The sequence below is a fragment of the Pipistrellus kuhlii genome, unplaced genomic scaffold (assembly GCF_014108245.1).
Source record: "Pipistrellus kuhlii isolate mPipKuh1 unplaced genomic scaffold, mPipKuh1.p scaffold_m20_p_21, whole genome shotgun sequence".
NCBI lineage: Eukaryota > Metazoa > Chordata > Mammalia > Chiroptera > Vespertilionidae > Pipistrellus > Pipistrellus kuhlii.
The window spans coordinates 3,667,234-3,953,852 of NW_023425520.1; the positions used below are offsets into that span (position 1 = coordinate 3,667,234).

The 286,619-nt window shown below is 43.7% G+C and overlaps 6 protein-coding genes, 2 long non-coding RNA genes and 2 pseudogenes across 22 annotated transcripts in view; 8 read left to right on the top strand and 2 right to left on the bottom strand.

Moving 5' to 3' along the window:
- The first annotated feature begins 8,213 nt into the window (after positions 1–8,213).
- Positions 8,214–13,618, top strand: POLR3D (RNA polymerase III subunit D). 4 transcript variants are annotated; one of them, XM_045585893.1, is made up of 9 exons: positions 8,214–8,350; positions 8,581–8,750; positions 9,725–9,768; positions 10,576–10,727; positions 10,881–11,005; positions 11,231–11,399; positions 11,734–12,026; positions 12,509–12,661; positions 12,828–13,618. In XM_045585893.1, the coding sequence occupies exons 2-9, from the start codon at positions 8,586–8,588 to the stop codon at positions 12,948–12,950; spliced, it is 1,224 nt and encodes a 407-aa protein (XP_045441849.1). In that variant the 5' UTR covers positions 8,214–8,350; positions 8,581–8,585; the 3' UTR covers positions 12,951–13,618. The 4 variants fall into 4 exon arrangements, with proteins under 4 accessions (XP_045441849.1, XP_045441851.1, XP_045441850.1 ...); XM_045585895.1 differs by having other exon boundaries at positions 8,219–8,360; XM_045585894.1 differs by having other exon boundaries at positions 8,220–8,361; positions 8,578–8,750.
- A 13,830-nt stretch (positions 13,619–27,448) lies between these two features.
- Positions 27,449–28,122, top strand: LOC118726025 (signal recognition particle 14 kDa protein-like). The gene has a single exon (XM_036450387.1). It carries the CDS (start codon positions 27,495–27,497, stop codon positions 27,903–27,905), a length of 411 nt encoding a protein of 136 aa, XP_036306280.1. The 5' UTR covers positions 27,449–27,494; the 3' UTR covers positions 27,906–28,122.
- Positions 28,123–36,227: 8,105 nt separating this feature from the next.
- On the top strand, positions 36,228–104,365 carry PIWIL2 (piwi like RNA-mediated gene silencing 2). Its single transcript, XM_036450627.2, has 22 exons — positions 36,228–38,436; positions 39,533–39,620; positions 39,767–39,905; positions 40,399–40,602; positions 43,141–43,251; positions 45,780–45,897; positions 46,235–46,359; positions 47,375–47,455; positions 47,736–47,849; positions 64,354–64,542; positions 65,406–65,490; positions 66,162–66,251; positions 67,632–67,772; positions 69,010–69,123; positions 70,165–70,353; positions 73,300–73,401; positions 74,190–74,306; positions 75,325–75,413; positions 76,262–76,367; positions 99,421–99,674; positions 100,860–100,967; positions 102,479–104,365. Exons 1-22 carry the CDS (start codon positions 38,128–38,130, stop codon positions 102,633–102,635), a joined length of 3,030 nt encoding a protein of 1,009 aa, XP_036306520.2. The 5' UTR covers positions 36,228–38,127; the 3' UTR covers positions 102,636–104,365.
- An 8,957-nt stretch (positions 104,366–113,322) lies between these two features.
- On the top strand, positions 113,323–172,231 carry SLC39A14 (solute carrier family 39 member 14). 4 transcript variants are annotated; one of them, XM_036450624.2, is made up of 9 exons: positions 113,323–113,398; positions 155,244–155,512; positions 157,567–157,753; positions 158,525–158,694; positions 163,880–164,002; positions 164,727–164,915; positions 165,036–165,243; positions 166,114–166,298; positions 169,567–172,231. In XM_036450624.2, exons 1-9 carry the CDS (start codon positions 113,338–113,340, stop codon positions 169,711–169,713), a joined length of 1,539 nt encoding a protein of 512 aa, XP_036306517.2. In that variant the 5' UTR covers positions 113,323–113,337; the 3' UTR covers positions 169,714–172,231. The 4 variants fall into 4 exon arrangements, with proteins under 4 accessions (XP_036306517.2, XP_045441852.1, XP_036306518.2 ...); XM_045585896.1 differs by lacking the exon at positions 158,525–158,694 and adding an exon at positions 160,519–160,688; XM_036450625.2 differs by lacking the exon at positions 158,525–158,694 and adding an exon at positions 160,519–160,688 and having other exon boundaries at positions 164,730–164,915.
- LOC118726183 lies at positions 125,416–131,165 on the top strand. The gene is made up of 2 exons (XR_004990220.2): positions 125,416–126,587; positions 130,781–131,165. It is a non-coding gene; the product is annotated as an uncharacterized LOC118726183 (long non-coding RNA).
- Positions 172,232–181,562: 9,331 nt separating the features above from the next.
- LOC123652880 lies at positions 181,563–183,315 on the bottom strand. Its single transcript, XR_006742430.1, has 2 exons — positions 182,826–183,315; positions 181,563–182,414 (listed from the first exon to the last, which is right to left on the bottom strand). It is a non-coding gene; the product is annotated as an uncharacterized LOC123652880 (long non-coding RNA).
- Positions 183,316–183,432: 117 nt separating this feature from the next.
- PPP3CC (protein phosphatase 3 catalytic subunit gamma) lies at positions 183,433–255,262 on the top strand. 5 transcript variants are annotated; one of them, XM_036450618.2, is made up of 15 exons: positions 183,435–183,802; positions 206,191–206,388; positions 207,174–207,298; positions 213,787–213,898; positions 222,864–223,009; positions 225,814–225,953; positions 229,537–229,614; positions 229,701–229,795; positions 234,991–235,116; positions 236,116–236,187; positions 244,585–244,611; positions 245,509–245,590; positions 246,182–246,279; positions 252,314–252,343; positions 253,693–255,262. In XM_036450618.2, exons 1-15 carry the CDS (start codon positions 183,754–183,756, stop codon positions 253,899–253,901), a joined length of 1,587 nt encoding a protein of 528 aa, XP_036306511.1. In that variant the 5' UTR covers positions 183,435–183,753; the 3' UTR covers positions 253,902–255,262. The 5 variants fall into 5 exon arrangements, with proteins under 5 accessions (XP_036306513.1, XP_036306515.1, XP_036306511.1 ...); XM_036450620.2 differs by lacking the exon at positions 252,314–252,343 and having other exon boundaries at positions 183,433–183,802; XM_036450619.2 differs by lacking the exon at positions 244,585–244,611 and having other exon boundaries at positions 183,437–183,802.
- On the bottom strand, positions 193,198–193,739 carry LOC118726181 (annotated as a pseudogene).
- On the top strand, positions 247,759–247,859 carry LOC118726194 (annotated as a pseudogene).
- Positions 255,263–264,216: 8,954 nt separating the features above from the next.
- Positions 264,217–286,619, top strand: part of SORBS3 (sorbin and SH3 domain containing 3) — a 26,811-nt gene continuing 4,408 nt past the window's right edge. The window contains exons 1-18 of one of the 5 annotated variants that reach the window (XM_036450349.2): positions 264,217–264,352; positions 268,918–269,071; positions 269,315–269,432; positions 270,846–271,039; positions 272,151–272,214; positions 274,307–274,345; positions 274,994–275,087; positions 276,777–276,867; positions 277,085–277,171; positions 277,266–277,319; positions 278,011–278,097; positions 278,871–278,917; positions 279,335–279,474; positions 279,671–279,723; positions 279,811–279,857; positions 280,023–280,137; positions 283,720–283,845; positions 286,093–286,404. In XM_036450349.2, coding sequence (XP_036306242.2) covers positions 264,246–264,352; positions 268,918–269,071; positions 269,315–269,432; positions 270,846–271,039; positions 272,151–272,214; positions 274,307–274,345; positions 274,994–275,087; positions 276,777–276,867; positions 277,085–277,171; positions 277,266–277,319; positions 278,011–278,097; positions 278,871–278,917; positions 279,335–279,474; positions 279,671–279,723; positions 279,811–279,857; positions 280,023–280,137; positions 283,720–283,845; positions 286,093–286,404 — 1,929 coding nt within the window. In that variant the 5' untranslated portion in view covers positions 264,217–264,245. Of the gene's footprint in view, positions 264,353–266,374; positions 266,714–268,917; positions 269,072–269,314; positions 269,433–270,845; positions 271,040–272,150; positions 272,215–274,306; positions 274,346–274,993; positions 275,088–276,776; positions 276,868–277,084; positions 277,172–277,265; positions 277,320–278,010; positions 278,098–278,870; positions 278,918–279,334; positions 279,475–279,670; positions 279,724–279,810; positions 279,858–280,022; positions 280,138–283,719; positions 283,846–286,092; positions 286,405–286,619 lie in introns of those variants that run through there. The other 4 variants (XM_036450345.2, XM_036450348.2, XM_045585897.1 and 1 more) reach the window with 4 other exon arrangements.

Sequence of the window (286,619 nt, forward strand, 5' to 3'; positions counted from 1 at the left end):
AAGGTTTCTGCCTCTTCTTGCCTCAGAGGGCTGCTCGGCAGATCACATGAGGAAACACATGGTAGGGAGAAAGCATAGCGTGCCAAACATAACTCCCTCCACATGAAACCAAACCACTGCCAAGAGGCTCTGCTGCGGCAGTTTTATCTTTAATAACCTTTTATTACACAAGTCGTGCGTGATCGCTGGAGAAAGATGAGGTTTAATTCTAACAATTAAGAGAAAATTAAAGTCGCTCGTGCCCTTACCATTCAGATACAGGCAGATGAGATATATACGTTATTAACAAAAACAGAAAGTAGAAATACTGACTTGTAACCTGCTTTTCTCCGTGTCCAGGATCTTTTCTGTTCATTGCCGTCTTTCTACAGTATTGTTTTCAGGTGCTGACTACGTTCCACTGTTAGGTCATACATCTTTTTTTGTAATTACGTTCTCTTGCTTTTTCTCCATTCTAAATAACACTGCAATGAACATACTTATAGGAAAATCTTGTCCTGTGCCTTCATTCTATTTCCTGTAAAATATTAAATAATATGGACCATATTTGAATACCGATTTAAACAAACTGTTACAAAACACACACACACACACACACACACACACAACAAACAAAAAACAAACAAACAAACAAAACAAAAAAAACTATATGGTACAATTAGGAAATTGGAATACTAACTGGATATTTTGACAATATTTAGTAATTATAGCTCTGGTGATATTTTATGGTTATTGTTTTTAAAGAATATCTTCCAGATTATATCATATTATGATACGATAATTTTTTATTACACTAGAGGCCCAGTGCATGAAATTCGTGCACTGTGAGGGGATGTCTCTCAGCCCAGCCTGCACCCTCTCCAATCTGGGATCCCTCTCACAATCAGGGACTGCTGGCTCCCAACCACTTGCCTGCCTGCCTTCTTAATTGTCCCTAACTGCTTCTGCCTGCCAGCCTGATCACCCCTTAACCACTCCCTTGCTGGCCCAATCACCCCCAACTGCCCTCCCCTGCCAGCCCGATTACCCCCAATTGCCCTTCCCTGTCAGCCTGGTTGCCCCTAACTGCCCTCCCCTGAAGGCCTGGTCCCCCCAAATGCCTTCCCCTGCTGGCCTGATCACCCACAACTGCCTTCCCCTGCTAGCCATCTTGTGATGGCCATCTTGTGACCACATGGGGGCAGCCATCTTGTGAGAGGGCATGACAGTCAATTTGCATATTACCTCTTTATTATATAGTATATTATAATATTTTGGATGAATAGCATGGTAATCTGAGATTTATTTAAAAATAACCCAGGAGAGAGTGTGTGTGGGGGTGGGGAGAGGGATAGATGACACAAGATTGGCAGGAGTGGATAACTGTTGAAGCTGGTACTCTGAGATTCAACAAGCTATTCTCTCCATTTTTGTACATGCTTGGAAGTTTCCATAATAAGTAATTTAGCTAAGCTATGATGATGATAATAACAAGAGCATTTATTAAGCACTAAGACACAGTGCAAGGCATGCGATTCTCATAACCCTGAGAGGTGGAACCATCAACCATACTTTAAAAAGACTGGTGGTAGGAAATGAGACTCAGTCCATAAGAAGTAAAATTAGATTTAAATTCAGGTGTGAGCACAAAGGCCAATTCTTCGATGTAGAAGGGCACAGAGCAAATGTAGAGTCTGACGTAATAGAGATGAGGCTGTACGTGAAAACAAACAAACCCACAGCCTTACTATTGTTTATGCACTTTATAGCCTCAAAATGTGTGTGTGAGTTCCCTCAGGGTTGACCTCAGTGTGGAGATCTGCTGGGCCAAGGAATGCATACACATCCAGACTGCCCAGAAAAACCGCCTTGCTCATTTGCATGTGTTGACAGTGACAGGAGTGGGCAATGACTGTTTGTAAAAACCGTGTGAGTTTCTCCGTGCTTATTTACTTTATCTTTTTGAAATTCTCTTTAGACCTGCTACAACCCTCAGCAGTCACCTATTTTGAACTTTCTACAGAGCATTAAAGTAATCCTAAAAACTAGATACAAGCATTCACTCACCTAAAGAATATAACACTCTTTTTCTTTTAGCTTTCTGAAAACGGAACTGTTGAACAGTTTTAAGACATGGAAAGATGCCAAATTATACTTAAGGTTCTCGCATCAACTACAGAGGAGTCACCAGTGAAATGCTGAAAGGGCAAAGGAAACTTCAAGGGAAGAAGATGAAGAACAATGACAAAGAATCACAGGTGAAATGAGAAGGAGAAGGATTAACATGATTGAGCCATGGTACTGAGATAGTCTCTACGTTATGCCCAAAGTGGAATAGCTTGACAGAGGACCGGTGGAATACCACTGGGCCCTGCGTGCAGGATGCCAGGGAGAAGACACACATACTGAATACACAAACTGCCGCCATGTTGGAAAGGCTCCCCAGCCCTCACTCAGTATCTGCCATGCTTACTCTCTCCACAGAGTTGCATGCAAAAGAACCCATAAAGAAGGCATAGGGAAAGACAACACAAAGATGGCTTTTACATCAGTGGTGCCAACATTCCATTGCTCTTGCAGTCCACCTGGAAACAAGCCACCCTTCTTTTTTCTAATGTATGTCCATCTTGTGACTCGGTCTCACGACAAGCTGGAATTCCTTCATTCATTCAACAAAAATGTCTTGGGTGTTTCCTATGTATCAGGTACTGTTTCAGACAAAGAGAACACTGTAGTGGGAGGAGGGGAAAAAAACAAAACAAAACCCATGCTCTTTCGGGGCTTACTTTCTGGGAAGAGCAAGAAAGATATAAACAAACTCTATTAGATGATGATAAGTGCTACAGAGAAAAATAAGTCAGTGAATAGGGCTAGGGACTGTCCTGGGGGAGTGGGAGGATATAATTTTAAATAGAGTCATGAGAGAAGGCCTCCCTGAGAAGGTAACTTTGGGATTAAAACAAAACAAAACAAAAACCCTGACTGGAGGGATGGAGGGAGGGAGGGAGGGAGGGCTCCATGGAGAATTATGTGGGGGAAGAGCACTCCAGGCAGCAGGTACAGAGGCCCCGAAGCAGAAGATGTCAGATTGTTCCAGAAACAGAAAGAGGACCAGTGTGGCTGGAGCAGCATGAGGGAGGGAAGCATGGTAGGAGCCGAGGACAGAGAGAAGGTGGGTGGACAGACAGATGAGGCAGAGCTGCGTAGGCCAATCCACAGTCTCTGTTTTTTACTTTGAAAGGAAAAGTCACTGGGAAGTTTAGAGCAGAGACTTGACCTGGTGTGAAATATGTTGGGACTACACTGAGGTTGACAACCTAGGTGGAAGCAGGGAGGCCAGTTAGAAGGCTGTTACAATAATCATGGGGGGGGGGGGGGGGAAGAGAGAAGAAAAAAAAAAGAGGTAGCTTACACCAAGATGGGATATCAGTGAAGGGGAGAAGTGGTAAGATTCTGGATATATATATATGGAAGAGTCAACACATCAGATGTATTACAAGAGAGAAAGAGAGAGCCAAGAATAACTGTGAGACTTTTTACTTGAACTAACTAGAGGAATGAGTTGTCATGTACTGAGATGGGGAACCCTTGAGTAGTTCCAGGAGGAAACTCAAAAGTTTGGATGAGGACAGACATCAAGTGGAGGTGTGGGATAGGCAGAGACACACATCTGGAGTTCTGAGAGGTCCAGACTGAGATAAACACAAGGTTTGAAGCCGAGAAACTGGACCATTGCCAAGGGAGGTAAGTATAGAGAAAAAAGGGAAGAGTTCTGAGAACTGAGTCCTGGAGCTCTTCGATATATAGAGCTCAAGAAGATGAGGAAGAACCTGAAAATAAATGCCTTGCAAAATGATGGCAACAAATTAGGACAAATTACTCACAAAGGACATGTTATAGCTTGAACTTGGACAGCATCCTCATACCATACATTGCTCTTACTCTACTGATGCATATTCAAAACAATTCCTTATTCATTTAGTATTTGCAACGCCCATCAAGAATTCACGGGAACAAGCCTAGCTGGTGTGGCTCAGTTGGTTGGAACATCGTTCCATACACTGAAGGGTCTTGGGTTTGGTTCCTGGTCAGGACACACACCTATATTTTGGGCTTGATCTCTGGCCCCAGCATTTGCCACTTAGACCCAGAAAACTATATTTGTTCTTAAGAGTTCGGTTTTTAGTTTCATTAAGTCGTCAGAAAAGAATTAGGTTGTCTTTACTATGAAGACAACATAATAAAAGGATAATATGCAAATTGACTGAATGGCAGAACAGCTGGTTGCTATGACATGCACTGACCACCAAGGGGCAGATGTTCAATGCAGGAGCTGCCCCCTCGTGGTCAGTGTGCTTCCACATGGGGAGCGCTGCTCAGGCAGATGCTGGGCTCATGGCTGGCGAGCACAGCGGTGGTGGCGGGAGCCTCTCCTGCCTCTGCAGCAGTGCTAATGATGGCGTAGGCCCACTCCCTGTGGATGGCCTAAAAGCCATCAGTTGGACATCCCCAAGGGCTCCCAGACTGCCAGAGGGCACAGGCCGGGCTGAAGGACCCCCTCCCCTGAGTGCACAAATTTCGTCCACTGGGTCTCTAGTATAAAATAAAATGCAATAAATGTTATTAAAAAGAAATTAAGATCTGTTAGAATCACAGATGTGATTACACAGGGTTCAGTTAGTAATGACTTGCAAGTTTCTTTTGAGGCTAGATAAAAGAATGATGCTCTTTGGGAGAAAATGAAGAGGGAGGTGTTGAGACAAGTATAAAAAAAAAAAAAGAATGGTGCTGAAAGTATATTCTATATAATAAAAGCCTAGTATGCAAATTGTCCCCTTGGGTGGTTGTTTGACCAGGAATTTGACTGGGAGACCAGGAGTTTGACCAGGGGGTGGCACGGAACATGGCAGGCATCAGTGACATGGTGCTGGCAGCTGGTGGAGGTAATACGGTCCCTGATGGGCCCCAATGAGAGAGGGACCATGGCAGGATGGTAGAGCAGGTGAGAGGGCAGTGCCAGGCCAAGGCAGGTGTGAGCCAGGGCCTGATTGCCCCACTGCTTTCTCCGCAGACCGTGACCAGTGGCAGTGGCAGGTGCTGAGGGAGCCAGGTGGGGAGCCCAGCCCAAATGGATCCCCCCACAAATGGGATGATGGAGCAGGTGAGGGGTTGCACCGGGCTAAGGCAGGATGCCAGGTGAGGCTGTGGGGTTGGGAGGCTGGGGGCAGGAGCTGGGGCCTGATCTCCACAGAGGCCACCCTGAGGGATCCCACCCATGCATGAATCTGTGCACCGGATCTCTAGTTAATCTAATAAAAGGTTGAAGAATCTTCTTTTTAAAATGTATTGATTTTAAGGAGGAGGAGGAGGAGGAGGAGGAGAAAGAGAGAGAGAGAGAGAGAGAGAGAGAGAGAGAGAGAGAGAGAGAGAGAAACATTGCTTTGTTGTTCCACTTATTTATACATTCATTGGTTGATTCTTGTATGTGCCTTGACCAGAATCTTAGCATATGAGGACCACACTGACCAACTAAGCTACCTGGCCAGGGCTGAAGAATCTTCTTAAAGGGAAATTATAATTATTATTATAACCAAAATGTTAAAGGTGGAAGACTTAAGTTTTCTTTCCTTTTGTCCTTTTTTAGGTGAAAAAATGCTAGGAAAACCCAAAAAGCATTGCAGGGAGGAAATTGGTTAGATTATGGTGTAAGACAACAATGTAGAGTACTATTTAGTCACTAAAAAAATCCTAATTTAGAAGCATATTAAGTAACTCAGAAAATGTTTATAGTATATTGTTAAAAGAGATTGCAGAACTATATGCAAAATACCTCCATTTTTAAAAATCTATATCCATAGAAAAATAACTTCATGTAACAGAACAAATTGGTGGGATTTTAATTTTCTTCTGGGTGCTTTTTAAAAATTCCCAAATTCTGTACAATGAATACGTAAGGAAACAAAATCAGGGAGCTGCTGAAAGGTCGGTGGACCTCAAAGCCCAGAGAATTAAATCAAAGCAATTTTATCTAGTGCCCCAGCCAGAAGCTAAGGCCACTGCAGCTAAGCTCTGCAGGGGACCGGAAGGGCTTTTCTTTGGTCAGGTGTGGTAATCATAAAACCAGTAAGAAGAGAAGAAGTTGAAAAAAGTTTGGTTGGAAACCACCACATGTTAATATATTATTAAATTGTCAAAAAAATTTTTAAAATATATTTTTATTGATTTTTTACAGAGAGGAAGTGAGAGGGATAGAGAGTTAGAAACATTGATGAGAGAGAAACATTGATCAGCCGCCTTCTGCACACCCGCACTGGGGATGTGCCCGCAACCAAGGCACATGCCCTTGACCGGAATCGAACCTGGGACCTTTCAGTCTGCAGGCTGACACTCTATCCACTGAGCCAAACCAGTTTCAGCTAAATTGTCAAAATTTTTTAAGAGAACTACTCAAAAGGGTGTGAGAAAATATCATATATATTCTTATATACTCTATACATATACATTTTTTAGTGGTGATGCTTAATAGCACAATCCTTTTTAAAAAAAACACACACACAATTTAGCAATATGGGTGAAGAAATATAAAACGTGCATGTTCAAAATGATACAGCTCCTGAGAAAACAGTTTGGCTGTTTCTTAGAAAACTAAGCATACAACTACCGTATGACCCAACAATTGCACTCTTGAGCATTAATCCCAGAGAAATGAAAACTTACGTGTACACAAAAACCTGTACATGTTCATAGCAGCTTTACTGATAATAGCCCACATGCCCTTCAAAGTGCAGTTAAACCAACCATGAATACTCATCATTAAAAGGAACAAATTAATGATAAACACAACTTGGATAATCTCCAGGGAATTATGCTCAGTAAAAAAAATTTTTTTTAAGTCACATAATTGTATGATTCCATTTTTTAATGATTTCCACTTTTGAAACAATACAAATATAAACATAGAGAACAGATTAGTGGTTGCCAGGGGAGGGTGGGAGTGAGGAAGGTACGATCCTTATGGTGATGGAAGTGTCTTGTATTTTGATTGTATCAGTGTTACTTTCTTTTTAAATCCTCATCCAAGGATATTTTTATTGATGAGAGAGAGAGGGGAAGAAACATGGATTGATTGCCTCCTATATTCCCCTGTGGGGATAGAACCCACGTGGGTGTGCCCTGACCAGGAATAGAAAAGGGTGCTTGAGATACCTGCATTATTTATTACAACTGCACGTGTGGCTACAATTATCTCTAAATTAAAAAAAAAAATTACTGAAGAAAAAAAGCACATCATTTGGCCAGTTATTGTCAGTCTAGAAATTTCGTCCTAGGCATATAATCCAAAAGAAGAAAAGGACGTTAAATGCACTAGATGTTCACTATAGCGTGTTTACAACAGGGAAAAGAAACGACCTAAGTGTCCAGGCAGGAAAATAGGCAAATCATGACATAGTCACCTGAGAGTTACTTTTTTGATAGAGCAACAAAGAAATGTTTGAAAAGGAAGGATTCAAAACTGTAGTGCAATCTGACGGCTATGTGAAGGAGTCCGGGATATACTGCCAAGGTTTCAATAGTGTTCCATGTGAAATGTCTTTCCTCTCCTCACTTTCCCTAATGTTGCATGGTTTTTACATGGTGGGGGGTGGGGGAAATAACAGTAAAGGACCTTTTTTTTATGTTAAATTACAAATGCACAATAAGAGTCCTTTTAATTCGTCCCTTCCAGCAGCACAAACTTCGTTTTTCAGGCTCCAGGTTTGGACGCCGAGCCCCGTGCAGGCGCTCGGAGGGTCTGCGCAGCGGCTCCCGCGTGCACCGCAGCCTCGCCCAGGACCCCGCCGGGAATCCAGGGAGAGGACTCCCCAGCGAGGGCGACGTCGATGCCCGAGGAGCAGTGACCATGCCAAGGTCACCACCGAGCCCGCCGCCGGCCAGGGCTCCCGACTTGTGAGTCCGGGTCCCAGTCTCTGCCGGGCGCCCCTCTCTCCATGCGGAGCCGCGACCCCAGCGCCCCGCGGTCCTCCGCGGAGAAGCCCCACGTTGCGTGACGGCGGCCGCCCAGGCCTCCGGCCCCTCCGCCCCTAGGCCAAGACCCTGAGGCGTCACCAGGCACAGTCCCCTCTTCCTTTTTCGCCCTCTCAACCCAGCTTTTCCCGACTCCGGGAAGAACCGGGAAGAGAAGGCGGAGGCGAGCGGGGCGCCGCCGGATAAATAGGGTGGCAGGCCCCGCCCACTGACTTCACTTCCGCCGCGGAGCAAGATGGCGGCGCCCGGGCCCCGCCACGCAGACTTCCGCCTCGCGCCGAGACCTGAGGTCGGCCGCGGGCCGCACCGGAGCTGAAGTCGCGACCCGCACGGCGTGGGGATCGGTGTGCGCTGGGGTGCGCCCCTGCCTCGGGAGGCCTGCGGGGAGGGCGCGCCCATGGCGGCGGCCGCGGGGGTCCGAGGGGTCGCCACGTGGGAGGGGAGGAGCTGGGACCTGGAGGAGGGACGCCCTGACTGGGGGGGCGAGCGGCCAGGTGGGTGGGGTTCAGCCCAGGGTCCCGCGTGTCTCTTTCCTCACCGTTGACGTTGTTGTCTCTCTCCCCTCTTCTCTCCCAGGCAGCATGTCGGGGGGGAAGGCCCCGGGCGAGCCCAGCGCCCCCGGCGCGCCCCGAGCCCTCCTCTCCGGCGCACGGGGGCTTATCGGACAGCGGCCGGCGCCACACCTCACCCCGGGCCGCCTTCCCTCCATCCGCTCCAGGGATCTCACCCTCGGGGGAGTCAAGAAGGTACTCGATTACCTTGAATTCCAGGCTCCTAGGGTACCACTGATGTTCATGGAGGGCCTACCGTGTGCCAGGCTTGGTGTTGGGCCTTAATGACTCTCGTGCCCAGACTGGTGCCCGCACATGTTGGGGAGCCCGTCCTACCTTAAAGTCTAGATGCTGGATTCAAGCTTTTGACCTGGTTCTCAGAGATGGCTGAAGGGGAGAGAAGTCTAATTCGTTTAAAAGCAACAGTGTTTGTTTACTTTTTGTGTGTGTGTGGACACCTTTAAGAAGCCCATGAGAGTTACGCAGGCATCAGTGTTGCCTGCAGCTGGACAGCGTCTGACTTTGCCCTGGACCCCAGTGTGCGCACTTCTGGTCTGGAGTAGAATGGATACCAGGCGTGGCGTTAGAAGCGCTGTGTCCTCTCCCATTGTATTTATGACCACAGCCCTGAAGTAGGGAGTGGGGCGATGACAAGCTTAAAGCAGCCAACCTTTTTTATTTTTATTTTTTATTTTTTTTAAGATTTAAGTTTGCCCAGGTAAATTCTGTTCTGGTGGCAGTCTAACCTGCCTTCTGTTTGAGAGTCGTGGCACATCTCTGTCTTTCCTATTTGATCTCTTTCCCCTCGTACTGCCCGCTCTCTGAGGCAATTTTAAGACAATAAAGAGGTGAGGTTAGATCAGTTCCTTTGCGTTTAGAAGTCCTGAAGTTCTCCTTTCAGAGGGGAGAACTGAAGCTGCTAGTCTAAGTGGGTCTTGGTGCCCCTTAGTGTGTCGCTCTGCTGCCACCATGACTTGGCAGTTCTGTGCAAGCATCTTTCTCAAGCACGTGTCTTTCTCTCTAAATCTCCGACAACAGTGTGGAATGTACAAGAGAGAGCCCATAGTGGTTTTGGTCCACAGAAGGACCCTTTGGGATTTTTTTTTCTTTTCTTCAGTGCTTTGGGATCAGAAATTACCAAATCAGTGACCCCTGTATTTCACTTTCAGAAAACCTTCACCCCAAATATCATCAGTCGGAAGATCAAGGAAGAGTAAGTAGATAGGTCTTCTGAATACTCACCCCTTATTTACTTGCTCTAATTTGAGCCTTTTGGGAAATAACTAGGTATGTGGCACAGAAATTTAAATTTGTGTATTTAGTTGTTTTCAACCTGGCTCCCAGCTGATTCTAATGTGCAAGCTTAAAAAAAAATTCAGAGGCCTGGGAGGCCTTCCCAGAAATTGTAATGTCATTTGTTTGCAATGAAACAGTGATTTTTAAAAAATATATTTTATTGATTTTTACAGAGAGGAAGAGAGAGGGATAGAGAGTTAGAAACATCCATCAGCTGCCTCTTGCACACCCCTTACTGGGGATGTGCCTGCAACTAAGGTACATGCCCTTGACCGGAATCGAACCTGGGACCTTTCAGTCCACAGGCTGACGCTCTGTCCACTGAGCCAAACCGGTTCTGGCCAGAGTGATTATCTTTTACAGCCAGAGTTGAGAGCCACTAGTTTAGACAAAGATGTATTAAGTTTTCCCTTAAGTTTCTTTTACATTACAGCCTTCTGTTTTCAATGAATACAAAAAATTTTTTACATTTTGGGGCAGTCTCTGTAAATCAACTTTTGAGTTGTAGTTTCAATACATACCCTCAAACAAGAAGATAAAGCAAAACAAACTGAAAAGGACACTGCACATCAAGGAAATGAAAAGTGTTAGACTTAGGATCGGGTTCTGTGTCTCCTGAGGTAGTTAACTGGCTCAGGTGGAGTGGGCATAGGTGGGAGAATTAAGACCAGTTCTCCCAGGAAGGGTAAGTGAGTAGTTTCCCTTAATCCATTCTCTTTTCCAGACCCAAGGAAGAAGTGACCATTAAGAAGGAGAAGCGTGAAAGGGATAGAGACCGACAGCGAGAGGGTCATGGACGGGGCCGGGGTCGACCAGAAGTGATCCAGTCCCATTCCATCTTTGAGCAGGGCCCAGCTGAAATGATGAAGAAAAAGGGTACGAAAGCTTCCGGGAGGAGGGGGATCAATGGATTTCAGTTCAGACTGCCTGAGAGAAGGGTGAGGGCAACGGGATTCCCCTGTTCCCACTTTAGTTTTCCTAGCTGTTGGCCTCTTCTTTCCCCCTGGTGAACTGGATGATTTCCCACAGGAAACTGGGATAAGACTGTGGATGTGTCGGACATGGGGCCCTCTCATATCATCAACATCAAAAAAGAGAAGAGGGAGACAGATGAAGAAACAAAACAGATCCTGCGCATGCTGGAGAAGGATGATGTAGGTACCAGCAGGCTGAGGGCAGGAGAGGGGGGAGGAGGATGGGTCTTCTTTATGGCAGTGGAGAGGGCCTGTGGAGTCAGGGTTGGAGGGAGACTTGCTCTCTGATGTCCTGGAAGCCTGGCGAGCAGAGGAATCTTCAGTTAGAAAGGGGCTAACGAGGGCTGCAATCCCAGCATGGGTATCTGCTGGCCAGGCCATGTCAACCGCTGACTTCTTTGGCAGTTCATCGATGACCCTGGGCTGAGGAATGACACTCGGAACATGCCTGTACAGCTGCCTCTGGCTCACTCAGGGTGGTTGTTTAAGGAAGAGAATGAAGAACCAGATGTCAAACCTTGGCTGGCTGGCCCCAAGGAAGAGGACATGGAGGTGGATGTGCCTGCTGTGAAAGGTACTCGGTGTCAGTTAACATCTTGTCTCCTTTTCTGTGTATTTAGTTGTTTTCAACCTGGCCCCCAGTCCCCGCCCTGGGCCTCCCGGACTGCTGCTAATAAGCAGGTCCTCTCCGGTTCCAGCTGTAAAATTACATGGCCTGAACAAAGACACTAAAGTCTCACTCTCAGAAGGTTCATGCTGATAGGGACCGGTGGGCCTAGCCACAGATTCCCCTTATTAGATAAGTCACACAATTCCTGGATCCCTCTTCACAGCTAGTGTTTCTCTGGAGCATTTGGGGGTGAAGGGATGGGTACAATGAGATGGCGCAGAGGGTGGCCACTTGATAGCCCTTCCATTTGTGTTACTTTGGACAGTAAAAGAGGAGCCGCGAGATGAGGAGGAGGAGGTCAAGATGAAGGCTCCTCCCAGAGCAGCCAGAAAGACCCCGGGCCTCCCGAAGGACGTGTCTGTGGCAGAGCTGCTCAGGGAGCTGAGCCTTACGCAGGAGGAAGAGCTGCTGTTCCTCCAACTGCCAGACACGCTCCCCGGCCAGCCGCCAACTCAGGACATCAAGCCTATCAAGACAGAGGTGCAGAGTGAGGATGGACAGATGGTGGTCGTGAAGCAGGAGAAAGACCGGGTATGCTCAGGAATGAGCTGGGTGGAAACATGGGGGCATCGGTCAGGGAGGGAAGCAGCGACCTGTAGGGTGAAGCAGGGATGGGCCACCCAAGCTGAACTGCAAAGACATCATGTATTTGTTCTTTCTCCCCATAAGAAGCTTGGGGCTTTGTACCTCAACCTCAATTATATGTATGTTTACTTGCTACAATGAAATACTTGAACGTGTACATGAGAGAACATAGACCCTCACGTGCCATTACCGAGTTTCAGCAGTTATTAACATTTACTTGTTGGCTGTGGGTGATTTTGTTTTGTTTTGTGGTGTTTTTTTTGTGTGTGTGTTTTTTTAACCAGTGCAAGCAGCCCTAGGAAAAGGCCCTTTTGGGGGAGCTTATGCTAACCTTTGCTGCTGATGCGTTTCTTTGGGGAATGGTCCCCTCGTGAAGAATGGGGGGAACTGCTTCTTCCCCCATCTCCACACCCTGATTCTCTTCACAGGAAGCCAGGCTGGCAGAGAATGCTTGTACCCTGGCTGACCTGACAGAGGGTCAGGTTGGCAAGCTGCTCATCCGCAAGTCAGGAAAGGTACAGCTCCTCCTGGGCAAGGTGACTCTGGATGTAACCATGGGAACCGCCTGCTCTTTCCTGCAGGTGAGAGAGCCCATAGGTTCAAGGGCAGAGACCCTTAAGAGGTTGAGGATGTTGTGAACCGGTGCTAAATGAGGGAGAAGGGTTCTTGGGATTATCACATTAAAATCAGGACTGATTGATGGGCTACATGGTTTTGGTTCTCATTGCCTTCTCTGTCGATTGGCAGGAGCTGGTGTCTGTGGGCCTTGGAGACAGTAGGACGGGGGACATGACCGTCCTAGGACACGTAAAGCACAAACTTGTATGTTCCCCCGATTTTGAATCCCTCTTGGATCACAAACACCGGTAAAATGAGCAGATGGAGGATGATGGTGACTGTCCACGGCTGCTGCCTGCTCCAGACATTTTGTTCTAAAATCTGTGCGACCCAGAACAGGCCTGTTTAGCCCACCCACTCCAGCCTCTGGCAGCCACTGTCCCAGTTTCCCCACAGGGCCCATGTGCCTCTCCCCACAGCAGCTGTGAATGTCACAGCGACCTTCCCACAGCATGGATGCTGCATGTCCTTGCAGCTGGGAGACTTGTCCCTTCTATTTATTTTTATATTTATGCTTCATCTCTTCAACTGACTGCATCTTCCCCAGGTACAGAGGGGAGGGTCTGTGGAAAAGCACAGGCTCCTCCTCATGGTGACCATCTGTGTTCTCGCTGAGGGAAGTGTTAAGAATTGCTGCTGCTGCTCTCGCTCCCTCCTTCCTCCTAAGGGGCGGTCGGAGAGAGCAGGGAATGTTTTGGTCTGAGTCTCAGTACTCAGGCCCAGCTCTGTCAGTAACTAGTAGTATGACTTAGACAAGCCACCTCGCTTTTCTGAGCCTCATATGCCTCACTTGATAAAAATGAGGACAATACCTACCTCACGAGGTTGATGTGAGGATTAAATGGAAAGTTGTAGATGAAAACTCCTTGCACAAGGCCCCACATGTACAGTAGGCGCTCAATAAATGGTAGTTTCCCTTCCCTTTGCCTGAGTCTGTCTTCAAACAAAATAGAGCTTCTGAGAATCTCTCAGAGGAAGTGAATGGAGCTGCTATATCCCTGCATTCTTATTCCACGTCCCAACCACCCTTCTCCCCTCCCCCCTTCATTCCTCCCCCCCTGCCTAACGCTCTGAAGGTACAGGTTCAGGCCCTTCTAGGCCCTTTTCTCCTGAGCATTCTATCCAAGTGTTTCCTGTTCATTGCTGAGATCCTAGCTATAGGCTCTATCAAATTGAGGAAGTCAGACTCCAGCACTGACGAGTGCCTTCAGGTGGCACAGTGGTCCCAACACTAGTTTCCCTTACTCTCACCCCTGAAATAAGTAGCTTCCATTGAAGGGTTTCTCAAAAGAGCAATTAAGGATTTTCATCGGGAATTAACACTAAGTCGCCTACTGCCAAAGAACAACCCTTGATAAGATAGAAGTTAGCTCTGGCCACTGTGGCTCAGGTAGTTAGAGTATTGTCCCTTGCACTGAAGGTTCACAGGTTCGATTCCCAGTCAAGGCACATAACCAGGTCGCTGATTGGATCCCTGGTCAAGTGTGTGCGGGAGACAACTCATCAGTGTTTCTCACATCAATGTTCCTTCCTCTCCCTTACTCTCTAGTCTAGAGTCAGGGAAAAATATATCCTCAGGTAAGAAAAAAAGATAGAAGTTGAGATTTATTATATAATGGCCTCTTTGCCAAAACTGGTTTGGCTCAGTGGTAGAGCGTCGGTCTGCGGACTGAAAGGTCCCAGGTTCGATTCTGGTCAAGGGCATGTACATTGGTTGCGGGCACATCCCCAGTAGGGGGTGTGCAAGAGGCATCTGGTCGATGTTTCTCTCTCATCGATGTTTCTAGCTCTCTATCTCCGTTCCTCTCTGTAAAAAATCAATAAAATATATTTTAAAAAAATAATAATACTGGCCTCTTTGACACTTAACAGATGACATTCCATTTTAAAAATTTTGAATTTGAGAGGCACACCTCTGTCCTCTAACATCATCAGGTTCACCCACTTGTCTTGGTTCCCTATTCCCACTGGCCATGCCACCTCTTTTAGTTCATGGGTCTTGTTCTTTTCACCACGTTATCACACAAATTTTATTTTATTTCAGAGAGGGAGAGAGATAGAAGAGATAAAAGAATCATTGTTTGGCTGCTTCCTACATGCCCCACACTGGGGCTCAAGCTCTTAACCCGGACATGTGCCCTAATCAGGAATCAAACCATGACCTCTTGGTTCATAGGTAGGTGCACTACCACTAAGCCACACCCCTGGCTGGTTATCACACTCCTGATCATCCCAACGTGTAGGCCCTGGAGGAGCAGCTTCTCTGTCTCTGGCCTTTGTCCACAGGGCTGGGCTTTTCCATGGTTCAGTGAGGGTGGGGCATCTTAGAGGTCAGGGCAAGCCTCCTGCAACAGTGACTGGTTATTAGATGCCAGTGTCACAGCTCCCTTTCCTGAGAACTTAGCAAACTGCCTCTGGAACAGGGATGGGCTATAAGAGCGCTCGGTAAGAATGCATCCTCCTGACTTTCAAATAACCTCAGAGGTTTTTGGGTGGATATGCCTGCCTTTAGTATCTTCCTTCTGCCATGGCTGGGGCTTTTTCTACACTGAGCCCCTTAAGCTTCCTAGCCAGCAGCCGTGGGGGAATTGAATATTTAATCATCACATAGCCCCTTCTGTAGCTAAGAGCTCACAGGAACTCTGTTCGATGGTCTTCTGGTCTCTTTTCATTGGAAGTCCTGTTTGGCCTAAGGTTGAGCCATGAGGAGCCAACTGCTTTTTGTTCTCTGGGCTTCAACGCTTTCCTGTTTTATATAATTAATACGTTGTCAGTGGGTCTCCATTGTAATCCTCTCTCTTCTGTTTCTTTGGCTCAAAAATATTCAGCTTTCCTAGGCCAACTCAAAGACCCTGCCTCGTTAAATGTTTGGAATTTTTCAGTCTTTCGTTTTTCTACTCTTCCAAGAAAGCTTAAGGAGCCCTAGCCAGTTTCACTCAGTGGTTAGAGCATTGGCCCACAGACTGAAGGGTTCTGGCTTCGATTCTGGTCAAGGGCGTGTACCTCAGTTACAAGCTCAATCCCAAGAGTTGGTCAGGGCGAGAGGTAACCAACTGATGTGTGTCTCTCACATTGATGTTTCTGTCTCTTCCTCTCTCTTTCACTCTAAAAATCAATGGGAAAAATATGTTTGGGTGAGGATTAACACACAGAAAACTTGAGGAGGTGCATGTACCACTTTCATGTTCACCATTTCAGGTACCTTGGGTTGAATGTTAATGACTCTGAATCAAAGTCTCCACGACTTGTCTTTATTCCCTGATACACAGATTCGACGTGTGGAATAAAGACAAGGCAAGTCTGCTTTTTTGGCTGAGCCTCTCTGTGCCGCGCCAGCACAGCCAAGGGTTCGATGAGCCTGAGGGGAGGCAGTGAAGGATGAATAAAAGACAAAGAATAAGCTGGGTCTAGGTGATCTGTGCCTGGCTAAGGCCTCAGAGAAAAGATCCAGAGGGCAAGCTGATGCTTTATAGTCAGAAGGAAACAGGTAGTGGTCACCATAGTTAAGAGTTTCACTTGTTTTGGCAGCACTTGCTGCACCTCCCACAGCCCATTAGCTACCCAGGAAGGATCTAGGGGGTGCCATAAAGTCAAGCTTAATTATACTAAGAGGTCTGTGCCCTCTAAGCTGGGACTCGTAGCTTTGCCAACAGGTCAGTCCAAGGCGTAACCCTATGGCTGCTCCCTACATCTCTGAAATACACAGTTCTCCCCAACAAATCAGTGCAAATAAGGTAGTAAAAAACCCAAAGCAACATTTATATAGATATAGATATAGATATAGATATAGATATAGATATAGATATAGATATAGATATAGATATATATTACTTCCTGCATTTGTATGTGCATTTTTTTAAGACACCAAAACTGGTTTGGCTCATTGGTAGAGCGTCGGTCTGCGGACTGAAGGGTCCCGGGTTCAATTCCGGTCAGGGGCATGTACATTGGTTGCGGGCACATCCCCAGTAGGGGGTGTGCAAGAGGCAGCTGGTCGATGTTTCTCTCTCATCGACGTTTCTAGCTCTCTGTCTCTCTCCCTTCCTCTCTGTAAAAATCAATAAAATATATTTTTTTTAAAAAGACACCAAAAGAGAGAACTATAGACTTGATCATCTTTTAACCACATGGTTAAGGGGCAGATGTAGAGTTAGGATTGGGCTTGAATACAACTCTACCTGTCACTTTGGGGAAAATTACTTCCCTAAGCTCAGTTTTCTTTCTTTTCTATAAAAACTCGAGGCCCAATGCATGAAATTCATGCTAGAGTAGGCCTGCCTTTCCTCTGGCTGCCGTCACTAGCTTCTGTCTAGCACCTGGGACCTGGGCTTCCCTCGCAGACCCAGCTTCATCCAGGAGGTTGTCGTCCGGTCTAATTAGCATATAACACTTTTATTATTATAAATGAGATAACAGCCCTGGCCAGTGTGGCTCAGTTGGTTGAGCATCATCCCATGCACCAAAAGTTAGACGGTTCACTTCCCAGTCCAGGCACATGCCCAGGTGGTGGGCTCAGTCCCTAGTAGGGGGTGTGCAGGAGGCAACCAACCAGTTTCTTTCTCACATTGATGTTTTTCTCTCTCTCTGCCTCTTTCTTTCTCTTTATCCAAAAACATTTTTTTTTAAATGAGCTATCAGCCCTGACTGGGTAGCTCAGTTGGTTAGATCATTGTCCCGTTCAATTCCGTCAGGGCACATACGTGGGTTATGGGTTCCATCCCTGGTCAGGGCATGTATGGAAGGCAACCAGTTGATGTTTCTGTCTTACATTGATGTTTCTCTCTCCCCATTACCCTCTGAAATAAAAAAAAATATCCTCATCTTATGAGGATATTTTAAGAAAATTTTAATGAAATATCAGTAGGTGTTTAATAGGGTTCCTTTTAAGTTAGAGAGAACTTAAAGCATTTATTTGGTGCCAGACAGAAAACTGCTTCTATCAGGATATGGTTGTCACGAGTAACAGAAAACTAGACTGACGGTGACATAAGCAATAAGAATGTTTAATTCTCCCATGTTTGTTAACAAGAAGTCTGGAGATGGGTGGTTACAGAGCTGGGTAGTAGCCAAAACCTCATCCAGATTTTCTTGGATTAATTGATTCTGCCATCCTCAGTGTTGCAAAGTGGCTGCCACAGCTCAGCATTATTTCTTCAAATGACAGTGCCCAAAGCCAAAGCAAAAATCAAAGTAGACAGCAGCAAAGGAACTTTCTCACTGTGCTCTTATAAAGAAAGAATATTCGTCAGAGGCGAAAGAGACTTGCCATTTTGTCTTATTGATAGAGCTGGGTCACATACCCACCCTTAGGGTATTGGCAAAGAAGGATGGACAGACCAGTTTTCTCCACTGATGGGCATTCTCCATCGATGACATAGGGTTTTGTTAGTAGGGAAGAAGCAAGAATGACAGGTAGACAGACATTCCATAAGAGTTGCCATGATGTTAAAAAACAAACAAACAAAAACTATTGCAGTAAAGTTAAAGTATATCTAGATAGAATATTTTAAATGTTCAGTTATCTTTTACATTATAAAACAGGTTTTAACATTTTAGTGCACATCCTTTCAGACTCCATAACTGTATATAATGAATAATATATTATGCAGTTTTATCATGTCCTTTTTCTCATTAAAAATATAAATAGTTCTCCCTTGTTAATGAGTGTATGGTATTTCAGGTACTTCTGAGCTACCTGTGAGACAATGACCTTTAATCCTCACAGACTACGCACATGGTCCAGTTGAGTCACTCAACCTCAAACATTCCCCCAGGGCAGGATAATCAGGAATTCTTCTGGAAAGAAATGTCTTGGAAATGTCTCTTGCACTATATTTTGGAAATGTCTCTTGCACTATACAACATAAGGGTAAGAGCTATATTAGAATCTATCTGTGGACTATCAAAATTCTCCCAAAAATCACTGATTTGGGGACATTTTCATTTTTCCAGTTTACTTTTTTTTTTTTAATGACATGATAAGATCATATAATTGTTGCCAATAACCTCAATTATTTCCTTAGGATTCTTTATTAAAAATGCTTTGCCAAGACTTGTGTAGCCATTATAGAAAACAGTATGAAGTTTCCTCAAAAAATTAAATATAGCCCTGGCTGGTTTGGCTCAGTAGATAGAGCCTGTGGACTGAAGGGTCCCCAGGTTCAATTCTGATAAGGGCACATGCCTGGGTTATGGACTTGACCTCCAGTGGGGGGCGTGCAGGAAGCAGCCAGTCAATGATTCATCATTAATGTTTCTGTCTCTCCCTCTCTCTTCCTCTCTGAAATATATAAAAATATATATTTTTTTAAAAATTAAATATGGAACTGCCATTTGATCCAGTGATCCCATTTCTAGGAATATACGTATTCTAAGAAACCTGAAGCACCAATCAGAAAGAATGTATGCGCCCCTATGTTCATAAGCAGTACAATTTATTTTTTAAAATATATTTTATTGATTTTTTACAGAGAGGAATGGAGAGGGATAGAGAGCTAGAAACATCGATCAGCCACCTCCGGCACTCCCCTCCCCTAACCCCCACATAGGATGTGCCCGCAACCAAGGTACATGCCCTTGCCTGGAATCGAACCTGGGACCCTTCAGTTTGCAGGCCAGCGCTCTATCTACTGAACCAAACCAGTTTCGGCAATGGCAGTACAATTTATAATAGCTAAGACATGGAAACAGCCCAAGTGCCCATCAGTAGATGAGTGGATAAAAAAGCTGTGGCACATTTATACCAGGCAATACTATGTAGCAGTAAAAAATAAAGGATCTCTTACCCTTTGATACAGCATGGAGGGACCTGGAGAGTGTTATGCTAAGCAGAATAAAGCCAGTAAGAGGATCTCACTAATATGTGGAATCTAATGAACAAAATAGATCCGGAGACATAGAAGCATAGAACAGACTGTGGAACCTCAGAGGGAAGGCAGGGGAGAGTGGGTGGGTGGGCGATGATCAACCAAAGAGCCTGTATGCATAACCCATGGACACTGGCAATACGGGGGTAAAGGCCGAGGGTGGAGGGTGGGGGTAGGCTAGAAGGGGTTAATGGGGAAGGAGGAAATGGGACATGTAATACAACAATAAAGATTTTAAAATAAATAATTTTAAATGGCTTTGCTGAATCAAACATTTTCACCTCCAGACAGCTTGCACCTATCTGTTCACATGCCTGTCAACAGTGTGTAAGAGTTGATCTTGTAGCCAAAACTGATTTGGCTCAGTGGATAGAGCATTGGCCTGTGGACTGAAAGGTCCCAGGTTCGATTCCGGTCAAGGGCATGTACCTTGGTTGCGAACACATCTCTGTGGGGGTTGTGCAGGAGGCAGCTGATCCATGCATGTTTCTAACTATCCTTCTCCCTTCCTCTCTGTAAAAAATCAGTAAGATATTTATATATTTTAAAATACAATAGTTTATCTTGTATTTATAAAGTTAAAAGTATAATCACCATTCCGTTTTTAATCTATACAAATGTATAAAGATACTGAGTAGGAGACCTGACCTTACTTACCCTCTGAATAGGTAACTAATCTTCTCTCTTTTCCCTTCATCAAACACAGAGGGGCTGATGTTCGAACACCCTGCTCCCACAGTTGCAATACATACATGCTTTCCCAACTCAGTTGTGTTTTTCCCAAGCTGTTTGCCAGTTATGTTTAATATTGTGATTGCATAATTCAATTAAGCATTCTGTGAACTAGTAAAATATGAGGGCTATAAAACTTTAAGAAAATAGGATAAATACCTTGTTTAATTGAATATGTAAAATGACAAAATATAAATGCCAAAAGAAAGTTCTTATTTCTATGGTAAGTGCTTTGGAAAGACGTAATAAAGGTGAGTCGCTGAAAAATCCTGTGGAATTAAGTTTAGGCAAGATAAATGTAAAGATGTGGAGAAATTGTAAACTTCCAGGGTAATTCTGCATTCATATAGCTTCTCTTCTACTTTGGAGAAACAACAACTGGTGATCTTAGCAGTGCATTATCGGTTTGTGGAGTGCTAATGAGTGCATCCATACTCAAAGAAATTGTCCCTATACCAAACGACTAGTGGACACATGACCATTTATAAGTGACAAGTTAAAAGAAAATATTTTAAATAGGTGTGTTTTTTAAAATTTTTAAATGCCTCCCAAAATATCAGTAAAGATTAGGTTTAGCTATGAGAATTAGAGCCCCAAAATAAGTGATTTTAACAGAATTTTATTTTTCTCTTGTAAAAGCGTAAAGATGCATAGTATGAGGCAGTATGGCAGCTCTGCTCTGCAAAGCCCCAAGGGTCTCCTGTTCCTTTCAGCTTATCTTCGCATGGTGTCTGGGCTGTGGCCCACATCCTCATGTTGTGATGAGAGACAAGAGCTCCAGTCATTGCACCACCCCGGCAGCCAGATGAATATAAGTTTCATATCCCCCAAATGACAGCGGGTGTGTCCTTTCCTTTTAGGAAGGTTCCTAATCATGAATGTTATAGCATTAACAATCGTGATATAGCATTAACATTCATGATTACCAAGTAGGGACAGTCAATCCTGGCCTTGAAGGAGGCTGAGATACGTGGTCTTGAATGAGAAGGTACCCTCCTAGAAGTCTAGGTTCATTATCATGGAAAAAGAAAGAGTGGACACAGGACCAACCAGCAGCTCTATTACATCTAGTTAACTTAGGTCAGGAATAACAACATAAGGCAAGAGGTATGGATGTATGGAACAGACCTCAGTTGTGGGGGAGCGGTGGATAAGAAGACATTAACCAAAGAACATTTATGCATAACCCATGGACACAGACAATAACATGCAGAAGACCTGGGGTGGGGTAGGGGTTTGGAGGAGGTGGTCAAAACAGAAGAAAATGGGAGACATCTATAATACTGTTCAATAGTAATTGGACTATTAATTGGACTATTTTTTTAAGGAGGTGATACATGATCACCTCCTTAAAAAGAAAAAAAAAACAACCTGAAAAATAGTATGGACTTTAGTTAATGTATTAGTATTGGTTCATCAGCTGTAAAAATATACCACACATACAAGATGTTAATAGGGAAAACTATGGGAATGGGCATATGGGAATCTGTACTTTCTGATCAATTTTTCAGTAAACCTAAAACTTCTCTAAAGTCTTTTAAATTCAAACACACACACACACACACACACACACACACACACACACAATCACTGAACAACCAATTGTGACAGAAGAGCTTCCAATGTACATCACTTACATAAGCACACACTCAACTGCAGCGTAGGTACCATGTGCTGCTGTAACCACTTCCTGGCACACTCCCAAAGCCCTGGCCCCGCCTGTCTTACCCAAAAAACCCCACTTTTGGGTAAGTCTAAATCTCTCCGACTCAGCATCTGTCCTGAGGGCTTAGACTTGGCAGGAGAAGCATCCATAACCAAGTGGAGTGCTCTCACCTTAAGACCAATTCCTTGTCCCCTGCCCATAGAACACTTCTAACACCTTTGACTTAGTCCTCGAACCTGCAGCACCTCTCCCCTCTTACGCTCAGCTGATGACCCTGCTTCTTCATGCATTAAGAAAAGAGAAGCAATGAGAGAACATCACATTCCCACTACTGCATGAGCAGTCTGTTTGCATCTGTGTCAGGTGCACAGTCTCCTGTCACTGTGGATGAACTGTACTCCTCCAAGACAAGGCCCCTCACTAGGCACTAGATTCCATCTCCTTTTACCTACTCAAAGGATATTGCTCAGAACCCTTGACCCAAGTGTATGTGTGCTTTGCACATGCACACACACACACACACACACACACACACCAGTACCCTCTCTATTAGATTAGCTCACAGAATACAAATAGGTTCCTATGGATCCATCTTGAAAATAGCAAATTTCCCTTCAAGTTTGCATTGGCCTCCAGTGATCACTATTCTCTGCTTCTTGCAGCCAATAGGGCAACTTGTCCCCACTTTACTTGTCCCCACTTCCTCTCCATTCTCTCATGAATTTATTCCTATCAGCCTTTCAGCACTCCACCCAACAGCTCTTCTCAAGCTCACCGGTGAGACCTTTACCAAACTCAAACATAAATTTACAATCCTTAATTTACCGAACCTGTGATCACATCTGACAGTTAGTCACTCCCTCCTTTCTCAAATACTGTCTTTTCTTAGCTTTGAGGTTACTATCTTAATTGTTCCTTATTGTCTCACTGGATGTGCTCCTCATCTCCTTCCCTGGTTCCCCACCTCGAAACACAGGAATGCCCGGGGCTCAGGCCTTAGCACATGTGTCAAACACAAGGCCCGCGGGCCAAATCCGTCCCGCCAGGCCTTGCAATGTGGCCCGCACCGCGCTGTCATCACTGCACTCCGCTGCGTTTCCATCACAATGACAGTTTATGACTGTTCAGTAAACCATTCGGCCCGCGATTTAGGCTGGATTTTAGATTTTGGCCCCTTCTCTGATTGAGTTCGACACCCCTACTGTTGTTCTTGCCTGTTACTCTCATCCCCTCAGCGATCTCATCCCAGATAATGGCTTTCAACTCTGTCTGTGACTCCCTGTCTGTTACCTCCAGCCTGTCCCAAGCCTGACACCCACTTGCCTAATCTCCTGTTTCCTTGTATGTCCAGTAAGCAATTCAATCCCGATTACCAATTTTGGGAAATACAGGGCCCATCATAACCCATGAGAGTCCAGTCAGCAAAACATGACTGTATTGACAGGAAAAAATGAGTCAATTTTTTCAAGGAACAAATTATGACGGGCAAAAAAGGGAAGAGTGAAGGGGGAACACATAGATTATAAACGATTTAAGAGAGGATGTCACTCAGTTGCAACATAAGGATGTTATTTAGTTACCGATTCTGAGAACTGCAAGAAACTAACTGAGCTTGGTGACTCCATTCAAAGCCCTGAACCCAGACCAGATTACCATGGCTTCCGGCAGCTTAAGGCCAAGTCCCTGGGATGGCCAAGTCCTTTTTGAGTTTCTATTTGGAAAAGGTCAGAACTGTCGAAAAATGTTGCTTTTTGTTCTAGCTAACATATTTCCAAGGGCCCTGCACTCCCCTAGAGCATTTACTTAAAAGGGCTTAGAATTGTGAATCCTCCCTCTGTCCTTTTGAGATGTACATTCAAAATCTGTAACTCCAGGGTGTCTGACTCAAGGAACTGAAAACCATTCCTTTGAAAGGTTATCATCATGAAAGAGAGGACTTTTGTCTCCCAGTGTCTGGGAAGACAGGACTTCTACAGTTTCCAACCAGCAAACACTGCTGGCCTAGTCACAGTTACAGTGACCAACCCTTTGTAATTCCTACTTAAATCCCGTTTTCTCTCCCTCTCCCCACCCTGCCCCCATTCGCCCTCTAAAATGCCAAGTCAACAGCTCCTGTCCAGTGTGGCTCAATAGTTGAATGTGAATCTATAGAATCAGGAGGTCACAGCTTGATTCCCGTTTGGGGCCTATGCCCATGTTGTGGGCTTGATCACTACATGTGGGGAGTACAGGAGGCAGCCAATTGATGATTCTCATCTTTGATGTCTTTCTCACTCTCCCTCTCCTTCTCCCTCTCCCTCTCCCTTTCCCTCTCCCTTTCCCTCTCCCTCTCCTTCTCCCTCTCCCTCTTCCTCTCTTTTGTTCTCTGAAATAATTAAAAATATATTTAAAATGTATCTCTCTGCATATCGGAGAATAAAATCTTTTTTCACTACTTTAATGCCCAGCTTTGTTTATCTTTGACATTTCTAACAAAATGTAAAAATATCATGAGGCAATCAAGCATATTTGTATATTGGCTAGATATCTGAGTCCATTGAATAATTATTACAGGGTGATTTCTTAGTTGGGATAATGGTGCATTGGTTATATTTTCCAAAATAATGATTAGAAAAACCTATCAGAATGTTATCACTTCTCACTGCTTCCAGCATTATCACTCTTGACCAAACTAGCATCCTTTCTTGTGGGATTTTGCCTCTTAAATGATGGTCCTGCTTCTGCACCCCCTTCCACCCCACCTTCCACCAGGGCAGCTGAAGAGATCCCAGGAAATGTGCCATATCCTGTCATGCTCGTCTCATGCAGAGTAGAAGCCAAATCTGTTCAATGTACAAGACCTCCTGGTTTCCCCCCTGACGGCTGAAACCTCATGTCCTGCTCTCCGAGTCAGTCCACCTCAGCCACACACACCCGGCCACTTCTGTAAGAGCAGGCAGGTCCAGCTTTACGGTTCTCACATGATTTCCCCCTGCCTAGAACCCATGTTCCCAAGATACCTTCCTGTCTTGTTTCCTCACTCCCTTAAGTCTCTGAGACTCCCTGTCCACCCTACACTCCTTATGTCCCATTCCTGCTTTCTTTATCTCCATAGTATTTATGACCATCTGACTTATTATTTCCCCTGTTGTCTGATATCCCACTAGAACACAAGCTATGTGAGAGTACACCATTTTGTTCATTATCTTGTTCCCAGAACTTAAAATAGTTCCTCATACATAGTAGGCACCAAATAAATACCCGTTGAAAGAATGAAGGAATGACTGTTGCGTTTGGTTGTTAGTGTGTGATAAGAATAGATTGATAATCACATTGCTGAGCAAGTGACTACAGGACTTCTTTGTCTGCTGGCTTCCTCTCCAGGGAAGAATGTCCCTCACTTCTCCAGGGAGAGGAAAGGATCTCACCAACCTAGCAGGCAGGGCTTAGGGCCAATTGTATGTGCTGTCCTGAGGCTCTTGCTGCTGAGTGTGTAGCTGGCCCTGGTGTTTCCCATGAATGTACTGTGAAGGCTCAGAAACATCCGAAGGATTATACCGTCAGGGTCTGGAGCCTATAGAAAAGTGCTGCTGTCTCTGGAACTCCACACCCTGTGACTCCTTTGAGCTAAAAATCTTTCTGGTTTGTCATTTTCCCAACAGGAGCACTTGGCAAAGGAGGCACCCTCCCCTTGCAGGTGTCCTTGCGAAGGTTGTTGCCTACCTGACGTGGTTAAGCGATGCACCTCTTTTAAAAAGCAGCTGATAGCTTGCTATTGGTTTCCTGAGACTATTAAAACACGCACCCATAGAAAGGCCCTGTGACTGCTATTTGGGGGGTAGGTTAACTCAGACTTAACAACTAACAATGTGGAGAGGGCCCAACATGCCTTACTTGTCAGATGGAAATGCTATTTGTAAGTCTGTACCTGGCCTGGGCTCACTGGCATTTTCCACTTCACATGGCTGTGGGGGTGAGGTGGGAGGGGTGCGGGATGGAGGAGTTGGTGGAAGGCAGCTGTCCCTTTAGGGAAAATGTTACCCTCCACTCTCACAACCTGAAGTAAAGCCACTCATTCAATGGGACTCTCAGGCCACAGAAGCTCCTCACGAATGCCCAGGCCAAGTTCACGGATGGTTGAGTGAAGCTGAAACCCATGGTGTCCCCTGGGCTGCTGTGGCTGTTCAATGTCAATGCCAGCTGTGAGGAATGGAAAACAGATGTGATTGCTCCACTCAGGAGGCAGAACTCAAAGCCACCCTCACAGCTCCAGCCAGTAGGCCCTGTGAACCTTGTTATATTTTCACCGACTCTTGGGCTGCTGACAATGCCTAGCTGTTTGGTTGGCCATTTGGAAAACTACAGACTGGCAGGTTAAAGTATAGGCTTCCCTCTTTGGGGCCACGAATCATGGAAATAAATCACAGCCGCTGATGTAGGTGCCCGTGGTGAGGGTCCAGTCTCTGATGAGGCCAACTGGAATGCGAGCTTCGAATTGAGCCTGCACTGCTCAGACCTTTGCTGCCTGGACCTACCATTGAACCAGACACACAGCACACCCATCACCATAGACTGGGCACCAAGTAAAAGTCTCTCTGTTTTATTTATTTATTCATTCATTCATTTATTTATTTTATCATTAAAGATTTATTTTTGCCTTTTCATTAAAATTAAGGCTAAGAGATATTATCAGGTGATCCTGGCTTGCTCCTCACTCTGTAGGATTATCTTCAGCCTATTTTCTGAAGTCCATTTTAAGGGCAATATAGAATTTCCACCCAATACTATGTTTATTCACTGGTCAATTTTCCAGATAAAGTACGGTAAATGTATACAGTGAACCGTAATCAAGGGGAATTTTCTCATTTAAAACAAGTTTACAGTTAAATTTTTTTATTTTTTTATTTTTAGCTGTAGTAAATTATATTTACCATCTTATTCTGCGACTACAGGATGGGGTAAGAGTAGCTTTACAGTGGCAAGTACAGAAAACAGTTTATTTTTGTATTATTATTTATCAATGATTGTATTATTTTCCATATGAGCAACTGTAAACCTGCTTTTGCTGCATTCTGCATGTACATTTTTTCCTCTATAAGTCTGCTTCCCACAATTGCTTTCATTTATTCTTCATTTTAATTCAGAATAATTGTTTAAATATACTTTCTAAGTTTTAAAACTTCATTTTGAATATTTCTACAAAAGACTCATTTTCCTTAATATTTGTGTGTGTGTGTTTTAAATATACCTCTGAGGTTATTGGCATCACAGAACAGCCTTTGAAGTACACTTGTTTTGGCAGCACTTGCTGCCCCTCCCGCAGCCCATTAGCTACCCAGGAAGGATCTAGGGAGCTTCATAAGGTCAAGCTTAATTATGCTAAGAGGGCTGTGCCCTCTAAGCTGGGACTTGTTTGTGGCTTTGCCACCAGGTCAGTCCGAGGCTTTACCCTATAACTGCTCTCTACAGTTGAGCATTGGAATTGCCTCCTCAAAAATCACTTTAGAGGTTGCTCGGGGCTTATGCGGCCTGAGCGGGGCCAGCGGAGCCGGGATGGATCTGCTGGAGAGTGAGCAGTTCCTGACGGAGCTGACCAGGCTCTTCCAGAAGTGCCGGCTGTCGGGCAGCGTGTTCATCACCCTCAAGAAGTTTGACGGCCGAACTAAACCCATTCCAAGGAAAGGTTCAGTGGAGGGCTTTGAGCCCTCAGACAACAAGTGTCTGTTAAGTGCTACCGATGGGAAAAAGATCAGCACAGTGGTGAGCTCCAAAGAAGTGAATAAGTTTCAGATGGCTTATTCAAACCTATTGAGAGCAAACATGGATGGGCTGAAGAAGAGGGACAAAAGGAGCAAGAGTAAGAAGAGCAAAGCAGCACAGCGAAGGCTCCAGACTCCCTGCTTTCACCAACTACCCACCATATTGCTATTTTTCCTTTGGTTTTTACTTATGGCCACAAAATAGATTTCTGGTTCCCCTACATTAAGTATTTTCATGTGAGGTTATGTTCATTTTGGACGGAAGAAGAATTGTGATGTTTACAGAGTAGTTATAAGAAGCCAGTTTACTTTAGATCTGGCTAATTGGTCTATGTTGCTTACTTGCATATTCCTGGATTTTAGTTAAAGACTCTGCAGGCATCTGTGTGAAGAACAATGCATCATTAAACCTGTCTTTTTATAAAAATAAATAAATAAAATCACTTTAAACCCTGGCTCGTGTGGCTCGGTTGTGCATTGTCCCATGCACCAAAAGTTTCATTCCCAATCCGGGCACATGCCCGGATTATGGGCTCAGTCCCTAGTAGGGAGCATGCAGGAGGCAGCCAATCAATATTTCTCTCTCATTAATGTTTCTGTCTCTTTCCCCCTTCCTCTCTCTGAAATAAATAAAAACATTTTATAAAAATGAGCTTGTTCTGTTAGAACTGCCCTTGAAGCTTCTGGCTCTCTCCAATTGTTGTAAGCCCTTTCAATTGAACTGACTGATGAGTCTGCCATCTTCTGCAGGGTGGCTCTGATATTGATTTGATCATCATTTTCTTTCATTTCAACTGGTATCTACTGGAAGCAGCAGGGGCCGGTCCTAGCTCCTGCCACTCCCAAACGAAATACCCATCACACCTCTAGATCTCACCATCATTGCCCTTGTCATTGCTCAGTCATTCCACAGGATGGGAGAAGGCCACTTGGCAGGTAGAGCAGAGTGTAGTGATTGCCCTTAATAGTTCCTCTTTAAAAAAAAAAATCTTTATTGTTAAAATAAATAAATAAATTTATTGTTAAAATAAATAAATAAATAAATAAATAAATAAATAAATAAATAAATAAATCGGCTCATTGGATAGAGCATCGGCCTGCAGACTGAAGGGTCCTGGGTTCGATTCGGTCAAGGGCATGTGTCTTGGTTGTGGGCACATCCCCAGTGGGGGTGTGCAGGAGGCAGCTGATCGATGGTTCTCTCTCATCAATGTTTCTAGCTCTCTGTCCCTCTGGTTTGGCTCAGTGGATAGAGCCTTGGCCTGCAGACTGAAGGGTCCCAGGTTCAATTCCAGTCAAGAGCACATGCTTGGGTTGCAGGCTCAATCTCCAGTAGGGAGCATGCAGGAGGTAGCTCATCATTGATGTTTCTATCTCTCCCTCTCCCTTTCTGTCTGAAATCAATCCTATCTAATAAAGAGAGAATATGCTAATTGACTGCCTTGCCCTCAAAGATGGTGATGTCCATAGCCACAAGATAGCAGTGCCCAGTTCCCTCAGCCCCATTGGGGTGCCTGCCTCTGGAGTCCCCCAATCCCCTCAGCCCCCAACTGTCCAGGACTGGCCAGAGGCAGAGGCAAGCCTCAGATGTCAGCTGCCCAGCCATCCAGGGCCGGCCCGAGGCTCAGGTAACCAGGCCCAGACGAGGCTTGCACTGCCAGCAGTGGCAGCAGCAGAGGTGTGATGGGGACATCACCTTCCGCTGATCGCTGGGTTGCCTCCTGCCCCTGAGGGCATTAGAATAGTGAGAGGGGGCAGGGTGGGCTGAGGGACCCTGAATTTTCTTGCACCAGGCCTGTAGTGACAAATGGAAAGAGAAATAGAAAAATTCACCAACATACTGGGAGATGAAAACATACCTCTCTCAGTAACTGATTGGTCTGTTACCAAACCAATATATATTATATATATATATATATATATATATATATATATATATATATATATCCTGTTTCCCTGAAAATAAGACAGTGTCTTATATTAATTTTTCTCTCCCAAAGTCGCGCTAGGTCTTATTTTCAGGGGATGTCTTATCTTTCCATGCACTAGGTCTTATTTTTGGAGGATGTCTTATTTTCGGGGAAACACGGTGTGTGTGTGTGTGTGTGTGTGTGTGTGTGTGTGTGTGTATATATATATATATATATATATATATATATATATATACCTCAATATATATCATTAAGCAAAAACAAACAAAAAAAATATCATTAAGGAAAAAGCAAACCAAAAAAACATCATTAAGGTCAGGGAAGATTTGAGTAACACAGATAACATGCTTTATTGGTTTTAGTCATGTGCTTGTTTGTTTAATGAACACTTACACAGGGTTTATTAAGTAGTAGGCACTATTCTAAGGCCTTTGTCAAGAACTGGAGTCTTTGTGGTGTCATTGATCACCTCAGCTAAATTAACACCAGGGACAAATTTCATAGCATTTTTTCCTAATAGAATGACTCCTATCATGAAGATAACTCCCCCCAAGAGTGCACACAAATAACAAGTCTGTTACCTTCCATTGATTAACGACTGCCTCATTTTGAAGAGATCTCTGCAGCAATATGAGGGCCACATGATCTACTGCTGGTGTTTTCTTATAGTCTCTTATTACTCACCCCAAAGTCACTATGATTTTGGGAAGCAGACAAGTTCATGCCTGGCTTCCATGTACCAAATGTACTCATGATGCTTCAGGGGAGGGGAAGGAATGTTTAAGATTGCTGGGCTCCCAAAATACGACCTCACATCAGTCAGGGACACAGGTGGACAGTGTCTCCAATATGGCATCCAGTACGATTATAACACATAGGGTTCCTGGTGCAGTTCAAATAATTGTTTCCAGTTCTGTTTTTTAAGAGGGACTGCTAAGGGAGACTGGTGAAGCCATTACAGAAAACAATATGGAGTTTCCTCAAAAAATTAAATATGGAATTGCCATTTGACCCAGTGATCCCACTTCTAGAAATATATCCTAAGAAACCTGAAACACCAATCAGAATGTTTGCACCCTTATGTTCATAGCAGCACAATTTACAATAGCTAAGATCTGGAAACAGCCCAAGTGTTCATCAGTAGATGAGTGGATAAAAAAGCTGTGGTACATTTATACCATAGAGTACTATGCAGCAGTAAAAAAGAAGGGTCTCTTACCCTTTGAGAGACCTGGAGAGTATCATGCTAGGTGAAATAGGTCAGAGAAAGACAAGTATCACATGATCTCATTCATACGTGGAATCTAGGTAACAAAATAAACTGATGAACAGAGTGGATCCAGAGACATGGAAGCATGGAGCAGAGTGTGGGATCTCAGAGGGGAAGCAGGGAAGGGTGGGTGGGTGGAAAGTAATCAACCAAGGACACTGAGTAGCCAGATTATTATGATCTCTGAATGCATAATAATCTGGTCACTCAGAATATATCAATATATATGTATTCTGCATGAATTTGTGCATGGGATGAATTCGTGCATGGGTGGGGTCCGGCCATCCTGGCCGGAGGGAGGGGACATGGGCGGTTGGCTAGCCTCCCTGCTGGTCGAACTCCTCCTGGTCGAACTCCTCCTGGTCGAGGGGACAATTTGAATATTAGCCTTTTATTACATAGGATATATACACCAAGTGACTAGATTATTATGTTCAGAGATCATAATAATCTGGCCACTTAGTGTATGCATGGCCCATGGCCACAAATAATGGAGTGGTGAGGGCCTGGGTCAGAGGGCTGGAAGGAGTCAATGGGAGGAATATGTAATACTTCCAACAATAAAGATTTATTTATTTATTTATTTATTTATTTTTAAAATATATTTTATTGATTTTTTACTGAGAGGAAGAGAGAGGGACAGAGAGCTAGAAACATCATGAGAGAGAACCATCAATCAGCTGCCTCCTGCACACCCCCCACTGCAGATGTGCCCACAACCAAGGCACATGCCCTTGACCGAATCAAACCCAGGACCTTTCAGTCCGCAGGCCGATGCTCTATCCACTGAGCTGAACCGGTTTCGGCAATTTTTTTTTCTTTTCTTAGAACTTCTATCTTTTTAACTCTGCCTAGTCAATTCTGATAGCTTTAGTTCTTTACTCAAGATTTTAATTGCCACCTCTCTCTCTCTCTCCCTCTTTCCCTCTCTCTCTCTCTCTCTCTCTCTCTCTCTCTCTCTCTCTCTCTCTCTTGTTTGTTAATTCTCACCTTAGGATATTTTTTTCCATTGATTTTTAGAGAGAGTGGAAGAGAGGGAGAAGGGAGAGAGAGAAAAGAGACATCGATGTCAAACAGATACATCAATTGGTTGTCTCCCATACACACCTCAACTAGGACTGGGATTGAACCTGCAACCTAAGTATGTACCCTTGACCAAGAATTAAACACAAGACCCTTTGGTTTGAGGGCTGATGCTCTAATCACTGAGCAACCCATCCAGGGAGCCACCTTTATTTTTAAAAATATATTAAAAATGTATTTATATTCTGTGTCCAATTATTTTTTTGAAGTCTTTGTAGGTCTGATCCTGTTCATTGTAGCTTGTTTGTTTCTTAATATGAGTTTTAAGAAATAGATTCATTAAGTTATATTATACACATCATAAAATTCATCTTATTCAAGTGTACAATTCAAGTGTAAATTTAATAAGTACAGACACTGCCGTTGTGTGTTTCTCAGCATCTGCAAGGGATTCAGGAATCTGGAAAAGGGGCTTCTGTAAATTATTAAAGAGTTCAGAGACAAAACATAATTTTGGAAGGGCCAGAGAAGACTTAGCTAAAGAAACCAAGTGCTCCTGTCTCTCTGGACCCCTTGCCTTTTATTAACACAAATTTCCTAAAGCAAGGTGGATATACACATCAAAGGCCAAAGTTTAGTATACAGAATCCTCTGTCAGATTGAAGGAACTGCCTATGGCTGTTCAGGTGTTTGGCCAGATTGAAATGCCTTCAGCTGTCTGGCAGCAAGCAATCATTTATGCATCCTTTTCAGGTTTGGGGAAATGCCCTTAGCCATTTTCAACAGGCAATAATATAATATGTATTTTCCAGCCCTTGCTGAAGGCTCAAGGCCCACCAACCTTTTGATGAACTTCTTGCATTTATGACTTGTTGGAATTAGCTTCAAGCACAGACACCACCATAAATCTATTTTAAAGCATTTTCACTTCACTTAATAAGTTCCCTCAGGTCCATTGACAGGTCATCCTCATTCCCATTCCCAGGCCACTACTCTGCATTCTGTCTCTATTTATTCATGTCTTGTAGGCTTTTCATGTAAACAGAATCATACACTATATGGTCTCTTGTATGTGGCTTCATTCACTTAACATAATGTTTTGAGGTTCATCCATGGCATAGCATAGTAGTTTGTCTCCTTTGTTGCTGAATCTGCTTCTTGTGTGGATATGCCACATTTTATTATCCATTCCCAGTTGATGGACATTAAAGTTATTTTCAAGTTTTGGCTCAACTCCAAAGGCTGCTATGAACACTCGCATGCAAGTTTTTCGTGGATATATGTTTTCATTTCTCTTAGGTAATTACCAAGAAGTGTATTTTATTATTATTATTATTATTATTATTATTTTTTTTTTTTTTTTTTTTTTTTTTTTTTTTTTTTTTTTTTTTTTTTTTTTTTTTTTTTTTTTTTTTTTTTTTTTTTAGAAAAGGAGAGAGAGAGAGAGAGTATAAACATCAATGTAGGAGAGACATATCAATCAGTTGTTTCCTACACTCACCTCAGAAGGGACCAAACCTCAATCTACGTATGTGCCCTGACTGGGAATTGAACCTGTGACTTTCTGGTGTACAGGACGATGATCTAACCAACTGAGCCACACCACTCAGGGCCAGAAATGGAACTTTTTATCCCTACAATAATTTTTTGTTTAACTTTTTGAGAAACTGCCAAATGTTTTCCAAAGTAACTGCACCATTTCACAGTCTCGGCAGGGATGTATTAGGGTTCCAGATTTTGTCACATCTGTTTTGTGTTAGTCTCAGCCTGTCTGTCTATGAGTCCTCACAGACATTTCCTGATCAGAGCCAATGTTGGAGCTGGGGTTCTTGTACTAGCAAGATGCACCTCAGCAACAACCATCCGGGAAATTGGAAAAAGCGAGGTTTATGACTTACAAATCTTGGAGTCACAGCAATGTAATGGGGGCAAAGGAAGAGAGTGCAGACCTGGAGTTCTGGCTTTATTAGGGTGGAGGATGGGGTGCTTAAGGTTTCATGGATTCACTCTTTATTGACAAATTTAAAGCATAAGAGCAGACCCTGGCCAGGTAGTTCAATTGGTTGGAGCATTGTCCTCCTAAACCAAAGGGTTTGTGGGTTTGATTCTTGGTCATGGCACATACACAGGTTTCAGGTTTGGTGCCCGGTCAGGGCATGTAGGGAAGGCAGTCTATCAATGTTTTTTTCTCACATTGATGTTTCTCTCTCTCTCTCTCTCTCTCTCTCTCTCTCTCTCTCTCTCTCTCTGTCTCTCTCTCTCTCTCTCTCATCTCTCTTTCTTTTTAAGTCAATAAACATGACCTTGGGTGAAGAGTAAAAACAAAACAAACAAACAAAAAACAACAACAACAACAACAAGATAAGAGCAGAAATTAGGGTCAAGGAAGGGAAAAGAAGGGGCTTTCAAGAGATCAGTTATCTAAGTTACCTAGGGCTTTCTTAAAGGGGGACTTCATGGGTGGGGACAGCCTAGTTCTTGATCTACTTGTTTGGCTGACAATATGTTTATTCAAGATGGATGTCTTTGAAATGTATTCCTTGGCAATCAAAAGCTTAATCTCAGGCACTTACACTATAACATCCTTGCTGATGATGATTATTATATTAGAGGCCTGGTGCATAAAAATTCATGCACCAGAGGGGGAATCCCTAAGCCAGGCCTGCCCTTTCTCACAGTCCAGGAGCCCTCAGGGGTGGGAGGTGACTCATCATACCTCTGCTGCTGCCACTGCTGGCAGTGCAAGCCTCAGATGGGCCTGGTTACGTGAGCCTTGGGCGGCCTTGGGTGGCTGGGCAGCTTGCCTGCAACTCGGGCTGGCCCTGGGCAGGTGGGGGGCTGAGGGAACTGGGGGATTCTGGAGGCAGGCATGCACCTGCCATGCCACCCCAACGGGGCTGAGAGGACTGGGTGCTGCCATCTTGTGCCTGTGGGTGCCACCATCCTTGAGGTTGGGGCAGTCAATTAGCATATTCCCTCCTTACTGGCTGTGGGCGCTGCCATCTTTGAGACAGTGTGAGGGTCAATTAGCATATTCCCTCTTTATTAGATAGGATTTGTCAGCTAAAGCTATCATAACAAAATAGCACAGATGGGGCAGCCTAGGTAACAGACATTTAATTTTTTATAGTTCTGGAGGCTAGAAGTCCATGATTAAGGGCCAGCAAATTTGGTTTCTGGTGAGAGCTCTCATCCTAGCTTGTAGACAGCCACCACTTTCTTGCTGTGTCCTCACATGGATGTTCCTCTGCTCACATAGAGAAAAAGAGAGATTTCTGATGTCTCTTTCTTTCAAGACATCAATCCTATCAGAATAGGGCCCGTCTTTATGACCTTATTTAACTTAAAAAAATATTTTTATTGGTTTCAGAGAGGAAAGGAAAGGGAAAGGGAGATAAAAACATGCATAATAACAGAGAATCAAAGATTGGCTACCTCCTACTGGGGATCAAGGCCACAACCTGGGTATGTGCCCTGACCCAGAATCTAACATTGACCTCCTGGTTCAGAGGTTGATGCTCAACCACTGAGCCACACCTGCTGGGCTGTATTACTGTTTCTGAGTGCACCTGCTGCTAAATATTTGCATGAGCAACAAAATAATACTGCCTATACGTTATTATAACATAAGGTTGTGCAGTAGAACTTAACAATATTATGTGATATAATGTTAACAAATAATATCTACAAAGAGCAAAGAGGTATTCTGCCAATAGATTCCTGCTTTGAAAATCCTCCCGCTCCAATAATTTCCAAACTTTATTGGGAAGGAAAGGAGAATCCTTGGATGTATGGAGTAAAACAAGATATAAGCTATCTGAGGCTTGGAAAAACTTTCTTCTGCCTTATACCATGCAGAGAATTTGCATGGCTCTACAGGGTAAACCAAGGTCTCGCAAATCTTGACTCCAATCACCTCAGAAACACTGGGGTTGGAGAGGGATGCAATTATTTGGCAAAATGGTTGGGAGAGAGAAATGTATTTCTTTGGGTGAAAGTATTCAGTTATAGCAGAATTAAACAGCAATACTTTTTATATAGTTTGAAGAAAGCTCTTCTTGGCTCACAGATTTAGGCATCAAAAAGTAAAGACAGGCAACATTTATTGCAGGCAATCTACTCCTTGTGCTAAGTATTTGACATACCTTTTCTCACGAATGTATATATACATTCCCATACAACTCTATACATGAGTGCCTTTATTCTTATTTTACAAATAAGGTGGAGAGATCGCATAATTAGGTGTTTCAATGTAAACTCGTTTACTCTTTCCAATTCACCACCTCTATCCTCTAACCAATTTCAGCCTGAGCGTGTATAAGCTAAACCTGTTTACAGGAGTCGCCTACGGAAAGGGAGTCAGGATCTTAACAACGTGACACATTTTTAGGCTTCGGTTCACCCCTAACTTCGCGGGGACCCCCGTTTCTAGTTCCCCTTTGGTACAGGAACCTCCGCGTGGAGCGGGACTGCCAGACAGGGGGCGGCTCTTTTTGCAGGCGAGCCAATGAGGTCGCCGGATCTTGTGAGCGGCACGTCGCTTGGCCAATGGACTCAGTCGCTGAGGCCCCGCGAGAGGACGGGAAATTGGGGCCTGACCATGTGGGTTCTGGGGCGTGGCAGGTGCGTTGAGTGCAGGCTTTTCCTGAGGCCGGGGGTGGAGCCGGGGGAGGGCGAAGGCCCTGGTGAGTGGCTAGGACGCGGGTGTGGAAGGCCGGGCTTGTGGTGGCCGTGGTGGTCCCCCGCGCCCACTGCGGACCTCACCCCCAACCCCCTACCCCCAGGCGCTAGGGGCCGCGGGCTGGGGAGGGGGCGGCCGGGGAGGGAAGTGGTTATTGGAGGCTGGGTGCGTAGGAGGACGCAGGGCCTCGAAAAGGTAGGAAGGCGGTGGCTCGAGGTGATATGACTCACGGGCGCGAGTGTTCTGGGGGTCAAAATGGTGGACAGCAAGTCGGGGTATGGGGAATGGTGCTGTTCTCTGAGGTGGAAGGAGGGTAGCATTCAGGGTGGGGGCGGCGTGGGGGGCGGGGTGCCCCTCCCGGTTAGGCCCCAATCCTCCTGGCCCGGCCCAAGCGCCATCCCAAGCTCCCACCAGCTTGTCCTGGGACCCTTTCCTGCGGGACCCGGTGGTCAGGCATCTGCCTGCTAACTAACCAGGGTGCATGGGCGGAAGGGAGGCCTGGAGGAGGCGCCACATCCATAAAGGGGCTGGTGGAGGGGAGGGAGGGCGGGGAAAGAGGAAGATTCCAGAAGTCATGACTTAGTAGGTGTTAAAGCGGCCTCAGTTGAGTCCCATGTAGGCCGCCCATGGTTCTGGATTCTTCTGTAAATGAGTTCAAGGAATTTGAGGAAGGGAGGCGTGCCCTGCCGTTTCGGTGTAAAAAAGAGGATGGGTTAGTAACTAACCGTTAGTTAAACACGTTTTGGGAGATCCTGGACTGCCTTCATGGATAGTATTGACCCAACAACTGCCTGTTAGTCTTTTCTGTAGGTGCATGGCCCGACTTCTCGAACTAATCCGTAAGACAGGCCTGCAAAAGGTTAAGAAGAGGCTTACTTCAATTTTCAGTTAAGAAAGATTCTTCAGGGATCAGGGGTGGGTCAGGACGTTGAAGGAAGTCCCTTAAAGAAGGATTCCTGAAAACTGTAGGTTATAAAGTGATTTTGAAGAGGACCTGAGATTTGGGAAGCAGGAAGAGCCTCATCCCTGGTGACCCGAGGGGAGAAACAGTTGTTCTATGTCACCTGAAATGTAGCAAGTGGTGTTGGCTCAAAGCAGAAAAGGTCTGTACTTTGGAGATCTCATTTTTGGTGGAGTTTAAAAAAAAGGATAAGATGCAGAGAGGCTACTAAGGAGATGGAGGAGGAGATGGAATAGTTTCATGTGGTAATGAACTGGGAAAAATTTATGGGAATATTTATTGACAGTATTACCATATGTCAACTATATATATACATTTTCTCATGCTCATCCATAAAATATACTTCTTTCTAAAAACAGTTAACCTAGGGCTGCGTTCTCAAAGAGGCTGTTTAGGTAGAGAATATAGGAAAATTAAAGGAGGGCTTAGCTTCTAAGTCTAAAGGATTGCTAATGGGGAGTGTTTAGAACATTCTGGGATACATAGAAACTTTTGAAGTGAACATGATATAGGAGACTGGTTGTATCGCCCAAAGTACAGGTGTGTGTGTGTGTGTGTTTAATGCTTTGTGAGTCTGTCTTGAAGGAAAAGGAAAGCAATTGGGAATCTTTAATATCTATAAAATGCTGGCAGGTGATTAATCAGAACAGGATCTACACCCGAATCCTCTACAGCCTTTCAATGGATCCTGTCCGACCACCCTTCAGGAGCCCTTTGGGGCACCCATCTCAGTGTGTACAGATGCAAGGCTCTTGGCCACAAGTTCCTAAACCTTTGGACTCAGCTCTGGGCAGGGCAAGACCTATAGGCAGAGGCCACGTGTTTGGAAAGCCCAAGGAACCAAACCCACAGAATGGGACGGCACAAAGGGTAAGACCATGTCTGGACGCTTAATAGCAGCATACAGCATATCAGAGAAAATAATGGGTTTCAGAGTACATAGAAAACTGTGAAGTCTTATATATTTGAAAGTAAGCGTTGGTTTTTTGTTGTTGTTTGATGGGTTGGGTTTTGTTTTTGTTTTAACTTTAACAAATAGTGGCATCATCTGGATGTATTATTTTAAATTCTAATTTGGAGTCTAGAAGAAGTTTCTCATAATGAATGTAGATGGATTTGGATAAATGCCTTCGTCCTCTATCTTATATAAATATACATATAAATATATAAATGATAGATTTAAAGATACATCCTTTTGCTCTTTCCTGAGTGTTTAGATTTTTATTCTGGATTTGGCTCTGTGGTATTGGCAGCCATTCCTGTCTCTAAGATGATAATTGTTAAGAATGGCTCTTTATTTAGAAGACTCTTTGCCCAAATCTTTTTTACTTTTTATTTACTTCTCTTGGCCCAAATCTTTAAAAAAGAGGATCTTCAGTTATTGCTACTGCTTATATTTCCTAATTTTATACAGAAATTTCAAGATGTTATTTGTCTGTGATTAAAAAATAAAAAGTAAGCAAATATATGGGAAACCTAATAACACAGTATAACAATTTCAAGTAAAGTTAACAGTGTCAAATACAATACTCTGTAAAAAAGAAAAATAGATGACAGTAATCTGTATTCTCACTCGAATGAATTGCTTGAGTCTATGTGTGGCAGCTCGAACCTGTGTGACAGCAGTAAACTTAAGATTACTACAGAAAAAGAATAGTAAGTTTTGTTGGAGGTTGTTAAAAAAAAAAAATACACACCATATACTGCTGCTGACAGGGTAGATCAGTTGGGCAGCATCCCAATACGTCAAGGTTGTGGGTTTGATCCCCAGTCAGAGCACATACAAGAATCAAACAGTAAATTCATAAATAAGTAGAATAACAAATCGATGTTTTTCCTCCCTCCCTTTCTTTCTCTCTCAAATCAATCGTTAAAAAAGATGATTTTTATTATTTACCAAGACTTTAAGAAAGCCATCAGTGATTAAACCATATCTTGGAATGGCTTTATTTTTTACTTTTCTCAGGAGTCTGTGGGTTTGGTCTCCATGTTCCAAGGACTGGGCCTTGAAACTGTGTCCCAGACCTCTCTGAAGCAGAAAATGCCTTCTTTAGGTATGTAAAACACTAACTTGAGAAAACATGGCAGTATGTATACTTTCCTTATTTTTAAATTCATGCAGTTTATCTTCAGAAAAGTAACTATGCTTTACAACATGTTCAGCTCACAGTGATAGCTGGGGTTTGATCCTTCCATTCAGGTAGAGGCATTTTAGGTCGAGGCTTGGCTATCAGTATGGTGCGTAAGGAAAAAGAAGAACCCCATCACACTTTTCTGGATCCATCAGTGTTGGCTGCTGGTGATAGCAAGATGGCAGAGGCCGCCATTGGTTGGAATAGGTGGGTAAATTCCCTTTTCAGAGAGCTGTCAAATTTAGCTGAAATGTCTTTGCAAGTCAAAAGGACAACTCTAAAAAGGTTGGATTAGCTCACAATGCATGGTTTTAAATTAAACAATGGATACTTTTCAAGAGCAATGAGCAGATACTGATCCAGTTAATGATTGGAAAAGAGTGAAAAAGTAGTTCTTTACTGGATACTTCACAGCTTTAATTGCCCTCTTAATAAAATAATTTGATTGCAGTGGTTCTTTAATCTAAGGGAGTCAAACTCCCACCTCAGTTCTGTCCTGAAAGTTGGCTGAGAGTCAGTATTAGTAGCAGTTGGTGGGTGAGTCGTACTGGCATACTGGACTTGGAGAGAATCCCAAGGCTTATGTCCCTCTTGCTGACTCCTCGAGGAAGAGAATATAGACTTAAGGGAATCATTTAGGTGGGGCAGAGATAGAAGTATGATTAAGAAAGTCCCGATTTGCTTCTTTTTAACATTTCAGAATGCGTGGAAGGAATTTGGATGTGCCTATGTTACCATTAGGAAGAGCAGCGTGTGGTATAGGCAGAGGCATATACAAGGCTCCCAGTCCTATCAGCTTGCCTTCTCGGGGTCCTACCCCGCAGCCATTACCACCACCTCCGCCTCCATCCTTATTACAGTCTCTGGATCGTCTTTCACTGGGGACTGCAGAGCACAGGGAAAAGTAAGTCAGGAGCTCAATCTTTCTGCTTGATAGTGATGTGGAAGGGAGCCTTCTCATCTATATATATAAAAACCAAGTGACCGGAATGACTTGTTGCTATGACATGCACCAATCGGCCCCCTCCCAACTTCCAGCAGCCCCTGCCCAGCCCCACCCGATTGGCCCCTGATCATCCCTCCCCTCCGATGGTGGGGCCAGCTGACTTCCTGTGTCTTCCTACCCCCACCAGCCTGGCCCCTATCGGCCCCATTGGGGCAGGCTGGCCGGACCCCACCCATGCACAAATTAATGCACTGGGCCTCTAGTCCTATATAATAAAAGGCTAAATGCAGATAGACCAAACAGTGGAATAACTGGTTGCTATGATGCACACTGACCACTAGGGGAAAGATGCTTAAAACGATTTGCCTTCTGGTGGTTAGTGTGCTTCCATGGGGAGCGCCTCTCAGCCAGAAGCTGGGCTCATTGCTGGCGAGTGCAGTGGTGGTGGCAGAAGCCTCTCCTGCCTCCAGGGCAGTGTTAAGGTTGTCTGACTGATGGCTTAGGCAGGGAGTGGGCCTAAGCCGTCAGTCAGATGTCCCCCAAGGGCTCTCGGACTGCGAGAGAGTGCAGGCTGGACTGGACTAAGGGACACCCCCCCCCCACAGGTGCACAAATTTTGTGCACTGGGCCTTTAGTCTCTCTATATAAAAGCCTAAGTGACCGTTCAACCTGTCTCATGACAGGTGTCCACTGATCACCAGAAGGGCAGATGGGCTCATGGCTTGCAGCTGCTTCTTGGTAATGGGCATGCTGGTATTGCCCTAGGATAGGTGTGTGGAGACTGCAGCAGAGCAGTAGTGAGCCTACTGAGTAGTGGTGGCAACAGGTGCAGTGGAGCCAGATGAGTGGGCATGGCACCCAGCCAGGCCAGGTCTCCTCCCTGGTTGCCTACTACTTCATGCACTGCTACATCCCTTGGGGGTTATTGGACTGCCAATTTCAGCCCGATTCCTGCAGGCCACACTGAGGAACCCACCAATGCACAAATCCATGCACTGGGCCTCCAGTCCTATATAATAAAAGTCTAATATGCAAATCCATCAAACGGCAGAACGACCAGTCACTATGATGCACACTGACCATCGGGATAGATCCTCAATGCCAGAGCTGCCCCTGGTGATCAGTGCACTCCCATTGAGGGAATGCCACTCAGCCAGAAGCCGGGCTCACCGCTGGCGAGCACAGTGGTGGTAGAAGGAGCCTCGCCTGCCTCCACAGCAGCACTAAGGCTGTCTCCTGGATTGCAAATAGGGCGCAGGCTGGGCTGAGGGGAACCCCCCTCCCCAAGTGCACAAATTTCGTGCCCCGGGCCTCTAATAGTATTATAAACATTTTTCTGTTGTGTCTGAAGTCCTCCATGGATTATCAGTATTGTAAGGTTGTTCGTTTTGTTTTGTTTTTTGCTCATGGGGAGAATGACAGGTGGGATGATTCTGATGAAGTGAAATGGGATTAATGATATAGAGATAGTATGTACCAGAGAGTAGACTCATGACTTTCCATTTCTTTCCTATTTCTTTGTCATGGTGAAGATAAGGAAATCATTTAGGAAAAACATTCAGAATTCATTTTTCTCTATAGAATGCATTCTTGTATTCTTAAGTTTGCTGGCATTGTTTATCTTAGCAATACCGTGTTTCCCTGAAAATAAAATATCCTCCGAAAATAAGACCTACTTCCAGGTTTCCTTCTGAGTGAAATATAAGGCCTCCTTTGAAAATAAGGCCCCCCTAGGCTCTGTCTCAGAATGAAAATTAATTTACCGTAAACTTTGTGAAACCTAAACTGCAAGAAGTTGTGACTTGGGTGAAGAATTCATGGGAGAAAATCACTGACAGTTGCATTGCAAATGCACTGCGAGCAGGCTACCTTGACAAGAAGTACTCATTTAAAGACAGTGCTATTGCTAAACATGTGAGATTTGGTCCACTAATTCTGAAAGAAATGGAATCACAAGAAATTCACCAGGAAATTCAGGAATTGGATTGTTATGATGATGTTCCAGAAGATGATGACATGATTGTCATTGAATAAATGAGTAAATTCTTGATACTGTAAGATTCACAGTTTGGTTTGTGTTGACAACTACCGTACTACTGTACCGTATACAGGTAATAAATTTCCTTTATTTTCATTTAACAATAAATGTGTGCCGTATTCTTCTTCATGGAAAAATAAGACATTCCCTGAAAATAAGACCTAGCGCATCTTTGGGAGCAAAAATTAATATAAGACACTTTCTTATTTTCGGGGAAACAGGGTATTACTAGGATAAATAGGATGACCTTGCTTCTTTAATTAGAGATTGCTACTCATTTATCTACTAGCCTTCAAAGCTTGCTTTTGTATGTCTCAATTATTGCTTTGTATATCTGTAAGCAAAGTGTAAAATACTACTTTACGCTGTCTTATTTGTGTGTGTGTGTGTGTGTGTGTGTGTGTGTGTGTGTGGTTTTGCTTTGTTTTGTTTTGGTGCTTTTGATTTTTATTTTCCAGAGAACTTTTTGTGAAGCAGGGATCAAAAGGAATACCTGAACCTTTGGGATTGAATCTTATCAAAATACAATGTCATAATGAAGCAGTTTATCAATATCATGTGACTTTCAGGTATTCACGTTTTTTTCTCTATATATTGTTCACTTCTTAGCAGTAATGAAATCATTCCCCTGGAATAGCTGAATTTTTTTTGTATAATTTCTAATGAACTTTTCTTTCACCCCCATAATACTGCATGTACTTGGCTCCTTGCAGTAAGTTTAAGGTTAACTTATTTATTTATCTATATTACCAATTCAGACTTTTAACTTAATAGGTGCAGTTTTATGCATGAGATTAGAGTTGATTTCCTGTGAAGTTAATGAAGCTTAAGATTAGGACCTTGTACTTAAATAAACCCCCTTCCAAAACTTTAAACTTATTTTGTATCTGTAATTTTGTATTCCTCTTCTTAAAGATTCCCTCTCCCCTGTGATATAATATGCACATCCCATGAAACCTGGATTCCTCCTACATTAGCCTCATATCAATATTTGTCAGCTCTTGCCCTAGCTGGTTTGGCTCAGTGGATAGAGCATCAGCCTGCAGATTGAAGAGTCCCAGGTTTGATTCTGGCCAAGGGCACATAGCTGGGTTATGGGCTCGATTCCCAGTAGAGGGCATGCAGGGGGCAGCCAACCTATGATCTCATCATTGATGTTTCTATCTCTCTCTCCTTCTCCCTTCCTCTCTGAAATCAGTAAAGAAATATATTTAAAAAAATTTTGTTCTGGAAGTAAAGGAAGGAATTCAGTGTTAATAAATTTTTTAAAAAATATATTTCAGTGATGGTCTAGGGTTAAATTTGAGGGTGAGAAAATTAGAGAAAATAACTTTAATGTTATACCAATAACTTTAGACTGAACGTACTTTTTTAAAATGAAAAATTCATATTAGCAGGAGGTTATTAGCTGGAATTGTGAAAATGAGTGTTTTGGAATATCTGTGGAGAAAATAGGAAGGTGGAAGACTGATTTTTTAAGGATAATTACTAATTGGTACAAGAGGAAGAAGTGGAGTGAAAGAGAAGAAAAAGTTAGTGAAAAATACCCTGAAGACAGGTTTTAAAAACCAAAGGAAGGGCCCATTTGAATAGAGAACAGGTGGTTAACTTTGGCTACAGAAAAAAGGTAATTAAATTAGCTTCTAAGAGCACCCTTGGTAATCTAGTCCTTTGTTAAAGTTATGAAGAAAAAACTAGACTAAAAGAACAAAGGCGAGCATAGGAATAGCCAGTGAATTGCCCGTTATTTTAAAAGTCTGTAAGGAATGAGAAATTGAATGATAATTAAAGAGAGTAGCAGAATTGCTTTACAGATTTCTATGAGATAAGAAAGCAGAGCTGAGCACATGTGACAAGTGAAGAGAAGTATCTAGAAAAGGGTGAAATTGAGCATTGGAGAGTGGAAAGGAATGGGAATGGGCCTGTTCTGGAAGTAAAGGAAGGAATTCAGTGTTAATAAGAGGGAAGAACCTTTTATCTGGAAATGGATTGACAAATGTTAATGAAACAGAAAAGAATATAAGAGTCTTTACAGGTCTCTGCATTGACCAGGAAAAGATATGGATTCTATACATTTAGCGATTGTAGATCTGGACCTTTGAGGTTACAATGTGAAGAGGATGCCAGGCCACTGAGAGAATACTGAGCATATGTGTTAAGTAGACTGGTCGTATTGTATCTTCCTTGTACTACAGGGAGTCTAGAATGACATCTTTGAATATTGTATTCATATAAATGCATGTATATGAATTTTTTAAAGAAGCATTTTTGAAATATAATATTAGCATGTGAGTATTCGGTTTTGGGGACAACTATATTGGATTACCACTTTTAATCTTTACTCATGTATTTGAATATACTTGACCCTTTCAAGTCTTGGATTTGTTTAGACTTTGCAGTTGTAGAACAAGGTTTTGTATTACTGTGAGGTAATGGGTCAGTCATGGTACAAAGGAGCTGCTAGAGTTTTTCATAACTAAGATTTGTGGTAATGAAACAATAAAAAGTTGAAATTTCCTTGAGTGAAAAAGGTTAGAGTACAATTCCATAGTAAAGTTTTGCTGGAGGGAGAGATCAGCCAAAGGATTTGTATGCATGCATATAAGCCTAACCAATGGACACAGGCAACAGGCAGGTGAGGACATGAGTGGGGGGGATAGGAGGAGTAATGGGGGAATGAGTACGCATATGTAACAACTTAATAAAGAAATTTAAAAAATGTTTTGCAGGACTGTGTCCATACTTACTGGTTTACATAGCTTTTGTGCTTATATCAGCTGAGTTGAGTAGTTGTAGCAGAAACCATATGGCCGGTAAAGCCTAAAATATTTACTACCTGGCCCTTTACACAATAAGTTTTTTGACTCTGTGGTCTAAACTCTGGAAGAATGTATACTAAGAATGTATAATATGCTAAGGCATTGGTCTCTGGTGGATGAAATTACGGGTTTTTATTTTTTATGAGCAAGTATCCTTGGGTCAAAGTTCTTTTTTTAGTCAGGTATAGTATTTGAATTTTTAATATGTCCACTAGATGGAGCAGTAGTTACACAGCTGTTTGAATCAAATTGAAATAAAATCCTTTATTATTTTCTAGCCCCGCTGTGGAGTGCAAAAGCATGAAGTTTGGCATGTTGAAGGACCATCAAGCTGTCACTGGAAACGTCACTGCCTTTGATGGCTCCATTCTCTATCTACCTGTTAAGCTTCAACAAGTGAGACCTGAGAGTGTTCTGGGGCTTTGAATGATGGCAAATCATAAACTTCTTGAATGTTTGAGTTGTACTTTCCTATTCATAGAGGGAAGTTAAACTTCTCTGTAACAAAGAAATTATAAACTGAGAAACTTTTACATTTATGTCTTCACGGAGTCTCTTACATAAGAGAAGTGGTTGGAGGAAGCTTTTGACCTCAGTGACAAAGAATGGTTTAAGTTTCATATGTTAAGAAAAGATATTTTCGATATTTTAGCGTTTTCTGGGACACAGTTGGATTAGGCTAAGTTGTGGTAGTTTTGTCATTACTGTTTACTTGCATGTATTTATTCATTAGGTGCTTGAGTTAAAAAGTCACAGGAAAACCGATGGTGCAGAGATCAGCATTAAGATTCAGTTGACCAAGATCCTGGAGCCCTGTTCTGACTTGTGCATTCCCTTCTACAATGTTGTTTTCCGTCGGTGAGAAAACAGCTGACGTTTTACTTTCCTTAACCTCAGTCTTGTATTTGTAGCAATGCTCTTCAAGAAGCTTAGATGGTACTATACACTACAAGTGTATATAGATGAGTTGAATGATACTGAGGCTAAGTTACTCAGAAGAAATCTCCAGTGATTTATCAGATTTGGGTATGTGAAAGTAGGTTTGAGTTAGTTGGATGGGGGATGGGCTCAGGAATTTTAAAAACAGGTGTTTAAAGTGCATATTTAATGGTACTAGTGATGGGGCTACTTGGAGAGGTAGTGAGTAAAGATTTTTGCTGAAATTTTAAAAATATATTTTATTAATTTTTTACAGAGGGATAGAGACCTAGAAACATTGATGAGAGAGAAACATTGATCAGCTGCCTCCTGCACACCCCCCACCAAGTATGTGCCCGTAACCAAGGTACAGGCGCTTGACCGGAATCGAACCCAGGACCCTTGAGTCGGTAGGGCAATGCTCTGTCCACTGACCAAACCAGCCAGGGCTGCTGGAATAATTTTTTTCCAAGTCACTTGAATTTTTGGATGAAGACAGCTCATAATTTTTAAACTTTTTTTTTTTAACACTCCCTAATTTTCATAATGTTATTTATGAAACACAGAATCTAATTTCTATCTAGTAAGCTGAACTGCCAGGAACAAGCATAATATTCTTTGCCAGACTGATATTCACAAATTTAGAAACTGACTCGCTTGCATGCATCTTAGTTAATGGTGGAAGTAATATAAATTGAGTATGGAAAGTCAACTTATTTTTGGTTACCCAGTAACTAGGAAAATCTATAGTCAGTTACATATACTCCAAGATAAATGTCATGGTGATTTTTCTTATTCTTTTGTCAAGAGTGTTCTCATGATAAAAGCTGTAATAGTACAAGGGACACCAATATTTCAGACCCTTTCGGCTTCCAAAGGAAATGTAGCTAAAACTAATGGATCTTAGTTTTTTGGATGATTCTACTAGAAAACCCATTCTTGCTCTTTGTTTCAGGGTAATGAAACTTTTAGATATGAAGCTTGTGGGGAGAAACTTCTATGACCCAACAAGTGCTATGGTACTGCAGCAACACAGGTTGGTGGTTTTCTCTTCCTCACTTGTAAATGATCTGGAAATAAATTTTTCATTGAAATCATCATATTAAAGACAAAAATCTCAGTATTTTATGGTAGTGAATACAACTTACCAGTTAAATCTCTGCTATAGTTTAGTATTTTAGTAAGTTCACAATGATGTTGATTTAATTGAATTTGTTTCCTGGGGAAGGAAAGTATTCAAGTATTATCTCAGATAGGGGCATGGAAGTGTCTGTGCTTCTTTTAAACCCTGAGGTAAAGCCCATCTATCTCTTCAGATTGCAGATCTGGCCGGGCTATGCAGCTAGTATCCGGAGGACTGATGGTGGTCTCTTCCTGCTAGCTGATGTCTCTCATAAGGTCATCCGTAATGACTCTGTGCTGGACGTCATGTGAGTGATGGTGGGAACCACCTTTAACAAGCTAACAGTTTTCTGAAAAAGCTCAATAATAGCTGGTAGTAATACATAATAGCTATTGTTCTGATTGGGTTTTAAATTGTAGAACAAATGAAGAATGTTGTATGGAAGTGCACCATCCCATAAATCCTGCTAAGATAGAGGGGGGAATTGTGTTTAAGTCTCTGGTTAAGAAGATTTGTTTTAATACACACACCCTAAGTTTTTGTTTACGTGTGTTACTATAGCAAATATGAACAATAGTAAGTATAGATGTGTATAATTTGTAATGGCTAATGAAGTGCATCTGTAATTCATTTTAAAAAAAATTTTCTTTATTGATTTTTCACAGAGAGGAAGAGAGAGGGATAGAGAGTTAGAAACATTGATGAGAGAGAAACATCGATCAGTTGCCTCTTGCACACCCCTTACTGGGGATGTGATCGCAATCAAGGTACCCTTGACCGGAATCGAACCTGAGACCTTTCAGTCTGTAGACCGATGCTCTATCCACTGAGCCTAATCGGTTTCGGCTGTGATTCATTTTTTTAACTGTGTACTTAGAAATGGAATTAGTTCATGAAAAGGCTGAACTTTTTAAAGACTTTAACCCTATATAATAAAGAAGTAATATGCAAATTGATAGTCACTGCAACATACAAGATGGCTGCCCCAGTGTGGTCAAAGGTGGCCACCACAAGATGGCTGGCAGGGGCCGGCAGTTGTGGGCTATCAGGCCTGCAGGGAAGACAGTTGGGAGGGACCAGGCCTTCAGGAGAGGGCACTTGGGGAGGTACCAGGCCTGCAGGGGAGGGCAGTTGGGGGTGACCAGGCCTGCATGGGAGGGAAGTTAGGGGCAATCAGGCTGGCAGGAGAGGGCAGTTAAGGGCGACTAGGATGGCAAGGGAGGGAAGTTAGGGAAGATTGGGCCGGAAGAAGAGGACAGTTGGGGGCAACTAGGCCTGAAGGAGAGGACAGGGGCAACCAGGCCTATAGGAGAGGACAGTTAGGGTTGACCAAGCTTCAGGAGAGGGCAGTTGGGGGCAACCAGGCTGGCAAGAGAGGGCAGTTAGGGGTGACCAGGCCAGCAGGGGAGGGCAGTTGGGGGTGACTAGGCCTGCAAAGGAGGACAGTTAGGGGCGACCAGGCCAGCAGGGGAGGGCAGTTAGGGGCGACCAGGCCAGCAGGGGAGGGCAGTTAGAGGCAGTTGGGCCAGCAGGGGAGGGCAGTTAGAGGCAATTGGGCCAGCAGGGAAGCAGTTAGGCATTGATCATTCTGGCAGGGGAGTGGTTAGGGGGAGATCAGGCTGGCAGGCAGAAGCGATTAGGGGCAATCAGGCAGGCAGAAGCGATTAGGGGCAATCAGGCAGGCAGGCAAGCGAGCAGTTGGGAGCCAGCAGTCCTAGATTGTGAGAGGGATGTCCGAGATTGGAGAAGGTACAGGCTGGGCTGAGGGACACAACCCCATGCAATTGTGTGCACCAGGCCTCTAGTCTATAATAACAAAGAGTATAATATGCTAAATAGATTGGACAGCTGAATGACCTTCTGGATGTCATTCCAGACATCCTTCTGGTTAAAGCTGCGGCAGCAGGGTCAGAGGTGGTGAGGCAGGCAGGCAAGTGAGTAGTTAGGGGTGATCAGTCAGGCAAACAGAGGTGGTTGGGGCGATGAGGGAGGCATGCAAGTGGTTAGAGGTGATCAAGCAGGCAGGCAGGCAGTTGGATATCTCCTAAGGGGTCCCGGTTTGTGAGAGGGTGCAGACTGGGCACCCTCTCACATACCCATGCACGAATTTCATGCACTGGGCCTCTAGTATTTAATATAAGATATTTAGATCTGAATTGACAAATTACCCTCTAAAAGTTTATTCAGTTTATTTTCCCACCAGCTGTATACAAGTACTGGGTATTATTAGGTTTATAAATCTCTGCTTTATCTGGTACATTTATTCATTCCTTTACTCAGCTTCAGTTGTGTACCACAGTCTTGGGACATATAAGTTAACAAAACAAAGAAAGATCCTTTCCCTATGGAGGTTATATTGTAGTCAGCTTAGATAAATAATAAGCATGATAAGTAAATTGTATAGTATACTAGAAGTGATGAGAGCTACTGAAGAAAGAACAGGTAGGACACAGGGTGGGAGACATCAGGTGTATTAGAGGCTGGGTGGCAGGGGAGTGGAGCGCTGTAATTTTAAGTAGAGTAGTCAAACTCATTTGAGCCAACTCGTACAGGAGGTAAGAGAGGGTGAAGGGAATTTTGGCAGAGGGACAGCTGGGGTAAAGGCCTTAAAACAGAAATATGCCTGGCTTGTTCCAGAAGAGGGAGGGAAGCCAAGGTGGTTAGACTAGAGCGCGGTCAGAGTAGTGGAAGGAGGGAGCAGACGAGGGACATAGAGCTCTATAAGGCTAATGTAAAGATTTTAGCTTTACCTGGAGTGAAATACAGGCCTTGTAGCCAAGCAGTGACATGGTGTGGTTGAGTGTAAAGACAATAAACTAGTAGGATGGGGAAGTGGGGAGATCAACCAGGAGGTTATTGTAACCCAGTGGAGGTGCTAGAAGTAGATGGCTTTTAGATATATTTTGAAGGTAGCGCTCAGTCCATTTCCTGACTGATGTGGGATGTAAAAGAGAGGTTTAGGATGGCAAAAACTTTTTTGCATGAATATGTAATGATTTATTCTATCTCTTCTTGATCACTGGGGTCTCTGTCTCTTTCTCTCACATAGTACACCCAGCTCTAGTTTATTCCTAACATGTAGTAAGTGTTCAAGAATACTAATAAGCTCTGGCCAGCATTCACAGTGGTTATAGAGTGTTGATCCACTTCCCGAAGGGTCCCGGGTTTGATTTCCGTCAAGGGCACGTATGTGGGTTGCAAGTTCCCTGTTTTAGCTGAGGCTCAGGGAGGCAACCAATTGATGTGAGTTACTCACATGAGTGTTTCTCTCTCTCCTCTCTTCTCTTCCCTCTCCCTTCTCTTTCTAAAACCAATGGGGGGGGGGGTGAGGGGGGCAGGGATTCTTCATTGAAGATTAATAACAACAAAAAAGAATACTAAAAAAAAAAGATATTTTGCCCTTGCTGGCATGGCTAAATGGTTAGAGCATAAGCCTGCACACTGGAGGGTCATGGGCTTGATTCCCAGACAAGGGCATATACCTGTGTTGTGGTTCGATCCCTGGCCCTGGTCCAGTTACATGCAGGAGGCAACCAATCGAAGTATTTCTCTCACATCACTGTTCCTCTCTATTCTCTCTCACTCTCACTCTTTTTCCCCCTCTCTCTCTCCTCCTACCTCTCCCCTTCCATTCTCTCTAAAAATCAATGGGAAAAATACCCTCTAGGAGGATTAACAAAAATAAATTTAAAAATAGATGTCTTTAAAATCACTACATCTTTCGTTATGTTTTCTGCCGTCCTTTTTCTTCTTAGAAAGGTCTACTTATTTTATGTTTTCCAATGTTAACCTGGAATTTATCCTGGTATGATATTACAAGCATGATTGTCTTGGTACTATTAGACAATTTATTGAAAAGTTTTTTCTTTAGATTTAAATCACTACCTTTATTATATTCTAAAATACTTGGGATTATTTTTAAAAACTTCATTTTGATCCAGTGGTTAAAACTAATATGATACTGTTTTAATTATTGTAGCTTTATTAGGTTTTCATTGGAGGTAGATCAAATTAAATATGCTTCTCTCCTTTAGCAGCCTGTTTTGTTAATATATGTTGTGAATCTCAAAAAAAAAAGGGGGGGGGTTTATAAAATGCAGAATGGACTCAACTTATTTGATTGTGGAACCTCATTACCTCTCAAGAGACTAGTGTTCCTAAGGAAATATACATACCCTGGTGACAGGGGTCCACAGAAAAAAGACCAATCTCTACTCCTTGATTTACAAGGGAATTCATATTCGGACCCTGACTGTAACCTAAACCTAGCATCTTCTGTCCCTCTTTCACCTACTCACTCTCCCCTGTCCCAGATCCCTGATTGCCCCTGTGTACCACTGCCTCTGCCTGGAGTGTCACTCACTCCTCTGTCCTGGTGGTTCTGCCTAGCACATTGCTCCCTCAGGTATCAGCTGCCTCTGTAAACTCTCCTGGCTCCCTGGGCACATTCAGACACACTTTCTGCAAATTTTCTGAATGGCCTTGTTTATGGCACATTAGAGGGTACATTTGTTTATGGTGAGTCTTTTCATCTCTGCAGTTTCTTCCTTCAGCTAGAAGGACAAATATAGTTTTAAAAAATGTTTTATTGTCCCTAATAATGATGATACATAAGAATGATTATTTTGATGTGGAAAGTATCTTATTTTCAGACCGGTGGGGAACATTTTTTTTTATTTTTATTTTTGCCAAAGGCATTTGGATATTTATAACATCATTCACGGGCCATACGAAATTATCAACTTAACAGCCTGCTGAATTTGGTCAAATTCTTAATTAAATCACCCCTGATGCCTTGGTGATTTTTTGGGCCTGATACAGTCTGCAGGCTGGACATTCCCCACCATTTTTTTGTTTCTTTGTTTTAATTTCATTTTATTGTTTAAGACACATGTGTCAAACACAAGGCCCGCGGGCCAAATCCGTCCCGCCAGGCCTTGCAATGTGGCCCGCACCGCGCTGTCATCACTGCACTCCGCTGCGTTTCCATCACAATGACAGTTTATGACTGTTCAGTAAACCATTCGGCCTGCAATTTAGGCTGGATTTTAGATTTTGGCCCCTTCTCTGATTGAGTTCGACACCCCTAGTTTAAGGTATTACAAATAGTAGTATATATGTCTCCTTTTATTTTTTTTCCCCACTGACCTCCCCCTGCCTTCCCCTACCCCCCGGCACTTGCCCTCATCCCCCTGCCCCCAGTGACTTGCATCTTTCGGTAGTGCTTACATGCATGCATAAAAGTCCTTCACTGGATCTCTTACTCTCTCAACCTTCTCCTAACTTCCCGCTGTAGTTTGACAGTCTGTTCGATGCTTCTTTGCCTCTGTCTGTTTTTGTTCAACAGTTTGTAATGTTCTTTATTATCCATAAATGAGTGAGATCATGTAGTATTTATTTTTCACTGACTGGCTTATTTCACTTAGCATAATGTTCTCCAGATCCATCCATGCTGTTGCAAATGGTAAGAATTCCTGTTTTTTTTGTGTGTTTTTTTTTTTTACAGCAGTATAGTATTCCATTGTGTAGATATACCACAGTTTTCTAATCCATTCATCTGCTAATGGGCTTTTAGGCTGTTTCCAAATCTTAGCTATTGCAAATTGCACTGCTGTGAACATAGGGGTGCATATATCTTTTCTAATTGGTGTTTCTGTTTTCTTGGGATATATTCCTAGAAGTGGGACTACTGGGTCAAATGGCAATTCCATTTTAAATTTTTTTAGGAAATGCCATACTGTTTTCCATAATGGCTGCACTAGTCTGCGTTCCCACCAGCAGTGAGGGAAGGCTCTTTTTTCTCCACATCCCCTCCAGTACTTGTCATTTCCCCCCGTTTTCTTTCCTTAAAAATTTTTGCATTTGTAGACTAGAAATAAACAAAAAATGAAACAAGCAATGCTGAGAGTCAAATGAAATCAGTCTGCAGTACGTTTCTTTGTGGGCCAACAGTTTTTGAATCCCAGATTCAATGTCCAACAGTTTTTTGAGTCCAAATTTTAATGTCCAACAGTTCTGAGTCCATGTCAGCAATGGTAGAAAAATAGTGGCAATGCAGGTCCGACCTCTGGTTTGGTCCTGGACAACCTGCAGCGACGCACATCTGCTGACTGCTAGTATGGCAAGGCGTCGTCAGCATCTTCCATCTTGGGTCTGTTTTTCCTCTTGTCTTTATGGCTGGAGTATTCCTGTCAATTCTTCTCTGTTGCAGGAATCCACATGGTCTTGGAGTTGTTTTCTGAAAATATACAAACATATCTCGACCAAAATTAATAAAGGAATCTTTTCTATAAATTTTACTTGGGATACTTTTAATTTTTTGCCCAAACAATTTTTCTTTGACTTATTTTGATACTATGTGTGTTTTTCATGGCTGTCTTACTGTTATCATTACAAATGAAAATTGGTTTTCAAAAGAAGAAAAATTTTTCTAGATGTAATTTACTTACAGGACATTTTTTCTTACATGGTATTTTCCACTATCCCCCTTTTTTTCTATTTATTAGGAGGCTTTTGGAAAAATTTTTCATAATGCTGTTTTGATAACTTTTAAATTTTAATTTTTTGTACATAAACTATGACTGCTTTAGGGTTTATTGTATATTAAACAATTTTACCATGAAATGGACTACCAATAGAAATTTTGGTTAATACTTTAGGAACAGCCTGCTGTACAATTAAATTTTCTTTAATATTAACTCATTTCATTTAGCCAATTTAAATTAATCTGAAAACTTGACTATTTTACTGTCAAATTTAATACTTTAACAACTTTAGTTTACTCTGTAAATATTAATGGAAAAGATTATATGCATCCTTGAGAAAGCCCTGAGCACTCGTAGATTTAGGCTGGATCTAGATTTAGGACAGTCTCCATCAGCCACTTTTCTGTTGCTTAGGTCTCAATAAGAGCCATGCCAAGTCTCTTGTTTGTAGCTGGGTCTCAATCTGAGCTGGACCAAATCTGTTTGTTGCCTGGGTCCCAATCTGAGCTGGGCATGGGAAGCGCGAAGCAGCCATGGGGCAGGAGACATCCCTCAAAAGGGCGAGTGTTCAAGCCCCTGCAGCGTTGGGGGGTGAGGATCTGTGCCCCACCTCTGTTGGCTCCCAAGTCCTCTCCTGAAGGCCCTCTGCGGCTGTGCCTGTCTTAGGTTGTCCCTCCCTTGAGGAATCTTACCCGTCATTGGCTAACCAGCCATCCTCTGGGGCCAAGCAGGGTGATGTGAGGTTCAGTTCTGTCTCCTTGGTAGCCTATGCCCCTATGGCCTCCATGCCCAGTACCTGCCTTGGGATCCCCTCGCCTGCTGGCGGGCCCCGGCATTGATCGCATATCTTGGGGAACCCAGGTTTCTTCTCCAGGGAGGTCCCAGCTCACGCCATTGTGTGAGAGACAGATTCATGGTACCGGCCACCACGAGGCTTTAACCTCAGCATGAACTGAAAACTCTGGCAACAGCTGTGGGTAATTGGATTGTGACAAGAGGGTCCCTCTTTGCAAATAAGGCAAGAAAGGCCAATATAGAATGCTCAAGTGCCTTCCCAGTGAGGCTTTCCACACAGTGGAAGGGATTAAATCCTTTCATGTCCTTTTAAATTGCTGCCAAACATTCAAAAATTAAATTTTTAATTTTGTTTGAAATAATTGTACAATATGCTGTTGTAAAATATCAAAAATTATAATGACATTGTAGAATAATACCATGCAAGGATATTCTTTGTTCTAAGCCAATGGCAATTCAAATTCAAACTGGCTGTCAATTTCTTTTTGTATAGACAAGGTCTTAGTTACATTCTCTGCACCTCTCCCAGGAGCAAGTAGTGATATTCCTCTACTTTGGTGCAAGCCAGAAACCTCTCTTTAATTTTATACACAAAGGAGCATTGGTTTGATTTTGTGTCATACAAAAAGGGAAGCTGGGTGGCAACACCTGTGTAATTATACTTCCTTGCCCCACCCATTTTCCTCCTGGATGACCAAGGTGTTTAGTATTATTGGTGACTACATTAGGCAAGGGATCAGCCCACATAAGGACTTTTACCCATGAATGGTCAGGAACGTAACTTCTAAACACTTCCACATTTGTCCCAGGTAATATTACTGTACAGATGATTACTGCTAACATGGCAAGAAAGAAATTCTCAGGTGTCAGGCGTCTATACGTCTTCTTTACCATGCGCCAAATAAGTTAACTGCTTTCCTTTGTCATTAACAATACATGCCTATAAACCTTCTAAAATATTTATATTTATTAATTTTTATTTGATAAACTCCTTATTAAATCTGTTTTAAATCATTTAAGAAGAGAATAAATTTCTTGTATTTCTCCGGGCCCTTGGAGCTTTCCAAGAATCATCAAGGCCTTGAAATTTTAACATGGAAAAAACAATCAAACAAATATCTATATCCATATGTGATTTAAATATTATACCTTTTATTATTATCTTAAAATATCAATTAAATTTAGATAGTTTTTGCATAGAAAATATTTGGTTGAGATCACAGAATTAATCCTCTTTTTTAATTAGACCAATAATAAGCAACTTATTTTTAATTCCTAATTATTAGAGAAAACACACTTTTTATTTTCTCAAAAACAAGTTATATTTTAGGTATTTTAATTACAACTATATAATTTCTCCCAATTTAATTTGCACTTTGAACTTTTAAAGCTGGCAAATCAAATATATATTGCATGTCCTAGATTAATGACACTTTACATTTCTAAGAAAAATACAAGACATAATCAATTAAGAGCTTCCATTCTGTCCTCTAGATTTTTTATGAGGCAAATTTAAACTTTATTTTTTTATTTTTATAATTAAGCAAACTTCCACAAAAATTTTGCCACAGGAATTTGGAGGAAGTTTGTAGCCATTCAAATGCAAGTTACCACATTCCTTAGCTTACTGGGAGAGTGGTCTTCCTTATAGGATTGCCTGGTCTCTCCCTTCCCCCCACATCAAGCTTACTTTGGGAGAAGTTTCAACAGATCTGGCCACACATTTTTTCATGCTTAATAAAGACAGGTCTTAAATTTTTTCTTTCTTTTTTGCTCTCTTAAGTAATAACTAGCACCCAATTTGGCCAAGATCAACATTTCCCTGTGAATTCTTTTATAATTTTTAAAGAAAACTTTAAGTAATCTCATTGCAGGAGAGCAGATAGCTTTGCCCTCTCTTGCCACCTTTGAATTTCTCCGCACCAGAGGCGGTTTCAGCAGTGGAGTCTCATTTGTTACTACAGATTTTAAATTCCAAATACAAACTAAGATTTTAATTTGAACAAGAAACCACATTCTTTAAGTTTACAAACCAAAAATCTATAATAAAGTTTACTTTAAATTTATAACCTAATTCTTCCCCATTAGCCTGGTTAAAAAGGACGTTCCCACCCTACTTACAGTTCGCGACTCTGCAGCTGGCCGTGGGCTTTGAGTGCGGTGAATTTCCCTCACCTTTTTTCTGGTGAATCTTCCACACCTTTTCTCGGTGTATTTTTCCTCCTCCGCTCTTAGGCGAAAAATACCTTCTCCTCCAGAAGCCCCACGTTGGGCGCCAGATATAGGACTCTCTTTCACAGCCCGCGTAGAAAGAGTTCCAATTCAGGGTTCAGCTTCTGGAGAAGGGCCACACACAAATGAAGAGACTTGAAGAAATTCAATTTGGTGATTTGGGGGGCCAGGCGGTAGTCCAACTCTAGTGGGAGAACTACTCCTGCTCTGGCCCTGCCATCCCCTTTTATTGAGGCTTTGGGGAAAACATCTTAAGCAACATAAACAGAAATTTACATGTAGCCCTTAGGCAGGAAATAACAGAAACTTTCATGGACAAGGTAGATTCTGCTTCAGCTAACAAAATCTCAACTAAAGGTTAGAGCAATTAGGGTTGTTTACCAGCCTTCCTGGATTCCTGTCAACATCTCTTTTTCAGTGAAACTGATTTGGTTTCCAGCATCATTTGTTGAAAGCCATTCTGACAGGTGTGAGATTGTACCTCATTGTTTTGATTTGCATCTCTTGGGTGCTTAGTGACTTTGAACATGTTTTCATATGTCTCTTGGCTTTCTGAATGCCCTCTTTTGAAAAGTGTCTATTTAGGTCCTTTGCCCATTTTTTATTGGATTATTTATCTTCCTTTTGTTAAGTTGTATGAGTTCCTTGTAAACGTTGGAGATTAAAGCCTTATCAGATATTACATTGGCAAATAGGTTCTTCTATGCAGTGGGCTTTCTTGTTATTTTATTGATGGTTTTTTTGTTGTGCAGAAGCTTTTTATGTTTTACTTAAAAAATATATTTTATTGATTTTAGAGAGGAAGGGAGAGGGAGAGAAAGATAGAAACATCAATGATGAGAATCATTGATTGGCTGTCTCCTTCATACCCCCCACTGGGGATTGAGCCTATAACCTGGGCATGTGCCCTTGGCTGGAATCGAACCTGGGACCCTTCAGTCTGCAGGCTGATGCTCTTTCTATTAAGCCAAACCAGCTATGGCTGAAGCTTTTTATTTTGATACTAGAGGTCTGGTGCACAAAATTTGTGCACTTGGGGGGGGGGATTCCTCAGCCCAGCCTGCTCCCTCTCACTGTCTGGGAGCCCTCAGGGGATATCCTACTGATGGCTTAGGTCCACTCCCCATGGGCCTAAGCCGAAGTCTGGCCACAGAGGCTCAGAGCAGGCACGCCTGTGTGTTGTTCTCTCAGGCTCGGGGCCACACCTGCATGTTCTCTCATGCTTGGGGCTGTGCCTGGCCCCTCCTCCTGTCCAGTCGTCCCATTACCATGTCCTGGCCTAATTTGCATAATACCTCATTATATATTAAGATAGTCCCATTTGTTTATTTTCTCTTTAGTTTCCATTGCCCTAGGAGCTGTATTGGTAAAGATATTGCTATGACAAATATCTGCTATTTTGTTGCCTATGGCTTCTAAGATTTTTATAGTTTCCCATCTTATGTTTAAGTCCTTTATCCATTTTGAGTTGATTTTTGTGTATGGTGTAAGTTGGTAGTCTAGTTTCATTCTTTTGCAAGTATCTGTCCAGTTTTCCCAACACCATTTATTGAAGAGACTGTCTTGTCTCCATTGTTTGCTCTTGCCTCCTTTGTCAAATATTGAGTGCCCTAGTCAGTTTGACTTAGTGGATAGAATGTTGGCTTGCGGACTGAAGAATTCCAGGTTCAATTCCAGCCAAGGTCACATACCTGGGTTGCGGGCTTGATCCCCAGTAGGGGTCGTGCAGGAGGCAGCTGATCAGTGATTTTCTCATCATTGATGTTTCTCTCTATCCCTCTCTTTTACTCTCTAAAATTCATAAAAATATTTTTAAAAAAATATTAATTGAGCATACCGACTTGTGTTGATTTCTGGGTTCTATGTTCTGTTCCACTAGCCTATATGTCTGTTCTTGTGCCAGTACCAGGCAGTTTTTAAAACAGTGGCTTTGTAGTGTAGCTTGATATCTGGAATTGTGATCCCTCCAACATTGTTCTTTCTCAAGATTGCTACAACTATTTGGGGTCTTTTTTATTCCAGTTGAATTTTTGGAGAATTTGTTCTAAGTCTTTAAAGTATGTCATTGGTATTTTAATGGGGATTTCATTGAATTTATAGATTGCTTTGGGTAGTATGAACCTTTAAACGATGTTGATTCTACCAATCCATGAACATGGTGTATTCTTCCATTTGTTCATGTCTTCCTCTATCTCTTATTTTAGCATCCTGAAATTTTCTGAGTACAGGTCTTTTGTCTCTTTGGGTAAATTTATTCCTGGGTATCTTAATTTTTTGTTGCAATAGTAAATGGGATTGCTTTTTTAATTTCTCTTTCTGAGTTCATTTTTGGTGTATAGAAAAGTCATAGACTTCTAGGTGTTAATTTTGTATCCTGCTACATTGCTGGATTAATTTATTAAGTCTTTTTTATGGAGTCTTTGGAGTTTTCTATGTACAATATCATGTCATCTGTGAAAAAGGACAGTTTTACTACTTCTTTTTCAATTTGGATGCCTTTTATTTATTTTTATCTGATCGCAATGGCTAGTGCTTCCAGCACTATGTTGAACAGGAGTGGTGAGAATGGGCATCTCTATATTGTTCCTGTTCTTAGGGGAGATGGTTTTAGTTTTTGCTCATTGAGTATGATGTTGGCTGTGCGTTTGTCATGTATGGTTTTTATTATGTTGAGATATGATCCTTCTATTCCCACCTTGCTGAGAGTTTTTATAAAGAAAGGGTGTTGGGCCAAAACCGGTTTGGCTCAATGGATAGAGTGTCGGCCTGTGGACTGAAAAATCCCAGGTTCGATTCTGGTGAAGGCATATACCTTGGTTGCGGGCACATCCCCAGTAGTGAGTGTGCAAGAGGCAGATGATCAATGATTCTCATCGATGTTTCTAACTCTCTATCCCTCTTCATCTCTGTAAAAAATCAATAAAAATATATTTTAAATAAAGAAAGGGTGATGGATTTTATCAAATGCTTTTTCTGCATCAATGAATATGATTATTTGGGTTTTATTTCTTAGTTTGTTTATGAGGTGTATCATATTTATTGATTTGCAGATCTTGTACCATCCTTGTATCCCCAGAAATTATCCCACTTGGTCATGGTGTCTGATCCTTCTAATGTAATGCTGGATCCGATTTACTAGAATTTTGTTGAGGATTTTGGCATCTATGTTCATGAGGGATATTGTTTTTATCTGGTTTTGGGATTAGGGTAATGCTGGCTTCGTAGAAAGAGCTTGGAAGTGCTCCTTCCTCTTGAATTTTTTTGAATAGTCTGAAGAAGATAGATTTTATTTCGTCTTTGAATGTTTGATAAAATTCCCCTGTGGCCCTAGCTGGTTTCGTTCAATGGATAGAGCGTCAGCCTGCAGACTGAAGGGTCCCGGATTCGATTCTGGTCAAGGGCATGTACCTTGGTTGCGGGCACATCCCCAGTGGAGGGTGTGCAGGAGGCAGCTGATCGATGTTTCTCTCTCATCAATGTTTCTAACTCTATCCTTCTCCCTTCCTTTCTGTAAAAAAAAAAATAAAAAAAATAAAAAAATAAAAAAAAAAATCAAAATATATTAAAAAACAAACAAACAACAACAACAAAAAGCTCCCCTGTGAAGCCGTCTTGTCCAGGGCTTTTGTTTGTTGGAAGTTTTTTGATTACTGCTTCAATTTCCTCCATAGTTATCAGCCTATTCGGATTTTTTTATTCCTCCTGGTTGAGTTTTGGAAGGTCATATTTTTTTAGGAATATACTCATTTCTTTTAGATTGACCCAGTTTGTTGGGTTAGAATTGCTCATAGTATTTTTTTACAGTTCTTAATATTTTTGTGGGGTCTGTTGTTTTACCTCTTTCATTTCTGATTTCGTTTATTTGGGTCCTCTTTGCTTCTTGGTAAGCCTGGCTAGAGGTTCATCAATCTTGTTTATCCTTTCAAAGAACCAGCTCTTGGTTTCATTAATCTTTTGTATTGTTTTGTTGGTCTCTATGTCATTTATTTCCGCTCTAATCTTTATTATTTCCTTTTTTAATTCTTCAAATTGCAGAGTTATATGGTTTATTACCAATCTTCCTTTCCTTTCCTTTCCTTTCCTTTCCTTTCCTTTCCTTTCCTTTCCTTTCCTTTCCTTTCCTTTCCTTTCCTTTCCTTTCCCCTTTCCTTTCCCCTTTCCTTTCTCCTTTTCTTTTCTCTTTTCTTTCCTTTCCTTCCTTCCTTCCTTCCTTCCTTCCTTCCTTCCTTCCTTCCTTCCTTCCTTCCTTCCTTCCTTCCTTCCTTCCTTCCTTCCTTCCCTCCCTCCCTTCCTTCCTTCCTTCCTTTCCCTCCTCCCTTCCCTCCCTCCCCTTCTCCCTCCCCTCCCCTCCCCTCCCCTCCCCTCCCCTCCCCTCCCCTCCCTCCCCTCCCCTCCCCTCCCCTCCCCTCCCCTCCCCTCCCCTCCCCCCTTCCTTCCTTCCTTCCTTCCTTCCTTCCTTCCAGGTTGGCCTGTAATGCTATGAACTTCCCTTTTAGGACTGTTTTCACTGTGTCCTAGAAATTTTGGATTGTTGTGTTTTCATTGTCATTTGTTTCCAAGATGTGTTTTATGTCTTCTTTGATCTCTTTGGTAATCCACTCTTTGTTTAATACTGTGCTATTCAGCCTCCAAGTGTTTGAATTTTTATGATTATTTTTATTGTAGTTGATTTCTAATTTATGCCATTGTGATCTGTGAAGATGCTTGATATGATTTCAATCCTCTTGAATTTGGAGAGACTTTGCCTGTGTCCCAATAAGTGGTCTGTCTTTGAAAATATTTCATGTGTACTGGAGAAGAACGTACATTCTGTAGTTCTGGGGTGGAATGTTCCAAAGATGTCGATTAAGTCCATCTGATCTAGTAAGTCATTTAGGATTGATGTTTCTTTGCTAATTTTTTGTCTAGAATATTATCCAGTGATGTTAATGGGTTGTTAAAGTCTCCTACTATGATTGTGTTGCTGTCAATTTCTCTCCTGATATCTTCCAGGATTTTTTTTTTAAATGTATTTGGGTGCTTCTGCATTGGGTGCATAAATGTTTACCTGAGTTATATCCTCTTGTTGTATCGACCCTTTAGAATTATGAAGTGTCCTTTCTTGTCTCTTGTTATGATCTTCACTTTGAGGTTTATTTTGTCAGATATAAGTATTGTTACCCCAGCTTTTTAAAAAATTTTGTTTGTCTGATAGATATTTTTCTATTCCTTCATTTCAGTCTGTGTGAGTCCCTTGTTCTGAGGTGGGTCTCCTGTAGATAGCATTTATATGGGTCATGCTTTCTTATCCATTCATTTACTCAATGTCTTTTGATTGGAGCATTTAATCTATTTACATTTAATGTTATTATTGATAGGTACTTGTTTGCAGCCATTTCTATACTTTATGCTTGTGTTCCTTCTTTCCTTTATATTTCTTCTTTTTGCAGCATTCCCTTTAGCATTTCTTGCTTTGCTGGTTTTGTAGTGATAACTCCTTTTGCCTTCTTTTTTTTTTTTTTGTCTTTTTTTTTTTTTTGTCTGCAAAGTTTCTGATTTCCCCTTCAATTTCGATTGATAGTCTTGCTGGATAGAGTATTCTTGGATTCAGTCCTTTGCTTTGTATCACTTTGTATACCTCCTTCCATTCCCTTCTATTGTAGCTTGATGTGTTTCTGTTGAGAAATCATTTGATAATCTGATGGGGGATCCTTTGTAGGTAGCACTCTGTATCTCTCTTGCAGCCTTTAAGATTCTCTCTTTGTCTTTAACATTTGCCATTGTAATTATGATGTGTCTTGGTGTATGTCTTTTGAGATTCATCTTGCGTGGGACTCTGTACTTGTGTAACTTTTTTCTTCCCCATATTGGAAGTTTTCTGCCATTATTTCTTCAAATAGATTTTCTAATCCTTGCTGCTCTTCTTGTCCTTCTGGCAGCCCTTTTATACATATGTTACTTAGTTTTGTGTTGTCCCAAAGCTCCTTTAGGCTCTCCTCCTGCTTTTTAATTTTTTTTCTCCAATTGCTGTTCAGATTGGGCTTGTTTCGCTACCTTATCTCCTAACTCTCTAATTCAGTCCTCTGCTTCTTCTAGCCTTCTGTTGAAACCTTCCATAGTTTTTTTTTATTGTAGCTATATCACTTTTTATTTCTTTCTGAATTTTGCATATGTTGTTGCTTTTCTCATCCATCCAGTGTTTGAACTATATTACCATTACTCTGAATTATTTTTCTGTCATGTTGCATGCTTCCGTTTCACTTATTTTCTTTCTTGGTAATTTCTCATTTCTTTTCCTCTGGGGATTGTTTCTAACTATCACCAGAAGGTTCAAACATCAAGTTGTGTGGGTCTGGGCCGTGTGCATTGGGAGTTTCGCACCACCTGAGTGTCGCTGAAGAGCTCCAACACCAAGACATGTGGCTGCCATGGATTGGTGGGAGCTGCACTGGCCCAGGATTAGAGTCACTGGCACTCAGTGTGGCCTCGTGCGCGCACCTAGAATTAGGGACTCTGCCTGCACTGTACTGAAAAAGAGACCCCACTGGTGTGTGTCAAAAATCAGAGTCCCCTAGTGCGCACTAGAAGTCAGAGTTCCCCTGTGCCAGCACTGAGAATTGAGTATCAGAGTCTCTGTTGCTTAGTGTGGCCTTGTGCCGAGAATCAGGGTCCCTGTGTGTGCATGCGCCAAGAATTGGAGTCACTGGCCCTTAGTGTGAATGAACTGGGGATCAGGGATCCCAGGCGTGCCTGATGAGAAACAGAGTGAAGTCACTGGTGCTCAGTGCTGCCTCTTGTGTGGAGAATCAGGGTCCCTGGTCTGCTTGGGGAACTGGGTTGCCTAGTTGCACTGCATTGGCAGGAGGTCCATTCCTGTGCTGCGGAAAACAGAATTCCGTGTGTGCTTGCCAAAAATCAAAGACAGGCGGCACTGCCACCCTGTGTGGGCATGGAGTTTGGTCACATGATTGTGTTGCAGGAAATAGATTCCCAGTGTCCATGCATGTGCTCAGGCTCAAATTCCCATAGCGGAACTGCAGCCCTATCACTGGTTTTAAGAATACAGTGAATTTTATTCATTTGTAGTTGCTGTTTTTCAGTTGGTTTTTATTCTTTCGCTATTTTTTGTTGATTGTTTTTGTTTTTGTAATGTTAAAAAGAGAAGAGTTGAGTTCCTCTCTCTTAAAAGAGACAACTGAAGCCTTTTGGTGCTATACAGCTGTGAGTGTACCTCTAAAGTACTTATTTGTACCACCAATCCCTTTCATATTGCTCTGTGTATATACAAAAGTGATCCAAACGTCTTTTGTCTTTCCAAAGGCATGCCATGTATCAGCAGAACAAAGAAAACTTCCAGGATGAGTGCACTAAGCTTCTGGTTGGCAATATTGTCATAACCCGATACAACAATCGCACCTATCGGATTGATGATGTCGATTGGAATAAGACTCCAAAAGATAGCTTCACAATGTCTGATGGGAAGGAGATCTCATTCTTGGAATACTACAGGTAGAGAGAATAGACTGGGCGTGGTTGGGCGGGGACATAGTCTGCCATTCTGTAGCAGCATATTGAGTTCCATAGTGGCATACAGTGGGATACTTTTAAAAGAATTACATTGGTAATGCACATAAGAATGAATTTACTCCTTTGTGGGATTGGACCTGATTATGCTACCCTTACAGTTTCATTCCTTTTAGTACTTTTGGAAGTTATTTCATAATTTATCTCATAGGTTTGGATTGTATTTCCTTTGCTGGTTTTATTAGAAGTCTGGTTGGAGAGATTAAATGCAAATCATTAATCATTCAACTATCATTTTGCCTTTCTAGTTGCCTAAGCCCTTTAACCTGATGCAGTTTTAAACAGTCTTTCCAAGGGGGATGGGGGTGGGTAGTGGGTAAGGTGACCAGACGTCCCACTTTTGGCGGGACAGTCCCGATTTTTAACAATTTGTCCCACGTCCCACGGCGTTTTAAAAAAGTCCCGATTTTTTGAAAGATTCTTTTAAATCTTTTAGACTTTTTTAAAACGCCACGGGATGCAGGACAAATTGTTAAAAATGGGACGTCTGGTCACCTTAGTAATGGGGGAATAAGGACACATATGTAACACCTTAATCAATAAAGAAATTTAAAAAAAAATAGTCTTTCTGTGACCATTAGCCTGTTTCTCCTCTGTTTAATTGCAACAATAATTTGAACCTACATTTTCCAGTTATATAAATATGCTATGATGAGTTTCCAGTGGGCCCTTGACAAGGGTATTAGGCAAATTTGTACCTCAGTCTGGTTTTAAGAGACTCAGATTATGTTGCTATGAGAGTAGTGATACTGCTTTTGAACTTTTTTCCTGCTTTTGTCCTACTGTAGCAAAAACTATGGGATTACAATTAAGGAAGAGGACCAGCCACTGTTGATCCACAGGCCCAGTGAGAGACAGAATAACCAGGGGATGGTGAGTGAGGGGTGCCCATCGGACGCTCTTGGCCTTCCTCACAGCCCTAGGCGCCAAGAAGCAATGGCTACAGTGTGCTTGGGGAAGCTGTTGCAGAGTTTTGTCTGTCTCCTAGCCATAGGGGCTACCTCCATAGGACTTGCTTTTGAGATTTACATGAGAAGCTAAATATTCATTTGAGCTAATTAGATTAAGCAATCAGCAGAATTTGTTGCAAAAGAAGATTAAAACACTGGATTCATTAGGGAAGTTTTAGACATTTTAAGAGGACTGGGACCAGAGCAAAGTGCCTTGACACCTGACTCTTCTGTTTTAAGTGTGAGTGCTGAAGATTGATAAGCTAAGATAAGGTAGAGGCACCAGCTTGGTAGAATGTGTTGTCTTGGCTTGTCTGGAGGCTCAAGAAGATTGGAAATTTTTTTTCTAGTTCTTGCTCTCCTTTTGATGCTCAATATTTTTTCTTTTACCTAATACAACAGCTATGAGTATTGTGACTGAAGGTAAAAGGATAAAGTACTTACAGTGTTTCACTGCCCTTTGGGGTTTTATATTCTTTAGTTTGCCAGTGATAGCCCTGCAGGGCCAGCACTGGGGATAGCATGTCCTGTACAGGCCAGAGAACAGGATGCTCTTTTCCTGCTTTATTTTCCCTCTCTGTTATCTATTCAAAGCTGCTGAAAGGTGAAATCCTGCTGCTGCCTGAGCTTTCCTTCATGACTGGAATCCCTGAGAGGATGAAGAAGGACTTCAGGGCTATGAAGGTGAGAAATGCCTGCTCTGAGTGGGAGACCTTTTCAAGAGAAGATTGAGCCAGAATTGTGCTAGGTTTGCATCTTTACCTGGGCAGTTCCATTCTTCCAAGCTTTAGTTTTCCTTTCTGTAAAACATGATCCATCCATCTCCCTTCTCGCACACTGGAAAAGCCAATCAGAACTTCCTTTTGAAGGTTATTACAACAGTAGAGTGACTGGAACATAAGGTAAAAGGAAACATAATTCACTCTTTCCAAGCAGATAGATGACTGCAAACTGGTCATTTGATCATAAATGAGATTCTTTGGGAGCACTACATTTTTTTAAACATTTTTATAAACCTTCAGTTTATTTGAAGGGATGGAGGAGTTAATGTAGGAAAAAGCGAGTCAGAGGATGAGGTCAGAAGTTTATCTTGTGGGGCCTGGGAGTATCCTGGAAGTTTTAGGCTCAGTTTCTGTAGGAAATAGGAGCAAAGATGGGTCCAGACTCCTGAGTGCTTCATCTCCACACTCCGTGACTCCTGGGGCTTTCCACAATCAAGATACCTGCTGCCTCCCTTTGCCAATCCATGTCTATCTTATCCTGGGACCTTGTTTTTCTCAGATGTCACATATTATTTTTAGTAACATCATAAAGCATCTGAAGTGATGCTTAAATTCACGTAGGAGTTTTCTTTTTTATTTACCTTCTGATACTTGTGCTTTTAATATGTGGGTCAAGGTTTCTTCCTTACAACTACCAGTTGCTTAATGACTTTATAATCACAAAGCTATCTTTATAGTTCCATAGACTTACTGACCCTGACTGCCTCCCAGGGAACAACGGCTGTATAATTTATTAGTCCCAGAAGAATAAAGAAAGAACTCACTTATATGATTCAGAATCTTCATACAAACTTGTTAGATATTCATTCAACAATAAATACTTAGAAAGCAACTACCCTGAACTAATCTCTTGACAAAAAAACAATAACATGTTGACATTAAAGGGCTGGTCTTTCATTTTGTTTTGTTTAGCTGCGTGTCTGGCACAGGGCATTTCCCCCCAAATGTTAAATAGGTAAAATCAAGCCCCCCTTGCTCCTGTTTCATAGAATCTTTTAGAAATCTTAAGTTTAGAACATAGCTTTGAAAAAGAGATAAGACTTAGATGCCATGAGGGAGAAACAATAACATTTAAAATTCTTGTACGATTTAAAAATTTAATCTTACACTTTATTGACATTACTGAGAGTATTTATTAAAGTCCTTAAAGATATTTGAAAATTTCTACGGATTTGAATGTGAAGGAGGTTTCTTATGGAACATTTATGGTTCATTGGGATTTATTTAACCTCATATTGAAGAAAGTAATACAACTAATTATATCCATTTTAATTTTATTTAGGATTTGACCCAGCAGATCAACCTGAGCCCCAAACAGCACCATAAAGCTTTGAAATGCTTGATACAGAGAATTTCGAAGAATGAGATAGCCAGTAGTGAACTAACACGTTGGGGACTCTATCTGCAGGATGATGTACATAAGGTAACCCAGAAGATGTGATGGGATAGGAAAACAGGGATTTCAGAACTTTGTGAGACTAACTGATAACTTCCTAGATTATCTTTATTTTGGAGTTCTTGCTGTTAATTTCTAGTCAGTTACATAGCAAAGGAATATTGACTTAAATTTTATCTCATTTTCAGTTTTCCAGTCCAAATTACTTTCATAAGCATAAGATGAGTCTGATTCTTTATACTCTTGCTAATAGGAGTATTGTTATTCATTGTTAAAATTAAAAAATATTTGATCATAGATAAAATACAATCTTTTAAAAAAAAAAAGTAAACAGTAAAAGTCATACAAAGTAAAAATTCTCCATAATTACACTTCCTCAGAGATAATCACTACTGAGTGTGGACTCATTCAATTTTGTATGGTGTGTATCTTGCAATTTATTTTTTTGCAAAATAGGATTATATTACATGTAGTTAAAAAGTGATTTTAAAGGTTGTAAAGTAGTCCATCGTACTGATATATCATTAACCTAGTTATCTTTCTATTTAGGGGAAACTGATTTGTTATTCTTCACTTTAATTTGTTCTCTTATTATGTTTATGCCTTTTCGTTTCAGCTTTCTCTTTGTATAAAGTAGAATAGTAGTTTATGTTCAGCATTATTAAGAAACTTTACCTTTAATTTTTAAAAAATATTTTTTTATTAATTTCAGAGAGGAAGAGAGAGGAAGATAGAAGCATCAATGATGAGGGAGAATCATTGATCGGCTGCCTCATGCATGCTCACACTTGGGATCAAGCCTGCAATCTGGACATGTGCCTGACTGGGAAACGAACCCGTGACCTTCTGGTTCATAGGTCACTCAACCACTGAGCCATGCTGGCTGGGCTTTTCCTTTAATTTTTAATTTTTCCCTTAAAATATATTTAAAGATTATGCTCCTGTTAACTTTAAAATTATAGTTATTTTACATGTATTCTCTGCTTCTAAAAAGGTAATGTTTTCTAATCCCTTTATTAGGAGACTGTGTTGGAAGCTTCAATAACTAAACAGCAATGCCTATAAAAATTTTACCTGCATATGTCCAGGATTTTTATTGACATATTCTAACTGCTAGCAGCTTCATTTTCCTGCCATTTCTAGAAGTTGTAATGGGCAAGTCTATGTTGTGGAGCTGACCAGACCCCGGAGAGAATAATGTTAGTGTTTTCCTAAATAGTGTTTGCAGATGGCTCATGTCATAGATACTTTCTTTTCTGTTTAGATTGAAGGACGTGTTCTTCCAATGGAAAGAATCAACTTAAGAAATACTTCATTTATCACATCTCAGGAAGTAAACTGGATTAAGGAAATAACCAGGGACCTCTCTATCTTGACTGTAAGTGATTTTCAAGGTGGTAAAGAGAAGACCAGTATTCCTAAAATGGTGGAAATTAGGAAGAGGGAATGGTTTAGTGTCCTCTTTTTGAGAGAAAGTTTCAACTGAATTCCCATCCTTAATTATCAACTAAACAGGGTCCTTTAAAGAGAGTAAGCTATTTGATAGATTAAGAGTTGTTAGAGGTAAGCCCTTTGTTTGATCAAGGACTTAGGAAAAGAACATAAATTGCATATAGCGCCAGCCTACCACTTACTCTTTCTTTCCCCATTTTCCCTGGGGGTTCCTAGAAGGTGTTTGTTTGTTTGTTTGTTTGTTTGTTTGTTTTTAGAAGGTGTTTTTATTCGGAGACAAGCAGAATTAAAATTTTCCTACCAAGAAAACCAAAGAACAAAATGGTATATAATTATTTTGAAATGTTTCAGCTAACTTGGACTTTATAGCCACACAAAAAGTACACACATCTGTTTCTAAAACTTTTCATTGAAATACAATATATTTAAAGAAAAAAACTACACTTTCAAGTGTATAGCTGATGAATTTTCACAAATTAAATAGACCTGAATGATCCACACCAAGGGTTAAGAAACAACTTTACCAGTGTCCCGAAGCACCCATCCATGCTCCTAGTTACTATCTACCTCTCACCTTACATACCAAGAATAGCCACTACCCTGGCTTCTCACAACATAGATTTGTTTCAGCTGTTTTAAATCATACAGTAAACATTCTTGTATGTGCAGCTTTATTTCTTCAACCTTGTATTAGTATTACCCATATTATTAGGTCTGGTTTTAGAGCTGCTATTCTCGTTGCAGTATAGTATAGTATAGTATAGTATAGTATAGTATAGTATAGTATTCTGTGCCTCAATTTACTTATCACACACACACATCTGTGTTGTAATAGGAAGTAGATAAGGCAGGACTCAAGCTGAGAGAGTAAAAAGCAATTTATTTTCTAATAACATTTCCGAGATATGAGTCTGGAGTGTTCAAGTTACGGGAAGTACTAAAAGCAGCTTGTGGTGGTTGTTCCTAGGTCCCCATGCACTTCTGGGCACTCTTTTACCCGAAGAGAGCAATGGACCAGGCCCAAGAACTGGTAACCATGTTAGAGAAGGTAGCTGGCCCCATTGGCATGCGCTTGAGCCCTCCGGCCTGGATTGAACTAAAGGATGATCGAATAGAGACCTATGTCAGAACCATTCAATCCATGTTGCGAGCTGAGGTAATAAATTAATTTAATTTGAGTAGATTTATAGGATGCATGTTCTAAAACACTTTAAATACTTGATTTTATTTTATTTTTATTTTAAACAGATTTTATTTTATTTATTTATTTATTTTTAAATATATTTTTTTATTGATATTTTACAGAGAGGAGGAAGGGAGAGGGATAGAGAGCTAGAAACGCCGAGGAGAGAGAAACATCGACCAGCTGCCTCTTGCACATCCCTTACCGGGGATATGCCCACAACCAACGTACATGCCCTTGACCAGAAGCGAACCTGGGACCTTTCAGTCCGCAGAGCCAAACCGGTTTCGGCTGAATACTTGCTTTTAAATAACTTTGGTTATCAATTAGTCCAGAAACCTGTGTCCTATTTATCTACACATGAAATACTGAACTGCCCCGAAAGGCTAAGAAAGTAGCCTTTCCCTGACTGGTGTGGCTCAGTTGATTGGATGTTGTCCTGTCACCAAAAGGTTGCTGGTTTGATTGCAGGTTTGATCCCAGGTAGGGAGCATGCAGGAGGTAGCTGATCCATGTTTTGCTCTCACATTTATGTTTCTCTCCCTATTCCTTCCTTTCTCTCTAAAAAGAGAAAAAAATCAATTAAAAAAAGAAGGGAAGAAGAGAAAATAGCCATCATATCCTTCAGTTAATTTTGCTTTTCTCATTTTATGTTGGCACTCTTACTCACTGTAGTGTTCTGTTCATCACATAATTGACTCAGAATAGCTGACTTAACTTTAGTTCGTTATCTGTATAGAACATGTCGTGCTCAGAAAGCAACTTCTTGGGCCAGGTGCCATCTTGCACGATTCAATACTGAGCTGTTCCAGTCTAGTCTGGTTCTAGATTCAAATTGCTCTAGTGATGAACTTGGCAGATGGCCCATCAGCTCCATGCTGATAGTGAATCAGGATCACTGGAGCTGAACAGGTCATAGTCCTCACATCTCAGTTGTTGAGACCTGCAGTTCTTATCTGTATGTACATAAAACAGGAAGAATATTAAGGAGGAAACAAAAGCGGAGGAAAGATTTTATAAGTAATTAGTCCTTGAAGATTGGTTCTTGTGAAATTAATACTAGAATTATATTAATTTCCTCCTGACTGTTCATGCCTATGTACTTTGCTGTGGCCTCCCTCCCCCCAGGCCTGGTCGTTGATAAAGTCTGCCCTGTTTTAAAAACAAAATAAAAACAGCCCTAGTCAGTTTGGCTCAATGGATGGAGCATCAGCCTGCAGACTCAAGGTTCCCAGGTTCGATTCTGGTCAAGGGCATGTATCTTGGTTGCGGGCATATCCCTGGTAGGAGGAATGCAGGAGGCAGCTGATTGATGTTTCTTTCTCATTGATGTTTCTAACACTCTCTCTCTCCCTCTCCCTTCTTCTCTGTAAAATAAATAAATAAATAAATAAATAAATAAATAAATAAATAAAATATATTTAAAAAACAAAAAAAATCTAACAGTTTAGCGCATCAACTCCCTCATTTCATAACTTCTCTTGTTCTCTTCTGGAGTGTGTGTTGCTAACGGCTTTCATGCAGCATGGATATGAGTTTCATTCACAGTGTTTACCAGATTTAACTCATATTGGTCTTATCTGTCTCTCTGTAATCTCTATGGTATTCTGTTTTATTATGCTCTTTGTTAGAGGTCACAAATTCAGATGTCTACTGGAGCCAGATGAATAACACAGGTGAGTGGAGTGGGCCAGGAGGGGACTGTAATGAACCAAAGACTAAACCCCATAACTGCAGATTAAAAAAAAAGCCCAGCATTGTCAAATTGATTTTTAATTTGTTTTTAATAGAAGCCAAAAATCTAGATTTGCATATATATGCATCTCCCTATGTTTAAATGTTAAAACTTAAAAACTTACAAGTCAATATAAGGACTGAAAAGCCACATCAATTGGCTAGATTCAGCCCATAAGCTCCCTATGTGCAGCCTTTGTTCCACATGACTTTGGAAGTTCTTTGATGTGGTTGCTGGAATGTCCTCTGAGAAGTCTTAATCTAACACGAATCTTGAATTGGAATAGAATACTATTGGTTCACCATTTATAGCCATTTTTGCTATAAAGGATTGTCAACTTTATTTCACTGGAGTACCACTTTTCTTTATTCACACTTTAAAAGATCCTCTGGGTTTTAAAAAATATATTTTTATTGATTTGATAGAGAAAGGGAGAGGGGAGAAAGATAGAAACATCAATGATAGCTGTCTCCCGCACACCCCATACCGAGGATCAAGCCCACAATCCGGGCATATGCCCTGACTATGAATCCAGCCAAGACCTTCTGGTTCATAGGTCCATGCGCAACCACTGAGCCATGCCATCTGGGCAAAAGATCCTCTGTTTTTAATACTGGATCTCCAAAGCAGTGAGGGATAGAGCATGCTGATATGAGATGTGCTGCTGACAAAATCATTCTTTCTCCTAATCAGAGAGTAGGAGAAAAAGAGCTACTTACAGGTTTGGCAATAGCTTCATTTCCATCTGCATTTGGCCCTGATTGCTTTTTGTGGTATTGTATTCCATGTGTTCTCAGTTAAAGTTCTGTGGTATGAAGGTAATAAGGTACTTGGTTTACTAAAGAGAGTGGTAAAAATATTACAGAGACTTGAAAAGAGCAAGTAATAAGTAACCCTTGCATATGTTCAAGTCTGGCCCTTTTCTAGGCATCTTAAGTCTCCTAATAAATAAAAGGTAATCTGCTCTTGATAATTTTTGGTAACATATTACATGTTTATGCAAAGAACCCCTGGACCCAACACTCAGGTTCAAGGACCCATTTCTGTGGTAGAATGTCCACCATCTTTGTTTCATTCCTTTCTCTTCCTTAAAGGTGCCTTGGCTTTGCAGACTCTCAAACTGCCTCTGACTGAGCCCTGTCAGAGTTCCCAAGCCAAACTTATATGTACTTTATCTCCTCAAGGGGAAGATACAGATGGTTGTGTGCATCATCATGGGCACACGTGACGATCTCTATGGGGCCATTAAAAAGCTGTGCTGTGTGCAAGCTCCAGTGCCTTCGCAGGTGAGTGGGAGCTGGGCAGGAGGCAGAGATGGAAACAAGCTTCCCTTGAGGCTTGGAAAAAAAGGGATAGATACATGTGTACAAAAGTACTCAAGTAACTATTAGAATGTAGTATGTGAACATCCTCCTTTAAAGCCTGCCCCTCATTAGAGGAACCGGGAGAATAGCAGATGCTCTTCATAAACGTTGCCTTCATATTCTCAAATGAGTACTTTGCTTGTTTCATGATGAGTCTCTAGGTGGTTTCACATGATTGGGTTCTGAGAGTATAGGCTTCACTCAAAGAGGGGAAAGCTTCCCCGGCCAGTGTGCTTTAATGGGTTGGAGCATTGTTCCATGCACTGAAAGGCTGTCAGTTCATTTCCCAGTCAGGGCACATACCTAGGTTGTGGGTTCTATTCCCAGTGGGGGCACATATGGGAGGCAACCAATCAGTGTTTCTCTCATATACCAGTGTTTCTTCCTCCCTCCCTCCCTCCCTCCTCCTCCTTCTCCCCCTCCTCACATCCCTCTTTAAAATCAGTAAAACATATCATTGAGTGAGGATTTTTTTTTTAAAAAAGAGGGGAAAGCTGTTCTCCCATGGAGACTGAAAAAAAAAATTTTACTCTCCATGAGATTTTCGCCTGCCAAGAAACTCTAGAATTAGAACTACCAGTATTAATACAGTGTTTTAACTGCTAACCAAAGGTTTTTAAAACAAATGTAGTATATACTTTGAATTATTTAAATTTTCTGAGAGGTTGATAGTGTTCTCTTTCCTCATATTTTGTTTGGACCCTTTATAGGTCATCAATGTCCGAACCATTGGTCAGCCCACCAAGCTTCGGAGTGTGGCCCAGAAAATTTTACTGCAGATTAACTGTAAATTGGGTGGTGAGCTCTGGGGAGTAGATATTCCTCTGGTGAGTGATGCCGATATATGTCTTCTTTCAGTTTAACCTGCCTAGCTATTTTTCTCAGAGTTAGCCATAGTTTCAGTGCTTAGTAGTCTAAACAGTTCATTGCCTATTTTTAGATAGCTCATGAGCTAAGAATGGTTTTTGTAGTTTTTAATGGTGAAACAAAAATAAGGCTAACATTTTCTGACACGTGAAAATTATGTGAAACTTGCCCTAGCCAATTTGGCTCAATGGAGAGAGCGTTGGCCTGCAGACCAAAGGGCCCTGGTTTGATTCCGGTCAAGGGCATGTGCCACAGTTGCAGGCTCCTCCCTTACCTGGGCCTTGGTTGGGGTTCGTGCAGGTGGCAACCAATGTATGTGTTACTCTCACATCTCAGATATTTCTCTCTGTCTTTAACTCTCTCTAAAAATCAATGGAAAATTATCCTTGGATTAGGATTAAAAAAAAATTATGTGAAGTTCAGTTATCAGCATTCTTAAATACATTGTTATTGGAACATAATCATATTTCTTTACCTATTATCTGTGGCTTCTTTCATGCTGTGATGGCAGAATTGAATAGACCTTCACACAACATGTGGCTCACAAAGCCTAAGACATTCATTCACTCTTTATTTTTATTTAAAAAATATATATTTTATTGATTTTACACAGAGAGGAATTGAGAGGGACAGAGAGTTAGAAACATCAATGAGAGAGAAACATCGACCAGCTGCCTCCTGCACACCCCCTACTGGGGATGTGCCCGCAGCCAATGTACATGCCCTTAACCGGAATCAAACCTGGGACCCTTCAGTTCACAGACCGATGCTCTATCCACTGAGCCAAACCAGTTTCGGCTCATTCACTCTTTACAGAAATCATTTGCTGATCCCTGGTCTAGATCACTGACGGATTCTAATTTATCTTCCTTTCCCAGAATTTATTTTCATATGTTGCTTTGAGATTCAGATAATAATTAAGGATGGGTTGATGGATCACTTGGGGATTTTGATTAGTTTTTTTGTTTTCTAACACAGAAACAATTAATGGTAGTCGGGATGGATGTTTACCATGACCCTGGCAAAGGCATGCGCTCCGTGGTTGGCTTTGTGGCAAGCATCAACCTGTAAGTATTCTTCATTGTGCCATTTTGATACCTAATCTTATTATAAATACAGCAAATGTTTTCTTGGTATTTGTATTATAGTGTATTGCCTTTTACCTAATACATAAAAGTACACTCAAGAGTTTCCTCCTCTATCTTCCTGTGAAATTAGTTTACCAGTCTATTTACCAAACTTGTCATATGTGTAAGTCTATTTTCTGGCTACAGTGCCGTCTCCTTAAGAATGGGGACTATGTCTTGTCGGTGATTATGTTTTAACTCCAGAAGTAAGGGGAGTTTTTTGTTTATTTTTTCTGATTGTAAAAATAAGGCATGGTCATGCAAATATCTTTAGAAATTAGGAAGTGAGTTTTTCATGGTTCATCTTCCTTCAGCCATTACCTAAGGTTTGATGTATATGTACTTTCAGATTCTCTACTAACACACATAGGTGCTGTATGTATGGATATACAAGTGGCATGGTACCGTGTATACTCTTGCTCAGCTTGATTTTTGTACTTAAACTGTGTATGTTGGACAGTGTCCCATCAATAAAAGCAAATTCTCTTTAACTGTTTTATGGAGTTTATTGTATACCATAGCACTATTTACTTAACTAGTCCTCAGTTGGTGGATATCAATGTTGTCCCATTTTTTTAACTGGAAGCAGTTTTATAGCAAATATCCACAATTATACTTATATTTTCCCCCACATCACTTTGTGTTTTTACATGTGACATAAATGCATTTACTACTTGGAGTTGGATTGGTGCATAGAAACCTGTGTGTGCTAACATTCAGCCTGTGGGCCTTCCTCTGTGAGAGTGTTTATCCTCTTGTCTTTCTCTTTCTTACTGTCTCCACCCCAGCACCCTCACAAAATGGTATTCACGAGTAGTATTCCAGATGCCTCATCAAGAGATTGTGGATAGCCTGAAGCTGTGCCTGGTGGGTTCCTTAAAAAAGTTTTATGAGGTGAGGACAATGTCACTTCTAAAGTTTTGGGATTTTGAAGGACTGCCTACCTGAGCATGTTAAGAGGAAGTGTGACTTAGTGGAAGGGATCCCACATTGAAGGTGAGTCTCTTTGAACAGACTGAAGAGTTAGTCATGTTGAACAGGACTGCCTTCAGGCTGCTGCTTGTACACAGCAGCTTAAAGAGCTAAATCTCTGAATTGGTTTGGTAAGTAGTGATTATTTCCCATGTTGTCAGCCTGATGCCTATAGACATCGACTTCATGCCCTTATCAGGGAAACTGAGAATAAATATCAGCAATAAAGCAGTATATGACTTTACTCAGCTTTATGGCTGTCATTAGGCGCTGCTGGCTCTTTTCATTTTGGTTCAAGACAAATGCCTCCCTCTAAATCACCCCTAGAACTCAAAGGAATGCTAACCCTGGAGAATTACTATCATTAAGCTGATACAGGGTGTGGGAAAATGAACAAGCAAAATACTGGGTTTTTCCTTGGCCAATACATCAAAGGGAGCATTGATACAGTAACTTTCATTTGCTAGGGTCAGAGTTAGCCCTTTGCATGAAGATTAACCAGCAAGAAATTTAATAATTTCATGTTCTTAAAGTCAGTCTCTAGTATTCTATCTTGTTTCTTTTTAGAGTAACATTTCTTATGGTGTCCTCAAATAGCTTGGTACTATTTCAGGATTGATTGGAGGTTATGTAGAAAATAAGTTGATTTTTTGTCTCTAAGGAGTTCCATGTGATATGTTGTTTTGCTACCAGGTTCTAACACACCTTTCTTTTTCTTGTGATTGCTTTCCTTCAAAGTTCTGTCTGTCTTTTAGGCCCATGCTTGAAAGTTACTTCTGTTCAGCCTTTCCCTTTGCCCCCCACTGCTCCAGCCCTTAGCTAGACTTTTATCTTTACGTTTCTCTCCCAAGGCCCTTAGTTTATATTCTGTGTAGTAATTAGCACATCATGTCTTTTATTACTTGGATCCTTGTGTAACTTTCCCTCTGGGTTGCAAATTACTTGAGCACTGTTTGGTTATTGATGGCTGTGTAACAGATTACTGTAAAACTTAGTGACATGCAGGGAGCATTTATGGCATCATGGTCAGGCAGTTGGACAGGGCACAGTGGGCTCTACTCTCTCTCCATATGGGCCTCCTCCTGTGGTCTTTCCATCTGCTAATTTGGGCTTCCTCAGCCTAATATCTGGGTTCAAGCCATGAGTGTTCCAAGAAATTGAGAGAACAGGTGCAAGTCATGTTGCCTTTTATACCTCAGCCTGGAAAATCATGAAGTATCAGTTCCACTGCATTCTTTTTGTTGAGTAGTTTCATTCTGAATATTCCTAACATTTGGAGAAGCCAGCAAACCTCAGTTTTGCCAGAGAGGGTGGAAACATCATCAGGCCTTAGGAACTCTAACATAAATATTTTAAAATATAGTTTCCTGTGTAGAGATTGTTGTGGGTTGAATTGTGCCCCCAAACCCAAACGATGTTGAAGTCCTACCAGTGAATGTAACCTTATTGGGAAATAGGATCTTCACTAGTACATATGATCAGATTCAGATGAGGTCATTAGAGAGGGCCCTAATCCATATGACTATGTTCTTATGAAAAGAGATTTTGATTTTGATACAGAAACAAACACATGTAGAATAAAGACAATGTGAAGGCACAGGGAGATCACAGTCTACAAGCCAAGGAACACCTGGAGCAACCAGGAGCTAGGAGGGAGACTCTCAAAAGCTTCAGGAGGAATCAACCCTATCAGCGCCTTGTGTTTAGACTTCTAACCTAGAGGCCTGGGTGATAGTCCATTTCTGTTGTTTAAGCCACCCAGTTAGTGGCACTTCATTACAGCAGCTCTAGCAAATGAGTACGTGCCCAGCTTCTGACACCTGCCATTGCAGTCCTGATCCAGGAACCACCGCATCAGGTAGGAAAGAGTGTTACACTCATGTGTGGGAAACAACGAAAAGAATCGTGGTTTTTTTGTTAGTTTCTTCTTCTTCTTCTTCTTTTTTTTAATGCCAGGGAGGAAAGGCCAGCTGGGGGCAAGATCTGGAGCCAGTTTTGCCTGTTGGTAGGCACCTGGGGCTTTCCACGCTAGTGACCTGGATCTGGCTGAAATTGTTCTTCTAGTTTGTTCGGCTATCTCAGTTTCTCCATTCCACTTGCCAAGGAATTTTCCTACCTTTTTGCTATCCTGCCTCATATTTTTCTCTGATCATTATTCTTGAATTTCTTAAACTTTCTTTTCTTTTTTATAACCTTTAGAACATAGTGATTTTTGTTTTGGAGAGAAAAGTGAAATATTTTCTATTTGCTCTTTGCACCCTCCTCTGTGCCTGGAAAGTTGGCCCATGTTGATTACATCATTGGCTCCCTTGCCTAGTTTCTGGTTGGTTTAGCTAGTGAGAGACAGTTTTAAAGGACTGGGAAAGTTATTGTTATGTCTGCGTCCTTTTCACCCCAGCCCCTTCTCTAGATCAATAGAGAAAGGGAAAATACCTATCTAACGAGACCTTCCTTCACCCCACTCATGTTGAGTGTGACCCCACTCATGGAGAGAATAAAGAAAGGGAATGTTATTTATTATTATTATTTTTGTTTCTTTTTAGAGTAATATATCTTATGGTGTCCCTCAAATAGCTTGATACTGTTTTAGGATTGATTGGAGGTTATGTAGAAAATAAGTTGAATTTTATAATATAAAATAAAATAAATAAATACATTAAATAAAATAGTTGGTTTAGAGTACTTGTCTAGTAAAACCAACATTGGTGACAATTTTTATTGACTACTTTTTTTTTTCATGTGTATGGACCATACTTCGTTGGCATGCCTCAGAAATTTTTATTGGAAACTGGACATTTTTAGTATAATGTGGCAACTCTATAAATTATTGTATCTCCACTCCCAAAAATTGTTGTGAATCCTGTTTGTTTGATGAGTTTCTTGGCCTGATTCTGTGATCTCTGTAATCTGAACTGTGCATAGCCACTGAAATCTCCTAATGCTTACCTTATTCAGCTAATGACTTCACAAATATTTCTTTATATGTCTTGAACTTGTTCTGCCCCCCACCAGGGACTGATAGCTTGTTTTCACATTACCAGTAGTGAAGCTGCAAAGTGTAAAAACTACTTCAAAGAAAACTACTTCATAGAACAAGTTTAAACACCTGGAAATCATAGTCTCAGCCATTTTTATTGAATAAGTGCTCTTCAAATTGTTGCAAGACTCCGATTAATATCAGTAACTATAAAAAAGTGGATTTTGACCATTTTTGCAGTGTACTTCTTGCTTAATGGAGTAACTGATTTTTGGAAGTCCTTTTCCATTCAAGAAGTTTTTCCTGAGGAGTGCTTTTCATAATCTTCGTGTTTTCTAGATGGACAGTGATCAGAGTTTAGAACCCACTTAGGGGGTACCAAAGGGCTACGTCTTAAGAAAAGAGTGACTGAGAAGTTTATAAGTTCTTAGAGCAACTACAGCTCATTCTTGAATTTTTTCAGTTCATAAAATCAGATATGCTAACCCACAGTGCTAATGTTCCAAAATTTTTCGTACTCCAGACACCTTAAATCTCCTCTGCATAAAAAACATTGTTCTAAGCCCTACACTCTTTCTGTTAACAGTATTATAAGTACTATGTTGGCATACAGCATTTAAAAAGAAATATATTAAACATATATACACATATGTATGTGTGTATGTATAGATAGATATGCACTGAGTGGACAGATTATTATGATTTCCGAACACATAATAACCTGGCCACTCATTATACTTATATGTAAGTGAAAGCTTGCAAATCTTGATATGTCATAGGACCAGAGTTAGTGGCCCCCAGCCTCTGGCTAGTAAGTCCTCTGCTTCTTTCTACCCAGAATGCCGTTCTTATACATAGGAAAACCTTATTTTAAAATCCCAACTCTGTGGTCAGTCTACAGAGTGGCCAAATTATTATGCGTTCAGAGATCATAATAATCTGGCCACTCAGTGTATATGTGCACATGTATACATAAATGTGTATATGCATATATATTATGTAATAGATAATATAAAGTTTAATTGAAGAATAATAGAGCAACAAAATAAAAAAGCTGAGGTACAAAAGAACAGAAACTTCAGGGACATATGCTAATTCTGGAAGAGACAGCTGAAATATTTAAAAGATTTGAAGGAAACTTGGAAGACTTTAGGGATCAAAAACCAAAAACAGGGCCTTAAAATTAGTGGTGATCCTGAGTACACTCCCCACTTTGGACTAGAATTCTAAAGAACTAAAAACCAGAAGAAAATAAAAGCTATTGGTGCCCTGCCCAGTGTTGCTAAGTGGTTAGAGTATCAGCCCACTCACTAAAAGGTCACAGGTTCAATTCCTGGTCAAGGGCATGTATCTGGGTTGCAGGTTTGATTCCCTGTTCTAGTGCAGGAGGTAACTAATTGATGTGACTCTCTCATATCAATGTTTCTCCCTCCTCCCCTTTCCTCTCCCTTTCTCCTTTTACCTCTCTTTCTCCCTCTCCTTTCTTTTCTCCCTCTCCCAAATGGGACTTCATAAAAATTAAAATCTTTTGTGCTTCAAAGGACACTATCAAGGTGGCCCACATTCTTCTAATTGAGGCGCCCCCCCCCCCCCCAAAAAAAAGGACACTGTCAAGAAAATCACAGATAATCTATGGAATGGGACAAATTTATCAGCTATATCTGGTAATGGTCTAGTTTCCAGAATATATAAAGAACTCAACAGTAAAGAGACAACCCATTTTTAAATTGGGCAAACAGACTGACCAGCATGGCTCAGTGGTTGACCTATGAACCAGGAGGTCGCAGTTTGATTCTGTGGTCAGGACACATGCCCAGATTGCAGGCTAGATTCCCAGTGGGGAGGATTTAGGAGGCAGCCAATCAATGATTCTCTGTCATCATTGAAGTTTCTATCTCTCTCTTCCCCTTCCTTCCTCTCTGAAGTCAATAAAAATATAAAAATTAATAAATTGGACTATAGACATTTCTACAAAGAGCATATGCAATAGACAGGAAGCACAGAAAAAGGGCTTAATATCAATTGTTATGGGAATGAAAATCAAAATCAAATACCATTTGCTCTGGCTTCAGTGGTTAGAGCATCACTGACCACTTCTTTCCCCTCCCACTTCCCCACCCTCCGCAAGGGTCAGGGGTTCAATTCTAGTAAAGGGCATGTACCTGGGTTGCAGGTTCAATCCCCTGCCTGGTCAAGGAGAAGTCAGGGAGCGTGCGGGAGGTAATCCATCCTTCCTTCCTTCCTTCCTTCCTTCCTTCCTTCCTTCCTTCCTTCCTCCCTTCCTCCCTTCCTCCCTTCCTCCCTTCCTCCCTTCCTCCCTTCCTCCCTTCCTCCCTTCCTTCCCTGTCTCCCTTCTCCCCTCCTCTCTCTCTTTCTCTCTTCCTTCTTCCCCCCTAGCCCCGTCTCTCTCCCTTTCTCCTGTCCACTCTATAAAAATCAATGGAATAAATATCCTCAGGTGAGGATTAACAAAAAAAGAAATAAAGACCACTTATCACCAAAAGCAGATAAAGGCATTTCACTAGAGACCACAATTTTCAGGAACAAAGATGCAAAAATCCTCAACAAAATGGCAAATCAAATAAAACAATATGTATGGCCGAAGCCAGTTTGGCTCAGTGGTAGAGCTTCGGGCTGCGGACTGAAAGGTCCCAGGTTCAATTCTGGTCAAGGGCATGTACATGGGTTGCGGGCACATCCCCGGTGGGGGGGGTGCAGGAGGCAGCCGGTCGATGTTTCTCTCATCGACATTCTAGCTCTCTTATCTCTCTCCCTTCCTCTTTGTAAAAAATGAATAATATATATATATATTTTTTAAAAACAATATGTATGAAAAATTATACACCATGGCTGTACTAAAGTGAATACTGGCTCTCCAAATTCATGTGTGCCTGGAACCTGTTAATGTGACCTTCTTTGGAAATAGGGCCTTTGCAAATGCAGTCAAGTTAAGATGAAGTAGGTGAATTGCGATGGGTCCTAAAATAATTATTAATATTCTTTTAAGAAATGGGAAATTTGGTCACAGAATCATAGGGTGAAGTTTATGTAAAGAAGCAGAGACACAGACACTGGAGAGAAGGTGCTCTGATGGTGCAGGCAGAGATTGGAGTGGTGTATGTACAAGCCCAGAAACAGCAGGGATTGTTAGAAATCACCAGAAGCTAGAGGAGGCTGGGGAGTATTCTTTCCCCAGAGCCTTGGTGGAATCATGGCCCTGCTGACTCCTTGATACCCTCCTTCTACCCTCCAGAACTGTAAGATAATAAATTTCTATGGTTCAAAGCCACTCAGTTTTAGTTCATTGTTACAGCAACTCTTGGAAAAGAACAATACAACAGTAAAGTAGCTTAAATCCTAGTTATGCAAGGCTAATTCAACATTTGATTTGAAAATAAAGGTAGTTTATCAAATCAACAGGCTAAAGGAGAAAAATATCTCAACAGATGCAAAACATTTGACAAATTCATCTCCCATTCATGATTTACAAAAACCCTAGCAAACTAGTAATAGAGGATAAACCTCATAAACTTAATACAGAATATCTACAAAAACCCTACAGCTAATATTATACTTAATTGTGAGAAACTGCATGCTTCTCCATTAAGAATTGGGAACAAGACAAGTATTTTCCCTCTCTCTGCTTGTACACTCAATATCATACCAGAAGTCCTAGCTAATACAAACAGACAAAGAAAAGGATGCAATGAACAAAATAAAATGACGAACAAAATAGAATCAGAAGCAAGGAAACAGACTGATAGCTGTCAGAGGGAAGGGGAAAGGAGAAAATGCATGAAAGAAGGAGAAAAGGTTTAGGCAAAGAACATACATGCATAACTCATAGATATAGACAACAGCATAGTGTTGACCAGAGGGAAGTGAGGGGTGAGTGCTGGTTGAATGGGGACATCTGTAATAGTGTAAATAATAAAAATAAAGTTTAAAAGAAGATAAACATACTAAAAGAGAAGCCCTGGCCAAGTATTTCATTTGGTTAGAGTAGGGGTGTCGAACTCAATCAGAGAAGGGGCCAAAATCTAAAATCCAGCCTAAATCGCGGGCCGAATGGTTTACTGAACAGTCATAAACTGTCATTGTGATGGAAATGCAGCGGAGTGCAGTGATGACAGCGCGGTGCGGGCCACATTGCAAGGCCTGGCGGGACGGATTTGGCCCGCGGGCCTTGTGTTTGACACATGTGGGTTAGAGCATCATCCTGATATACCAAAGTTGCAGGTTTGATTTCTGGTCAGGGCACATACAAGGGTCAACCAATGAATGCATAAATAAATGGAACAATTAATCAATGGGATCAATGTGTTCCTTTCTGTCTGTCTCTCCCCACCCCCACTTTCTTTGTCTCCCTCTCTAAAAGCAATACATTTTTTAAAAAGGAAATAAAAGTTAATCAGATTGGGAAGGAAGAAAGAAAACTTTTTGTTTGCAGATAGAATGATTATGTAGAAAATATCAAGGGATCAACAAAAATTCTACTGGCACTAAGTTACTAAGAATTGCAAGGTTGCCAAAAGTTAATATATAAAAGTCAATTTCTTTTCTGTATACTAGCAATAAATTTCAGTTTGAAATTAAAATCAATACCATTTATATGAGCATCAAAATTTGAAATATTTAAGTGTAAATCTAAGGTACAAAACCTACATGAGGGAAACTATAAAACTTTTTTTCCATTCAAAAATATCTAAATAAATGGAGAGATAACCTATGTTCACCGATAGGAATCTCAATATCTTTGAAATGCCAGTTGTTACCAGCTGGATTTATAGAGTCAATGTAATCCCAATCAAAATTTCAGCAAGCTATTTTGTTGATTTCTACAAACTAACGTTTAAATCAAATGCAAAGGTAAAAGACACCGTACTGAAGAAGAACAAAGTCAGGGATTTAACATTACTCAATTTAAAGGGTTTCTGTAAAGCTACAATAGTCTAGATCACATGTGTCAAACACAAGGCCCGCGGGCCAAATCCGTCCCGCCAGGCCTTGCAATGTGGCCCGCACCGCGCTGTCATCACTGCACTCCACTGCGTTTCCATCACAATGACAGTTTATGACTGTTCAGTAAACCATTCGGCCCACGATTTAGGCTGGATTTTAGATTTTGGCCCCTTCTCTGATTAAGTTCGACACCCCTAGTCTAGATGGTGTGGTATTGATAAAAGAATAGATATGTCAGCCTAACAGAATAGAGCACTCAGAAATAGACTTGTAGAAATAAGAATCCAGTGACTAGAAAAAGAGCATAGTCACTGTAATGGGAAAAAGGTAGCTTTTTCAACAAGTGGTTCTGGAACAACTGTCCTGCCCCATACCAAAAGAGAGAGAGAAGAGACAATCTATACATACTTACACCTTTCACAAAAAATTAACTCAAAATGTATTACAAACATATTAAAAATGGAAAACTATAAAACGTCTAGATGATGACATAGGAGGCAATCTAAGTGGCCTTGGGTTTGGTGATAACTTTCTAGATGCAAAACCATGATTGGTAAAAGAAATAATTGGTAATTTGGACTTAAAACTTAAAACCTTTGCCCTATGAAAGACACTAAAAGAATGAAAAAAGCTACAGACAGGGAGAAAATATTTGCAAAATACATATCTGATAAAGAACTGTTATCCAAATATACAAAGAACTGCTAAAACTCAAGAAAACAAATATTCTAATTAAAAGATGGACAAATCTTGCAAGCAACTGAAATGGTGAACTGTATTACCTCCAGATAATGGAATAATCGGCACTAAAAGCAACAACAAAACTATGAAAAGACATGTAGGAAATGTAAATGAATATCATGTAGTGAAAGAAGCCAATTTGAAACAGCATTATGCTATATGATTTCAACTATATGACATTCTGAAAAGGGCAAAACTATGGAAAAGGTTAAAAAACGTTAGTGTTTGCCGGATGTTCAGGAGAATGAGGAAAGTAAAGATAAGTAGATGGAGCATAGAGGATTTTTAAAGCTATAAAACTATTGTATATGAAAAGACATAAAGACAGTAAAGCAACAAGCAGACTGTCAAAGCGGGGAGGGTAGGGAGATCTGGGGGAGATAAGAGATCAACCGAAGGACTTGTATACAAGCATATAAGTACAACCAATGGACACAAAACTCTTGGGAGGGAGGGTATGTATGGGGGATGCAATGTTAAAATATGTACACAGATAATAATTTTAAAAAACACACAAACTATTGTACAATATATGATACTATAACGGTGGGCATGTGACATTATATATTTGACAAAGCCCATAGGATGTACAATACAAAGAGTGAACCCTAATATAAACTATGGGCTTTACAATTGATAGCCCTAATGTAATGTTGTAACAATAGGAAACTGTGTACGTTGGTGAAAACTACCATGGCCTTAATTTTTTTGTAAATTTAAAAATGATCTGAAAAATGAAGTGTCTTAATTTAAAAACATACACACAGCCCTTGCTGATTTGTCTTAGTAATTAGAGTGTTGGCTGCGGACTGAAGGGTGGTGGGTTTGCTTCCATTCAAGGGCTCATACCTCCGTTGCAGGCTCGATTCCTGACCTGGGTTGAGGCACGAGCAGGAGGCAGCCAATTGATATGTCTCTCTCACATCAATTTTTCTCTGTCTGTTCCCCTTCCTTTTACTCTCTTTAAATATCAATGGAAAAAATATCATTGGGTGAGAATTATAAAAAACAAACAAAAAAACTATAGGGAGGATTAAAAATGGCGGTGGAATATGTGGATGCTGCGTAGACACAATCCCAGGGCCAAACTGGAATTACAATTAAAAAATACTTTTAAAAATTTCTGTATAATCAACAGAAAACTTGCTAGAGGGAACCCTGATAACAGAGGGTGGAAAGAGGAGACTGCAAAGACTGGTAGGTGGGGCAAAGGTGGGAAAGGGCTGGCCAGGCTCCCATAGACATCATCTGAAGTTCCCTAGAGATACTTGAGCTGTGGAGGGTTGCCACTGAGAACTCTAATCCCCAAACTGGGTCCTCTAGCAGAGAGTACCAAAACTAGGAAGGGTACCCACATAACATCTAGTTGTGGAAAGCAGTGGGGTTGCTATCTGCCAAGGAGAGATGGCTGGAAATTTAGGCACCTCTTAAAGGGACAACATACAAAATTACTTGTGGAGCCACTTACCTTGTGCTCCACAGAAGGAGGGCAGAGTGGAATAGAGCTGTGTGAGCAGAAGCCAGGATAGGGAGCCCTGGGATATGAGCTCAGAAACCAGACAACATGGTTTCTTGTGCTGAGTCACTCCTTCGTGCTGTAGAAGTCATCTTTCTCATGCAGACAACTGCCATCTTTGGAGTTTTACCTGGGGGGAAGACAATTGATCCACATTATTGGAAAACACTTTGGCCCACAATGTGGAGTTTCAGAGGCCCATTAAGAGACTGTGAATAGGAGAAACCAAGATGGCGGCCTAGGTAGCACCTTAACTGCCACCTCACACAACAATTTCAAAACAACAACTAAAAGACAAAAGGGACGTCATCCAAAACCACAGGAAAGCTGGCTGAGTGGAAATTCTACAGCTAGAAAGAAAGAGAAAAAGCTCACAAATCAGAGGAGCCACAAAGCGCTGAGTACGGAGATGCGTGCACAGAGAGGAAGGGCAGCTGAGTGCCTGGCTGGCAGGAAGAGAGAGGAAGCCCCCGACTGCACTGAACCAAGCTCTGGCTGAAACCCCGTGGACCCAGGCTCATACGGGTGGAGTCTGGACTGTAGAGAAAGGCACATAGAGACTTGGAGACTTAAGGGAGCCGCAGCAGGCAGGGTCTAGAGGGGCACGCATGTGCATGTGAGTATGTTCAGAGAGGTCTGACTGTGGAGGGTGCCGCAGCCTTTCCATACCGGAAGCAGTTGGAAGCTCCTGACTGCACTGAATCTCCGTTCTAACTGCAGTGAAACCCAGTTTCGGGTGAGCCCCTGGGGGACCCACACTCTTACGGGGGAATCTGGACTGTCAGGTGGAAACTCAGGGGATCCGTGGAAGGCAGAGGTCTGAGGCGCATGCATTAGGGCAGGGCTGACAGGTAGCCAAGACTGTCGGCTCAACCATGAGACTCTGCCCCATCCAAGCTGAGTCTGATCCTATAAGACTGTCTCCAATATAGAAGGTATCCTGGAATAGACACAGCTGATACAACATCCAATTGGCCTGGAGGTCAATTCCTCCCAGTGATACCAACAATAATCAAGACTTAACTATGACAAGGCTGTACACGCAGTACACAAAGGGGAGCACCAAGAGTGTCTATCTCAGGTAACTGGGGAGGCTGACCCACTGGGCCATATAGGAACCAAGCACACAAAGCCACCCTACCAACTCAAGGAAGCAGTAGAAAACGAGACAAGGAAATATCACAAATGAAAGAAATGGAGGAGAACAAATGACTGGGCATAGAGTTCAAAACCATGGTTATAAGATTTCTCAAGAATTTTTTAGAAAAGGCCAATAAATTCAATGAGACTCTCAAGGATATGAAAAAGGACCAACTACAAATTGACATACTCTGAAAAAATATTATACAAAGACCCAACAACTGACTAGAGGAATGCAAGAATCAAATAAATAAATAAAAAAGGAATACAAAGAGGCAAAGGATACTCCTCCAGAGAAGCAAGAAGAGAAAAGAATCCAGAAAGTTGAAGATAATGTAAGAAGCCTCTGGGACAACTTCAGGTGTACCAACATCAGAATTATGGTGGTGCTAGCAAAAGAGAGCAAGATACTGAAAGCCTATTTGAAGAAATGACAGAAAACTTCCCCCACCTGGTGAACAAAATAGATTTACAAGTCCAGAAAGCGCAGAGAACCCAAACAAAAGGAATCCAAAGAGGACCACACCAAGACACATCATAATTAAAATGCCAAGGGCAAAAGACAGAGAGAGAATATTAAAAGCAGCAAGAGAAAAAGAGTTAGTTACCTATAAGGGAGCACCCATATGATTATCAGCTGATTTCTCAACAGAAACTATGCAAGCCAGATGGGAGTGGTAAGAAATATTTAAAGTGATTAACAAGAATCTACAACCAAGATTACCCAGCACAGTTATCATTCAGAATTGAAGGTCAGATAAAGAGTTTCATGGGTAAGAAAAAGCTAAAGGAGTTCATCACCACCAAACCAATATTATATAAAATGCTGAAAGGTATTCTTTAAAAATAGGAAGGAGAATAAAAAAGATGAAAATTATGATCAACAAATACATATCAACAAGTGAATCTAAAAATCAAGCAAATTAAAAATCTAATGAACAGAATAAACTGGTGAATATAATATAGAGTCAGGGGTAAAGAAAGGGAGTGAATTGATAATTATCGGGGAAAGGGGTGTGGGGGTGCAGGAAGAGACTGGATTAAAATCATACACCTATGGATGAGGACAATGGGGAGGAGGTAAGGGCAGAGGGTGGGGTGGGAACTGGGTGGAAGGGAGGTATGGGGGGGGGGACTATTATAATCTGAGCAATAAAGATTTATTAAATTTAAAAAGAGAATAACAACTCATTTCCAGGCAGAAGAAATTGTTCCATCCTGTTGGAAAAAACTCTAGCCACACCTGTGAATGATTGCGTGAGGGAAAGTCAAGAGGGAATACTATCAGACTATAAGCAGAGGTAGTCTCTGGAGGCTTTTTGAGCCTTTGACTGATCTAATTAGTTAGAAACAGCCTTTAACACTGTTCTGCAATAGAAATTGAGAGGAATAGCAGTTCTACCTAATACATAGATGCAAACCCAAACAGCAGCCAAAATGAGACAAACAATCCACAAATGAAAGAACAAGAGAATTCTTCAGAAGAAGAGTTAAATGAAATGGAGATAATAAATATATTTGATACAGAGTTCAGAATAATGGTGGTAAAGATGCTCAATAGCATGAGAAAAGATATAGTAAATATGAAAACAAAAGAATGACATAGCATAAATAAAGAACACAATGGAAGGAATACACAGCAGATTAGGAGAAGCTGAGGATCAAATCAGTGAATTAGAAGACAGGGTTGAATAAGAGAACAACAAAAAAAAACAAAAACCCAAGAAAAACCGGAGCCCGGCCGTGTGGCTCAGTGGCTGAGCATCAGCCTGTGATCTGGGAGTCCCTGGTTCCATTCCCAGTCAGGGCAGATGCCCAGGTCACAGGCTCAATCCACAATAGAGGCATGCAGGAGGCAACTGATCAATGGTTCTCTCATCATTGATGTTTCTATCTCCCACTCTATTCTTCTCTTAAATCAATTTTTTAAACACCATGGGAGGACAGCTTAAGGAAGCTGTGGGGCTACATGAAACATAAAAATCTTTGAATAGCAAGTGAGCCAGAAGATGCAGAAAGGGAGAAAGGGATAGAAAATGTGTTTGGCTGAAACCGGTTTGGCTCAGTGGATAGAGCATCGGCCTTTGGACTGAAAGGTCCCGGGTTCGATTCTGGTCAAGGGCATGTGCCTTGGTTTCAGGCACATCTCCAGTGGGGGGGGGGGGGTGCAGGAGGCAGCTGATCAGTGTTTCTCTCTCATTGATGTTTCTAACTCTCTATTCCTCTCCCTCTCTGTAAAAAAATCAACAAAATATGTTAAAAAAAAAAAAAAAAAAAAAAAAAGAATGTGTTTGAAGAAGTAATGGCAGAAAACTTACCTAACCTGGTAAAGGAAAAATTCAAACAAGTTCAGGAGGCACAGAGAACTCCAAGCAAGAAGAACCTAAACGGGCCCACACCCAGACAAATCATAATTAAAATTCCAAAAAATTAAAGACAAAAGAGGGAATATTAAAAGCAGCAAGAGAAAAGCAAACTGTTAGTTACAAAGGAGCTCCCATAAGACTGACACCTGATTTCTCATGAGAAACTGTACAGGCCAGAGGGAGTGGCATGAAGTACTCAAGGTAATGGAAAGCAAGGATATGAAATCAAGATTATTATATTCAGCAAGACTATCATTTAGAATAGACAGTGAAATAAAAAGCTTTCTGGACAAAAAAAAAAAAAAAAGGCTAAAGGAGTACATCACCACCAAACCAGCATTATAAAAACTAGAGTACCAGTGCACGAAAATTGAACACTTGGGGGAGGGGGTTTCCCTCAGCCCAGCCTGCACCCTCTTCAATCTGGGGCCCCTTGAGGGAATGTCTGACTGCTGGTTGGGATCAGGCTAAACCAGCAGTCAGACATCTCTCTCACAATCCAGGACTGAGCCCCTAACAACTTGTTGCCCTTAACCACTTCTGTCTGCCAGTCTAATCACCCTTTAACTGCTCTCCTACCAGCCTGATTGACACCTAACTGCTCTCTTGCCAACATGATTGACACCTAACAGGCTCCCCTTCCAGCCCGATTGCCCCCAATTGCCTCCTCTGCAGGCCTGGTCGCCCCTAACTGCCCTACCCTGCTGGCCATCTTGTGACAATGTGGAGTGGCCACCTTGTGGTAATGTGGGGGTGGCCATCTTGTGACAACAGGGCAGCCATCTTGTAATGCAAGGGTGTGAGGGTCGATTTGCATATTGCCTCTTTATTATATAGGATATTATATAGGATGCTGAAGGGATTACTGTAATGAGAAAAAGAATTAGAGAAACCTAGGTATACAAAATTAAAATGGCAATAAATAAGAGCCTATCAATAACCTTAGCCAAAACTGGCTTGGCTCAGTGGATAGAGCATCGGCCTGCGGACTGAAGGGTCCCAGGTTCGATTCAGGCCAAGAGCATGTACCTTGGTTGCGGGCTCATCCCCAGTTGGGAGTGTGCAGGAGGCAGCTGATCGGTGTTTTTCTCTCATCGATGTTTCTAACTACCCCTTTCTCTTCCTATATAATATATTATATAAAAAGCTAAAAGACTTCATCACCACCAAACGAGTATTAAATGAAATGCTGAAGGGTATTCTTTTTTTTCTCTTTTTTTTTTTTTTTTTTTTTTTTTTTTCAGTGGAAGCAGAGTTTATTGAGAGAAGCCAGTCCTGGAAAAGGTACAGCTGGAGTCCCCAAAGCAGGCCAGGGTCCAGAGCCTCTGCTCCATGTGGCAGGGGGGTGTAGTTCAGCATCCAAGTGGGTGAAAATCTGTTAGTCCTATGAGTAGAGTCCCAGGTGGCTCACCGCCCAGGAGCCAGGAACCTAGCAGGCTGGAGAACGAGAGAGAGAAAGAGAGAGGGGGGGGGGAGAAGAGAGAGAGAGAGAGAGAGAGAGAGAGAGAGAGAGAGAGAGAGAGAGAGAGGGAGGGAGGGCGAGCGCGCGCGCGCTGAAGGGTATTCTTTAAGAAGAGGAAGAAGAAGAAAAAGGTAAAGATAAAAATTATGAACAACAAAGGGACAACAAATGCATACCTATCAACAAGTGAATCTAAAAATCAAGTGAAGAAAAAGTCTGATGAACAGAATTAACTGGTGAATATAATAAGACTAGGGGCATAGAAAGGGAGTTGACTGACAATTCTCAGGGGGAAAGGGGTGTGGGGGTGTGGGAAGAGACTGGACAAAAATTGTGTACCTGTGGATGAGGTCTGTGTGTGTGTGTGTGTAGGGGAGCTGGGGTAAGGGCAAAGGGTGGGGTGGGAACCAGTGGAGAGAAGCTATAGGGGGGAAAGGAGGAACAACTGTAATAATCTGAACAATAAAAATTTATTAGAAAAAAAATCATATACCATTATCAAGTGAGATTTATTCCAGGGATATAAGGCTGGTACCATATTTACAAGTCAATAAACATGATACAGGACATAAACAAATTAAAAGACAAAAATCACATGATCATATTAATAGATGCAGAAAAAGCATTCTATAAAATCCAACACCCATTTCTGATAAAAACTCTCAGCAAAGTGGGAATAGAGGGAACATATCTCAACATGATAAAGGCCAATTGAAACCTACAGACAACAACATACTCATTGGGCAAAAACTAAAACCATTTCCTCTGAGAACAAGAACAGGAGAGAGATGTCTGCTTTCACCACTCTTATTCAACATAATACTGGAAATCCTAGCCACAGTGATCAGAAAAGAAAAAGAAAGAAAAGGCATCCAAATTGGAAAGGAGGAAGTAAAACTATTTGTAAATGACATGATATTGTACACAAAAAAACTAAAGTCACCACCACACAACTAGATTTAATAAATTTTGCAATGTTGCACGAAACAAAATCAACACCCAAAAATCGATGTTTTTTTTATACTCTAATAATGAATTCTCAAGAAAGAGAAACTAATCAAACAATCCCATTTGCCATTGCAGCAAAAAATTAAGATACTTAGGAATAAAAAATAAGTAGGCAAAAGATCTGTACTTGGGAAACTATAGGGCTTTGAGAAGATATAAGCAAGTGGAATGGTAGAATCAACATAATTAAAATGTCATACCATCCAAAAGTCTACAGATTCATTGCATGCCCTATTAAAATACTGATAGCATATTTCACAGATCTAGAACAAATACTCCAAAAATGTATATGGAATAAAGACCCTGAATAGCTGCAGCAATGTTAAGGAAGAAAAACAAAGTTGGAGGAATCACAATACCAGATTTTGAATTATACTACAAAGCTTCTGTAATCAAAACAGCATGGTACTGGCACAACAACAGGCATATAGGTCAATGGAATAGAACAAAGAACTCAGAAATCAACCCAAGTCGTCATGCTCAACTAATATTTTACAAAGGAGTCGAGTATACAATGAAGTCAAGAGAGTCTCTTAAATAAATGGTATTGGGAAAATTTGACAGATACATTCAAAAAAAGAAGGAGGAGGAGGGAGGAGGAAGAAGAAGAAGAAGAGGAGGAGGAGAAGGAGGAGAAAGGAAAAAAGAAAAGAAACTAGGCCACCAACTTACACCATACATAAGAATTAACTCAAAATGGATAAAATACCTAAATGTAAGTTGGGAAACCATAAAAATCCTAGAAGAAACCATGGACAGCAAAATCTAATAGCAATATGTTTATGGATATATCTCCTTTGACAAAGGAAACAAAGGAGAAAATAAACAAATGGGACTACATCAAAATAAAAAGCTTCTAGACAGCAAAAGAAACCATCAACAAAATGAAATGGGAGCCCACTGCATGGGAGAACATATTTGGCAATGATACACCTGGTAAAGGGTTAATGTTCAAAATATACAAGGAACTCATGCAATTTGACAAAAGGAAGACAAACAAGCCAATTAAAAAATGGGCAAAGGACTTAAATGGACACTTCTCCAAAGCCAACAAATAGATGGCCAAGAGACATGAAGAAATGGATGTATCAGTACACTACATTCTGGCCTCCAGAGTTTCTGATGAGCAGTCTGCTGATAATCTTACCAAGGATCCCTTGATGTGATGGTTTGTTTCTCTTGCTGCTTTCAAGATTCTTTGTTTGTGGCTTTTGAAAGTTAGATTATAGTGTGTTTTGGGGTGGGTTTCAATAGATTCACATTACTTAGAGTTTGTTAAGCTTCTTGAATACTGTCTTTTCACCAAATTTGGGAAGTTGTCAGTCGTTATTTCTTCAAACAGTCTGCCTCTTTCTTTTCCTTCTGGGTCTCCCATGATGCAGATGTTCGCTGGCTGATATTTCTTAGGTCTCTTAATCTCCATTTTCTTCAATCTTTTTTCTTTTTCTTCCTCAGCCTTAATAATTACCATTGTCCTATCTTCAAGTTCACTAATTCTTTCTTCTGCCTGCTTAAATTGGCCTTTGAATTTGTATAGTGAAATATCTTTTGATCCTCACCCAAATTTTGATCCATATCACCCAAGGATATGTTTAGAGAGGAAGGAAGAGAGAGAGAGACATGAAAGTGAGAGAAAAACATCTATTGGTGGCTATGCATACGTGGTCTGAATGGAAATCAACTCCACAACCTAGGTATATACCTGAACTGGACTCCAGCCAACTGAACCCCCTCCCCTAGCCAGGGTTGTCTAGTGAATTTCATTTTTTTCAGTTAATGTACTTTTCAGCTCCAGAATTTCTTTTTGGTTACTTTTTTAGTTTCTCCTTATTGATAGTTCCTTTATTTATTTGTTTATTTATTTATTTTTAAGTAAATCTTTATTGTTCATATTATTACAAAAGTTCCTCACTTCCCCCCCCCCCCTCCACCAGGTTCCCACCCCACCCTCTGCCCTTTCCCCACCCCCCCATATTCCTCATCCATAGGTGCACAGTTTATGTTCAGTCTTTTCCCGCACCCCCCACTCCTCTTTTCCCCAAGAATCCTCAGTCCACTCCCCTTCCATACCTCTAATTCTATTATATTCAACAGTTAACGTTGTTCATCAGGTTTTTTAATTCCCTTGGTTTTTAGATTCACTTGTTGATAGTTACATATTTGTTGTTTATAATTTTTTTCTTTATTTTCTTCCTCTTCCTAAAGAACCCCCTTCAGCAATTCATATAATTCTGGTTTGGCAGTGATGAACTCCTTTAGCTTTTTTTTATTTTTGAAGCTCTTTATCTGGCCTTTGATTCTGAGTGATAGCTTTGCTGGTTAGAGTATTTTTGGCTGTAGGTTCTTGCTATTCATCACCTTGAATATTTCTTGCCATTCCCATCTGGCCTGCATGGTTTCTGTTGTGAAATCAGCTGACAATCGTATGGGTGCTCCTTTATAGGTAACTACCTGCTTTGCTCTTGCTGCTTTTAATATTCTCTCTTTGTCTTTTGCTCTTGGAATTTTAATTATGATGTGTCGTGGTGTGGTCCTCTTTGGATTCCTTTTGTTTGGGGTTCTTTGCGATTCCTGGACTTGTAAGTCTAATTCTTTCACCAGTGGGGAGAAGTTTTCTGTCACTATTTCTTTCAATATGCTTTTGGTATCTTGCTCTCTCTCTTCTTCTGGGACCCCCATAATTCTGATGTTGGTTCGCTGGAAGTTGTCCCAGAGGTTTCTTTCACTGGATCCTCTTGTCTTCTTGCTTCTGCAGAGGAGTGTCCTCTGGCTCTTTGTGTTCCAAATCTTTTACTTAATTCTTACGATCTTCCATTCTGTTTTTAGGACTCTTTATAATATTTTTTATTTCAGACAATGTATTCTTTATTTCTAGTTGATCCCTTTTCATATCCTCATAGTTCTTGTTTATTTTATTGGCCTTTTCTAAGAAATGCTTGAAAAACCTTATAAGCGTGGTTTTTAACTCTTTATCCAGTCGCTTTTTGTCCTCCATTTCTTTCGTTTGTGATATGTTTCCTTGTCTCGGCATTTTCGCTGCTTCCCTGAGTTGGTAGGTGGCTGTGTGTGTTAAGGTGTCCTATATGGTTCAGTAGGTCAGCCTCCCAGTTATCTGAGGTGGACACTCTTGGTGCACCCCTTTGTGGACTGTGTGTACCTCCTCTGTCCTCACAACATTTTGTTTATCCTCATTTATGATAATGTATTAAGACCATTTGCTTTATATGTCTGCCTCCTGGTTCTAATTTGAGTTCCATGAATATTTAATGGTCTTTTTTTTTTTTTAATATATTTTATTGATTTTGTACAGAGAGGAAGGGAGAGAGATAGAGAGTTAGAAACATCGATGAGAGAGAGTCATCCATCAGCTGCCTCTTGCATACCCTCTACTGGGGATATGCCCGCAACCAAGGTACATGCCCTTGACCAGAATCGAACCCGGGACCCTTCAGTCCCCAAGCCGACGCTCTATCCATTGAGCCAAACCGGTCTTGGTTATTTAATGGTCTTAAAGTAATTTTCTAATTTTATGAGACTAGAAACAATGGCTCATAACTAGTGGGCATTAGGTGTGTTCTATGAATAAATTGAGGTGCCCATAAAAGGGCATCTCAGATTTTCAGCAGATACTTATTTTCTGCTTGACCTTTGCCATTGTATTCAGAGCTAGGGATACCAAGCCAAAAAGCATAGTCCTGCTTTCAAGGAACTCATTAATTTATTGTTTTATGTACTGGTTTAATATACAGTACATTTAACATCTGTGTGTTAATATTGTGATTTATTATATATCCTGACCCCTCCTTAGAACATAGTTTTATTATCATTTATGAAGTGAGAATAGACTAAATGACCTGGAACACTTATCATTATTGACTATTGTTAGGTTTTTAAGCTCCTTGATAACAGGAATCATGTCTTTCACTTCTACTTTAAGCTTACATAGGGCAAAATATAGTGAATCACATTCAGTGGTTGGTTAGCAAATTTTAAAGAAAGAGGTAATATCTGTGAATACTTCAAATGAATTTGATTCTATTTTTCATTCCACTGATCTTATTTTGTTCCTTTTCTGTACTTCATAATATCTGTATTTCCTTGATGTAGATCATTCTCAACTTTTGTGTATAGCTTTTAAGATACATACATAAGTAGAGTGGGGCAAAAGTAGGTTGTGAATATGTGAAACAGTTTATTGTGTTATTATTTATTAATTATTGTATTATTTTTCATATGAATGACTGTGAACCTGCTTTTGTCCCATACTGTGTGTGTGTGTGTGTGTATATATATATATATATTCTTTCTGGAACCTGTATTTCTTTTTTTAATTTTAATTTTTTCTGTATTGATTAAGATATGTATCCTTATCCCCCCATTGCTTTTCCAACCCCCACCCCTGCTCATGCCTTCATCCCCTAGTGTATGTGTCCATTGGTTATGCTTATATGCATGCATACAAATCCTTTGGTTGATCTCTCTCCATCCCCTCTCCCCCTCCTCTGTCTTCCCTCTGAGGTTTAACGATCTGATCGATGCTTCTCTGTATCTGGATCTGTTTTTGTTCATCAGTTTATGTTGTTCATTATTATATTTATTATTTTACTTTCTTTTAACAACCCCAAGAAGAAGGTAGTCATTTATCTCAAATTTTCAACTAAGGAAACTCATAGCTGAACAGCAGTAGAGTCAGACTCAATCCCAAGTCACCTGCCCAGATCCAGTGTACTCCCTGTCTGTCTCCTCATCTGTGACAGGAGGACTTCTTCCAGATCTCTTTGCAAGTGCCTCTGATACCCCCCTATTAACACAGTGTCTCAGGGGTTTTGGGGAAGTCACAGAAATATGCTAACTTTCACGTAATTGGCAAGATCATGGGGCGTCTCAGAGGACTGGTGAGAAGGTTGAGCATCACGGTGGGAAATAGACAGGAGCCAGGGTAGCTTCTAGAGTTCCGGAAGCAGGGACCTGAAGAGGTTTTGCCATGGAGGGAGCAAGTGATTTTCGGTCTCTACTCAAGACTCAGAGCAAGGGAGAAGTGTTCTGTTGGCATGGTTTGAATCCTCTGTCCTTTGGATAGTGCAGTGACATTTGGGTTATAACTGGGGAGATTGCTACTGGCATCTGCTAAGTATCCATCTGCTAAGTATCTTATATTATCAGCCCCCAGTAACAAAGAATTAGCCAGTCCTACTTGTCAGTAGAGCTGAGAAGCCTGAATTTGATTAGGGGAAGGCACTTTGATTAATAGTCCCACCAGACTGTCATATTGGAGGCAGGAGGAAACTAAATCTACTCTTCCCTCAAAATGTGGACTAGATGCTAAATGGCCCAAAGCAGCACACACTCACAAAAATGCTACACAAAAGTACTTCCAATCTTGGAATGCAAAGATGAATTACATGTTTGTAAATGTAGTACTTGCGGTGGCTCAGGAAAAAAGGACATTCATAAAATATTTGAAATCTGAATTTAGGCTCTAACCAGATTCTAGGTGATTACTAATGTTTAAAGGGGGTCATTGAGCCGAAACCAGTTTGGCTCAATGGATAGAGCGTCGGCTTGGGGACTGAAAGGTCCCGGGTTCGATTCCGGTCAAGGGCATGTACCTTGGTTGCGGGCATATCCCCAGTGGGGGGGGTGCAAGAGGCAGCTAATCGATGATTCTCTCATCGATGTTTCTAACTCTCTATCTCTCTCCCTTCCTCTCTGTACAAAATCAATAAAATATATTAAAAAAAAAAAAAAAGAAAGGGGGTCATTGAAATTAAACATAAATTTTCATGTAGAGTAACCTGTAAAGAATGTATGGTATGAACCTATTTAATTCAGTGGTAATTTCGTTTTTTTGTTTGTTTATTTTTAAGTATATTTTTATTGACTTCAGAGAGAAAGGAAGAGGGAGAGAGAAAAACATAAGTGTTGAGAGAGACTCATTGATTGGCTGCCTCCTGCACTCCCCATAGTGGGGACTGAGCCCACAACCCAGGTCTATGCCATGATGGGGAATCAAACCATGACCTCCTGGTTCATAGGTTGATGCTCAACCACTGAGACACGTCTGCAGGATGATAATTTAGGTTTTTTATGGGAATTGTGAACAAAAGTCCTAGAATGAACCACACTCAGAATCCAACTGTCACTTACTAATTGAATTAAACTAAAGTACTTCTCAGAGAACTCCTAGTTTAAAATGGAACAGCCTGTTCTCTTGAACTGTTGAAGTCAGACATGACTAGAACAGAATTATATCCTCTAAATAGGGAAAAAAAAAAAAAAACTTCAAACTGGTTTAAGCCAGCATTTAATTTTATTTGGATCCATGGACAATTTACCATTACTGTTTGCTAATTACTTAATTATAGTAAAAATGTTCCACATTATAACTGACTATAGGGTGATATTTTGCAAAGGACCCTTTCACTTGTTAGCAACTTTGGATGTTGTTGGTACATAAAAATGTGAGGATGGTGATCTCTGGGATATGTGGTCTATGTTAGAATTTCTCTAACAGCTCACCTTGTTCTTAGCCTAAACAGTAATTAGTGTAGTAGGAGATTGACTCGGCCCCAAATTTTCCTTTTTTCCTTCTAACTGTATTCATACTGTTTGAGTATGAGCCATATGCATGTGTGCTGACTTTGTGTTTGTATTTTGTAATGCCGTTGCTGTACCAGACCCATTTACTACCCAGTGGAAGTGTAGAAATGACTGCTGCGTCTCCAGCTCTGCACTGAGCAAGCCTCTCTCTGCCTGGTCATTAGTCTCAGGGCTCCACTCTCATCTCAGTGGTGTCATTTCAGGTGAACCACTGTCTCCCAGAGAAGATTGTGGTGTACCGGGATGGAGTGTCTGACGGCCAGCTAAAGACAGTTGCCAATTATGAGATTCCTCAGCTGCAGAAGTGTTTTGAGGCTTTTGAGAATTACCAGCCCAAGATGGTGGTATTTGTAGTTCAGAAGAAAATCAGCACCAATCTGTACCTGGCTGCTACCGAGCATTTTGCAACTCCCTCCCCTGGCACTGTGGTAGATCATACAATCACAGGCTGTGAGTGGTAAGTGAACAAAACAAGACATTTCATCAAGAATATATTGCAGTACTATTAAAAAAGTAAAGATTTAATGGGGATGTAAAGTACAGCATAGGAAATGTAGCCAATAATATTATATAGTAAGTATGTATGGGGCCAGGTGAATAGTGGAAATATCAGGGGGAACACTTTGTAAAGTATATGACTGTCTAACTACTATGCTGCACATCTGAAACTAATACAAAATAATATTGAATGTAAATTGTAATTAGGAAAAAAAAAGTGCTAAATACATACGTTTCCATCTGTAAAAAAAAAAAAAGGCTTAAAAAAAACTATTAGAAAAAAACAACAAACAAACCAACAATAAAGTTTTTACCTCTTAGTTATAAACTATTTTTCCTCTTAGTTGTAAACTATTAAACATACATTCTTTTTCTTTTAAATTGATTTTACACAGAGGGGAATTGAGAGGGATAGAGTTATTGAATAGAAACGTCGATGAGAGAGAAACATCAAGCAGCTGCCTCTTGCACATCCCCCACTAGGGATGTGCCCGCAATCAAGGTATGTGCCCTTGACCGGAATCGAACCCGGGACCTTTCATTCCACAGGCCGACACTCTATCCAGTGAGCCTAACCAATTTCGGCTGACCATACATTATTTTCTTAAGATTATGTGTGCTTTGGGGAAAAGGGGGAGATATCAGAATGTAATATTTTCAACAAAAAATTGTTATTTTTTTGCCGAAACCGGTTTGGCTCAATGGATAGAGCGTCAGCTTGGGGACTGAAAGGTCCCGGGTTCGATTCCGGTCAAGGGCATCTTCCTTGGTTGCAGGCACATCCCCAGAAGGGGGTGTGCAAGAGGCAGCTGATCGATGACTCTCTCTCATCGATGTTTCTAACTCTCTCCCTTCCTCTCTGTACAAAATCAATAAAAATGTATTTTTAAAAAATTGTTATTTTTTAAAAAAAGATCATGCATGCTTAATGTTCTGCACACAGAATGTTAGTTTCTACCAGGATTCTTGAATAGCCTGTTGAGTCAGGAAACCCAATTTCTAACTATGGTTTGGTCCCTGTGTGTCCTTGAGCCAGTTATTTGACCTCTCTGAGCCTTAGGTGAGGGAGCTAAAATGATCTCCAAGATCTTCATCTCTGCTTGAAATCCAACCATTTCCTTACTTTGTCTTTTTTCCTTACTAGGGTGGACTTCTACCTTCTTGCTCATCATGTCCGTCAGGGTTGTGGCATTCCTACACATTATGTGTGTGTTCTCAACACTGCAAACCTGAGCCCCGATCATATGCAGAGGTGAGCTGACCAGTAACTTACTCTTTCTCACTATGACTGGCTAGCTGAGGTAAAGTCACTGCCCAACCCCAATAATATTCACCCCTTGAGTTTCTTCATGTCTTTCATGATAATGGTAACTTTTTGAGAAGTGGTTGGTAATCCTATTGTTGATTAAATTTACTTGGAGAGCTTAAAAAATACTGATGCCCAGGCTTCACCCCTAAGCAGTCTGAGGCATTTATGTCTTTTAAAACTTCTCTTTGATTATTAATGAGATGCAGCTAATTGATATCCCAGACCCTTAAGTACATGTTATATAAATACTTTGCTGGAATACTTACTCTTTTTTAAAAAAAAATAAATTTTATTGATTTTCTACAGAGAGGAAGAGAGAGAGTTAGAGAGGTAGAAACATTGATCAGCTGCCTCCTGCACAGCCCTCATTGGGAATGTGCCCGCAACCAAGGTACATGCCCTTGACCGGAATCGAACTCAGGATCCTTCAGTCCATAGGCCGATGCTCTATCCACTGAGCCAAACCGGTTTCAGCTGGAGTACTTACTCTTCTGCAACCTGTTGGGGGGGGGGGGGGGGGGAACCTCCTTGTTTTTCTTGTTTTGATATAAAAATAGGGGCACCTAGCATGGGGGAATTCATCCATGTCCTCTTGTCTTACAAATGGTGGAAATAGAAACAGTTCCACTTAAAATAATGATTCCCAGCCCTGGCTGGGTAGCTTACCGGTAGTTGGTTAGAACCGTGGTCGGCAAACTGCGGCTTGTGAGTCACATGCAGCTTATAAGCCACATGTGGCTTTTTGGCCCCATGAGTGTGGCTCTTCTACAAAATACCATGGTCTGGGCAAGTCTATTTTGAAGAAGTGGCTTTAGAAGAAGTTTAAGTTTAAAAAAGTTGCCTCTCAAAAGAAATTTCAGTCGTTGTACTGTTGATATTTGGCTCTGTTGACTAATGAGTTGTTTGCTGACCACTGAGTTAGAACATCGTCCCAATACACCAAGGTTGCAAGTTTGATCAGGGCATATAACAAGAATTAAACAGTGAATGCATAAATAAATGGAACAACAAATAGATGTTTCTCTTTCTCTAAAATCAATTTTAAAAATTCAGTTAAAAAATTATTTTCGAAAGTTTCCTCATGTAGCCGAAGCTGGTTTGGCTCAGTGGTAGAGTGTCGGTCTGCGGACTGAAAGGTCCAGGGTTCGATTCCAGTCAAGGGCATGTATATTGGTTGCGGGCACATCCCCGGTAGGAGGCAGCTGGTCGATGTTTCTCTCTCATCGACGTTTCTAGCTCTCTATCTTTCTCCATTCCTCTCTGTAAGAAATCAATAAAATATATTTATAGAAAAAAAAAAAAGTTGCCTCATGTAAAAAAAATTTTTTTTGAAGATACGTCATGTATTCCTTAATTCCCCAGTTTGCTGGAAAGTATACACCCATAAGCACATAATCACATTCCAGAATGAAGGTGGAAAGTAATAAGGATAATATTTTCTTCTTGGGCTGCAGGTTGACTTTCAAACTGTGCCACATGTACTGGAATTGGCCCGGTACCATCAGAGTTCCAGCTCCTTGCAAGTATGCCCACAAGCTAGCTTTCCTGTCAGGTCAAATCTTGCATCACGAACCAGCCATCCAGCTCTGTGAAAACCTGTTCTTCCTGTGACTGGACAACCAGGACAAAAGCTGATTAGAGGAATTAGACTTCAGAACTCAGCTATGACTCATGTAGGATCCATAGACTGAAGGGATTTTTGTGTGATGTTTTCCCTTTTGCCAACCCAGTAGAATAAGATATCTTCTATCTTGTTTTTTCTATTCTAATCCTGGTATTACCAAGAAGGAAGTTCCATTCTAAGTTATCAGCTGGAAATTGCCATGTTGCCTTTGTAAAGCAAATTGGGGTGATGCTGGAGTAGGTGAATATGGGGAATCTTTAAAAGCCTGCAAAGCCATCAGGAGCTATAGAAACCTGCAGAAGTAGCAATTACGCCTAGAAGCTCTGCTTACTGAGCAGTTCCCATTTTTAGCACCAGAAGTGATAATGAGTGAAGTCACTGCAGGACCTTAAAGTAGAGAGTTACTTTATTTGGGCAACTGGGAAAGGTAATACGAAGGCCTGTGAGGCCAAGTATTTCAAGATATTGCTACTGCTAGCAAGTGTGAAAGACATGTAGTAAACTAGCTGGTGGTATAGTCAGGCGCTTGCTGACCTAATCTCTGGGATTTGAGTTTATGACACTATAACAAGCTGGCGTTGAAAGGGGTGTTTAGCGCTCGCTTGGCCTCCTGAGAGGCCAGATAAATTTTTTCTGTATATGTCAGTTTTAGTAAGTTTCATTTTTTAAATTAAGAATCCAACCAGGTGAAATTCAACATCAAGGAAGATTTATGATGGGGTGTGAGTTTTTCTGGAACCTTTCTCCCAGGTTGTGGCCTTCTTTTCTGTGGATATATGTTTATAAATGGAATCACTCATTTTCCTTACACAGTAACCTTTTTCTGGCTGTTGGCTCGTTTTGTTGGGAGTTTTTCTGAATCCAGGGTTAAGATTTCCAGAAGTTGCTTTGGAAAACATGACACTTCTGCCAAAGTCCAGACATTTCAGTTTAGAAAATTGTCGCCATGCCTGAGGGGTCCAGTGTTTTGGGGAAGCACTTTTTTGTGTGTGGTTTTTTTAATGTTTATTTTCCCCATTTTAAAATTTTCCAGTCTCTTCAGTCTTATCTTGCTTTAACTGAGTTTTAAATGCCAGTTTCAGTTAACCTTTTGCAAATTTGTATTTTTTTTTTCTGTAATGATAGGAGGGCGTTGAAGCAGAAAGTCCATTTTATATGACAATGTGTAGGAAGAGAAATTTTAGCAAACTGTCAGTTTGTCCCGGAGCCCAGCAGAGGTTGAGGATCCCTGGCAGGGTGGTCCTCGTGCACTCGGCTTCACATGGAGTGCGGCTGGGAAGGCCAGGGAAAGACCTGGAACTTTGCAACCACTGAATCAAACAAATTGGAGCACTAGCTCTGTCAGTTTTCTGATTCTCTTTAAAAGCATTTTGAGTTTCTTTTTGGAAGTTAGATTTCTTAATACTTATTTTCTCTTATATAATAAAAAAAAAATACTAGCATATAATACAAAATTTCTTCACTTTTTATTCCTGGTCTTTTTGCTTTATTTGTTGGTCTTAAAATGAAATGATTGGATCACCAGGTGGGAAAACAAATTTGTGTAAATGTATACAGACAGTCCTTGGGTTACTTTGGACTTAACGTATGTCATTTCATGGCTACGTTGCCATCTCCCATTTATTTATTAAAAAAAGTTCCATCATTTCGATGCATGTACATATGTGCTTTATGTTTTTTATTATTTATTTACCACAAGTAAAGGTCAAGAATTATTATCTTTCTTTTAATTTTTTTACTGTTTCATTTCATTACTGCTCCATGTGAGTGACGTAGGTGCTTATGTAGGTGGGTTCCCACTCACAGAGAAAATCGCACCATAGGAATGGGTCTCTGTAGTAACCCAAGGACTTACTGTAGTTGTGTTTGAAGTAATGTTGTCAGTATATTCATATTGTTTTTTCTTTCAGAGAACCACAACACTTGTTAGAATTGTTAATTTATTATCGCCATTCAAGGTACAGCTCTAATATTAGTAGCCAGGTAATTTCACTGAGACCTGGGTAGTAAGATTTTTTGGAAGAGACACTAACAGTCTTACTTCTGGGACAAATGAAGCACTTTTGTGTAGGGGTATGTTTTGTCTTGTTTTGTTGTTGTTAATTCCCCCCAAGGATATTTTCCACTGATTTTTAGAGAGTGGGAAGGAGGGGGAGAGACAGAGAAAAATCTATGTTAGAGAGAGACATCAATTGGCTGCCTCCCACACAGTCCCTGATTAGTCCAGGGATTAATCCTGCAACCAATGTGTCTACGCTTTACCATAATAGAACATGGGCCAACGTTCTCTCCACTGAGCCAAACCGGCTAGAGTTTGTCTTGTTTTTCGAATCTCTTTTCCCCTCAGACAATTTTTATTCGTCTATGTGAGAGCCAGCTCCCCCCTCTCCTTTTTCTTAACATATTTTTATTGATTTCAGAGACGAAAGGAGATGGAGAGAGATATAAAAACATCAATTGATGAGAGAGAATCATTGATCAGCTGCCTCTTGCACGCCCCACACTGGGGACCGAACCCGCAACCTGGGCATGTGCCCTGGCCAGGAATCAAACGGTGACCTCCTGGTTCATAGCTAGACACTCAACCACTTAGCCATGTTGGCCCAACCCCTCCTGTTTCTAATGCCCTTTTCTGCATGGTCTTCGCAGTGTCTATAATCCTTAAAAATGCCTTCCCATGCATCCTGGTTGCTTGCTGCATCACTACATCTCTTTCTATTTATTTAGAAATTATGTTTTTAAATGATGCAGTGCTTTTTTTTTAAACTAATTCTAGAACCTAATTTATATACAGTGCTATAGGCCCTACTTATTTGGGCAGCATTTTGTTGAATGGTGTAAAAAGGAAGACATTTTCTTTATTAATTTAAGAGAGAGACTGAGAAACATCGATTTGTTGTTCCACTTATTCATGCATTCATTAGATGACTCCTGTATGTGCCCTGACCTGGGATTGAACTGACACTTCTTCGTTCAATCCCAGGTCAGGGCACATACAGGAGTCATCTAATGAATGCATGAATAAGTGGAACAACAAATTAGGACGATACTCTAACCCAGTGGTCGGCAAACTGCGGCTCTGTTGACTAATGAGTTTGCCAACCACTGTCATATACTACCCTTTACCTCTTTGCACACAATATGCCACAATTGCCTAATCCTCACAGCTTCCAACTACACAGTAACATTTAGTCTAGCAGTGGTCGGCAAATTCATTAGTCAACAGAGCTGCAAACAATGGTTTGCAAGCCGCATGTGGTTCGAGAGCCATAGTTTGCAGACCACTGCTCTAACTAATTGAGTTACTTAGCCAGGCAGGGAAGATGTTTTCCAAATGACTAGCTCTTTATATTGAAAACATTAAAATTTTTGTTTTGCCTGAAAATTTCTTAGTGATTGAGGAAGATGCTACGCTCTCTCTGTGGCTGCATATTTGAGTTTCTTAGTGACTTCCTGCCTGTACTTAGTTCTTTCTTTAAATAATTAGGAAAATCAAGAGAAAGAAAAGATAAGCCACAGACTGGGTGAAAATATTTGCAAAAAATATATCTGATAACACTCCTATCCAAAATATACAAAGAGCTCTTAAAACTCAATAAATCCCTGCTGGAGTGGCTTGTTGGTGTTGTCCCGTTCACCAGGATGTTGCTGACTCGGTTCCCAGTCAGGGCACATGCTCAGGTTTTGTGCTGGACTCTAGTGCAGGGCATACAGGGGGTGACTGATTGGTGTTTCACTATTATGCTATCACACTGGTGTTTCTCTCTTTCCCTCTCTCTCTCAAAATTAATTTTTAAAAATTAAAAAAAACCACAGCCCTAACCGGATTGGCTCAGTGGATAGAGCTTCAGCCTGTGGACTGAAGGGTCCCAGGTTCAATTCCAGTCAAGGGCATGTACCTTAGTTGTGGACACATCCCCAGTAGAAGGTGTGCAGGAGGCAGCTGATGGGTGTTTCTCTCTTATTGATGTTTCTAGCTATCCCTCTCCCTTCCTCTCTGTAAAAAATCAATAAAATATATTAAACAACAACCCCACAATAATAAGAGCCCTGGCAGGGGTGGTTCATTTGATAGGAACGTTGTCCTATATACCAAAAGGTTTCGGGTTCAATTCCCAGTCAGGACACATGCCTTGGTTGTGGATTTGATTCCTGGTTGGGGGTGTGTGGTGGAGGCAGCCAATCAATGTTTCTCTCTTCCTTACTCTCTAAAATCAATAGACATTCTCAGGTAAGGATTAAAAAACAACAACTCAGTAGTAAGGAAATCTTTTTAAAAACTGGGCAGACATCAACCAAAGGACTTGTACACATGCATATAAGCCTAACCAATGGAGACAGACAATGGGGGTGAGGACATGAGTGTTGGATATGGGGGCAGTAATGGGGGAATAAGGACACATATGTAATACCTTAATCAATAAAGAAATTTAAAAAAAATAATAAAAACTGGGCAAATGACCTCAACAGACAGGTGTTTTTGCCAACTGCCTCTCATACCAAAGAAGATACACAGTTAGCAAATAAACATGAAAATATAGTCAACATCAAATGTCATTAGAGAATTACAAGTTAAAATGAGATACCACTACACACATATTAGAATGGCCAAAACCCCAAATACAACATCAAATACTAGTGAGGATGTGGAGCAACAGGAACACCCTGTTCATTGTTGGTGGGAATGCAGAATGGTACAGCCACTTTGAAAGACAGTTCAGCAGTTTCTAACAAGAATAAACACATTCTTGCCATATGATTCAACAATCATACCCCTTGGAATTTTGCTAATGAGTTGAAATTTATGTTCTCACTAAAACCTGCATACAGATGTTTATAGTAGCTTTATAATTGCCAAAACTTGGAAGCAACTAATATGTCCTTGAGTAGGTGAAAGGAAAAATAAACTGTGTTACATCCAAAGAAATATTCAGTGCTAAAAAGGAATGAGCTATCAAGCCATGAAAATACCTGGAGGAAACTTAATCACACATTACTGAATGAGCGAAGCCAATTTGAAAAGACTCTATTAGATTATTTTAACAATATAACGTTCTGGAAAAGGCAAAAACTATGTTGATGGTAAAAAGATGGAGGGGTGCTTAGGAAGAGGAAGAGGGAGGGATGAATAGGCAGGTCACAGGATTTTTAGGGCAAGGAAACTATTCTGTATGACATTATGTTGGTGGATACACCACTCTGGTGGTTTTGATGTGGGGTAGGCTGGCTGTATATGAGAAATCTCTACTTTCTGCACAGTTTTGCTGTGAACTCAAAATTGTTTTAAAAAATAAAAAGTATATATGTATATTTTAAGGTTTTTAAAAATTGATTTTGAGAGAGAGAGAAATATCAATGCAAGAGTGAAACATGGATCATCCACCTCCAGCATGCCCCCCACTGGGACCTAGCCGGAAACCCAGGCCCAGACCAGGAGTTGAACCAGCATCCCCTAGATACATGGGATAATGCCCAACCAACTGAGCCACACTGACTGGGGCAAAAAAAAATTTTTTTTAAATAAGTAAACTAGGGAGACTTCTGGCAAGGTGGCACACTGAGCTGACCATACTGACAAATGTTGGCCAAAATAGAAAAAAAGTTGGTTTTTGTTAAGTAGCTGAATTGTGAGACAAGGAAAAGATGGGAGGGAAGGAAGGAAAATATCAAAGGATAAAAAGGACAGCCAGAATGATAATAGATGATGACAGCACAATCCCACAGTTATAGATAAAATGCTGGAGTACTGAGGTGTTTTATTCCAGGTAAGGGTAGATGTGGCCTCAGTCCCTATAAGGTGTGTGATTGCTGGAGAGAAATCTGGGTAAAGAGAGTGGAGTTGGAAAGGGAGTAGAGTCCCTGGGTCAGCAGCAAGGATCAAAGGTAAAAAGGCATTCACAAAAATTCGCAAGCCTGGGCCACATACAGGTGTACATAGTATTAGTTTATATTACCAGCATGTGGAAGAACATCAAGCTGAAAAATTACTATGACCTGGCCAGTGTGGCTCAATGGTTAAGCTTCAAACTATGAACTAGAAGTTAAGGGTTTGATTCTAGTTAGGGCACATGGCTATATTGGGGGCTCCATCATCTGTAGGAGACAGCCAATCAATGATTCTCGCATCATTGATGTTTCTCTCTCTTCCTCTCTTTTCCTCTCTGAAATCAATAAAAAATATATATATTTTTTTATCTACTGTGAAGATTGGCCCAGCCCGACTGGTCTGGCTCAGTTGGTTGAGCATCGTCCAAGCACCAGAAGGTTGTGGTTTAATTCCTAGTCAGGGCACATGCTCAGGTTTCAGGCTCAATCCCTAATAGGGGGCATGAAGAAGGCAGCAGATCTATAATGTTTCTATCTCACCTTCTCCCCCTCTTTGAAATCAATAAAAACAGTAATATAAAATTAAAAAAGATTGGCCCAGATTGGTGAGCATCTGGAGTTCTACAGAAACAAATGCTAAGTCAGTTGGATTGTAGTACAGAGAGGTATAAATGGGAACAATGGAAGAGGGGAGAAGAGAAGGACCAACATTTGTCTAATAGGAGTTCCTGCAAGTTAAAATAGAAAGGATGAACTACACAATATGGAAGACATAAGACAAAATTTTCCAGAATTAAAGACAAATATGAATTTTCTATCTGAAGTAACTTGATAAAAAAAAAAAAAAAAAAAAAAAAAAAAAAAGGCACATTCACTCCTTGGTCTGCTGGAAGGAAACTCTTGAACACCAAAGACAAAGAATCTTAAAAACTAGATGTTATCCCTGCCAGGTGACTCAGTTGGTTGGAGTGTCATCCCAAACAGCAAAAGGTTTTGGGTTTGATTCCTGGTCAGGGTCAGAGCACATACCTAGGTTTCAGGATGGATCCCAGGTTTGGGCGCGTACAGAAGGCACCCAGGCAACTAATAGATCGTTCTCCCTTCCTCTCTCTAAAAATCAATAACATTCAACCTCAGGTGAGAATTTTAAAAATGTGGCAAAGATTGCTTGCAAAGAAATGTTTTCCAGCACAGATTGTCACCTACCAGAACAGTTAAGACCAAAAAAAAAAAAAAAAAAAAATGACAATGCAACTGCAACATCAAGTTGGAATTCTTTTCCCAGCTATTTTCTTTTAAAGGTGGAAAGAAAAGAAATATTTTCTAATGAAGATCAGAGCAGAAATTAATGAAATGCAGAATAGAAATATAATAGAGAAAATCATCAAAAGGCGGTTCTCTGGAAACATTGAAAAAATGGGCAAACTTTTAGTCAGATTGGCCAAGAAAAAACAAAAGACTCAAATTACTAAAGTCAGGAATGAAAGAGTGGACTGATCTTAAGAAAATAAAGAGGATTATAAGGACACTAGAGGCCCAATGCTCAAAATTCATGCAAGAGTAGGCCTGCCTTCCCTCAGCTGCTGGTACTGGCTTCCCTCCGGCCCCTGGCAGGCACCAGGACCCAGGCTTCCTTCACAGCATCAGCTTCGTCTGGAAGGTCATCAGGAAGGACATCCAGTCTAATTATAATATTATGTTGTTATTATAGATACTATGAACAATTAAATACCAACAATGTAGGTATCTTTAGATAAAATGAATGAATTTCTAGAGATAACTTGCTACTGACTGTTGTTCTTTCCAGTTTCTTTTTCATCTGTTTTAACCATCAGATGATAATTGAAATGGCCAAGGCTTCTAAAGTATTTAATTATTTTGAAAGATAGAGTGTTGGCTGTTAGTTCTCTCATATGATTTGGGGTAAACTAGAACCTTCACATTCCCTCTGATGCTCTTAAATTAGTTAAGTCATGTCAAAACACAGGAAACTCAATTTTCTCCTTTAAAGTATCATAAAAACCTGGTTGGTCATTGGATTCTCTCTTCAGTCCCTCTAAACTGCACTAATAGCTGGGGAGTGGATCTGCCCCATCCTGGTGAAATCAAATGTGGGGTTTTGGGTTCAAGTTCGATGTCTCGCAAAATTGAAGAATGAAGTCATAGACAAAAATGGTTAGTGCAACCAAAGTTTATTGAGAGAAGCCGGTCCTGGAAAAGATGCAGCTGGGATCCAGGAGCAGGTCAGTGTCCATGTTCCATGTTACAGTCGAATGTTAGTCTATTAGTCCAGCGTTTTTCAACCGCTGTTCCGCGGCACACTAGTGTGCCGCGAGATGTTGCCTGGTGTGCTGTAGGTGCAGACAAGACAAGAATTTTATAATTTTTCACTATTTTGTTTACTTAATATTTCATAATAAAGTAATTATAAAATACTTTCTTTGTGTTTATTTGATTCCTATTCAAGAGAATTACTTTATATATAGTCAATATAGGCACAGAGTTAAATTTTTTAACATTTTCTAATGGTGGTGTGCCTCGTGATTTTTTTCATGAAACAAGTGTGCCTTTGCCCAAAAAAGGTTGAAAAACACTGTATTAGTCCATCTGTAGAGTCAATACCTCTCCTGTCATCAATCTAAGAACCTAGCATGCAGGGGAGAGAGAAGAGGAAGCACCTGCACTTTTTTGTATATGTGCTTGTTAGTTCTTGAGTGGTCTTTTCAAAGAATTTAGCTGTTGCTAAATTGGGATTGATTTATATGCCTTAGTATCTTATGATTGGTTATCTGCAAGCTGTCTGTCTTAGCAACATTCATATATTTTAAAGTTCATGCCTCTCACGCATACCCTTCCTTCCGTGCCCAGCTGAGGTGCCTTAGGAACTCTGCCTGGTTGGGTTTTTTGGTTTCATTTCTCTTCCAGTGGTCCTAATTCCTGACTACTTAGCTTCCCTCTGTCTCCTCACTGGGAATCAAGTTGCCTACCTTGTTGACGCAGATCACAGAGGTGCTTTAATATTCTTAGTCCCCAGTCCAACCCTATACACACTCAAGGCTGGGAGACTCATTTCTCTGGTTTCTTTCCCCAGGCTGGTTCACTCTCTTCAGCTACAGGAAATCTGTCTGCTTATCCTTTGTCAGGTAGGTATGGTATCTTGCCAGAGGGAAATCGCAGTCCTGAAAATGTCAGATTTTTGTGCTTCGTTCTTTTAAATATTGCCCAACATCAAACATAGTGAGCTAGTCTATTCTTTCATCCAACAAATATTGAGAATCTGTTATGAGCAAGATGTTATGTTTAGGGAATGCATGTATATACAGAAATATTTGTTAATCAAGAAAGATTAGGCCTAGCTGTACTGGCTCAGTGGTTAAGTGTTGACCTCTGGGCCAGGAGGTCATGGTTCAATTCTGGGTCTGGGTGCATGCCCGGGTTTCGGGCTTGATGCCCAGTGTGGGGCATGTGTGAGGCAGCCAATCAATGATTCTCTCTTAGCATTGATGTTTCTATCTGTCTTCCTTCTCCCTTCTTCTCTGAAAGATGACGAATTAGGAATAGAAGTTAAAAAAATTGAAGGGAAAAATGCAAGTACCATAAGCCATATAAAATGTTTTAATTCTGTGGATCATGACCCAAAATAAATAAAAATAAACAAACAGAGGTAACAAATCCTCTGAAATATATTTAGAGGATTTGTTACCTCTGTTTGTTTATTTTTATTTATTTGTCACAAGATTATATGTTTTCTATTGATTTTAAAGAGAGGGGGAGGGAGGAAGGGAGACAGAGAGAGAAAGATTAATGTGAGAAAAACTGAGTGGTTGTCTCTTATACACGCCCCCATGGAATCAAATCTGAAATCTAGGTATGTGCCCACACTGGAAATTGAACCTACAACCTTTCTAGTGTACAGGATGACACTTCAACCAACTGAGCCATCCGGACAGGGCTGTTTCCACTGTTTAAAAAATGTTTTTATTTATTTTAGAGAGAGGGGGAGGGGAGAGAGAAACATTGACATGCAAAACATAAATTGACTTCTCCCACATGCCCCCTACTGGGGATTGAGCCTGCAACCCAGGCATGTGCCCTGACCAAAATTGAACTGGTGACCTTTTAATTCATGGGCTGAAGCTCAACCAACTGAGCCACTCCAGCAGGGCTTAGAAACTTGAAATAGAATATAAAATATCAGTACAGTGTTTATACTAAAGAAGTTTAAAAAATATGTAATTGCTATATTGATATTTGTACTGGAGTTGCCATATAAGTTATTTTTTAATGTGAGTTACACTAAAAAATATTTGAAAGGGCAGATCAAATAATACTTCAGAAAAATCTATTGTAGAAGCTTTCTAAAGGGAGGTGGCTTTGAAGAGTTAGAATTTTGGCATGTGGAAGTGAGGTAATGAGTGGAAAAAGGGGCATGGCTAACATAAGTAGAGAAAAAGATAGAATTGGGTTCCTAAACCTGGTACTAGGTGTGCAAGACTGAGCACTAATTACTCAGCGACAAGGATGGCCTCAGGGTATACTTACTGAAAGTTGTGTGTGGGTGGATATGGAGAGTAAGACCTTTTGATTTCAAGCTATGTTAATAATTAATTGTATTCCCCTAATGGAATACAGATAGCTTATCAGCTTTGGTGGACTTTGGCAGCTCTACCTTCCCTCTGGTCGCAAATAAGTGAGAATGCTGTGATAGGCCCTGTGGTGGGTGTCTGATCCTGCCTCCCCACCTCTCTCTGACAAGTGCCTTATTCCCCTGTGTGTGCTATTGACACCTGACTGGAAAAGTGATGGGATTGCTTTTGGACCTCAATTTTCAGAAGAGACTCATACCCTTTGGAATATATATTTATGGCCTTCATACTTTTCAGAGCTCTATGTGTTAGAACAAGCTTGTTTTACTTAATCTTTGGTGAGTTTCTCATTTCTTTTCTCAGAATTGCAAGGACAGGAAGGAGTGGTAAAGGCTGGACCATTTCTGACAGCCCCTTTGGAGATGAGATTAAGAATCCCAAATGAGCCGAAACCGGTTTGGCTCAGTGGATAGAGTGTCTGCCTGAGGACTGAAAGGTCCCGGGTTCGATTCCAGTCAAGGGCATGTACCGTGGTTGAGGGCACATCCCCAGTGGGGGTGTGCAAGAGGCACCTGATTGATGTCTCTCTCTTATCGATGTTTCTAACTCTCTATCCCTCTCTCGCTTCCTCTCTGTGAAAAATCAATTAAAAAAAAAAAAAAAAAAGAATCCCAAATGGGCCCTCACCGGTTTGGCTCAGTGGATAGAGCGTTGGCCTGTGGACTCAAGGGTCTCAGGTTCTAGTCCAGTCAAGGGCATGTACCTTGGTTGCGGGCACATACCCATTAGGGAGTGTGCAGGAAGCAGCTGATAGATGTTTCTCTCTCTAACTCTCCATCCCTCTCCCTATCTCTCTGTAAAAAAAAAATCAATGAAATATATATTTTTTAAAAGAATCCCAGTGGCCCTGGCCAGTGTGGCTCAGTTGGTTGGGCATTGTCCTGTACAGCAAACAGTTGCTGGTTCAATTACCTGGTCTGGGAACATGCCTGGGTTTTGGGCTGGATCCCGGTAGGGGTGTGCAGGAAGCATCCATGGATGTTTCATTCTTACCTCGATGTTTCTCTCTCTAAAAATCACTAAGCTGTTCTTAAAAAAAAAAAAAAAAAAAAAAAAAAAAAAATCCCAAATGGATTGCCCTAGGTGGTTCGAGTGTCATCTAGATATGCTAAAGTTGCAGGTTCAATCCCCAGTCAGGGCACATATGAGAATCAACCAATGAATGCATAAATAAATGGAACAACAAATCAATGTTCCTCTCTCAATAAATTTTAAAAATCCTAAAAATTAAAAACAAAACAAATGAATGACAGGTCTGAAAAATACTTCACTTTTAACCAAGAAACACAAATATAAAGGTTATTACAAAGATGATAGGGCTCTAAGGGAAATTTCTGCAAGAGATATTATTATTTTGAAATCACTTGGAAAATGAGAGTAACATTACTCCATCCCTTATCCACTGGAGCTCTGTAATTGCAGGGTGAGGATAATTGAATTTTAGAAAAACCCAGGGCTTAGCTGGTCTCTTCAAGAGTGGCATAAACAATCTGCCTGTTCTGGCTCTGCTTCATGCATTCTTTCCCCCGTATCTACCCAGTCCTGAGGGACAAGCTGCCATCCAGCCTGATTCCTCCTGACAACTGCTCTCTAGATAGTCTGTTTTCCTTTCCATTCTGCTGCTGTCCTGGGGGGTCCTCTATCTAGGACCTGCACAGTGGGATGTGTACCCGTTCCCTGGGCAAATGCAGACTGGCTGACACCAGTCACAGCTAGATCAGGGATGTGGGTACTAGCCACAGTTCTGCCAAAAGGCCCCTCTTTTTGGTCACCTAGAGCCAGGTGGCAGCTGGCTTAGCAGAAGAGGAAGTAATAGTGATGTCCAGAACAACAGGACAGTGATAGTTTAATGGGTGGCTTATTTTCTCAAGAAATTAGCATTTCTGAGACCTGATATCCATCTCAATAGGACTATCACCCAACCAAGAGATTCCTTAAAACAGTCCTCACCCCAAAAATCAACATTTCTCCCAGCTCTGAGTTAAGAAATCTGGCTCCTTAGAGAGCCTGGTCATTTGGGGGAGTGGTGACACCGAGCTCGAAAAGTGAGTGTAATATAGTTTGGCATGTGAACGGGAAATTTTTGTTCTTTTGGCTGCTGGGAAGTTGACAGAAGAAACAGTCTGGGTGCGTCCCTTTCTGGGGTATATTTCAGAATTGGGGAGGGGAGAGAGAAGCTTTTTATATTAACTACAATATGTGTTAAAATGTACATATACATGTCGGGGGAGGAGCAGTCTTGCTCCTAGGGGATGGAGGGCCGGTTGTGAGAGCTTTCCACGTAAGGGGGTGGGGGTGGGGATGGCGAGGAAGGCGGAGCCGGGGCGGCCGCAGGGGAAGAAGCGGGGACTGAGCATTAGAAGATGACCCAATGGAGTAAGATGTCAGGCAGCATCTGGGCGAGCTAAGGTCTCAGCCAGGGCCTCGAGGCGCAGCAGGGCGCCGGCCCGCCCCGGGCAGGCCGGTGCGGGCCCGGGTCTAGCCCGCAGCTGGCGGCCGCTCCGGCACGCAGCCCTCCGGCGGGCGGGCGGGCAGGCGGCGGCCCACGTGGCAGGCCGCGGGGAGCGCGGGCGGGGCGGGGCGGGGCGGGGGCGGGGCCAGCGGGCGCAGGCTATATAGCGGGCATGCGCGGCGCGGCGGGGACGGACGCAGGCAGGGGGGCGAGGACACGCGGTCGCCTTGCGGGGACTCCAGGGCCGAGCTGCTGCAGTCGCTGTCGCCGCCGCCGCCGCTTCCGCCGCCGTCGCTTCGGGCCGCCGAGGACCCGGCTTGTGGATCTGCACGGCCGGCGGCGTCCGCCCCGCTCCAGGTGAGGGCGGAGGGCGCGCGCGGCGGGCGGTGCGGCCCGGCGGGATGCGGCAGCGCCCCGAGGAGCGGCGCCTCCGGGCTCCGGTCACCGGGCGGGGTGGGGGCGGGGGCCGGGCTGGGGAGTCGCTCCGGAGGACCCGCACACGGGCCCGCACGCTGGATGGAGGCGACACCTGGCCGAGGAGCCCCGGGAGGCTCCCGGGAGGGGAAAGGGAGATGGCAGGTGCGGCCCGATGGGCTGGGGAGCGCGGGATGCGGGAGCCAGAGAAGGCGCCCGGGACGTGGGAAGCCGCGCTGCAGGCTCAGGGAGGCTCCCCGCCGCGAGGACAGGAAAAGTGGGAGGAGATGGCCAAGGCGGGGGGGCAGCTCTTGGGGCGGCCCGGAAGGGTCCCTGGTGCCCGTGCTTTGCTTTCCAGCAACGCTGGACCCCGCCTCCCCTCGGCCAGGCCGTGTCCCAGCTGAAGATAAATGACCCAAATCTTCCGGCCGGCCGGTGGCAGGAGATGGAGAATAATGGCAAAGGAGGGACGGAGCCAACTCCGACCTGGCTTGCCCAGAGGGCATGGCTTTTTAGCTATTTTGGTCGCTACCGGCCAACTTAGGTGGTCTGGTTTAGGCTGCCCTCTCTTGGTGGTGTAGGGCAAGTGGTGTAGGGCAATAGGACAAAATAGCCATCCAAGCGTTTTCATCTTGTGATCCTGGGGTCCCGTTAAGCCAAGAAAATATCATCAGCTCTGGATGGTGGCTACAGTTTTGAGGATTTAGTGGCTGCCAGGGCCTGTGAGCATGATTTGTGAGCGGCCTAAGGAAGGTGGAGGCGGGAGTGGCTTTGACCGGGACCCTTCCTCCTGGAGCCGCCCTGGGCTTGGGCTTGTCTTTAGTTACTTCTCCTTAGGAAAGCCAGGCTACGTGGGCAGGCTGCTGCTGGACGTGGTGGTGATCGTGTGCAGTGGGGACTGGCCTTGCTGACCTGGCCTCTGTCCCAGCTCTGCTCCCAATGTGCCCTGTGTCCATGGGAAAAGGTCAGTGCTGAGGTCTGACTAGATCTGTGGTTTCTTATCCATCAATCCTTTACCTGTTAAAATAAGAACCATAAAAACAGAGGAGCTTGGTGAAGCAAGAGAATGTCCAGAATCATAACTTTTAGCAGTCTGCCAGAGACTCAGAGATGAGTTTTAATAAATTGTGTGGAGACCAGGAGAGAGACTGGTGCTGCCCTTCCGGTCATTGGTTGGCAGGTTGACCGGAGGGCACCAAACACAGAATGACTGGCCTTCTCATTTGGGCAAGAAGAAGCCCCATGATGCCGAGTGGGCATTCAGGGCCTCGTGTGTGGTTGGCTCTGCACTGGCCACCACAGGATGCAGAGAGAGTTGAGGCCCAGCTCCTGCACACTCTTGTGGGGCAGAAAGAACATCCATACATGCATGAAGAATGAGGTAGCAAGGCAAGAAGAAGTCCCAATGTTGGGTTCAATTAAGTTCTCAGGGAACTTGAGCCATTTGCCAGAAGATGGTGTCAGGTAGCAGAAGAATGCTGTCTTTTGAGCCAGATTGAATCGGTTCCAGTCCTGGCCCCCTCACTGTATAGCAGCGAGAAGTACGTAATCTCTGGGCCTGTTCTCATCACCACGCAGCATGTTGAGATTGTGTCTGGAACACAGTAGAGATATTCTCCTTGTCATCGTCGTCATCATCATCGTTTCTGTGGGATGGACTGGATTACTTAGGGTGCCAGAAGCAGCTGTGTAGGTTGAGTTGTAGGAGTGCGGTGAGCCCAGATTTAAGGGTGGTCCATCTCCTCCTTAGGATCATGGGTGCAGTTTCCTGACTCTGAATAGTCCTCTTTTCCGTGGCCAGGGATTGCTCCGTGGATTCACTGGGCAAAGGGAAAAGAGTTTCTTTTCCCACCGTTAAGTTTTTGGAGCTGCTCTGATTTCTTCAGGTAATGGAAACGCCTCTTCGGGACTGATAAAAAGAGGCAGGAAGGTCTGACTCTGCATGCGTGCGTGCGTGCATGCGTACGTGCAGTATTTATCAGTCACTGGACTGGTTCTGTTTTCACACCCTTCTCACCTCCATCTTCCCTTACCTGCTCACACTCCGCTCTATTCCAGGAGCAACCTCAATCCATGGCAAGTATTTACAGCATCTCGGAATCTAAAGAATAGTGCTGTGAATAGGTTGTGTATGTCTGGGAATGGGGACCTTCTCCCCATTCTGCCAAAATAATTCAGTCTGTTCTCATGTAATGCCTGAAAAATATCAAAATGCTCGGACATAGGATATGGAGCTGGAGGGACTTTGGGGAGCTTCAGGTGTAGCCCCTTTGTTTTACAATGGAAGAAACTGGATCTAGAGAGGTTGATGGGTGTCTGTCCCAAGAGACACATTGCTAGCCAGCAGCCAAGAGGCTTGATGGTGAAGACCAAAAGAAAGTTCCATTTTTGTTCCTAAATGTGATGATGAAGTTGCTGATAATACTCGTGTTTTCCTTGAAAATGTGGAAAAGGAAGGAGCCAGTTGTTTGTGTGGAAAGAAGTTTCTCCTGGAGAAGTCCGGTACTTCTTTCTCTTTTCTGACTCCCCCGGGACATGGGCGGGTGGGAAGTGGGAGAGGAAGGGTCATGCTGCGGGGCCCCCGCCAGGACTCGTTAGGTATCTGGAGAGGACTTCTCTGACCTCCAGGCTGGTGGGCTGGCAGGATGCCAGCAGATAAGGAGTCCAGAGTCTGCTGCCAGCCAGGGGCCTCATGCTGTCCCAGGGACAAGCAGGGCAGCCTCACCACAAGGTCTCCAAGCCCGAGCCGCCCCATTCCCACTCTCACTGTAGCTGTGGACAGCCCCAGAGGCGGCCTTGCTGGGCCCAGCTGAGGTGCAGAGGCAGAGCCCCCAGGGGCCCTCGGGGCCTCCCACAAAGGTGGGAGGAAGGGCAGCCACAGAATCGGCTTGAGAGAGCCTGGCGTGACCAGCCACGGGAAACCAAATTGCTTGCTTTGGAAAGTGGAGATCTGACTGCCTGCTCAGGCCTCCTATCCTTTCCCCATCACATCAGGCCCAGGAGGGTCTGGGGTTTGGTGAATGAGATGACTGTCTTGAATTTATTAATAGTGGGTTCTTAGTCAGTGCATTCAGTATTAGTAGTTAATGAAGAACATCAGCCCTGGCCAGTGTGGCTCAGTTGGTTGGGTGTCATCCCATGTGCTGAAAGATTGCTGACTTGATTCCCAGTTAGGGCACATGCCAAGTTGCTGGCTTGATTTCTGGGCCGGAGGGGGAGGGGGTGGGAGGGCATGCAGGAAGCAGCCGATCAATGTTCTGTTCTCACATGGATGGTTCTCTTTCTCCCTCTCCCTTCCTCAAAACCAATTTAAAAATATACATTAAAATAAGAACAGCCAATAGTTGGGAATTAAAAAACAAAAATCCAGGTTTTAAACATTTTATTTTACATTAAAAACATGTGCATTCTTTTTTTTTTTTTTTTGCCAAAGCTTTGATTTGGGTCAGGGCCGCCTTTTGGTTCTCTACATCCCCTAATAAGACTTGCAAATTGTACAGTATATAAAAATCACACCACGTGTATTACCTGGGATTTCTCTCTTCTTTCCTCCCCTCTCCCATTAAATGTTTTCACCAGGTCCTGTATTCACATAGCTCAGAAATCAAAAGGCTAACCCTGTCCAGCATCAGCCCTCAGACTGAAGGGTTCAATCCCCAGGCCTGGTCCAGGCAGGTGCGGAAGGCATCCTATGTGAGATGTTGATGTTTCTGTCTGCTAAAAATCAGTGGGTTGGAAATATCCTCAGGTGAGGATTAACAACAATAAGAAAATCAAAAGGCTAAAACTAAAAAGACATTTACATAATCACACATGTGCCCTGGCTGGGCCGTCCGTTGTTTTGATCCCGGTCAGGGTCAAAGGGAGGCAGCTGATTGATGTTTCTCTCTCACATTCGTGTTTCTCTGTCTCTGCTCCATTTCTCTCTAAAAATCAACACATCCTCAGAAGAGGAATAAAAAAAAGCAACACAAATTTTAAAAAGTCACACGTGTTCAGTATTCAGTGAAACATCTTACAAGTGCTGTAAGTTTGCATTTTAGACACCTTGTTTAGCATCTTTTTTTTTTTTTAGATCTTTCCACATCAGCACATAAAATACTTTTACCATTCTTTTTTATTTATTTTTTATTTATTGATTTTGTACAGAGAGGAAGGGAGAGAGATAGAGAGATAGAAACTTTGATGAGAGAGAAACATTGACCAGCTGCCTCTTGGACACCCCCTATTTGGGATATGCCTTCAACCAAGGTACATGCCCTTGACCGGAATCGAACCGGGGACCCGTTAGTCCCCAAGCTGACGCTCTATCTATTGAGCCAAACCGGCCTTGGCCTTTTACCATTCTTTTATTGTGACTGCATATTATTCCAGAATATGGGAGTACAGTACATTTTAACCAGGTAAATTCTCCCTCTCTCTCTGCCCAACTTGGGTTTTCTGTATTTTGTCACTAGGTACAATGCTGCAGTGAAAAACTGTACAAATGGCATTTCCAACATTGTATAAATGTGGCTCTAGAAGAAATTCTCAGAAATGGAATTGCTGGGGAAAGGATTTACACGTCTGTTAATTAGTTTTCATTTTTTTTTAAAAGGCATTTGCAAACCAGTCCACATACAGAATTCTACTTTTTTAATGCACACACCTAATTTAATTTAATTTATTTTTTATTTGTAACACATCTTTCTAGGTGAGCAGTTCTTAAACTTTTTGATCCTAGGATTCCATAATACTGTCTTTTGCTTATTTGGCTATACCTATTGATGTTTATCGTGCTAAAAATTAAAACTAGTTTAAAATAGTTATTCATTTAAAATAACAAAAATAGGTCATTACATGTTAACGTAGAAAGCATATTTTTATGAAAAATAACTTTCAAAATAAAGTTTTTATACTTTTACATATCTTTAGGATTTGAAAATAATTATTTGTTAGACTAGAGGCCCAATGTATGACATTTGTGCAAGAGTAGGCCTTCCTTCCCTCCTTCCGCCCCTGCTGCCGACATCGGCTTCTCTCCAGCACCCAGAACCCGGCACCCACGACCGGGCTGCCCTCTGGTCACTAGCAGGCACCCAGGACTTGGGCTTCCCTTGCAGTCCCGGCTTTTATAATAGGTATGATGTAAGTTTGATGGTAAATACTCAGTTGAACAAAATAATATGATCACTAAAAATGTGTATATATATATATATATATATTTTTTTTTTTTTTTAATTGAGAGAAAAACAACAGCATCTATTGTTGTTCCACCTGTTTATGCATTTATTGGTTGCTACTTGTATGTGCTCTGACTGGAGATCGAACCTGAAACCCTGGTATATTGGGATGAAAACGTATGTATCTGCACTCTAAACTTGACCTTAGAAATTTCTAGAAAACTGAGAACTACCTGGCACACAATCATCACAACTCTGTAGCTTCTGAAAAACGAGAATCTTTTTTTTTATTTAAATATATTTTACTGATTTTTTTACAGAGAGGAAGAGAGAGGGATAGAGTTAGAAACATCGATGAGAGAGAATCATCAATCAACTGTCTCTTGCAGTCCCCCCCCCCCGGCCCCCCACCGGGGATGTGCCTGCAACCAAGGTACATGCCCTTGACCGGAATCGAACCCGGGACCTTTCAGTCCCCAGGCTGACGCTCTATCCACTGAGCCAAACCGGTTTCGGCAGAGAATCTTAATATTATAAGAAAAGTAGTTTTTACCTCACAGATCTGAAATGGTCTCCGTGCCCCTGGCTGTCCTCCAAGGCCATAATTTCAGAATTGCTGTTCTAGAACACTTCCTTTACTTCTGTAGACATCAAAGCTGTTTCTCTCTGCACTTATAGTTCAGTTACTGTTTAACTCAACCACAGCCATAAAAACAAATAGAAGTGGCGTAGAGAATTTTGGGAACGGGCACAACGGACTCCTGGTCAGTAAAAGCCCGCCTGCTGCAGGGATGTGCAAGGCTGGGGGGGACTGTCCCGGCCCATGGTGCTGGGCCACAGGAGCGCTTCCACTCCGCGAGGACAGACTAACACTGTCCTCTTCTAAAGAGGCTGGTGAGATGTGTGTGGAGGTGAGCTGAGTGCCCATGGGAAGCTACATGCTATCTGTGGCATTCATCAAGCTCCACGGAGTGAGGCAGTTAACAGACACTTACGGAGGCGGGGCGAGGGGGGGCTGAGGGGAGCGGACAGGTGAGGCAATTGGGGCAGCAGTGGTCTGGGAAGGCTTCCTGGAAGTGGCATTAAGGCAAGTTAAGGGGGAGAGGGAGGAGAGGAGAGTTGTGTGAATAATGCATGAGCGAACGATGTTTGTTCCTGGAGCAGGGGTGGCCAGTATAGGCCAGAGTGGCTGATGGAGCGACAAGGGGTGTGGCTAGAAATTTTAGTTTCAGTATTTAGCTTTAACTAGTGTATGTTATAGCCTTTAAAGAGCTCTGGGGTCCCAGATACCAGTAGTTTCTGTTTCCCTATTAAAAACTGTTGCTCTGTTTTAGCCGCCCTCTGTCCTGGGGTCCATCCTGCTCTTGGTTAAAACAGTTCCTTGGCCCCAAACCGACATCGTTTGCACCAGCCCACTTACTCCAACCTCTGCCTCTGGTTATCAGAAGTAATGCACACTTGTAAAGATGAGCACAAAGATGCATGCGAGAAAAGGTCTGGAGTCCAGGCAACCTCTGTTAATGTACTTAACCATTTCCTTTTATTTCAACCTTTTTATTTGGGACTAGTTTTAGACATAAAGGAAAGTTGTAAAAAATATATACTATATAGCGGAGTGCCTTTTTATCCCTCACTCTATAGGATAGTTACAAAGACAGGAAATCGACATTGGCACATTAGACAAGCCACAGGCCTTATTTAAATCTCACCAATATTTTCACGAATATCCTTTTTCCGTCCCAGGATCTGGTCTGTAATCCCTCATTGCGTTTAGTTGTTGTTTCCCTTTGGTCTCCTCCAGGCTGTGACAGCTCCTCTCTTTCTTCCTCAGAACGAGGCTGTGCATTGTTGGCAAGAATATCACAGTCACGATGTCGCCTCCTTTTCAGAGCATCGGGTCAGGGTGTCAGTGTCGTGTTCCCGGTGGTGGTTTCCTGGGTCACGTGGTTAAGCTGGTGTCTGCTGCACTTCCATGCTGGAAGGTACTTCCCCTTTGCCCGCAAGGGCCTGTCCCTTTTCAGGGTTCACCTGATCCGGTTTGGCCATAACAGGGTAATTCCCCTGTCTTCAGGGCAGCTAATCCCCGCGGAATTCCTTTTGCCTACATAACGTAACACAATAGCAAGAGTGATATCATATTTACAAATCCTGCCCACACACAAGGGTGAAGGTCATTGGGGGTCGTCTTGGAATTCTGCCGACCACAGCGAGGGAGCCTGAGATAAAAGGTCTTATAAATTCTGGCACAAGGTGTTAGTTTCCTGGGGGTGCCCTAACCAATTGTCACAAACGTGGTTTGTGAACGCAAGGTGGCATCCAGGCCACGTTCCCCCCAGAGCTCCAGGGAGACAGACTCCTTCCAGCTTCCGGTGGCCCCAGGTGTGTGTGTTCCTTGGCTTGTGACAGCATCACTCACACATCTCTGCCGTCTTCATGTGGCCTCTGTGTGTGTGTGTGTGTCCAAATCTCCTCCTTTCTCATGTAAAGATACCAGTCATGGGTATCTTAATTATATCTGCAAAGACCCTATTTCCCCAAAGGTCACCTTCTGCACTTTTGGGTGGACACGGACTTGCGGGGTGGTATTCAACCCACCGCCTTCAGGATGGGAGGAATGTCCTTTGTAAACTCTGGTTCACAGAGCTGCACAGGAAAGATTTCTTTTTAAACCTAGACAGAAAGCAGGCTTGGCTGCTGTTGAGCCGAGGGCCCAGCCTCTGGCTGCCTGCTCCCCTCGGGCTGACACAGATCTGAGCAGCAAGTGGGAATAAATTATAAAGCTGGCTTCAGAGGCCCTGCCTTCTTAGGACCCAGTCACTCCACAATCCCAACAGCTTGCCTCTGTGGGAGGAGCTCTCGTTGTCAGTTCCCTGCAGGCTGGGCCGGCTGAGGTCCGTCTGGTACCACACATGGGAGAGGTGGAGATGGCTTTAGAGTTCAGATAAATCACAGGATGTCCTAGGTGGTCCGGGTAGAGTCCAACAGTCTTGAAATGTCGGACCGGTGCCCAAACGAGCAAGGCTGATGTGTCAGAACTGGATATGCAGACACTGGATTTCACCCAAAACACTGGGCAGCTCTGATTCAGAACACTAACCAGCCAGGTTAGTGCTGGAACCCACCTCCGGCCTCTAAAAGATCTTACAGAGGGGAGAAGCATGCCTTCTCACATGGCCATCTTTAAGCCTTTCCCATTTCCGGAAAGTACTCCATAGAAACACAGATGGCCCAGCTGGCATGGCTCAGGGGTTGAGCGTCAACCTGTGAACCAGGTTCGGTTCCTGGCCCAGGCACATGCCCAGGTTGTAGGCTCAATTCCCAGTGTGGGGCAGGCAGCAGGCAGCTGATCAATGGCTCTTCCATCATTGATGTTTCTCTCCCTCTCCCTTCCTCTCTGAAATCAATAAAAACGAGAGAGGAAATACAGATAAGTAAAAAGACAAGTTACCATTAAACCCACCAGTGGGTTTAACAGTTTGTTATATATATTCAGTCTTTTTCTATGAATGTATACATTTTAAGGAAATATGTACATAGTTTTGTAAGCTCTCATTTTTCAGTTAACATATGAACGCCTTTCTATGTCTTCCTTCTCCCACATAACTGGCATTTGTTGAGCAACCATTGTACACGAGGCCCTGCATTTATTGTATATTCGGTATCTCATTTAATTTTCTTAATTGTTGTGAGGAGGGACTGTTGGTAGCTTTATTTTTCTAAATGAGGAAAATAAGTTTTTAAAAATATATATATATTTTATTGATATTTTACAGAGAAGAAGCGAGAGGGACAGAGAGTTAGAAACATCGATGAGGGAGAATCATCGATCAGCTGCCTTTTGCATCCCCCCCCCCCCCCCCCACTGGGGATGTGCCCGCAACCAAGGTACACGCCCTTGACCGGAATCGAACCCAGGATCTTTCACTCCAGAGGCTGACGCTCTATCCACTGAGCCAAACCAGTTTTGGCGGAAAATAAGTCTCCTTGAAGTTGTTACTTAACCCAAGCCTTGAAGCTGATGATTGGAGACTCAGGATTCACACTGGGGTCTCTCACTCACAGCCCAAACTCTTAATCTCTGTACTCAAACCGCTTTGCCATATGAGTTAGCAACCCCATTCTGTTGTACACGTCCCTAATAGGAGCACTGAGACTGCACGCTCCGGGGGCAGGGATTTTTGTCTGTTTTCCTCATTGCCTTTTCCCCTGGCACTCACTCTATAGGAATTTGTTATTGGGCCTACATTTCCGTCAGTTCCTTAAAGCCAAATTCCCCCACTCAGGATAATTCCCCTGGGATGAAGTCCCAAAGTGAAGTATTGAGACTTGGTAAGATAATTTTAAAAGTTTTATTTCCCCCCCCCCTGCAAAAATAAATGTACAAGGATAGCCGAAAACAATTTTTAAAAGTAGTGAAGTTAGACTTGCTTTACCAGAAAAAAATAATAATGAAGAAAACAATTAGTGACTTCGTCACAGGGCTAGGTAAATGGAACAGAATAGGAACACCCAGAAACAGACCACAGAATGTGTAGGAATTCAGCAACCAATAATGGAATTATTTCTTACTAATTGTGTGGTTTTGAGTGAATCTACTTAGCCTCAGTGTCCTCATCTGTAAAATGCTTGCTGGATTTTACGATGCTTTTTGTTGTCTTAATGTTTCTGAATAGGGAGTTGTCTTATAGAGGTGCACAGGTAAGCCAGTGTCTTCTCTGCTCAGAAAAGCTGTCATTGTTACTTACCATTGAAGAAGTACTATGGTAATAGTAAAATGTCTTGTTGAGAAGAGCACATGAGATAATGAAAACAAATCGCTTAGCACCATGCCTGACAAGTAACAGTAAATCCTAGCAGTTCTTCTAAAATTAAGGGAGGGGGGGAAAGGATTATGGATGTATTGCAAAGGGGTGTTTAGATGCAAATAACATCATTGTTCAGCCCGTGCTGATTGGCAGGTAGTAAAGCGTCGTGGTTGGCCGTGTTCCTGCTCCGTGGTGCATGTAGGAACCCAGGCTCTCTCCAGTTATCTGTCTGCTCTGCCATCCTCATCTGTAAAGTGGACTTTGACCTCATGGTTGTTACTTGCCAGCCGGTGCCCCTGAGCAGGAAGGAGGAAGTGAAAGAGCGGGCACCACGCTGTGCTCTTACATGTCATTAGCCAGACCAGCCACCTGTGGCCTCTCTGTGCAAAGGATAGATTTGACTTTACCTCAGTTTCTAACTTCCTACCGACTCCACGGTTGAGGTGTACAAGGAAAATGGATGTTCATTAAACAGTAATGAGATAATTGGCTAACTCTTATTTAAAACGTTAGATTCTCTTTCTCACTCTATGCCAGAATTTAATTCTAGACAAATTAGAAATTTAATTTTTTTAAAGGCAAGGAAATAAAGGTGTGTATTTCTATAATTTCAGGGTGGGAAAGCATGTTCCAGGTGTTATGCCCAGACTTCGTGATCCCCAAGGACCACCAGGGAGCCGAGTCCGATGCAATAAACAAAAGAGCCTGTACCATGCTAGCAATGGGCTCCTCCCACTCATGCCGGCAGCATGGCGGAAGAGCGCGAATTTCTCCCGGTCCAGGCGTTTTGAGGGCTAGGGATAACTCCGCCCTACGGGGCGGAGTTGGGAGCTCATCCTCGCCCCGCCCTGCCCTTTCACTCCCCCCTTGTCTAATGTACCTAGTCAAATCATTGACTCAGCAGCCTACTTCCTTTCAGCATAAACAACAAATACAGTTATCAAGACCCTTAGTACCACAGTTCCCATCAGTATTGTCCTCACTGAAGTCCAGTTCCCCTCCTGCAGGCATCAGTTCTCCTCCTGGCCTGTAGTTGCCAGGATCCAGGCCATGCAGGAGCTGGGAGTCATGTAGTCAGGTCTGGGTGCCATCTACTTCAACAGCAGTGGGCGTGCTCAGGATAACAGTGCAGCATCCCTTTGAGTCCTTGGGCAGCAAATTTCTTTACCCACATTGAGTTCCAGGGCTACAGGGTCTGCGGTGGGCACTGGCAGTGCATCTGGAACAAGCAAACTGCAGAGCCTGTAAGGACTTGAGCAAGGAAATGGTTACCATACATGATCCCCTCCCAAAAAGGGGAAACTTGTCCCAATAAGGGGTACACCTGGCCCTCAAGAGGGCAAAGGACAGGGGGTTGGTCCAATTTTCACCGAATCTAAGACACATTTAGTTAAACCCCCTTTTCAAGAGTCTCGCCTGTCCTAAGGCTAGAGCTATGAGATACCTTAGCTACCAAGGGGAGGGCTGTTATCTGATAGTGGGGTATACCTCAACCTAATCTGAAGTGTCTATAAAAACTAGACCTTAATGCTAGTGGTTTAATCTCTGAAATCCACCTACCAATGCTCTCCTGGGGAGGTTCCCTGGGACCTGAATTCCCAGGGGGGATCCCCTTACCTTGCTTAGCATTTACCTGTGCACAGACAGTACTTCTAGCAACTCTGCCTCACAGAAGTTCAGAAGTCTTGGTGACACTTAACCTGGTGTCACCGGGCAACTCTGACCTAGAGCCTCTGGGACCAACAGTCTTGTCATCTGGAGGGTCCATCAACCATCTGGTCCTTCAGTGGCTTGCTTCTGGTCAGCCAATTCCTTCTGGCTGCAGTTGGTAACCCTCTTTTCTTTGTGGATGGCACAGTGTCTCTATCAAGGGGCCTGGATTAAGGCCAAAAGTTCTGGAACTGTGCCCAAATGGTGTGGTCCAAGGTGACTACCACTGCCCCTGCATATCAGGTCCCATCCTGAACATAACTGCTCCCATCCGTGAACAGTACCTTGTCGTCTGTTACCTCTGTGCAGTCATGAATGGGTTCCATCATCATCATCTGGAAGCAGGCTGGCAGGGTTGATGGCCAGAGTTTTCTGAATCTGGACACAGGGCTGGTCCAGGAGAAAAGCCTGGCCCATCCAGGTTAGCTCCTGGTCCAGAGTCCACTTATCTGCCTCCTTCACCAACAATGCTGTGGCTGCCACAGGGTCCAGTCTCTTAGACAGATAGGCAACAGGTCCCTTCCAGGGACCTAGAGTCTGAGTGAGAACCCCTTTGGCAATGCCTCTTACCTCACTCACGTAGAGGTGGAAAGGCTCCGCGTCGTCCAGCAAGGCTAGGGCAGCTGCTGAGATGAGAGCCTTCTTTAGCTCCTCAAAGATCCGTTGTTCCACTTTGGACCAGTTCAACAGCTGCATTCCCCCAGTACGTGTTCCTTCCGAGGACCACAGTCCTTCTTGATGTCCAAGGAAAACAGGCAGTTTGTCCGGTGGCTTCCTGGGCTGATGTACGGGTCCTATTGGCTCTCTCAAGACTAAATAGGGTGCCCCCATGCCCATCAGGAAACTAAAAGGCTTGCCTCTCCTAGCTAACCTGTCAGGACATACTCTTTATAATTTCTATAAAAATCTTATCTTCCAAAAATACATAACCATGCCTCAAATGTTAAAGAAAAGGCAAGGGAGGAGGAAGCAGGTCCAGTACCTGTTCCCAGGCCTCTAACAGCCACCTGAAATGTAAAATGCCACATTTTCCCTACAGATATAGATTTATCTACATTTCTAAGCCCCTCTACTCCCCACTGCAGAACATCGGTGAAAATTGTCCAAGCAGTCGCAGGGGGTTAAATCATACAAATAATTGTTTTCACATTGTTTTAACACAATTCTAAATAAATTATAAACCTTTGTGATGAAGTCTACTTAAACCTATAAAGTAGATACACATGACTGAAAACAAAATGATTCCCAAAGTTTAAACAAAATACAAGATGCAGGTACAAGCCCAAATTCAACAACAATGGCATATGAGAAAAGCAAAACAAAACAAATCAAATATAAAAGTTTCATGTTACATTAAACATTACTTTAGAAAAACTGACTTAAAAAAATACTGCATCACTGACTTAAAATAATTTTTTAAGTGTAAGCATTACATACTTTTTCATCTGACAAATGAGAATAAATCAATCCTTGAGATCTTAGATCATTACTGCTTATTCTTAACATATATAATACAGTTTAGCCTGCCATATTCTAGGCATCTAGTTACTGCAATTAACTTTTCCTAATTCAACTTATACTTTGAACTTTTAAAGCTGGCAAGTCAAATAAATTTGGCATTTCTTAGATTAATAACATTACATTTCTAATACATCCTGCTTATTCAGGGTAAAGTTTCAGCAACAGATCTAACCATACAGTTTTTTCAGATCTCAAAATTTTTTTCTGTAGTTCAAACAAAGCACTGAATAATCTCTTTGTAGGAGAGCTAATAGTCTTGCGCTCTCCGGCCTCCCCTAGACCTCTCCACACCAGAGGCAGTTTACTAGGATTTAAGACAATGTCAGAAAATCATAGGTCAATCATAATTCATACTTAAGTAGCTATATGACTCTGCTTAGCTGATACCAATGACAAGGAGACTAACCATTGTGGGCTGCTTCACCACCAATTACCTGCCACTCCCTGAAGCTGGAGCAGCATACAAATGCAAATGAACACATTCTTTACCTGAAGACTCTCAGCCATTACCTTCTAGTTTCCGCCTCATGGCGGGGAATTTCAAAAGCTGCTTACAATGACTTGGGAAACCAGTTTTAATTTATCTCCCAGTTATCTCCTCCACTTTTAAAACTTATTCTGTACCCAGAAAAGTGTTTTTAAGAACAGCCCAAAACTATGCGCACTCGTTTTGAACTGGCCTTTTCTCTTTACTGAGCACAGAGATTTGCCCTTGAGCTCTTCTCCATTACCGGATGTCGCCACGCCAGATGCCTTCACCCAGCCCAGGCCCCTCGGGCCCAGGCCTCCTGAGTGAGGCTGCTTTGGCAGCAGCCCCAGCCACGCTACTCAGGCGGGCCTAGGAGAAAGCGCAGGTCGCCCCAGCGGCTTCCCGGCTCCGCCTCCACTTCTCCAGGCAGCCAGCAAATTAACCCAGGTGCCTGCTCCCCGAGCAAGGCCACCACTGCCCAGCCGCGCTCCGACGCGCAGACTGAGCCCCGCGGGAGCCCCCCCTCCGACCCAACGCCGCCAGGGGGCCCCGCACCACCACGCCGGCCACACTTCGCCGGCTCCATCCTGGGGCGCCATGCCGCCCACAGATACCAAACTCAGACCTGGGAAAGGCTCACTTTCCGCAGGTGAGGCAACGGCTCACGCCATTCCTCTCCCCATATGAGGGTCCCTCTCGGGCCCTCCCGGGAGGTCAGAACGTCTTCTGATCCTCCTGCCCATGGCCTTCATGGTGCGTCCACCAGGCGTCTTCGGGCACCAATTCCATGAGGGGTTTTACGTCCCTCCAGAGCGCGCACACACCTACCGCGGCCAGTCAGACTCTCCGGATCGGGTTTTCCCTAATGGTCCCGGGGATTCCGGACGAATTCCCCCATCTGTTATGCCCAGACTTCGTGATCCCCAAGGACCACCAGGGAGCCGAGTCCGATGCAATAAACAAAAGAGCCTGTACCATGCTAGCAATGGGCTCCTCCCACTCATGCCGGCAGCATGGCGGAAGAGCGCGAATTTCTCCCGGTCCAGGCGTTTTGAGGGCTAGGGATAACTCCGCCCTACGGGGCGGAGTTGGGAGCTCATCCTCGCCCCGCCCTGCCCTTTCACCAGGCATGCTACTAAAAGCAGAAACCTTAAACGAAAAGTGTAATATATTAACTTTAACCTTTTAAAAAGGTTATGTCCACGTAAGAAACATTCAAACCTGTGCAGACTCTTTGTGAGTTTGTTTGAGCCAAACTGTTGACAATTTCCGGGAAGCAACATCTCAACAGATCGAGAAAATGCTCCAGAGAATGGCGGTTTTGCACCTTATTTTATACATTACAATCAAAAGAGAAGACTTCGTGGGTTATATGAAATTCACTGGTGACAGATTAGGGAAGTGAGAGAAAGCAAAGTGGGGACCTCTGGGATTGGATAAAAAGGTAAGTGATAGGCATATACATCTTTTCCATAGAGGGGTACAGGATAATTAAGAGTCAACCATTAACACTGAAAATAACAGTGAGGATCTGTTGTCTCCACGCTGGTGGGTTGGCAGAGCCCGTAGAGGTCTGGGAAAAGGCAAGTTACCCTGACATTTTACAGATGCGGTCCTAGAACTAAAAGACAAGAGACAGGCTCAGTTAAGGTAAACATGGACTTTCATCAGGGAGGATTCTAGCTTAGGATATGACTGCTTTTTTAATTAAAAAGTTTTAATTTCAAACCTCCTGTTGAGGTTATTTTAGGTTTCTGAGTCTGCAAAGCTGCCACATAGGCCTTCCCTGTGCTTGTCAGGTTAACATGGGACTTCAGTCCACAATATCCATTAACAAAACTAAAAGGCATACGATTAGGAAGATATTTGTAACAGGTGACAAAAGGTAAATATGTTCTTACACAAGAGTCCATACAGTGAACTCTTACATACACTGATAAGAAAAAAGATGAATGTATGACAGCAAAAATGGGCAAACAATGGTAACAGGCAATGTGTGCAGAAGAAATATAAATGTTAGTAAACCTGAAAATGTGATGAGCCACACTGGTAATCAAAGAAATGAAAACAAAGATGATTTCTAACCCATCTGGCTAACATGGATACTATTTTAATGCTCGGCATGGTGAGAATCTGTACAGCAGGTGTCCTTAGGGGTAGGCGGCGGGAACTGCACCAGGTGTTAGGCTGTGGGGTCACACTGGACCTTGGGTTCTGGCTAGGAAAGAATTTAGAGCCAAGACCCAAACTGTAAGAGAATATTTATTTACAAAATCACAGAGGTAGAAAAAGTAATTCCTACAAGAAATGGGCTTAGGAAACAAGTTATAGAGGTCAAGGAAGGCTCTCGGAGCCTGGGAGTGAGGGAAGCTGGAGGGGTTGAGAAGGCAGAGATGGGGTGGGGTGGGAAGTGGTGCTTCTGGAAGGGAGATAATGGGTCCTCTGTCCTAAGGGTTTTTTGTTTGGTTTTGTTTATATATATATATATATATATATATATATATATATATATATATATATTTTTTTTTTTTTTTTTTTTTTTTTTTTTTTAAACAGAGGAAGGGAGAGGGATACAGAGTTAGAAACATCGACGGGAGAGAAACATTGATCAGCTGCCTCCTGCACACCCCTACTGGGAGAGAAACATTGATCAGCTGCCTCCTGCACACCCCTACTGGGGATTTGCCTTCAACCAAGGTACATGCCCTTGACCAGAATCGAACCCGGGACTCCTCAGTCCGCAGGCCTATACTCTATCCACTGAGCCAAACTGGTTAGGGTTTTAAGGGTGGAGATTTCAGTGGAGGTTCCAGGGGGAGATATTAATTGAATATTTAGCAGCTTTCCAGGTGTGTCTTTTCTGAGTCTGGGTCTCTACTGATTGGTTGGTTGGTACCAGGGCAGGGAATCCTATCTAATAAAGAGGTAATATGCAGCCGAGACCAGTTTGGCTCAGTGGATAGAGCGTCGGCCTACGGACTGAGGGGTCCCGGGTTCGATTCCGGTCAAGGGCATGTACCTTGGTTGTGGGCACATCCCCGGTGGGGGGTGTGCAAGAGGCAGCTGATCGATGATTCTCTCTCATTGATGTTTCTAACTCTCTATCCCTCTCCCTTCCTCTCTGTAAAAATCAATAAAAATATATATTTTTAAAAAAGGTAATATGCAAATTGACCCTCATGTTCTTACACAAGATGGCTACCCCCATGTGGTCAAAGATGGCTGCCACAAGATAGATGGCAGGGGAAGGTAGTTGTGGGTGATCAGGCTGGCAGGGGAGGACAGTTGCGGGGGACCAGGCCTGCAGGGGAGAGCAGTTGGGGACAATTGGGCTGGCAAGGGAGCATTGATTAGGTAGGCTGGCAGGGGAGTGGTTAGGGGTGATCAGGCTGGCAGGCAGGTGAGCAGTTGGGAGCCAGCAGTCCTGGATTGTGAGAGGGCTGTCCGACTGTCTATGAGATCGGGCTTAAACCCGCAGTTGGACATCCTCTGAGGGGTCCCAGATTGGAGAGGGTGCAGGCTGGGCTGAAGGACACTCCCCCTCCAGTGCACTAATTTCGTGTACCAGGCCTCTAGTCATTATATAATGCAGGTCGTCTATGCAGTCCACTGGTCTGGTTTTGTTGCTTTTCTGGGCTTGAAGCTGAAATACAGCTGAGGCCTAGATGTCATCTCTAGGGAGGAAACATCAGGGAGTCCAAACCGCTGTGTGACCAGCTATGTGCTAGGGGAGGGACAGTCACCCTGGGGGCCGGGTCCCACCCTACACCGGCCCTTTGCTAGGCTCCTGGGGCTTTCCATCCTGGTGACTTTATGTGGCCCATCATCTTTGCTCTGCGCACGTCTGGCTAACTGCCCACCACACTTACACACAGATAGTAGGATTATTAAATTATTGAATCTTCAGAAGGATAATTTAGCAGACTGTATAGTAAGTTCTTAGTAAATATTTTTACCTGCTGGCTTGGGGGCAGAGACTGTCCCCAGCTAACTTACTCCTGATCTCACTGATTCTTCTGGTAAGATCCCCTTTACCTCTTAGGGCCTTTCCCTGTGCCCTGCGGACCGGTAGGGAAGGCAGCCAGCTCCACCACCACCACTCCCCACCCAGCACCCCCAGGGTTGCTGGGCTGTCCTCCCCAAGAAAGAGGAGGGAGGACAGGCCCAAGCCACAGTTTTTCCCCTGTGTCTTTTACTGGAAGCCTGAAAGGTTGGCCTGTGTGGAAGGGCGGGCGGTATATGTGTGGGTCCTGTGAGTCACAGGGAGCAGGCTGTACTGGGCTCTCTTTCCTGGAAACCAGAGGGCCCCGGGCCAGCCCCCCACGGGCTCTCATTTTCTGTACACGGTGGAGCCTTGTCGGCCTTCAGGAGGCTGGCCCTGCTCTCCCTCCCAGCACGTGAGCCAGAGCCGGGCCGCCCTGGCGTCCCCTCCCGCCCCCGTCCTTTCCTGCTCACTGATGGAGGGCCCTGTGCTTTGTCATCCCAGGGCCAGGGCACACTGGCCGGTGTGTATGTATGTATTGATATTTCAGCGCTGACCATTTCCCTGATGTTGGAGGCTTTCCCCATGTGCGAGGCCTGGCAAGTTCCCAGGAGACCGGGTCCCTGGGCAGTTTCCAGGGGCAGCAAGCCACAGGCGTTCTCATCGGCTTTCCCAGAAAGGTGCAGCAAGTACAGAGCCACCCATCCCCCAGGCTCCCCCCACTAGCCAAGTGCCCTCGGTGGACAGATTTCTGTTCCGCTTCTTGCTCCTCTCATGTCGGCCGCCCCCTGACATCCAGCAGACACTTACCTCCTGCGACAGAGGCCTTGAGCCTCGGGAAGCCATGGCGTGTGCACAGCTCCGCTGCCCGGATTGTGCCTGTGACCTTGGCACTTCTCACACCGATCCCTCCTGGCAGCGGCTCACGAGCCCCTCCCCCAGCGTTTCAGGATGTGTGTCGTTGGCACGTTGGGAGAGGCTGTGCTCACGGGACCAAGGCTCAGAATTTCCATGAGCAGCTGAGAAATTCTAGAAACAGCCTGTCCTGATGGGGTTTCCTTTGCTTTTCTGCCCTGCCTCGGGGAAGTCGGTGTGTTACTTTCGGGAGGACTGTCAGATGGCTGCCTGTTCACACCACCAGTCCTGAGGGCTTGGGGAAGGGAGGCTGCCTGCCTCTCCCACCACCTTCCTCCTGGACCCCCAAAGTTTTCCTTTCATTTTTCTACCTATGTTTTGTTCTCCAACTTCAGTTCTGTTGGAGCTGCAGGAGAAGGGGTGTCTGCCCCCTGGGGATGCTTGTATTATAGTTCAATTGCGGGTAGAGACCAAAGCACAAAAGAATTCTTTTATATATATATATATATATATATATATATATATATATATATATATATATATAATATATATATATATATATAATTGATTTTTTACAGAGAGGGATAGAGAGTTTGAAACATCGATGAGAGAGAATCATCGATCAGCCGCCTTTTGCACACCCCCTACTGGGGATGTGCCCACAACCAAGGTACATTGCCTGCTGTCTTGGGGGCAGAGACTGTCCCCAGCTAACTTACTCCTGATCTCACAGATTCCTTTTCTGGTAAGATTCCGGAATCAAACCTAGGACCTTTCGGTTCGCAGGCTGATGCTCTATCAACTGGGCCAAACCGATTTCGACCAAGGCACAAAAGAATTCTAAGCTGAGCAGTGGGCAGGGAATTAACACACTCGTTCAGCAGGCGTCCTGTGGGCAGCCTCCCTTCTAGGCACTCACTCTTCAGGCTCTGCAGGAGGGAAAATAGGCCAAGACTCCACCACTGTGGAGGCTAGTAGGAGGATATTAAATATGCAAACAAAAAAGAGAGAGACTATACTAGGTGGTGATAATAGCTAAGAAGATAATAAAACAGGTGTTGGGGTTCTGAATGACTGTGAGTGGTCTCCCCCCCACCCCCACCCCCACCCCCACTCCTTCCTTTGTTTTTTGACCAGGTGGCCCTCCACTTTGAGGAGGTGACACTTGGACTGAGACATGATATGAAGATCCAAGGGGAGAGCATTTAAGTTAGAGGGAACAGTGAGTGCAAAGGCCCTGAGGTCACAATGCACTTGATGTGTTGAAGGGAGAGGAAGAGGGCAGGATGGCTGGATCCAGTGAGAAGAGGGCTTAGTCATAAAGGTCAGCAGAGTCAGCAAGGACTAGATGACAGTGATTTATAGGCCAGAAATAAGAGGTTTAGATTTTATTTCCCCTTTACTGGGAAGTCATTGGAGGGTTTAAAGCAAAGGAAGTGCTGTGATCAGATTTGTACTTTAAAAGGATGACTCTTTCATTGAGCCTTACACTTAAGATTTGGGTACTTTACATGTGTATCTGTTATACCCACTGTGGCTCAGAGGTTGAGCATCGACCTGTGAACCAGGAGGCCACAGCTCAATTCCTGGTCAGGGCACATGTCCGACTGTGGGCTGAATCCCCAGAGGGGCGTCAGGAGGCAGCCAAGAGAGAGAGAGAGAGAGAGAGAGAGAGAGAGAGAGAGAGAGAGAGAGAGAGAGAGAGGAGAGAGAGAGAGAGAGAGAGAGAGAGAGGGAGAGAGAGGGAGAGAGAGAGGGAGAGAGAGAGAGAGAGAGAGAGAGAGGGAAAGAGAGAGAGGGAGAGGGAGAGAGAGAGAGAGAGAGAGAGAGAGAGAGAGGAGCTCTGACAGTATGGGGCTATGTGCCCAGTGGAAGCTGGAAGGCTGGTTAAGAGAGTGTATTTCAACTTGAATTTCAGCACTGCCTCCCTCCACACGCCCTGTGGTGTGTCGGCTTCACAAGGAAAACTGGAAGGGCTCTTGTCCTCGGGGAGGGTACGAAGCTCCTTCCAAACCTTCCTGGAGGAAAGGTCACGGAGGATGAGGAGCAATCTGTGACCTTTTCTTGGAGGGGAGAGGTCACGAAGGATGAGGAGCACTCAGTGCTAACACGCTGCAGTCCGTCCTCTTGGTTGCATATGCTCCTGTTGTGTGGACGGGTTTGTTTATTCAGCCACTCTCCTGCTTTTGGGTTACCTTCAAGGTTTTTGTTATTGTGAAAAGTGCTGCCCTACGAATTCTCATGTCCATCTCTCTCCTCTCTCCCCCTCCCCCTCCTCACTCTCTCTCTCTCCCTCTCTCTTTCTCTCCCTCTCTCCCTTCCCCTCCCCTTCCTTTCCCTTCCCTTCCCCCCCCCCTCTCTCCCTCTCTCTCTCCCCCACTCTCTCTCTCTCTCTCTCTCTCTCTCTCTCTCTCTCTCTCTCTCTCTCTCTCTCTCTCGTTGAAAGTCACCCAAATAAGAGCATGTCTGAGTTGCAAACGAACATCAGAAACCCTTCTCAGGTGGCAATGCGATTGCCCTTGGGTTTGGGTAGCCAGAGAGGTAGTAAGTAAGCCTTTAAGTCTGGTGGAATGTTGATCCCTTTTTAATAGACAGCAGCCTGGAGGAGGTAGGGGAGTGCAATTGCCGGTGGGAATATGGGCATGAGTTGTGTTCGGGAAGTGGCTTCTTCTGCACCATATTGTCTGAGGCCGCTGTACCCACTCACAGCCCACACGGGGTAGTTAGCCTGAGGAAGGGTGACTGCCCATGAGTGTCTTTCTCTGGCCCTGCTCTGTATCCTAATGTGACAGGAGCCAGAAACCACGGCTGTGGCTCTGCACTCCGTCTGTGAGTGCCCTGGACCGCCTCTCCGGAGCTGATGCCCTGGCAGCGACCGAAGGACCAGGAGGGCACAGGGTCGGGGTCGTCATGCCCTCCTTTGCCCCTTGGACAGGAGGAGCTTTGAGAAGCCCCCAGGGCCCTAAATACCGCATCTCCAGTGAAGTCTGTCCCCGCCCTTCTGTCATCTGTACAGAAGGTGAGGGGATATTCGTTTTATTTAGTATTTATTTTATTATTTTTAAAAATATATTTTTTATTGATTTTTTTACAGAGAGGAAGGGAGAGGGCTAGAGAGTTAGAAACATCAATGAGAGAGAAACAAAAATCAACTGCCTGCCTCCTGCACACCTCCTGCTGGGTATGTGCCTACAACCAAGGTACTTGCCCTTGACCAGAATTGAATCTGTGATTCTTCAGTCCGCAGGCTGATGCTCTATCCACTGAGCCAAACCAGCTAGGGCCATTCTATTTATTTTTTTATTTATTGATTTGAGAGAGAGAAAGAGGAAGGAGAGTAAGAAACATTGATTTGTTATTCCACCTATTTATGTGCCCTGATCAGCGATTGAACTGCTTAGTTGGGGTATTTGGATGGCAAACTTGGGGTATTGGGAGGAGGCTTTACCCAACTGAGCTGCTCTAACCAGTAGAGCTACTCTTTATGCCTTTGTATTTACATATTCATGTGGCCAGTGCTTCCTCACATCCAACCAGCCTCCAAGGATTGGTAGTGAAACAACCAGGTCAGTTCACTGAAAGGTAGAACTGTCTTTCTAAGACAGCGAGCCTCTGAGACAGGGGGCGGGTTCAGAGGAAGAGAACGTTTCCCAGGGGCCAGGACAGGGGCCAGGACGTGGGGCGGGGATGGCGCTTCTTCCTGCAGATCAGCCTTCTTTCACCCCCAGGCCCTTCGCACTTGTGGAGGGAGTGCCTGGGGCACGGCCAGATACTCAGCTTTCCCACAGATGTTCCTAACAGATGCTAGACTTCCAGTGCTGTGGGTGGGCGTGGCGATGGGAGGGGCGGGATGGAGCCCAGGGTTCCAGGCCAGAGAGTATTGGGGAGGAGGGGGAAAGGCGGGAGGAGCCCAGTTGAGGGACCCTTGGCTGCCTCACTGTACTTTAAAAGGATGACTCTTTCAGGCAGAGGAGTAATCTTTGTTGTTGGGTGAAGGGGAGTGATGTATTTATTTTGTGGTGTATGTGTTTTATACACATCGCAGAGGAGTGAAGGTGTGTGTGGTAGCTGGCGAGGGCTTCGATCCAAGTGGGGTGGGGTGGGCGAGATGGCGGGGATGGGGACAGAGTGGGGGTGAGCAGCACAGGCAGCAGGCTCTCGTGGTTTCTCGGGAATCTTAGCGAGAGGGGCGCTCTGGTCACTTCCAGAGGCCCCAGCGGGAAGGCCTTTCTCCCAATAACCAGGTGGGACGGCCAGAGACCTCGGGGAGAGAACGAGCCGTTTGGGAAGTTTGGGCAGTAGGAGGGGAAATGGAGGAATTATGATTCAGGAATGCCATTGCTCAATTTCCCTCCCTTTCCTGCCCCCTTTCTCACTTCAGTTTGGAAATCAGGGGGTTTTCTTTCTTTTCCCCCCCGGTAACCCTCTTTCTCGTGGGAGGAGGGCTCACTTGTTGCTCTGCTGATAATATTTATGGCCATTGAGAAATCTGAGGTACAGCCTGTGCTTTTCTATAGGGGGGGGGGTGTGTGTGTGACCTGGCCATGTGTGCAGAGGCTGAGTGCTGGGTGGGAAGGGGCCACCCCTGGACATCAGTGGCTCGTGCCCTCTTCTGTGAAGGAGTCTGGAGATGTAAGGAAAGCTCTAGATCTTCCCGGAGGAGTGTGTATCGTGGTCACCTGGAGGGCTTTTTAAGACACAGTTTCCGATTCAGCCGGTTTGCGTGGGGCTGAGAATTTGCACTTCCAAGTTCCCAGGTCGAGGTGATGCCGCTGGTCCAGGGACCACACTCTGAGAACCACTTTCCTTAGAGACATGGTTACCCCGAATCCAGCATCTCTGCTATAGAGGCCGGTGTGGTCGGAGTCTTTGAGGAGGAGTGGGGGCTTCAGGATGGGAGGGCGTAAAGGTGGAGGCAGTGGAGCGCAGGGGCACTGAGGTAGGCAGGGAGGGAGGGAAGGAGAAAGGAAAGGAAGGAGCGAGGGAGGGAGGAGGCCCAGTGGGCCTGCCGGGGCAGGCAGAGTCTTCCTTTGCTGCAGGCAGATCAGTGGAACTGTCCTGGGGCCTGTCTCCTACTAGAGAGAGGTTCCGTGTGCCAGGAACCCAAGCATGCCTCTGCCTGCCGTGCTGTCTTATCAGGGCTCATGTCTAGGAAGGGCCTGCCTCACCTCCCAGAGGCAGCCTGGGGCTCGGCTGAGAGTATTCTTCTGACCATTTTGGGAAGAAGGGAGCACAGAGAGACTTCTTGTGAGAAGCCTTGGTGGCAAACTCTGCCCCCAGAGTGTCGCTGGCCAGGCGCTGGAGTTGGTATTTATAAGCAGCTCTCCTGCTGCAGAGACTGGAGCCAGACAAGCCTCAGACTGATTTAGGAGGTGATGGGGGGGAGGGGGGGGAGTAGGTCCTCTCTCACTCACCCTGATGCTTCGGTGATGAGGACAGTGAAGGAGCTTGTTTCTCTACTCGTGGCCGCTGAAGGAGCCCATTCAGTTCCTCGGTGGGAAACTGTGAGGCCAGCAGCCCCAGAGGCAGGGGAGGCCCACCCATTGAGGCCAGAGAAGGAAGTGACTCTGTAGACCACGTGGCACACTGCGTCCTCCCATCTGGACACCAGAGAGCCTGCTCCCTGGACTCCCGCTTCTGTTCTCACCCACCTCAAGGTCATTCTGCACACCCAGCCACACGGACATGCCACAACCTCAAATCTGACCATGTCTCTACCGAAAATGGTCCCACTGCCCCCCAGACCAGTCCAGCACCTTGCCATGGCCTGTCAGCCCTTCCCTGCCTGGTTCCTTCCGCATCCCCTCGAGTCCGCCTGCCACACTGGACTCTAAGTTCTCAGATGTGTGTGTTCACAGAGTCTTCCCAAATGCAGCTGCGACGTCCTGGACCATTGGTCCCACCCCTTCCCCTTCACCGGCACCGGCACCGTAACCTGGCCCACTTTTACCGCCCTTCGGGTCTCTGCTGAAATGTTTTCTCTGGAGGTCTCTGACCCCTGACCCCAGGTTTGCCTGCCCCCCCCCCCCCCCCCCGTGTTCTCTGTAGCTCCCTGCGCTCCGCCTCATCGGGACCTGTGCGGGGTGGTGTGGGTGGGCTTGCTCACCGGCACCCGTGAAGGAAACCATGTGGCTCACTCCTGTTGTCCTGGCATGTGTGTTAACAGTGCGTCCTTTCACTACCCAGTGCACTACTTTGGATAATACATTTCTAATAGAGAATCAAAAACCATGCTTTCCAGACATCCTTGCACTAAAATTCTTGTGTGACTCTGCCAGGTGCCTGCACTTGACCCAGTCTTTTTTTTTTTTTTTTTAAATACATTTTATTTATTTATTTATTTATTTATTTATTTATTTTTACAGAGAGGAAAGGGAGAGAGATAGAGAGTTAGAAACATCGATGAGAGAGAAACATTGACCAGCTGCCTCCTGCTAACCCCCTATTGGGGATGTGCCCTCAACCAAGGTACATGCCCCTGACCGTAATCAAACCTGGGACCTCTCAGTCCGCAGGCCAGTGCTCTATCCACTGAGCCAAACCAGTCAGAGCTTGACCCAGTCTAAAGTGCGTGGCCATCCCCTCCCTCCGGATGGGCTCTGGGACACCCATTTTGCTGGTGTGGGTCATGGCCGGGGTGGCACAATTCTGTGCGGGCCACTTCTTTGTCTGATACTTGATGGCAGCAGGGCCCCCGCTCCCTGGCAGCCCGCTCTGCACTGATTTTTGGGAGTAGCTCCTGGAAGCTCGCTCAGTCTAGATTCTGCTTCTCCCGCTTTCCTGATGATTCTCTAAGCCAGGCGTCCTCAAACTTTTTAAAGTGGGGGCCAGATCACGGTCCCTCAGAGAGCTGGAGGTCCGGACTATATGAACTACTAATTCCTACTGTAACACCTCGGCTGCGCTCACTGCCCAAAAAACCTGGCGGGCCGGATCAGACTCCTCTGCGGGCCGCATGTGGCCCGCGGGCCGTAGTTTGAAGACGCCTGCAAGCCATTGAATACCTCATACAATTCCCTTCCTGCTCAGATTGCCTAACTGAACCCTGACCAAAACATAACCATGTCATCATCATTCTTGCAAGTTACTTGTTGGATTGTTTTTCCCTTATCTGCGAGGGCAGGTACTAGACATCACCAGCATCTAGCACGGTTCCTGGTATGACACTGGCAGGCAGTGAGTGTTTGCTGAACAAATGGACTCTTGGACTGACTTTGTAAAAGTCGGGTAGGTGTAGCTAGCTTTTAGTTCAATGACTGTAGGTGAAATCGAAGGAATGGAGGTGATTTGGTCTAGATCAGCGGTCTCCAACCGGTGTCCGCGGGTCACTGGTGGTCCGTGAGGCCCAAGAGGTTGGCGACCGCTGGTCTGGAGAAGAAGAGAAATAAGGGTCATGACAACTGACTGCAGGGTTAAGCTTGGTCTGTGGGCCCTGGAGTTAGCATCCCGGTGGGAGGAGGTGCTGAGCTGTTCCCCAGCAGCCAGGCTCCCCATCTCCCCATTGCCCCTCTGTGTCCTGGGGAGGAGCAGAGAGGGGAGGGGCACTGTGGGAGTCCACAGTAGTTGGAGAAGAGTGGTCAGTAGGGGGCCAAGAAGGCTTCCTAGGAGAAATGGTAGTTGAGCTGCTACTGACATCGTCAGATTTAGTGAAGGGATAGGCTTGAGAACTTGGGGGACAGGGAAGAGGAACAGACCTAATGTTACACTGTCCCTTTAAGCTCTCTCTCATCAGAGTCCCCCTGTGAGGGTGGACGTGTAATCGTGCCCGGGTCACATGGTAAGCTAGAGGCAGGCCCCTCGTTTGAAGCCAGGGCTGCCCAACTTGTCGTATGGTTTAGCCACTGAGACCCTGTGTTTTACTTACTTATTTGACCCTGAGTAACAGGCCAGGGAGTTTGCTTCCAATGGGTGATGTAAGCGTTAGATGTGCATAGTACCGCGGTTCCTGAGCCACATGCTGGCCCCGTGGCCTGACAAACAGGAGTGGCCTGACAAGGACAACAGGTCAGAATTTTGCAATTGAGTGTCTGGGAAATGTTGATGGATGAATGATGAGAATAGGGGTGACCCTTGCCATGCCTCTGAGGGAGGGGAGGGCGCTGGGTGGGGTGTCTGGCTGGCTGCTGCTCACGGGGCCGCCTGACACAGGCTGTTGGTTTTGGAGGACCTCTTTGCTTTGTCAGGCCCAGGCTCCGGCTGGAACCATAGGGCCAGGCAGACGCACTCCTCCGTCCCCTACTGGTCCTCACTGGGGCTCAGCATGTGGCTGAGTCAGCCGGCCCCGCTGTCTGTGCTGGCTGCCCTCCCTCTCACAGGCTCAGATACGCCAGTGGGGAGCTCAGTAAATATTGGTCAGTGAGCAGCAGGCTGCTGGTTCTAATTTTATTCCCTGCTTCTGGGTCACCACTAGCTTTTTTTTGTTTTGTTTTTTTTTTAAATGTTTTCTCATCCTATCCCTCCCAGCAACATGAGGCTTCATGAGGAGAGTAAGTGAGCTGCTTCCCCTTGGCACTCCTGCCCCCTGCCCCCCGGCAGCCCTCCTGTGCTGCCTCCCCGAAATCTCCTGCCCTGGGCGGCCATTGACTGGGCCAGAGCTGGAGGCTGAGGTCTGAGGATGGGACCTGGGAGAAGAGCACACATCCTTTTAAGGTGTGCCGGAGAGCAGTTAGGTGGAGGCCCAGGGAGACAGGAAAAGAAAGGGCCCATTGAATCCTGGCTGCTTGGCCTGGCTTTGAGGCTGTAATGTTTGCTCTGTGCTTGGGAGGGGGTTGTAGCCTGTCTGAGAGGAGAGTGGCCTCCTGACCATGCTCATTGGGGGGGAGGGGTGAAGGTCCACAGTTTTTCTCAAAGCCCTTTGGACTCCAGGGAGCCTGTAGGGCGATCGTGACCAGCCCTGAGCTGGAGCTGAGGGACTCCGGGATTCTCCTGGGTCAGCTGGGATTTGCACCGATGCTTGTATACTGGGAATATATATCTACAAATAATTATTTGTAGAACACTTGGCAGTTTTTGTTTTTAACTGGATTAGTTACTGCTTTTCCCATGTCTAGGTTTTGCGCCATATTTAGAAAATTCTCCCTAGCTCCTTGATTATAAAAATAACCAACCATGTTTTTTTATAATGCCATGCCCACCACCCATTGGGACACATCAGTGACTTGACAGAAAAAATAATAATAATAATAACCAAAACACTCCAGAATTTCACCACACAGAAATATCACGAATATTGGTGGACAGTACTGCAGATGATCTCCCAGGCATACTTACAGACAGACATAGAAAGGTAGATACAAAATCCACAGCAAAATGAAAGGAATTAAGCTTTAAAGAAGCGTGTTTTGCCGAAACCAGTTTGGCTCAGCGGTAGAGCGTTGGTCTGCAGACTGAAGGGTCCCGGGTTCGATTCCGGTCAAGGGCATGTACATTGGTTGCGGGCACATCCCGGGTGGGGGGTGTGCAAGAGGCAGCTGGTCGATGTTTCTCTCTCATCGACGTTTCTAGCTCTATCTCTCTCCCTTCCTCTCTGTAAAAATCAATAAAATATATTTTTTTTAAAAAGAAAAAAAAAAAAAAGAAGCGTGTTTTTCATAAAAGGTTATTTCCTCAAAGACCCCACTAAGGTTAAGAAAGAAAGGGAAAAGAAGACCTTGTGCCATGGCCAGCGTGGCTTAGTGGGTTGAGCATCGTCCTGCTCACTGAGGGGTCATTGGTTTGAGTCCTGGTTGGGGTAATGCCCTGATTGCAGGCTCGGTCCCAGTAGGGGGCATGAAGCAGCTTTTCTGTGTTTCTCTCCCTCTCCTTCCTCTCTCTCTAAAATAAGTAAAAATAAATTTAAGAAAAATAAGACCTTGTGAGTCATCGCTATAATTACTTGTTTCCATTTTAAACACTGTTGATTGACTCTTTGCCATGAAAAATGAATACATTCCCATTTTCACATTTTTCCTCATTTCCTTTCTTCCCAGCTCTTGTTTTTATTATGTTATTAAATTGTCCACTTTTATAATATTTAGGTTCTTTTCTATAACCATAATCCCCATAGTTGTTTTTAAAAATTTGTTTAGGATACGTTTTTATTGATTCTAGAGAGAGAAGAAGGGAGAGGGAGAGGGGGAGGAGAACATGGGTGTGAGAGAGTACCGTATTTTTCGGACCATAAGACGCACTTTTTTCCCCCCAGAAGTGGGGGGAAAAAGTCCCTGCATCTTATGGTCCAAATATAGCCTACACATATACTTTTTAAAAAAAGTTTTTTTACTTGCCGGGCTCTGTGTGGTCTCTGTGTGCTTGCCCGGCTCTAAAATGGTTCTAAATGCTGCTGTTTACTTTACAGGGTTGATTACATGTGTTTATGACTGTGATGTTGGGTTTTAATGCACATAAAATATTTTAGGACACTATTTGTTTCAGAATCTTTTTTTCTTCATTTCCCTTCTCTAAAAACTGGTGCGTCTTATGGTCCGGAGCGTCTTATGGTCCGAAAAATACGGTAACTTTCACACACCCTAACTGGAGAGTGAGCCCCCAACCTGGGCATGTGCTGCAGCGGGGAAGCGAACCATCGACCTTATGGTCCATGGGACACCGCTCAACCATCTGAGCCACACCAGCCAGCGCCCCCATAGTTTTTTAAAAATTATTTCTTATTTAAAGGGTTTATTGCTTATTATCAGTCATCTTACCGTGGTTTCTGCATTCCTGGGCTCCTTTTAAAAAAATGTATTACTTAGCTGCATTTCATGTTGGTGGAGAATAATATCCATGGGTCATATTTTCTTTTCTCTTGGAATTGTGTGAACATTGTTGCATTTCCTTGTTATATTCACGGTGCTATGAGGAAGACGAGGGCAGCCTGCATTTTCTGCCACTTAAATTAAGTTTGGTACGTTTAACAATTTTTGTAATAAAATATTTTGGTGCATAAAAATGATTCCTCTGGATGCCTGGAAAGGTCTCTTATAGTTCAGTAGCTTAACTGAACTGTCTGTGTGTTAAGCATTCTGTCTGCATCACATTTTTGTGGAATACAGTGTATTATTTAAATCTTCAGATTCTATTTATTAATTTGTTTTCTTTTCATTTCAGGGAAATCTTGTATTTATCCTGAAATGTGCCCTCTATTTCATTCTCAGGTTCTCTATTTCAAGAACACCATTAGCTATCCCTATGCTGATCTTCTTGTTACAGTCATATGCCCCATAGCGACATCACGGTCAGTGCATGACTGCGTGTATGACACTTCCTTAAGATTATAAGCTGAAGCCGAGACCGGTTTGGCTCAATGGATAGAGCGTCGGCTTGAGGACTGAAGGGACCTGGATTCGATGTACCTTGGTTGCGGGCATATCCCCAGTAGGGGTTGTGCAAGAGGCAGCTGATCGATGACTCTCTCTCATCGATGTTTCTAACTCTCTCTCTCCCTTCCTCTCTGTACAAAATCAATAAAAAATATATATTTAAAAAAAAGAAAAAGATTATAAGCTGAAAAAATTCCCATCGTAGCCATTGTGTCGTTGTAGTGCAATTGTGTACAGTGTTCAGTACAATAAATAGCATGCTGTACGGTTTGCAGCCTAGGAGCCGTAGGGGAAGAGAATTTGTCTCTTTGGCACAGGGTTGTTTGAGGCTGGTTAATTTTAAGGAACAGCACGCATGTGAAAGGCTCTGAAACCAAGCAGAAGTCATCCTTGTAAGGGAACCCTTCGTGTGTAAGGGTGTTTCCCTCGCTGTACCCGGAAGAGGAGGATGACCTTATCTCCTGAAACTCTTATCAGCGCAGAAGGCCGTGACCGGCCTCTGCTTCGCCACCTTAACAACCTGGTTTACGCTGCTTTGCCTGCCAACTGCCAAAGCTGACTCCCTCCACCCCCAACACCTTTTTTATTTTTTATTTATTTGAATGAGAGAGAGAGACATCAATTTGTTGTTCCACTTAATTATGCGTTCATTGGTGGTTTCTTGTATGTACCCTCCCTGGGGAGCCAACCTGCAACCTTGGCGTATTGGGATGATGCTCTAACCAGCTGAGCTACCCCGCCAGGGCTCCAGCATCTTCTTTTGTCTTCACCAGAAGATGGTATTTAAGGTGGTGGCTTCCGCTCTTTGGGTGAGTTACTCAGTTCTCCTGGTCTCTCCCATGTGTGGAGCAGGTACCTGTGTTATTAAACTTGCATTTGTTTTCCTTCCGCTAATAAACTATAATTTATTATAGCCATGTCTCAGCCAAGAACTCAGAAGGTCAAGGGAAACTTATTTTTCCTTCCCCGCAGAGCAATAGCCTGTACCGTGGTCTGCAAACTGCGGCTCGTGAGCCACATGCAGCTCTTTGACCCCTTGAGTGTGGCTCGTCCACAAAATACCACGGCCTGGGCGAGTCTATTTTGAAGAAGTGGTGTTAGAAAAAGTTTAAGTTTAAAAAATTTGAGCCTCAAAAGAAATTTCAATCGCTGTACTGTTGATATTTGGCTCTGTTGACTGAGTTTGCTGACTGCTGGCCTAGACCATATAAGTTTGTGTAAGTACATTCTGTGACGTTCACAGCGACGAAATTGCCCAATGACACATTTCTTAGAATGTGTGTCTGTCGTTACACGGTGCAGGACTGTATTTGTTTTAATTTGTCTTAAACTTCTGCATCCACTGTGATGCTCTCAACCTTCCTCTGTTGGTATTTGTCTTGCACATTGTCCTGTTCTTTATAATTTATTTATTCTTCGGTGCTGTTGTTTTGTTCTTGGTAAGCCTGCACCCCCTTTTATCTCCTGTGTGAGCTGTGTGTTGCATCACGCTCTGATGAAGTTACTCTGCACCGAGGCAGTCTGGGGGGTTCCGCCGTACGTGCAGTCAACGTCTCTGTCTTCTGCACGGTTGGCCTGCCATTTCTTCTCATGTTCATGTTCATGCTCGTGCTCGCCGGCTCTGCTGCTTCTAAAATAAGACACGGCTTTCTTCCCAGCACGTTGAGGTAGATTTGACTCCATCCCCACCACGGCAGTGCTGAGAGCTGGGTGTGTGTGACCTGTTTGAAGCCTGGATGGACGAGGACTGTGGGTCTGAGGAGGGGAGATGGAGTGTCTTCTGGGATTTTGGTAACAGCCCCAGGGGTGTGGCTCAGCTCCCTTATTCAGGAGGCGTGTTCATGTCTCCTGGCGGGGGAGGAGTACTCACTTTCCTCTCAGTTCATTCAGTGTGTGCCTCAGAGCCCTGCTTTCCCTCAGAGTCAGCCCATGGTTCTTTGAATTTCACCTGTTTGGTGTTTTCCCCAGCACTCCCTGTATTGGGGGGGATTGGCAATTTCCTCCCCCTCTGCCCCAATTGGGGAGAAGTTAGAATTCTCCTGGTCTGCTGTCATCACCATGGCTTTCAGGCCTGGGCCTGGGCCAGGCAGCTAGGAGATGAGCCGTGTGGATGCCTCCACATTCCTTTCCATCCCCATGGTGTTGAAGTTATTATATCAGAATTTGCCGATCTCCTTTTTTGGCTGCTCTTGGTGACTTTGTTTTTCTTGCTTGCTTTTCATACTTTTTTTTTTTTTTAACTCAAATGTTATCAGGGGAAGGAAATTTTTGATGCCATTTCAATTCTCCATCTTAACTCAGAAACCTTTATTTTTATATATAGTGTTTCAACATTCTTTAACTTCCTTACCACTCATAAAGCTAAGGGTTTGTTTTCTTCTTCCAAAATGAGGAAACAAACCTGGTGAGGTCAGTGAGTGGCTTGGAGTCGCTGCAAACTGGACTTCGCACACCAAGCCCGTGGTCCTTTGTTGCCGAAGTTGGTGCTGCCCTGGTCAGTGTCACCCACTGAGCCGAGCGAGGTGCATGCTGGGTTTTTGATTCCTCAGGACCTCCACCTCCACCCGAGGCCTGGCTGTGTCTGTTGCCTGCAGGGAGCAGAGATTTTTGATGTCTCCCCAGGGAGGCTCAGGAATGTTGTCCCTGGACTCACTCAGAGCCACCTGCCTTTGGGAATGTCCATTGGGCACTTGGAGATAGTCCTGTTAGGTTGACAATTCCCAGCCTTCTAACGGGGCGGGGTGGGACTGTAGAAAGACCAGTCTACTTGAAGGTCTGCAGAGATGAGCTGTTGGTGGGAGAGAACCCAGAGGGGTAGAAGCTGCCTTGTAATAGTTGGTTGTGTTGTTGATGCTCCCAATAATATAATATATTATATTATATTATGTTATGTTATGTTATGTTATGTTATATTATATATTATTGATTTCAGAGAGGAAAGGGGAGAGAGAGAGAAACATCAATGATGAGAGAATCATTGGTCAGCTGCCTCCTGCTTGCCCCCTACTAGAGATTCCATGTGCCCTGACCAGGAATCAACCGTGACCTCCTGGTTCATAGGTTGACACTCAACCACTGAGCCACGCCGGCGGGGTAACTAGACACCTCTTTTTATGTTCTTGGGACTTCAGGTAGGGATGAAGACAGCTGAGGGGAAGCTCAGGGTGATTCCCTGAGGCCAGTGAGAAGTGGGAACATCACTCATATCACTACAGCGTCCCCTTACTCCCACACGCTCACTACAGCCCCTCATCCCCCCCATCCAGCCCCAGAGTCATTACTTGGCGTAGCAGCCAACCTTTTCTCAATTTTATATAAAGTGCTACGAAAAGACCCAGTTCAGACTGCCCTTGCATGGATTGCCAGCCAGCCGCCTGAGGCCACAGCTGCAGAGCTCCAGCTTTTAATGTATTGTGCTCCCACTAGCCCACACTCTGAGGGGGCACCAGCTCAACATAATTGGGTAGGATTTCAAACACACGTCTTACCCGCTTTCTGTGGTTTACCAGTTGGCCTTGGACACAGTTATGCCTTAGCCAAGTTTGCCTCTGGAGCATTAGAAAAAAAAAAAAATTTTTTTTAAACACATTTTTATTGATTTCAGAGAGGAGGAATAGGCAGAGAGAGAAATATCAATGATGAGAGAGAATCATTGATCAGCTGCTTCCTGCACTCTCCCTACTGGGGATCAAACCCTCAACCCCAGCATGTGCCCTGACAGGGAATGGAATATGACCTCCTGGTTCATAGGTCGATGCTCAACCATTGAACTACACCAGCTAGGCTGTCTCTGGAGCATTTGATCTTACCTTCCGCATGTCATTCCTGGCCCCAGAGGAATCTGAGAGTGAGAAGAGTGGGTTAGCTAGTCAGCTGGTGGTCAGGGGAGGGAGTGGATGTTTTGAGGCCTAGCTGTTCCCAGGCTCCTTAGGTCTCTACTGCCTGTTCCACTCACATCAGTGTCCACCCTCTGGACCAAGCATCATGGCATGTCACTCCTCTGTCACCCCAAAGAGAGTAAATGTGTGTTCCCCTCTGAGAGGGGAGGTGGGCATAGGAAGCATGTAGCACGGTGAACCCAGCAGTCAGGAGTGTCCACTGGACAGAGTACGGCTTATAAGATGAGACATTTCTGGACCAAGTGAAGGTGACAGGCAGGTGCAGTTCTGATTTAGGAGCCTCCAAGATGGTAAGGAACCTCTGAAGTTCCCCAGAGGGTCCGGCTTTCTCATAGGTCTTTCAGAGAGAGATTCATAGGTCTTTCATTCCCCCCATTTCCCCCAAGGATTGGGTCTGGCACCTTGAAGATAGAGCTAAGGCACTAAAATAATTGACTTCTTTGAACCCAAGCCAAGCAAACAAAGGAGCGGAGAGACTGCAGCTTCTCTTTAGTGGGTGAGTCTGGTCTCCTGAGCCAATGGCACCTCAAGCCTTTGTCTCTCCAGCTTCCTTCGATGCCCGGTCCCACATGCTCTTCTTCCACTCCTGGAAGGTGTCCCTGAGGGCAGTGGGCGCAGCTCCTTGGGGGGACTGCAGCAGCCCACCGGCCCACCCATTTCCGTGGCCTTAGTAGACCCGGCTTCCTCCTGCCGCTGAGGCCACGCAGCGAGGACTTGCCCTACTGCACCATCCAGCTATTCCAAGAGCTGTATGTATGTTTGGCCTTCTCTTCTTTCTTTTTAGAAACTTATTTTCCAAGAATAACTTGTAGGTAAAGGGAAGGAAAACCTGCATTGGAGCAGGAAGCTCCTCTTCTCGTGTCTGCCAAAAGTTCAGGGTCACTTGGCTTGGAAGCGTCTTGAACAAATCCCAGGTCAGTGGACCAGGACTTCTTACTGGCGTCCCATGGTTATTAGACTCTGGGGGGTGGGCTGCATCAGAGTGTTGGCCGGGCAGGAAGGCTCTGCTTGCTGAATCTACCCATCCGCTCCAGGCTGCCATGCCCACTGGGTCAGTGAAGAACCAATACTTAATAACTGGTGACCTTGACCTGAATACCAATCCAGGGAGAGCTAAAATTCATACTTGAAGAGATCTTTATATTTGTTTTTATTTCTGATGTTTTGGAGTTGCTACAGATAAATTTGAGAAATCCAGCTGAAGTAGAACGGTTGTTTTTGTTGAAGTGGTTCTATAGAAGGAGCCCTAAAATACAGGCCAGCTGCTGAGGCGTATCCGGGGTTCCTCTACACCGGTGCTGGCTGGGCTGAGAGGAACTGGGGCCCATCTGCCCAGAGGATGCAGGATTGTGTGGGTCTTCATGGGAATCAGAGTGTGTATTTTTGTGTCTCTACCCAGCAGGGACAGTGGTTAAGAGTGCCTTGGCTTTAGTGTCATTCAGACCTGGCTTCCTTTCATGAAAAATTTAGTTTCTGGCTTCGCTGCTCTATTTGCTGGCCATGGATCACATTTCCTAATCTCTGAACCCGTCTCCTCGTTTAGTAGATGGGCTAAGTGTCCTGATTCTCTTACAGGAATCATGACTGTCAGTGCAGAGCAAGGTGCACAGGGGCAGCACTAGCTGCCCCTCTGCCTCTCCTTCCTAGTCCACGCAGCTCTTTGTTTTGACAGTCCAACTCGACCCTTAGACAGAGAACAGTGTGCTCAGGCGGAGAACAGTTTTCTTTGTACAATGGGGTTTAGCCATTTTCAGCTAAGAGCCACCCTGCACTATAATTTAACTTTTGGTTCTTGGTGGAGATTTGAGAGTTGTCTCAAAGTAACACTTTTACCTAATCCATTCCTTTGTGGGACTCAAAGTATCCTATCTAATAAAGAGGGAATATGCTAATTGATCCTCACACTGTTGCAAAGATGCAGTGCCCATAGCCAATAAGGAGTAGATATGCCAATTGATTGGCCCACCCTCAAAGATGGCAGCGCCTGCAGCCAATAAGGAGGGAATATGCTAATTGACTGCCACGTCCTCAAAGATGGCAGCACCCACATGCACAAGATGGTTACATCCAGTCCCCTCAGCCTTGCTGCCTACCTGCCTCCAGAGCCCCCCAGTTCCCTCAGCCCCCAGCTGCCCAGGGCCGGCCCAAGGAGCAGGCAGGCCTTGGATGGTGGCTGCCCAGCCACCCAGGGTTGCCCGAGGCTCAGGTAACCAGGGCCGGCTGAGGCTTGTGCTGCCAGCAGTGGCAGCAGCAGAAGTGTGATGGGGCAACACCTTCCCCAGATTGTCAGGTTGCCTCCCATCCCTGAGGGCTCCTGGGCTGTGAGAGGGGGCAGGCCAGGCTGAGGGACCCCCTCCGGTGCCTGAATTTTCATGCACTGGGCCTCTAGTATTCCATAAAGAGTGATGCTTTGTGACCTCAGATTCTGTGTATACCCCATACTGCCTGGAATGTCCCAGATGTGCTTGCAGTCAGGGACTTGTGTGATGTGTAGGCCACAGGCCTGGAATAAATAAAGTCAGTCAAAGGAATATTTCTGTTAGCAGCTCCTTATCTGGGCTGAGGAGTCAAAATAGAGGACCTCTGCTAATTATAAGTCGTAAAATAATAGCCACACTTTATTGACTGCTTTCTAAAGCCCATGCACTCAGTAGACTTATCTTAGTTCATGGCAGTAAATCTTCACAGTAATCCGGTGAGTGCTACCAAATTTATAGATGAGAAAATCAAAGTGTGGAGAGAAGCCAAAGTCACTTGGCCAAGGTCACTTTGGGTAAGCAGTATTGCGGGAATTCAAGCTGGGTCTTTCTGACACCAAAGGCCATCGCTGGTCTGGGTGTTGATGCTGGTTAATACCTCACCGGAGATCACACAGCCGGTAAGGGGCAGATCCGGGATGCAAACAGGCCTGCTCTGAGCTATAGCAGGCGGCCGGAACGGCACTAGGTGTCTGACCCGGGGGTCAGACCAGACTTTGGTTCTGCAACCTTAGTGCTTGGGTTCTGGCTAGGAAAGAATTCAGAGCAAGACCCAAACTGTAAGAGAATATTTATTTATAAAATCACAGAGGTAGAAAAAGTAATTCCTAGAAGAAAAGGGCTTGGGAAACAAGTTATAGTGATAAAAGAAGAGCCCTGTGAGCTTGGGAGTGAGGAAGTTTAGGAGGGGGAAGTTGAAGGGGAAGGGAGTGCCCTGGGTCCTCCATTAAGGGTTTTACGGTGGAGATTTTGGGGGCGGTCCCAGGGGAAGATTTCAATAGCACATTCAGCAGTGTTCCAGGTGTGTGCTTTCAGGGTTGGGGTCTCCACTGATTGGCGGGCACCAGGGCAGGGGTCATTATCCAATGCAGCTGGTCCTGGGGACAGCTGTGGCTGGTTCAGTTGCTTCTCTGGGCCTGGAGCTGAAATATGACTGAGGCCTAGATGTTATCTCCAGGGAGGAAAGGTCCAGGGGTCCAGACCGCGTGGCCAGCAGTATGCCCGGGGAAGAAAGATCACCCAAGGGGCAGGTCCCACCCTACAATGGGTTGTCCCTTGCTAAGCGCCTGGGGGGTTTCCGTCCTGGTGGCCTTCTGTACCTGGCCCATCATCCTTGCTCTGCTCATGTCTGTCTAACTGCCCACCACAGAACCACACTGCTCTGTCGCAAGCAGAGGCTGGAGGTGGAGTGACCGTCAGCGAGGCCTCATGGTTAGGGAGGTGTGGAAACAACTGCAGTGACCGGGTCCTGGGTCTGGATTAAATAGGAGGCTCCTTTTCTCTTCCTGATATTTATTTCTCTAATTAAATTATAACTGTACTAAGGGAAATGACTTAACAAATGAAAAGTCGTTTGTCCTACTGTCTTAAAGCTTTCATTTTTCTTTGTTCCTTCTCAGTTATTTTTAAAAAAATATATTTTTTTTTATTGATTTTTTTTTTTTTTTTTTTTTTTTTTTTTACAGAGAGGAAGGAAGAGGGATAGAGAGTTAGAAACATTGATGAGAGAGAAACATTGATCAGCTGCTTCCTGCACACCCCCCACTGGGGATGTGCCTGAACCCAAGATATGTGCCTTGGGACCTTTCAGTCCACAGGTCAATGCTCTATCCTCTGAGCCAAACCGGTTTTAGCCCTTCTCAATTCTAAACTGTTACGTAATTGTTCTTCTTAATGTTAAATTTTACCCTAATACGTCTTTCTGCCTGTAGCCTTTTATTTTCTTTCTTTTCTTTTCTTTTTTTATATTTTTATTGATTTTAGAGAGGAAGGGAGAGGGAGACAGAGATAGAAACATCAATGATGAGAGAGAATCATTGATTGGCTGCCTCCTGCACGTCCCCTATTGGGGATCGAGCCCATAACCCAGGCATGTGCCCTTGGCCAGAATCGAACCTGGTACCCTTCAGTCTGCAGGCCAATGCTCTATCCACTGAGCCAAACAGGCTAGGGCTGCCTGTAGCTTTTTTGTTTTGGAATTGCTTCTGTGACTGTAAATTCTAGAAGTAGAATTACAGAGTCAGAGGACTTAAATACTTCTATTATGATAGCTTTTCAAGCGTTACATTATTTACATAGCCACTAGCCGCATCTTCTTTGGTTGTTCAATCTCACTAACATTTGGTTTAGATTATTTAGGGGGGGGGAAATCTGTGTTGCTATTTTTTAAAATTTTTTTTAAATTTTATTATTTTAAAAAATATATATTTTATTGATTTTACACAGAGAGGAGTTGAGAGGGATAGAGAGTTAGAAATGTCGATGAGAGAGAAACATCAACCAGTTGCCTCTTGCACACCCCCTACTGGGGATGTGCCCGCAACCAAGGTACATGCCCTTGACCGGAATCGAACCCGGAACCTTTCAGTCCACAGGCCGACTCTCTATCCACTGAGCCAAACCGATCTTGGCTATGTTGCTATTTTAATAAGTAGCAGTAGCATTATCTATTTTTTCCATTTGTACTCTTCACAAACCAGAGGGACTGCATATTTTCCATGCTTGTCCCCTAATTTAGGTAGGATAGAAATAAACCTTTGTCATATTTGATGGCATGTATTTTTCTCAGTCTTTTTTCTTTCTTTCCTATTTTGCTTGTTTTAATTTTTTAGGTATTTGTTTTGGAGAATTTCAAACATATACAAAAGTAGACTGAGTAGTATAATGAATTGGCATCTGCACATCACTTAGGTTTAGCAATGACCAACTCATGTCCCATCTTGTTTCATCTGTACTCCTATGCCAGTCCTCCTCCTTAATTATTTGGAAGCAAATCCCAGATATTATTTAATCCATGATTATTTCTGTATCTTTAAAAGATAAGGACTTTAAAATTGTATTTATTTATTTATTTATTTATTGACTCTAGAGAGGGGTACAGGAGGGAGGAACAGAAAAACATCAGTTTGTTATTCCACGTACCTATGCACTCATTGATTGATTTTGGTATGTGCCTTCACCTGGGATCCAACCCACAACCTTGGCATATCAGGATGACACTCTAACTGAGCTGCCTGGCTGGGGCTGAGAGGTAGGTTTTTTAAGCCTCACCCTCATCTGCCTTTTTGCTCTTGCAGGTTTACTTACCATCATGAAGCTGCTACACCCTCGCTGCTTCCTGCTGACCCTACTCAGCTTATGGACAGCCGCTCCGGGAACTCAAGCTGTGTCCACGGGGACACCAGCCATCAGTGCAGCCTCCTTCCTGCAGGACCTCATGCATCGCTATGGGGAGGGTGACAGCCTCACCCTGCCGCAGCTAAAGGACCTGCTCGACCACCTGTCGGTGGGAGTGGGCCCGGCCAATGTCACCCAGCCCCTTCAGGGACCGAGGAACCAGTCCACGGTAAGGTTTCCGGCTCTGCTCAGCACTCTGCTCTCGGGGCTCACAGTTCAGGCAGGCATAGGAGCTGAGCTGCTGGAGCAGGGGATTGGGGTAGGCAAACCTTGATGACACAGCAGAAGCCAGCTCTTTCCAACCCCTTGGGTTAGCAAGTCTGAATCTCCAGCTGCGCTGCCTTCCCACCTGCATGGGTGTTTGGAAGCCATTGCCAAAGGGTAGCTGGAAGTGGGGTTCTCAGCCCTCCAGATTCTGCACTGGGATCACCCCAAACTGCTGGAGCTCCCAACACAGCCAGCGTTTCCAGCAGTTTGTAGATTACTAAGCCCTTCATCCTCTCTCCTAGTTGAGCCTCGAGGCACCTCTAGGTGCAGATGGAAAACCTTTATTCTGTGGGACAGAACACTGAGCGTCCCATAGTGAAATCCTGGAGGGACCGGGACCGGGACCTCTGGCTCTGTTTTTTTTCCCCCATATCGTCTTGGCTAATCTGAATTTTGGGCTATTTGAGGCAGCCAGGTAGAAGTCAGCCAGCAGTTGCTTTCTATCTATTTTGTTTTCTATGCTAAGTGTTGTGAGAAATAGGGAAAAATTGAAACCGGACTACGAATGGGTCCAGACTGCCTTTCACCACTTGAGCCAGTTAAGCAGCCAGCATGGGAGAGCAGTAGGTCATCCACACAATCTGCTCCACCCTCCTGCCTCCATAAGCCAGCTGCTTATTATGGGTAGAAGGACAAGATTACATGGGGAAGCAGGCAAAAGGAATAAGAGTGGGTATAACGGGTACAGATCGCAGGGAAAGCAGCTGGGGTGGGGGCGGGAGTTGGGGCTTCCGGGACTCCGTTGTTCCTCTTGGCAGCAGGCTTGTTAATCTTTCCATGATGATAGGCAAGGAGAATGAGTGCCAGGTTAACTCTCAGGTCCAGGGGCATAAAACCCCAGCCAGGTCAGAATGTGCTTTCTTTAATCAGAACAAACCCTGGTTAACAGAACTTGATTAATATTTCTTACAACTATAGCTAGTCCCCACTATTCTGACTCTCCCTCCCGCCCCTAACAAAATAAGTCACGTTTAGGGGTTTATTGTCAAGATGGGGAACTCAGCCAGTGAGAACAAAGTTAGCTGATATTGAGTGAAGCATTCGATGCTGTGGATTGGACAGTCCTTCAGGGACTGTAAAATGAGACCGGGAGGAGAGTGTGCACTAGAACAGTCCCGGCAGGTTTGAGGTGAGGAGTCTGGAGCTTCGCCTCGAAGGAGAGATCAGGGGCCCCTGTGGCCGGGACACAGCACCGCGGGGGCGGGGACGTATCTGAGCTGGTGGGGAGGCTGCTGCAGGGGCCGATGCTGCCTAATCCCAGAGGCTTCCGGGCACAACAGCAGCGTCTTGGGGTCAGCGGAATCCTCGGCTTGGGAGGCCCAGAAACTCCCTTGTCCACACACCCGGAAGGCTGATTCTAGAGATAGACCCACGTAAACACAAACTCAGATAAAGACTGACATGTACGAAGTATAATTAGAAGGAAAACTGCCGTGTTTCATAGGAGCAGTGTGTGAGAACAACGCCCCTGCTGCCCCCCAAGGGTGGAAGAGTTCATGGCCAATGGATGCTGACTACTCTCTCCCCCCCCCCCCCCCCCCATAGCTCTGGAGAAGTGTCTGGAATCTGCATTGTAATAGGATAGTTCCCTGGGCTATTGTGATGTGCAGCCAGATTTGCTATCTGGTTGAATCTGTCTCAAGGTGTGCAGATAGGCTCATGTTTTCTAGAAAGCACATCCCGGTAAGAATGATGGGAATTCAGTTTCTTCCAGACCCTCTGGGCAGCCCTTACAGATGTTGTAGGTAGGGTTTGTACATGTATAAACCCGATGGCTGATCTCGAAGATAACTTACCCGTTTTTTTCTAGTTGAAGGACCACCTTGCTCCCACCCTGTAGATTAGTCTTACAGAATCAGTGATACTTGGACAGTTCTTTCTCGGAAGGCTGAGTCGGTCACTGCCTGGAGGAAGGCATGGCTGTTTCTAAGGCTCTCTGCCCCTCGTCTGTTCCAGTGCTTCAATTCCGGAGCCCTCTTTGCCGCCCACAACCTCAGCAACCAGTCTCGGATCGGGCCGAGTGAGTTCCAGGACTTCTGCCCCACCATCCTCCAGCAGTTGGACTCCAGGGCCTGCTCCTCGGAGAACCAGAAGGACGAGGAGAACGAGCAGACGGAGGAGGGGAGGCCGAGCAGCGTGGAAGGTGAGCTGGGACAGGAAGGCCTGGCCCCCGTGCCTGTCTCCACGTGGACCTCCGCTAATGAGTAGTGCTGCTTGCTCAGTGTGTGACTGGTGAGCAGCTGTCCACACCAGGAGGGGTGCGTTAGAGCGACGGTGATACTGGTGTCCTTGCATGTTGTCCGATGGGCCAGTGTGGCCAGAGCAATGGTTAGTGTTGGGCTCTTTGGACCATCCCGACTATGGATTGTGTTTTATGGCCACTTTGCCACTTTAGTTTTCATGGAACTCTAAGGGAGCCAACACCTTGGCTTTTCATTTGGCATTTCAGGCCTTACAAGGTCTGTCGTCAGACCATTCCATCCTTCTCCCGCCCCTGCCCAGGACCCCTGCTCCAGCCTCAGGGGACTCACTGTGGACTCTGAGTGCACGTGGCTCCCGCAGGCCCGGGTAGCCCTTCCAAAGGGCCGCCATGCTGGTGTGTGCTGCCCACACTGACACCCAGGATAGGCTCCCTGTGCCACGCCTCACTGTTTTCCACTATCGTTCTTAAACGCTTAGTCCTTCGTGTTTTCACCTGCCTCCATCTAAAAGGCAAACTGCTTCTGGACAGCAGCTGTGCGGTGTTTGTTTAGGGTTCTCCGCAGCACCCAGCAAGAGGCGGACTCGGCAAGTCCCTCCTGCGGGGTCGGTGCGTGTCTGTGTGCCCTGACCACAGCTGGACCCCGGGGGCCGCCCAGGCCGCAGCAGCACACTCTCAGTAATGGAGGCCCCGTCTGTTCTTGTTCCTCCACAGTGTGGGGCTTTGGTTTCCTCAGTGTCTCACTGATTAACCTGGCCTCTCTCCTGGGAGCCCTCGTCCTGCCCTGCACGGAGAAAGCGTTTTTCAGCCGCGTGCTCACTTACTTCATCGCCCTGTCCATCGGAACGCTGTTCTCTAACGCGCTCTTCCAGCTCATCCCAGAGGTGCAGTAGAATGGAGCGTGCGCGTCCTCTCTCCCTGGGCATCCGCCGAGCCTGCCCCGCCCCAATCCTGCCCCTGCCCCGTGCTCCAAGGCACCAGACAGCTGCCCCCTGACAAATCAACTTCTCCGTCATATCAAGGGACACAAATGAGTCTGACTTTGGATCTCCAGGGCCTTCTCTCACTCCTGGGGCACCCAGGGGTCCTCCGGCCCCATCAGGTGATGTCAGGTGCAAGGCTCTTAGCGTTTACTCTATCGGGAGTCTCAGCCTCCTGCCTCAGGGCCTTTCCTAAGCCCAGTTGCAGGGTGGTCTCCACCCATGTCCTTGGTGCTCTGTTCTAAGTAGAGGCCCTCACAGGGCTCAGGGGTGGCCACCAAGAGATTATCCATCTGGAATGAGGCAGAAGTAAGAGGTTACCGGCTAATAAGTAGAACTGGCCTAAAAGGTGAGCGATCCTCCTTTTTTTTTTTTTTTTAAATTAGACCAGTTTGTATCAGAGAGCCAAACATAGAACAAAGATTACAAGATAAAGGAGCAGGGGCCCTCCATCCTTCCTGCCTTGCATCTTGACTTTCTCCTGATAGGACTGACTTCCTGGTGCCCTTACTTGACTGTTTGGAAATGTTTAATTTTGTTTTTTAATTATGACCACTGAGGAGCTAAAAGAAATAAGACCCAGGTTGACGGTCTGCCCCCCTTGTCGCTCAGGCAGGGTCAGGCAGGGGAGGTGATTATGCGGGGACCTCCTTTGGGGATGGTCTTTCTTAAAGAACCTGTGTCAGGGGCCGCCCCGCCTTTCTCATTCAGAAGACTCTCAGCCAGGAGAGATGCCAAATGCGGTGCCCAGACCCTATCTGTTCCTTCTTGACAATGGGAGGAAAGTCTGGTTTAAGTTAAACCATCTCGGTTTTGTCTCAAAATTCCCATGAAGCACTTCACAGGGGAGGCCTCATCTTGGGCTATTTTTTTCAGCTCCAGAAATCAGATTTATTACTTTTTTAATAATTAAGTTTATGAAATGCCCGGTTACCTGTTGAATGGAAATAGAGTAATTGTACACGCTCCGGCCCTGTGGCTCACGGGAGGGCCTCATCCTGGCCACGCTGGAGTGTGTGACGCTGGGAAATGGTAGAGGAAATATTTGCTGTGCAGGGTGGTCTTGGAACTCTGTTCTCCACACTGGATCCCTTTCAAAGCTAAGGAAAACAAACAAACAAATAAATACATCTTGAGAAGAATCTGGAATTCACGGGCATTGGGCCTTATTCGTCTCAATTGCTTGGCCCTGCACTGGGTTGTATCTTGTGCCCTGGGTTGGTGCACGTGCCCATGCAGTATGGGTTGGGTACACAAAGCAATGTGGTGGTAGCACGGCCATCAGCCGCTCTTGTTTTCTATTAACGAGAGCCTTGGGTCCAGTGTCTGCCTGGCAGCTTCTGGGTAGACCTGCACATACCATGGCTGTATGCCCAGGTGGCAACCCCTTGTGCCAGTCACACCAGCTGGCAAGAGTGTCCTGGGCCAGCAAAGACAGTGGGGACAGGGGCCACAGAGTTCCAAGGCCATCTTGAATTCCTCTTCTTCTGAATTAATTAAAGGAAATTTCATCAGACTTGAATCACTAACAAATTTTCTATTTCTCTCTCCCTCCCTACTTGTCTCTCTGATTTTTTCCTTTTGTTGCCTTTGTTAATTTCCACCAAAACCTTCCTTGTTGCTCCCCTATCCCCTCCACCTTTCCTCCACCCTAAATGGCATTATCATGCCATGGGGTGCTTGCCCTTCTCCCTGTCCTGGGTGGGCCTGGCTCTCCCCCAATGGCAGTGTGGGGCTATGGTCTCCTCTGCGTGACCATCATCTCCCTCTGCTCCCTCCTGGGGGCCGTTGTGGTGCCCGTTATGAAGAAGACCTTTTACAAGCGGCTGCTGCTCTACTTCATAGCTCTGGCGATTGGCACCCTCTACTCCAACGCCCTCTTCCAGCTCATCCCTGAGGTATGGCGAGCCAGGGCCCCGCACCCAGGAGCACACTGTCTCCTGGGGGCAGCGGGCACCGTGGGAGGACCCTCCGGTTCCATGGAAGGCAGAGAAAGGAGGTGCTTTCCTTCAGGAAGGTGAAGCGAAGACCGGGGCAGAGCTAGGATTTAATGTGGAACAGGATTCAGAGCTGGTTCCAATCCAGCTTCCCTGTTGACAAGTTGTGTGACTCCTGGCAAGCCACTTACCCTCTGTCTTATTCCCTCACTATGTGAAATGGGCCTGATTGATGATGGCATGAGGGTCAGGTGACTTAATGTTTATCAGGTGCCTGATGCCTCGAAAGCGCTAACTGTTGGTGAAAAGGTGTAGTGCAGTTAGATCACTTACAGCTCCTGATTTATGGCTCTGGCACACAACAAACAAATATTAGGTCTAGTAATAATTAATGTCGTTTTCTAATACTTTTTTAAATCTAATTTATTTAAACAATACAACAAAATTTAATCAACAATATAGTTGCCGTTGTTTTCTACTACTTGTGCCCAACGCTCAGGAAGCATTTTAATCCCTTTGTTGTAAAATTCTTGTGATTTTGATGCAAAAAATTCGGTCAATGCATTTTTGAGGCATTCTTCATTATTAAATTTTTTTCCAAGAAGAAAGTTTTGCAAAGAACGAAACAAATGGTAATCGGAAGGGGCAATATCAGGAGAATATGCAGATTGAGGGAGAACTTCCCATTCCAACTGGCGCAGTTTTTCAGCAGTGATTCTTGCAGTATGCAGTCGTGCGTTATCATGGTGAAGAATTACGCCCTTCCGATTAATTAGCACAAGTTCTTTTTCTCTTAAAGCTTGGGCTAACCTTTCCAATTGGGCACTATACACTGCACTTGTAATGGTTTGGGTAGATGGTAAAAATTCATAATGAAGAATTCCTTTAAAATTCCACCAAACACACAACATCACTTTTTTCGCATGCAAGTCAGGTTTTGGCGTGGGCTGCGGAGCCTCATTTTTGTCCAACCATTGAGGCCGCCTTTTCAAATTAACATACAGCCCCCATTCTTCATCTCCGGTAACAATTTGCTCTAAAAACGGCAAACGGTTTTGACGAGAGAGGAGCGAACTGCAAATTGTGACTCTTTGATTATGGTTGTTGTCGGTCAACTCATGAGGAACCCATTTTCCAAACTTTTGGACTTTGCCAAGTGCACGCAATTGATTGGAAATTGTTTTTTGTGAACAATTTAAAGTTGTCGCAAGCTCTTGTTGGGTAATTTGAGGATTTTGCACCAAAAGAGCTTGAAGAGCTTCTTGATCAAAATTGGACACACGGCCTCGACCACTCTTGTCATCTAACGAAAAATTTCCCTTGCGAAATTTCTCAAACCAACGCTGGCATTTTCTGGCGCTAACTGCATCTTGACCAAGAGCACTACAGATGTGTTTTGCAGCCTCACTTGCTTTTCTTCCTAATTGGAACTCGTAAAGCATGCAGTGCCGAATATGCTCTTCATCCACCATCTTCTTAGCCCTAGTTTTGCAACAAAAACCAAAGCAAACACAAACTTTTTCAAGCAAAACTTGTTAATTGCACTTCACACGTTCTGTAGATACCACGTGTTTGAAGGTTATGTCAATACAAGTCAACGCCAAGCAAGATTTTAAACGAATTTTTAAAAACGACATTAATTATTACTAGACCCGATATTCAACAGAATCCATAGGTCACGATAAAAAGATCTGTCCTCCGTAGGGCGTTCTGAGGCAAAGGTAGTCATCCGAATAGAAAGTCTGGTGCCACATGGGCCCGGGTTAGTGAGAAAACCCTCCCCGAGGAGCAGGGAGCTCAGACTCGGAGGGTTTGGCAGCGGCCCCGGAGAAGCTTCGTCTGGCTGGAAGTCATTGGCAGCAGACCCGCTGCTGACGGCAGCACAGGCGTTCACCCCAGGTGGTCTGACAGGCCTGGGCAGGGAAGGGGAGCACAGAGATGCCGCCACATGCTTCTCCTAACGTTTTGTTTTCCGAGATGTGGTTCTGTGTTTTCTCAGTTGATCCTGAGAGAAACTTCTGGAATATCTAGAGAACGAGTAATGTCTTACTCGTTTACCAGCTGAGGAATCCGACCCGGACTGAGCCCCTATCCCAGAAGCCAGGCTCGCGGCTCCTGGAGCCGTGCTCTGCCCTCTGCCAGCGCCCTGGCTTCCGTGGGGAACGTTGTTGCCTCTTTTTACCCCACTTTCCCTAAGATGATTTAACTGTCCTGGAAAGTTGATCCAAATGTGTTCTTTCTACTCTAGAATTGGACCTTGATGTCACTTAGAAAGCTAATAACTGGGTAGAGATTGCATTTTGTCCCTTAAAAGCAGAAAGGAAAAACAGCTACCGTGTAGGCAGCCCAGAGTTCCTGGTTCTTACGATCACTTTTATCTTGGACCCATTCATGAAAAGGCTGCAGTTTATTCTCTTCATGAGAAGGAGGGCATTTATTCCCTTAAAGGGGCAGCTACCTGTCAAAACTGAGGAGCAGGTCACCCGTCTCTTTCCCAAGGCCCCACTGCCAGGGGCATCCTTGAGAAAGGAATTATCTTGATTTCTACTCCGGTCTACTCCCCAATGGATTCCACCCCCCCAAAATAAGTATAGTTTCCAGAAAGGACTCAAAACAGAACCCCAAAATTGACACAGTCTGCTTTCTCGGCCTTGTGGTCGCTGGGAGGTCTGTGGTCGGGAAGCTGCCGCAATCCTTGCTATTTGACTGGGGAGTGGATGTCCCATTTTAGAAACTGTAATTACACCACCTCCCGTTGTGTCTACGGGCAGGTCACGCAGGGACATGGAGTAGCGGGGAAAGTGAACACCATCGTCTTCTCTTTAAATATGGGATTTGCAGGCAGAGTCTAGCAAACGGAGAAATGGGGTAAGAGCCCTCATTAAAAGCAGAAAACTCTCCAGGCTGTTCTGCCTGACAGCACTATTCTGAAGACGATCTGTCTTTTGCATCAGAAAGTAAGCTAGAGAGAACCGAGGAGGGACAGTCGGGAACCATGAGTTAGCTTCCGCTGCAGAGGGATGGACGGACGGATGCCAGCTGTCCCATTGCGCTTGTCTCCCTCCACTCAACCAGGGAGAAGGTGAGAGATGAGAGGGGACCCTGGAGAGTGCTTCTTTTCTTAAACTTATTTTCTTCATTTGGGTCCACAGGCCTTTGGTTTCGACCCTCTGAAGGATCATTACGTCTCCAAGTCTGCAGTGGTGTTTGGGGGTTTCTACCTTTTCTTTTTCACAGAGAAGATCTTGAAAATGCTCCTTAAGCAGAAAAATGAGGTGAGGCCCGGTTGTTGGTCAAAGAGGTGCTCCCGGGGCAAGCACCTGCCTCCGAAATGCTGCGTGTCGCGGTGGCGGGTCCTCAGCACCCCTGCAGCGGCCTGGGGTGGGAGGGGCAGCAGAGTTCACAAGTTTAATGAGTGGACGCCCCGTTTCGCCACATGGGGTTAATAGCAGGTGGCACAGGCAGACCAGAAACCAGATCTGGCCTGTGTGCCTTTTACTAGGCAGTAGTTTATTCCCTCTGCTTTATGCTAAATTATTTCTTTCACGTGCTTTTATACCTTTAGGAGACAAAGGAGGGGCTGGAAATGAGCATGCACTGTGTATGAAAAATGACCCCAAAGAAATAATGCGGATTATTACAGTATAGATCCAGAAAGACGCCTTCAGTGCCTGCTATGTAGTTAATCCCCACATAGTTGCTGAATTGAATAAAATTAGCCGTTGCAGAGGAGAAGCTCTAAGATTTTGAGCAGAGCTGCCTCTCTGGAATGAGTGGGCCCTGCAGTCACTGCTTTGGTATCTGTCCTGTGCCAGGCCCTTGCATTCACCGTGGTTCAGCTCTAACACGCTGGGTTCCTGTGGGTGTCGCCTGCTTGTGATTGTTCTGGTGGTGGGAACGGGGTTTTCCCAGTGCCCAGAGCGCTGACTCAGAGCAGGTCGCAGGAAGCTTTAAGGTCTTGGCGAGTGTTGTGCTCACCACTCCTTGTGGTCCCTCCAGCATCATCATGGACACAGCCACTATGCCTCCGAGGCGCTTCCCTCTAAGAAGGACCAGGAGGAGGGGGTGACGGAAAAGCTGCAGAACGGGGACCTGGACCACATGATTCCTCAGCACTGCAGCAGCGAGCTGGACGGCAAGGTGCCCGTGGTGGACCAGAAGGTCATCGTGGGCTCGCTGTCCGTCCAGGTCGGTGGGTCAGCGCGGGGCGGGGGCCCGTGAGGGATGACGGCCGTGGTGATTCAGGCCTACCCTGAAGGTCCACCGTCCGCCCTGACCTGGGCGCCGTGGGGCCCGGCTTTCTCGTAGGACCTGCAAGCTTCCCAGAGTGCCTGCTACTGGCTGAAAGGCATTCGCTACTCCGATATTGGCACCCTGGCCTGGATGATCACCCTGAGCGATGGCCTCCACAATTTCATCGACGGCCTGGCCATCGGGGCCTCCTTCACTGTGTCCGTTTTCCAAGGCATCAGCACCTCGGTGGCCATTCTCTGTGAGGAGTTCCCACACGAGCTGGGTGAGTGCATAGGCCCTCAGCCCCGTTCCACGTGGCTGCCTCGTGATTGGCACGAGCACCCTTCTTACCGCTGACTCCTCCCCAACTTCTAAACACTTGTTATAATTGACTAATACATTCTTCATGCGAGGGGAAAATCTAACCACCGATTCTGAACAGTTGAGTTAATAGTTACTGTGGCTCAGTTTCCTCCCCTATACGTCAGGGTAGGTAACAGTGCCTGCCTTAGATTTATCACGAAGGTAGCAGGGAAAGTAGTGAAAGGGACTTTCTTCACGCCGTACCCTATTCTAAGTGCTTGGTGTGAGTTATTTGTTACATCCTGTTAATCTTCCCGAGACTGAGATGCGCATTAGAAGTCTGGAGTTGGAAGAAGGTAGATGAGCTGGGAGTTTTGTGGAGGCCCTTTTGTTTTATCGGAGGGAGTGTAAAAAGTCTGGACTTTGGAGGCTCAGAGACTCAAGGTCAAGTCCTGGTGTTGCCACTTATTGGCTTGTGACCGTGGGAAAATTACTCAACTTCCCTCAGTCTCACTTTTGTTTCCTGAAAATACCATTCATTGTGGTTCTGAATAGGGAAGCTCCTCTGTTTCGCCATCAATCAGGAGAGAAATGAGGCTGTTGCTTGTTGGTTGTCTGTTTTGCATTGTTTTCAGCCTCTTGTCTGAGATCTCGTACATGGCCAGCTTTGCAAACAGTGGTAATTCCTGGACACGAAGGGGGAGGTGCCTCCCTCTTGTCCCTGTAATCTCATGTCTGGGGCTGTCTTGATTTCCACGCAGACTTGACCCACACTTTAAGCAGTCTGTGCTCATCGTGCTCTCACCTCCTGGAGTGACTCCGCACTCTCGCCCCTGTCCTCCCTCCCTAGGAGACTTCGTCATCCTGCTCAACGCTGGCATGAGCCTCCAGCAGGCGCTCTTCTTCAACTTCCTTTCTGCCTGCTGCTGTTACGTGGGCATGGCCTTCGGCATCCTGGCCGGCAGCCACTTCTCTGCCAACTGGATCTTCGCACTGGCCGGAGGAATGTTCTTGTATATCTCTCTGGCTGATATGGTAAGTCCTGCATAGTTTATATGAGAAAATCACAAAAGCTGGACTGGGTTATTGAAGCCATTGGGTGGGAGGACAGCTAAGGAGACATTAGTTAGGAGTTTCTTATGACAGCTTTATATAAGGAAGAATTATTCTCCTACCACACAGTTCACCCACTTCAAGTGTACAGTTCAATGTTTTTAAAGGGATTTAAGATTTTAAATAACAAAGAGCTTGTTTCCATTAACATATGTCCTTAAAGAAAATGATTACTGCTTTAATCGGTTTGACTCAGTGGATAGAGCATCGGCCTGCAGACTTAAGGGTCTTGAGTTCGAGTCTGGTCAGGGGCATGTACTTTGGTTGCAGGCTTGATCCTCAGTGGGGGCCTTGCAGGAAGCAGCTGATCTGTGTTTCTCTCTCATCCGTGTTTCTAACTATCACTTTCCCTTCCTCTCTGTAAAATATCCATAAAAACATAATTTTTTAAAAAAAAGAAAGAAAATGATTACTAAACTCAGCTCCAGGGTCCTTCCCTAAAAATGGGAATATTATAGGATAGATACATATAGGTCAATGGAAAGCATTATGAGCAGTGTCTAGATGTATACATTGTACCATTCCCATTAACATCTGGTGTGGCAATTTAAGTAGTTTTGAGTTTGCTAGTGAAATACCTGATTTTCACATGTTTTATATAACTAACCTTTTTTTTGTGACTTTTTTTTATATATATATTTTATTGATTTTGTACAGAGAGGAAGGGAGAGAGATAGAGAGTCAGAAACATCGATGAGAGAGAGTCATCGATCAGCTGCCTCTTGCACACCCCACATTGGGGATATGCCCGCAACCAAGGTACATGCCCTTGACCGGAATCGAACCTGGGACCTTTCAGTCCCCAAGCCGACGCTCTATCCACTGAGCCAAACCGGTTTCAGCTGTGTCATTTTCATTAACATATTTGTGTGAATTGTTTTCTATAGCTTTTGAAAATAAATCATTGTTGTTATTAATCCTAGCCCCACAATATTTCTCCATGAATTTGAGACAAAGTGGAAGTAAGGAGAGAGGGGGCGAGAGAGAAAGAAACATCAATTGGTTGCCTCCTGCACACTGTCCAGGGCTGAAAATAATATTTTTGAGAGATGATAAGAGTAGACCACCAAGATCCAGCCTCGCCATGGAGACATTTTAGAGTCTCCTTTCCTATGGGGAGCCCTTCCCGCAGTGAGGGGTTTTTTGCAGTACTTGAATTTGAAGGTCTCCTTGTTGCCTGCCTTGCTGACCAGCGGGGAGAGGCCTTGAGTCAAAGCTCCAAACTCTGGCCCCTTGCATAGTTGCTCAGTTTCCCTAAGAAGAGACAATAACATTTGATAGCAAAATATATCTTTTTGCCGAAACCGGTTTGGCTCCAGTGGATAGAGCGTCTGTCTGCGGACTGAAAGGTCCCAGGTTCGATTCCAGTCAAGGGCATGTACATTGGTTGCGGGCACATCCCCAGTGGAGGGTGTGCAGGAAGCAGCTGGTCGATATTTTTCTCTCTCTATGTCTCTCTGCAAGTGTTTTTAAGGATCACAATAAAAAGTTTATTTTTATCAAAGCAGTTATTTTTAGCCAGCACCTAATCACATCCAGGACGACATGCACGTGTCGTATTTTGTTTTACCTCAGTAGATGTAAAGTATGGTTGACCCTTGTTAAACAAAAATTTGAACTGTGCAGGTCCATTCGTACATTAATTTTATTTATTTATTTATTTGTTTTTTTGTTTGTTTATTTATTTTTCGGTAAAAACCTATACTGCTTTCAGTCTGTGGTTGGGAATCCATGGATGTGGAGGGCCTACAATGGGCTTTATTCTAAGCCATTTTATATAGTGGCCTTGAGTGTCCACGGATCTTGGTGTCCGTGGTGTGGTGGGGGTCCTGGAATCAATCTCCTATGATATTGAGGGAGAGATTAGTTTTGTGAGAGTCAAGTTACTCGTGGATTTTCAAATGCAAGAGGGTCAGCACCTCTTAGCCCCATTTTCAAGGGTCCGCTATAATGTAATAGCCTTAGAGCACATGTGTCAAACACAAGGCCCGCAGGCCAAATCCGTCCCGCCAGGCCTTGCAATGTGGCCCGCACCGCGCTGTCATCACTGCACTCCGCTGCGTTTCCATCACAATGACAGTTTATGACTGTTCAGTAAACCATTCGGCCCGAGATATAGGCTGGATTTTAGATTTTGCCCCCTTCTCTGATTGAGTTCGACACCCCTACCTTAGAGAAAGGCTTTTACATTCAAGTTCCAGAGGCTATGGCTATTAATTTTCTTTGTAAACCAATTGGGGTGTGTGTGTGTGTGGCAATCGAAGCACGAGTGTATGGTGTGGAAGGGCAGGTCCCAGCTGACATCTGGACCCCTGGGGCCCCACATGTTCTCCCTTCGCCTGAGTCATCATGCCCCTGCCCAGCTCCTCAGCACCTGGGAGCCAGGCAGCGGCCCCATCCCCCGCTGCTGCTGCTGGTCACCATCTGTGGGACGATCGATCTGGACCAGGCCCCCGCTCTCACCCGCCTTGGTCTGGTGCTGCCCACTCACCTGCTCCACCATCCCACTGCGGTCCTGCTCTCGTTGGGGCCCATTAGGGCCTGCAGTGCCTCCATGCCACCTGCTACCAGTACCACATTGTTGACGCCTGCCATGTTCCGCGCTGCCCCCTGGTGGTCAACGCATGTCATAGTGAGCGGTCAACCTCCCTGTCAGCTTCCTGCTTGAGGGGACAATTTGCATATTAGGCTTTTATTATATAGGATTATATGTTATATAATTTTCACTCCGTATTAATAATAGCTATTATAATAGTCACGTTATATACTAACTAGAAGCCTAATGCACAAAGATTCATGCCAAAATGGGCCTTCCTATCCCTGGCTGCCAGCACTGCCTTCACTCTGTCTGGAACCACCTTTCTGGCTGCCCAGAGGCCCGGGGCAGAGCAAGAATGCCTGCGTCCCGCCCTGCCCCCAGACACTTGGCACCTGCATATGCAAATTAACCCATCATCTTTGTTGGGTTAATTTGCATACTCACTCCTGATTGGCGGGTGGGCATCACAAAAGTATGGTCAATTAGCATGTTACTCTTTTATTAGGTGGATTGTTACTATTGCTATATTAACAATATTAATAGAGTAAGTATAAGTTATTAGATATAATATTGACATTGTAATGAATTCTCCTGGATGTACAAAGTTAGGAATGAAACTGCAGCTCTCTTGTTTTTTTCCTCCTTTCTCAGTTCCCTGAGATGAATGAAGTCGCCCTGGAGGATGAGAAGAAGGGCAGCGTTCTGGTCCCCTTTGTCATCCAGAACCTGGGTCTCTTGACTGGCTTTGCCATCATGCTGCTCCTCACCATGTATTCAGGACAGATCCAGATCGGCTAGGGCCCTGCAGGAACCCGGAAAACTGACGGTTGGCCCCTTAGCCCTCAGACGCGGCATCGGGAGAGGCAGTTCTGTTAAAAACTGTGACACGGACTATATTTCTCCACGTAAATGTCAATTGTTTTTTAAATGCTCTGTATTAATAATAAGCTGCCTGGTACTAGTCTCCAGGTGGCACCTCTCTCCTTTCTTCTCCCTCCTTCTCAGAGTGACTCTGGAACCTGAATGCAGCTTAGCCGACAAGCCTCATTTTTCCCTCTGGTTACCCTGGCCCCTTGCTCTTTGAACCAGTGCTGAGAGATTTGGGGTCCTTTGCCCCAATGCAGAAACTTAGTTATAACCTGGTTAGAAATATCAGGAAGTGAATCTGTGGGTTCGGGGCTATGAATCTGTGTATCCTGGACCTCAAGATGACCCATTTTTAAGTAAATATAGTCCTATTTTTTTTTTTAACAGAAAAGGTACAGGAGACAGGAGTTTCTGTTTTTTAATCAGTTTCAGTTGCCTCTTCTCTCAAAGAGAACAGAAAGTTGGGACAAGAGTAGGGCGGGAGGGAGGCGAGGTCACCTTGGTGTGTGTCCTGTTCAGACAGCTGCTTATGCCCAGCTGCTGGAATGCTCTTTTTGTGGCTGCACCTGGTGTACCTGGCCGTCTGGCAGAGCTAACGTGTTGGTTCAGGTACCTGGACCTCCCTCTTTCAGAGTAACTCTAGTAAGAAGGGCGGAGAAGGAAGGCCTGCAACAAATCCACTGGTTTGCTGTGATTTCCACCTCCTCTTCCCCTCTCCCATCGTAACTGCCTCCCTAGAAGCACATTCTGAGCACATTCACGATGCTGGTGTTAGAGGGGAGACTGCACAGTTTTCCTCCCCTGGCCCACATGTCTTATGGAATCAGAGCAGCTTCAGTCAGGGTCCCGGAGAGGAATCAGTGCAGACACGGTTTAGGATTTGCTAATTGCACTAATAAGAGAGATGTAAGGTCCACAACTTTGGTTGGGCATCGCAGATGAGTGCAGAACTGAGGCCCCACGGAGTAAGCTGTGAATGGGTTTTAACGGGCACTGTCTACACCCTCCCTCCCTCACCCCACACAAGAAAGGGCAAGTCCTGCATTGATATTAATTGCTCTCGCTCTCTGCAGAGAATGGATTGATAGACTTGTCGCGAGCCTCGGCACTGTGGAGCCCTCTTCTCAGAACCCTGGCTTCAAGGGGAGCTAATCTCCAGGTTCACTAGGTGAATTGATTTATTATTATCATATTGATAATGTGAGACTCTTTAGCCACTTTGGGGAGCCCGTCTCTCCAGAAGCCTTTCTTAGTGGTGCCCACAGTTGCAGCCCAGGGGTTGTGTTTGCAAACTGATTCGTGTGCATGACTGACAATTGCTGGTTCATTGCCAGCACCTGGAGGTTTTTCTCTACTACCCAGAAAAACCTCCCACTCTACAGGAATTACAAGTAGCCTCTATTTTGTTTTGTTCTTTTTCTTCTTTGAAAACATCCCCCAAACCAGGAATATTCTTGAAAAGAACATGAGCAGGAAAACTGCTGGTGATACTTTAGAAGTTTCTCCTCCTCCTCTAGCCTGTTGACCTGAGAATGGGCTAAAGAAGAAGGAAAACAGTTACCAAGATCCTAGATTAAATATCAGGTCTGTCTCCTGATAGGTTTATGGTCCAGTTTTACCAAAGAACCAATTCCTTGAATGTTGGAAATCTAACTTTATGTTATCATTGTTATTGTTACTGATTCTTTGTCTTTTCTGTTTCATCTTTCTCAACGTGCTTTCAGGAGTTAGCAGAAAATAGCATTCAAACTTTGAGATTTTGCTTTCCTTAATTCACATTGATGCATTAAATGTCTAATTTTAGCATTCCCTATAGATCATTCCTTACAAATACCATTCTTCTTGGAGTAAATTAGTTAGGGTTAATGGGTTCCTAGTTTTAGAAGAGCTCAAAACTATAGTGTTTAACAAATTAAAAAAAAAATTTGAAGTAGTAAGGTGCTTACCCTGTCTGTGCACATGTGTATTAAGAACCTTCCTTTCATAGACAGCTGCCTCAAAAGGAAATTCTCTTTAAACTGTAACTCTTCTAGAGGCCAGTCCCGGCTGGCACTTATCGATAGAAAGGGAGAAAACACTCAAAGCGTGCAACTGATTGCATGTTGCGATTGGCAACAGACCTGCCTCGTGAGTTGAAAATGTGGCGACTTCTTTTGGACTTCTGTTGAATTTGCTGTTTTGAAAGCATTTGTATATATTAGAAGGCTGAGGGCTAGTGAGTTTTGAGGTCATTTGCATCCCTGGCATTCACATTATCCCCTTCCCTCCCCGGATGGACCAGCTCGTATTAACCATAGCAAGGAAAGTCTGTCAGTGAACCAGGGGTCCTGTCGCCTCTCACTCTCGCCCTGCCATGCAGGTTGCCTCCCTTCTTTGCCTCCGAAGGGGCCTTTTGTGTCTAGTGTCAACTTGGAGCTTTCTCCTTCATTGATCCATCACCCTGGATTTTTAAAAAGGCCTCTGTTTGGGTGTCATATGACCTGTTTTTAGTAAGTCTTCTTCCAAACACATGGTAATATGCTGGAAATCTGCTTAAAAACGAAAAGTCTGATTTTTTCCAAGAGTGGTTAGGTTTTTATTGTTCCTTATTTCCTTTTATAGTTCCATCACAGTATTTTTAAAAAATAACTCAGGAGTTATGACAATAAATTAGAAAAGAAAATAACTTAAGTTATGGATTTTAAATGTTTTGTTTGTAAGATTCTATAAATAAAGCTATATTCTGTAATTGTTGAATCCCTACATGTGATTTTTTGGGGGCAATAATGTGTGTGCAATGAAGTCTGTTAAACACAAGGTGGCGATGGTGTCTAACTTGACTTCAAAGCTTTGTTTTATTGGTCCAACTTACATTTGGAGAAGGGATTTTAGGAGGAATCTTAAATATTGTAACATGCGCATTTAAATGATTAATTTATCTTTTATGGGCCTGTGACATCACTGATGTTGCATGACTGTGGTGTTTCCTAAAGAGCTTTTCACTTCACTTTTCTCTTGTTATAAATTCACGATTTAAAACTTGAGTAGTAGCCGAAACCAGTTTGGCTCAGTGGTAGAGCCTCAGTCTGAGGACTGAAAGGTCCCAGGTTCGATTCCAGTCAAGGGCATGTACATTGGTTGCGGGCACATCCCTGGTAGGGGGTGTGCAAGAGGCAGCTGGTCGATGTTTCTCTCTCATCGACGTTTCTAGTTCTCTATCTCCCTTTCTCTCTGTAAAAAATCAATAAAATATATTTTTTTAAAAACTTGAGTAGTAATTTGGCTCATGTAGACCAGGTCTCCTGTATATCTTACAGGAATAAGTCCTGTCATAACACTTAAGTTACAAACCTTTTCTTATTTATCTTTAGTCATAGGACCAGGAATTTGTTTGACACTAAAAATGAGCAGTAAGATAAAAGAATTGTTGCGATCTTAATGCAATGGTACAGGTTCCCCAGTGCTTATTGTTGCTGAGTCCTCTCACTTTAAAAAAATATATTTTTATTGTTTTTTCACAGAGAGGAAGGGAGAAAGAAACATCGATGTGAGAGCAGAACATAGATTAGCTACCTCTTTCATGACCCCTATCAGGGATCAAACCCAAGACCCTGACATATGCCTTGATGAATCAAACCAATGGAGCCACACTGGCCAGGGCAGTCTTTCCACTTTTCAAAACTTGGAGTAAAAGATGAAGTGGTTCATATTGGTCTTTTAAGTATCACCAGCTACTATAGTAGACTACAATCTGCTCTTCAAAATGACAGTCACTCTGTACTTTGGCTTGGGCCACCTCTAGAGAGCCTATTACTGGACTACCCACCAAGTTCCTTCTGGGTGAAGCTGCTCTGAGGGGTTGGCCTGCCTGCCTGCTGGTCGAACTAGTCGAGGGGACAATTTGCGTATTAGCCTTTTATTATATAGAATATACACTGAGTGGCTAGATTATTATATGCTCAGAGACATTATATGGCCACTCAATGTATATCTGGTTTCTTTCTGTGATTTCAGCACCTGCCACCAGAATGAATGAAAAGACCAAGTGAATGCCTGTAAGTTCCGTGTGTGTGAGCATGGGCTCCTTTCCCACTGACAGCAGTTTCAGTTGTGTTTTCCTGTCCCTGGTGTTGGTTCTGCCTGAGCCTTGTTACCTGGTCCTCCTTTACTTAGAAACAGGTTTGAGAGATGATTGTAGAACAGAGCTAAGCAAAGTAAACAGGTCATTAAGAAGTTTAAGACTTTGATCGAAGCCATGTCCTTATAATACTCTTACCCAGCTAAGCCATGTAGGACCTTTTTGGTGGAAGGTAAATAACTATTGTGTTGCTTCTGCATGTTCTTTTACTATTCAGTGATATTAGATCTGATTTGAGCAAAATCCAATACAAGAAATAATAAAAGAGCCCAGCCAGTGTGCTCAGTGGTTGAGCGGTGGCCCATGAACCTGGAGGTCATAGTTGGATTCTTGTCAGGGTACATGCCCCAGTTGTGGGCTCAATCCCTAGTAGGGGGCATGCTGCTGGATATTTCTATCTCTAGCCCTCTCCTTCTCTAAAATCAATGAAATATTTTTAAAAGAAATAATAAAGACACCAAATGTGGATACAGGGCTTTTGATTTGTAGGGGGGAAAATGCTCATCTATCTTAAAATATTTTGTACTCTCAGTGATCTAGTATGAAATACCTAGACTTCTGAAGAAGGGTAAGTCCAAATGTCAGCAGAAGTAAATTTCTTTCATCCTTGAACAAAATGAATTACATTCCATTTAAAGTAGAAAAAGTTGGTGATTGGAAAAGATCATAGGTCCTTATCAGCCCTTAGCTAAATGTTTATAGCTGCTAGCCAAAAACCATTCGTCTTTCCAATATCACAACCCTTATTTGCCAGATCTCTACTCAGGGTTTATTTTAAATCAAGGGAGTTGGCAGACTATCCTTCCTGTATAACAGCAATCTTTGACCCTGGCAGTGGGTGGGATTCTGAGATGCTAGCATCAATTATAGTTTAGGAATAACCCAGTGTTCTCACTCTGGCAATTATAAACCAGAAGTAGTTCTTCCACTAGGCTCTGGATTCCTCCTCCCCTCCTGTCTGGAATTTGATTATAGATCTTTGAAACATGGAGGTTGCCTAAGAATAAACTTGGGCAATAATCTATAGGGTTTTCTTTATAAACTAGAGACCTGGTGCATGAAATTCATGCACTGGGGGGCAGAAGGGAGGTGTCCCTTAGCCTAGAGGTGTCCACTGCACCCTCTCACAGTCTGGGAGCCCTTCAGAGATGTCTGGCAGTTGTACATCCTTACTGCTGCCTCAGCGAAAGGAGAGCCTCCCACCACCACCGCTGTGCTTTCCAGCTGTGAGTCTGGCTTCTGGCTGAGTGGTGCTTCCTCTTTGGGAGTGCACTGGCCACTAGGGGGCAGCTATGGCATTCAGCGACTACCCCCTGGTGGTCAGTGCACATCATAGTGACTGGTTGTTCTGCCATTTGGTTGATTTGCATATTAGCCTTTTATTATATAGGATACACATGTAATAGAAAGCCATCAGGAAATTCCTAGTGGAGGCCCTGACAAATCTTTTGATGAAGTAATTCTAAATGCAAAATGCACTCTTAAAATATGTATTATCCTGCATTTGGTTCTTTTTTGTGTGAGCACATTTATTTAACCTGGGAAACCAGAGGTGCTTTTGCTCTGGAGTAAGGCTGTCCTGGCTCCAGGCTTGGGTGTGGGCAGCAGACTGAGTGGACAGGAGGTGTGTAATGGGGAGCTCTGTACACATCATTGGGACCACAGTCCAGGACCACCCAGTCACCAAAGCAAGAATAAAATAAGTTGCAACCTGGGTTTGGGGGGTGCTGAAGAGGAAAGCACTGGTGCACCAATGTCCACAGCCCACATTTAGTGATGCCAGGGCTGGCTCACCTTTTGGCCATACCCTCTTGTCTAGTCATATTGGGTCTATCCTATGAGCGAGGCAGAGCTACTGGAGACAGCATAAGTCTTAAAGAAGTTCCCAGCGAAGTCAGTACCAGGCCCTATGGCTCTGCAGATGTGTTGATATAGGACAGAAAGGAGCCAGAGCTCCTGAATACCTAGATGTGACTGTTGCCCAGGTAAGCTACAGGATGTTCCCACTATAGGCCACAGTTGGCTATTGCCCTTGCCATGGAAACCAGACGTGAAGGGGAACGCTATTGGCACTGTATATTTCAATGAGTGATTATGTAAACCCATCACTACAGTCTCCTTGTCATTCACAACCACAAAATGAGGCCCAGCCATCTGTGGCCCCAAATCCCCCAAGATGGCCAACCAGCTTGTCATTGGGCTGGAAGGTGAAGACATGTTGTCTTGTCAACCACAATATGTCTATCCAGGTCTAGGTTCACTCCTTTGGAGCCCAGGAGACTTTGCACTCTGATCTTGGTCTTGAACTTGCCCTCAGGGAAAAGGATGCTGACCCAATGGTATTGTTTGCCACAAAAATGTCTCCACTGGTGTCCACTGCCACACCTGTGAGTGCTAAACTGCCAAGGTGAGTGCCCTCGGACCCCGAAGTAGAACTTGAATTGGCCTTCACTGGATAAAACTGGATACATTGGTTGTTGCTTTCTACTATCACTATGCGGCTACTGCTAGCTGAAGGCCCATCTGGGAACTGGTGAATTCATCCATCTTCCTTCCACAACTGCCAAGGTCTTCAATATGGTTGTCTTGTTTGCCCTGTTTGCCACCTACACTGTACTTGGAGTTGGGCCTACATAGCGCCACCTGGTGCATGTGGCTGCCTGAGCAGTAGAGAGTGTACTCAAGGTAGTAGGACTCTGAATGCTGGCAAGATTTGTTGCTTAGATGTTTTTGTTTTTGTTTTTTTAATATATTTTATTGATTTTGTACAGATAGGAAGGGAAAGAGATAAAGAGTTAGAAACATCGATGAGAGAGAGTCATCGATCAGCTGTCTCTTGCACACCCCCTACTGGGGATATGCCCGCAACCAAGGTACATGCCCTTGACCGGAATCGAACCCGGGGCCCTTCAGTCCCCAAGCAGACGCTCTATCCATTGAGCCAAACCTGTTTCGGCTGCTTAGATGTTTTTAAATGCATTAAAATGTAAGGATGACACCCAAGTCTGGCAGATGAATTTTATTTATTTATTTATTTATTTATTTTTACAAAACATATTAACCTTATAGATTTTAAGGGGAAGGAAAGCAACTAATTCAATAAAAGGAGACCTTTCCCCCTTAAGATAAAGGATTAGGCCTTTAATTATAGATCCTGGTAAGGAATGGAAAAGTCTCATTGATCTGTATCCTCCCAGAATACAGATCATATTCTGTATAACTTCTTGAGGTTAATAAAACAAGCTCATGTGAGGCCAGTGTTTGGTTGTATTCTTTCTAAAAAATATATATCTCATGCTGCCAAATTCACACACTTTAAACATTTTGTAGTCATTTTCAAGATAAAGTTCTCCCGCCCCTTTTTGAAAATCACATGAGTAGAAGAGAGATTAAGACTAGATTTTTCTTTCCTGGAAAAACTGATTTTTAAAAATTAAATTGCTTTTTAAGTATAAATGGTTCAATTATGTATCCTAATTAAAATAATAGATAAAATATAAACAGTAGAGATCTCAACATGGTTTTCCTTCAGATTTAGGGTGTGCTATATTTATTCATGCAAATCTAATATTTTCCTAGTTATACTCTACTTAGCCTCTTAGAAAACTATTTTGAACTTCTTGGTTTATACATTAAAATATTGCATGCACTAGCCAGTGTGGCTCAGTTGGTTGAGTAACATCCCATGCACAGCGAGGTCACTGGTTTGATTCCTGGTTGCAGACTCTAACCCCAAAGGAGAGTGTGTAGGAGGCAGCCAATTGATGTTTCTCATGATGTCTGTCTGTCTCTCTCACAAATATGCATATACACTCTCTCCCTCTCTCTCTAAAGAATAAATAAACAATATTAAAAAATGTTTTTGTTTGAAAACTGCCTTGATTTAGTTGATATTTTCCCCACTGGAAATGTTAAGGCAGTCTTAATAAGCAAGTTCCAATAAGGAGGTTCTTAGAAAAGTTTATGTTTGGTGCCTTTGAAAGTCAGAAAGAATGAATGCAGCCCTGGTTAGTGTGGCTTAGTGGTAGAGCATTGGTCCTTGCAGAAAGGACTGTGGGTTCGAATCCCAGTTGAGGGCATATACCTGGTTACAGATTGAGCCCACGTCCAGGTTGGGGCAAGTGTACGAGACACCTGATCGATGTGTCCTTTTCACATCGATGTTTCTCTCTTTCTCTCTCCCCCTGCCTCCCACTCTAAAAACCAATAGAAAAATTATCCTTGGTCAAGGATTAACAAAAAAATGAAAGAATACAAACTTACTAGCCCAGGGATATAGGTAAAAGAGCACGGATGGGATCTTGAGTCCAAAAGAACGCATTTGTGGCAATTCCACCATTGACTGCATTGACTGGCTGTGTGAAGTCTGATAATATGTTTAACCTCTCTGCACCTCAGTGTCCTTATTTATGAGGTAGAAATAATCACTTTAATACTACGTAGCTCTATAAGTATAAGAATTACATGTATGAATAAGTGCTATATAAATGAAAATTCTATACCAGTGGTAATGAACATTTTGGGTTTGATTCCTTTGAGAATCTGGAAAATATTGTACATGCTTTCCCAAACATTTCTCAGACACACCCCAAATATTTATCTATTTCTAAATATTCTCAAAACCTTAATTTCACTTACAGCTGGGAGCAGGATGGGGAGGAAATGATTTGAAACCTTTGCACCACAGGTTAAGAACCTCTGGTCCAGACAAGAGAATGACGATATTCGTTCACTCAATAAACTTAATTCCAACTTCGTGACAGGTCCAGGAGGACACTGGTGAATCAGACAGACAAAGGTGCTCCCTTAAGGAGTGAGGACAGACACAGAAAAAAGTGCCACAGATACATTACTTAGGGTAGCGGGGTAGAGAGTGGTGGGAGTGCTGTAGGACAGGGAAGGCCTCTCTAGAAAAAGGCATCTGAGCTGAGCTATAAGCAATGAGGGAGCTTTGGGAAGACCTAGGAGAAGAATGTTCCAAGCAGAAGTCACAGCAAGTGCAAGAGCTCTGGGCCAGAAATAAGCTTGGTCTGTTTGAGGCCAGTGTTTATAAGTTACAGTGTACAGGATACAGACCAGGCACTGTATCCGACCTGTACCAGGCATAGAGGAAGAGATTTGATCTGTATTCTGAGGTCAAAGAAATAGACAGGCCTCCCTGGGAAAGGAGACATGCTCTGCTGTATGAGAAATGGACAGTAGGGGGAGTTCTTTGACAGGATATGATTTGTGAGGAAAAGAGCCTTCTCCCATGTCCCCCCACTACATTTTTGGCCCAAGTACGGTAACTTGATGAATGCGAGTGCCTTTACCTGTGGCATCTTGTCTGTGGAATGCTGGAATGAGAGAGCTATTAAATGCTGTTTCTCCTAGACTTGTGGTCGGCAAACTGCGGCTTAAGAGCCACATGCAGCTCTTTGGCCCCGAGTGTGGTTCTTCCACAAAATACCGCGGCCTGGGGGAGTCTATTCTGAAGAAGTGGCATTAGAAGAAGTTTAAAAAATTTGGCTCTCAAAAGAAATTTCAATCGTACTATTGATATTTGGCTCTGTTATCTAGTGAGTTTGCCGACCATTGTCCTAGATTATACTGTATTATGGAGCCAGGAATGACTGCCACGATTTTTTCCTGCTTTGTGATAATGTGAACAAAATAGGGAATGGTGGCAGCTTTGGGGCTCCCCAATCTTTGTCACAGTTCTTATAATAGTGGGTTTTCCCAGGAAGTTCAAGGAAGAGTATAACTGTTAAGAAGCTTATACACTATCCCCTAAAATGGCCTGAATATCAACCTATAGATATACACTGAGTGGCCAGATTATGATGATCTCTGAACACATAATAATCTGGCCACTCAGTGTACTTCTCTTGAGTACCCCATTTATTTGATATCAAAGATACTATAAATCGTGCACCTGATCAGTTTTTCCCTTTGTACTGGCTGATAGAAAGCTTAGGAAAAATAGGTGGTTGATCTCCAGCAAAAGTCTAGAATACTTCTGGTACCCATTTGAGATACAAATACACTGAGTGGCCGAAACCGGTTTGGCTCAGTGGTAGAGCGTCGGTCCGAGGACTGAAAGGTTCCAGGTTCGATTCCGGTCAGGGGCATGTACGTTGGTTGATGTTTCTCTCTCATCGACGTTTCTAGCTCTCTATCTCTCTCCCTTCCTCTCTGTAAAAAATCAATAAAATATATTTAAAAAAAACAAAAACAAATACAGAATGGCCAGATTATTATGTATTCAGAGATCATAATAATCTGGCCACTCAATGTATATTTATCAGTCAGCAGAAATGTTAACTAGCATTTTTTCCTTACAAGTGTCTAAAGAGAATATTAATTTGATAACAGGCTATTATTGGTAGAATGTTGCTTTGGTCCATGTTTTTCCAATTACAACAAATACATATTTTTATAATAAAACTGGATTTGGGGTGGGGGGGTTTTTAGACTTTAAGACTGTCGGGAGTACAGTGAGGTTCCCAGATCCTAAAAATGCTCTATGTAGCTATCTAAATATCCTTAAACAAAGTATTTCTCTTGGCCCCTTCCATGCCTATCCTTAACTCTCCACATACCCAATATATCCTAACGTTCCATTTCATCTTACAAGCCACTGAAATAGTGAATTAAGATGGTAAGTCAGGTGAGACCTTTCAATTCACACCTTTGTCTTCTATAAAGAATGGTGTTGACTGGCTACAACCACCTCCTCCCTATCCCTTCTCTCCATTAAAGTCACTTATTTTGAAAAGGAAAAAAAAAGACTACAGGGGGTGGGGTCCATGCCAAGGTAATTTAATCAAAATTAAAGGCACTCATGGGAACATATGAGTAAAATATAGTATATTGTATGATGTCCATACAATGTGTGTTACTAATAAAAACATTTTATGTAGTGCTTTTCATATAAAATTAGAGATTATATACAATAATCTAGAACAAAATACCTTTAGTTCTGTGTAGCTACTTTAGAAATATTCATTTTACTCTAGTTTAAAAAATATTCTACAGCCAAAACCGGTTTGGCTCAGTGGATAGAGCATCAGTCTGCGGACTGAAAGGTCCCAGGTTCGATTCCAGTCAAGGACATGTACATTGGTTGCGGGCACATCTTCGGTAGGGGGTGTGCAGGAGGCAGCTGGTCAATGATTCTCTCTCATCGATGTTTCTAGCTATCCTCTCCCTTACTCTCTGTGAAAAATCAATAAAATATATTTAAAAAGAAGTATTAAACATAGTTAAAAAACTAAAAATATTCTACGGTTCTCTTGCCTACATCTGACACAGAAGTTTAGCATTTAATGGCTTCGTACAAATAGAAACTGAAGCTTAGAAGAAACTAGGATTCCCTGTGCTTTTGTTAAATTAAAAGCATTCATAATTATTTCTCAGAAGAGCTGGTCATTAATTAAGGTTTCTAAAGTGATTAGGGAGTTTCCTAAGGAAATATACGAGGTCTCACAAGCCCTATTTGAAGAAACCTAGATTTGAAGAAATTAGAAATGCCAGTTAAACGCGAATCTAGGTAATTTAAAACATTTAGTCAATTCTGATCATTGCGGAAAGTAAAAGGAAAGAGAATCAGGTTCACCAATTTGATGAACACACTGGTTTGCAATGTTTTTTAAACAATGGCTTTTTAAACCATCCCTTTTTAAAAACTTTTGTTTTTAGTTATCCTGTTTATGTTCTTCCAGATAAACTTTAGCATCTATTATGCTGCAGGGACCAATTTATTTTTGATCTTTAGAGACTTGCTGTTTGATAAAGGTATGGAGCTCTGATTGCTTCTTAAATGAAGAACTTCCTCAGATATCTAAATAAATTCTCTTGGTTGGAAACCTGAAGTCAAAACTCAAGAAAAGAGAACCAAATTCTATTTAGTTCCTGAAGGGCTCCGGCCTCGCTAGCGTGGTCATGAAGGGCCTTAGGTCAAAACTCCAAGGCATAATTCAGGGTCTGCTTCCAGGCTATCTCTCTCCAATACATAAGTCTACAGTAATGCAGATTTGGGCTTAACCCCTATAATCTTCGGGCTAGGAGCTGTCCAAAAGAATTTTCTGCTATGATGGAAATGCCCTATTTTACCATGTCGCCAGCCACATTGGGCATATGGCTAGTGCACTTAAGGTACTGAATATTTACATTTTCATGCAATTTAAATGCCCATACCCACAGATGACTTCTTATTGGCCACCACACTAACCCTTACGGCTGGCTGGCTTGCCTATAATTTGCATATATTGTACGCCCTTGGACCTCAGTTTCAATAGTTCATTATTGCTGCTAAAATCAAAACACATTTGACTCTGCCGAACACTATACCCGGGCAGGGAGGACAGTCCAGGTAACAGAGTTTCTATTCTAGGCTTACAATGTATGGAAAGGCCCGTTTTTAACCCAGAGAGGAGCCAGAGGAAGGCTCTCCGGAGGGACTGGCCCCTCGTGTTCCACAGTCGACAGGAGCGGGGGAGGCAGACTCGGCGCCGGCGCGGGCGGAGAGCCGCTTCTCGGTGTTCTGGACTGAAAAATTCCCAAGGCCAGCGCAGCAGCTGTGCACCCTACATTCCACAAGGCCAGCACGGCAGCCGCTGCCCAGCTCGTTAAAACAAGCTCATTAAAAGCAGGATGTGCTGACCACTATCTGATACAAGAGGGGTAAGGCCAGGTGGCGGGAAGATGAATTGTTAAATGTAAAAAATTAATTAGGAATCGCTGATGGCTAAAGGCAGATATCCGCTTCTGTACACGTAGCTTGCTTGCTTGCTAAGGAAGAGAAGCCTATATAAGCAAAAGGCTTCTAGAGTTTGGGCTGCAGTCGGGTCCGTCTTCCCTGCACGAGACAGCTGCAGACCCTGTAAACGCGCTTTTCTAAACATTTTTGATGTGTCCCAGTGAGGTGTCTCTCCTGGGTTACAACATCGGGAGGTGCCGCAGGGCTGGGGAGCAGGTGAGTCCTTTCCCGGGGCCCCAGCTCTCGAAGGCGGGAAGAGGCGGCCGCGGGCCCCGGGAAGGCCGCGTCCGCGCCTCAGGGAAGTCCTCCCCGCTCCCCACTGGAGCTGGGGTGGCCGCGGCGTCCTCCTCGTTGTATAACCGCCCTCCGACGTGAAGAGTTAAGCCGGGGCTTCGGCGGCTTGGGGAAGGGGGTAGGGGACAAGTCCACAACGACTCCTGCCGCAGTGGGCAGCGCACCGGAGGCAAGGGCCCCCCGCGGCCTCGCGGGGCGGCGGGGCCAGGGCTCTCCGCCAGGCGACCCCAGGGGGACCGGCATTCGCGGCTCCGCGTTCGCTCCGGCCGGGTCACAAGGTGGCCGCGGCGTGGTCGGGCCTCCGAGCAGGACCTCGGGCAAAGCGTGCGGTGCTGCCGGCAGCGGAGGAGTCAGCCGGGGGCGCGGGCTGAGGAGGAGGGAGACCGCGGCCGGAAGCCGGAGAGGAAGGAAGCGCCCGTGCGCAGGGCGCGAGCCTCCGGGGTGCAGCGGGGCCCACCGAGCGGCCACGCACCGGGCTCGGCGCGACGGCGGCGCGCGCGGGCCGCCGGGAAGTTGGAGAGCGGCCGCGGGAGCGCGCGTGCGCACGCGCGGGCCGGGCCGCCCGGCTAAACCGCGGTCGCCGGCGCTCGCGACTCGGCCAGCTCCTCTGGAAGGAGCGGCCGGTGGGCCGGCGTCCTGTCGGCGGGGTGCGAGGCTGACTTGCAGAGCGGCCACTTCCTTCAGGTGCCTGGGCCGCCCCGAGGAACCTGGGCTGCGGCGCGGCGCGGCGGGCTGACCGGCCCCTGGAGCCGAGACCCCGGGACGCGGGCGGAGGCGCCCTCCGGGGGGCTCCCGGCGCCGGGCGGAGGCTGAGGGGACCATGTCCGAGGGGAACTCCCGCCTCTCCACCACCGAACGCGTCATCAAAGGTACCTGGCGGGCCGGGCCTTCCTCCGGGACCCGCTGGGAGAGGGCCCCGGGCCGGGCGGCGGTTCGGGGGCGGAGGGCGGCGGCGGCGGCCCGGCGGCGCGGACCGGGAGGAGCACCGGGAGGGGGTGTGGGAGCCGGAGGCCGGGATCCCCGCGGGGCTGCCCGCTGGGGCCTCCGGCGGTGTCCGCTGCACCCAGACGGGGAGCTAGCGGGACTTGCAGGTGGGGTGGGGATTTCTTCTCCCATCCACCCAAAAGGGCCTGGATCCCATCTTTTTTAAAAGAAACTATTCCTCCGTGTTAGCCTGTGATCCGGGGAAGCCATCTGTGCGGAGGGGGTTCAGTCGATTCTTCCAGGTCAGGTCTTTCGGCCGCTCCCCTTCTTTAGGAGCAAGTCAGCTCGTCCCTTCCCTCCCCCCCCCCCCCCCTTTTTAGGACACAAACCTTGTGCCCTCTTTGTCCAGATCACCACAAGTCTCTGCTGCTAGGAAAAGAAACGGTATGGTGAAATAAAGACAGACAAAGCCATCATCTTAGGATGCTTGAAAAGAGGTTCACAGACCTTTTGACATGATGTTGGTGTTTTATGTTGCTTTGGACCGCAGAGATATGGAGAAAGATGTTCTCTGATTCAGATCTCCAACAGAAACGAAAGTGCTCCTTACTGACACTTGTAAGGTGGCACGTTGCAGCTGTCTCTGCCCTGAAACTGAGAATTCCGGTTTAAACATACCAGGGTGGGCTTCCTTTGTTCAGCCTGGAGACTTAGGTGCAACTCTTCTCTCTCTGGGTTTTAACAATCCGTTTGAGAACCCTATTTTGTAGGAAGAAGGATACCTAGGCCAGCTGTGTTAGAGGTCTCTGGATGAAGGGGTTAGCTGTAAATGGGGAAAACTATTACAATACTTTTATTTTTTTCATTTTGGTAATTAGAAGGAGAAAGCAAGCCAAGATTAAAGGCAGTACTTTTTTTTTTTTTTAAGTGGAAAAGCCTATGGAATGGTTAATGAAGGGGGGAATTTTAGTGTTGAACTAGGTATTTTCCCTCTAAAAACATTAAGCATCATAAATGTTGTCTACACTATGTAAGTTCAGTGTGTAACTTAGTTTTCCCTCCTAAAGGGTCAGCATTGTGTTGATCACAGATGTTGTTATCCATACTGTATAATACTTAGTAAATATAATGGTATTTTTGAGATTATTTACTCATTACTTGTCTGGTATCATGGGGATGTAAATGAATTGTTCATGTAACCGACAGTCCTTTAGCTGCTAAATTATTTTGGCCATTTTGATTTCAGTTTTTATAACATGTAATGCATAAAGAGAGCATATAGCTGTCTCTTAAAATCAGAATATACTAAACATAGCCCTTTTTGATAAATCAAGGTCATCATTATGTGCGTGTATTTCCATCCTGTCTGTTAATATGGCCGGTGCATTCTGCTGTATAAGGGTGTTGGCAGTTTCCTCCTGTGCTAAAACGACTCATTGATATACCAGTTTAGTGCTTTTGTCTGTTTTCCGTTTATCTAGTCCAGTACTGTTCTGTCAAAATATGCCCTTTTAATCTGCCACTTCTAAACTGAAGTAGTTGGGAAAACAAGTAAATCAGAATTGTGTAGCAAGTCAGAATAAATGGGATGTGACATAAGTCATAAAGGAAATTTTAAAATGAACCGTCCATACCCTTAAATGTAGAAGTGAAGTAAAATAAATTCTGTTAAAATGCAGGTGCACCCTAGCTAGTTTGGCTCAGTGGATAGAGCGTTGGACTGTGGACGATTCCGGTCAAGAGCACATGCTCGGGTTGCCAGCTCGATCCCCAGTAGGGGGTGTGCAGGAGGCAGCCGATCAATGATCCTCTCTCATCGTTGGTGTTTCTATCTCTCTCTCTCCCTCTTCCTTCCTACTTGAAATCAGTAAATATATATATATATATATATATATATATATATATATATATATATATATATATATATATATATTTTAAAATGCAGGTGCCAGTTAGGCAGGCTCACAGTTAAGTAACACCCTTATAGTCTGTATGATTCAAATTTGTTTTTTTGGTGAAATTATAAATTACTACCTGTTGTATACTTTACAAGATTACTCTTAAATAAATGAAATAAATGAAACAAATTATTTCAGGCCCTTACAATGTGTGGATTTAATTTGTCTATAAAAACGTCAGCATAAGAACTTAGTCACAGAACTTTGGCTTCTTGGGGACTTATGTTGCCTCTCCCCCCCCCACCCCCCCTGTTTTCCAGAGTTTGAAATATTCTTGTTCTAAGACAGTAAGGAGTTCATATATTAGGTCCATTGTGTTACACAGGGCACTAAATCCTGACCTTGTCTGGCCATGATTGTCTGCATTTATTCACAGCTAGAAATCTTTTTCTGAGGTGAGACCACACCCCAGTTGTTTTTGGTTCTGTCATTTCCTGTTAACTCTGAAGTCTACTCGTTTTGTTTGAGCAAATTTTAGAGAAGAGTGGGTGGGAGGGAGTGATTTGTATGTGTCCTTTAAATAATAACTACAATGAAGGACTAGATTGGTGGTCAGGAAACCTAGGTTTTACTGTTGTCTCCAGAGCTTACTTGTGACCTTGTTTTTTGTTTCTTTTTAAAAATATATACTTTTACTGATTTTAGAGAGAAAAGGAGGGGGAGAGAAAGATAGAAATATCAATGATGAGAAAGAACCATTGATTGGCTGCCTCCCACACGCCCCCTTCTGGGATGGAGCCCACAATCCAGACGTGTGCACTGACAGGGAATGGAATGGACCTCCCGGTTCACTGAGCTAAGCCACCTGGGCTGGTCGTTTTTTAACCTTACCTTTTTACTTCAACTCCTTTTGCTTCAGTAGTGTCTTCTGCAAAAGAGGGTTAATAATACTCTCTTTGTCAGGCATCTGAGCCATGTGAAAAACTTAACAAGTTAGTATTATGAAACATGGTACATAGTTTGATAAATCACATAAGTGGTTAGTAGAGAAATTACTAACATTTGAAAAATACTAGAACTAGAACATACATAAATTAGAAAACTGTTCCCAGTCCTGGAAATACATGTTCTACAATATAAAGGATATCTGGACGAAATCCCACAGGGTAACGATGTAAATTGGCCAATACAGTTCTATCTGGTACTGCCTTGGCAGCTGGTTTCTTCTCCAGCACTTGAAGATGTGTATTTTATGTTTAAAAATATAACAGTTCTTACTGGGCCAATGTGACTTAGTGATTGAGTGTTGACCTTATGAACCCGGCGGTCATGGGTCTATTCTGGTTAAGGCACTTGCCTGGGTTGTGGGCTCAGTCCCAGTGGGGAGTGTGTGTGGGGAAAGTAGGAGGGAGAGCCAATAGGTGATTCTCATCATTGATGTTTCTCTCCCACTTTCTCGCTCTTTCTCCCTCTTCCTCTCTGAAATAATAAAAATATATTTTAAAATATATACTGTATATAGCAATTCCTATTATTTCACTCACTCATTAAATGTTTATAGAGTCATTTCCAATATATGTCAATAGGTAGGTACTTATTCATTCTTTGTTTTAAAAGCAACATTTATGTGAGCATCTAGAACAGTCCTTATGTACTGGGGCATCACTATTGATATCTGGAGCAGAAAACTAGAATCTCAAATAATTGAGCTGTGGCCCTGGCTGGTTTGGCTCAGAGGATAGAGTGTCGGCCTGTGAACTGAAGGGTCCCGAGTTTGATTCCGTTCAAGGACTCATGCCCAGGTTTCAGGCTCGATCCTCAGTTGGGGCTGTGCAGGAGGATCAGTAATTCTCTCTTTCCCTCTTCCTTCCTCTCTGAAACCAATAAAAAAATATTAAAAAAAAAATAATTGAATTGTGAAAATCTTTCAACTTAATCATTTTCTCTCTTTTTTCTGGTTTTCAAGTTTAATTTCCTATATAAAGAAATTTATTTTCTTTGACAGTGATTTTTAAAAAATAAAAACAGTTTATTCCTCTTGGCTGAATCTTTTTAGAAACAAAATTTAGGAATTACATGACAGATACAGAGAATCCATTGTTTAAGTTGTTATTTTGGTGGTCAAATGGGGTTTAACAGAAAAGTCAGACTTCTTTTTAGTAAGGTGCTGATACAGTTCTTTCATTCTTTTGGAATTCAGATTCACAGAATGTAATCATTTGTAGCACATATAGGAGGCTACTATTTTTTTTTTATTTTTTTTAATATTCTGGCACTGGGAATAGTGTGACTAAGGTTTTTTTGTTGTTGTTGTTGTTGTTTTTTCCCAAGCCCTGGCCAGTGTGGCTTCCCATGCATTGAGAAGTTGCCGATTCGATTTCCAGTCAGGGCACATGCCTGGGTTGTGGGCTCGATCCCAGATCCGGGCATGCAGGAGGCAGCCAATTGATATTTCTCTCTCATCAATGTTTCCTTTTCTCCCCCTCTTTCTTCCTCTCTCTTTAAAATCAACTTTAGAAAATGTAAAAATTTTTACTAAGAGTAATGTGGATAAAAATTGCTATTACCACAAGTGTACCGCGAACCCCATTTCAGTCTCTGGTATCTATACCTCATTTATTTCCACAGTTCTTATCCCCTCTCCCTCTCTTCCATGTCATGAGAATGGATTTATCAAGTTTTAAAAAAAGTCTTTCTTTTCAATATAAGCTTAGCTCTGCTAATTATAAAATTGGAAAGGTAGAATGGGAAGAAAACAGAGACCATATTTCTTTCCTCCAGAAACAATTGCTCTCTCTTTTTTAAAAAAAACATTTTTTTTTTATTGATTTCAGAGAGGAAGGAAGATGGAGAGAGAGATAGAAACATCAGTGATAAGAGAGAATCACTGATTGGCTGCCTCCTGCACATCCCCCACTGGGGATGGAGCCTGCAACCTGGGAGTGTGCCCTTTGACTGGAACCAGACCTGGGACCCTTCAGTCCACAGGCCAATGCTCTATCCACTGAGCCAAACTGGCTAGGGACAGAAACAATTGCTCTTCATACGTTTGTTGTATTTCCATGTGCTGGTGTATTTTGTTTTTGTTTTTGTTTTGTTTTTTAATTTTTTTTATTAAATTATTATCTTGCTGGTATATTTTGAATTCAAAGGGAAATGGGCCCTGGCCGGTTTGGCTCAGTGGATAGAGCGTCAGCCTGTGGACTGAAAGGTCCCAGGTTCCATTCCTGTCAACGGCATGTACCTTGGTTGTGGGCACGTCCCCATTAGGTAGGGAGTGTGCAGGAGGCAGCTGATCGATGTTTCTAACTCTCTATCTCTCTCCCTTCTTCTCTGTAAAAAAATAAATAAAATATATTTAAAAAAGTCTTTATTAAAAAAGTCTTTATTATGCAGATATTTTCATATTATTTTAGCACAAAGACTGTAATTTTACCTAAATTCTTTCATTATGATTTCAGTCAGCATGAAAATGGTTTGAAAATGCTTATTTTTATATTTTGATCTTTTATATTTTCATGCATTTGATATAATACCAAACCAGAAGAAACATTTTCAGGGATAAATGTTCAGTGTGAGCAAGTAGTACAGGGCATATCTGTTGAATTTGCAACAGTACTTGTTTAACTTATGCTTAGTTTACCAAAATAATTAACAAACTGCCAAGCTATGACATAAGAAATCAATGCTATTTGAATTCATAGCTCTAAATGGAGTCTTAAACCTTGGAAAAGACATCTTACCTTAAACACTTAATTCTTTTTTGAGTGGGAATAAGGTGTTTTTTTCCTACTTGTATGTGATTGAAACCTTATTTATATTAGAATTTGGTAGTAAAGCTTTATTACCCAATGCAACATATTACATTTTACTGTAAAGTTAAAAAATTGTATTAGATCATTTGAGAGAAAAATGCTAAGGACTTATTACTTACAGTGAATTAAAGAATTAATTAGAAACCTTTTTCTAAGCTGTATTTGGTACTAGAAATAGAATATCTTTCTATTAAAGTGACATTTTGGGGAAAAGCTAATTTTTAAACATATGTCTATGAGAGACAAACTTAGCTAATTCTGTTATTTATAGTCATTTTGAGGCTTTGCTGCCACTTAATTGCTAAAGGACAAATGGAAATAAAGGGTATCTCTTAGTAATTACCATCGTTTGGTGGTGTCATTACTAGAATATAACACTCCTTTAAAGTTTTCATGTTAAATTTTAGCTGCATTCCAAATTGCAAAAGTAAGGTCTAAAAATCTCAACCCATTATAAAGGATATTTGACAGTTATCTTTATAATCTATTTAATTATTCAGATATACACAGAAATTTTAGTTTGCTACATTGTTTTATTTTGCTGGCAAACTAGATTTTTATCATGAAATCTTTTAGTTTCTTGAGTTTTTGTTTATTATTTTAAGTTCTGACTTGGTAACTAGGATCTGTATATTGGGTGACAGAAAGGCATGCTGTAAGCTGACCTTTATTAAATCATTATTAGACTTATTGAATGCTATCAATTCATGATGATTTTGTGCAGTGTCTGGACAATGTCAGCCCAAAAGACTGAACCTTGGGAGATCATCTAAGACTTCATTCAAGAATTGCCGATGTAATCTTTGCTAAAAGTGTTTAACTTGAATGTAGTTATAGTAAACAATCAGACAAATCCAGTTTCAGACAGATCCAATTTGTGGGACTTTCTACCCTGTTTCCCTGAAAATAAGACAGTGTCTTATATTAATTTTTGCTCCCAAAGATGCCCTAGGTCTTATTTTCAGGGGATGTCTTATTTTTCCATGAAGAAGAATATAGTACACATTTATTGTTAAATGAAAATAAAGGAAATTTATTACCTGTATACAGTACGGTAGTACGGTAGTTGTCAACACAAACCGGACAAACTGAATCCTACAGTATCAAAAATTTACTCATTTATTCAATGACAATCATGTCATCATCTTCTGGAATATCATCATAACAATCCAATTCCTGAATTTCCTGGTGAATTTCTTGTGACTCCCTTTCTTTCAGAATCAGTGGACCAAATCTCTCATGTTTAGCCTAGGGGGGGCTTATATTTCACTCAGAAGGAAACCTGTAAGTAGGTCTTATTTTTGGAGGATGTCTTATTTTCGGGGAAACACGGTATAAGAAGATTGGTCCAAACTTTTCAAAAAAATTCAAAGTGAAGAAGGCAGGGGAGTTTATGGGAGGGGTAGAAGATAAACCAAAGGACTTGTATGTATGTATATAAGCATAACCAATGGACACAGACAGTAGGGGGTGAAGGCATGTGCTTGGGTGGGGTGGGGGTGGGGTGGCTAGGGAGAGGTCAATGGGAGAAAAAGGAGAAATATGTAATACGTTTAACAATAAAGAAATTACATTAAAGAAAGTTAAAATGATGAAAAATAAAAACCAGGGAGACTATTCTAGATGAAAGAGAAATGAAATCAGATATAGTGCCAAGCCTTGATTAGGAAAACAAAAAGCTGTAGAGGACATGTTGGAGACAACCGGGAAGATCAAATATGGAGTATATATTAGGTATATCAATGTTAAAAGTCTTGGATGTGATGATAAAGTATTGCGGTTTTAAAAAAGAATGTTCTTATTCTTAAGCAATACCTGATGAAGTATTTAGTTTGAAATGTCATGAAGACTGCAATCTGCTCTCACATGGTTCAGAAAAAAAGATTATGTATTTGTCGAAAGAAAAAGCAAAAGTAGCAAAATGTTCATGGTAAATATAGATAAAGAGCAAATTGGTGTTCATTTTACTTTTCTGTAGGATTTCAATATTTCAACTACAAAGTTGGGGAGAGAGAGAGAGGAAAAAAAAGTACAGTTAAAAAATGCCTCGACCTGGCTCAGTTGGTTGGAGTGTCGTCCTGTACACCAAAAGGTGTGTATACACACACACACACACTCACACAGCTGATTGGCTTATATGTGTAATACAAAATCATAGAATATTCAAACATTACACAAATAAATATTGTGGAAAGTAAGACAGACTTGTTTTTATTTTATTGAAGAGATTGAAGTAAAAATGGTGGTAGAGGGATACAAATAAATATTAAAAAGCACTAATAAGTAGAGATAGAAAGGATTTTCTATGTCCCATCACAGTTAATCACACCACTTGCCCATTTAGTTACTGGTTCAGATGATTCCTGGTCAGGGCATATACCCACGTTGCTGTTTTGGTCCTGGGTTGCAGTGCTTGTGGGAGGCAACTGATTGATGTTTCTCTCTCTCTCTTCCTCTCTCTAAAATCAGTTAAAGAAAGAAATGACGCAAACAGCTAGGCCTGGGAAAGGCAGCCATCAGTAGTGTCTTAGTGGGCAGGGTGGGGGGGGAGATAAAAGGAAGAAAATGAGTTTTAAAGTATGTTATAGCCCTGGCCACTTTGTCTCAGCCCACGGACCGAAGGGTCTTGGGTTCAGTTCCCAGTGGAGGGCATGTACCTCAGTCGTAGGTTCCCCAGCTCCTAAATAGGGGTGTGTGGTGGAGGCAAACAGTCGCTGTGCCTCTCATGTCGATGTTTCTCTGTTTCTCTTCCCCTTCTTCCTCCCTTTCACTCTCTCTAGGAATCAGTGGAAGGAAATATCCTTGGGTGAGGATTTTAAAAATATATAGCTGATCTGAAGAGAAAGCACCTTGTTTGGCAGAAAAAGAGGTTGTTTCAGCTACATGGTAGGGCTTTGAAAAAGAGGGAAAAGTAAGGATGGAGAAGCAAAGATTATACTTGTCTAAGGAGTAGAGAGAGTGGGAGTGTCAGGAATTGAGAAAGGAAAAAGAAGAAAAGGAAGGAAAAGAGGGATAGTTGAAAACTGCTAGAGCAGTTGACAGTGATCCCATTAAGGAATTTGGATTATTTGGATTGACTGTGTGTTAAACACACACGCACACACACAGCTGAATTGACTTATATGTATAATCCAAAATCATAGAATATTCAAACATTACACAAATAAATATAGTGGAAAGTAAGATAGACTTGTTTTTATTTTATTGCAGAGATTGAAGTAAAAAAAAAAAAGTGGTAGAGGGATACAAATAAATATTAAAAAGCACTAATAAGTAGAGATAGAAAGGATTTCCTAAGTATGTCCCATCACTGTTAATCACACCACATGCCCATTTAGTTACTGGCTCAGATGACAAGCTTGGGAGTCAGGCCAGACTCTTTCCTATCCCTTTCACTTCGTATCCGGTTTCTGGACACAGTTCTGTGGACTTTTGGTTTCTACATAACCTTTTACTTCATCTCCTTGTTTACTTCATGCTTATGATATTGCTTATGATATTGCAGCAGCCGTTTGCTAGGGCTACTTACTCTCTATGCTGCCATTATGATCTGTGGGTAATGTAAAGGATCATTCTTTTCTTTTTATTCTTTTTTTTATCAGCATAGACGTCTTTATTTTCCCCCACTTATGCCATGAATTCATAGGGAATGGGTTCCAGCAGCTCAGGCTCTCCTTTCCATTGGTTCTCACAAAGTGTGCTTCTCTGGGTTGAGCAGGCTGACACTTCAATTGAACCCAGGTACCTTTCTCTTTGGCTTCCTTCTTTTTCTGATCATTTTCCTTCACATGTATCAGGAAGCTATCTCGGCTCTTAGAGTGCTTAATATGCTCAATACGTACATTAATTCTCTTAGCAAGAATCTTGCCCGTAACTTGCTTGTTCAAAATAATGCCCACTGCATGCTGGGTGACATTGTAGACTCTTCAGTTTTGCCATGGTAACATTTGTGGGGCCTTCCTTTTTGAACAGTGCCCATTCCCTTGATGTCCACAATATCGCCTTTCTTGTAGATTCCCATGTGGAAAGTAAGATAGACCAAAGGAACAACTGTGGCCAAAGGAACAACTCCATGTTTTCTAAAAGGCCTAGAGAACATATAGCTGGTGCCTCTCCTCTTCCCCTTTGTGTTAGTCATTTTGGCGAATTAGTCTACAACCACAGCCACTGGGAGCCATGCACAGGGCCGACCTGGAAGATGGCGGTTGCGGCCGGAAAAGGAGGATCATTCTTATGTTTGAAATTCTTTATGAGTACTTCCTGCCTATAAGATATTCTCTAACTTTGTTCATGTGTGGTTCCCTTCATGCTAAACCTCTAACCTTGTATAGTAGTCTCTCCTTCCCAAGATCCCCAGTAGATACTTGAAACCATGGATAGTACCAAATCTTATATGTACTATGTTTTTACCTATATGTACATAACTATGATAAAGTCCAATTTCTAAATTAGGCACAGTTAAGATATTAACAATCATTAATAATAAAATAGAACAATTATAATATCCTCATATAATAAAGAGGTAATATGCAAATTGATCCTCACACCCTCACAAGATGGCTGCCTATGATCAGGCCTGCAGGGAGGTTAGTGAGGGACTACCAAATGACTGAACAGCAGGCTGCATGGGGCTTCCTGGCCAGCAGGGGGGAGGAGGGGGGAGAGGGTGCCGTGAGGGGCGACCAGGCCGGTGGGAGGGGCAGTTGGGGGCGACCAGGCCAGCAGAGGGAACAGTTGGAGGCAACCAGGCTGGGAGCAGTTAAGGGCAGCCAAGCCAGCAGGGGGGGGGGGCAGTTAAGGACGATCAGATTGGCAGCGGGGGCAGTTGGGAGTGACCAGGCCAGTGATGGGGATAGTTAGGAGTGACCAGGCCAGCAGGGAGAGGCAATTGGGGGCGACCAGGCCTGCACACAGAGGCAGTAAGGGGTGATCAGGCCCGCAAGGGGGGGGCAATTAGGGGCAACCAGACAGGCAGGCAGGTGAGCAATTAGGAGCCAGTCGTCCCAGATTGTAAGAGGGATGTCCGACTGCCAGTTTAGGCCCAATCCCTGGAATCAGACCTAAACTGGCAGTCAAACATCCCCCAAGGGGTCCCGGATTGGAGAGGGTGCAGGCTGGGCTGAGGGGACGCCTCTCCCCATGCACCCCTTTCCCCTCTCCCCCATGCACAAATTTTATGCACTGAGCCTCTAGTTCTATAATAAAAGTTTTATGAATATGGTCTCTCTTTCTCTTGCCAGTGATTTTTATATTTTTTTCAGTCCATATCTATTCTTGAATTTGTGCAAACATCCCTTGCAGTAAATGACTTCATATCACTTGTTTCAGGGGATGTCTTGCTGAAGCCTACATATAGGCATCATACTTTCTGGTGCAATACAATGCTATCATTTGAAACACATTTTCTGTTCAAGTCTTCCACCACAAATTTCATGCCTTTTCCATTTAAACTAAGCACTTACCATGCACTGTGGCCATAATTTTATATTTTGAGGTGCTACAGTTAAACTAACATGAACTTTTTTTTCTTTCACAGTTTCATGGATAGGAGATTTGTTTTTACTATAGATCTTAGCAACCTCAACATATGATTTTTTGCTTATTAGGTGGAGAATTTCACCTTTTTACTTACAGGAAGCACTTATGGCTTCTCTTTAGCATATCTGAATTATCAGTATCACCAATCTTGCACTTGGAATCATTATTAAGTAAAATAAGGTCCAAGATGGCTACAAAGTGATCAATGGATGGGGAGTGTCTGCTGTGTGGAGATACTGAACAAAGGGCAGACTGCATCCCTGGTGGAACTGAGTGGAATAGCGCAAGTATTCACCATGCTGCTCAGAATGGCGCACAATTTAAAACTTATGAATTGTTATTTTCCAGAATTTTTTATTTAATGTTTTTGAAACATGGTTGACCATTTTGGCAAATTCGTCTACAACCAAGGACAGTGAAACTGAAACCAAGGACAGTGAAACCGTGGATAAGGGGGGACTGCTGTATTACTTTCTCTTCTTTATTTTCATACCTCCATTCCCAAACCTACTTTATTAATACTTGTATTTCCTAGAATGCCTTGTTATTTTATGTATGTGAATGGGCTGTATGCATTACTTCTGTGTAGAATCTTGCCCCCAGCTTGATTAGTCACTACAGGGTGTCCCCCCAAAATATATACATACTCTGAATAATTATTAGTTCCAATGGGTTAAATCTGAAAAGAAAGAAACCTTAATTGAGCTGTAGCTGTTAAGTGTGTATACATTTTGGGGGGGACGCCCTGTATTTCTTTATCTTTCAGAATTAGCCACTGTCAAGATTTAGTCTTGAGAAGCCTTTCTCTTTTATAGGAGGCTATATAGAGTAATAGTTTTAGAACATGGGATTTGAAGTTAGACATATATCTGGATTCAGATTCTGCCTCTCTCAGTAGCTGCATGACCTTGGACAACTCACTTAAATCTTTTTTAAGCCTCAGTTTTCCTACCTAAGGAAGAGGGATAATAAAGCCTAACTTACAGGATAGTTATAATGATTAAATAAACTCCACAGTGTATAGTGGTAGTACATAGTAAGTGCTCATATTAGCCACTATCATCATCATCATCATAATCAGCAGCAGCATCAGAAGGATTAGATATTGCCTGTTATATGCTCCTATGAGCAATCTGATTGCTTTAAATATTTTTATGTTCTTTTAAAACACTATACTGTCCTCTTCAAGGATACAAACTGTGTGTTCTCAATGTTCAATTCAGTGCCTAGCATATAGGTGCTTAGTAACTGTTTAAGTAAAAGCATAAAAGCCTATTTTATGGAAGACAGTGTAGGAAGAGCACAAGTTCTGCTAATTACTAGCTGTGACTTTAGTTACTTATTTTCCTTGCTTCAGGTTTAAGTGGGAGATAACAGTTCCTACTTTAGAATTTAAAGATTGTATTTCATATTACATGTAAAGTGCTTAGCATAGTGCCCACTGGATGCTTAATAAATATTATCTATTCTTTATTAAATGAGTTCATCTTCAGTCTTGGTGAGATTTGATGACAGATCTGTTTGATTTTAAGTGGCATGTATGAAAGAAGGTTTAAGAGTTTATATTTTCCAACCCTAGTCTCCCGAGCTTTTGAAAGGATTTAAATCTAAAATGCTTAATTAAAAATGGTGAAACTTTCCTTTTCTGAAGTATAGATAGAATTTTGAAAATCAGGTATCATAAATATTTGTTGAGTTCCTACTACAGGCAACATGTTTCTGGTTATACTTAGAAATTTAAATACTGTCCTGAAAAGTACTCAGTATAACATATAGAAATGTAACAGAAATTTAGAACTATGGAATCCCTGACTAATACCACTAGAAAGAGCAAATGCCTAAACTGTATACTATATCTGGTGTGAAATGTTTGTTCCCTCACTCTACCTTATAATCCTTTCATGTTTAAGATATGACTGTTGATCAATGGCCTAAAGAAGTGTGTGATTTTGTGTGTATGCCTAGGGACATTTTATTCTTGTTATCTAAGGCTTTCAGAATGATAGAGGATGGTTTTAATGAATGGCCAGAGTAAAAGAGGGAGTTTCGCCTATGAAAGCAAATTGGTTATTTTTTTTCCATTTTATTGAAAATGAAATGTCACTGTAAAGTTATCGATTCTGTCAGACTATCACTGAGAGTGGTTATTATTTAACTGGTTCTAGGAGAATGGAAGAATGATCTCAAAGAGCTAGGACAGATGATTGAAATAAAATTACTTGTTTAATAGGTTATGAAAGATTATGAAAGGTACATGTGACTTTCAGTAATAATATATAATATAACCTCTTCAGTGGTGTTTAACTGGTTCATGATTGGAAAGGCAGGTGAGTAGATTAGGAAATAAGTCTGTAAAAGTAGGTCAGGCTTGCTGGCTTAAAATAGGAATGAAAGCAGAGTTATTTACAGTGAACAGAGATAACTATTTAGGTAAATCCTAGTGTCCTCTAAAGGCAAGACCACATAGACAATCTAATATAATAGTTTTAAGGGTTTTTTTCATACTTACTGCAGGATTAATGTGGTCATCACCAATGTGGCCTTTCTCTTTTATGTAGATCTGCATCAGATGTTAGGTATATTTACCTGAAAATATGTGTCATTTATGTAGAAGATGTATATTGTAGCAGTATACTTAATTGAGTTTGATGTGAAAAGATTGCAGAATTTCTTCCTTGTACTTTAGAAACTTAGTTTAAAATTTGTCAGATTTGCCGAAGCTGGTTTGGCTCAGTAGTAGAGCATTGGTCTGCAGACTGAAAGGCCCAGGTTCGATTCCCGTCAGGGGCATGTACGTTGGTTGCGGGCACATTCCCGGTGGGGGGTGTGCAGGAGGCGGCTGGCCGATGTTTCTCTCTCATCCACGTTTCTGGCTCTGTATCTCTCTCCCTTCTCTGTAAAAAAATCAATAAAATATATATTTTTAAAATTTGTCAGATTTTAATTTTCATAATTATAGATTCATAGGATGTTGCAAAGAAATGTACAGGGAAGTCTTATACACCCTCCCTTGGGTCTCTGTCCTCCATAGTGTCAACATCCCACTTCATCACCATACTATAACAAACCAAGAAATTGGCATAATTCATACAGCTTATTCAAGTTTCACTAGTTACACACGAACTCAGATGTATATGTATGTGTTTGTGTATCTCTGCAATTTCACGTTAGTCTTGTGTACTAGTAACTACCACCACAATCAAGATAATCAACTGTACCATCACCACAAGACTCTTGTGTTACTATTCCTTTGTTGCCACACCCATTCCCTTTCCCCACCAGTTTTATAATTTGGTTATTGTTTTGAATCATGTGCAAAACTGGTTTGATTACGGTTTTTGCTTCTAAGTTGGAAGCATTATAAAATAACTTTTATTAAAATCAGGTAATCAAATAACAACTAACGGTAAAAAGCTAGGTTAAAATGTGTTAGCAATTTGTGAGCACTGAAAGCTTATTTATTTATTTATTTACTTACTTAAAAATATATTTTATTGATTTTCCACAGAGAAGAAGGGAGAGGGATAGAGAGCTAGAATCGTCGATGAGAAAGAAACATCCACCAGCTGCCTCCTGCACACCCCCTACCGGGGATGTACCCGCAACCAATGTACATGCCCTTGACTGGAATCGAAACTGGGACCTTTCAGTCCACAGACCGATGCTCTATCTACTGAGCCAAACTGGTTTAGACATGAAAGTTTTTTTTAGATGAAGATATATAGGTGTAGATTAACAAGCATATCAAACTCGTGGCCAGCTGGCCACGAGTTTGCTATGTTTGGCTACAATGATGATTCTCAGTTCTGGTTACCAACAAGAATACTTGTGGAGCTTAAACATGAAGTTAGAAAAAAGGATATGTCACGTTTCAGGATCTGAGGTTAGTGAGTGAATGGTTTTAGGGTGGAGATTAGTAGTTTGGACAGGATTGGGTATAATCGAGGTCGGCAAACTGCGGCTCTCAAGCTACATGCAGCTCTTTGGCCCCTTGAGTGTCTCTTCCACAAATACCACAGCCTGGGTGAGTCTATTTTGAAAAAGTGGCGTTAGAAGAAGTTTAAGTTTAAAAAATTTGGGTCTCAAAAGAAATCTCAGTCATTGTAATGTTGATATTTAGCTCTGTTGACTAATGAGTTTGCCGACACTGGGATAGAATATGTCATTTAGGTGAGTTACTGGAACAGTCAATGATTTTATCTTCAGCACATGTGAATCCCTGAGGAGTTACTGTCAGTTCAGTGTGTCTATAATTTAGGGATATAATTAGCTGATATTAAAGGTTTGAACTTAGGTAGTTTGTAATGCACATTGTGGTTTGGTTGCTTCAGTTTATTTGTTTTACAAGTCATAGTGTTTTTCTGAGCATTTGTGAGAAATCTGTGGTTTCTGTTTCAATTCTCAGTCTCTGCTTCTGATCTTTTGTTAACTAAGCTGGAGGAGTAACCATTTAGGGGAAATGATCAATCTAACTATTATTAGATAGACTGTGAATGTTTATCAAGTCTTTGGTAGCAGTAGTTTGGACTTCCATAAGCACCAGTCCATTTTGTTCTTTTTCTTAGGCAATCATTTATTGAATCATCTGGCATGATAATGGCTGACTACACACACACAACACATACACACACACACACACACACACACACACAGCATCTGCAACAAACAAAACCTCGAACAAGAATTATTATTAAAGTTTGAAATAAAAATAATGTCCATAAATCCCATATCTATTTAGATTTTCCTTTGGTATCCAAGTAGTTTCCCCCCTTTAATATGGATTATTCACCTTTGTCAATGTCTGAAAAATTAGGGTGTCTATAGCCTAGAATCTTGAGCCAGCAAATAGAAAGAAGAAAATAGAGAATAAAGGACAAAATCATGCAATGTATGGTAGTCATTGGCTTCTGGAATTTAGGAGAATGTTTTGATAATCTTATATGTAAACAGTTTATTTACATTGCCTTCTGGTTTTAGACCAAAGCAGTTCTAGAAATCCTGGCTCAGCCAAAATCTTTGTCCATAGCAATGATGTCAACAACATACATAATTAATTCTTTGTAGTATTAATAGTTATGAGTATATGATACATCCTGTATAAAAGTTCTAATATGTCCCCACAAGGTCAATTTCTGACCTTTAGATAATAGCTGGGAATTTTAGGTGAATATAAGGAAGAAACAGAAACTACTTGTGCAAGTTGTTCCATAGGCTTTAGTTAACTTATTTTATTAACTATTATTCTAATAATAGAAGAGAGTGGGATCCTCTATTAAAATATATAATCAGTCCAGCCAGTGTGGCTCAGTGGTTGAGCATCAACCCATGAACCAGGAAGTCACATTTCCATTCCCGGTCAGGGCACATGCCCGTGTTGCAAGCTCAATCTCTAGTAGGGGGCTTGCATGAGGCAGCTGATCAATAATTCTCTCTCATCATTGATGTTTTTATCTCCTTATCTCTTTCCTTACCTCTCTGAAACACACACACACACACACACACACACACACACACACACTAATAAAAGAGAAGCATGCAAATTGACCATATCTTTGTGACATCCACCAGCCAATTAGGAGTAACTTTGCAAATTAACCATACAAAGATGGCGGGTTAATTTGCATATGCAGGCACTGAGCAGCGGGGGGCAGGAGTGGTCAGCACCACCTCAGCAGCTCTGGGCTTCTGGGCAGCATGGGAAGGCAGAAAGGTGGCTCTAGGCCAGACTGAAGGCAGTGCTGGCAGCTAGGGGAGGGAAGGTCCATTCTTTCACAGATCTTCATATCGGGCCTCTATTATATATATATTTAAAGTCAGTTTAAAAAATGTAAAATATATAATAGGTTTTGTAAGTAGTTAGCCACTGATTATTCTAAAATTTAGAATGTTATGAACACAGGACCATTGACAGACAAATCTCCAGTCCTTTTATTTATCCTATGAATTTCATACAATACAAGTTTATTTAAACATAGAGATAAAATCTTTTTGTAGACAGCTATTATGTCGTCTTTGTATATGAATATGTTTCTTTTAATCTGAAAAATACATAAACATTGGAGCATATTTATTTTTAAACACATTTTACTTGCACGTGATTAACTTAAGAAAGCAGAACTTCCCATTTTAGGTATTAAGTTTTTTTCTTTTAACTCAATTTTAATAAAGCTAAGATTTATTTTTGAGTTAATTTTTAATTATTTTTGAGTTGATTAAAAGTTGGAGAATGCCAAACAAAACTAATAGTTTCTATAATCCTTTAAAAATATTTTTAATAAGGTAAAGGATTTACTTTAAGTTATAATAAGGTAAAATTTTTGTGTTACCTAATGGTATTTACTATAAACACAAAGATATTGTAGGTGTAAGAAACATCTTAATAGTATCCTCATTCTGAATTTGGAGAAAGACAAAATCAAGACAATGTTAAATTATATGTTATGATTATCCAAAGGTAAGAAATAGCTACTGGCAATATCAGTATCTTTAAAAGCACAGCAATAAGTGGCAGTGATTATTAGTAATGTTAACATTTTTCCAAAAGTAAGAAACTTAAAAAAATATTTTTTGAGTATGTTAAAAAGCACAAAGAATTAACAGAATATTTTTACAATTTAGGAAATGTTTTATCTGGGCACAGAATAACTTTGTTCTTTAATGGAAAATAAAATTCTGGTTTTATTCAATTTGCTTATTATTCATGAAAGAATTTGCATTAAAAGGATCTGTAAAAGCCTTGGTTATGATAAACCTTACATTTGACCAATTTTATAAAAAAATTTTACTTCTCCCTTGAAATTTATTTTTTTGTAGCTATAATAAACCCAACAAATAAAGTGTACTTATTCTCAGACCTTCTACCTGTATGTATACTATTGGATTCATCTTTCACTATATTCTTTCATATCTTGGCACAAACAGAAATTTCTCCCCCACTCCCAGCTTTATTGAGATATACCTCATATATAACATTGTGTAAGTTTAAGGAGTACAATGTGTTGATTTAATACACATTTTGAAAAATGATTACTACCGTAGCATTAGCTAACAGCATATTAATACAGACATTTATTTTAAAACAAAATTATTTTCTATATTCCTAGATAAGCAAAGACATAGCTGATACTATGCATTCACATTCCCCTGTCTTTCCAGATAGTTGAAAGGGTGTAAACCTTTCTTTTTTTTAAAAAAATATATATTTTATTGATTTTTTTTCAGAGAGGAAGGGAGAGGGATTGAGAGCTAGAAACATCAATGAGAGAGAAACATCGATCAGCTGGCTCTTGCACACCTCCCACTGGGGATATGCCTGCAACCAAAGTACATGACCTTTGCCTGAATTGAACCTAGGACCCTTCAGACCAATGATCTATCCACTGAGCCAAACCAGTCAGGGCCCTGAACTTGGTTTTTAATAACACTTCCATAAAGCTAGAAGTTGAACCACCAGACATAATTCACAAGTTAAAATTAATCTGTCCTTTTAAACTTATGGTTTATAGACTGTGACTATTAGATAACAAGAAATCTAAAATAGACTACATCGCCAATTTTAAAATGTCAAAAAAAATTTTGTTATAGTTGCTAATTCACCATAATATCATATAAACTTTATATCCAGCATAATCTGAAGTTAGTTGTTAACATTTCCAGATTAGAAAACACAACTAGACCTCCCATATCGGTTTTTTGTGTTTTTTTTTTAATAATAAAACTTTATTGTTTAGATTATTACAGATGTTCCTCTTTCCTGCCCCCCCCATAGCTCCCCTCCACCTGATGCCCCACCCCACCACACCCTATGCCCTTACCCCTGCCACTGTCTTCATCCATAGGTGTAAGATCTCTTCCAGCAGCCCGCAGACCTCCTTCCCCTGGAGAATTGTTAGTCCAATCCCTTTCTATGTCCCTGATTCTATTCTATTCACCAGTCCATTTTGTTCTTCAGATTTTTTATTCACTTAATTGTTGGTAGGTATGTATTTGATATCTTTTTGTTGTTCATAGTTTTTACCTTTACTTTTTTCTTTTTCTTTCTCTTCTTAAAGAATACCCTTCAGCATTTCATGTAATCCTAGTTTGGTGTTGATGAACTCCTTTAACTTTTTCTTGTCTGTGAATCTCTTTATCTGACCTTCAATTCTGAATGATAGCTTTGCTGGGTAGAGTATTCTTGGTTGTAGGTTCTTGTTGTTTATCATTTTGAATATTTCTTGCCACTCCCTTCTGGCCTGTATAGTTTCTGTTGAGAAATCAGCTGATACTCCCTTGTAGGTAATTAGCTGTTTTTCTCTTGCTGCTTGTAAGATTCTCTCTTTGTCTTTTGCCCTTGGCATTTTAATTATGATGTGTCTTGTGTCTCTTTGGATTCCTTTTGTTTGGGGTTCTGTGCATTTCCTGAACTTGTAAGTCTATTTCTTTCACCAGGTAGGGAAAGTTTTCTGTCATTATTTCTTCCAATAAGCCTTCAATATCCTGTTCGCTTTCTTCTTCTGGCACCTCAAAAATCCAGATGTTGGTACATTTTAAGCCGTCCCAGGGGCTCCTTACACTATCCTAACACTTTTGGATTCTTCTTTCTTTTTGCCTCTCTGGTTGGGTGATTTTTGCTTCCTTGTATTCCAGATCTTTGGTTTGATTCTTGGAGTACGTTGATCTATAGTTGAGTTTCTGTATCTTCTTTATTTCAGACATTGTATGCTTAATTTCTGACTGGTCTTTTTCTTTTTTTTTTTTTTTTTTGACATTCTCATTAAGGTCCTTGAAGGTCTCACAAAGCGTCTTAGAGGTCTCATCAAGTTTCTCAAAGGTTTTTAGAAGATTCTTGAGTAATCTTATAAATGTGATTCTGAACTCTGTGTCATCCAGTAGTTTACTTTCCTCCATATCTCCCATTCGTGACATGCTTCTGTGTCTCCTCATTTTGGTTGCCTCTCTGTGTTGATGGAGTAGCTTTGTGTGGTCAGTGACTTATAGGGGCCAGTAGCTCAGCTTCCCCAATCACCTGAGGTGGTCGCTCTTGATACATCCCTTTGTGGGCTGAGTGTAAAGTCTTGATGTAATTAAGCCTTGATTGCTGTTGGTACTCTGGGAGGAATTGACCTTCAGGCCAATTGACTGTGAGGACCTACTGTGTCTATGAAGGAAGAACTGCTTTGGAGAAACGCCTTGTTTCAGTGGGGCTTTGGTGCTCACTGAGTCTGTCTCCTGAATGTGTCACTTATGGGTGTGAGGGGTTGAAACTGACCACTAGGAACACTGGCTTCTGGATCCCCAATGAGGTGCAGTTCAGCTACTGTCTGAGGCCACCCTGCAGAAGCTACTGCGAGAACCACAGTCCTTTCCTCCCTGCTTGGAGCTGTCTGCACCAGTTTGCAAGTTTGCTAGGTTAAACTGCAATAGAGAAGGCCATTCATATGCAAAAGCCGCTGCTTGGAGTTTGGTGTATTTGTAGATTGTGTGGGGCGGAGTCTCAGGGCGGAGTCTCGGGGTGTCACTAGGCCAGGGCATGGCCAACAGCAATCTGTCTCTGCCTCTCTGACCGCATCCCTGTGTATCCTCACGTCTCGCACCACAGCGCAGCAAACAATTATTCTGTGTGCAGCTCCACAAGCTAGTCACCCTCACTTTCCTACCCGATGGCAGACAGTCTAGCTTCTCCCCAGAAACTGGATTTCAGAGAAATTGGGAGCTTGTCTCTCTTCGGGCTGAAGAAAGCAATGCCCCCCATCAGCCCGTATCATGTCCGCACCCCCGTACCTCAGTTTTTCAGCACTTGTGCCCTGAATTCTCCTCTTTTCTTTCAGTCTAGTTCTAGAGCGTCCTTTCAGCCAGGTTTCCCTTGTTTTGGGGTGATAGATGTTTTGTTTCTTAGTTGTAGTTTTGAAATTGTTGTGTGCGGCAGCAGTTTAGGTGTGTTGACCTACGCCACCATTTTCATTCCCCATATCTGTTCTTTTTATGATTAGAGTAGCAAGTTGTTCTCAGGAAGAGCTCCATTCTATTAGTAGTGTTCTTGTTACCATAAATATTTCAAGCAAGTACCTTTTAAACAATAAAATATACATCTATGATTCCCCTGATTAGGAATTGAAGTAAAACTTCTGGAACAAACTTCTGGTTTCCTTAGGTCAGTTTTTTGGAAGAAGTAAATGCCCTTTTAGTGTTGCGATTTCCTTTCCTTTCCTTTTTTTTTTTTTTTTTTTTTTTTTTTTAACCACTGTTTTATTTGTAACATCTTTTTCATAGATAAAAGATATTCACACCATCTATTCCCTTATTTCACTTTTAGCTTATTTACTGAATCCAATTCAAGTCTTGAATGTTTATATGAAAAAATTATACTTTATATACACATTTATCTTAAATGACTGACTTTAATTATTATTGCTTTTAGAGAGAAATATCAGACTGTTGTTCCACTTATTTATGCATTCATTGGTTGCTTATTGTATGTACCCTGGCCGGGACCGAACCCATAACCTTAGTGTATCAGGACAATGCTCTATCCAACTGAGCCTGGGCTCCCTAAATGAATGACTTTAACTGTGGCCTTTTTAAAAAATTAGATACAATCATTTATAATATATGGTATTTTGGAATTTTTTTCCGATGTAGTTCTGGTGGTATTGATGTGAAATCATCTCTCTCTCTAAAAGCCTAAGTGACCAGCTATCTGGCCAGTACCTATGACGTGCAGTGACCACTAGGGGGTAGACGCTCCAACCGGTAGCTATGATTCACACTGACCACCAAGGGGCAGCCACTCAAAGCAGGAACTGCTGAGCTGTGGTGACTTGGCAGCTGTGGTTCTCAGGTGATGCACCCGGAACCAGAGAGGAGGCAGCACGATTCTGGGGTGCATCACCCGAGATCTACCCTCTCACAATCCCTGACCCCCTGTGCCGGTTTGGGCCCGATCCCGACAGGCCAGGCCAAGGGACCCCCACCGGTGCATGAATACGGGCACCAGGCCTGTAGTGATGATATATTATGCTTAATTTGTTACATTAAAGAAATGTGTTCATGATTTTGCCTTATACATTTAAGTATTTTAAATTACTTTTTCTCTTTCTCTAGCTGTTCCATTCCCTCCAACCCATAGGCTTACTTTGAAGGAAGTCTTTGTGAATGGGAAACCTAATGGTGAAGTCTTAAAAAACCATTTTGTGAAGGAAGGGCGAGTGGAAGAGGACGTAGCCTTAAAGATAATCAATGATGGGTCTGCCATCCTGAGAAATGAGAAGACCATGATAGAAGTAGAAGCTCCAATCACGGGTATGAGAAGAATTTGCATGGTTGTGCTTAGGTTTGAGCTAATTCAAGAAAAGATCACAAATAACCAACTAAAATTTTTCTAGAAATTATGAGAACATTTTAGGATTTTTTAGTATGTTTTCTTTTTACTGAAGAAATACAATTTAAAATGTCTGTTATTTCCAGTAGGACTATTCAGTGTTGATAGATTGACTACAGTTTTAGAGCAGTCCAGTCTAAAGCAAAAGTGATTTGAAAGTTAAACTGTGATTCCTATTGGTGTAATGTCCTTTCTTTTCTTTTTTAAATATGTTTTATTGATTCCAGAGAGGAAGGGAGAGAAGTAAGAGATAGAAATATCAGTAATGATGCCAAAATCGGTTTGGCTCAGCGGTAGAGCGTCCATCTGCGGACTGAAAGGTCCCAGGTTCGATTCCGGTCAAGGGCATGTACATTGGTTGCGGGCATATCCCCGGTAGGGGGTGTGCAAGAGGCAGCTGGTCGGTGTTTCTCTCTCATCGACGTTTCTAGCTCTCTATCTCTCTCCCTTCCTCTCTGTAAAAAATTCAATAAAATATATTTAAATATATATATATATATATATAATTAATGAGAGAATCATCAGTTGGCTGCCTCCTTCATGGCCTCACTGAGGAATGAGCCCGAAACCCAGGCATGTGCCCTGACTTGGAATCAAACCATGACCTCCTGGTTCATATATCTACACTCAACCACTGAGCCATGCCACCTGGGCACCTTCTCTTTTCTAAGTTTTTTATCTCAATGTGTTGTTGTTTTTTTTCTAGTGTGTGGTGACATTCATGGACAATTCTTTGACCTGATGAAGTTGTTTGAAGTTGGAGGATCACCTACTAACACACGCTACCTCTTTCTGGGTGACTATGTGGACAGAGGCTATTTCAGTATAGAGGTAAAAATTAAACTGGATGTGTTGGAGTTATCATATTGTGTGTGTGTTTTTAATTTTGTTTTCCATTCTTTAGTAAAAAAAAAAAAATCAAATGAGAACATCGGCAGAATTTATAAACTTTGTTACTTTCTGTCATTAAAGTGAGAGAGAAATATTTTATATAAAAGTTCTTTTTCTTTTTTTTTACCTAGTAGAAAATCTAACAAATAGAAGGCTATATTAACCCAGCTTTGTAAGTAAGTTAAATGATTACTTAACCTTTTCTCTTTGAAGATAGTGTATAGGCTGTATATAAATGACATAAATTGCTATTCACCTTACATGTGGCTTGAATTAACTGACCTTAATTACAAGATCATGAGTTGCTGGGCTACAGTTAAATCTTAGATTAGCTGCCAATGATAAATAAGCAGGTGCTTAGCTTATTAAAGGAATAATTTCTGATGCTATTACATATAGTAAGCACTTAATAAATGTTCATTGAAGGAAAATGATTAATTAATGAAATTAACTTAAAACCTTATCATTTACTTTTATATATTTTAAAAATTGAATGATGAGAGGAAAAAGGTTACAATTAAAACAAACTAAGTTTTTCTGTATAAGAGAAAATTGTTTAAAACCTAATGCAAGGGCTTGAGTACAATGGAACCACAACATATTCATGTTTAATGGCCATTTATTAAGCTGTACATACTTGGCAAATAAGTAATTTTGAAATAGTGTGGGTGATTGAATTTATAATGTTCTTGGAATAAGCATGAGATGAGGAAATTGAGTCTGCTTGCTATTCTTGTAGTATTTAGTTTTGCCTCTCCCTCAGACTGTGAGAATCTCACTGTACTAAGTATGTTTCTGGTGGTTAAAGATTTATTGTTCTTGCAGCATCACTTATAAATACAACTCAGCTACCTCACCTGGTGCTCACCCATAGAAGCAGCAGTTGTTGTAAAACTGCCTGAAAAATAAATGACCAAAGAAACAGACCTTTCTCTTCAGTTAGATAGGCAGTCTAAACTCATGAATCCGAAAAGTTCATGTTATCTGCCAGTGCCTCATATTCATTTACTGTCATCTATGAAGACAAAGGTTAATGATAGATTCTAAGAAAATATGCATATTTTTCCTACTGCCCAATAAATTCTTAGTCTTTAAATAGGTACCTGGGATGGGAAGAGGTCATACTTGTAAACTATATTATTGAACAGCTTTCCTATTCTTATTTCCTATTCATATTGTATAGACAGTGAGCCAAAAGTATGGATGTTTGAAAGTCACATTGAATATTTACTTCTTTGTGTGTTTGCTAGCATTAGGTGTTAGAGGCTGAAGAGAAGAATACAGAGCTTAATTAAGTTTTAATTAGTCATTTAATGAAACAACTTTTTAAAATTCTTATCCAATGATATGTGGATTGATTTTAGAGAGAGAGAAAGAGAAAGAGAAGGAAACACCAGTGTGAGAGAAAAACATTAGTTGGTCCTATAGGTGCCCCGACCTGCAAACTTTTTAGTGTATGGGATGATGCTCCAACTAGCTGAGCATCCGGCTGGGCTGAAACAACTTTTTAAAAATATAAATATTGTGCCAAATTATCTTCCAAATTAACTCACATACTTAAAAAAGTTTTAGGCTATCAGTGTATTCAAGAAAGCATATATAAAAATTCACAATGATTTTTATACAGTACTAGAGGCCCTGTGCACAAAATTCATGCACTTGGGTTGGGGCCGGGGGTTCCTCAACCCAGCCTGTACCCTCTCACAGTAAAAAAGCCCCATGATCCATTGTCCCAAAGAGATAGGTCCTGCTCACCTGGCTGGGGCTCTGCGATGGATTGCCCCTGCAGAGGCCCTGACCACCCACCACAGTGTAGTTGCTGGGTAGCCTGGGCCTCTCTCTTTGGGGCGATCATGGAGACCCCCTGGCCGATCATCCGCTGGCTGGTGGCCTGGGCCTTCCTCTGCAGGGTGATCACGGGGTAATGGCTAGGCCCCCGACCAGTTGCATCACACCTGCCTTGGCTGGCCTGGCACCAGTGGGTGTTATAGCTTGGCCATCCAGAAGGTCGTCTGGATGGTCATTCTGCTGTTTGGTCATTCAGTCGATTTGCATATTACACTTTAAAATATATATATATATATTGATTTTTTACAGAGAGGAAGGGAGAGAGAGAGTTAGAAACATCGATCAGAGAGAAACATCAATCAGTTGCCTCCTGCACACCCCCTGCTGGGGATGTGCCTGCAACCAAGGTACATGCCCTTCTTTTTTTTTCTTTTAATATATTTTATTAATTTTTTACAGAGAGAAAGGGAGAGGGAGGGACAGAGAGTTAGAAACATCGATGAAGGAGAAACATTGATCAGCTGTCTCCTGCACACTCCCTACTGGGTATGTGCCCGCAACCAAGGTATATGCTCCTAACCAAAATCAAACCAGGGACCCTTCAGTTCGCAGGCCAATGCTCTATCCTCTGAGCTAAACCGGTTAGGGCTGCATATTATACTTTTATTACTATAGATTATTATAGATAGTAGTATTTAGAATATTTTATTACATTTTAAAAAAATATTTTAAGTATTTTTATTGCTTTTAGAGAAGAAGGAAAAGAGAGAGAGAGAGAGAAACATCAATGATGAGAATCATCGATTGGCTAACTCTGACACAGCCCCCACTGGGATCGAGCCCACAACCTTGGCATGTGCCCTTGACCAGAATTGAACCTAGGACTCTGCAGTCTGAAGACCAACACTCTATCCACTGAGCCAAGCTGGCTAGGGCTTGTTACATATTGTTTTCCTCACTCATCAACAAATGTTTCTTGAATACCAACTTTATTTATTTACTTATTTATTTATGTTTTAATCTTTATTCTTGAGCGTATTATAGATAACCCCCCCTTTTCCTCCTTGCTCCACACCACCTGGTTCCTGCCCTGCCCCAGGCCTTCACCACCCTATCTATTCTCTGTGTTCATGGGCAGTGCATATATGCCTATAAGTTATTTGGTTAATCTTTTCGTGCACCCTCTTCCCTGTGTGATTTTTAAAAAAATAATATGTTTTATTGATTTTTTACAGAGAGGAAGGAAGAGAGATAGAGAGTTAGAAACATCAATCAGCTGCCTCCTGCATGCCCCCTACTTGGGATGTGCTTGCAACCAAGGTACATGCCTTTTACTGGAATCAAACCTGGGACCCTTCAGTCTGATGCTCTATCCACTGAGCCAAACCAGTTAGGGCCCCTGTGTGATTTTGAGTATCAACTTTGTGGCAGGCTCTAAGGATAAAACAGTAAGATTCATACTGTCTGTGGGAGCCGTCAGTATAATAGAAAATATATACTTATGGATAAATCTTTCATTATAAAATAAAAATATGTATTTAATTATCAGCAGTATTTTTTTAAAATATATTTTTGTTGATTTCAGAGAAGAAGAGAGAGGGAGAGAAATATCAATGATAAGAGAGAATCATTGATTGGCTGCCTTCTGTACACCCCCTATTGATGATGGAGCCCAAAACCTAGCCATGTGCCCTGACGGGGAATGGATTCATGACCTCCTGTTGCATGGGTCGACCTCAACCACTGAGCCACTAGCTGAGCAGGGCAGCAGTATTCTTCATATTGGGACCTTATGTAATGTCTGACATACAGTAGACACTCAATTTTACCATTCCTCTATTGTTGGATAATTAGGTTTATAGCAGGTCCTGCTTATTGCCTGCCTCTTTCTCTTTCCTTACTGTCAGAATTCCTATTTTGTTCAGATAAATGAAATGGAGGGTTCAGGGAGAACATTTGATTTCAGAAAGGGAAGGCCCTTATCCAAGTCCCAGGGAATGAATTTATGTTGGTTTGAACTAGTCCTAACAGTCCATTCCCTGTCATAAGTGGATTGGTCTAGGGATAAACATGGAATCCAGTTTTACGCCATAATATACACTGAGTGGCCAGATTATTATGATCTCTGAACGCATAGTAATATGGCCACTCAGTGTATATCCTATATAAATAAAAGGCTAGTATGCAAACTGTCCCCTCGACCAGGGATATGACCAGCAGGCAGGCCGGCCAACCACCCATGTTCCCTCCCCCTGGCCAAGCTGGCCAGACCCCACCCATGCACGAATTCATGCACCAGGTCTCTGACACACACACACACACACACACACACACACACACACACACTCTCTCTGAGTGCCAGATTATTACATGTTCAGAGATCATAATAATCTGGCCCCTCAGTGTATTAAATAAGGCGTCTTTACTCAGAAACACACATAAAACAGAGTTATTGATCAGTTGATGAAAATGTTGGGAGCAGAGGACCCTAATTCTGTATTTTCCCCGGGAGCAGTATTGACCAATTTAATTTTTGCAGTAACTTTACAGAACATAGGCAAAAAGAATAAAAAGAATCCCTGTACTTGCAAATGTGTAAAATGCCTGTAACGAAGTTATTCGTTGTTCATTTTTTATGAGAAAAGATTTAAAACAACCTGAATGTTCAGTAGGAAACGAGTTAAATAAATTGTAGTACATTCAGACAATGGAATGTACCAGATAATAAAGTGAGGCTGTTTTTTAAAAATGGAAAAAGAGCCCTGGCCAGTTTGGCTCAGTGGATGGAGTATTGGCCTGTGGACTGAGGGAGTCCCAGGTTTGATTTCGGTCAAGGGCATGTCTGGCTTGCAGGCTCAATCCCCAGTGAGGTCATGCAGGAGGCAGCGGATCAATGATCAGTAATTCTCTATCATTGTTGATGTTTCTTTTTTCTTTTTGTTCATCATTGTCTATCCCTCTCCCTTCCTCTCTGAAATCAATAAAAATAAATTAAAAAAAAAATAAAAAAAGAAAACAACCCTCTGTAAACTGGTATGGAATAATCACTAAAGTGAAAAAAGATAAATGCAGAGCTCTGCTTACTATCTGGTAATATTTCTAGAAGTTGGGGTGATATGCGTATTCATGTCTGTGGGGTAATTGAAGTTGTTAGAGTGTCTGTGAAAGTGCACCCAGGGAAGCCAGGGGCAGGAGCTGCTTTTCTCTTCCAGGGCAGCTGACAGGGAAATAGGGAGTAGAGAGGATATTTTTGGAGTTGGTATTTTGTTATGATTCTAACTAATGTAATTTGATTAGAGAACAAGATATGAATAATATGCATTCTTTGGAATTTATTGACTCCCTTTGTGATGGAGAACATGGTAGATTTTTATGGCTATCCCATATGTTATTAAAAAAATGCATTCTCTGTCTGTTGAACTGTTCTTTATAACTTTGATTCTTTTTGTCTGCTTAGACTATGAGTTACTTTTGGGTTTCTGTCAAAATCTCCAACTACAGTTGTTGATTTATCTGTTTCTCACCATAGTCCTATCAATTGTTGCTTGTATTTTGGGGCCGTATGTGTGTATTTCATGGTTAGCATATACTATGAATCTTCATAATTCATGAGTTCTGTATTTGTATATATATCTCCTTGCTAAAATTTACTTGTAATCCCAAAATCAATAGATATAATACTTTTTGAGGTTCTAGGTCCTCTCAGCAGAAGGAGCTAGGAAATATACACACATATATTTATATTTTATTTATTTCGTTACCTATCCATGTTATCTTAAAAAGCATAAATTCATATGATACCTCTGATTCCAATCCATCACAAAGTGGTTTGGAATCATCATTTTAGCCTTCCCTCTTTCCTGGCTCTCAATATAGTCACTTATCTGCTCCATCCCAGTATACCCAAATAATGGGTACATAATAGTCAACTCATACTGTGAAAAACTAGAGTTACATTATTTGTGTGTATTTTTCTTTGTGTCTTTAGCCTTGTAGTATGCAATAGCATGCTGTTTTCCAAAATTACTTTGGTTAGTTCCCTCCTCCTCCTCTTCTTTGTTGCTTTGTTATCCACTTATAATACAGTTAAGTTCATTTGTTACTGTTTATACTCCATTTTGGTTGATTCATTTACTTATTTTGGGAGGCATATGTAAATCATTACAGTACTGAGGTTCTGGAGTTTAAAGCTGTCCAAGGGGAACAAAAATTGAGAGATTTCTATGAAGGCTATATTCTATGCTCTGTCACATTCTAGGGCAGTGGTCAGCAAACTCATTAGTCAACAGAGCCAAATATCAACAGTACAATGATTGAAATTTCTTTTGAGAGACAAATTTTTTGAACTTAAACTTTTTCTAATGCCACTTCTTCAAAATAGACTCGCCCAAGCCATCGTATTTTGTGGAAGAGCCACACTCAAGGGGCCAAAGAGCCGCATGTAGCTCGTGAGCCACAGTTTGCCCACCACGGTTCTAGGGCAATGGCATATTATATTCACTAACTGAAGGTTTCATGTTTCAACTTGGTAATAGTAGTAAGATATGCCATTACAAGTCATTTGAATTTATGTAAGTTACTGGTATCTGTGTATTTTCATGATCACAAATAAAAATTTTATGCTTGTATTTGTCTTGTAGTGTGTACTGTATTTATGGAGTTTAAAGATTAATCATCCCAAAACATTATTTCTGCTTCGGGGAAATCATGAATGCAGGCATCTTACCGAATATTTCACCTTCAGACAGGAATGTAAGTATAATCGCTTCTCCAGAACTGTTGTAGTTATCCTTTATCTAGTCCTAAAATGAATCAAACATAATGAAACTAATGGAGTTCAGGTGTTTCCTATTTTGTTTTGTTTTCTGGTAAAACCCAAAATTCCACCTTTTAACACATTTATTTTGAAAATAACTTTTGGATTTATTTCTATTTTAAAATATATGTATTTTATTTATTTTTTTACAGAGAGGAAGAGAGGGATAGTTAGAAACATCGATGAGAGAGAATCATTGATCAGCTGCCTCCTGCACACCCCCTATTGGTGATGTGCCCGCAACCAAGGTACATGCCCTTGACCGGAATCGAACCTGGGACCTTTCAGTCCGTAGGCTGACGCTCTATCCACTGAGCCAAACCAATTTCGGCTTATTTCTATTTTTATAAAATATTACATTTGAGCCGAAACCGATTTGGCTCAGTGGATAGAGTGTTGGCCTACAGATGAAAGGTCCCAGGTTCAATTCCTGTTAAGGGCATGTACCTTGGTTGCGGCACATCCCCAGTCAGAGGTGTGCAGGAGGCAGATGATTGATGTTTCTCTCTCATCGATGTTTCTAACTCTCTATCTCTCTCTTCCTCTCTGTAAAAACTCAATAAAATATATTTTAAAAATATTACATTTGATATATTTGGAAAACAGAAAAGTCTAAAAAAGATAAAAATTATCCACAGTCATACCAATGAAAGATAATCACCACTCTCTCAATATTTGGGATTTAATCTTCTATTCTTTTCTATATACATAAAAACCTATCAAGAAATAGTTGAAAATATTTTAAAAATAAAATTTGGCTCATATAGACTGCTTAATAAACTTCTCTTTTCACTTTATGTAATAGTATTTTTCCATATTATCAAATATTTTAATGTGACTTTAAAATGTTATTTTATTGTTTTTAAAGTATTTCATTTTATGAATTTATTATCATGTATCCGTGTTTCCCCAAAAATAAGACATCCTCCAAAAATAAGACCTAGTGCATGGAAAGATAAGACATCCCCTGAAAATAAGACCTAGCACAACTTTGGGAGAAAAAATTAATATAAGACACTGTCTTATTTTCGGGGAAACAGGGTATTTAGCCAATTTAATCTCATCATTTTACTCTCATACCCTGCTTATTTTCCATCTACCAACAGCTGAAATTTTTATGTATTTTATATATAAATTTTATGTTTTTTAACATATTTACTCGTTTATTGTCTTTATCTCTCACCAGAATTTAAGCTTCATGATGGTAGTGACATGCTGTGTTCACTGTTGTTTTCTGAGAAACAGTAATAACTCATAGAAGATGCTTACTAAATATTGGTTGAATTAATTTGTTGAATAGAATGATCATTTAGGACATACTCTCAGAAGAGAATTACTAAGTCAAATGCCATGAACATTTTTATTTTATTTATTTATATTTTATTTTATGTTTGCTATTGATTGCTAATCCTCACCCGGGGATATTTTTCCATTGATTTTTAGGGAGAGGGAAAGAGAAGAACATTGATGTGAGAGAAACACATTGATTGGTTGCCTCCTGCATGAGCTCTGACCAGGGCCCAGGCCAGGAAGGAGCCTACAACAAGGTATGTGCCTTTGACCAGAATTGAACCCAGGACCTTTGGTCTGCAGGCTGATTCTCTATCCACTGAGCAAAACTGGCTACGGCTTTATTTTTATATTTTAAATCCTCACCCAGTAATATGTTTGTTTGTTGTTGTTGTTTTTTTAATATATTTTATTGATTTTTTACAGAGAGGAAGGGAGATAGAGAGCTAGAAACGTCTATGAAAGAGAAACATCGACCAGCTGCCTCTTGCACGCCCCCTACTGGGGATGTGCCCGCAACCAATGTACATGCCCTTGACCGGAATCGAACCCGGGACCCTTCAGTCCGCAGACCAACGCTCTACCACTGCGCCAAATCGGCTTTAGCTGTTTGTTTCTTTTTATTTTAGAGAGAGAGAAAGGGAAGAGAGAGAGAGAGAGAGAGAGAGAGAAGTACATCAATGAGAGAAAGAAACATCAATGGTTGCTTCCTACATCAACTGGGGATGGAACTCACAACTTTTTTGGTGCACAGTACAACATTCCAACTAACTGAGAGTCACCTGGCCAGGGCAGAGGGCATGAGCATTTTATACAGTGAAACAAAAATATTTAAATTTTAAAAAACAAAATAATATTATACCTTTTTTATTTTTTTTATTTCTTTTATTTTTTTATTAAATTATTATCTGTGTACATTTTTTACATTGCCCCCCTCCCCATACATACCCACCCACCCCAGAGTTTTGTGTCCATTGGTTGTACTTATATGCATTTATACAAGTCCTTAGGCTGATCTCTTATCTCCCCCAGATCTCCCTCCCCTCCCCACTGTAATTTGACAGTCTGCTTGTTGCTTTACTGTCTCTATATCTGTCTTTGGTTCATCAATTTATAATGTTCTTTATTATTCATAAATGAGTGAGGTCATGTCGTGTTTCTCTGTCATTGACTGGCTTATTTCACTCAGCATGATGTTCTCCAATTCCATCCAGGTTGCTGCAAATGATGAGAATTCCTTCTTTTTTATGGCAGCATAGTATTCTATTGTGTAGATATACCATAGTTTTTTGGATCCAATCATCTGCTGATGGGCACCTAGGCTGTTTCTAAATCCTAACTATTGTAGATTGTGCTGCTATGAACATAGGGGTACATATATCCTTTCTGATTGGTGTTTCTAGTTTCTTGGGATATAATCCTAGGAGTGAGATTACTGGGTCAAATGGGAGTTCCATTTTCAGTTTTTTGAGGAAACTCTATGCTGTTCTCCACAGTGGTTGCACCAGTCTGCATTCCCACCAGCAGTGCACAAGGGTTCCTTTTTCTCCACAACCTCGCCAACACTTGTCGTTTGTTGATTTGTTGATGTTGGCCATTCTGACAGGTGTGAGATGGTACCGCATTGTTGTTTTGATTTGCATCTCTCATACCTTTTTTATTTCTAAAATATTAGAATGTTTTCTATAAAAACAAGGAAGGTAAATTAAATCTCTTGGGTCCTGTCTGGCTCTAAAATCTACCTCTCCTAAATATTCCTGAACATATAATATTACTTTGGTGTTCGTATAATTGATAATTTGATTATAGATTTCACTTAGTGTCCTGTTCATATTTTTCTTCAGATTACTGTTTTGGGGGAACATGTTATAAAATATTTAAAGCTTTATTCCCAGAAGAATATTTAACACTGAAAAGACTTTTAAATTTGTTCTCTGAGACAAGAGTTTATTCACCTTTCCACCCCCCATAAAAATATCTTTGCTTACAAATGAATTACATTTTGGTAGTGTCCATATGTTCATCTTAACTTTGGTTGCCAAAAACTTCCTATTTTGGAGTAACTGTAGTTGTAATGGCAGTTCTTCCTCTTAGTAGAACCAAAAAGGAAAGATAGTTGTTATAAGAAATGTTAGAGTACGAACACTTAAAAAAAAAATCCCTCTGACAGAAAAGTCAGCTACAGATGGGTGAGATACAGTACAGATCACTCCATCCTTTTGGATTTATTGGAATAAACACGATAAATCAGTAGATAATCAGAGTTAAAAACAGTGGATCTGTGGTGAGTTTTGTTTAAATTAATGTATTTGAAGAGCAATTTTGGAATATCTGTAAAGATTTTGATCCAGCCGAAACCGGTTTGGCTCAGTGGATGGAGCATCGGCCTGGGGACTAAAAGGTCCCGGGTTCGATTCTGGTCAAGGGCATATACCTTGGTTGTGGACACATCCCTAGTAGGGGGTGTGAAGAGGCAGCTGCTTGATGATTCTCTCTCATTGATGTTTCTAACTCTCTATCTCTCTCTCTTCCTCTCTGTAAAAAATCAATAAAATAAAATAAATTGTAAAAAAAAGATTTTGATCCAGCAGTTTGACTTCTACAAATTTATTGTGCAGATTATATTTTGTGTGTTTTTAATGCTGCATAACAGCATTAAAATTTGCATAATAAATTACCCCAAATGTATCTGTTTAAGACAGCACACTTATTACTTCAGTATGTTGAGGAGGCCAGGCACAGTATGGTGGAATCCTCTGCTCAGGGTCTCAGTGAGCCAAAATCAAGGTGTTGCCAGGGCTGCAGTTTTCATCTGGAGCTTGGGGTCTTTTTCCAAGTTCACTAGCCCAATTGCTGTGACTGTAGGATAAAGGTTCCCTTTTTCCTACTAGCTTTTGGCCAGAGACTGCCTTCAGCTTCCAGTGACTGTTTACTGTTCCTAGCATGTGGCTTCACAATGCGACATACTTTCTTCCAGGCTGCCTGAGTGTGTCTCTCTGTCTTCCTCTTCTGTGATTAGCCAGCTGAAGAAAGCCCTCTGTTTTTCAAACACCCACCTGATTAGGCCAGGCCTATGTAAGGAAATATCATCATGGGAGTTTCAACATATCACCGGGTCCACCCACTCACAGGGGCACAGATTATACAAAGGTGTAGGTCATTGCAGGCCATTTTAGAAATATCTACCACACTGTCTACTCAAAGAGACAATAAGATATGGAGTTAGCCGAAACCGGTTTGGCTCAGTGGATAGAGTGTCAGCCTGCAGACTGAAAGGTCCCAGGTTCGATTCCGGTCAAGGGGATGTACCTTGGTTGTGGGCACATTCCCAGTGGGGGGGTTGCAGGAGGCAGCTGATCAATGTTTCTCTCTCATTGATGTTTCTAACTCTCTATCCCTCTCCCTTCCTCTCTGTAAAAAATCAATAAAATATATTTTTTAAAAAGATATGGATTATATGGATGTTCATTGTAATAACAAAGAGATAATGTCAATAAGGGCCTGCTTAAATAAGTGATAATATATCTAAAAAATGGAATATGAGGCAGCTGTTGAAAGATCAAGGTGGCTCTAGATACAAAGAGATGTTCAGGTATATTGTTAAGTGACAGAAAGCATTTGCAGAACATGTATAGTGTGATCTCCTTTGTCAATTAAATATATAATGTACAGAAGAAATTGGTTACAGTGATTACCTGTGGGGAGGTAAGTTAGGAGGACTTACACTGCTTAAATTATCTTTCATCACCAACATGCACTTCTATAATACATGTTTTTAATTGGTCAAGGCACATGCTTGGGTTACAGACTGGAACTCCCATGGCAGATGTACAGGAGGCAGCCAATTGGTGATTCTCTCTCATCATTGATGTTTCTTTCTCTCTCCCTCTCCCTTTCTCTCTGAAATCAATAAAAATATATACTTTTTAATATTTATCATCCTATCTAACAAAGAGGGAATATGCTAATTGACCCTTATGCTATCACAAAGATGGTGGCACCCACAGCCAATAAGGAGGGAATGTGCTAATTGGCTCTCCCACCCTCAAAGATGGCAGCGCCCACAGCCAATAAGGAAGGAATATGATAATAGACTGCCCCGCTCTCAAAGATGGCGGTGCTCAGTCCCCTCAGCCCCAACAGGGTGGCAAGTGCACAGCAAGGCAGGCCCAGCCACTCCACACACCTTCCTCCAGAGTTCCCTAGTCCCCTCAGCCCTCCAGCTTCCCAGGGCTGCCCAAAGCACAGGTAATCAAGGTCGGTCGAGGCTTGTGCTGCCAGCAGTGGCAGCAGCAGAGGTGTGATGAGGCATTGCCTTCCCCTGATCACCAGGTCACCTTCTGTCCCTGAGGGCTCATGGACTATGAGAGGGGGCAGACCGGGCTGAGAGACCCACCCCTCCAGTGCATGAATATAAAGTCATAACCAGGCTTCTAATTGTTCATAATAGCATTACTTATAGTACCCTGTTTCCCAGAAAATAAGACAGTGTTTTATATTAATTTTTTCTCCCAAAGTTGCTCTAGGTCTTATTTTCAGGGGATGTCATATCTTTCCATGTGCGAGGTCTTATTTTCGGAGGATGTCTTATTTTCAGGGAAACACGAGTAGCAAGAGAGTTGTGGTGTATTAAGTTGTGGTGTATTCATAAAGTGAAATACTGTGTACACATTTAAAAAAATAATTACAAAGCTCTTTGTGCAAAAATATGACATGATCTCCAAAATATGTCAGGTACAAAAAGCAAGTGCAAAACTGTGTATATGCTGCTATTTATGTAAAAAACAAAAGGATAGCAGAAACCGGTTTGTCTCAGTGGACAGAATGTCAGCCTGCGGACTGAAGGGTCCTGGGTTTGATTCCGGTCAAGGGCATGTACCTTGGTTGTGGGCATATCCCCAGTGGAGAGTGTGCAAAAAGCAGCTGATTGATGTTTTTCTCTCATCGATGTTTCTAACTCTCTATCTCTCCCTTCTTCTCTGTAAAAAATCAATAAAATATATATTTTAAAAAAGGATAATGTAGGAGGAGAATAAATATTTATATCTGCATATGTATACATAAACTATTTTTGTAAAGACACCAGGAAACTAGTTATACTGAAGAGAAGGAGTAAGAGGCACTGTGTATCCTTCTATAGCTTTTAAATTTTAAGCCACGTAAATGTATTACCTTTTTAAAAATAGTAAAAACAAATAAAATTAAAACAAATATATAACCAATGGCTAATCCAGGTTGTAATTTTTTGCAAATAGCGATAACCTTCAAAATTATTTTTAAAGAATGTTGTTGAAAATTTTGTTTTGTTAATGTACAATATTACTGATACTAGTTAGAATTTGTATCAGTGTGATCTTATGAGTGATGTGCATTTTTTCTTCATTATAGAAATAACTAGAGTCCTTGTGCACTGATTCGTGCACTGGTGGGTTCCCTCAGCCTGGCCTGTGAGGCAGTCCAACGTCCTCCAAGAGGTCCAGGATTGCGAGGGGGTGCAGGCTAGGCCGAGGGACCCCAGGGGCGCATGAATCTGTGCACCAGGCCTCTAGTATGCATATAAGATCTTTGGTTAATCTCTTCCTGCCCTCCCCTCTCCCTGTGAGATTCATCAGTCTGTTCCATGTTTCCATGCCTGTGGTTTCTGCTCCTGTGTTGAGCGTCTGCCCCCTGGGGGTCAGTGCACATCATAGCTACTGGCCAGTCAGCTGGTCACTTAGGCTTTTATATATATAGATCGTTTTATGGGATGGATCTTAACATTTGTCATGAAAATGAAGCCCTTGAATAAGCTAATTTAACATTTTGGAATTATATATTTGATCCGTTAGAGTCTCCCATTAAATATTTAATTAAAAAATAATGTTAAGAGCATGAACAGGTTTGTGTTTCAGTTCTGCCACTTAGTAGCTTGCAACTTTGGGCAAATAAGCCAAGTTCTTCAGCTTTTAGTTGGTCCGAAGGTTGTGGGTTATTGTTAAGCTGAAATACCAAAATTTATAGATTATAAATATAAAGCAGGATATAAGGATGTAATTGTAAGGAGATACAAAGAAGCATAAGGCATGGCTCTTGTCAACTTGGATGCTATAATAGAATCAGCATATGTTGTGATATATCAATAGATGATCTTAACTGTTGTCATGATAATATAGAATACTATGAAAGTTTTTAAATTTATAGTCCTCACACCCTGATCACCCTATATCAGCATTTTAAAAAAAATTCATATTCACGGATGGAAAGCCTTATAACCTCAAAGTGGCCCCCTGGTTACACATTCCTTTAAAGAATCTCTCTCCAGTTATTCCTCCACCCATGTATAGCACTGGCCCAAATCTGGACCCATTACCCTTCATTTTTCCCCCCAAAGCCTTGCCAAAACTAGGCTCTGATTACTTAAATATGTCTTTTCTAAAAGCTTGGCGATTCCAAGAAGAAAATAAACAGAAATAATTACCAACTAGGTAATCTGAATCACTTGCTATAGCTTTATTTTCTTAGCCTTGTAGGCTCTGTCTCATTTTCACAGAATCTTGGAAGAATATAAGGAGTTCACAGTTCTGGAGGGCTGCTGTTTACAACTTCTGGCTTTCTCTATCAATGTGCATCTCCAATCACAGCTTGACCTTTTGAAATGCAACGCATGGAAGAAGAAAACATTCTCTTTTTAAACTAAAGGAATTTTTCAGCTATCACTTCACAAGCTATTCTTTCTCTATGACTGTGGAGATCTTACTGGAGATATTTCCTTAACATAACAACCACATCAAAATATAATTCAGTAAGATGAACATTTTTGCCTAAAATAGAATCAGGGCATAATTTGCTTAAAGGCCTTAAAAGTCATGAACAAAAAGATGGTTGACATTTTAGTGATGACTTTGAAAACTCCTGCTTTCATTTATATATGTTTAGCATCCCAGGGAGTCTCTTTAGAACTGCAAAATATTCATGTTCATAAAATTACCACAGACCTTACTTGCTCTCCATCTACTTAGAAGGAGACTGCCCAGGAAGGGTAGCACCAGGCCCCCCTTTTCACTGGCATTGTCCTCAGAGGAACACATACACCAGAGATTTGCTGCCTCACCTCCCTTTCATTCATCCCCTCCAAGTCACAGTTTAGGTACAAGGAAACAGTATCCACATAGGGCACATTAGGGAGCCACTCTGGCTTAGAATCCCCATGCATCCCAAGCAACCATATCTCTTGTAAAACTTTCTTGGCGTAGCTTCCAATGTCCCGCAAAGGACATGCCTTATGCGTCACTGCACTCAGAGAAGCCCTGAACTACAGCTCCCTGCCAGGTAATTGTGCAACTTTGACCATAAGCGACATTGCCTAATCACACAGTTGATATTCACCGGATATTCACCGGAGCTAGAAAGTTAATCCAAGGCCACCCTTGTCTTTAGAGGAGAAAGAGTTTGTTTGCTCTCTATCCACAACTTTTCAAACATATCTTTATAAAGATGATTGTGTTTTTCAGTTTGCCTGAGATAAATGGCTTTGAAGTAATTTCACAAATCTTCTTCTGACCTATATATCCTTTTTGATAGATGATAAATTTTAGCTTTTCTTCCTCTGACTGTTTTTTCCTTTTTTGATAGGTCTAATCAAATATTCTGAACACGTGTACGATGCTTGTATGGATACATTTGACTGTCTCCCTCTCGCGGCCCTCTTAAATCAGCAGTTTCTGTGTGTACATGGTGGGATGTCACCTGAAATTACTAGTTTAGATGACATTACTAAAGTAAGTAATCTTTCATTGTTCTCATGGGTCATATATATATTTTTTAATCTTGATTTTTTTTATTGCAGTCAATATGTTTTTATTGCTGAATATTTTAAAATACAAATAATCAGAAGTAACAAATGGAAATCACCTGTGATTTAATTATTGAGAGAGAATTCCGGTTGACATTTTGCTATATATCTTCCAGAAATTTTCTCTAACTTTCAATTAAATCTGTGCTCTTACCACTAGAAACATAGCATTTCTTAGTATATTCCTGAAACTTCAAATTTTGTAGCTGTGCATAAGGAGGGAACCAGGTTTCTAATCCCTATCCTGCCATTTATCCTGTAAGCTTGACCAAATTACTCAATCTCAGTCAGTTTCTTCTCTGAAATGAAGTCAGAATGGATGGTCTGAAGACTTCCAGCTCTGAAATTCATGGATTGACATTTTAGATGAAGAATTTAAGTGTTACACTTTCTGATTTGTGATTATTTCCAGAATTCTGTATCTTTATAATTGAAAAAAGATGACCAGTCTTTTCTCACTTATATTGTTCTACATTACCATAATCTCTCCTCTACCTTTTTATATTTCATCTCTCATATAAGTACTAAAATTAAAGACGTTTCTGTTTATAAAACTGGTTACCTTCCTCAGGGCAAGAGACATGTCTACATGCACTATCTTATTTTTTTTTCTACTTTATTATCTTTTAAATAACCAGCATTTTATAATTCTGAATTGATTGTATTAATCAATTTCACTTAGTAAAAATTCTGTTCTTGGCACTCAGCTATTCTAGTTATTTCTTTTGGGGTTTTTTTGTTTGTTTGTTTGTTTGTTTTTATTCTTTTAACAACAGCAGCAATGAGTAAAGGTATAAGTTAAATAATCTATATTGAAATGTCTCCATTGCATAGGATGAAAACCCTTTGCAAAATAAAACTAGCATGCTTTAAAATAAAGAAATCTCCATTGGAATGAGATAAACAATGAATAGAATCACTGTAAAACCCTTCCTGCTCTCATGGTAACATTGGCTCATCTAGGCAATTGACATGAACTTATCACAATCTTTCTAAATAATAGTATATCTCTATCGTGGTTTGATTTTACTTTCCAATTAAATAAGTGCATACTATTTGTAAGATTAGCGTGTAAGTGGTTCTTTTGTACAGAATGGTTAGATAACATATATTTATTTAAAAAATAAAGAGAGGGCCCTAGCCAGTTGGGCTTAGAGGATAGACTGTCAGCCTGCAGACTGAAAGGTCCTGGGATTGATTCCACTCAAGAGCACATGCCTGGGTTGCAGGCTTGGTCCCTAGTAGGAGGCATGCAGGAAGCAGCCAGTCAATGATTCTCATCATTGATGTTTCTCTCTCTCCCTCTCCCTTCCTCTCTGAAATCAATAAAAATCTATCTAAAAAAACAATACAGGGTGGCAAAAGTAGGTTTATAGGGGATAGGTAAGTACAATACCTTACTCACCTCCTTCCACAACCACATTAACTTACAGCTAGTGTCTATCAATAGATGAATGGATAAAGAAGTGGTACATATATACAATGAAATATTACTCTGGCGCAAAGAATGAAATCTTGTGCCCACAGCTGGTATGGCTTAGTGGTTGAGCGTTGACCCATGAACCTAAGAGGTCACCAGTTTGATTCCTGGTTGGGGCACAAGCCTAGGTTGCAGGCTTAAACCCCAGTAGGAGGTGTGCAGGAGGCAGCCCATCGATGACATTTCTCTTTTATCGATATTTCTCTCTATCCCTTTCTCTTTTTTCTCTCTTAAAAAAAAAATCAATAAAAACATTGAAAAAATGAATTAAAAAAATGAAATCTTGCCATCTGCAACAACATAAAGTACTTACAGAGTATTATGCTAAGTGAAATAAGTCACACAGAGAAAGGGCAAATATCATTTCACTTATATGTGGAATCTGAAAAAACTCACATGAATAAACAAAACAGAAACAAACTCATAGATACAGAGAAATGTTGATGATCACTAAATGAAGGGAAAGATTTGGGACGTGGAAAAGGGGAAGGGATTAAGAGATACAAATTGGTTGTTGCAAAATAGTCATAGGGATATAAAGTACAGTATAAATCAATAATATTGTATAACTAAATATGGTGTCAGATATTAGATTTATTGGAATGATTACTTTGTAAATTATATAAATGTCTAACTACTGTGTTACATACCTGAAACTAATATAATATTGTATGCCAGCTATAATTGAATAATAAATTATTTTAAAAATGAAACAATGAACAAAATTAAAAAGTAGGTTTATAGTTGTAAATACATGAAAAAATTTATTCTTGTATTATTATTTATTAATTATTGTATCATTTTTCATACTAACCTACTTTTGCCTGATCCTGTATATAAAAAAATGATAGAAATTATGTATCAAAAATTTTTAAATGTTCGTTTTCTTGCAGGAAAATTCTTTAGGGGCTTGTTGCCTTCTCTCCTAATACCGTATTTTCTGGCGTATAAGACGACTTTTGAAATGAAAAAAAAACCTGCTCAGATTGGCCAGAGTCAGAGAGGCGGTCTATTAAAAAAAGAACTGGTGTTGCCTCGGAAGTGGGGGGTAGTCTTATACAGCGAATATAGGCCTAAACCTATGTTTTAACTGTAAAATTAGGGGGGTCGTCTTATACGCTGGAAAATACAGTACATTCTTATGAATGAAAGGATTTTTGTGGGTTTTTTGTTTTTTTTACCCATACCAATTTTCAAAAGCTCTTTTGCTTTCATGATTTTTCTTCTTTTGGCTTTTGCTTATCTTCCAGATAGACAGGTTTAAAGAACCTCCAGCCTTTGGGGCAGTGTGTGACCTGCTTTGGTCTGATCCCTTAGAGGAGTACGGCAACGAAAAGACTTTGGAGCACTATTCCCACAACACTGTGCGGGGCTGCTCTTACTTTTACAGGTGAGCTGATCCTCAAAGTTACCAAGTTGGGAAAGGAAATGGCAATATGCTTAATCAAATTATTTTAAGTATTTTATATATTGAATTTATGTAGCATAGGGACTTGTTTAATTTTTTTTTATTAATAGAAGACAGAAGATTCTTATTTGTTTCTTTTTTTGTTTACAGTTAGTAGGTTTTATGCCCTGATAAGTTTAATATACCGAACCTGATTGAACAGTACTTTAATGTTGTTTTACTCTAAATGATCTAGATAATTTGTTGCCAAACATTAACTATAAACTTTTTTTAAAATGAAGACTCCTTGGCTCTTCCCCCAGACATTTTGATTCAGGAGTCCTCTTATTATTTTGAAAAGCTCTCCAGCTTTTGGAACTACTGGTATAGGCAAAGATATAAAAAGAACAGAACATTGTGAACTTAGGACATTCCTGGAAGTTGGCTGTTGTCTTAAATCTCATATGTAAGCTTTCATTGTGCTTTGCCACTCAAAAATAGAGAGATATAGTCCTTGCTGGTTTGGCTCAGTGGATAGAGTGTTGGCCTGTTAACTGAAGAGTTGTGGGTTCGATTCCAAGGGCATGTACCTAGTTGCAGGCTCAATCATGGGTTGGGGTGCAACCAATCGATGTGTCACTCTCACATCGATGCTTCTCTCTTTCCTCCCCTCCATTCCACTCTCTATATAAAAAAATCAATGAAAAAATATTCTCAGGTGAGGATTAACAAAAAATAAAAATAAACAAATGAAATAAAATAATAGGGAAATATAGGAAAATTTGAAGTCTAAATTAAAAAAAATATATATATATATATAAATAAATACATACATATATATTGATTTCAGAGAGGAAAGGAGAGGAAGAGAAAGACAGAAACATCAATGATGAGAGAAAATCATTGATCAGCTGCCTCCTGCACTGACCCCAGGGATCAAGCCCACAACCCAGGCATGTGCCCTGACTGGGAATGAAAATGTGACCCCCTGATTCATAGGTCAGTGCTCAACCACTGAGCCACAACAGCTGGTCTGAAGTCTAAAATTTTTTATCCCAATATTTTATTGTGACAAATAATACATGTATATAGTCCCCTAAAAATTTGTTAATTGCCTAAGATGATACACTAATTAAATGGAATCTACATACAAAAAGTAAGAAGCCATGCCCTAGCTGGTTTGGCTCAGTGGATAGAGCGTCGGCCTGCACTCTGAAGGATCAATCCCAGGTTCCATTCTGGTCAAGGGGACATGCTCAGGTGGCATGCAGGAGGCAGCTGATCAGTGATTCCTTCTCATCATTAATGTTTCTCTCTCTCTCTCTCTTTCTCCCTTCCTCTCTGAAATCAATAAAAATATATTTTTAAAAGGAAGCCTCAATTTTACCATAGATTTAACATTCTTAAAGCAACTTTTTTTTCATTCTTTCTTGCCAACTCTACCAGAGACTAATACGAAATCATTTGAATGTTACTTTTCTTTACATTGCTTAAAATACTTCTTTATTATTAGCACATAGAAATCACTACAGTTTCTATGGAGGTCAACTTGACAATATCTCTCAATTATAAATGCCCATGGCCTTTGATCCGAAAGTTCTACTTCTAAATCATAATCCTGTGGGTGTACTAGTATAATTGATCTTTATTATTCACAAATTCTAATTTGCAAATTTTTCTACTTGTTAAGATTTACTTGTAACCCCAAAATCAATACTCATAGCACTTTCACAGTCATTCACAGACATGGGTGCGTGCAGAGTGACGAAAAATCTGTCACCCCACATGTGCTCCCAGCTGAGGTTAGAATTATTAGGAGTTGCTCTGCCTTCTGTTTCAGTTCTCGTAATTGTAAGCAGGTATTCTGTTTGTGGACTGTTTAACATTTTTCACGGTTTTGGTTGGTTAATTTGCTGTTTAAAAACAGCTCCATTCGAAACCGGTTTAGCTCAATGGATAGAGCATTGGCTTGGGGACTGAAGGGACCCGGGTTCAATTCCGGTCAAGGGCATGTACCTTGGTTGCGGGTATATCCCCAGTAGGGGGTGTGCAAAAGGCAACTGATCGATGACTCTCTCTCATCGATGTTTCTAACTCTTTATCTCTCTCCCTTCCTCTCTGTACAAAATCAATAAAGTATATTAAAAAAAAAAAAAAAGCTCTAAGCACAGTGCCAAAGTGCTGTCTAGTGTTGCTAAGTGCCAGAAGTCTGTGATGTGCCTTACAGAGAAAAGACCTATGTGGTCTAAGCTTGGTTCAGGCATGAATTATGGTGTTGACTGTAAGTTCCACATTTATGAATCAACAATATATATTAAATAAAGCTTCTTTACTCAGAAACACACATAAAACAGAGTTATTGATCAGTTGATAAAAATGTTGGGAGCAAAGGCTCACAGGACCCTGATTCTTTATTTTCCTTGGGTGCAGTATTGACCAATTTAGTTTTTGCAGACAATGGAATGTAACAGACAATACAATGAGGCTGTTTTTTGAAAATGAAAAAATGGCCCTGGCCGGTTTGCCTCAGTGGATGGAGTATTGGCCTGTGCACTGAGGGAGTCCCGGGTTTGATTTCGGTCAAGGACATATGTCTGGATTGTAGGCTCAATCCCCAGTGGGGTTATGCAGGAGGCAGCTGATCAGTGATCAGTAATTCTCTCTCATTGTTGATGTTTCTTTTCTTTTTTCTTTTTGTTTATTATTGATGTTTCTATCTCTCCCTCTCCCTCTCTGAAATCAATAAAAATAAATTAAAAAATAAAGAAAATAACCCTTTGTAAACTGGTATGGAATAATCACTAAAGTAAAAAAAGATATATGCAGAGCTTTGCTTACCATCTGGTAATTTTTCTAGAAGTCGGGATGATGTGCATATTCATGTGTGTGGGGTAGTTGTTTGAAGTTGTATAGAGTGTCTGTGAAAGTGCACCCAGGGAAGCCAGGGACATGGACTGCTTCTAGAGATAGAAAGCTAGAAATATCAATCAGCTGCCTCCTGCACACCCCCAATGGGGATGTGCCCGTAACCAATGTACATACATGCCTTTGACCAGAATCAAACCTGGGACCCTTCAGTCCATAGGCCTACGCTCTATCCACTGAGCCAAACCGGTTTTGGCTGCATTATATTATCTTAGTATTGATATTACCTATGAAGCTATAAGTAGGTTCTTTAACTTTTCTAACAGTTTGACAATTTGAAAATTGCGTGTTTAGTTTTTAGCACCTACAAATACACACACACACACACACACACACACAAAACCATGCTACTTTTTAACATATCAAATAGCAAGAAAAGTTTTGGTATGATGTTGTTATGGGGTAAGACAAAAATTAACAGAGGGGAGCTGTTTCTGACTAGGGTTGTCTATTACTGTATCTTCATATTTGATCTAGAATGAAGTATATTAGTGAAATAGAAAAACATAATTGTGATTGCTAAGCTATTAATAAAAGTTCAGTGATATGTAAGAGCTTAATTTCAAAATAAATTCAACTTGTATCATTCTAAATTATTCCCTTCCTATTAAAAATCAGTTGTTTTAATTCTGGATTTATGTTTTCTAATTTTCTTTTTCAGTTACCCTGCAGTTTGTGACTTTTTGCGGAATAATAATTTGTTATCAATAATCAGAGCCCATGAAGCCCAAGATGCTGGGTAGGTTATATTAAAACTGTGCCAAATATCACTGCAGAGTTTTTGCCTTTAATATCAGGACAGATGGGCTGTCATCTCTCTTCCAGGTATCGAATGTACAGGAAGAGCCAAACAACAGGCTTTCCATCACTCATTACAATTTTCTCTGCCCCCAATTACCTAGATGTCTATAACAATAAAGGTAAAGGAGTCCAGCGATATTTGAGTTTGAATTTGTGAGTAAATGTGAGCTCTATTTTAACATATATGTGTATGCATATTTTTAATATATATATAAATTTTAAATAAGGAAAAAAGTTTTAATTGAAATAAAGGCAAGATACTTAGAATTTAGGCTCTTGCTTGGTTTCCATCTACTAAAACCAAGCAAAAGCCTAATTTCTGATTTCTTGGCCTTTATTTGAGGTGTTTGTGAGTATAAATAATGATCCTAACAGATGTGATTTGTACTACTGAATCAAAATATAAGAAGGATAAATTATTCCAGGTCCCGGTTAGAACTATCAGCATTAATTATTGGTTTCAGTGAATTTAATATATTTATAACATTATCTCATAAAATACCACCATTTGGTGTTTTGATGTTTGTGCATTTGCTCTGGTTGAAGAATGGTATAGGTAGAATGAATACTATACCAAAGTGAAAAAAATCTTAACTTTAGTCCAAGCCCTTCCAGAAACTAACATAATAGTGCCACTTTAGGTAAATCACATAATCTCTCTAAACTTCAATTTCCCATATAGAAAAAGAGGATTAGCTATCCAGACACCTTTCAGCACAGAAACTCTACTTCTAAGACTTTATCCTTTTAAAGTCTTTTTTATTTAAATTTATTTTTATAAATTAATAAATAAAAAAAATAAATTTACTTTATTTTATTTATTTTTATGAGTCATAATTCCTAAGTTTTGTATCAGGGCTGTGGTTCACCTAAAAACTTCATGCCTCTGTAACTATTTTGTTGTTTAAAAAGTATGACTATAAAATAATAGAACTTTTAAATGAACATACCAGAATGTATGTATTCAAGTGAGTATAGTCCCTTGAAAGTAGTTGCCTTGGGAGGCTATACACTTATTCCAACAATGCTGCCAATGTTCAAACAGTTTTGGAACTCCTCTTTTGGCATTACCTTCAGCGTCTGCGACACATTCTTTTGATAATATCCACAATGATGGGAAATCTTCGTCCTTTGAGGGTGGATTTGATTTTTGGAACAGCCAAAAGTCATTCGGAGTGCAGACTGATGAGTAAGGTGAGTGTTCAAGCCAGTCGATATCATTTGGGCTCAGAAACAAGGTATGATTATAAGGTAATGAGACTGCTTTTCTTTGTGTTGCTTATAAAATGGCTCTGGAGGCAATTCCAAAAGAGGAGTTCCAAAAACATTTTGAGTAATGGCAGCATCTTTGAATTAAAAATACCGTAAGGCAGCAAGGTGCATTGAAAGAGACACTAAGCTAGAAGTCAGAAGTTCATTTTAAATTCACAGTTAACAAGATAACTTCACTTTGCATTTAAGTTTACTTCACACTGAACAGCATTTCCCTGAACCTCAGTTTATCTTTAAAATACCTGTCATAATAGGGTTGTTGGAGATAGGTTGGAATAATAAAAATGAAATTAAAATCATCAATCAAACTGTAAATTGATATAATACTGTAGCATTTCACTGTTATTGTGCCTGGTGTGATTACATCAAAGGACCACACTCATCTCATTGATATAAGGTCTGTGTGTTTGTAGTCAGTGGTTTCTTAAGTCTCATTACTTTATAGCCATACCTTGTATATGCAGTCGGGGAGAGAACTTTAAAGAGGTCCACAATATATTTACCATTTACTCTGTTTAAAAATAAACTATGAAATGGCACATCTCATTGAAATTGGATTTGGATCAATCATCTTAGTATATTCTTCAATGACTTCTGTCCATTTTTAAAAAGCAATTTTTTAGACGTAAGTTCTTTCCCAGCCTTATGTTTTATTTTTACTTTTTATCATCCTTTTCTGGGTTTTAGCTGTCCTCCTGTGTTCTGCTTCTCCCTAATTCCATTTTTAATCCCCCACCCCCTAATAATTTCAACGTTTAACAGTTTGGTTTTGTTCTTATCTCTTCCCTTATGAATGGTATGCACTGCTTGTGTTCTTAAACTTCCTCAAGGATACTTAGTGGTTCCAGTCTTCATATTTGTGAAGACTTTACCTTCTTGCTCCTTTTTTTTTTTTTAACCTTACTATTAAGAACATTGATTACCCAGAGTATTTGTCATGGGCTAAGCTGAAACATTGCTACCTAACGCAGCAGTCACTACTAACTGCCAGCTCACTTTTTGCTCTATCCTAATCTTGTTTTGTTCTTGGTTATTACTTTAGTAAACTTTTAAAGTCACACTTCATTTTATCTGAGTTTTCTGCCCACTTTGATATAATCGGTAATCTTATCTTGAAACAATCTTATTCCCCTTGGTTGTTTCTTAAGCATTTTGGGGGGGAAAGGCAGAAAATGTGGCACCTGAAATAACCTGTGGTGACACTCAGTTACTCCCCATACAAGTGCCTCTTTTCTTGAAAAAGGCAACTTCTCTTTCTTCTACAGTAGCATTTCTTGAATATTCTTTAGACTTATTGGTATCCACAGATATTTCTTAGCTTCACTGGTTATATAAAAGACCCTCAAGTCATGATTTTTAAAGATTTCTATTCCAATTTTTTGTGTCCACTGGAAAGATATCCTAAGTCAGTCTAATTTTAATCATCCACTGTTGAGACCTACCTCCCACTCCTTTTCCTGTGTAGATTGAGGCAATTGTTGAATAACTGTATATTCATCTAATCTAAATAAAATACATATACATGAAAATAATGGAACATGTACATTGTAGTCAGTGTTAGGTTTTTAAGAGCTAGAGATTCTATGTTCATGTATTTTTCTTTATAATCTATGGTGTACATTTTAGACATTCAATAACTTAAATTATATCCTATATAAAAAGAAGGTAATATGCAAATTGACGGTCATGCCCTTGCACAAGATGTCCATCCCCATGTGGTCATTAGATGGCCACATCCAAGATGGCCGGCAGGGTAGGGCAGTTGAGGGGGACCAGGCTGGCAGTGGGGAGCAGTTGGGGGCAATTGGGCCGGCAGGGGAGCGTTGATCAGGCTGTCAGGGGAGTGGTTACGGGGTGATCAGGCTGGCAGGCAGAAGCGGTTACAGACCATCAGCAGGCAGGCAGGTGAGCAGTTTGGAGCCAGCAGTCCCGGATTATTAGAGGGATGTCCAACTACCGGTTTAGGCCCATTTCAGTGGGCCTAAGCCAGCAGTCGAACATCCCCCGAGGGGTCCCATATTGGAGAGGGTGCAGACTGGGCTGAAGGACACCCCCCACTGCTCAGTGCATGAGTTTCTATAATAAGCAAAGAAACAGAAACCAGGAGATGACATATATCTATCATTTCTAGAGAGCTGTTACACCCTATTCTATTTATGATCACAGTAAGAATAATACAAACAACATTGCATTGCTGATGATAAAGATGAAGGAACTGGATATTAAAACTTTTCAAATATAAAAAAAATTAGTTTGATACCAAAGTATACGTACAAATTTATGGGCTGGTTAATATTAAACACAGATATACTGACTGTATATTGGAAAGATGGGCATTTTTTATCCACTATATTGCATGTAGAGAATGTTGAATCTACTTTTGAACCTTGTAAATTAATCCAAGTTTATGATCTGTAGATAACTGCTATGTTTATAAACTCCCAGAGAATTTATAAATCTTTGGCTCTGGCAATCAAAACAGGCTGTGTCCATTTAGTGAGAACTTTTGCCCTCAAAGGAGAGTTGCATTTGTAACTACTTTGCATATCTATATAAATATGCAAATAAAATGATAATATGCTAATGAGACCAGATAGACCAGACATCTTTCGGATGTCCTTTCGGACAAAGCCACAGTGGTGGGGGCAGAGGCAGAGACAGTTAGGGGCGATCAGGCAAGCAGGCGAGAGCGGTTAAGGATGATCAGGCAGGTGAGTGGTTAGGAGCCAGTGGTCCTGGATTGCAAGAGAGATGTCCAGCAGTCAGACATCCCCCTAGAGGGTCCTGGAATGGAGAGGATGCAGGCCAGGCTGAGGGAGCTCCCCCTGCCCCGTGCATGAATTCTGTGCACTGGGCCTCTAGTTCTGTATAATTAAAGGTTAATATGCAAATTGACCCTAACAGCGGAACGACTGATCACTATGATGTACACTGACCACCAATTGCTATATGCACACAGATGCTCAATGCAGTACCTGCCCCCCTGGTGGTCAGTGCACTCCCATAGGGGGAGCTCTCCTTAGTCACAAGCTGGACTGACGGTTTCGAGCACAGTGGTGATGGCAGGAGCCTCTCCCGCCTCCTCGGCAACGCTAAGGGTGTCTGACTGTGGCTTAGGGAAGCGGGCCTAAGCCGCAAGCAGACATCCCCCAAGGGGTCCCAGACTGCCAGAGTGATGTCTGACTGCCAGTTCAGGCCCGATCCCCCGGGGTACGGGCCTAAGGTGGCAGGTGGACATCCCCTGAGGGGTCCTGGACTATGAGAGGGCACAGGCCTGGCTTATGTATCTCCCCTCACCCCCAAGTGCATGAATTTTCATGTACTGGGTCTCTAGTAAAGAGATATTATGAAATTATGGCAAATTTTTCTCAGGTGGAACCTGAGATTTCTATAGGTAGTTACTGTGCAGTGACTCTGAAGTTTCAGAGCATAGTTTCTTTTGTACTTTTAAAATATGAGCTCTTTATATAACTTTGTTCCTTGGGATTAGTCTTAAGAGAATGAACTGTAGAGCCCTAGCCAGTTTGACTCAGTGGTTATTGTTGGACTGTGGACTAAAGAGTCCCGTCAAGGGCACATACCAGGCTCTTTCCCTGGCTTTGGTCAATCCCCAGCCTTGGACTTGATGTGTCTGTATGTCTGTCTGTCTGTCTGTCTGTCTCTCTCTCTCTCTCTCTCTCTCTCTCTCTCTCCCCCCCTCTCTCTCCCCCCTACCCCTCTCTCCCTCCCTCTCTCCTTCTCCTTCCCTTCGTTCTTCCCTCCCTCCCTCCCTCCCTCTTTTTCTAAAGATCAAAGGGAAAATATCCTTGGATATTGAAAAAAATAATAATAAAAATAAGCATAATCATAAAAAAAAGAATGAACTATATATAAAATGCTTTAAGATTTTCCTTCTGCCCTTAAATACTAAGTCCTGAATTTACAAATGAAAATTAAGTTATTGAATTCTGTGTAGTAAATATACAACTATCAATATACAATTCATACTAGTTGCCATGTCATGTTCCTCTGTGCCAGATTTTCTTGCTTTTTACCTTTTTAGCTGCTGTGTTAAAATATGAAAACAATGTCATGAATATCAGGCAGTTTAACTGTTCTCCACACCCCTACTGGCTTCCAAACTTTATGGATGTTTTCACGTGGTCTTTGCCTTTTGTTGGAGAGAAAGGTAAGAGAACTAAAGTATCTGGCCCATCAGTTATCTTAGCATACTTTTATATTTGCATGAGCCCCTGATGATTCAGAAATGTTTTTTAAAGTTATCAAAATATTTTCTAATTTTCTTTGTTTTTTAATAAAGATTTTAAAATGACATGTAATTAGTTTTTAAATTACAATTCTAGTTGATTTATGCTTTTCTTATTATACAAATCCACTTAATGTAGCTGTGCTACTGTGATCAAGATATTAAAATAACATGTCATTATACCATTCCTTCAGTGATTTCTTCAGTGATAAAAGAGATTTAAATAGGAAATATTGCCCTTAGAACTTTATTTGTGTACCTATACAAAAAAGCTATGCAAATATAAAATAAGCCTGTTGGATATAGGTCTGGCCTGATGGCTTAACTTCTTTGTAAAATAGGAGGAAGTCTTTTTGTGTGCTTATCAGTGAAGGAAATGGCTCTGGATAGTGGTCTGATGAAATCATATAATGATGCAATAGAATCATCAAAGACTCCAGACTTTTACTGGAACAAGTAATCTCCCCAAATTGTATGTAAACCAGGAGTATAATGCTACTCTGTAGCTACTCTTTTTTTTTTTTTTTTTTTTTAATATATTTTATTGATTTTTTCACAGAGAGATAGAAGAGAGAGGGATAGAGAGTTAGAAACATTGATGAGAGAGAATCATCGATCAGCTGCCTTTTGCACACCCCCTACTGGGGATGTGCCCACAACCAAGGTACATGCCCTTGACCAGAATCGAACCCGGGACCTTTCAGTCCCCAGGCCGACGCTCTATCCACTGAGCCAAACCGGTCCCAGCTGTAGCTACTCTTAATAGCCTAATGACAAGTCATTTTTATTTATGTTTAACAAGTATGTTTATTTAGATATTCACATCATTTTGGAAAAGTTCTTTATTAATCACTTAGATTTGTGTTTTTTTAAATGAATTTATTGTTCTTAAAATCAGGGCTATTTTGCTTTATCTTATAGTCACAGAGATGCTGGTTAACATTCTCAACATATGCTCTGATGATGAGTTGAATTGCGAGGATGAAATTGAAGGTAATCTTGCCTTTTCCTCATTTGAACTAGAAATGAAATTTTGGTTTTGGTTTGAATTTGTTTTGAATAATTATTTTATTAAAAAAGATTTGTATTCAATGTAAGAAATTGAAGAATATAGGAAGCAACAAATAAGGGAGGAAGAACATCACCTGTAATCTTATCATCTCATATCCACTGATACCATCTTACTGTGTTAGCTTTTATCTGTGCATATATTTTTGTCTACTTTTTCTTTACTTTTTAACAAAAATGAGAGCATGTGATAATATGACTTTTACTTTTTTTATAGATAATTTTTTAATGGTTACATAGTTGTCAGTGTCAATTATTTTTTGTTTTAACCAATCCACTGCTGTTGGATATTGGATATTTTTTAAGTCCATAATTTTTTTTTTAAATATGTATTTTATTGATTTTTTACAGAGAGGAGGAGAGGGGGATAGAGAATTAGAAACATCGATGAGAGAGAATCATTGATCAGCTGCCTCTTGCACACCCCCTACCAGGGATGTGCCCGCAACCAATGTACATGCCCCTGACCGGAATCGAACCTGGGACCTTTCAGTCCGCAGACCGACGTTCTACCACTGAGCCAAACCGGTTTGGGCTAAGTCCATAATTTTGAACTCTTACAGATAGATCTTACAGAATATTGCACATTCTGTCAACAACCAACATTTGTTACGTGCTTGATATGTGTCAAATACTGTTTAGATCCTTGCTTTCAATAAGCTTATATTCTAGTGGAGGGAAGACAGACAATAAATATGTCAGATGTTGATCTGTGGTATGAAAGGAAATAAAGCAACATTAGGATATGAACGATAACATTTTCTCAATTTCCATAGGATAAATTTCTAGAAATTTAATATCTGTGTCAATTAGTACTTAAAATTTTAAATCGGATACAGATAACCTCTAGAGGGGATGTACCAGTTTACATTTCCTGTGTGACACATAGTTCACAGAGTTTTCTTCAATACTGTTCATTATACTTTTTATAGTCTGGTGTTTTTTTTGTTTTTGTTTATTTTATTTTATTTTATTTTTATTAAATTATTTGTGTTGTTTTAAATTGTAATTTGTATTTTTATGATGACTGATTAATATTTGTGTGTGTGTGTGTGTGTGTGTGTGTGTGTGTGTTTATTGACCATGTTTATCTCTCTTTTGTGAATTGTCAGTTCATACCTTTTCCCCATTTTTCTACTGGGTTATGTGAATCTTTGCTTATTTTTCTTCTTGGCCTCCGAGGGATCTTAATATAGTAACATTTTGTTGCATATGTAGCCAAGTATTTTTTTCCTAGTGTATTGTGGGAGGTTTTGTTTTGTTTGTTTGTTTGTTTATATTGATCTTAGAAATAGAGAAACATCGATGTGAAAGAGACATATTGATTGGTTGCCTCCAGTAGGCGCCCCAACAGAGGATCAAACCTGAAACTTACATATGTGCCTTGAGTAGGAATCAAACCCACAACCTTTTGGTATGGTGATGATGCTCCAACTGAGCCACACTGGCCAGGGCACAGGGAGATTTGATTTTAAAGGTAAGGTCCTAACTTATCTGAGAATGCAGAAGATTCAGGAAGGATGGTGGCACCTGAGCACAACCTCCGACTGTCTCATTCTCTCCAAGCTCTGTGCTAAGGTGATCCAATTATTAGGATAAGCTCTGTACAGTGGAGAAAGCCTAGCTTACTTAGAGCATACAGAGGAGAGTAGTGCACATACTTATGCTTCAGATTCCACATGGGAGGTGCAGAGCAGATAGCGCGGAGTTTGTGAGTACTTTTAAGTATAGGATAGAAGACGACTATAAGGAAACCAGTTCTTGAGCAAAAAGTGCAGCCAAGTAAAAATCAAAACAAAGCAAAATGAATATAAAGAAAACAACACCTAGCTGCACATCATAGTAAAAGTGCTCAGGTGAAAGAAAAAAATCTTTAGGCAGCCAGCAAAAAGATTACTTTCAACAGAGAACAATTAAGCTGACAGTAGAAGCAGAAAACAATGTAATGACATATTCAAAGCACTGAAATAGACTAACTGGTAATTTAAGATTCTACATCAAGTAGAATGTGGAGGAGCCCTAACTGGTTTGGCTCAGTGGACAGAGCGTCAGCCTATAGACTGGAGGATCCCAGGTTAGATTCTAGCCAAGGGTTGTGGGCTCGATCCCCAGTAGGGGGTGTGCAGGAGGCAGCTGATCAATGATTCTCTGTCATCAATGATTCTCTCTCTCTATCTTTCTCCCTTCCTCTCTAAAATCAATTAAAAAAAAAAAAGAATGAAGAGGAAATAAACACTTTCAGATATTCTTCCATTAAAACATTTACTATGGCCGAAACCGGTTTGGCTCAGTGAATAGAACGTCGGCCTGTAGACAGGAGTCCGGGTACGATTCCGGTCAAGGGCATGTACCTTGGTTGCGGGCACATTGCCAGTAGGGGGTGTACAGGAGGCAGCTGGTTGATGTTTCTCTCTCATCGATGTTTCTAGCTCTCCATCCCTCTTCTTCCTCTGTGAAATAAATCAATAAAAAAATAAAAAAAAAAAAAAATTTACTGTGGCCGAAACTGATTTAGCTCAGTGGATAGAGTGTCAGTTTGTGGACTGAAGGGTCCCAGGTTTGATTCCGGTCAAGGGCATGTACATTGGTTGCGGGCACATCCCCAGTAGGGGGTGTGCAGGAGGCAGCTGGTCGATGTTTCTCTCTCATCGATGTTTCTAGCTTTCTATCCCTCTCCCTTCCTCTCTGTAAAAAACTCAATAAAATATATATTTTTTAAAAGAATAAGTTTTTACCAATAAATTTTAAAACTTAGATGAAATGGATAAATTCCTAGAAAAGTAAACTTACCCAAATTAAAGCAATATAGGAAATTATAATAATCACATGTCTACCAAGAAATAGTCTGTAATGATAAATTTTTCTATGAAGGAAATGCCAAGTGCAGAAAACTTCAACACATTTTACCAAATATTTAAGAAAGAAAGAACACAAATCTTAACAAGAAATTATCCCAAGAATAAAAAAAGATATGCTTACTTAATGAGGCCAGTATGACTATGATACTAAAACATGACAAGGACATTAATATAGATTTAATAATCCTAAAAAAAAAACTTAAGCAAATTGAAATTAACAATATACATAAAAGACTTACGCTGACCAACCTAGTTGATTTATTCTACAAGTAGGAAATCTTAGAAGATTTAACATTCAGAATTCAATATATCTATATATTCCAGTATATACTGATTAATGGATAATGAGTTAATAATAATGGATAATAAGTGTGGGGTAGAAGGAAACTCTATGTTATCTTCATATCCTTTATGTTACAACGAAAACTATTCTAAAATAAAATTGTTACTTAAAACAAATCAATCACAATAATTCCATGCATTAATAGAAAAAAGGAAAAAAGATATTTTCTCAGTAGATGTAGAAACAGCATTAGATAAGATTCACCTTTCATTTATAATGGATTTCTTAACTGAGGTTTATTGAAGTAGTCATTTTTTTAGAGAGAGAAAAAAATTATTTAATCTGACAAATCTCTTTATATAAAAGCTTAATATTCTGTGTCCATTTGACTGTTCAACAAGTCACTATGATGCACACTGCCAACCAGGGGGCAGATGCTCCAACTAGTAGGTTAGCTTGCTGCTGGAGTCTGGCCAGTTTGGACTGGGTGAGATGGGCGGACACACCTGGAGCCCTCCCTCGGTCCTTCCCTGGCCCTGATCATACACCGGCGGGGTCCCTCAGCCTGGCCTGCGCCCTTCCGCAATCCAGGATTCCTCAGCAGATGTCGGAAAGCTGGTTTTGGCCCCATCCCTGCAGGCTAGGCCCTAGGGACACCAATCTATGCACCAGGCCTCTAATATATTAATAAAAACCTCTAACAGCCTGGTCAGCATGGCTCAGTGGTTGAGCATCAACCTATGAACTAGGAGGTCATGGTCGATTCCTGGTCAGAGCACATGCCCAAGTTATGGGCTTAATCCCTGGTGAGGGTCTGCAGGATACAGCTGTTCAATGATTCTCTCTCTTCATTTATGTCTGTCTGTCTCCCTCCCTCCCTCCCTTCCTCTCTCCCTCTTCCTTCCTCTCTGAAAACAATAAAAATATATTAAAACAAAATCTATAACAAACATCATATGGTGAAGTGTTGAAAGCTTTCCTTAGTGTTTGGAATCAGACAAAGGGTTCAGCTGTCAATACTTCTATGCCATATCATACTAGAAGTCATATCTAATACAGTAAGGCAAGAAAAAGAAATACAAGCTGAGACCGGTTTGGCTCAATGGATAAAGCGTCGGCTTGGGGACTGAAGGGACCCGGGTTCGATTCCGGTCAAGGGCATATACCTTGGTTTCGGGCATGTCCCCAGTGGGGGGTGTGCAAGAGGAAGCTGATCGATGACTCTCTCATTGATGTTTCTAACTATCTCTCTCCCTTCCTCTCTGTACAAAATCAATAAAATATTTTTAAAAATTAAAAAAAAAGAAAAGAAAAAGAAATACAAGGTATAAAGATTGGAAAGGAAGAAATAAAACTCATTATTGATATGATTGTGTACAGAGAATTAAGAGAGTCTATAGATTATTAGAATCAATAAGTGCAGGTAGTAAAGCTGCTGGACAAAAATCAGTAAAATCATTTGTATTCCTATTTATCAGCAGCGAACAGAATGAAAAATTTTTAATATGCTATTTACAATAAATTTAACAAATGCTGTGTGATACCTGAACAACAAATATAAGTTATTGTTAAAGAAATTGAAAGAGATCTAAATAAGAAATACTATATTCATAGACTATTAGATGATTCAGTATTGGAAAGATATAAATTATTCCCAAATTGATATGTAGATTCATAGTCAAATATTAACAATTTTATTCTAAATTTCATTATGGAAATGCTAAGGTTAGATTCTAAAGTTCTTATGGGAATAGCTTAAATATTGAAGAAGGATAAGGTAAGAGAATTTGTTCTTTATGACTTGAAGGTTTACTATAAAGCTAGAGTAATTGGAATTATTAGTGCAAGGACAGACAAGCACTAAAACAGACTTGAGAATCCAGAAATAGATCCCCACATATATGGACACTTGATTTATATCAGACGTGGCACTGCGGAGTAGTAGGGAAATGATAATATTTTTCATAGATTGTTTGAGGATGTTTATTTGAATAAAAATTAAACCTGACCCCTGTCATATTACAGGCACAAAAGTAAATTCCAGATGGATCAATACATTCAATATGAAAGGCAAAACAATAAATTTTCTTTTTTTTAAATATATTTTATTAATTTTTTACAGAGAGAAAAGAGAGGGATAGAGAGTTAGAAACATCGATGAGAGAGAAACATGGACCAGCTGCCTCTTGCACACCCCCTACTGGGGATGTGCCCGCAATCAAGGTACATGGCCTTGACCGGAATCGAACCCGGGACCCTTCAGTCCACAGGCCGATGTTCTATCCACTGAGCCAAACCGGTCTCGGCAATTTTCTAGTATTTATATTATAGAATATCTTCATGATCTTGGATTAGAGGAAAATTTCTTAAACAGTGTGCAAAAAGCACTAACCATACAGGAACTATTAATAACTTGGGACTATGTTAAAAGTAAAGACTTGTGTTTATCAAAAAATACTGTTAAGAGTGGGAGAGGAGCCCAGGCGGGGTAGCTCAGTGGTTGAGCATCTACCTATGAATCAGGAAGTCATGGTTCGATTCCGGTCAGGGAACATGCCCAGGTTTTGGATTTGATCCCCGGGGTGGGGGTAGGGGGAAAGGGTAGGAGTTAGCTGATCAGTGATTTTCTCGCATCATTGATGTTTTCATCTCTCTCTCCCTCTAACTTCCTGTCTCTGAAATCAATAAAAGTAATTTTTGAAAAAACATTGGGAGAGGATATTTGCAATGCAACCAAGAAAGGACTTGCCAAAATATATACTGAACTATATAGAAATCAGTAAGATGAGATTTGAACAAGCACTTCACAAAAGATATTCAAATGTCCAGAAAAATATGAAAAGATATTCAACTACATTGGTAATTGTGAAAATGCAAATTAAAACAATGGATGATTTTAGATATCTACCAGATTGTCTCTAAAATTAAAGATGAATAACACCAAATGTTGGCCAGGTTGTGAAGTAGCAGGAATGTCAGACCCTGAAGTTTAAATTGGTACATCCACTTTAGTAGATAATGCCAAACTGTTACCCAAAGTTGAACATACATGTACTCTATAACTGAACATTTTCATTCTAGAAATATACTTAACACAAATACATGCAGTGAAGAGAAGTACATAGGAATAGTCACAGAAGCCTAATTCAGAATAGCCAAAGATTAGAATAAGCCAAATGACCACTGACAGTAAAAAGGAAAAATAAGCCCTAAGTGGTTTGGCTCGGTGGATAGAGTTTTTGCCTGTGGATTGAAGGGTCCCAGATTCGATTCTGGTCAAGGGCATGTACCTTAGTTACAGGCTCATCTCCAGTAGCAGGGGGTGTTGCAGGAGGCAGCTGATCCATGTTTTTAACTCTTTATCCCTCTCCCTTCCTCTCTGTAAAAAATCAATAACATACATATATTTTTTTTAAAAAAGGAGAAATAAGTTGGGCCATATTTATGTAGTGGAATTATATACAGTAATGACATTGAACTACAGCAACAGGAAAAACACAGGTGAATCTTCCTATGTTGAACAAAAGAAGCTGGACAGAAATGCATATTTGATTGTTCCAATTACATAAAGTTAACGAAAACGGGTGCTTATGTATACATGCTTACATGGTAAAACTATACATAAAAGTAAGAAGATAATTTCAGTAAAATTCAAGAGAATGATTCTTGGGGAGAAGACAGAGACTATAATTATTAGGAAGGACTCAAGGGGAACATCTAGGGTGCTGGCAAGGTTCTATTTATTGACCTGAGTGGTAATTATATGGGCATTTGCTTTTTAATAAATCACTGGGTTACATGATTGTGTACTTTTCTGTATGTTTATCATGCTTCACAATAAGAAAGGTTAAGAAAGTACCTGGTTAGAGTGACTCAGTTGCTTGAGCATCGTCCTGTACACCGAAAGTTTGCTGCTGGTTCAATTCCCAGTCAGGGCATATATAGAAGACAGCTAATAGATATCTCTCTCTCTCTCTCTCTCTCTCTCTCTCTCTCTCTCTCTCTCTCTCTCTCTCTCTCTCTCTCTCTCTCTCCAGGTCTCTGGTTGAGGGCTTTTTTTTTTTTAAAGTTAAGAAACTTAAAAACCTACAAACCCAAATATTTTTATAGCACTTTCTGAAGCTAGAAAATGAATTATTATTAATTGACTTTGCTGATTCATGAAAGCTCAAGTTGAACTTACTAATGGGAAATGCTGAGCTGCAGCACAGAATCCTCAAAAAGCAAAGGAATTGGTAGCATCAGTTGAGAGAATTGGGGATTGTGGGTTGGGTGGGAGAAGGGAGATGGGTACTGAGCCTGAATAAGGAGACTGGATGAAAGTTTTTGGAAAGGCAGTTCAAGTCCTGATTGTTAGTGAGCAACTGCCTCTTCTCCAAGTCTGGAGGCTAATCTCTAAAAGGTAAACCAGACAGTTTCTGGAGGGAGATACCATGCAATTGAGGGATCAGTATCTTACCAAAGGAATTGAAAGAACTGACTCTGTGCAAGCACACTCAGTACTGGGAGAGAGAATTCTCTAAAATAGGCCCAATCTGATCACTCTATCTAAAGCTCCAAGTCAACAGTCCACCCACCAACTCTGAAAGCTCTTGAGTCCCTCAGTCTTAATCATGAGCAAACACGAAGGATTGCCAGATGCTCAGGAAGGTCTCTAAAGACAACAGCAAAAAGCAATTTGAATGAACTTGAGATTCTGAAGAAAATATAAAACTTAAAAAAGGAAAAACTGTAATATCTCTAGAAAGATATGGGAATATATTGAATCCATTAAAAAAATGTAATTCTCTTATTAAGAGGTTTGTAAGCTGTTTGTTCTGTCCTTTGTTTTTGTTTCTTGTTTTCATTGTCATTTGGTCTATAAAAAAATCTTCTTTTTTTTTTTTGGTCTAATTTTATTTTCATGATCTCTGGGGATAAAAGATGTTGGATAATAATAGATGTTTTGAATTAATGTAAAACTATGAACTTTTAAGAAGTGGAAAATGACTGACAAGAAATCCATAATTGAACATTCTGTCAGGATTCCGGGGGTTTCTTTTCTGAGCTGATAAAGATTATAGCCTGCTTCTCCCATTGCATTTCACTTTGATTTTTTCTCTCTCTTCCATGTAAAATTAAATGCTCTTCCCATATTCCTATCTTCATCTCCTTGTTTCTTGGTGTCTCTTCTCCCTGAAGATCACTACATTTCAAGCTATCAGAAAGGTATCATACTAAAATGTGTTAAGAGTTTAATATTCACTGTCTGTCCCACTAAAAAGTCTATTAGACTTTTTTAGATGTAATTGAACTCCTTCAGACAGGGTCTTCATTCTCCCTTTCTGTTTTGATGTGTGTGTTTTCTGTGGACCTGCTGGATGATCCTGCAGGTGTTGAGAGCTGGGGGATATTTTTTTTGAGGGGGAAGAGCCCATGAGGAGGGGGCGGCCACATTTCTTTTTCTGACTGTTGAGTGTTGTCACATGGTGCATCCTGGACCTCGGTTTCTTATGTGTGAGCTGTTTTCTGAATCTTAGACCAGAAAAGGCCATTAAATCATTCATTAACTTTTGTGATGTTGTTTATGAAAAACCTCAACCTGTCATCATGATTTTACTGCGCAGTTGTCAATAGTAGGAAATTCTCGCCAGTTTGTAAGTGACAATTATAGAGTGAAATTAGCCCTCACTAAGTTCTGGAGAGCGCCTGAGTGCTGTGTTTACGTGCTCAAATCATCACTTGCCATTCGCAGGCCAACCCTGCGTCCTAAGGTGGCCACAGCATTCTCAAAAGAGATCTTTGCTGTAGCAACTGTCTTGTTTATATGTGTGTGTACACTCTTCTCTGTGTTCTACATTTCAGAACCACAAACAAGTTCCTACCTCTCATAGATGTGCCCATGTGGCCCCCTTCATTTTTTACTTCCTCTTTTTCTCTTGTGGTTATTTTTTTTTTCTTCTTGCTCCTCAGAACTTCCTGGGATTTTTATTTAAACAAACTTGAGCCTTGATTTTTTTTTAATGACAGTTTCTTTTAACTTAGAAAGATGCTTCATCCTGTATTTTTTTAAACTTAATATGTTAACACACTCCTTTAATTCACGAATTCTTTGTATTTTCAAAGGCATCACTGCAGTTCGAAAGGAGATCATCAAGAATAAAATCAGAGCCATTGGGAAGATGGCACGAGTCTTTGCAGTTCTTCGGTAAGGATGTCTGTCATGAAAGTGTGGGAATAAAAGCATTTTGAGAGTACATTAGAAGCTGGTTTCAGAACAGAAGTTTTAGAATTAGAATTTGGTATTAGAACTGTAAGTCAAGTGCAGATTAGAATTAGATCTATATGTTAGGATGGCTAGCAATGTTCTGGTAAACATTCACTTGGCATGAACTCAAATGTAGTGGTTTAGTGTGGATTCTGGAGCCAGGTTACTTATGAATACATCCTGGCTCTACCTCTTCTTAGCTGTGTGATCTTACACCTCATTTTTCTTGTCTATAAAAAGTGAGTAAAAACAAAACCTGTTTTATATGGTTATTAAGAGGGTTAAATGAGATAATATAAGGGAAGCATTAGAATAGCACCTGGTTATGGAGTGTCCTTAATTGAAAAGCAAGACCTGGCAGATTCTTTAAAATTGGAATATTTGGAGAAAACATCCCTTTCTTTGGTTCAGGGAAGGGGAAGGGAGGAGAACCTGTTCTCCATCCCTGTACATTGTAACTTCCTCTAAGTACCTTTGAATTGCTGAGTGTGGACACCTGGCATTAACCAGGGCTTTGCTCTTCCTTGGCAGGGAAGAAAGTGAGAGTGTGCTGACTCTCAAGGGCCTGACTCCTACAGGGACACTCCCTGTGGGTGTCCTCTCAGGGGGAAAGCAGACTATTGAGACAGGTGAGTATGAGGAATGCTCCTTCTAAGGTGTGACCTAGCAGTCAGTTAAAATGAAAAATTGGGGTTCCCTCAGTAAAAATATGAAATCTTGCCATTTGTGACAGCATGGGTGAAGCTGGAGGGTATTATGCTAAGTGAAATAAGTCAGACTGAGAAAGACAAACACCATATAATTTCATTTATGTGTGGAATATTTTAAAAAATTAACGAACTAAACAAACAGACTCATAAAGGCAGAGAACAAACTGATGGTTATCAGAGGGAAGGGGGAGAAAAGGGGCACAAAGGTGAAGGGGGAGAAAAGTACAAATTTTTAATTCTAAAATAAATAGGTCACAGGGATGCAATATACAACACACAGAATGTAATCAATAATATTGTAATAACTATGTATAGTGACAGGTGGATACTAGACTTACCATGGTGATCACTTCATTAAGTATATAAATGTAGAATCACTATTTTGTACATCTGAAACTAATATATGATTAAATGTCAACTATAGTTAAGAAATAAAATATTTTTTTTAATTGGAACTTCTTTCAATAAATATTATTGGAGCAACTGGATGTTCTACTGGGGGAAAATTCATCTTGACCCTTCTCTTCATATAGAAAAAAATCAATTCAAAATGAATTACAACTTAGATATAAAAGGTAAAAGCAGTAAAATTACTCTAAAAGAAAGAATGGAGAATAGGCATTGAGGCAGATAAAGAGTCCTTAAATAGAACGGAAAAAGTACTAACCTTAAAAGAAAAAATAATTAAATTTTATTAAAACTAAGAATTTCTAGCCGAAACTGGTTTGACTCAGTGGATAGAGCGTCAGCCTGTGAACTGAAAGGTCCCAGGTTCGATTCTGGTCAAGGGCATGTACCTTGGTTGTGGGCACATCCCCAGTAATGATATTTCTCTCTCTTTGATGTTTCTAACTCTCTATCTCTCTCCCTTTCTCTCTGTAAAAAATCAATAATATATATATATATATATATATATATTTATTTATTTATTTATTTTTAAAGAATTTCTATTCACAAAAAATGCATGATTAAGAAAGGGAAAAGGCAAAACATACATTGGGACATTTTTGCGATAGTCTGACAAAGGACTTAATTCAGAATATAGTACATAACATTTTTCAATAAGAAAAATGCAACCAATGTTTTTAAAATGGTCCAAAGAGCCGAAACCGGTTTGGCTCAGTGGATAGAGTGTCGGCCTGCAGACCTAAAGGTCCCAGGTTCGATTCCGGTCAAGGGCATGTACCTGGGTTGCAGGCACATTCCCAGTAGAGAGTATGCAAGAGGCAGCTGATTGATGTTTCTCTCTCATCGATGTTTCTAGCTCTCTATCCTTCTCTGTTTCTCTCTGTAAAAAAATCTATAAAATATATTTTTAAAAATATATAAAATAAAATGGTCCAAAGAGTTTAACTGGCACGTCACAGAAGAGAGTATCAAAATGAAAAAGTCTGACAAGTGCTCGCTTTGGCAGCACATAAACTAAAATTGAAACAGAGAAAATTAGCATGCCCCTGCACAAGAATGATACGCAAATTTGTGAAACATAAAACAACAACTGACGATACGAAGTGTTGGTAAGTTTGTGGAAAACTAGAAACTAGATACATTACTGGCCAGCTTGTTCAACCACTCTGGAAAACTGTTTACAGAGCAGTAAAGCAAAACATGTCCACCTCATAACCCCGCAGTTTGTATTTATCAGAGAGAAATCAGTGCATATATCCACCAAAGGTTGTGCACTAGAATGCCCACGTTAACTTTATTGTAATAGCCCCAAACGGGAAACAACCCACGTGTCCATCGATAAATAGAATAGATAAATGTGTCATATGTATACAATGGGTATAAAAATAGCAATAAATAAAAAATAGCATTACAAATACATGCCAAACATTGTTAAATCTCACAGACATTATGGTGAACTGAAAAAACTAGACCCAAAAAGATACCAACTGTCTGATTTATATGATATTCAGGACCAGGCATACTAATAGAAGTCAGAAGGGCATTTCCTTTAGAGGGAGAATATTGGTCCAGAAGGGACTTCTGGAGTAGTAGGAATGTTCTATATCGCTCTCTGGGTGGTAATTGCCTACAAGTCATATCCTACTCCAGTGCCACAGTCACCTCTCCAACCAGAGCGTCCCTTCTAAAAATTACATGGGCCGAAACCGGTTTGGCTTAGTGGTAGAGCATCGGTCTGTGGACTGAAAGGTCCCAGGTTCGATTCCCGTCAGGAACATGTACTTTGGTTGCAGGCACATCCCCAGTAGGGGGTGTGGGGTGTGCAGGAGGCAGCTGGTCGATGTTTCTCTCTCATCAACGTTTCTAGCTCTCTATCCCTCTCCCTTCCTCTCTGTAAAAAATCAGTAAAATATATTTTTAAAAATAAAATAAAATAAAAATTACATGGGCATTGACTTCTAAGGAGAGGGCTTTATGGAATAAAAAGATTCACGTTTGGCAGATTAACATAGATCTGGTCGAGCAATGGGAAGAAACGAGATCATGTTATTGGATGACTAATTCTGGGCATGAAAAGTGGAGTTGAAGCTTTAACAAATCAAACTAGAGTTTCATTGCCTTTTTGTCCTGTTCCTCCCCCCCACCCCCTTTTGTTGCATTGAATTGTTTCTGCTTAAGTTTTTCTCTTTTCTTTGTCATCTGCCACTTTGAGGAAGTCTCAGTTTCACATGTTCATTGGCAAACTCTGGAGCATTAGCTGAATAAGACCTTTTTTTTCATATAACTTTACTTGGAGAGCTTTCAATCAACAATAGCCCATATGACCGTAGGGGTGTCGAACTCAGAGAAGGGGCCAAAATCTAAAATCCAGCCTAAATCGCGGGCCGAATGGTTTACTGAACAGTCATAAACTGTCATTGTGATGGAAACGCAGCGGAGTGCAGTGATGACAGCGCGGTGCGGGCCACATTGCAAGGCCTGGCGGGACGGATTTGGCCCGCGGGCCTTGTGTTTGACACATGTGCCTTATAGCATATACTCATTTAGGCCCCACCTTGTTTCAAGAGGGACTGGAGTAAATTACAGTATACAAGTGAAATAAAATAAATATACTTGGAAATTGGAGCACAAAACAAACAAAAAAAGCCACTAGGCAGCCACAGATGTGATCTAAGCTTGTTAGAAGCCAAAATGAAGAGGAAAGCCAGTAAATGAATAAGATTCACAAAGACAGCCAAAACCAGTTCGGCTCAGTGGTTAGAGCATCAGCCTGCGGACTGAGGGGTCCCGGGTTTGATTCCGGTCAAGGGGATATACCTTGGCTGTGGGCACATCCCCAGTAGGGTGTGTGCAGAAGGCAGCTGATTGATGTTTCTCACTCTCTCTTTCCCTTACTCTCTGTAAAAAAATCAATAAAACATATATATATTTTTAAGAGGTAGATTTTATTTTATTTTTTTAATATATTTTATTGATTTTACATAGAGAGGAATTGAGAGGGATAGAGAGTTAGAAAGGTCGATGAGAGAGAAACATCAACCAGCTGCCTCTTGCACACCCCCTACTGGGGATTGGCCCACAACCAAGGTACATTCCCTTGATCGGAATTGAACTCGGGACCTTTCAGTCCGCAGGCCGATGCTCTATCCACTGAGCCAAACCTGTTTCGGCAAAAAAAAAATATATTTTTTAAAGATTCACAAAGACAATAAGATAAAAAACATAGGTTATAGTGATGATTGCACAACTCTATTAAAATCATTGAACTGCACACTTTAAACAAGTCAATTTTATGGTATACTAGAGGCCCAGTGCATGAAATTTGTGCACTCAGAGGTGGGGTCCCCCAGCCTGGCCTGCGCCCTCTTGCAGTCTGGGAGCCCTTGGGGGATGTCCAACTGATGGCTTAGGCCCTCTCTCTGCAAGGAGAGTAGGTCCAAGCCAGCAGTCGGACATCCTTAGAGCTGCTGTGGAGGTGGAAGAGGCTCTCACCACTGCTGCTGGGCTCGCCAGCTGTGAGCCCAGCTTCTGGTGCACTGACCACCATGGGGCAGCTGCTGCGTTGAGTATCTGCCCCCTGGTGGTCAGTGATCATAGTGAACAGTTGTTCCATTGTTTAGTCAATTTGCATATTAGGGTTTTATTATATAGTATAAATTCTACTTCAATGAAGAAAAAGGTCCGTTTCTCAGTTTTATATGACTCTTTCTTAAAATGCCCTTCAATACAGGCTGATATCTTTTTTTAAATAAATATTTTATTGACTTCGGAGAGGAAGGGAGAGGGAGAGAGAGAAAGAAACATCAATGATGAGAGAGAATCATTGATCAGCTGCCTCCTGCACACTCCTTACTAGGGATCCAGCCCGCGACCTGAGTATGTGCCCTTGACCAGAATCAAACCTGGGACCCTAATTCTCTATCCACTGAGCCAAACCAGCTACAGCCAGGCCGAGATCTTAATACTCAATGCAAAAAGCAATTCTAGGAGGGCCCTAAACAATGTAATACTAGTACATATTTTGCCACATAGCTTTTAAACTCTAATTAGGCCAACATTTGGTATACAATTTCAGGCAATGCTTTGTTCTCTCTCTTCCTCACACTTGGGCTCGATATACTGTTTGAAGGCACTATGGTCTTCTTGAGAAAGTTTATTTGTTCTATTTGAGGAGATTAGAGGGTGTGACTTTGCTTTAGCACATGCCTACATATGGTTGTCAAATGTAAGTACTTGGTAAGTTGATTCCAAGTTTCCATTTTCACATTGCATTAGGAAGTTAACTTTCCATTCTCCCATTTCTCCTATCTTGTGGATGTATAAAGCCTAAGGCAGGGCAAGCTGTTACTGTTCATTATTCTTCCCTGCCTTCTTTTAAAAGTTGGGATTGGAGGAACTGACAGGGTTCTCCTAATAGAGTCGTTCTTGCTACTATTAAAACATATAACCTTTTCATATTTTAGGGCTTTTACTGTCTTAACAGAAGATGCAATGAAGTTTACCTATTGTTACTAATGGTTTCCTTTTCTCTCACTGAGGGAGTAGAGGGCCTTCTTAGTAATTGAGCTGCTCTCTCACACACAGAATGGAAGTCACACTGTTGGAAATATCAGCCTCTGTTATATCTCCAATCCCAGATGGTATATGAATTGTATCCAGAATTGAATGGTTTTATGCCATTGCCAGCTTAATACTCCACACCTGGACAAGAAATAACCCTTCACTTATAATCCATTTTTCTCTCCTTCCAAATGCCAGTATATTATTTTGTTGTTGTTGTTAAGTAATTTAAAATGACAATTGGACTCCACATATGTTGCTTGAGAACAATAAGTAGTAATTTAGTGTTTTTTTAAATAGGACCCAGCAGCAGCTATTTAATACCATCTGAGCTATTACAAACCCAAGAATGGTTGCAATGTTAAATTATTTGACTCTATGTGAATAGCATCTGGCTACTTAAAATCAGGAAAACGCCCTAGCCAGTTTGGACTGAAAGGTCTTGGGTTTGATTCCAGTCAAGGACACATACCTCGGTTGCAGGCTCAATTCCATGTCTTGGTCAGAGCAAGTGCAAGAGACAACCAATCCATGTGTCTCTCACATGAATGTTTCTCTGCCTCTCTGCTCCCTTCCACTCTTTCTAAAAGTCAGTGTCAAAGTATCCTCAGGTGAGAATTAACAACAAAAAAGTAAATAAACAAATAAAAAAGTAAAAAGCAGGGGGAAAAAATCAGGAAAGCAACATAACTCTTAGTTTCTGTAGTCAGCTTGACTGACCCAATGGGCTTAGTTGTAGATGCCATTAGCTAAAAGGTTCTCATGTTACCTAAAATGTTAGAAACTCTCCTTACATCACATTTCCCCTGCCCCCAATTTAGTTTTTCACAATAATCCTCTTGCTTCTCCAACTAGTTGACTTTTATTATGGGTGAGAATAGACTAAAAGGTGGGACCCTAGGATGTCTGCTGGCAGCATTGCTGCTGGTTTACTCACTTGTTTTCTGTCTTCATTTTTGCATGCCACTGCGCCTGCCTCTTACAGCCACAGTAGAAGCGGTAGAGGCCCAGGAAGGTATGGCCATATTCCTGTGATGGATGTGATCATGTGTCTGTCTGTTGGTTTTTAAAAGTTTTGTCTACATTTGAAATCTTTTATTATTGCATCACCAGAACTGTAACCGTGAGAAAAGGAATAAGTATTTCTAGGCATGCTCACAAAGTGTTACAAATGACCCTCTCCACAGCTAAAGTCCTTTCTGGGCTGTTTTAATACAATGGCTGAAGCATAAGCAACTGGTCAAGTGGGATCAAGTGAGTTAATTCTCTAGCTCTTCCATATACAGTATGAGAGATTACTAGAGATTCAAACAGGTCAACCTCTTTATCCAATGATATCAAGAGCAGAGGCAAGAGTAGACAGGAAGTTAATTTGGTTAATTTTTGAGGTTGCCTTAAGGCAGTCAAGCTAAATTATCTTTGTTTCTATGAAAGCAAACTTGAAGTAACTAATAATCTGCAAATCTGTGGATGAAAACCATTGTAATTCATATTGTTTTATAAATTTGTTTTATTAGGTAAGGTGATTCAAAATGGGAATGGTTTCCTTGACAGTGCAAAAGTTCAATCAAAGAAAATATCTAGAAGCTATTGTTTAGATGGCTTTTCACTTATGTTCAGCTCCTGGTTGTGCAAGATAAAAAGCTGTCTTTATAAACAAAAAGACTGGTTCTTTTACTTTTTTTCTGTGGTCAATGTGATGTTTGTGCTAAAGTAACTGCTCTGTTTAACCTGTTATCCTAGCGTTTCCTTTCTCTCCCATTGAGCACGTTTCTGGTGCATAAGAAACTCTTTCCCAAATGTACTGGGACTAAGGAGGAACTTGTTTCCTTTTTTGTCAGGTATACTTCTGCTATGACTAATTGTATCGAGTTCCTATGAAAATTACTTTCACAGTTCAGCTGCCCTGGGGGCCTTAAGAATTGGTAGCTTTGCCCTAACTGGTTTGGCTCAGTGGATAGAGCATCAGCCTGCGAATTCAAGGGTCCCAGGTTTGATTCCAGTCAAGGGCATGTACCTTGGTTGTGGGCACATCCCCAGTGGGGAGAGTGCAGGAGGCAGCTGATCAATGTTTCTCTCTCTCATCAATGTTTCTAACTCTCTATCCCTCTCCATTCCTCTCTGTAAAAAAATAAAAATAAATAATAAATAAAAAATTAATAAAATATATTTTTAAAAAATAAAGGAATTGGTAGCTTCAAGTCAAAGCTAATTCAAATCAAATAGTGCCTATTATCCTCACCAGCCATGTGCTCCCTGGCCACTCTTCTGTGTTTTTCTCTAGGAGGCTGCTGTGTGCTGAGAAACTTGAAGCTTGTCGCTTTGCTGTCTAATTGAGCTCCTCCCTTTCCTGTTTTTCTGTAGCCATCAAAGGGTTATCGCGTCAGCACAGGATCCGGAGTTTTGAAGAAGCCCGAGGTCTGGACCTAATTAATGAGCGGATGCCACCTCGAAAAGATAGCCACTCGACTTTGGGGACCAGACAATCAGTTGCTTCAAACAGGAGCGAGAAGGGGAAAAAAGCCAGCAATACCTCTGAGCCCTCCTATGACAAAGGTGGACCCAAAACTTAAGAGCAGATTGTATTTATTTATTTATTATTGGAAAACAAAACAAAGCAACTTAAATCTGGAGGTGCATTCATAATATACTCTCTGCATTTATTCTGTAAGAAAGGTGACCATTTTATAAATTCTTCTAACTTATGTCTAACATAAATATAAGCAGTGCATCTGTTTTGTTTTCCCTTTTCTTCTTAATTTTTAAGAAATGATCTGACTGACTGATACATGTGTGAGGTTTTGTACTATCCGGGGCGCCTTCTCCTAATAAAAGGGCCTTGGAAACCTCCACCCTGGGTTTCTGGCTTGAACCAGCCAGACTTCCTCTTGTTCTTTAGAATGTAATGTCTTTCATTGCAGACGAGTAATTTTTCAAACACAAGAAGGTTTTTTTCCTTTCTACATGGTGCCACTGAAGAAGATCTCTTAGATTTCAGGGGCTTAAACTTCTCTTCTTATGGAAAACTTGATTATAGTAGAATTTGTAAGTGAATAACCCAAACCTAGTCATTTTAAGAGCCAAGGGGAATGTTTTCCATAACCCATTTTCTTCTGGACTCTCAATTCCTTGTACTATGTTCTGGTAAGGCAGAATAAAAGGTAATGAGGGGTTTTCTTGGAATTGATTAAAATTTCATGTAGCTCTGGGCATGGCTGGTTTAAACTTCCCTTAAAACGTTGAAGGTTTCTTAAATGTTGCCAGATTCTTTGGCTTTCGTTTTTGGACCCCAGGTGATTTACTCTGTCTACAAAGGAAGCTACATGTCTAAATATTTTATAAATATCCTCTGTACAACCTTCAGAATAAGCACTCGTGCCCTTCCTTCTCTGTATTGCATCAGCGATTACAACATCTATTCTCCCATCGTCCTTTTTTCTGTATCAGCATTTTTTTAATCAACTGAGATAATGAAAACTGACGAGAGTAGAATGATCCCTTATGAATCGGAAGTCTTGCTAAAGGGCATTGGATGAATGAGGAATTTCATATCTTCTATATCAATTACAGGGTGTTTATCTTTCAACACTCATCAGGTTGAACTGTCTGTCAGCATGTTGTAAATATGAAGACAAGTGTTCAGATATAATGTTTGAATAATCTTCCCTTGATTTCTCAAGTCACAACCAACTAGGGAAGAAAACCTCGGGGGTTCTTGGGCTCCCGTGTTTGGTTTTACCTGGTGACAGGTGCTATGTCATAATACTCATTGGACAGCTTTGCAGCAAGGGTGCATATCTGGGCAACACTACACCAAAGTGCATATTCATGAAGTTCCTTCCTATCACGTGGGTATAGGCACCCAGCACAAGAGCACGTATCTCAGGCAGTGATACCTTATGTTGGGAATTTCAAGGACAACAGAAACTTTATCCAAAAAAAACAAAATTTCATTAGAAATATCTCTGTTTTCTATATCTTTTGCTAACAGTTCCCAGTCTGTTTATGACAAAGATCAGAGCATTGAAGGGATTGTCATTTGATGGCATGAATTAGTCTACTTAAACAAATAGGAAGGATCCCCAGCTAGTGTGGTTCAGTGGTTGGAGCATCATCCCATACACTGAGAGGTCACAAGTTCTGTCCAACCGGGGGGGGGGGGGGGGGGGGGGAAGGGGGGGGGCGCGGCGGTGGAGAGGAACCAATTGATGTTTCTCTTCTCCCTCTTCCTCTCTCTGAAATCAATTAAAAGAAAGGCATGTCCTCTGGGGAAGATTGAAAAAATGTATTTAAAAAGAAAAGATAAGAAGGATATTGGGGACAGAGATGAAAGATCTCCTACTGAGTTGCAGTAAAAACTGTGCAAGAACAGAGAAACAATCTTTACTGATTGCCATTTCCTTAACAAATGGAATTCATCACCTGGGTGTCCTCAGACTCTTCTTCTCTCAGTCCCAGTACAGAAAAGACCACTGTTGTGGAAGTCTCACCGAAAGTGGAAGTCCATCCACGTGACACATTTGATAGATGGGGGTCCCTTATCCCTTTCGCCTTTTCACTGAGGTGGTGGTTTTACATACACAACCCACAGGTAGAAATCACTCCATGGGCTTCAATCGCAGGCAAGTAGTGGAATAGTTATTATACATCCATATAAGTAAGAAATAATATTGTGCTAGTAAAAAGGATGATTATTTAGGACCGTCTTTATTATCTTCTCAAAAAGAAGCAGTGCGATCAAGCACGTTTCCTTGACAGAGGCATGGCCAAAGGCTGTACCTTACAGGTGCTCTTTGTTGAAGGATCCACCACAGTAGAGAGGTGAGAAGTCATCATTCAAGAAAATGGAGTTTAAAATACAACAACAACAGCTCTTGAAGTAAGTTAGGTCTGAAAATCCTGTTGGGTTCTAAAGGAAAAGGTATTTCTGATATTCTGTGCAAAGCTGGGGTGTGTGTTTCAATAATTTAAAAAGCTGTGTGTGACGTCTGTAAGGCACAGATAGCTTCTTAAAGTGACACTGTCACTTAGTGTACCTTCATAGGCTGGCACCTCTGACTGAAGACAGGTTAGAAGGCATGAACCTTAAGAATGTATTGAAGCTCTGGGAGGTGGGGGGCTCAGTTGGTTAGAGCATCGTCCCAATAGGCCAGGGTTGTGTATTCGATCCCCAGAAAAACTAGAGCCAGCCAGTGTGGATCTATGGATTGAGCCTTGTCCAATGCACCAAAAGGTCACCAGTTCCATTCCTGGTCAGGGTACATACAAGAATCAACCAATGAATGCATAAATGGGTGGAACAATAATTTGATGTTTCTGTCTTTCTCAAATCAATAAATAATTTTTTTAAAAAAGAATATACTGTAATCACAGTACTCGTTCTTCATTCCATACTTCATTGGAGGGTATCAGCATATTTTTAGACATCCTATCTAGTAAAAGGGTAATATGCAAATTAACCGTCATTCTGTCACAAAGATGGCGGCACCCATAGTCACAAGATGGCGGCACCCAGTCCTCTCAGCCCTGCTAGAGTTCACCAGTCCCTGGAAGGAGGATGGGGGGGGGGGAGGGGCGGCGGCTGCTGAGAGCGGGCAGGGTGAGCAGCCTCCTTGCTTCGTCACCCTGATGACGAGGCAAATGTTCCGTGCCTGGCTGCGGATGCCTCTGGACAAGGGGTATGAGAGCTACCGGCACACGGATATGCATGCAGGGCTATTAGTTTTAATCTAAACAGCAACTCCCAGGATGGCTGATTGTCTGCCCTGAATTTGCCTTAGGACCAACCACTATCTCCAACATGTCCACGAACATTCTAACTGCGGTCAGAGGTCTGAGGATTGATGTTTTCAAAGCCTCTTCTACTCAGTCTGTCCTCTGCATGCTCTAAAGATCCTAAAAATACTTCATTCTTGTTCTCCTTCGCTTTAAGGTCTACAGGGACCTTATTTTCTTCAACTTCTTTTATTAGGGGGGAAAACGAGGGCTTCTTTGTAAACATCAGTGAAATTCCATTTTACACAGGACACTTCTTAAGGACCAGTTTCCCAATTTCATCTACAGCCACGTCATGTGAAATTTCAAATTGATCAGATGGCTATTTTTAAAATAGATATTTTTAAAACTTGCCCTGGCTGCTGTGGTTCAGTGGTTAGAAAGTCAGCCCAAGCACTGAAGAGTCATGGGTTTGATTTCCGATCAAAGACATGTCACATACCAGTGTTACAGGTTCGATCCCCAGCCCCAGCCTGGGCGCATGAGGGAGGCAACCAATTGGTATTTCTCTATCTCCCCCTCCCCCTCCCTTCTACTCTCTAAAATTTAATGGAGAAAATATCCGTGGGTGAGGATTAAAAGAAAAACTATTCATCTAATATCAGTTCAAAACATACATCCTTTTTAAATCTCTGTGCTCTAAATATTTGGAAAAACAACAAATGTATAAGCTATGTGTGTGTGTGTGAGTGTGTGTGTGATAGAATGCTAAAACAAAAGCAGCCTCAGCTTTCTTTAAAATGACAAGGTCACACTAGTTATGGATACAGACACTATTGATTCCGTGGCCTTTTGTGACTAGATATTAATTAGTGAAGTAAAAATTGCTCATCACACTCTGGTGGGCTTGACCTGGCTCCTTGCCTAAGGACAGAACATCAGACTCTCAGGAATATAAATAAATTTCATGTCATTTTACCTATATTATCACTGCCTTTTTGTTCTACAGTTTCTTATATTGATAACTTGGACATAAGTTCAAAATAAGTAAAGGAGCCGAAACCGGTTTGGCTCAGTGGATAGAGCGTCGGCCTGCGGACTGAAAGGTCCCAGGTTCGATTCCAGTTAAGGGCATGTACATTGATTGCGGGCACATCCCCGTTAGGGGGTGTACAGGAGGCAGCTGGTGGATGTTTCTTTCTCATCGACATTTCTAGCTCTCTATCCCTCTCCCTTCCTCTCTGTCAAAAATCAATAAAATATATATATTTTAAAATAAGTAAAGGAAAATTCCTCATTATTTTGTCATAAAATTATATTATTTAATGACAAGGGTAAGATTTCTTCAAACTGGATAACTTTGGGGCCTTTCGAAGTTTGAGGCAGCTGCTCTCTATAAGAAAAATTGTAGTGTGGCCCTATGGATTGAGCCTTGTCCCATGCACCAAGAGGTCACCAGTTCCACTCCTGGTCAGGGCACATGCCCAGGTTGCTGGCTCGATCCTCAGTCGGAGACATGTGGTAGGCAGGGAATTGATGTTTCTGTCTCATCACTGATATTTCTATCTTTTCCTCTCTCTCTCCAAAAATCAATAAAAACACTTTTAAAATATCTCGGACCACGCATGTGTGAGGTACAGCGGGGCCTCCTGCTCTGGCCTCGCAGAGTGACGGTGGCTGAGAATGGTTTCCTCTGCCCTCCTGTTTTATGCCAACATTGTAAACAATAGCCAGATTTTTATTTTTTTTTTTCTGTGCCTTTTCTATAAATAGAATTCTCTCGGTCTTGAGAATTAAGTTCATCCTGAGCAATCTGGGCGACCAGTCAATTCAAATGGTTTTTAGGAAGAGCTTGCCCCAGATTGACTGATTTAGAGTTTTTCCATGTGTTAATTATCAGATCTTTCCCCTTCAGTGTTGGTGCTGAAACTTATTACCAAACCCGTAAAGACTTGTTGATATTCTAGAATCCCCCCATATCATTATAGTTGTTATAGTAACCATGGAACCCACTTCTTTTCTAAGCATTATTCAGTGTCCCCTACCCAGGCAGAAAATATTTCAGAGGGAGGACGAATCCCCTCGTTGTGGGAATGAGGCTGTCGTTTTCTAAATTAGTTGTGATTATAATGATGTACTAGCACTTGGTCCACGTCTTTCCTGCAGTCTGCTAAAAGAGGGAGTAAAGGGCGGCCTGGGGAGCCCCAACACTAGCTGGAGGAGGGTCTGGGTTACTCAGAGGACAGTCGGAAGGCTGTACTGCCTAGTCCCTCTTCAGCACTGCTGTCATCAGGCGCTTGCAGGAAAGCCATAGAAAGAGCAGATGTGTGTAGAGGAAGAACGCTGTGTGGTCAAAAAACAAGGTTGTTACTCTTATCTTGAGTCGAGCAGAGAACTGTGTGAACAGTAGGGCTTTGTGCTTTTGACAGAGTGTGAAAGAGGGAGCCTGACCTGCCTCTGTCTAGTCAGCCGAAGTGAATGGGGTCAGGGTTTGCTGCCTTCATCTATGCAGTCACAAAGGCGAAGATGATCCTGGAGAGTATATTCCCTCCCAGGAGGCCTTGGCCTCACGCCCCAGCAACCTTGCTAAATAACACCTTTGTCTGCGATAGGGTTATGCATCTTCTCTTCTACATCCTCATGACAAGTCTAGGTGGCTTAAGATCAAGAAGTGAGGACATGGCCATCGACCGTCCCTCCAGGCAGCTCTGAAGGAGGGCCATGCACACTGTCTTCCCGTAAGTCCGTGCCCAGACTCCCTTCCCTCCCTTGACTAGCTGTTTCCAGATAACTTTTTTTTTTTTTTTTTTTTTTTTTTTATGTAAAAGTGCAGTGCCTGTAATAGGGAGGAGGCCTACCATAGATCTCAATTTGGGCCAATGAAGATGCATCTTTTGGAAGATGCTTCCATGAGCTCTCACTTTTCCTTTCTCGGTGTGCTGTGACGAATCACTGTTTTTCCTGATAGAAATGTCAGCAGGAATTTTCCAAGGAAAGATCAGGTTTTGCTTCCTAACGAGGTGGTCAGCTGTATGCGGTTAACTGGTGGTGTGCCTTTTCTAAAGGCTTTTCTGGATGATGGGTTATTTCCTTGTTTAGAGATGACTTGCTTTTCAGTTAAGTTAATGGTGGTAATGTTATTTATTGGCAGAAATCATTAACTGTTTCGTGAGCAAGAACATTTGTTAAAACTTTCTTACTGTAAATTGGAAGTCATCTAAAAAAAAAAAAAAAAAAGCACTCTTAAAATTAAATGATGGCTCTGTTGGCTCCCTGTGTCTTTAGTTCCTGGTGGGGGCACTTACAATTGGCTCTGACCATTCGGTAATTCCGCAAGAGTAGAAAACCTGACTTTGCTGTCTGGTCTGGTCTCTGGCAATGCCAAGCATTAATTCCACTCTCGAGGAAAGGAATCCCCTCGCAAAGAAAGACGGCTTCCTTTTAGACCCGCTCATTTTAGACCAGCTCAGTGGCTGCAGCGGTGTTTCTGCTTCTCCCGCTCAGGACCCACTCCCTTACCCAACCTCCTTCCTGGCACTCTGCCTGCAGCTAACTCACATTCAAGTCCCAGCTCTTCGTGTGGCTTCTCCAGGACAGGCTGCTCCTTAAAGACACAGAAGAAAGACGTCCCAGAAAACCGAACCCTTGCAAAAGACATATCAGTAATTATGATGGTGGTTTAGTAGCTCTGCCTGTGGTCCTAATAGACATGGATGAATTCTATCTTAGGAGAAGTTGCAGGAGCCAGGGAAGAGTTGAATGTGGAGGTGAGTTGGGCTGCTAAGGAAAGGCAGTGTCAGGCCAGCCTCCTGATTCCTCTGACAATTAGAAATAGGCAGATTCACAAGGAAAAGGAACCTCCACTGAGCAGTGGGGGCAGGGATAGAAAAAGCGCCCGGGCCCTCGGAGTAGACAGCGTGCCCAGGAGGGCATTCTACTGGTTATACAGTAAAGGTAGGAAGTCTGAACCCGGGGCCTGCCAGGCCTGAGTGAGGCAAGTTTGCTGTAAGGAAATACAGTGACATCAGGGGCCGCCGTGCAAAACGAGCCCAGATTTCTGATGTCGAAGAAGCCAAGTATGCATTTTGGGATCTTTCCCAATAAATAGCATCCTGGCTTAGCAATGTCCTTATACTTCAGCTGAACATTCCATCAAATGAGGCCATATTTACCCTTATTTCCAGGGTTGTGAGAAAGAATTTTTTTAAGTCTGGAAATGAACTAGTGTGCAAGTTCACATTTACCTCCCCCTGGACACTCATCCCTCTTTTTTGCCTGCTCTAGATAATTGCATGGTCTTGTTTTTTATATATATATACATATATATATATATTTGATTTCAGAGATGAAGGAAAAGGGAGAGAGAGATAGAAACGTCCATGATGAGAGAGAATCATGGATCGGCTGCCTCCTGCAAGTCCCCCACTAGGGATCAAGCCCACAACCCGGGCATGTGCCCTTGACCGGAATTGAACCTGGGACCTTTCAGTTGGCAGGCCGACGCTCTATCCACTGAGCCAAACCTGCTAGGGCACGTGGCCTTGTTCTTGCATCAGGCCTCTCAGGTTTTAGAAAAAGTCTTTAAAGTTGAGGCAGCAGATTAATAACTGAATGGCAAACGAGGCCGTCTTTATAACAACGTTGCTGCAGTTGAGGAGAAGGGTCATCACGGAACTCAAGGAGGCGGGAAGACAAGGTGACTCTTTGTTCGGAGGCCAGAGCCCAGCCTCACGATGTCCACAGGCCGACAAGGCAGCCCTCTCATCCTCCTTATCTGAGCGTGGCCGCGCTGGGAGAGGCGGCTGATGCAGACCTAGTTTCCCAGCTCCTGGTCTGTGTGCCCTTTGTGGCTGAGTCAACTTGGCTGGGTTTCCCTCTGAGGTCATCGCTTATTTATCCTTGCCTTTTAAACCCTGCTTTCTAAAGAGCTGTCAGCCACTTGCGCTTACTTTCGTGAGAACTAAAAGAGGTTCATTCCTCCAGCTCAGTTCTCCAAGGCAAACACACACACACACACACACACACACACACACACACACACACACGTCTGCGCCTCGTGCTGTGTGCTCATCTGTGAACGGAGGGGGGCGTGAGCGGCGGTGGATGGCAGCGCAGAGGCTTCCTCGGAGATAGACTAGATACTTGGACAAAAGGCGGAGTTCTCTCACAGCCTTGGGGATGAGAGGTGATTGCGGCTGAGAAGCCTGAGTCGGTCCCGGTTACACCGTGTGTGCTGTGGAAAGGAGGTCTGTGCGAGGCAGGCCTGGAAGCCTTAGTCTCTTTCCCCTGGGGATATGCTCTCTCGCTCTGCTGCCTGTGCTGCCCGCACTTGACCTGGAGTGGGTGTTTTTTTCACTCCTTTCCTTCCAGGGACTATACCCCAAACCTGGGGTTCCAGATGGCCCGGGTCATGCCGGTGCCGGCTCAGGAGGGTCCGCCAAGCCTCGCAGTGGGTCTCTCGTGTTCTTCTTCAGCGGTGTCTGTTCCCAGGGAGCTTTGGCTTGGACGAGGGCCAGCAGGAGCACTTGGTGTTGGCAGGAGCTGGCATCAGGAGGGGACCCAGGAGAAAGGGGTGGAGCCCAGAGGATGCAGCATGTCCGGGATTTGTACTGTCGTGTCTGAGTGACTTGGTTTCCACTCCTCACTCTGTGGTCTTCCTCTCTAGAGAGATCCATGCTCCTTGAAAGGTACCCGTGCTTTCTGTTAATCATTCTGGTCCGCTGGTTCAGTTCTCCTGGCAGGAAGAGAGCACGTTTCTGAGGTCACACATAAAAACCTGCTTGGAGCCTCACTGAAGAGGGTGTCGGAGTCCATCCCTGCGGAGGGGAAGAGAAGGCATAGCAACACGCCTCCGCTGTCTAGTATGGGGGGCTGGGGCCCAGTGCCGGGGTGCCAGCTCAGGCTAGACATGAGCGTGCCATTGGAAGGCCAGGCTCCCCGTGCTCGATAAGGACACCCCTCAAGAAGGGAGAGTTCAGGTTTATGTCTCCTGGGATCCCTTGCTTCCTTTTCCCCCACTTGAGAAATAAAACTGAATTCTCTGCTCACCCCGCTCACTTACAATAACACCCCGGTTCAGTGCTATTCCCATTCACCCTCCCGGTGACAGAGGTTGGTTTTCACAGTGACCCGCATTCCTGTACAGCTGACAGCCCCCCTCCTCCCCCGCCCCCCTGGGGAAGAGCCACGTCCATTGGTCGCCTCCTGGCCCTGAGGGTGATGGACACGGACAGACCTCCGTGGCCTGGGTGTCTTGGGGGTAACCCTCAGAATGGGAGGTCGGGGGTGGGGCCTGCTGCTGTCAGGATCAGATGGCCAGGAAAACAGAGCAGTTACATAACTGTGTTTACTATGGCTCAGGTGGCTCCGAGAAGGCAGAGTGGCCCCCTGACAAAAGGTAGTGCCAGGGTGGGGGTGAGGGAGGGGTGGGGGGAAGAGTCACCCAGAGGGCGGGCGGTGAGACGCTAAGGGAGTCCGGAGATAACGCACTGGGATGAAAGGAATCTGAGTCCGCTCTGTTGTTGACAACAGCCGCGTTACCTAGGGCAGCCTGGTGGCCCCGGCGGCCGCTCACTGCACCGTGCCAGCTGTCTGCGGGTTGGGGCAGCAGCAAGTGGAGCTGAGGCTGGAGCGGGGAGTGGAGAAATCAGACACCTGGTTCTGGGCTGAATCTCTGGACTTTGCTACTTTTCCCCTTTCATCTCTCACCTTTCAAAGAGGAAGGATTCTTGTCTCTAAAGAAAAAGTGCTGGTCACGGTGCCTTATGCTTTCTGTTCCCACTGATCTCGTACCCTCTCTTCTGTGAGGCCGGTGGGCATCAGGGAGCCGGGTGCAGGGACTTGCAAAGCTCCTCCTTGGGCCAAGCACATAGTCTAAGACTCTGGGACGGAGAGTGACTTCCATTGGTGCCAGAGCAAAGCAGGCTCCGAGCTGAGAGAGGTGTGAGCCAGGCAGATCCTGGGCGACAGGAGACAGGCAGAGGTCAAAACGGAGTGCCCTCACTTCCTGGAGAAAAGCTCAGGGCTCTACAGAGCCGTGTGCTGGCTCCCCGTTCCCATCGAGGTGACGCGGGTAGCCTTGTGAGAAGCAGGAAGTGGGGACCCTGGTCAGCTCAGTTGCAGCCTCCACATTAAATATTTATCTTGGAGTCCAGGTTAGAGCCTTAGAGACTGAGAGAAGCTCGCTGCTGGTGAGAGGGGGCATGACCAGGATTCCTGGAGCTGGAAGATCTTCGGCGCCACAGTCTTTGGAGAACAAGGAAGAACGTGAAAGAGATGTGGCCCCCCTTAGCCGTGAGGACCGTGACAGGTGGGGACCAACACTGGCGACAAGGGAGAGGGGCGCGGCTCTTGGCCCTGGGGGAGGGGAGAGGATGGTGGCCGGGGGTGGCTGAGCTTCACAGGAGGGAACAGGCACTGCCACCGGCCCTCCTTTGGGCAGCTGTTTTCTCCGAGTGGGGCTGCCGCCCCTTCCCCACCCTCCCAGCTTTCCAGGAGAGCCACTGAGTCTTGGGGGGGGGGGGGCCTAAGAGAGGATCTCCTTCAGCTCCCTGCTCAGTGCAGTAAGTGTCTTTACAAAGGCAGCTACCCCACACCTGCAGACAGGAACCCCTGTGATCCTTTAAAAGCTCTTCCTTGGAAACCGTGCCTCTGCCAACACGTGTGCACCTAACGGCCCCCCGGGTGCCAGCGCAGCCCCCAAAACCCTGGGAGCTCGCCAGCTGCCACCCCCCTCAGCCGAAACGGCCCTCTTTCCCCAGTGGGTCTGTGATGTTGCATGCTGGCTCACCACAACCAGGATAGCCCAGTAACGGAACTGAGAAAGGATCGACTTAAGGGCATCAACGATTGTAGACATTTTTTAAAAAAATGTTTCGTCTTTCTCCATTCCCTCCCTTCTCAGCTTTTGAGTTGAATGATGTGCTTGGAAAACACTAGAGCAGTGATTTTCGCCTCATGCAGCACAATCAAACACATACTTTTTTTCCCAATCAGATAAAGAATAGATATAATTTTTACTGATTTCAAAATAAAAAAATAATAGTAATTATCTACCCATTTTTTACTCCAACGTGATTTTTAAAAAAGTCAGGTGCCCATACTTGTACATAATGGATGTCTGGTACCAAGAACTAACCAATCAGATGCAACCTTATTATGCGACGTGACCAATGAGATGCAATTCTGTAATATGACCTATATATTTATGGTTCAAGACAGGGCAGTCACTCCAGAGGGCTGTTGTCATTTTTTAAATTTGACAGCCTAAGGGAAGAGGTCAGTGCTCCTGACTAAACAGTCAGGAGTTGCATGTTTTAAAACTTATTGTGGCGCACCGGTTGAAAATCGCTGCTCTAGTGCACAGTGGCCTCAGGACACCAATCTTACCCCTAGTAAGAACGCAATGAATGTTTATTTTCCTAATTTAGAACTCAAAATAGATCTGAAATAGCCCAATGCCTCTTTGCTGTTCGGTTTGGGGCTTGGGGTCCCTGAGCAGAGCCAGGGAGCATCCTCACTTCCTATCACAGGCCCTGAGTGCACACTGGCGCCTGGGGGAGACGGAAGAGGGGAGAGAGGGGTGGGGGGAGAAGGGAGGGGGAGAGGGGAGAGGGGAGAAGGGGCGGTCAGGAAAGTCAGGGAGCCAATGAGTGCGGGCTCCTGGGCAGCGTCAGAGCAGCGGGAACAGCGGAAAAGCAGCGAGATAAAAACAAACGCGGTGTGTGGGAACAGGGAGACCTGGTCACCCTGTCCCGGCGCCGCCCGCATCCTCTCCGGGGGCGTGGCTCCGGGGGGGGGGGGGGTCCGGAGGGCGGGTTTCCTCCTGGGCCACCCCCCACGGGGCTCGCACGTGTGAGCATCGCCGGCTGGGCAGCGCACGCGTGTGTGTGCATGTGTGTGTGCACGTACGTATGTGTGCATGCATGCGCGTGTGTGCATGTGTGTGTTTGCACACGCCCAGACGCATGCTTACACCAGCCCCAAACCTCCCCCTCGGTCCGCGAGGCCCCGGGCCTGCGGCCGCCCTATCTGGGCCCCCGCCCGCCCGGCCCCAGCGCGGTGCCGTCGGCGCCGTATCGGCAGCGCGGGCCGCACCCGCCGTGTAATCGCTGCGCCCTTCCTCCGTCCCGGCCCCGCCGCGCGGCTCCCCCGCCCGCTGGCTGGAAACGCCGCTGGAAACTCTGAGTGGCGCTCCCCCCCCACCCCCCGCGCCCCGCGCCCGCCCCGACGCCAGCTTGCCGAGGGGGCCGGGCGGCAGCGGGGAAGCCAGAGCGGGCTCCCCGGGGACCCCGGCGGCCCCTCCCGGCGCCTCCCCGCGGCCGGCCCGCCGCTCCGCCCGGGCACAGCGTCCGCGCCGCGACCCGACGGAGGCGGCTGGCCAGCCGGACCCCCGGCCCGGCCCCTCCCCGGCTCCCGGGTCCCCGGAGCCCGAGCCCCGTCCGCTCACAGTCCGCACGGAGGAGGCAGAGCGCCGCCCGCCCCGTCCTTCCCCGCACGCGCCGGCCCGTCCACCCGCTTCCTCCTCGGGGCCGGCCTGACGCGGTCACGAGGGCGGACAGCGCAGTCCGAGCCGCTCCCCGCCCGCCCTCCCCGGGGTCCGGCTGCGATGCCCCGGCCTCCCCGGCGGCGTCCGCAAGCCCCGCCACCTGCCACCTGCCCGCGGGGGAAGGTAGGTGCGGGGAGGGGTGGGGAGGGGGGTGGCCAGGGCGCAGGCGGCGGCCCGGAGCCCGCCCTGAGCGCAGGCACAGAGCCCTTCCCCCGGGAACCTGCCCCAAACTCCGGGATGGAGAGAGGTGAGACTAGTCCCCTCCGTCCACAGAAAGGGGGATCTGGGAAAGCCTGTCCTGTCCACGTGGACTCGCAGCTAGAAACCCGCCAGGCGCCTAGGACGGAGCCCCAGGCCCGGGCACTGTCTGGTGGGCACAGCCCCCGGACCACAGCCCAGCCCCTCTCCTCCCCTAGCCCTTTGGACCTGGCTGCGGAGGGGGAGGGCTGTCCGAATTCTGGGGGGACCCCCAGGTGCCCTGGCACCCTCTGCCCTCAGCTGGATGTGAAGCCAGTTTCCCCCATGCCGCCCTCTCCCTGTGAGGAGCCCCCTTTAATGTGTCCCTTCACCGGGCTGCCAAGCACACACCCAGCCCGCCCCTCCACACCCTCCCCTGCCTGTCCCTGGAGCTGCGCCAGAGGGAGAGGTAGACCCCCTTCCCCGCCCCCCGGGATCAGCAAGCCCAGAACATGCTGCGGGGACCTCCCTGGGTCAGGGAGCACAGCAGGGTGGGGCAGATGGAGGCTGGGGGGGAGCAGAGTGGGAAGGAGGCAGGGTCAGCTGACAGCAGGCACTGCTGATGCTGATCTCGCAACTTGGCCGCAAGCAGTCAGCTGGGCTGGGAGAGGAACCAGCCTGCCCGGGACCCCATCTCCCCCTCTCTCTGCCTCGATGTCCCCCATGGGGGGAGGGGAGAGGAGGGGGAGCTGCAGGAACCGGGTGTGTCTGCATGTTTTGCTTTTGGTAGGAGTCCTAATTGGATCCAGCTGGTGGGCTGCCCCTCCTCTGGCCTCAGCTCCCCACTTCCCCCCACAGGCAGGGACGGGCACAGGCAAGCTACGCCCCCAGTAGGTCTTTCAGGAGTCAGCAGAAGTCACCATCAGACCCGTGACCGGGAGTTGCCCCAGCCTTGATTGTACCCTGCAGCCCCCAATGGCTGAGCAGGGACCGGGTACAGGAGCAAGCACAGCGCCTCTTGTACCTGCATCCGCTCTGCTCCCCATAACTCCTGTGCTGCTCATGGGACCGCACCTCGGAACTGGGCACTCCCGCCTACAACTGACACCCTCTGTGCTCACACCCCGCGGCTGCTCATTCGCCCCTCACCCCGCGGTACCCCACAAGTCACACGCACAGCACTGCCCTTACCTCCCACCACCTCCCTCCCGTGAGCCCCAGGCCCCTCAGGCACACCCAGGCCTAAAGGAACAAAAACACCAGAGTGGGTCCAGCCCTGGAAGGTCCAGCTTCTGGCCCAGTCCACCGGGCTCTGCACCCCAGTCCCCGGACAGGAGAGCCCTGTTGGACAGCCCCGCCCCCTCCATCTCCTGGATGCCTGAAGCCCCTTCCTCTGAGCTAACATTTGCCGCCCGGGGAGGGGGGAAGGGGAGGGTTTAAAAGAACCCGGCTGGCCAGCCAAGCATGTTGTCCCAAGACCCTCTGTGGAAAAACAGCCTGAGGCACAGGGGAAAGTGGTGTGTGTGTGTGTGTTAGAGAGAGAGAGAGAGAGAGGGAGCGCGTGAGCGCTGGGGAGTGGCTCCTGTTGCCTGGAAATGCCCCCACGCGCTCCCCCTTGGCCCTGCTGGGCAGTAGGCGGGTGGCCTTGCTGTGGCCGGAGGAAGCCCTGTGCCCGCTGGTGAGCAGATGCGCACACGGGCCCAGGGCAGGCCCAGGGCAGACGGAGGGAACTGAAAGTCCTGCTGCCCAGGCCGCCTCCTCCGCCAGCGGCCAGTCCCCCTGCCGCCCTCGGGGGATGCGCCGCCTGTGTAGTGAGCCCCAGAGGGGCTGGCCAGCGGGCCAGCCAGAGGCTTTGTCCCGCAGGCCCGCTCCTGGCCAGCCTCCCCTCCTCCTCGCCCGGCCTCCCCTCCCCCACTGCCACCCAGAGCTCCTGCCCGGCCTAACAAGCAGCCCATTGTGCCTGTGGGAGCCGGCACTGGCAGCCTGTGGGCGGGTGCCCAGAGCGGCCTGTTTCCTGGGTCCCGAAGCTCCCACCCAGCTGGCCCCGACGCCCTCCCACCGCCGTCCCTCCGGCCCCACCCTGAGGTCCGGCCCAGAGGGCACGGCAGCTGGTCCAGCAGGGCTTCCCCTTCCTCCCTCCTTCCCCGCAGAGGACGTGCAGAGGAGCTGCTGGCACACCCACCGCCCTCTGACCTTGACCCGAGTATGCAGGCCCCACCCTGCAGCCGCCCGGGGCTCAGCCTGGAGGACTTCATCCCTGGCCACCTCCGGGCCCACGGAGGGTCATTCTCCAGGGGGACGCGGGTGAGTGAGGCAGCGAGGGAGAGGGTTGCTGGGCCCGTCGTGGTGGGGACCCGGCAGGACAGGTGGGGCGCAGGGGGGTTAGAGGACTGGGAGGTGGGAAGGGGGTCAGAGGGTAGCTCCAGGGAGCCTCCCTGGTTTCCCGCAAAAGGACCAAGCTGGCCCTGGAGCCTCGCCGTGGGGTCTGGCTGTGCCCTGGCGGCCGTCCCTCCACCCTCCCATGCCGCTCCTGGCCCCTCCCCACAGGTGCCCGTGATCCGGAATGGTGGCTCCAACACCCTTAACTTCCAGTTCCATGACCCTGCGCCCAGGACTGTGTGCAATGGGTACTTCCCAACCCGGAGAGAGCCCCCCCAGCACCCAGGTGGGTCTGCGCGGGGAAAGCCTGGGCCCGGAGCCCGGAGCCCGGTGCAGGGCAGGGCCGTTCTCACTGCCCTTCTAACAACTGCCCCTCCCTGGGTGAGCATGCTGGCCTGGGAGAGTGAAAGCTGTGGGAGAGCAGGCTGACACATCCTTCCCTTCCTCCCCGCAGGACAGGGAAGGAAGTGTGCAGGGGACACTGCCCTGGGGCCGGGGGCCTCCCGCAGGGCAGGGAGTGGCTCCCCCTGGGGATGGAAGGGCCGAGGAAGGTGGGCTCAGGTGGCTGCAGGGGCTGAAGCCCACAAGGGCCCTAAGGCTGCTGCCCAACACAGCTCACCGCAGCCTGGGCCCCGGGGTCCGAGGACCCCGGACATCCTCTGTGCGGGGCCCAGCCTGGGGCTCTCCTGAGGAGCTGGCATCCTTGGTTGCGCATTCCCATGGGGCGGGCACTCCGTCCAGGAGTTCAATTCCTTTGGCAAATAATTGCTGAGCACTTGGCCGTGCTGAGCCCTGAAAGGGCGCCTCAGAAGCCTCATCGTATTCAGTCCCTGGCAAAGTGTGGGCATCTTCCCCGTGAGGAGCTGGGCCTCAGGCAGGGGTCCTCAAACTTTTTAAAGTGGGGGCCGGATCACGGTCCCTCAGAGAGCTGGAGGGCCGGACTATATGAACTACTAATTCCTACTGTAACACCTCGGCTGCGCTCACTGCCCAAAAAACCTGGCGGGCAGGATCAGACTCCTCTGCGGGCCGCATGTGGCCCGCGGGCCGTAGTTTGAAGACCCCTGCCTCAGAGGGTTCGGGCTCGGAGGCTGCTGCCCGGGGCTGAAGGGTCCGAGGAAGTTGAGCCACGGCTGGCGAACAGTTCCTGTCCCTTACCGAGAGCCTCTCTGTGTGTGCCAGGCTCTGGGCTGGGCACGGCCACCCCCTCTGGTTCCCCCTGGGTCCTTGCCATGGTGACCCATGAAGTGAAAACTGAGGCTCAGGGAGGCTGACGGTTGTGTCCACGATCACCCAGCCAGCAGGGGGCAGATCTGGAGTTTGCAGTCAGGTCTGCCCCCGCCAAGCCCAGCACCTTCTCTGCCCCAGCCTGTACCTCCCAGCCGGGATGGCCCAGCATTCCCAGCAAGTAATGGTTCTCAGCCCTCACTCCGGAAGCTCCGAGGACAGCCCCAAGAAAGCGGAGCGGGGTGGGCACGGGTGTCTCACGTCAAAATCCATTTTTATTCACTTTAACTGAAACCTAAACACACAGAGGCCCGTGGTCCTGCTGAGAGGATAGCGTCTGCCTCCCCAGCTCCCACAGGCAGGGAGATGTTGGAATGCTTACACCCACGGGATCAGTATTTCGAAGAACCGAGGGAGGGACGAGGTCAGGCGGCCCCTGCCCGTTGCTAATGCTCTCGTGCCCACCCTGCAGACCCTGCTTGGTATCAGACCTGGCCAGGCCCTGGGGGTCGGCCCGCAGGGACCCAGAAGGCCCCCGCCTCCCAGCACCCCCAGAACTGGTCAGCCACATGGACCAAGGACAGCAAACGCCGGGATAAGCGCTGGGTCAAGTACGAGGGCATCGGGCCCGTGGACGAGAGCGGCATGCCCATCGCCCCCCGATCGGTGAGTCTAGAGCTGGGGACCCACGCTGGGCACTTCTGTGAATTCAAGATGGGGCAACCAAGGCTGTACCCCAAACATTTCAGACTAAAGCAGGGGTTCGATCAGGATGGGCTTCAGGGGTCGTGAGCCCCATAAAACCACAGGCCGTCATGTGTCTGAGTTGCACAGAGGCTTGTGGGGTAAGAGAATGCCCCCTGGCTCTCAGAGGGCCACTGCTGGCAGGGGCCCCTCTTAGAGTCTAGTCCCAGGGCCTGGCACAGCGCTCATGACATGGTTGCTGAGGGATGACTGGCTGAATGAGTGAGCACAGAGTCCTGAGAGGTGAGCGTAGATGGAGCCGGGCTCCGGACTCCCGGCAGTTCTTGTCCCACCCCCACCCCAGCCTGTCTGAGCCAGCCACTTGCCTTTGGTTCAGTTCCCATCTCCCCATCCGAACCTGAGGTCAGTACCATGCCTTTCTGCCTTCCAGGGCTGTCTGGAGCCTCGGGTGTGGCAGGGGATGGGAAATAACAGTTCTACCTATATCACTGCATTCATGTTTCATCTCATAGAAGCACATGCTCTTTGTAGAAACATCAGAAATATGGAAAAGTGAAAAAATGTGAACCGCCCCAAATCTCACAGTATCGGGGTCATCACTGATGGAGATCCTTTCTATATCTTATCTATAATAACTAAATGGGAATATGCTAATTAGACTGACCGTCTTCCGGACATCCTTCCTGATGAAGCCGGGGCCAAAGGGAAGCCAGCCCAGGTCCTGAGTGTCAGAGGGAAGCTGGCACCGGCAGCCGGGGGAAGGAAGGCCTACTGTTGCATGAATTTTCATTCATTGGGCCTCTAATTCCTATGGATTACCCTTCACGAGGTCATTGCCAGTAAAGACAATCTCCCCCTTGCCCCCCGCTCAACTGGGCTCACAGGAAAAGGGCCCAGGAAGGGAAAATGGCAGCAGAGGGCTCCAGAGCAGGAAGGAGGCCTGGGATCGAAGGGGGGTGTTTTGGTTGGCGTTTGAGGAGCTGTTGGGGCACGTCTGCTCGCCTGGGAGGTGGAGTGGGTTGGCTGATCAGTTGCTAGGAGGGTGGCCTGACATTGCCTTTTCTGACCCCAGAGTGTTGACAGCCCTAGAGACTGGTACCGGAGAATGTTCCATCAGATTCACCGGAAAATGCCAGGTGAGACACCCTCCCGGGCCCCCTCTCTACCTCTACCCCAGTGGGCTCCCGCTCCGGGGGCTTCGGAAGTTGGGGGAAGAATAGGGAACTTGCCTGCTCAGGGAACTCTGTGCACCCACCCCAGGCTCTGAGCCAAGAGGTTCCTAAAACAGGCGAAGGAAGTATGTTCTGGGGTGGAGGGAGGGAACAGTGAGCAGGCACTGTTCCCGGGATCCTCTGAGGGCACTGGGCATCCTTGAGGTCACTCATTCATTCAGTTAGTCCCGTGACCGTGTATTGAGCACTTCCTGTGTGTCAAGCACTATTCCAGGTGCTGAAGATACAACGGGAGGACAGAAAAGAAGCTTAAGAAAAAGGGAGACAGAATAAGCAGATCATAAAGACGCAATACAGCATCTGGTGGTCAGCACCGGGGAGCAGAGGGCTGGGGCTTACCCAGTGCCGAGAGCTCAGGGAGTGAAGGAGTTAGCCCTGCAGGGCAGGGGAGGGGTGCTGCACCAAGGGGACCCCAGGAACCCAGGGGCAGAAGCAAGTCTGGTACGTTCTGGAATATCAAGGAGAGGCCAGAGCGGAGTGAGGGGACGATGGCGGGAGACGGGATTGGGTTCCGGAGGGCCTTGGGAGCCATTATAAGGGCTTGTGGCTTTTATTCTGCAAGAGCTGAGCGGTTCTGAGCAGAAGAGTGGCATGCTCCGACCAGTGATGTCTGGAAAGGCTCATGCAGGCTGCCAGGAGGGAAAGACAGGGCAGGGTGGCAGCAGGGGACTGGTTAGGGGGCCTGGCTTTACCCCAGGCCAGAGGCCACTGTGCCTCAGACCAGGGCTGCAGCAGCTGGCCTGCTGGGATTCGGAGACAGAGTCCTGGGAATTTGCTGATGGATTTGAAAGAGAGGAGTCACGGCTGACCAACCTGCGCAGGTGGAAGGATGGAGCTGCCACTTACAAATGCAGGGAGGACTGCAGGCGTAAGAGGTGCCTTTTAGATGTGGGCATCCATGTGGAGACGTTGAGTAGGCCATAGAGACACAGGTCTGTGGTTCAGGGGCCACGCTTGGGCTGCAGGCGGGAACACCTGGGACTCACTCAGAGGGATTTTGATGCAAATCCACCCAAGTATTCCAATGTGCAGCCAAGGTTGTAAATCCCTGGAATAGCTGTGTGTTTTTTTTTGTTTTTTTTTGCACCAGAAGATTAGATACGATGCCCTGGGGAAAGGGAGAGACAGAAGCCCCAGACTGAGTCTTGGGCACGGAGTGGCTCCTGAGGTGAGCAGGACAGACCGAGAAGGGGCAGCCGGAGGCAGGGGAGAACCAGAGTGGTCTCCCTGAAGCCAAGTGGCAGAAACATTGCAGGAGAGGAAGGGGCCCACTGTGACTACTGCTGCTGCTGGGCGCATGCCCATGGCCATTTGATTTGGTGTGGAAGTCACAGGGTCCTTCGAAGAGCAGGGCGGCAAGAGTGCTGGGCTGAGCCGCTCCACCAGAGGGAATTGGGGGCCGTGAGCGAGGGCCAGCCCCTGCTGCAGAGGACAGCGGAGAGCCCCAGAGCCGGAAGGAGGCCTGGGATCGGAGGGGGGTGTTTTGGTTGGCGTTTGAGGAGCTGTTGGGGCACGTCTGCTCGCCTGGGAGGTGGAGTGGGTTGGCTGATCAGTTGCTAGGAGGTCCCAGGAAGTCACGAGCACAGTGAGGAGTGGGCCTGGGCAAAGGGGGAAAGATGCATTTAGGAGAGGATGCAGGAGGGGCAAGAGGGAGAAGAGGAAGTGGCCTTCCCCGCCCCACAGTGGTGAGGGCAGGTCTGTGAAGCTCAGGGAGAGGATCTGTATGGGAACCATTGAGGGAGGAGTAGGAATTTGGGCAAGTCCACTGCCCCTGTTGGCCCGGCTCAGGCCTTAAGTCTGCCAGAGGCATTTCGAGCCCTCCCCAGAACTGCCCTCCTAATTCCTCCCCTCCCTCGGGACATTCTTCAGGCCCTGACTCAGGCCCTCGGCCCCTGCTCTAGGCAGGAGGGAGGCTAGGAGCAGCTGAGGCAGCCTCACAGGCACTCCGACCTCACTCGCTGTCCCATCCCTGACCCGGTCCTTTCTGCTCCCGCAGATTTGCATCTGGACTGGTCCTTCGAGGAAGCACCCAAAGGTGAGGTGAGAGGGTGGCCCGCCCAGCTTGGCCTTGAATTTGACCCTCCCTGCAGCCACGCCTGGCTCTGGGGCTTCCCAGTTGGCTTAGTTCCGCTGGAGAAGTTTGTATGCCATTTCCGGTAAGCTCCCAACCCCTGGCAGGTGGCATTCAAGAACCTCAGCTTCCCTGCCCAGTGAATGCCCAGCCCTGGCCGTGACTTCTCTGGGCCTCTCTTTTCTGTCTACCCCAGAGCTGCTTTGAACATTTTTTAAAAATATATTTTATTGATTTTTCACAGAGAGGAAGTGAGAGAGGGATAGAGAGAAACATCTGAGAGAGAAACATGGATCAGCTGCCTCTTGCACACCCCCTACTGGGGATATACGCACAACCAAGGTACATTCCCTTGACCGGAATCGAACCTGGGACCCTTCAGTCCCCAAGCCGACGCTCTATCCATTGAGCCAAACCGGTTTTGGCTGAATATTTCTTAAAGAGAGAAAAGGTCTTACTGCAAAGTGCACATTCAGGGGTCTGGAACCCCACCCCTTTTCCCAGGACTGTGGGTATGGGCCGGTATGGGTGTCAAAACCTCCAAAGGTCAACCAGGTGACCTCAACCCCTGCTCTCCCCTCCCCCACCCTCCCTGTTTCCTCCCACCTGCAGTGGCTTCCTCCTGTGCCACCTCTGCAGACTCAAGGTGTCCAGGGCCTCAGCAAAGACCTGCAACCCGGCCAGGCCAGGCCTCTTCTCTGAGCGGGTAAGCCGCCATGGGGGAGGGGCCTGAGGGCTGCCGAGGGGCCCTGGCTTCCCTGTGGGGACTGGCAGCCCCTGGTGGCAGCAGCTGGCACAGCCTCCAAGTAGGTTCAGCCCCTTCTCAGGACCCCCACTGCTCCAGGCACCCCCTTCCCCGCCAGGGCCCGAGGGGAGTGGCAGGCAGGGGTGGACTTGGCACCCAGTCCTGGTCAAGACCCCTGTGATGCAATGCCGGAGTCATCACCCCAAAGATCCACAGGTTCTACGGGGTGGAGAGCCGATGTCCCACCGGTAGGTGTGGCTCTGTGGCCATCCGCTCCGATGCCTGGAGAAAACAAGGGGCCGAGGATCCAAGTTCCCTCCCCGGTGCCGCGGAGAGAAGAGCCCCTCCGGGGAGGTGAAGGATCAGCTGCTTTTCTCTGTGAGACCACACAGGCCCAGGCCCAGACCCGGCCGCCTGGCCCTGGAGGGGTGCGACCCCACCTTGGGAATGAGGAACTTTGCCCTCAGTGAGATCCACCAGCTGCTTATTCTCCTCCGGCGAGATTCACCTCATTAGCATAGCCATGAGAGATTCACCTCATTAGCATAGCCATGAGAGATTCACCTCATCAGCATAGCCATAACGCACCTGTGGCTCTCAGCATCATCATCGATAAGAGAGAGGCCACGAGCTGGAGAATTGGACTCAGGGTGTGCCCTGAGCAGCTTAACCAGCCCGAGCCTCAGTAACCCCGTCGGTTACATGGGGATCACAGAGTGGTCATGAGGATTAAGGCTCATCGCAAGTCTCCACAAACATTATTAATACAGACTTCATTGTGACAAGAGCTTCCTTAAACTGGGAACGACATATTCCATCCTCGTTACCACTCATATTATTTTGAGAATAGAAAACAGTCATGATTGCAGCCAACAAATCCTCACCCTGCGGTCAGACATTCCATCATTTGATAAGCTGCTTGGTACAGTCATTCCATTGCGTGGAGACATCCAAATTCAACAGAGGCTGGAGCCTTGGAGCCAGCCAAGACGGGATTCCTAGAGGGGAGAGGGCCCGTGTGACAGTGCGGTGCCTGGAGTGCGGCCGGAGGGGCCAGCCAGATGAAGTCATGGATTCGGCTCCCTCAGAGCAGCGAGGCCCAGGGCTCCGAAATCACAGGCCAGGGCTGCAGGCCAGGGCTGCAGACTCCTTTCCTGCCAGGGAAAATCGGACTAGTCTAGAGCCCCACACCCTGGGGCACGGGTGCAACCAAAAAGACCAGCTTCACCGGATAGGCACTAACATACATCACCACAGCCTGAACGCAATGGCAGGCCTGTCACCGAGGCCACTCCTGGAGCAGGAGCACGTGTCAGGCCTTTCCTGGGCGCCTCAGGGCGGATGGCCCCTCTAAGCGTCACCACACCCTTGCGTGGGCGGGAATCCTTCTGACGTCACAGGTATTGAATCTGAGGCTCTGGCGGTTCAGTTACTTGCCAAAAGGGAGCACAGCCAAGTGGTGGAGCTGAGATTTGAACTCAGAGCTCATAACTTTCCACGCACGTGTTAACACTGCTCCCGGGCCAGGAGCAGGAGAAGACGTGTGTGTGTGTGTGTGTGTGTGTGTGTGTGTGTGTGTGCAGCTCCCTCTCCCAGGGCTGTGCTCTCACTTGTAAAGGAAACTGAAGAAATGCCCTTCCCTTCCTCTAGAAGAAGCTGGGACCCCTCTGAAGAATATCCTAGAAGCACCTTCAGCTGTAACCCTGGAGCATTCTCCTCCCTGCCGAGGACCCCGAATCAGGTAGCCCTCCCAGCGCCCTCCCCACAGGGTCCCCATGCCTTCTTGGCCAGGTCCCTCATTGGAAAGAGCACAGATAATGCTCTTTCCGGTGAGGCCAGTGAAGGAGGCAAATCCAAGTAGGGGACTGGAGGTCACAGGGGTGGGGCAGTGGCCTGAAAGCCTGCCCAGGGTCCTAGTGCCCCTCTACTCAAGCTGACGCCTACCCACCTCAATGCAGGTGCCCAGACGCCGAGAGAAAGCAGACAATGTCTGGACAGAAGAGTATTGGAACCAGTTTCTGCAAGAACTAGAGACTGGGCAGAAGGTGCGTGTGGGCCGGGTCCTCTGGGAGCGGGTGCACCCTTGGCCAGTGCATGTTGGCGAGTTCGCCCCCTCTGACCCGCCCTTCCCATCTTCAGCCCAAGAAACCTCTGGTGGATGAGCCTGCTGAGAAGCCCTCCCAGCCCATCGAGGTGAGTGCTGCAGGGAAGGTGGGGGAAGGGGAGACAACGATGCTGGGGGCAAAGGAGGGTCTCTGGGTGATGCTGGCCCCAGTGAACCGTGACCGTGACCGCGGGCAAAGGACACAGACCCCACAGCTCCCGTCCTCCCCAGCCCCGCACAGCTTATCTTTGTATCCCCACCACCCACCACAGTGATGGCATTCAGTAGGCACTCAAACATGCATGGAATAAAGGTGTGTTGACCAAGCAGGGCCAGAGAGGAGTGGTCCGTGTGGGCTGGAATTTTCAGGAAGTATTCTTAGAGGTGGAGCTGAGCTCTAAAGAGTTGGCGGGTTGGGCCAGGCAGAGCGCGCTCAGGACGGGAGGCGGGCAGTGGAGGGAAGCAGGTACAGGAAAGCCAGGCGGTAGAAGTCCGCCGAGACTTGACGGGAGAGAAAATGGGGATCCTGCAGGCTCTTGATTAGATAAGTGACCACAAAAAAAAAAAAAAAAAAAAAAAAAAAAAAAAAAAAAAAAAAAGCAAGATCAGGAAGTCCTAAGGACTATCTTGGGAGTACCGGATGGGTGAGCCTGTCCTGGCCTGGGGCCCTGCGCCCTTGGGCCATCGCCCCCCCCCCCCAACCGTGCACTGCTTTCCCTCCCCTCCCCTTCCCCCTCCCCCGGGTCCGCACCGTCCCAGCCTCCCCATCGCCCGCCGCAGGTCCTGCTCGAGAGGGAGCTGGCCAAGCTGAGCGCCGAGCTGGACAAGGACCTGCGGGCCATTGAGACCCGGCAGACCTCTCCCAAGGTACCGACCCCCAGGCCCCCCGGAGCCTGCGCCCCGGACCCGCCGCAGCCGGGCCGGGGGAGAGGGGCCGCCAGGCGTCCCTCCGGTTGCACTCGGCGTGACCCGGGCAGACTCACCCCGTCTGCGCCTCCTCGCCGGGCTGGGCGGGCTTCTCCCGGGACTCCGCCCAGCCTCCGGCTCCGCGCTCAGCCCCGCACCGCCCCTGGACCTCCCCCATCATTCCCGTCCCAGCCCCGGACCTCCTCTGGAACCCCTGACCCCTGTACCTCCCCTAACACACACCTCCCGCCCCGGACCTCTCCGCCCCAGCCCCACACCTCCCCCTGCACCTCCCCTGTTCCTCCCCCGGACCTCCTCTGGAACTCCTTACCCCACACCTCCCCGCCCCGGACCTCCGCGCGCGCGTCCCAGCCCCGGATCACCCCCGCCCAACTCTCAGCCCCAGCCCCACACCTCCCCTGTCCCTCCCCCGCACCTCCCCGCCCCAGACTTCCGCGTCCCACACCTCTCCCAGTACCGACCTCCCTTCCCCCCGCACCTCCCCGCCCGCACCTCCCGGTCCGCACTCGCAGGGCTCTCCTCGCCACCGCCCCCTCCGCCGCTCCCGGCTCCCCCTCTTCCGCACCCGCTCCGCTTCCTCCGGCTCCCGCCTCCTCCAGGCCCCGCCCGCCCCCTCCTCCTTCCCGGCCGCCAACTTCCCGGGAGGCGGCGGCCTGGCTGCCCCGCAGCGGACGGTCCGGCCTGACGCCCTGTCTCCCCCCCACACCCCACAGGGCTCCCCGGCGTCCCGGCCGCCCCCGGAGCCGCGGGCCTCCGCGCGGTGAGTGGCCGGAGCGCGGGGCGGGCGGCCGGAGGGACGTGGCGAGGGGAGGGAGGGGAGAGGAGGGAGGGGTGCGGAGTTGGGGAGACGTGGAGGGCGGCCGGGACGGGTGGGACGGGCGGGGGGCCGGGAGGTGGCAGGTGGCTCCCCGGGACCGGGCACCGCTCGCGCTGGCGGCCGTCCTGGCCCTGGAGGCCGCTGCCCCGGCCGGAGAGGGGCGCCGCGCCCGCACCGGCCCGCGCTCCCGCCTCCCCGCGGGCCGCGCCCTCGCCGGCCGCGGCTTGGGAAGTGGGACGTCCCGCGGCGGGGCGGCCGGAGCTGGGGCGGTTGTGAGGGTTGGGGGAGCTTGGACGGTCCGGGTGAGCCTGGTAGAGCTGAGGCCAGACAGGTGGCTCCCTCCCTCCCTGCGTCCCGCAGCCCGGCCTCTGCCTGGAGCCTCAGCAACCCGAATGCACTTTACCGGGGCGCCTCCTGGCCCCTGAGCCCCCACAGAATGGCGGATGGAGGAAGCCCCTTCCTAGGCCGTAGGGATTTTGTCTACCCTTCCTCAGCCCGAGGTAAGGACCAGATCCTGCCCTTTTCCCCACTCAGAGGCCCACCCCCACCGCTCACCAGCCCTGGTGCCTCTAGGGTGTGGCAGAAGCCCTTGCTTCCACCGGTGCCAGTGGGTGGGGACCCCATCCCAGCCCTCCAGCCCCCCTCCCCCCATCCCCAGGCATGGCCTCCCAACGCTGAGCTCATGCTTCTCCGCAGACCCTAGTGCCTCTGAACGAGGGGTCAGTCCTGCCAGGAAGGACGAAAAGAAGGTAAGGGGGTGGGAGCGTTAGGGTCAGGGTGCAAGTGGGACCTGGGTGGGCCTGGGGTCACCCCCTGTGTCTTCTCCCCCTGCATAGAGGAAGGCTGCCAGGCTCAAGTTTGACTTCCAGGCACAGTCCCCCAAGTAAGTGCCCTTGTCTCCCTCCCCTGCCCCTTGGGGCTGGCTCTGCACTGGGGGAGAGGGCAGGGGGCTGCGGTGGGCATCCCCAGGAGGCGGAGGGGACTGGGTGTGCTGGACGGGGCCACCAGGAGGGCCTCAGCTTGCCAATGCCCCTGCTCTGTCCTGCAGGGAGCTGACCCTGAAGAAGGGGGACATTGTCTACATCCACAAGGAGGTGGACAAGAACTGGCTGGAGGGGGAGCACCACGGCAGGCTGGGCATCTTCCCCGCTAACTACGTGGAGGTGAGCTGGGGCCAGCAGTGGCCGAGGGGCCGTGGAGAAGTGGGCATTCGGGTATGCAGAGCCCTGAGCCATCCACGGCTTCTCTCCTGAGCTGGCTGCCACGGCTCACGGGTTCCCCGAGATGTGAACTGTGAGCTCCAGGGCAGGGGCCATGTCTCAGCCGCTTAGTAGCCGTGGCCCCCACAGCCTGGCCCAGCACATCGCCTGTCTTCAGGAAATGTTTGTCCCATGGCTAAAGCTGGGGCCCATTCAGCGGGGGAGAACCAGGCCCGCCAGCGCTGTCACTGTCCCAGCCTTCCACCATGCAGAACCCATCTCTCTCAGGCTGTTCCTGGGGTGAATCCTAATTACACCTGGCAAGAGTACAAAGTGTGCGGTGTTTATAAATCGCATATACATGCACTCATTTCTATGTGTGCACTTGACCCTTGAATAATGTAGGGCTTAGGGGCACTGGCCCTCCCCCTACAAAGATGACCCCACACAAAGAGCCACATGTAACTTTTAAAATATATATATTTTATTGATTTTAGAGAGGAAGGGAGAGAGAGAGAGAAACATCAATGATGAGAGAATCATCTATTGCTGCCTCTTGCATGCCCCCTACTGGGGACCGAGGCAAGTGCCCCTGGCCGGAATCAAACCTGGGACCTTCCAGTCCGCAGGCTGACGCTCTATCCATAGAGCCAAACCAGCCAGGGCCACCCAAACTTATCTACTAAGAGCCTGCTGTTAACAAGAAGTCTTACCGATAAAATAAGCCTTCCTGATTAATACCTATCTTGTACATTATATGTATTATATACTGTATTCTTACAATAACGTAAGCTAAATCATAAGGAAGAGAAAATACATACATTTTATGCATTTATTTTTTAACTTTTTTGGGGGGATATTTCTAGGCTACCTGGTTTATGTGTGAGTTTTTACAAATTGCTGGAAATCTCCAAAATTTTTCCAATATATTTACTTGAAAAAATCTTCATATAAATGGACCCAAACAGTTTGAACCTCATTGTTCCAGAGTCACCTGAGTAACCTCCCGTTTCCTCTCATTAACCTGGGATAGATCTGCCCCATTTTACAGATGGGCTTGCTGAGGTTCAGAGACAAGTTGTGAAAAGATCCAGAATCTGAATGAAGTTATAGGTTCCGGTATTTGTGTCTTTTAAGCTGTCTAAATTATTAATTTGAAGTTGTTCATAATGTATCTTTATTATCATTTTAACGTCAGTAAGATCTGCAGTGATGTCCTTTCTTTCATTCCTGATATTAATAGTTTGTGTGCTCTCTGATTCTGGCTAGAGATTTGTTAATTTTATTGATCTTTTCAAAGAACCAGCCTTACATTTTATTGATTTTTCTCTATCTTTGTTTTCCATATCATTGATTTCTGCCGCTTTATTATTTCCTTCTGCTTGGATTAGGTCTAGTTTGTACTTTTTTCCCCCTAGTTTTTTCGGGTGGTAGTTTAGATGATTGATTTGAAACATTTCCCCCCAATATATGCATTTAATGCTATACATTTTCCTCTAAGCACTGCTTTAAATGCATCCCACAGGTTTTAATGTGTTTTCTCATTCAACTCAAAACTATTTTTCCATTTCCTTCATGAGTTCCTCTTTGAACTATGGAGTGGGTGGTTGTTTTCATTCAGGCTTTTCTTTTTTCTTTTTCTTTCTTTTTTTTTTAAATATACTTTATTGATTTTTTACAGAGAGGAAGAGAGAGGGATAGAGAGTTAGAAACATTAACGAGAGAGAATCATCAATCAGCTGCCTCCTGCACACCCCCCACTAGGGATGTGCCCGCAACCAATGTAAATGCCCTTGACTGGAATCGAACCTGGGACCTTTCAGTCCGCAGGCCGAAGCTCTATCCACTGAGCCAAACCAGTTTCGGCTCATTCAGGCTGTTGATACAGTAGACATCAGCAGCCCTCTCCCACACTCAGGACTCTCTGAGCCTGAAAGTTCGCAAAGTATTTACAGTATTCCGTGTCATCAGTCATTTAGGTCTTAGTATGAAATATTTATTAGCATCCTGGCCAGTGGTGCTCAGTTATTTGAGCATTGTTCCATGTACTGACAGGTCACTGGTTGGATTCCTGGTCAGGGAACACACCCAGGTTTTAGGTTCAATCCTGGTCTGGTGTGTGCAGGAGACAACTAATCAATGTTTCTTTCTCTCTCTTTTCCTCTCTCCCTCTCTTCTCTTCTCCCCCTCCCCCTCCTTCCCTCCTCCTTCCTTCCCCTCTCTCTCTAAACTCAATAAAAACAGCCCTGGTGGGTGGCTCAGTTGATGAGCGCATCATCCCGATGCTCCAAGGTTTCAGGTTTTATCCCCCATCAGGGCACATATAAGAAACAATCAATGGCCGAAACTGGTTTGGCTCAGTGGATAGATTGTCAGTCTGCGGACTGAAAGGTCCCTGGTTAGATTCCGGTCAGGAACATGTACTTTGGTTGCAGGCACGTCCCCAGTGGGGTGTGTGCAGGAGGCAGCTGGTCGATGATTCTCTCTCATCGATGTTTCTAGCTATCTATCCCTCTCCCTTCCTTTCTGTGAAAAATCAATAAAATATATACTTAAAAAAACAATGAATGCATAAATAAGTAGAAAAAGTCGATGTTTCTCTCTAAAAATCAATCAATAATAAAAATTTTAAATCTAAAAACATTTAAAACCTATATATTAAAAAAAGCTGTTGATCTGCTTTTGGATGTGTATGAGTAGGGTGAAGCAAAGACAGTAAGGAGATTGTGGGCCGCGGGTGGTGTGGAAGGGGGAGGAGGAGGGACACTGTGTCCTCGGCAATGGTAACGTGTTAGCGCTTCCCTTTCAGAGCACGCCAGCGGGGCTGCCCAGCTCCTTGAAACTTGTTTCCTTCTGCCCTCCAAGTCCAACTCCCTTCCCTGAACTGCCCACCGCCCAGTGCCCACTCCAATAATGCCCACTCCATATACCCCCAGTGCAGAGTCTTCCTCCAGGGCTCTTCCTGGGACTCAGCAGCCCCTTGGCTGTGTCTGGTGTCCGTCCGGTGTCTGTCCCCTCTCTGGCCTGGGGACAGATCTTACCATCCCAGACGTCCCGCTTTTGGCGGGACAGTCCCGGTTTTTAACAATTTGTCCCACGTCCCGTGGCGTTGTTTTTTTAATATATTTTGTTGATTTTTTACAGAGAGGAAGGGAGAGAGAGAGAGAGCTAGAAACGTCGATGAGAGAGAAACACCGACCAGCTGCCTCTTGCGCACCCCCCCACTGGGGATGTGCCCGCAACCAATGTACATGCCCTTGATCAGAACCGAACCTGGGACCTTTCAGTCTGCAGACAGACGCTCTATCCACTGAGGCAAACCGGTTTCGGCAACGTCCCGCGGCGTTTTAAAACAGTCCCGATTTTTGGAAAAAAATCGGGACTGTTTTAAAATGCCTCGGGACTTGGGACAAATTGTTAAAAATCGGGACGTCTGGTCACCTTACCATACCACCTTCTCTTGGTTGCCTCCCCATTCCGGGATCCCCAGGTGTGTGGCCAGTTCGTGTCCCGGCTGAGCCTTTTTCTTCATCTTCCTCGCTACAGGTGCTGCCTGCCGACGAAATCCCCAAGCCACACAAGCCGCCCACCTACCAGGTGCTGGAGTACGGAGAGGCCGTGGCCCAGTACAACTTCAAGGGGGACCTGGAGGTGGAGCTGTCCTTCCGAAAGGTGCGGCCAGGCAGGCGGGGAGTGGGGGTGGGCTGGGGCTGGTGAGGACCGAGGAAATACGTACCATAAAACGTCTTTATTTATTTTTTAAAACATATGTCTTTATTGGTTTCAGAGGGAAAGGGAGAGGGAGAGAGAGATGGAAACATCAATGATGAGATTATCATGGGTCGGCTGCCTCCTGCACGCCCCCTACTGGGGATCGAGCCTGTAACCCGGGCCTGTGCCCTTGACGGGAATCGAACCTTCAGTCCACAGGCTGATGCTCCATCCACTGAGCCAAATGGGCTGGGGCTACAGTAAAACATTGTTGAAAAGAGGAGTATCCACCTTCGTTTAGTCTTTTCATTTTTTGTTTTTCCCAGTCTCTTTGGATTAATTTCTCTTAACGTAGCTCATATTTTAAAAGTCCAAAACCTCTAGAGTAGTGCTTTATTCCAGGTTGGTAGGTTTTGTTTTGTTTTGTTTTGTTTTGTGTTTTTTTAAAAATATATTTTATTGATTTTTTACAGAGAGGAAGGGAGAGAGATAGAGAGCTAGAAAAGCCGATGAGAGAGAAACATCGACCAACTGCCTCTTGCACACCCCCTACCGGGGATGTGCCCGCAACCAACGTACATGCCCCTGACCTGAATCGAACCTGGGACCTTTCAGTCCGCAGACCGACGCTCTACCACTGAGCCAAACCAGTTTTTGCTAGGTTGGTAGGTTTTGAGGATCACAATCTGCATTTTTACTGTTTTGTTTTCTTTCTTTCTTTTTTTTCTTTTCTTTTTTTTTTTGTAATCCTCACCTGAGGATATTTTTTTCCATGGATTTTTTAGAGAGTGGAAGGGACGGGAAGAGAGAAACATTGATGTAAGAGAGACTCATTGGTTGGTTGCCTCCTGCACATACCCAGACTGGGGCTAAGGATCGAACCTGCAACCAGCGTACTTGCCCTTGACCTGAATCGAACCCTTCAGTCTGCAGGCTGACTCTCTAACCACTGAACAACCCAGCTAGGGCATTTTTAAAAGAGTAAAATGAAAATATTAGAAGGCCTTGCCTGTAGCCTGGCTAGGTAGCTCAGCTGGTTAGAGTTGTCCCAATATGCCAGAGTTGTGGGTTTGATCCCAGATCAGGGCACATACAAGAATCAATCAATGAATGCATTAATAAATGGAACAACAGGTCGATGTTTCTCTTTCTCTTTAAAATAAATCAACTAAAAAAAACCAAAAAAACACATTGCATGTAGTAAGGGTATTTTATCACAGTTTTAGGCTTTTATGCGCTGGCCAGTGTGGCTCAGTTGGTTTCACGACACACCATACATCAAAAGGTGGCAGTCCGATTTCCGGTCAGGGCACATACCCAAGGTGTTGGTTTGATCAGCAGTCCAATCGGGCATGTGCGGGAGGCAACTGATCAATCTCATATTGATGTTTCTCCCTCCCTTCCTCTCTCAAAAATTAAAAAAATATATTTTTTAGGCATTTATGTCTGTGTGTGTGCGCGCGTGTGTGTGTGTGGGGGGGAGGGTTGTTACTACAATACAATTTTTGTGATAGATCATGTTCGAGAAAGCTTAAAAAATATTGTCCTAGAAAGCAGGGTTTGGTCTCCCTTTGGCTGATTTTTGGGGCAGAAACCATGAATGCCCCTACTGAGTGTCCCCCAGAAGAGCTGGCCCCAGAAGGCAGGGACAGAACAGGAGGAGCGGCTGGTGGAGAGGTGGGGCGGGAGAGCTGGAGACCCTTCCCCTGGCCAGCCCCCTTGGCCTCCGCCCTGAGGGCCTGAGGAGGGACTGCCTGTCATCAGGGGGTTGGTTTGTGGGCAGTGGTGACAGGACTGCTCAGTGTGGAGGCGGGACAGGGCCCGTGCGGGCTAGGGCCTGGCCAGTGCTTCTTGCCAAGCTGCCAATGACGACCTTAGCGCCTCACGGCCACGGCATTGCTACCCTCACTTCGCGAGTCAGGAAACCAAGGCTCAGAGGGGCAGAGTCAGCTATCTAAGGCCACACACGTGGAACTGGCAGAGCCTGGTGTGGACCCCAGTAACTAGCCACCAGGCTCCCCTGTGGCTTCTGCTCCGTGGCCAGGCGGCCTGGGTTTGGCTCCTGACACTCCACCGTCTGGCTGGGCGACCTGGGCACACTAGCAGCCCGCCGACCCCTCTGGGTGTCCGCGACCCCGCTGGGTGTCCGTGGGGGCAGCCGTGGGCGCGTGGTACCCTCCAGACCTGACTCCTGTCTCCTTCCCGCAGGGGGAGCGCATCTGCCTGATGCGGAAGGTGAACGAGAACTGGTATGAGGGGCGCATCTCGGGCACCGGGCGCCAGGGCATCTTCCCGGTCAGCTACGTGCAGGTGTGCCGGGAGCCCCGGCTGCGCCTCTGCGAGGAGGGCCCCCAGCTCCCCGCGTCCCCCAGCATGACCGCCGCCCGGGTGGCGGCGCGCCACCCCAGCTCCCCCGGGGCGCCGCGCAGCCCCGCGGACCCCACCGACTGGGGGGGCCGGACCTCCCCCCGCCGCGCCGGCTTCTCCTTCCCCGCCCAGGAGCCCAGACCCCAGACCCAGGTGAGCTGGCCTGTTTCAGGGGAGAGCTGACCTCTCCCCCCCCCCGCTCCCCGCCCGTGCCCCCATTCCTGTGACGGGGAACCCTTCCCGGACCGCCCCAGGACAGACGGGCGGGGTGCCTGCTTGGTGGCCCTGTGGACCCCTGAGCCCTCCGGTTGGTCCTGGCTCCCGGGCTGCAAGGAGAATGGGACAGGCAGCTGGCCCTCAGTGGGCCC

Coding starts and splice junctions, on each gene's coding strand:
- LOC118726025 (XM_036450387.1), top strand. CDS start 27,495: ATGGATCTGCTGGAGAGTGAGCAGTTCCTGACGGAGCTGACCAGGCTC.
- PIWIL2 (XM_036450627.2), top strand. CDS start 38,128: ATGCTTTGTGAGTCTGTCTTGAAGGAAAAGGAAAGCAATTGGGAATCT. Junction 47,456..47,735: donor ATGGTACTGCAGCAACACAG/GTTGGTGGTTTT, acceptor CTATCTCTTCAG/ATTGCAGATCTGGCCGGGCT. Junction 70,354..73,299: donor AATCCATGTTGCGAGCTGAG/GTAATAAATTAA, acceptor TATCTCCTCAAG/GGGAAGATACAGATGGTTGT.
- POLR3D (XM_045585893.1), top strand. CDS start 8,586: ATGTCGGGGGGGAAGGCCCCGGGCGAGCCCAGCGCCCCCGGCGCGCCC. Junction 10,728..10,880: donor TGAAATGATGAAGAAAAAGG/GTACGAAAGCTT, acceptor GATTTCCCACAG/GAAACTGGGATAAGACTGTG. Junction 12,662..12,827: donor CCGCCTGCTCTTTCCTGCAG/GTGAGAGAGCCC, acceptor GTCGATTGGCAG/GAGCTGGTGTCTGTGGGCCT.
- SLC39A14 (XM_036450624.2), top strand. CDS start 113,338: ATGGCCTTCATACTTTTCAGAGCTCTATGTGTTAGAACAAGCTTGTTT. Junction 155,513..157,566: donor GACCGAGGAACCAGTCCACG/GTAAGGTTTCCG, acceptor CGTCTGTTCCAG/TGCTTCAATTCCGGAGCCCT. Junction 164,003..164,726: donor TCCTTAAGCAGAAAAATGAG/GTGAGGCCCGGT, acceptor TGGTCCCTCCAG/CATCATCATGGACACAGCCA.
- PPP3CC (XM_036450618.2), top strand. CDS start 183,754: ATGTCCGAGGGGAACTCCCGCCTCTCCACCACCGAACGCGTCATCAAA. Junction 225,954..229,536: donor GGCTGCTCTTACTTTTACAG/GTGAGCTGATCC, acceptor TTTCTTTTTCAG/TTACCCTGCAGTTTGTGACT. Junction 236,188..244,584: donor TTGCGAGGATGAAATTGAAG/GTAATCTTGCCT, acceptor TTCTCCCTGAAG/ATCACTACATTTCAAGCTAT.